The sequence below is a fragment of the Antennarius striatus genome, chromosome 3 (genome assembly GCF_040054535.1).
Source record: "Antennarius striatus isolate MH-2024 chromosome 3, ASM4005453v1, whole genome shotgun sequence".
NCBI lineage: Eukaryota > Metazoa > Chordata > Actinopteri > Lophiiformes > Antennariidae > Antennarius > Antennarius striatus.
Window position 1 is genome coordinate 14581619 of NC_090778.1, and position 288358 is coordinate 14869976.

General features: G+C 40.3%; 10 protein-coding genes and 2 long non-coding RNA genes across 30 annotated transcripts; 6 read left to right on the forward strand and 6 right to left on the reverse strand.

The window, feature by feature from the left end:
- Positions 1–25060: 25060 nt before the first annotated feature.
- Positions 25061–69385, reverse strand: aacs (acetoacetyl-CoA synthetase). Of its 2 annotated transcripts, none has more exons than XM_068310365.1 (18): positions 69018–69385; positions 67999–68102; positions 65638–65758; positions 63305–63418; positions 56635–56732; positions 55363–55477; positions 55182–55263; positions 54886–55039; positions 52812–52892; positions 51885–52009; positions 37937–38001; positions 36032–36154; positions 31124–31237; positions 30385–30510; positions 30085–30154; positions 27827–27885; positions 27152–27354; positions 25061–27042 (listed from the first exon to the last, which is right to left on the reverse strand). In XM_068310365.1, exons 1-18 carry the CDS (start codon positions 69154–69156, stop codon positions 26905–26907), a joined length of 2031 nt encoding a protein of 676 aa, XP_068166466.1. In that variant the 5' UTR covers positions 69157–69385; the 3' UTR covers positions 25061–26904. The 2 variants fall into 2 exon arrangements, 1 of the variants encoding a protein (XP_068166466.1); XR_011035008.1 differs by lacking the exon at positions 25061–27042 and adding an exon at positions 27961–29746 and having other exon boundaries at positions 27276–27354.
- Positions 69386–75107: 5722 nt separating this feature from the next.
- On the forward strand, positions 75108–104075 carry gak (cyclin G associated kinase). 4 transcript variants are annotated; one of them, XM_068310037.1, is made up of 29 exons: positions 75108–75453; positions 80011–80072; positions 81167–81226; positions 82122–82236; positions 82671–82813; positions 83051–83176; positions 84020–84109; positions 84805–84940; positions 85361–85473; positions 87382–87460; positions 88113–88230; positions 94129–94178; positions 94309–94457; positions 94691–94813; positions 94984–95117; positions 95497–95691; positions 95777–95894; positions 96001–96080; positions 96244–96437; positions 96630–96791; positions 97030–97193; positions 97329–97587; positions 97693–97887; positions 99971–100108; positions 100214–100300; positions 100420–100665; positions 100947–101095; positions 101497–101673; positions 101814–104075. In XM_068310037.1, exons 1-29 carry the CDS (start codon positions 75312–75314, stop codon positions 101913–101915), a joined length of 3906 nt encoding a protein of 1301 aa, XP_068166138.1. In that variant the 5' UTR covers positions 75108–75311; the 3' UTR covers positions 101916–104075. The 4 variants fall into 4 exon arrangements, with proteins under 4 accessions (XP_068166138.1, XP_068166139.1, XP_068166141.1 ...); XM_068310038.1 differs by having other exon boundaries at positions 100271–100300; XM_068310040.1 differs by having other exon boundaries at positions 97693–97824.
- Positions 104076–104677: 602 nt separating this feature from the next.
- Positions 104678–117439, reverse strand: LOC137592126 (calphotin-like). Of its 4 annotated transcripts, none has more exons than XM_068310043.1 (11): positions 117280–117439; positions 114891–115307; positions 110247–110294; positions 109134–109178; positions 108374–108895; positions 107883–107915; positions 107656–107721; positions 106398–106505; positions 105818–105922; positions 105566–105727; positions 104678–105441 (listed from the first exon to the last, which is right to left on the reverse strand). In XM_068310043.1, exons 1-10 carry the CDS (start codon positions 117322–117324, stop codon positions 105581–105583), a joined length of 1536 nt encoding a protein of 511 aa, XP_068166144.1. In that variant the 5' UTR covers positions 117325–117439; the 3' UTR covers positions 104678–105441; positions 105566–105580. The 4 variants fall into 4 exon arrangements, with proteins under 4 accessions (XP_068166144.1, XP_068166143.1, XP_068166146.1 ...); XM_068310042.1 differs by having other exon boundaries at positions 105566–105730; XM_068310045.1 differs by lacking the exon at positions 108374–108895 and having other exon boundaries at positions 105566–105730.
- Positions 117440–121666: 4227 nt separating this feature from the next.
- On the forward strand, positions 121667–125656 carry LOC137592966 (uncharacterized). Its single transcript, XR_011035058.1, has 4 exons — positions 121667–121722; positions 121873–121951; positions 124739–124895; positions 125535–125656. It is a non-coding gene; the product is annotated as an uncharacterized lncRNA (long non-coding RNA).
- A 203-nt stretch (positions 125657–125859) lies between these two features.
- Positions 125860–128490, reverse strand: si:dkey-283b1.6 (uncharacterized). Of its 3 annotated transcripts, none has more exons than XM_068311476.1 (5): positions 128402–128490; positions 128053–128100; positions 127138–127222; positions 126074–126296; positions 125860–125985 (listed from the first exon to the last, which is right to left on the reverse strand). In XM_068311476.1, exons 3-5 carry the CDS (start codon positions 127164–127166, stop codon positions 125860–125862), a joined length of 378 nt encoding a protein of 125 aa, XP_068167577.1. In that variant the 5' UTR covers positions 127167–127222; positions 128053–128100; positions 128402–128490. The 3 variants fall into 3 exon arrangements, with proteins under 3 accessions (XP_068167577.1, XP_068167575.1, XP_068167576.1); XM_068311474.1 differs by having other exon boundaries at positions 126074–126356; XM_068311475.1 differs by lacking the exon at positions 128053–128100 and having other exon boundaries at positions 126074–126356; positions 128402–128412.
- A 268-nt stretch (positions 128491–128758) lies between these two features.
- On the reverse strand, positions 128759–148328 carry erap1b (endoplasmic reticulum aminopeptidase 1b). Of its 4 annotated transcripts, none has more exons than XM_068310981.1 (19): positions 148310–148328; positions 138031–138532; positions 137722–137860; positions 137353–137487; positions 137034–137154; positions 136414–136568; positions 136173–136286; positions 135888–136019; positions 135601–135732; positions 135215–135298; positions 134559–134716; positions 134352–134431; positions 134052–134235; positions 133704–133860; positions 132648–132832; positions 132326–132487; positions 131987–132127; positions 131649–131730; positions 128759–131162 (listed from the first exon to the last, which is right to left on the reverse strand). In XM_068310981.1, exons 2-19 carry the CDS (start codon positions 138516–138518, stop codon positions 130992–130994), a joined length of 2820 nt encoding a protein of 939 aa, XP_068167082.1. In that variant the 5' UTR covers positions 138519–138532; positions 148310–148328; the 3' UTR covers positions 128759–130991. The 4 variants fall into 4 exon arrangements, with proteins under 4 accessions (XP_068167082.1, XP_068167080.1, XP_068167081.1 ...); XM_068310979.1 differs by lacking the exon at positions 148310–148328 and adding an exon at positions 138947–139291; XM_068310980.1 differs by lacking the exon at positions 148310–148328 and adding an exon at positions 138904–138921.
- Positions 140757–149689, forward strand: naaladl1 (N-acetylated alpha-linked acidic dipeptidase like 1). The gene is made up of 19 exons (XM_068310983.1): positions 140757–141097; positions 141179–141351; positions 141976–142097; positions 142865–142984; positions 143494–143686; positions 143907–144000; positions 144114–144218; positions 144767–144852; positions 144943–145062; positions 145149–145234; positions 145564–145627; positions 145802–145869; positions 145978–146069; positions 147106–147199; positions 147536–147617; positions 147816–147989; positions 148312–148399; positions 148494–148586; positions 148883–149689. Exons 1-19 carry the CDS (start codon positions 140910–140912, stop codon positions 149058–149060), a joined length of 2220 nt encoding a protein of 739 aa, XP_068167084.1. The 5' UTR covers positions 140757–140909; the 3' UTR covers positions 149061–149689.
- A 1671-nt stretch (positions 149690–151360) lies between these two features.
- Positions 151361–179690, reverse strand: atosb (atos homolog b). Of its 4 annotated transcripts, none has more exons than XM_068310225.1 (10): positions 179351–179690; positions 159328–159499; positions 158796–158989; positions 157286–158617; positions 155490–155548; positions 155181–155280; positions 154106–154264; positions 153382–153450; positions 152917–153122; positions 151361–152729 (listed from the first exon to the last, which is right to left on the reverse strand). In XM_068310225.1, the coding sequence occupies exons 4-10, from the start codon at positions 158465–158467 to the stop codon at positions 152576–152578; spliced, it is 1929 nt and encodes a 642-aa protein (XP_068166326.1). In that variant the 5' UTR covers positions 158468–158617; positions 158796–158989; positions 159328–159499; positions 179351–179690; the 3' UTR covers positions 151361–152575. The 4 variants fall into 4 exon arrangements, with proteins under 4 accessions (XP_068166326.1, XP_068166328.1, XP_068166329.1 ...); XM_068310227.1 differs by lacking the exon at positions 179351–179690 and adding an exon at positions 171432–171567; XM_068310228.1 differs by lacking the exon at positions 179351–179690 and adding an exon at positions 163634–163911 and having other exon boundaries at positions 158796–158986.
- A 409-nt stretch (positions 179691–180099) lies between these two features.
- cenatac (centrosomal AT-AC splicing factor) lies at positions 180100–187620 on the reverse strand. 3 transcript variants are annotated; one of them, XR_011035002.1, is made up of 13 exons: positions 187357–187620; positions 186666–186832; positions 185836–185934; positions 185682–185748; positions 185151–185213; positions 184708–184775; positions 184492–184606; positions 184353–184383; positions 184123–184224; positions 183830–183962; positions 182991–183535; positions 182198–182859; positions 181371–181505 (listed from the first exon to the last, which is right to left on the reverse strand). XR_011035002.1 is itself a non-coding variant. In XM_068310229.1 (11 exons), the coding sequence occupies exons 1-11, from the start codon at positions 187471–187473 to the stop codon at positions 181385–181387; spliced, it is 1083 nt and encodes a 360-aa protein (XP_068166330.1). In that variant the 5' UTR covers positions 187474–187620; the 3' UTR covers positions 180106–181384. The 3 variants fall into 3 exon arrangements, 1 of the variants encoding a protein (XP_068166330.1); XR_011035003.1 differs by lacking the exon at positions 182198–182859 and having other exon boundaries at positions 180100–181505; XM_068310229.1 differs by lacking the exons at positions 182198–182859; positions 182991–183535 and having other exon boundaries at positions 180106–181505.
- Positions 187621–189105: 1485 nt separating this feature from the next.
- LOC137592980 (uncharacterized) lies at positions 189106–196898 on the forward strand. Of its 2 annotated transcripts, XR_011035060.1 has the most exons (3): positions 189106–189539; positions 190948–194858; positions 195287–196898. XR_011035060.1 is itself a non-coding variant. In XM_068311519.1 (2 exons), exons 1-2 carry the CDS (start codon positions 189371–189373, stop codon positions 193299–193301), a joined length of 2523 nt encoding a protein of 840 aa, XP_068167620.1. In that variant the 5' UTR covers positions 189106–189370; the 3' UTR covers positions 193302–196898. The 2 variants fall into 2 exon arrangements, 1 of the variants encoding a protein (XP_068167620.1); XM_068311519.1 differs by having other exon boundaries at positions 190948–196898.
- A 12094-nt stretch (positions 196899–208992) lies between these two features.
- LOC137593127 (uncharacterized) lies at positions 208993–225299 on the forward strand. Its single transcript, XR_011035079.1, has 3 exons — positions 208993–209065; positions 220478–220809; positions 224804–225299. It is a non-coding gene; the product is annotated as an uncharacterized lncRNA (long non-coding RNA).
- Positions 225300–253289: 27990 nt separating this feature from the next.
- On the forward strand, positions 253290–255546 carry gas1a (growth arrest-specific 1a). The gene has a single exon (XM_068310659.1). The coding sequence runs from the start codon at positions 253890–253892 to the stop codon at positions 254676–254678; it is 789 nt and encodes a 262-aa protein (XP_068166760.1). The 5' UTR covers positions 253290–253889; the 3' UTR covers positions 254679–255546.
- Positions 255547–288358: the final 32812 nt, after the last annotated feature.

A 288358-nucleotide genomic window follows, 5' to 3' on the forward strand; every position in this document is an offset into this window, starting at 1 on the left:
GAGTGCAACCAGGTGTGGGAGGTCTGGAATGGGATGAGAACCATCACCGGACACGGGAAAGGGCGCAGCACTGTGGAGGGGAACAGTGAACGTGCTAATCAACTTAACAGCTTTTTCGATCAGTTCAGCAACCCCACCACTCCCGGCTCCTCGTCCCAGGCCTCTCCCGGTCCTGCAAACTGCTCCACTGATGCTCCCTCCTCCTCCTGTGCTACCTCTCCTTCCACCCCTGCCACTTCTCCCGAGCCCACTCCAAGAACTGCGAAGCTCAACGGCCCCATCTCAACCACTGGACTTCCAACTTTGCTACGACCTCCTGCTCCCACCACGACCGAGACCGTTATCACTGCAGACCTGGTGACGACAACGCTGAGGAGGCTCCGTCCCTATAAGGCGGCTGGACCGGATAAGGTCTCCCCAAGACTCCTCCGAGCCTGTGCTTCGGAACTGAGGGACCCCCTGCAGCGATTTTTCAACCTCAGTCTGCAGCTGGGGAGGGTCCCATCACTGTGGAAGACCTCCTGCATCGTCCCTGTACCCAAGAAAGGATGCCCTACTGAGCTCAACGACCACCGACCGGTCGCTCTTACCTCCCACGTAATGAAGACCCTAGAACGATTGGTCCTGGAGCTCATGCGTCCATAGGTGCAGGGTGCTATGGACCCTCTCCAGTTTGCCTATCAGGCCAAGGTTGGGGTTGATGATGCTGTCTTGTACCTCCTCCACCGCGTGCTCTCCTACCTGGACGCTGGGGGCTGTGCCATCAGGGTGCTCATCTTTCACTTTTTGAGTGCCTTCAACACCATCCAGCCGAGGCTCCTGCAGGATAAACTGACCTCCATGGCTGTGGACCCCTACCTCGTGAGCAGGATCACGGACTACCTAACAGACAGACCCCAGTACGTCCGTATGGGGGACTGTTTGTCTTCTATGGTGACCAGCAGCACGGGGGCGCCACAAGGGACCGTTCTCTCCCCCATTCTCTTCACCCTCTACACATCGGACTTCAAGCACAACTCGGATACATGCCACATACAGAAGTACTCTGATGACACAGCGATAGTGGCATGTATCCGGGAGGGTGATGAGGGGGGGTACAGGGCATTAGTGGCTGACTGCGTGGAGTGGTGCCAACAGAACCAGCTCCAGCTGAACGTCTCCAAGACGAAGGAGAAGGTGCTGGATATCGGGCGGGCACCCCCTTCTCCACAGCCAGTGATCATCGAGGGCAGTGAAGTTGAGGTGGTAGAAAACTATAAGTACCTGGGACTGCAGCTAGACAGCAGACTGGCCTGGTCACTCAACTCGGACTGTGTGTACAAGAAGGCGCAGAGCAGGATGTACTTTCTGAGGAGGCTGACCTCCTTCAACATCTGTCCTAAGCTCCTTCTCATGTTCTATCAGTCCGTAGTGTCCAGTGTGCTGTCATACGTCATTGTGTGTTGGGGTGGCGGGGCCAGGAAAAGAGATATGGATCGTCTTAACAGACTCATCCGTAGAGCGGGCTCAGTGGTTGGTCTGAGCCTGGACTCAGTGGAGACGCTTCTGGAGAGCAGGACCGTGTCTAAAGTTAAGGCTATCATGAACAATACCAGCCACCCCCTGCACACCACCTTCTCCCAGCAGAGACGCACCTTCAGCGACAGACTGCTGTCACACAGCGCCTCCACAGAGAGGCTGAGGTCCTCCTTTGTGCCCCGTGCCATCAGAGGGTACAATGACTCTGTCAGGAGGAGCAGGGGGGAGGTGGCGAGGTCAGCACCTGGTTGAACAGATTTTATTTAATTTTATACTGTTTATATTTTAATTAAATTTTATATTGTTTATATTTTAATTTAATTTTATATTTTAGTTATAGTTTAGTATATAAGTCCTGTTAATGCTGCATGTGTCTGTTAGTGTAGTGTATGTCTTGTGGTATGTACTGTGAAGTCAGTGTTCCTTTTTCTCCTGGTGTTTTTCCAGTATTAATTCGCTATGTAATGCCTGAGCAGTGGATATGTACAATTTCCTCCGGGATTATTAAAGTATCTATCTATCTCTCTATCTCTCTATCTATGTCAGAATTTTTTTGGGTTTGGAACGGATTAGGGCATTTGCTTGGAAAACGCGTCTCTACTTACGTAAATTTCTACTTACGTTATTTCTTCCGGAACCAATTAATTTCGTAATTAGAGGTACCACTGAAAATACATACTATATATATATATATTTGCTGCAAGTTGCTTTACTTTAGTAGAGGAAGTACTGCCAAAACCTGTGGGACAATTTTAAGACATTTTACCATTCAGACCATTTTCAAATATTTTGGTCAGCACCATCACTAATTCACAAAATTTTGTATTCAGCTGTTTGGAGATAGGAGAGAAGATGAACAGTAAACAGCAAGTAAATTACCAAGACAAGCTATTTAATGAGTTAGGTCCTTCCAATGTGGAGACTGATGTTGATTGTAGGAGTGGAGCTTGATGTTAGGATGACTTTGTAAAAGGAACTCTTGATAGGAGAGTTAGGAGAATTTAGTTGGATCCTCAGGATTAGGATCCTGTCTAATAGAATTGATCACCAAGAGAAAGAGGGGGAGAGAGGGAGAGAGAGAGAGAGAGAGAGAGAGAGAGAGAGACAGAGAGAGAGAGAGAGAGAGAGAGAGAGAGAGAGAGAGAGGGAGAAGGGGGTATTCAAGGAGTGACATCTTGCAAATGAAAAAATGTGTCTTGAATAACAGGACAGGGACTGTGATATAGAGCACGCACAAAAGCGAAAGTCTCCTTTACTTCTCAGTTATGTTCTTCTGAGCTTTGTGAATAAGTGACAGATGGGTGCAATGAGGTATAGGTGTGGACATGGGTGAGGGAGCATATGTAAGAGAAATGTGGTATATACTGAGCAGTTCATGTCTCCGAACAATTAAGCTTTCCTTTTCTGTTTTCTTTTCCTAACATGTCATATCATTCCAGATCCTGCCTCATCTACAATCAGTTCATTCCCTGTACCTGCCTTCCTCCACACACCTGCAGCCACTCCCCAATCTGTCGCCACCCTTCAAATGCCAGCTCAGCCTTCTGCTCTCTGCCAGATTGTTTAGTGTTCGCCCTGACTCTCCAGCCTTTGATTCCTGCCTGTTATTCTGATTCCTGTTTTTGACCCAGCCTGTTTCCCGGACCCTGCCTTTTGTCGACCCCTCTTTGGATTTGTCTGCCTGGTTTTGGATTGCCTTCCTGTGTATGACCTTGTCTCGATTTTGAGACTCTGCCTGTTCATCTGTTGTTTGCTTTGTTGGACTGATTACCGGGTACATGACCCCTGCCTGTATTATTAAAGCTGTTCTAAAACCTTGACTTGCCCTCTACTATGTAGTGCTTTTGGGTTCCCCTTGCCAGTCGTGTTCTAGCCCTGACAGAGCAGAGGGGAATAGCAGAATCAGATATGACCGTAGAAAAGTCTGTGGACATCAGTGGACAGGTGGAGAATTATGCTGGGGAGCCTGAGAAGGTGGACATGTGTCTGAAGAGAGGGACAGAGAGGCAGACACCATTGTGTATGCTTTTTTATTTATCTATTTTCATTTTATATACTGCTTTAATCCCCTAATTAAATAATTTTAAGTACTCTATAATTTGTTAATAAATTACCTTTTTGTGGTAGTACTTAAACCTTGAGATGGGTGTAGTTGATGTACAGATACAAACCATTAAATATTTTTCTTCTTCTTTCTTCTTCTTCCCATCACACTACTGGCACCTGTCAATAGACTTCTGTCCCTATCCTTAATCAACCTAGCCTGCTGCACGTCCTTCCCATCTCTATCTCTCTGTCTTGCCAACTGGTATAGATCAGTCTCTCCCTCCTTACTGTCCAACCTAGCATACAAGTCATCATAAGACCTTGTTTGGCCTTTGCTACCTCTACCTTCACCATACGCTGCATCTCCCTGTACTCCTGTCTACTGTCCTCAGTCCTCTCAGTCTCCCACTTCCTCTTAGCTAACCTCTTTCTCTGTATACACTTCTGTACCTCCTCATTCCACCACCAAGTCTCCTTATCTACTTTCCTTCCAGATGACACACCAAGTACTCTCCTACCTGTCTCCCTGATCACATTAGCTGTAGTTGTCCAGTCATCTGGAAGCACCTCCTGGCCTCCCAGAGCCTGTCTTAACTCCTTCCTAAAAGTTATGCAACACTCTTCCTTTTTTAGCTTCCACCATTTCGTCTTCTGCTCTGCCTTAGCTCTCTTCATCTTCCTCACCACCAGAGTCATCCTGCACACCACCATTCTATGCTGTTTGACTGCACTCTCGCCTACCACTACTTTGCAGTCACTGATCTCCTTCAGGTTACACCGTCTACACAAGATGTAGTCTACCTGTGTGCTCCTACCACCACTCTTATAGGTCACCCTATGTTCCTGCCTCTTCTGGAAGAAAGTATTCACTACAGCCATTTCCATCCTTTTTTCAAAGTCAACCACCATCTGTCCTTCTGCGTTCCTCTCTTGGATACCAAACCTGCCCATCACTTCCTCATCACCTCTGTTACCTGCACCAACATGTCCATTGAAGTCTGCACTAATGACAACTCTCTCACTTCTAGGCATGCTCTGCATCACTTCATCAAAGTCCAACCAGAATTTCTCCTTCTCCTCCAGCTCACATCCTACCTGTGGAGCATACCCACTAACAACGTTGAACATCACACCTTCTATTTCTAGCTTCAGACTCATCACTCTATCTGACACTCTTTTTACCTCCAGGACATTCCTAACAAACTCCTCCTTCAAGATAACTCCAACTCAATTTCTCTTCCCATCTACACCATGATAGAACAACTTGAACCCTGCTCCTAAACTTCTAGCCTTGCTACCTTTCCACCTGGTCTCCTGGACACACAGTATGTCTACCTTCCTCCTCTGCATCATATCAACCAACTCTCTACATTTTCCTGTCATAGTTACAACATTCAACGTCCCTACTCTTAGTACTATACTCTTGGCGATCCTCTTCTATTTCTTCGTGCGAACGCACTTTCCTCCTCTCCTTCTTCGACCAACAGTAATCCATTTTCCATCGGCACCCTTTAAGTCAACAGCGCTGATGGCGGTCGTTGTTAACCCGGGCCTCGACCGATCCGGTATGGAAGTCATTGGTTTGATTCGCATCTTTGATTTGGCTAAAGTTTTACGCCGGATGCCATTCCTGACGCAATCCTCTGTATTTATCCGGGCTTGGGACCGGCACAATAAGACACTGGCTTGTGTCCTCTTGCGGCTACATTAATGTAAAAAACAAAGAATAAAGAATAAAAATGATGGTCATTTACCTTTTAACTGCTGTCCTCATTGTTTTTTGCCCTTTTTGCTTCATGCACTCTTGCCTCACCATGCCGAACAACAGAGTGAATTCCAGTCCTCCTTTTGAACTTCTCCAACCACCCACTCGATGCCTTAAACTCCTTAAACTTCCTTCCTTGTTTTAATAATGTGGCGTTTTTAGATGCATTACGGCCATATTCTTTGACGCGATCAACCAAACACATCCCTTTTTCATACCTTTCTATGATCTCTTGCTTTGTTTGTCCGGACAAAAAAACTCTTTTCTTCGTCTTTTCTTTTTCTCTTATCTCCGTCACGTTCTTGGGGTCCATAGCGAATACTCTAAAAGTTACTATATTTACATTAAACTATCAGAACACGTCATGGGTCGAGGTCCGAATGATGAGGACGCTGCATAGACACCTATCTAGCTTCACACAGAGGTCCGTCTTTGCCAATGGGATGCCAGGATGCTAGGTAATAGCCAATGGCAGAGCAGCTATAAGAATGTTGCGTTCAGGAACCTTTGGGACCTGCGAGTAGCAGCCCATACTGTATTTTTACATTTGGTAAATCGAAATTTCTTTTGTAACTAGAGGCAATTTTTTCTTGTAGAGACATTCGTAAGTAGAGGTACCACTGTATTTGCCACTACAGGAATCATAGCTCTCTTCCATTGCCAAATAACTAGCAACCCAAAAATGTAAACTTTAAAAGTTTCTTCTTTGACATTACAACATTTGTTTTTCATTACTATCCAGCTTTTTTATCTTCTCTCATGTCGGTCATTCAAATATACATCCATCTGTTTGTCTGTCTAATTCTGTTTGTCCATCACTGATGAATCCAGGGGTATGTGTGTCAATAAAATGAGAAATCATGAAGTCGCAACAGATTTTTACAAGGCTACAACACACTTATAGTGAGATTTGAGGAGTAACATGGACTAAAACAGTTGGTGATGGGGAAATAGGAAGAGTCAGTTGTAGTATGGTGATTTTACTATTATATATTGTACTATTAAAATACATAACAGCTTTCTGTTAACTTCAGAAGTATATACCCATGGCACACTCTCCCACACAGAACTCCATATAATCAACAGTAGACCTTCCAGTTTCCTATAAATGGTGACAACCCCAGGACTGCAATGAAATCACAGATATTTTGATTTTGATTCATTTTTATCAGCTGTTTCACTGTGTGTTTTTTAAATGGAAAGTAGTCCAGAGTTTGATACGCTTATTTGTTTAGTTGTTTGTTCCTTCCTGTGTTCATGCACAGAAATCTAAAATGTCTATGTTGCAAAAGGATTGTGAATAGATTTTGTGCATCTTCAGCAGAGTTTGCTAAGTTTTATGCTTATCAGTATACGAATGCAAATGGTGAGTTTTCATGTTCTGCAACTTTTTCAGAAAAATCGTATTCCTAATACCCAGATGGGGGAATCCTATGATAGTCCATCACCAATTGGATTATAATCTGATAATCTGGAGAAATCTTATGACAGGGTGCTCAGAGAGGAACTGTGGAATTGTATGAGGAAGTCTGGAGTGGCAGAGAAGTATGTTATGTTCATGTGTGTGTGCAAGGTATGAAGGTAAATGCAGGTGAAAAATAGATTTTTTACTTTAAGAAAAGCATGTTTTTGTTGACTTGTGAACTACCAATGTCAAATACATCATTCCAAATACTTCTAGGTGGTTTCCAGGGTCAAGGAATTACATGATACTGTTACTTTAGTCTGAAGTAGTAAAGCAATGTAATTAAGGTGACATCACACTGCAATGCACAGGATGTAATTATATGTCAATGGATTAATGACAATGATTTTGTTGGAATTTTGCTCTGGTTCTAGGATCATGTTTAAAGCAAATATGAAAGGTTTTCACTACTTTTTTCACTAATTTTTCAAAATACAAAGCATGTGGCAAGATTATATTTGTCTTGCATATCGCATTATAACACTGTGTCACATGCACATATAGATTCTCTCTCTTTCTCTCACACATACACACAAAACTGTTTTTAGGGAAGTGAAGGTGCTGGGGTTTTTTTTTGACAAGTAGAACTGCCAAAACGCATCCTACTCATTAACTGTTTTTCATATAACTAATTGAAACATGTGAAAAAAAATACATGTCTACATTCTGCAACACATTTGAACCAATTAGTTTCTCACTTAACACGCACTCAGGTTGTGCTGTCACTTATGAAAGCCAGGATTTTTCTGGCAGTCAAGATGACGAATTGAGAAAGTCAATGATGTGTCGATGCGAGAATGAGCATTGGATGTCTCAACAAAGCGGGGAGTCGCTTACAGCTGAACAATCCTCCAAATAAAGATGACAAGATTGACAGATAGACTTGGAGAAAAATCAAAATGTTCATGGCGTGCAGCCTTCTGGCTTATATTTGTGACTTCGAATATGATTCATCTCTTCCTGTTTCATATCTATCCCTCTCTGCTTTTGGTTCTTCCCATTTGGGTTGCCTTCTTGTTTCTCAGCTGGGCTTCACCTGTCTCCAACTGATGATTAGACTTTGTTTCTGTTTCTATCACACTGCTATTCCATAATTCTAATTTTCTCAATTTCTCTCATTCCTACCACGTCTCCTGCTCTCTGTAGCAGTTTAATGAAAGCAGACAGAGACACAGGAAAGATTTTAGTCATGTCTGATTTTCATGCACTTGTTTTTAACTGCAAAATTGTTAACTTTATATAAGTGTCTGGAACTTTCACTGACAGGCAAAACCCAAATTTTAAAAAAGGAATTTAAACACAGTCATTTGGGACTTATTTGAATATTAGTTCAACATAACATATGAAGGGGTATGAAGATCTGTATGATTGTTCTTCCTGTTGAGAAAGTAGCACAGACTGACTTCTGTCTTCAGTAACTAGGTTTTCATTCAGGCAAGCAAGTTGTAATTATCATTTAGTACCGGTAATAGAAACAAAAGGTGGCACTAACTGTAGATGTGGGCAGAACTGAAGAATTATAACAGGGTTCTGCAGGCAGCTTGAATAAAGTCATTTGAGGTTCCTCTACTCACAGCATGATGAGAGCTGAAACTATTGAAAGATTTAGTGATGTATTAGGTTGTCTAATTCCTCAGTGACAACTTGTGAACCCTTGTGGGATGCATTGATGTTTCCTACCTAAAATGAAAAATTTTCTCCATTGGGGTCTTGTTTGGTGACAGACAGAAAAAAGTTAGTTTTTTAGCTTCTCTAAAACTCCTGAAATTTTCAAGAACAAAGTCAATGGGAACTGTTGGACTAAACTTGGTATGTATCTGTGTGTTTTTCAGATTCAAAAGGATCACGAGTTGTATTATAGATGACTACGGGCAATTCTAGGCTCAGTCTCAAATGGGAACAATGCGACATGCATACAATGCCTAGAAAAAGGTGTTTAACCTCCTCAGTGAAATCGCTTATTTTTATGTGTGACCATACTCCCTAGGGAGGCATTCGTAGCATGTCCTGCCAGGAGGAGGCCACAGGGAAGACCTAGGACACGCTGGCGAGACTATGTACCTCAGTTGGCTCGGAAACGCCTCAGGATCCCCACAGAAGAGCTAGAGGAGGTGTCTTGGGACAGGAAAGTCTGAACATCACTGTTCAGACTGTTGCCTCCATGAGCCTCCCCCCAGATAGCTGACTGAAGACGGATGATGGATGGAATACAAAGTAATACATTTCAACATGATAATTTAACATACTACAATGAGGTAGATGAAGAATTATCAGAACAAGAGTTTAACCACAAAATGTATTTTACCAAAATGAACACTGAAACACACAGCCCCTGCGTTGGGGTAATTATCTACTGATAAGACATAAAATGACACCAAAACAGTCTGAAAACATCCAGCAGCTGTAGTAGAAAGACTTTAAGGTTTAAATGTTGTGAATGCTCGTTTGCCTATATGTCATGATGACAACAAAGAAACCATTATTTTTTTCTGGGGAAAAAAAAACAGGGTAACTTATCACGGATAAAGTCGGAAGAAATTACTTTTTGTTGTTGACAGCATAGAATCCCTGTCTTATTGTGGAGACTCAACACGCCATTAATGCAAAATGGGCTTTAGAAAAAGATTTACCAAACATGTTTAAAAATAACAATACTGATTCCATAGAACTACCCAAAAAAGTCTGCAAAATTGATTTAAAAGGTTAATGAATAATTCTCCCAATAATATTATAACCATATTTTACCAAAGCACTGAACATTGCTGTTACGGGATGTTCTCCAAAAGACAGGACCCGCAAGCAGAGTAGAAATTGAACCCAGATGTAGTTATGAAGTACAACAAAAAACATCAACTTTTGGGTTAAAATACAAAGTACACAAACTATCAACTGAGAAACTACCACAAACAAATGAGCATAAAAACCACCTCAAAGGTGAATACTCACTAAATGTCAACTGAAAATCCTAGACTTTGACTTTAACTGCTATGAAAACAAAACACAAACACTACTCGAGAAAATCTAAATACGAGACAGGAGGACTGAGAGTGCAAGCCATGGATGGGAAGCAAAAGGAACTACAACCAAGGCAGTTAGAGATTGCGACATCCCGCAACAACCCTGAATTCTAAATTTTACCCTGACGTACTATCATTGATCAAAGCACCAGCTTTAATCTATGATCTTACACTGGCCTTTTCCCTTGTCTATCTTATCCGGTTCCTGAGTGCACAAAAGTTTCAATTTAACCTTGACTTAGTTTTCTCAAGATCAAGGTCATTATCTCAATTTTTTTTTCATCTTTCTATCTGCAACTGTTGTGAAGATATTTGGTGGACCAACCGACTTATGGACGGACGGGCGAACACACGAACAATGACAATTACAACACATCACCTCTGTGAAGCTGGATATAATAATCTGAAGATGAGGAATAGTCGAGGCTGGTTTAAGTAGCTACTGAGCCAGGTATGTCTCGTATCCCTGCTGAGAGGGAAAGAGAGAGGATCCGGGAACCAAAAAGACGTTGAAGCAGATCATGACAATTGCTGTAGAATAACAAACAGTGCTTTATTGAGATACAAATTATTTAAGCAAGACTCTCCTTCTGCCATCAGTCTGGCTTCAACTACTCTTTCCCATAACTTCATTGTATGGCTCATCAGCTTTATTCTCCTGCAGTTGCCACAACTCTGCACATCTCCCTAGGTCTCATAAATGGGCACCAGCACACTTCTCTTTCATTCCTCAGGCATCTTCTCACTGTCTAAAATCCTGTTGAACAACCCAGACAGAAACTCCACTGCCACCTTTCCTAGACACTTCCATACCTCTACAGGTATATCATAAGGACCGAGTGCCTTTCTACTCTTCATCCTCTTCATTGCCCTCCTCACTTCATCCTGACTATTCTTTGCTACTTCCTGGTCCACAACAGCCACCTCTTCTAGTCTTTGTTCTCTCTCATTTTCCTCGTTCATCAACTCTTCAAAGTACTCTTTCCATCTTACCATCACACTACTGGCACCTGTCAATAAACTTGCATACCTATCCTTAATCCCCCTAACCCGCTGCACGTCCTTCCCACATCTGTCGCTGTCTTGCCAACCTGTATAGATCAGTCTCTCCCTCCTTACTGTCCAACCTAGCATACAAGTCATCATAAGCCCCTTGTTTGGCCTTTCCTACCTCTAATTTCACTTTACGATGAATCTGACATCATGATTAGTGCACAAGTGTACCTTATACTTCCCACAATAAAAGGCCACCCTGAAATGTGTCCATCTCATCTAAGTCCATCTAATGAAAAATGGGAGCAAAAACAAAAGTGTTGCGTTTATATTTTCGTTGAGTATATAAAGGCAGCCAGCAGGCATCACCATCAATATCTACACGTTTCACTTCACGATTTTATCAGTAACTGAATTCCCTTGTCTTATAAACTTTTTGTAGCCCTTTATATTTCTTTATGACAACCTTAACAAATGGTTTCAGTTGCAACTTTGACATATAAAATGGATTAAACCATACTATGGGACAAGATATCTTCACTGCAGCTCAATTTGGGAGTCTCTCTATGTTTTAACATCGACCACCATGGGAGCTCACCGTGGAATTTAACTCTTGTCCGGCTGGCTTTCAAACAGTTTGAGGTCAGAAACTTTATCAACCAATAAGCTCACATTAGAAATACAGAAAAGACTAAGTTTGAAAACTCACATTTTCAGTGTGCTGAAAATCTGTAATTAAGCAACTGTGACAAACAATAATTGAATTTTACATTTTGCAAAAAGGCAAAAAGTTTTATAAAGGTATAATTTTATTAATTGTTTCTATTGTTCTATTGTTTCTATCTATACAAAGTAAATCGATAGAAAGAAGAAATAGCTGTATAATAAGTAACTATAGGATGGATGGAGAAAATGGATTTTATTTTTAGAGATCAATTATCAGATGTGCAAAAGGTTTTTTTCTTTGTTTTTTTACTTACATACAGTGGGGGAAAAAATCCAGGTCATCTCTTCACTTTAACTACAGTATATTCCCAGTAAAATGGAATAATGTTCTAAACTAGTAAATAAAATATAATGTAAATAAACAAAATGGGAAGACAAGTTCACCAAAACAAGAGATGGCCATAACGTACATCCATCATAAAATTGAAAAATGGAAATTTAGGCTGAAATAGCAACCCTGTGGCTGATGGCTGGAGTATGAGGAAATCCTCTGTAAACGAGCTCAGTTCCAGGAACAGTGAAGTTAAAAACAACTCATGGAATTATCTGAACTTGCACATGAAAGTTGATCAAAAATCTTGTCTCAGTGTTGCATATTTTGTTGAGCATAAGAACCAGTTTTACTTCTTTAATTTAAACAACAGATTCTCATTAAGAGAATTCAGAGAAGCTGTGTTTCTTCAGCTCACACCCAGAGTCCAGTCAGATCACCATCAGCAGATGATTTTTAAAAAAAGAGTTATTTAGTTTACAAGAAATCATCATCATCAGCCCTTACTTTTGTTCCTGCAGTTCAAAACAAATTTTTTAACAAATAACAGCTAAAGGTCCCTAGGTAATAATCAATTTTTGAAACACACATTTATTGAATTATAGAAGTACAACTGCTATCCAAGAGAACAGAAACAATCTCTGCTGCGATAGAGGGTTCTGAAATGTATGGGAGTAATTTAGACATCTGTTCGACTCTGTTTGGACTTCATGGGCAGAAGTCTCAGCAGAGATTATTTTCCATTTAGCTGCTTCTCTTGTCAAACTCGGTTGAATGACCACATAAAAGAACTGGATTTTATTTGCTGGAGGAGGATGTGAAAGAATTACTATTAGAGATACAGGACTGAGGCAGAAGGGAGTTATATCGAACAAACTGATGACAGTGAATATGAAATAAAAGCTGCTTTCATTGTGTTCCCATGAAGATGGCACGCAAGCAGACTGGTTACATTGCCCTCATTCCCTCTCAAGCTATAATGACTGTGGGTTTTATTGCTTGTATGTCCGTGTTGTACTACTGACAAAGCATATTAAACATCAGTGAATGTATCTGCAAACATTATTCACATCTGTAAGTATATAATTATGCACAACTGAATTTTAAAAAATTAAGACTAAGATTAATAGTAATACAGTAATGTCTGTGAAATACAGCTGTACTTACAGTGGTGTCTGGGCCAAAATGTTCCTATGCTAGGACATGGTACATTTATGAAACACAAGAGCAAAGGAATGTATATATCATTATATCATGCTTTGTCGTCACTCGGTGAGCATTCAACCCTCTTCAATGCCATTCTTCTCAGGTCTAATGAGAAACGGGCACAATTGAAGAAATGGAAAGATATCCTGTAAATGAGTGCTGGTTCCATAATCATACACCTGTACAGCTTTCAAAATTTGATGAAAATTACATCAATGTTTATTTGCTGCATAATTCTTTTCTACATGCATTTAGACAAAAGAACAGGTTATACCACTAGAACAAAAACATGGAAGTCACTCAAATTGTCCTTATTTTTACCATGTTAATTTACAGACCCCTGCCATGATGTAACATCAAAGACTTTTGGATGGAACCCTGTCTGATCAGTTCCATGGGCTACCCGAAATTCAACATGCCAAGGCATTAACAAGATTCTTTCCCTCCTTCTTGACCCTCTACCTGAACAGCCATTTTCTTCTTGATTCCAGTAAAACTATGCAGTGTAAAAATAGCTCTCTGTTTTGACTCAACTCCCAGGGGTTATTCTTTTTCCTTTGACCAGACTAAAAAGACGGCTTCTATCCATTTCATGAGATTTAAATATGACAGCATGAGGGTGACGTTTCATTTTCATTTCAAGATTAAACATGTCAGCATCATATCCCTGCCAGTACAACACCCTCACAGAAGAAGTGTAGCACTTGGAAGCTCTCTATTGATGTTGTAATCAGCTTTTCATGGAAAAGGCTCTTTGGGAACCAATTTAGATTTAACAAGCCTCCTATGGGGGTAAGAGGGAGGAAGGTATGCGTCAGTGAATACATCGTCACCTGAGGATAATTGGTAGAAGGGAAACAGAATACAACAGGACACAACAATAACACATTCAGGAGAAGGATGGTTTACAGTTTCAGAGACGGGAGGCTAAATGAGGAACTGAATCCATCCATAGAAGTGAGGCATTGTAATTTCCATATGCTCCACACTCTAGTGAAAGGATTCAACTGATGCTCTGGATTCTTGTTTTGAGAAACCCAGCAGAATGACACTGAGCCTAAAAAAAAAAAATCCATGTAATCTCCATAAAATATGTTGTGTTTGTGAGAATGTAAACATCAACCACAATTAATGTTCATGTGTGTGCCAACATCCCTTCACATTCAGTTTTTCCTTGGTGACTTCAAAAATATACATATTGCAACATTGTAACAGTGTTAAACGTATCATTGTAACGTTTAATCTTATTCAGTGATACTAAATTTTACCATACATTATAAGGAGTTTTAGTTTCTATAATTTTAAAGACAGCATTTTGTGAGCTTGATGAGTCATTTTTTATTTTGGAAATAACAATTTGAAAATGTTTTGTAGCTCAAGGTGACTTTCTCGCAGGCCATTGTCCAACATGTGGCAAATGAAATCCCCCCCCCCCACACACACACACACCTGCTTACAAAGTTGGTAATGAGAACATGTTAATTCTCACCATGAAGACAGACTTGCCAATGAAGACAATGAAAAGCGACTGAAGGGTCCAGCAAACTTCAGGATATTGTCATATTTAAGATATTAGACTTAACTGTGGATTGGGCAAAGAGTTAGTAATGAAAATTACTATTAAATACAGCCCTGTGTAACATATGATGGGTACCTTCTGCTCATCACATCAGCGACTGCTACTCTAAGATGGATTTTCTGGCTTATTTAAGATGACAGTAAAGATTAGTTAAGGCTTCAAATAGGGATGAGCGAGTACACCACTATCTGTATCTGTTCAACCATTTGAATCAGGGGTCGGGAACCTATGTCTCATGAGCCCAATGTGGCTCTTTTGATGGCTGCATAATGGCTCCAGACAAATTTTTAAGCATGAAAAAATTATTCCATTGTTTTTTTTGCACATGCGCAACGGGTGACTACAACGCCAGTTCACTGGAAGAAGTACATTTTATATACGGCATTCTGCTCACTGGGAAATGGGACAGATGCCGATTGATAGCAGGTCTATTTTGTTCAAAAACTGTGTCTAACCACGTTTAAGTGGTGCCGTATTTTGCTGTCAAAAATGGCGGCCGATGTGCGCATGTGCAAACGGGTCCGCAAACCGGCTTATCGTAAAATCAGTAAATAAATTTCCCCCGCTTTAGTCACGTTGACATCAAGCTAATTTGAGAAACCATTTTAAGGAGATGGCTAAAAGTAAAAAGACGAGGAGTATCGTATGTTTCAGAAGAATTTGCCGTTGTGGAGAGAGCAGGTTCTGCAGTGTGTCTAATATACAATGATAAAATTGCATCTATGAAACGGTCAAATATAAAGCAGCACTTGGACACACGCCATTCTACATTTGCATCAAGATATCTTGCGGGGGAAAACCGAGACTTTAAAGATACATGCACGGTATGTGACCCTGCACAACGTCTTGATCTTCAGGAGCTAGCAGGTTTCACATGTCCTGCAGTCATTCAAAGCGCACTTTGGAGAATTTCAGGAGCGCACTCGTCTTTTTAAGTTCATCACCCAACCACACGAGTGTGCAGTGGACAGCACTGACTTGAATTACATCCTCGGTGTCTCCATCAGCGATTTTGAGTTACAAGCTCGTGACCTGAAGGCTTCAGATATATGGGTGGATAAGTTCAACTCACTGAATGAAGATTTGGAGAGACTTGCACCACAGCAAGCAGAGTTGGCGAGGGAACACTAGTGGGGAGAAATTTAAAAAAACTTCAGCCCGCAGGTGTTGAGACGTGTGTAAGTCTCAACGCCTGCATGAAGCTTAACCTCACCATGAAGTAACCAGACTTCAAAGCCATCAGCAAAACCATGCAGCACTAGAAGTCGCATTAATGGTAAGAAATACTCATTATTGATTAGCAACAGCATAACAAGATTATTTAAAGGAATTCAGCGTTCGTATAAATAAAAAATAAAAAAAATAACATAAAATGTGCACATTTATTTCTATTTAGTTTTTAAAAATATTCTATGGTTCTCACGGAAATGTGTTTAAAAATATGTGGTGTTTTTGTCTCTCTTAGCCAAAAAGGCTTCCGACACCTGATCTAAATGATCTGTATCTGTATCTGTTCTTGGAATGGCCGGAACTGACAGGAGTACCCAGGTCAACCATAGTGTAGGTTTCCACACCATAGAACTTGGCTTGACGCTCTCATTAATCCCCTCGTTATCCACATCGCCAAAAAAAATTCCACAGGACTGCTCGTAAAAGTTTAAACAGTTTACTTAAGCAAAACAAGAAAAAAGGTGATACAGAAAAATATCGAAATTGTGCATTAAGCATCCAGAGAGTTAGAGAGTTAGCGAGGTAAAGAGAGGTCGAAAAACCATGTGGCTCCACTCTCACCTGCCCGACTGACTGAATGACGGGAGCCTCAATTAAAGTAATTGAAGGTGCGCAGTAACTTAAAAACACCAAACTTTTATATGCTCCCATCCATTACAAATATTATATAAATGACATTTTTATCCATTATAAACCCTCCAGATACATTTTTAAACGATTAACTAATTACAGTCTCATACAAATGAACTGAAAATACCTGTAAATAGGCCTTTTACGTCCTTTCAAATCAATTAACTTATATTACTATGAATTTTAACTAATTTTAAATTATTTAACCTTTTTTAACCAAAAATCAAAGAACTGCATTTAGGCTCCTACACATTGCTTCAAACACCCTTTTGGAAACCTGACAATGAGGACAGTAGCATAGGTGAAATTTACCCAAATATGGTTTCAATGGACTATTTTTGGCTGATGTTTTGTCATTTTTTTGGCATTTTTTTTAATATATCCTCAGCATGAACTCGGGGAGCTGCTACAACGGGTCTTCAACCTGAGCCTGCATCTCAGGAAGGTGCCCACCCTCTGGAAGACGTCGTGCATCGTTCCAGTTCCCAAAAAGAACCGGCCCAGCGAGCTGAACGACTTCCGACCAGTGGCGCTCACATCGTATCTGATGAAGACTCTGGAGCGGCTCTTCCTCAATCTCCTCAGGCCTCAGGTGAAACATGCTGAGGACTCTTTACAGTTTGCCTACCGGGAAAAGGTCAGCGTGGACGACGCCATCCTCGACACGCTACACCAAGCCCATTCGGACCTGGACAAGGAAAGCGGTACTGTGAGGATCCTTTTTCTGGATTTTTCAAGTGCCTTTAACACCATCCAGCCCTGTATACTACAGGAAAAACTCCTACAAATGCAAGTGGACCCCAGCCTGGTTGCTTGGATCCAAGACTACCTCACCGACAGACCACAGTTCTTCAGGCTAAAGGATGCTACGTCTGAAACTGTGGTCAGCTGCATCGGTGCTCCACAGGGGACTGTCTTGTCTCCAATCCTCTTCTCCCTGTACACGGCAGACTTCTGCTACAACTCAGAACTGTGTCACATCCAGAAGTACGCAGATGACACAGCTATCGTGGGATGTATCAGGGACAATGAGGAGGAGGAGTATAGATGCATGGTGAAGGACTTTGTTGACTGGTGTCACAGCAACAGCCTGGAGCTCAACACCTCCAAAACTAAAGATCTGGTCATTGACTTCAGGGGGGACAGACCCCAACCTAGACCAGTTCTGATAGGAACGGAGGAGGTGGAGAATGTGCAGACCTATAAATATCTTGGGCTGTGGCTAGAAAACAAGCTGGACCAGCAACACGAGGCAGCTGTACAAGAAAGCACAGAGCAGGATGTACTTTCTGAGGAGGCTGAGGGCATTCAACATCTGCAGGAAGCTCCTTTGGATGTTCTATAAGTCTTTGGCCACCAGCGTCCTGTCGTTCGTGTGTGTGTTGGGGAGGGAGCGTGACCAAGGCGGATCTCTCCAGGCTGGAGAAGCTGATCAGGCGGGCCAACTCGGTGGTCGGGATGAAGCTGGACCCTCTGGCAACAGTGGCAGAGAAGAGAACATTGGACAAACTGCTGGACATCATGGACAATGACAGCCACCCTCTGCACACCGTTACCAATAACCAGAGAAGCCTGAGAAGCCTGAGCAGCCAGAGGCTGCGCCTTCCAACATACAGGACAAACTGATTTAAGAACTCCTTCATCCCCCGAGCCATTAAACTGCTAAATTCCTCTCTGGGGGAGATGAAGAAGAATAAAGTCCACACGAGAGCTGAGGGATGACACATACAATACAGCAAAAACAATACAAACACTACAGACATTTCATTATACCCATAATTAACCAGGCCTGTTTATTTTTTATTTCGATGCCTATTTATGATTCTCTATTTGTATATTCTTGATGGGTTTTTTATTACTCTTTCTATTTGGTGTTGTACTACTTTCTATGTGCTGGTGCTTTCCGTGTGCTTTTTCTGTGTTTTGTGTACTTACCGTGCTGTGTGCGACAGAGAAATTTATTTCCCTGACAGAACATCCTTAAGGGATAAAGTTATACTCTAGTCTATGAGAGAAAAAACACAAAATGACAGTTTATAACAAAATAAATAATTATTTGTTTGAATTTATATTTCAAACTGCTTTCATCACAAATTACTTAACCACAAAAGTAAGTAAATCCAGTGTACAATCAATCCATTAGCATGTCACTGTCTACTTTGTAAGGTGCTCTGTTGCAATGCAGTTGGTATTAAACACAAAAGTCTCACCGGAGGAGTGTGTGCTCTTACAATTCATTCTCAATAATCATTTTGTGCATTTAAATAAATACTTCAGTTTTTTGTCAGAATTCCTATATTTTTTGTTCTCTCTCTCACTATAACTCTTATATCTTTATCTCTTCTGGAAACTAGCAGGACACCAACAAAACATTTTCTCACACTGAAATGACTGAATGATACAATTGAATGAAAGACCCACCCCATATGTGTTCTATTTTTAGATTTTCCTCTCCATTTTGAAGTTTGTCTGATAGGCAGGCCTTAGCTTTCACATGAATAAATGTTCCATTGAGCTTTAATAATGGCACGTTTAGATCTAAAGTAAGCATTTGTTAAAAAGAAACATCAAAACACACATTAAGCAGACAGCTTGTTCCTATTCCACTTGTTTCATAGTAATTTATTCTTCAGCCTATAGCAGAGGATGCATACAACTGGCTGCTGATTGACTATTTAGAAACCAAAAAGTGAAGTTCTCTACCATAGAAGCAATGAATGAAATTCTGTCAAAACATATTTTAATGGATTCCTCTAATAAAGATCAAGTTTTAGACACTGTAAATGGTGTATTTTTTTAAAATAACAGCTAAGTAATTGGTGCCATAGAAGAGCTATTCCACACTTGATTTCAGCAAACCAATGACAGTCTGAGAAGCACAGATTTAGATAGGGTTTTTATGAAACAAATTCCATCCACTTAGAAGGTTGGCCCTAAAGTCCAATGTGAAGTTAGAAAAAATCTACATCTACATATGTGATGCCTCATGCTTGAAACCAGTTGCAAAGCCATCTGAAAATCAGAAAAAGATCTCAGAGAATTCAGACACACCTGTCTGTAACAGGTGTGTCTGACTTATGTAGACCCTGACTTAATCATTGATTACTGTGTCAAATATGTTTGCGACTTTTGTAAAACCATGTAAATTGTAAGTGTAAGATGTCTGTTGCAAAACTGCTTATGCTTTACTGCTGCCTGCTGGATGGTCTTGTGAAAGGGCTTTAAATCTCAGTGACACTTTTCCTTAGAAAATAGAGTTTAAAAGAACAAAGAATGAAAAGACAATGCCACACGTGAAACAAGTAAATTATAATTCTGTTGATTTAAAACCATGAATGTTGACTGTAATATCTCCCTACTATGTTTAGAGAGAACAGGGAGGATCTCTGCATTTTCCAGGAATTAAATTTGATTGCCTGGTTAGACACACAACCCTGCTCCACAGACATCACGCTGTTTTATTCAGTGTGATTCTTGAAGCAGCTGCACCTGAAAAAATTTGAGTGATCAGGGCCTTCAGCAGTTCCTAATGCAAATTTTCCACTAAAAAGTTAATGAACATGTAATCACCATGCTGTGTAAAAACAGAAAACCTGTTGTAAAAAGACTAAAAACAAACTCTCTACACAGAAATTTAAAAAAAAAAGTACAAATGCATTGTAGTTTCACGAAGATGGATGGAGAAGACCTAAATGGAACCAACGTACAGCCTGCGCAGTCAGAATGTCTTTGAAAAAGCTAGATTTTTATACACTGAAAGAAATGGGATGCTGGAAAATGGCTGCATAATGTGCCTGAGTGAGTGGAACAGTCTCACTGGAGGTTTCACCATGAAGAAAGTCACATGAATGAATTAAAGTGCAAGCTGTACGTCTAACTAATTATGATCAATGTCCTCGTCTCGGTCACCGTCTTGACAGAGAACCGGAAACGGATGGGCCTGCAAGACAATTCACTTTTAAGCAAGTGAAATTGCTCATAGGAGGTAACGGTTACATGGGGAAAACAGTGCAATGTAAGAATGAAGTACAAATGAAGTACTATTTGGCATGCAACAAACCTGCACTAAATTACTGTTTGTCAAATAAAAAAGCCAATGGATGGATGGATTGACAGACAGCATCAGTAGCATAAACCTTTCCATCTCTGAGCAAGCTAAGTTTGCTGTATTGATCCTGAAGGAAATTTGGGAATGCATCACGGCAGAGAGAAGACCCCAACAAAGTAGTCAACAAAAGTGTCTGTGTTCCCGAGCAGCAAACAGTCTACTCAATATTCAGTCTCAATGTTCATTCATTGACTGCCTCAGAATTTTCTTTCTGTAACAAAATGCAACAGCAGAAACCCCTCAGCGGCTGAGAAGAGAATAACTCTGGCTCCATTTATTTACAATAATGCATTACACAAATATACAATTATATTTATAGCTTAAATATATGACTGCTTCTGAAATCTTCTTCTACTTTCAGCTTTTCCCTTCAGGGTCACCACAGCGAATCCGTTGCCTCCATCTAACCCTGACTGCTGCATCCTCTTCTCTCACACGAACTACCTTCATGTCCTCTTCACCACTTCCATAAACCTCCTCTTTGGTCTTCCTCTAGGCCTCCTGCCTGGCAGTTCAAAACTCAGCATCCTTCTACCAATATATTCACTATCTCTCCTCTGGACATGTCCAAACCATCTCAGTCTGGCCTCTCTGACTATCTCCAAAACCTCTAACATGTGCTGTCCCTCTGACGTACTCATTCCTGATCCTATCCATCCCGGTCACTCCCAGAGAGAACCTCAGCATCTTCATCTCTGCTACCTCCAGCTCTGTCTCCTGTCTTTTCCTCAGTGACACTGTTTCTAGACCAGTGGTTCTTAAACACTGGACATGATGTGTCGGGTGTTTTTGCCGAACATACTCGAATCACTGTGTAAGTTTGACACATTGTGTCAATTGGTAATGACACGCCCCCCTTAGCCATCATTGACTGCAGGTGATCACGCTACATAGATTAGCCTACCTGTGCACATGGGATTTTGTGCACTCAGTGGTCGATTTATGCCTTTCATGATGGTACGTCATCTGATTGCTTTCTTAATATTTTAATTCACAGTAACTATGTTGAGCAAAAAAAGAAAGTAGTCGGACGAATACGCGCAACGTGAATTTACATGTACTGTGTAACGGAACGTGATGGGAGTCAGTGTTCTGCATGATTTGCAATGTCAAATTGAGCAACTATAGTCTCGCACTAGCAAAAATAAAGGAAAACTTCCTTATGCTGCATGGAAAATAAAAGAAACAGACTTTGCTGTGAAAATGACATCAGAGTAACACTTGCCAAGGTGAAGCCACGCATATCTAAACTGGTCTCTCAATAACAACAGCAGAAGTCACACTGATTTGCAGGTACGTCATTTCATGTGAGTTCATGCACTGTCTTGGTTTTGTTCGTTGAAAAGGGTGACATTAATGCACAATTCATTAAATACATCAGTAAAACGTAGACTTATGTCTTAAATTAAATTTTAAATTAATTAAAAAAAAATTTTTTTTTATAACTAAGGAAGGGTTCGGTGAGTGAGCATATGAAACCGAGAGGGGTTCGGTACCTCCAACAAGGTAAAGACCCACTGGTCTAGACCAAACAACATCGCTGGTCTCACCACAGTTTTGTACAACTTTCCTTTCATTTTAGCTGAAACTCTTCGATCACACCTGAAACTTTTCTCCACCCGCTACATTGTGCCTGTACACACTTCTTCACCTCCTTTCCACACTCTCCATTGCTCTGGACTGTTGACCCTAAGTACTTAAAATCCTCCACCTTCTTGAACTCTTTTCCCTGTAACCTCACTCTTCCACTTGGGTCCCTCTCACTCACACACATGTACTCTGTCTTACTGCTGCTAACCTTCATTCCTCTCTTTTCCAGGACAAACCTCCTCCTCTCTAGCTTCTCCTCCACCTGATCTCTGCTCTCACTACAGATCACAATGTCATCTGCAAACATGGGCGGCACGGTGGCGCAGTGGATAGCGCTGTCGCCTCACAACACGTCGGTTTCAGGTTTGAGTCCTGCTCTGTGCGGAGTATGCATGCTCTCCCCGTGTCTGCGTGGGTTCTCTGGCTTGCTCCCACCTCCAAAAGCATGCGCCTCAGATTGATTGGCCGGTCCCAAATTATCCGTAGCAGTGAGTGTGTGTGTGCATGGTTGTCTGTCTTTGTGTGTGGCTCCGCAGTGCACTGGCGTCGTGCGGAGTGTCACCTGCCTCACGCCCTATGCCGGTTGGGATAGACTCCGGCTCCCTGTGACCCGTTGCGGCAGATACAGCGGCAGAAAATGGATGGATGGATCTGCAAACATCATAGTCCATGGAAATGTCTGTCTAACCTCGTCTGTCAGCCTGTCCATCACCATAGCGAACAAGAAGGGGCTCAGAGCTAATCCCTGAAGCAGTCCCACCTCCACCTTGAACTCCTCTGTCACACCTACAGCACACCTCACCACTGTCTTACAGTCCTCATACATGTCCTGCACCGATCAAACATACTTCTCTGCCACTCCAGACTTCCTCATACAATACCCCAGTTCCTCTCTGGGCACCCTGTCATAAGCTTTCTCCAGATTTACAAAAACACAATGCAGCTCCCTCTGGCCTTCTCTGTACTTCTCTATCAACATCATCGAAGCAAATACTGCATCTGTAGTACTCTTTTTTGGCATGAAACCATACTGCTGCCCACAAATGCTCACTTCTGCCTTTACTATATTCGACTACTTTTGCATATAACTTCATTTTATGGCTCATCAGCTTTATTCCTCTGTAGTTGCCACAACTCTGCACATGTCCCTTGTTCTTAAAAATGGCCACCAGCAAACTTCTCCTCCATTCCTCAGGCATTTTCTCACTATCCAAGATCGTGTCAAACAACCCTGTGAGAAACTCTACTGCCACCTCTCCTAGACAATTCCTTATCTCCACAGGTACAGTATATCATGAGGTCCAAGTGAATTTCCACTATTCATCCTCTTCAATGCCCTACTCACTTCATTCCGACTAATCTTTGCTACTTTCTGGTCCACAACAGCCACCTCTCTAGTCTTTGTTCACTCTCATTTTCCTCATTAATCAGCTCTTCAAAGTACTCTTTCCATTTTCCCATCACACTACTGGCACCTGTATAGATCAGTCTCTCCCTCCTTACTATCTAACCTAGCATATAAGTCATCAAAAGCCCCTGGTCTGGCCTTTGATACCTCTACCTTCACCTTATGCTGCATCTCCCTGTATTCCTGTCTACTCACCTCAGTCCTCTCAGTGTCCAATTTCTTCTTAGCTAACCTCTTTCTGTGTATGCACTCCTGTACCTCCTCATTCCACCACCAAGTCTCCTCATATACTTTCCTTCCAGATGACACACCAAGTACTCTCCTGTCTCCCTGATCACACTAGCTGTAGTTGTCCAGTCATCTGGAAGCACCTCCTGACCACCCAGAGCCTGTTTTAACTCCTTCCTAGAAGTCATGCAACACTCTTCCCTTTTCAGCTTCCACCATTCTGTCCTCTGCTCTCTCTTTGCCCTCCTTATGTTCCTCACCACCAGAGTCATCCTTCACACCTCCATCCTATGCTGATTGGCTTTTATATCTGGAAGAAAGTATTCACTATAGCCATTTCAATCCTTTTTGCAAAGTCAACCACCATCTGTCCTCCTGCATTTCTCTCCTGGATACCAAACCGGCTCATCACCTCATCACCTCGGTTTCCTGCACCAACATGTTCAATGAAGTCTTCACCAATGACAACTCTCTCTCTTTTAGGTATGCTCTGCATCACTTCATCAACGTCCAACCAGAATTTCTCCTTCTCCTCCAGCTCACATCCTACCTGTGGAGCATACCCACTAACAACATTAAACATCACACCTTCGATTTCTAGCTTCAGACTCATCACTCTTGAAACCTTTTTTTTTGTACCTCCAGGACATTCCTAACAAACTCCTCCTTCAAGATAATTCCTGCTCCATTTCTCTTCCCATCTACACCATGATAGAACTTGAACCCCGCTCCTAAACTTCTAACCTTGCTACCTTTCCACCTGGTCTCCTGGACACACAGTACGTCTACCTTCCTCCTCTGCATTATGTCAACCAACTCTCTACCTTTTCCCATCATAGTTCCAGCATCCAATGTTCCTACTCTCAGTCCTATACTCTTGGTGTTCCTCTTCTCTTCCTGCAAACACACTTTCCTCCTCTCCTTCAACCAACAGTAGTCCAATTTCCACCGGCACCCTGTAGGTCAACAGCACTGATGGCAGTCGTTGTTAACCCGGGCCTTGACCAATTCGGAATGAAAGTCATAGATTTGATTCGCATGTTGGAATTGGTCAAAGTTTTACGTCGGATGCCCTTCCTGACACAACCCTCTGTATTTACCCAGGCTTGGGACCAGCAAAATAAGACACTAGCTTGTGCCCTCTTGTGGCTACATTGTGACTGCTTCTACAATAACAATATTAAAAATTTTGAACTTGACTCTTATTAGTACTATACCAATGTTTCCTACTACTAAAGCTTTTTTTACAACCTAATTTACATCTAATTGGCTTCAGTTGTCAAAGGGTACCTTTATTGAGGAAATTTATTCAAAGCAAAAAGTCAGTTGATTTTCCACTCCAACATTTTAGCATTATGAAAATAATACAGAAACAAAGACTTAAATCAAAAAACACAGGTTCCAGTAACTTCGTTAATTTTTCAGGTCAGCAAAGATCAAATGTTTCTGACATTTACAGCAGTAATTTCTTCACAATCCACTCACATTAAATGACACCGTACTTATTGTAAACATTTGCTCAATAGAGCTAATAGTGACTGTAGTTCATCTTTAATGGCAGGTTTCAACACTCACCACATGGCTCTCCAGTACCTATTTTTAAAGAGAATATATTTCTCATTTTATGTTTCATTAAAAAAAATTTCAACGTTTTGTCATGGAATGCATTTCCTTACTTTCAAATCACATTTGAGATTCCCAATCTGACCTCTTGATTGTAACAAAATAGAACTCTGCTTTACAAAGTCAAATGAGGGCCTCGTATTTCAGTATTAAATTAATGAGAACTCAAACTCAAACCTATTTTTTTTGCTGTATCATGAATTTCTAAACTCCTGCCATTTTCCTGTACATGACCTCCACTTTGCTTAACAAATCTGAGTGTTTCTGCGAGTCACTATCACATAATATGTAGGGTACACACACACACACACACACACGCACACAGAAATGATATTATATAGTAAAATGAACCATAGCAGGGGTGTACATTCTTCACTGGCTGATATCAGAACAGACGATTCACATTTACTGCTACTGCTTTGTTGGTAGATTTATATTATGCCCATTCACAAGTGTTGCTGTGCAAATAACAATACACCGATCAGCCTTAACATTAGGACATCTATGTAATATCTCCTATGCTACCAAAACAGCCCCCGACCCATTGAGGCAATGACTCCACTAGACCTATGAAGGTGCATCCTGGCACAGAGGATGTTTGCAGCAGATACTTTAGATCCTGCAAGTTACAATGTGGGACCTCCATGGATCAGCCTTGTTTATTTAGTAAAGCCCATTGATGTTTGATTGGATTGAGACTGGGGAAATTTGGAGGCCGAGTCAACACCTCACACTCGCTGCATTACTCAAAGCATTTCTGAGACAATTTTGCTTTGTGCCAGGAAATAGTTTCATTCTGCTGAAGTATTATTATTATATTATTCTATCATCAGGGAATACTGTTTTTATGGAAAGGTGTACATGGTCTACAACAACGCCTATGTGGTGGTGTCAAAGACACCCAGAAGAGCATTGTTCAAACATCAAACTGTCTCTGCTGGCATGCCTTCTTCCCATAGTGCGTCCTGGTGCCATGACTTCCCCAAATAAGCGCTGTACAGGCCATCCACATGATGTAAAGGAAGTGATTCATCAGACCAGGCAACTGTCTTCCATCGCTCCCTGGTCCATTTCTGAGGCTCACCGTCTGACATGTTTCTATCAGAACCAGCATTAAGGTCTTCAGGTATTTGAGCCGCACCTCTGTTGGAAGTCAAAATTATCACTTGCTGCCCAATACAGCCCACCCACTAACCATTTATAAAGTGATGATCAATGGTCTTGACTTCACCTAATAGTATAATGTTATGGCTGATCGGTGGACATACAAAGCTGAATGCAGTTCAACAATATGTACCTTTTCAAGACTACAGTCTTTCTTGTATTTTTTTGACACGCATATCCTTTTTGTCCAACCATGTGCAAAGTTCAGGGTGCGTTTGTAAACTACCTCTGCCTTGCAATCAGAATGTCTCTCTCTATGTATGTATCATTTAAACAGAATTTAAAAACTACATTGAAGGTGTTCTCTTTTCCACATCTTCTCTTCAGCTTCTCATTTCTAATAGTTTTGTAGTTCTGGAATGTCCTTGTAGAGATCTAGTGAATCCGGGTTGGAGAAAGCTCCCCTTTGTGCCACCTCCCGGCCAGCAATCACCTGTTTCACTGCCACTTCCACCTTCTTACCACTGATAGTGTACTGTAAAGGAATGAAGAAAAGGGGTGTCATTCATGCCCGTTCTGACTTTTACAGATTTGACTCATCTGACATGATAATCTGACAATTTCATTCACATTTGATTACTTACAGGAATGTCTCTGATCTCCAACATCAGAGCCGGGATGTGCCGGGCAGACAGAGCTTTTCTAATGGCTCCTTTAATCTTCGCCAGCAATTCTGGACAGAATTGTTTGCCAGGTGCCATTTTCAAGAACAAAATTACTCGCTCGTCTCCATCAGAGTTGTACTGAGGAACACAAAGGCTGTCTGAAATCTCCTCAAAGGCCTCCACTGTACAGAGGATAGGAAAAGAGAGGACAGAGAAAAGCACAAGAAAAAATAAAATTAAGTGAACAGGTGAGAGGCAAAGAGAGATGAGGAGGTGAGAGGTGAAGAGCAGCAGTTAAAATCAGAAAAAAGTCGAGGAGAAAAAGAAGTGTTGAAAGAGTTTGAAATTGGTGGAAGGAGAGAAAAATATTTCTCTTTACAACTTACGAAAAAGGATCAAAAACTGCTTTCCTGCTCTCAGTAATGGAGGTAAAATGAGCTTTTTCAAAAAATGTTTGCTAGCAAACATGATGCAATGGCAACATGGATACTTTTTACCAACACAAAGATGACCATGACTCTTTTGAAACCTGATGTGCAGAATGTTTGTGTGATGAAGACCTTATATTTACAAATAAGCAGAAATCTGTTACTCAGTTCCTCTTAAAATAATAATGTTCATCAAGCTAAATTTGAATATAGACTGAAAACTCACCAATGTTGTAGATCTCTGAGCTGCCAAATCGTACTCCATTGGGGTTCAGCGTGCCATCACTGCAACACAATTTCAGAATTCAAACCTCCATTAGAAGAAAGCTTCCTCACAACATACAATGACATCTTCTTTACCTTTCGGCTTTTCCATTCAGGGGTCGCCACAGCGAATCTGTTGCCTCCATCTAACCCTGTCTTCTGCATCCTCTTCTCTCACACCAACTACCGTCATGTCCTCTTTCACTACATCCATAAACCATCTCTTTGGTCTTCCTCAAGGCCTCCCGCCTGGCAGTTCAAAACTCAGCATCCCTCTACCAATATATTCAATATCTCTCCTCTAACATGTGCTGTCCCTCTGATGTACTCATTCCTGATCCTATCCATCCTGATCACTCCCAAAGAGAACCTCAGCATCTTCATCTCTGTTACTTCTAGCTCTGTCTTCTGTCTTTTCCTCAGTGACACCGTTTCTTGATCAAACAGTATTGCTGGTCTCACCACAGTTTTGTACACCTTTCCTTTCATTTTAGCTGAAACTCTGCGATCACACCTGAAACTTTCCTCCACCCGTTGCATTGTGCCTGTACACGCTTCTTCACCTCCTTTCCACACTCTCCATTGCTCTGGACTGTTGACCCTAAGTACTTAAAATCCCCCACCTTCTTGATCTCTTTTCCCTGTAACCTCACTGTTCCACTTGGATCCCTCTCATTCACACACATGTACTCTGTCTGACTGCTGCTAACCTTCATTCCTCTCCTTTCCAGGACAAACCTCCACCTCTCTAGCTTCTCCCCCACCTGTTCCCTGCTCTCACTACAGATCACTAAGTCATTTGCGAACATCATAGTCCATGAAGATTCCTGTCTAACCTCGTCTGTCAGCCTGTCCATCACCATAGCGAACAAGAAGGGGCACACCTCACCACTGTCTTACAGTCCTCATACATGTCATGCACTGTTCTAACATACTTCTCTGCCACTCCAGACTTCCTCATACAATACCACAGTTCCTCTCTGGGCACCCTGCCATGAGCTTTCTCCAGATCTACAAAAACACAATTCAACTCCCTCTGGCCTTCTCTGTACTTCTCTATCAACATCCTCAAAGCAAATACTGCATCTGTAGTACTCTTTTTTGGTATGAAACCATACTGCTGCTCACAAATGATTACTTCTGCCTTTAGTCTAGTTTCAACTACTCTTTCCCATAACTTCATTGTATTTCTCATCAGCTTTACTCCTCTGTAGTTGCCACAACTCTGCACATCTCCCTTGTTCTTAAAAATGGGCACCAGCACACTTCTCCATTCCTCAAGCATCTTCTCACTAAGATCCTGTTGAACAACCCAGTCAAAAACTCTGCCACCTCTCCGAGACAATTCCATACCTCCACAGGCATATCATCAGGACCGAGTGCCTATCCACTCTTCATCCTCTTCAATACCCTCCTCAATTCATCCTGACAAATCTTTGCTACTTCCTGGTCCACAACAGCCACCTTTTCTAGTCCTTATTCTCTCTCATTTTCCTCGTTTATCATCTCTTCAAAGTACTCTTTCCATCTTCCTATCACACTACTGGCACCTGTAAATACACCTCCGTCCCTATCCTTAATCCCCCTAACCTGCTGCACGTCCTTCCCATCTCCGTCACTGTTTTGCCAACCTTTATAGCTCAGTCTCTCCCTCCTTACTGTCCAACCTCGCATACAAGTCATCAGAAGCACATTGTTTGGTCTTTGCTACCTCTACCTTCACCTTATACTGCATTTCCCTGTACTCCTGTCTACTCTTCTCAGTCCTCTCAGTGTCCCACTTCTTAGCTAACCTTTCTTTGTTTATACTCCTGTACCTCCTCATTTCACTTCCTCAACCTCCTCATTCCAAACTGACAGCATACAAAAGACAATCCAGTTTCTGTAAGATTGTTAATTTAAAAATGTCTTTACACATGCAGAACATGTATCTATTAATTTATTTCCCCATGTTTATATCAGAATCAGAATCATTTATTGATCTCCAAGGGGAAATTATCCCAGGCTATTGGTTTACCTTACATCACAATTTAAATACAGTATTCCTTTGTTAAGCAGAAGAAATTAAAATTATCAATATACCTAGTGCAGTATGTGCCATTTGTAAAAAACTATTTAAATCCTATTAAAAAAAATTTGTAGCAAATGAAGCATTAGAAATTACAGCAACAAAATGATTTTGAATTATATTCCATTCCAGAGGGATGGTTGTCGACTGACCTTCTACCCAGCATGACAATGCCTCCTGTCTTTGGGTTGATCTTACAATAGTCTCCATGGGCCCACACCCCTAGAGGGAAGAAACACTGTCACATCTTCTCTAACTGAACTAATTCACACTAGAAAAATACTCATAAAAATGGACAGGAAACTGTCAAAACAAAAAGGAAGAAAGAGGAAGAGGTAGATAAATTAAAGTGTAAGGCACTTGATCTGGGACAGAGACAAATAGGAGAAAGATAAATGCATATTTGCATGCGACTTTTGCTATACTTGGATAGACTATATATTTATATATACCAGGATACGTGGAGAAGTATGCTTTGTGATATTTGTTCCCATTCTCATCATTCCAGAAGTGTGTTGGTTGGCAGGGGATTGGCTTTAAGCAGACAAGTTCCCCACTCTCTCCCCACACAGGTTTACCTGTCCACATACAAATACACACAAGTCCATCGCAAAGGCAGCAGATGAAGTTAGGAGCTTTCTGATACACATTGGAACCTCACACATACATTTGGGCACACAAACACACAACCCATTCCCTGATGTAAATATATTGTATCCCACACCTACAGAACCTGACAGACTTTGGTGTGTGGTTTCACACAGAATTTTCCTCCTCCCTCTGGACTGTGTTAAAGACTTAGAGACTGACTAAAATAATCCCAAGATCTTCCTACAAACTGCCTTAAATTATCCCTCAGTCCTCTCTTTCCAGGTGGTGGAAGCACCAGTGTGGCCTGCAGCAGGGATCAGGAGCTGGGAACAACGGACTAAAAATCAATGAAAAACCAAGAGCTTTAAAGACAGAGTCTTTTCACCAATTGCTAAAATGAAGTATACCAGTAGCGTCATAAAAGGAGCTGCCAAATATAACCTTTTTATTTTACCACTCCAGCTTTGCACTGAAACTAGCAAATATCTAATATCTGATTCAATTGAAGTTGTCAATATTAATGTTTCAATAAATCATTAGCTCTAATTTTGACGCAATTCAACTATCAAGACTTGCCGATGTGCCAGAGCTTACTCCTACCTTCAAGGTTCCAGGCCTCCACTGCCATGCCAAGGTTTCTTGTCTGGATCTCTCCTCGATGCACTGGAACTGTTGGGTTCTGACCCATGAAACACGAAACTATGTCAGTCCCACCTGGGTAAAAAGACGAGGTTGGCTGATGAATTAAATTTTGAAAGCTGGTGTATGAAGTAAAAAGCTCACAAGGATAAAATTTGAAGAATCTCAGTTATGCAAGAATTTCTACTCTTTTATTAAAGCCTGTAAATAACTGTCCGTGAAGGCCTTTTCTAGAAAGAAGGTTTTTAAAATGTCCATTTGAACAATGGCAGCTGCCACAGAAGTAAAAACAATTGTCTGGTTTAAAAAAAAATCATCTGAGGAGTGCTAATTTTTTAAAGGGCGAAAAAAATAAAAGCTTCAGATGACAAAATGTGATTTGAAATGAATGATAATATGCGTGTGTTTTGAAATGAATGATAATGTCGCTTTGTTGACTAACAATTTGTTTAAATGGGTTGTATTTATTAAAAGATTTATAAAGGGCTATTAAGCAAAGTGCTTTTAAAATTTGTCACTGATTCATGCAAGGTCTCACCCTCTGAATCCATTTAGGATTCAGAGGGTGTTTTGACTTACAAACCCCACAATTAATGAGCAATTAGTCCTACCAGTGCAGACAAGTGCTCATTGAACCACACTGAATAATTTGCTGTACATTTTTTCTATTATTAATCCAAAAGTTAATAAATAAATGCTCACCTTCATCTTCACATATAAACTACACTTAGGCATGCAAAAAAACTGAAAAACTATACTTTATGACGACCTAATCACTAAATATATGCTTTATTAACCTGAAAACTGTTCAGAGATTGAGGTTTGTTAGAATGGTGCCACGCACAAATGGTAAAGCAAAACAGAAAAGTAGCCTAAATGGGGAATCTACATTTCCATTTGTAAACTGAGACACATGCTAAATATAACTAAAGCATCATGAAAACATTATTATGATAGTTGCTGCCCTGCTTCACCTCCATTGTCCTATATGGGAGTTTTATGCTGTTGCAACTTATTCCTAAAACCGTCATGCGCACGCACACACACACACACACACACACACACACACACACACCTGCATGATCCATTTGTCTCCTTCTCGCTTCCAATCATCTCTCATCTGTGGCACATTTTATTCATCTCCTCTCTCATTGTTCTATCTCTACCTCCCTACGTCATTCCCTCTGTATCACATACTCCGTCCATCCATCTTATTCACGTCCTCTCAACTGCTCTCTGTCTACCTTGCTTTCATTTTCTGCTCTTTACACTTGTTCTCTCTCTTTCTGCAGGTTCTTTATTGAGCTTTAATTGGCTCCCTGGAGGAGTTAGAAACTTGGTCTTCTGATTAAACACGCACACTTATAGTAGGAAGACATGCAATTATGTTATTATTACACACACTTTAAAAGGAGAGTACAAACACTGGAACACACACATGTACACAATATATTTTAAGTAAAAAGACACAGCTGCTTTCTTGCTAAGCCTTAACCATCATCCATTTAGTGTGTGTAATCACAAAAAAGAAACCTGCCAGCCTAATCTGATGTCTCTAATGGCATCCAGTACTACTCAACTACTCTGAACGAAGTGAAGTAAAAGATGTCTGTATCTCCCCAATTTGTGTGTATAAATCTGTGTTCATAAGTATGCCAAAGTCAACGGTGGACATTTATTCACAGTTCACAAAAGCCACCAAAACGTTTAGGCAATAGCTATCCTACATATGTAAGCATGTGTTTAACAATGGAGAGAGAGGAGAGGAGAGGAGAGGAGAGAACAGAACAGAACAGAACAGAACAGAACGGAACAGAACAGAACGGAACATATGGACAGTCAGCAGAGTATTCACTCACTCATCCAAATAATCAAACATTACAAACATTTGTGAAAAATTGGGTCACTCTCAGGAGCCTGTGCAACAAATCTAGCAGTGACATTTCTTTGCTCCTAAATAATCATTCAACTGTCAGCTGCATAATGAGAAAGCAGAAGTCTATGGGAAGGACAGCGAGTCAGCCACAAAGTGGCAGGCCACGTAAACTGATGGCACAGGGTCAGTGGATGCTGAGGCACGTAGTGCAAAGAGGTCGCCAACTTTGTGCCGAGTCAATCGCTACAGACCTCCAAACTTCATGTGGCCTTCAGCTTAACTTAACAGAGTGCAGAGAGCTTCATGGAATGGGTTTCCATGGCCAATTAGCTGCATCCAAGCCATACATCACACCAAGTGCAGTGAAATGCAAAGCATCAGATGCAGTGCTGTAAAGTACTGTATGCTCCCTCTGGATTCTAAAACAGTGGAGATGCGTTTTCTGGAGTGACGAATCGCGCTTTTCCATCCGGTAATCTGATGGATGAGTCTGGGTTTGGTGGTTGCCAGGAGAACGATACTTGTCGGACTACATTGCACCAACTTTAAGTTTGTTGGGGGGGTGTTATGGTGTGGGGTTGTTTTTCAGGGGCTGGGCTTGTCCTCGTAGTTACAGTGAAAGAAACTCCAAATACTTCAGCATACCAAGACAATTTGGACAATCCATGCTCCCAACTGTATGTGGGAACAGTTTGGAGGTGGTCCTTTCCTGTTCCACCATGAATATGCACTAGTGCGCAAAGCAAGGTACATAAAGACATGGATGACGGAGTCTGGTGTGGATGAGCTTGTCTGGCCTCAACCCGACAGAACACCTTTGGATTGAATTAAAGCGGAGACTGAGAGCCAAGCCTTCTCCTCCAACATCAGTGTGTGACCTCACAAATGTGCTTTGGGAAGAATGGTCAAAGATTCCCATAAACACACTCCTAAACTTTGTGGATGGCATTCCGAAAAGAGATGAAGCTGTTATAACTGCAAAGGGTGGACCAGCGTCATATTGAACCCTGTGGATTAGGAATGGGATGTCAAGTTCATCGGGGTGGCAGTGGTGGTAGAACAAGTTGTCCAGTGATTGTAGACCGGTGGTTTGAATACCACTCCCCCAGTTATCTTTGTGTCCTTGAGCGAGACACTTTGCAATCCTTGCCTCCAATAAGGGTATTTTCCCTTGGGCAGAAGGACTGCCACGTTTCCGGCAATCTGTCCCAGGGCAGCTTTGGCTACACATGTAGTCTAACATCACCAAGTATAAATAAGGAGCAAATGAATAATGGAACCATTGTGAAGCACTTTGAGAGTCTAGAAAAGAGCTTTACAAATCTAATTCATTTCTATATGCCAGTCAAGGCAGGTGGGTGAATACTTTTGGCAATTTAGTGTATATTAAGTTGGAGGAAATCCAGCACAGAAAGTGTTAATTTCCCTCCATGATGATTGACGGGGGTCTGCTGAAATCCCTCAAACAGGATAACACACACACACACACACACACACACACACACACACACACACACACACACACACACACACACACACACACACACACACACACACACACACACACACACACACACAGGGAGACATCGGCACAAGGGGTCCATCACATATGTCACTGTGGCAACCAGTCAGTCACATATGCTATGATAAATCCTCAGAACACACACACACATGCACAGAGCATTGACCTCAGGGGTCAAGGTTAGGTTCAGCTGGCAGCCAACAGGGTAGAAGCCTGCTGTTGCCCTTGGCGACAAACAGGAAACTGACTGGGGCAGGACCTGCTGGTCTATAGAATACACACATGGACACACAAATCTAGTGCCTCATATTTTTTTACACACCTAGTGTCCCATTTGTAAAAATAATTACCTCAAAGAATGATTCCACTTTTTTAAACATGACTCTCGATCTCTGTATTGATCAAGTATTGATCAAAATAACCGAAGAAATCTGGGTACCAAGATTAGAACACAGTCTGACATGGTGTGACACACCACGTTGTATCAAAAGTGATTAAAAAAAGAAGAAGTCAGATTTAAACTAAGAGTAAGTCGATTAACTGTGTTTATTAATGGTTCATAAACATTTTTGATCCGGAGGAGAGATGGTGAATATATTGGTAGAAGGATGCCGAGTTTTGAACTGCCAGGCAGGAGGCCTAGAGGAAGACCAAAGAGGAGGTTTATGGATGTAGTGAAAGAGGACATGAAGGTAGTTGGTGTGAGAGAAGAGGATGCAGAAGACAGGGTTAGATGGAGGCAACTGATTCACTGTGGCGACCCCTGAAGGGAAAAGCCGAAAGGAGAAGATGAAGAAGAAACATTATGGTTGTTAACAAGTGAACAACAACAAATATAACTAAGTAAATATGTGATGATCATTTTGCACAGTGTGTTTGCTCTGCATTTTTACCTCATGGGTGACATTTCAGTTGATGTGTCAGTCCAATCCCCCAGCCTTTCATGTCACTGTGTGAGTTTGCTTTACACACATTCGTGGCTACAAGCTACGGTTCTTCTCTGCATGTGTGACACTTCAAGCTGATACTCAGTGAGAGTTTGTGTGTCCAAAACACGTCAGTCACCAAGACTGCTCTAAATGTTAAACGTTTCAGGACACTTGGAGAGCGACAGATAGCATTCTATCGACCTGTCAACATAACAATGGGCTGAGAGGGCTGGTGTTGGTGTGTGCAAATATGTGAAGTGGCATTGTGGGTGGCAAGAAAAATGTTAAGTTGTACAGAATTTTCCAGCGCTTCCGTTTTACTTGAGTCCTTTTGTGTCGGTGTGTCAGTTTTTTGTTGTTGCAAGCTTTTATATTTATGTAGCCGTGACCCACGCAAGTGGATGAAGCGGTCAGGAAAATGAACGAAAGAATGAATGTAGTTGCTACTGTTGACACAGCAGAGCCTGACAATATTTGAAATAGCTTTAGTTTTTTGTGTGAGAAAGAAAAAGGAAATGTGTGTCCAAACGTCAGTCAGTCACCTGAGATGGAGCCCAGCAGCACATTGTTCTTGATGCACCGGTAAACGTAGTCATAGCTCTGAGGTTTTAGAGGAGATCCAGTTGACAGGATGGTGTGGAGGGACTGAAGGTTGTGGGTTTCTCCTTGGGTAGAAAGATTGCAGAATAAGAAAAACACATTAAAAAGGGGTAAAAATATTAAATAATTATATACTATATTTAATAAGCATTGCCTTGGTATCTAATTTAGATGCTGACTATTAATACGTCTCTTTCACCCTTATGTGACATTAATCAGGTAATTGTAACATTTGAGTCTGTGTTTGAAGAACTGCAGTAAAGTTCTTGTATTGTTCTTTGTGTAAAAGAAGCAGCATTTTGTTCAATAAAATAGGTTTGGGTTCAAAGGTATAATCATCTCCAATTATTAGCATTCCACACAAAACCACTTTTCAATAGGAGCATGCACCTGTGCACAGCTGTAGCTGCATGCACCCCACATGTTGTATTAATGCAGCGTTCCGCCTGATGTGACAAGAGCTTACATGTAGAACCACAGGCTCGCAACACACACACACACACACACACACACACACACACACACACACACACACACACACACACACACACCTCAAAAGCTCCGTGCTTGCTCGCATTCTGTCTCACACACACATTCCCAATCCACAAGCCAATAACTCCCTGCAAACTAATAAGCTTCCAGCAATGAGCCTCTCCCCACAAACACATAGGAGCTCTTGCTACCCCCCACCATGTCTCCAGGTGTCCGGTCCAAATGTCAGCCCAGGGAAAAGGCCCCCTCCGCTGGGGCAGCCGGTGAAGACGCTCTCCCCACCACCACCCACCCACCCTTTTCAGCCCACTGGAGACATGACTGCACACACACATATCCGCAAACACACACATGTAAAGACATACCCCTCTGCCATTCTCTTTCTCTAATGAGAATCTAAACATGACACACACATGCAAGTGTGCAAACACATACAAAGAAAATGGTTTAAATGCCAGATTAAGTAACTGAAAAGGTGCACATAGACCAACCAAAAATGTTTACCTTTCATGTTTACATGCTTTATCAGAAAACTGAGGATGTGTTATCCAATTTGAATCCACACTGCAGCTATGAATAAAGATTGGAGTTTATCATAATAGCCCTCTAAAAACTAAGGCATACAGGGAGTTTTTATGCAGTAGAAATCATCTACAAGTGGTGCTTTAACATTAGAAGACAGGACTCAATAGAAAGCTCTATTATCGGTGAGAATGAGGCATGAAAGTGGACATGTTATTAAAAGATGAATTGAAGAGTGGGTTTGAATTAACACAGAAGCAAAACAACAAAGCTGTAATAATTTTAGAATGTGCTTTAAAATTGACAGTTTTTGCCCAACAAATTACAGAGAGAGAGAACGAGATTTGTGAGGGTTAGCAGTAGGGCTAATAGGCACTGGCAAAACTCTGATTATGTGTAGCGACCTGGTTCTGTCTCTGGAGAGCTGTGATGCCAAAAGCAATTAGTAGGTCCTATCCATGACTAACATGAATTATCATTACAGCATTTTTTTTCATTCAATTTAGTGTCAAAACATCCAGAGCACAGAGCAAACTGTTGATTCATGCAGGAAATGACACTAAGGGTATTCAGAGTCGAAAAGCATCACTATTATAATCATTACCTTGTCCATCTGGTCTCATTGTTCCAAGTTCTATTCTCAAGAAGCATGTGTGTGTGTGTGTGTGTGTGTGTGTGTGTGTGTGTGTGTGTGTGTGTGTGTGTGTGTGTGTGTGTGTGTGAATGGATTTTCCTCTTAGTTGCTGCTCGTTATCTGCGTGCATCCATGTGTGTCTGTGGATGTATGTGTACTCAAGTAGGTGTGCACACATTTCTGACTGACGACAACTCACCGGGTTTCAGGTTCCTCTCTTGCAGCACAGATAGCCACTTGGCCCCGGTACCCAGAATAGTGATTCTGGTGAGGATAAAAGATAGATATGATTCAAGAAAGATATCAGATGTATCCTGCTGCACAGCTGCACAGCAAGGCAGTTCCGGGTTAGAGTCCCAGAGTTTGCATGTTCTCTCCATGTCTGCGTGGGTCCTCTCTGGGTTCTCCGGCTTCCTCCCACCTCCAAAAACATGTGCTTCAGATTAATTGGCCGTTCCAAATTGCCTGTAGGAGTGAGTGTGAGCGTGCATGGTTGTCTGCAGTGCAGTTGCATCGACTCGGCGCTAAGCAGGCTGGGATAGGCTCCAGCTCCCCGTGACCCATGACGGTGGATAAAAGCAGTGAGAAGAAAATGGATGGATGGATGAATATGTAACAAGTAAAGGGTTGTTGAAAAAATAGATCAGTAAAAAGCAAACTAGATAAAATTCTTTTTGAGAAAAACAAATTAATGTTAATAATGACAGCAACTGCAAAAGCCTGTTTCTCCATGGATGTCCTGTATTCTGCATTGTAGTTAAAGAAACTAACCCTAACCCTAACCCTAAAAAAAAAACAAGGCCATATTGGCAAACATCCCCTCTGGGGATTCTCAGAGCATTGTTGCAAAATTCATGGCAAACTGACTGGTAATTTTTTTCTCCCCAGATATCTTTCTCTACTCCAAAGTGTTAGACAGATAATTGGATGGACGGACAGGCTGGCCAACTGTGCGAGCTCGTGATCCTCTAGCCTCATTTGCACTAGGAATCCTGGTTTGTGTCAATCAAAAAGGAACAAGTTACGTCTCCAGCTTACCATACCATCCTCTTTGTATAACATGGTCTGGATGTATCCTTGGTGTCCATTAATTCCTAATATTCAACAACCACTAAGTAGTCCCAGTAAAATAGTCTGTTCATTTTTCTAAATGAATGCACTGCAGTGAAAATTGAAAATACTCAGAGCACAAAACTCCAGCAAAGCAGCTCAGGTCCCCATTCTGACATTTTACCTAAAAGCAATGGCCCACAATATTCTGACCATGATAACATGACTTCTTGGCCATACAAGCCAACCCATGGAATTAGGGACAACCTTTACCATTAGTTTGATTATCCTACAAAATTATCTTCCACGGCACACACTCCAACCTTTCTACCCAGATCATACTCTGTCTAGTACTTCATGCAATATTGACAATTACAGTCCCAAAATACACATTCTTCATTTATGTTAAATTACTTATCGTATCCATCTCACTTTGTCATCCTAAATCTGTGTGTGACGAAGAATAATAAACAATGCATGTAATTAACAATAAAAAGAAAGGGCAGCAGCCACTGAGCTGCTTTGCTCTTAATTCCATTTGCGCCAATGGAGCAACTTAGTGGCTTGGATGTACTAGGAAACCCCTGGGAGAGGAGACTGACTGGGTAAATGTAAAGCAACATGATACTGAAATAAAGCTTGTGTGCAAAGTCAACCACCAAAGATAAGAACAATGTAGGGAAAATAAATGATTGGGAATTGATTTTCAGCTGGATGAATAACGAACACAACACTGGTCAAGCCAAGGAGATGAGAACAAAACATATCCTTTTCAAAAAGGCAACAGTTCTGAAGACAGAGTATTGACTGCATGTTCGCAGACAACAAACCAGAAATGCAATGACTTTGAAAGGTAATTTTCTTCTGTGTGAAAGGAAGTTACCCTGACAGCTGACAACAGCGAAACGTGTTGAAGGCAAGAAGTGACAAAACATCACGTCCGTGTTTCCCTGCAGTTTTAGATTAACAAACAAAAGGAATTTTAAAGTCTGCCTGTGAATGGGTGTGCTTGTAGCTTTGTCTTTTCAAGTTATTTCTGTTGACTTCCAATCAATCACATTGCCTACTATTGCTAAAATAACTGCCAATCAAAAAATGTAAAAGTGCTTCTTACACAACACAACTGACTATCTATTGATTTGCAGTAACAGAAGTCATTGATCAAGAGAAGCAAAGGGTGTAGGTGTATGCGTCTATGAATGGTCAGGGAGGATATCAGAAAAAAAAATTCTTTCTGAATTTTAATTTTGTCTACTTTTTGTATGATTTGCTTTCAATTATTTTTAATAATGAAAAACATTAACTTGGCAGAACAAGAAAGTGTCACAAAAGCACACATAAAATGGTTCTAAACAAACATGAAATTTATGCAAATCATCATCACTTTGGTTCAACCCATTACTATAACTTTCCATTACGTGTTTTGCAGAATGCTGCACCTCTGGACCTCACATCCATGCCCAAGATAAATATACCAATTTATTAACTTTAATTCTGAGGCTCAGCTTCACAATTTTAAATTAAATTAAATGTGTTACTGTCAGGGCAAATTACAACATATCGAATCAAATGAAGGCATTTTACAAGAGCCTGTCTAAAGCAACTCTACTCTAAACATTTGGTGCCAGTGGTGAGGCGAAAACTACCTTTTTGGTGTGTTTGTGTGTGTGGGGGAAAGGCGCAGAGGTCACAGAGACAGAAGGACAGAGACAGAGAGAGACAGAGACAGAGACAGATTTTTTTAAATCATGTTTATTCATTAAAGCCAAATTACAAGATAATCACGTGAATAGGAGGAGAGTGGGGGAGACAAACACAGATGTGCAGCTATTGTAATGCAGCTCATATAATAGAAATAACAGTTTGTAGTATTTCTAACCATAATAACACTGCAGTATTACGTTTTGTAATTTCAGAAGTTATCCTAGTTCTCATGTACCTCTCGCTGCCTCCTTCCAAGCTTTGAAATTAAAATTCCACTTATAGTTTGTAGCTGAACAAAAACAAATAGAATTAGAATGAATGAATGACTGATGAAAAAAAAAAAGATGGTATATGTTGTCTATCCGGCCCTTTAACAAGGTTGTACATGTTCTGCATGACTGGTCGACTTGTTCTCCGTGTTTATTCACAGCCACCAGATACGACAAATCTTCTTTTCCTTTCAGCTTTTCCCTTCAGGGGTCGCCACAGTGAATCAATTGCCTCCACCAGCCATAAATTTGAACCTAAGGACCCCTCTTTTACCCTCTGTTTATCAGCTGCTCTCATCCCTACCCATATCTGCATTTAGGTTGCCGTGGCGAAGTTAACTCTATCCTGATCGGAATCAGGTGGTCCAGTGTGGCTGCTAATTGGATGTTTAGGATGGAGGGGGGGGGGGGTTGAGAAGCTGTGATTTCCTGTGTGTCTGCTTGTGTAAATGTAACTGTGCATCTGCTTCCAGAGAGACATGTCACTGGTAGCCGCTGAGCCAATAAGAGAAATTCAAAGCCCACCACACACAAGAACACCTCTGTGGTGTTGTCATTATCATTAATGTGCCTCTGTGCATGTCATAATGCGGCAATTGAAGTGCCACTTGTGAGCTGCAGAGCTCATTCTACACATCTGGCACTCATTTTTCACCACAGGACGAATCTTGGTATAAACGGGAATCATTGCTCTCCTCCAGAAGCTACAAGGGACAGTCTGAAAGGGCCATTTGATGGTGATTCGCAAATAATTGGTGTGAAATTTATTCCAGCACTTTGGTGTTTTGCCTTGTACACAAGAGGAATTGTTCAGTAGATCCAAACCACAGCAACAGTATTTCAGTGCTATTTTTCCAACTCTAAAATCAGTCTGGATCCTGTTGCCTTCTCTCAAGTACGATTCTGACAGGGATCTCACAGGGAGGGGAGAAGAGCTAAACATTTTCAGGTGAAATTTAAGGTGGGTGGGAGTCACAGCAGTGTGTCACTCCTTTGTTTTGTCTCCTGTGTTATTTCACATCAGGCTGCAGGGTAAACATAATAGAATAAAGACCTACGCCTACATATTTTCTCTTGCAAACATTTCATAAAAACTGTCCAGTTGATACAAAAAATATGTAGAAAACCAATCATTTAAGAAAATCCATATACAGTATTCCAATTTTGTGCGACAATATTCCCCCATAGAAAATGGTCAAAAGGGCAGAGTAGAGGCAGACAGTGGCCCAAAATGTACTGTATATGGAAATACAGAACAAATAGATGTGCTGCATTTAGCATTTTGACAGCACGTAGGCATGTTGTTAAGTTTGTGAAGAAAAAAGATTTGAAAACTTGAGTCACTAGTTTACAAGACACTCAGATGCAGCTTGAAGACAGGATATTTTAAATCGTCTAAAAGTGTAACCAAGTTGGCAAGATGCAGTCTCCTCCAAAGAGGATAACAGAGCTTTGCTTGGCACTGGCAAAAGAGAACATTTGCGTGGTTGGTACAAAAGCATTGACAGATTTTCTGACATATTAGCAAATGCACAACAAAGAAAAGATGGAGGGGACAAGATGATCCTTAGAGAAAGCAGAGCAGCCTTTCAGGTCCCGAAGAGTACATGTCACAAGTATAAATGTTGTAACCTTTCAATTGTTCCCAGTCATGCTGCTTCTTTTGTTTTTACAACAGCCTTAGTGGGGAGTCTCAATAAATGTATTCACATAAACACACAAAGTTGTCAGAGAACTTAGAAGATAGACTTCATAGAAGGAAATGTACCTGTAAGGCAATGTATGCTGAACAGCCTCCGTTTGCAGTGATGTTAGCATCCATGCTGTAAATATGAAAAACTATTTTTACATATTCTGATACGATTTTTTTTTTCATTTGATGGTAATAAAGGTGTAGTTTTAAACAAAAAAAGTATATTTTATTCAAATGTTTCACTTCAGGATTGATTTCTCAGTAGGTGTTTATGTCCCATGTTCAGTTACTGCTATGAACTGTGGTCAATGTCACTAACACCAAGGACAGCGTAATACCATAATGGATAGGAGTTCCTACATTTTGATTCACTAACTTAGGGTAAGTGTATATTTCTATAAATAGCAGTGAACAGAGATCAGATTCAGTAGCAATTATTTTATTTTCATTTACAGTGATATCTCTACTCACGAATGTCTCTACTTATGAAATTTCTCAGCAGGAAAATATTGCCTCTATTTACGAAAGAAATTTCGACTTACGTAATGTAAAAACGTAGTATTGGCTGACACTTGAATCTCCCACAGGTTCCTGAACGCAACATTCTCATAGCTGCTCTGCCATTGGCTTTTAATTAGTATCTTCCTGGCATCCCATTGGCTAAGAGGGATGCCACTCCACCTCTGTGTGGAGCCAGATCGGTGTTTATACTGTGTTCTGTCATTTGGCTCTCGACCCGTGAGGTGTTCTGATAGTTTTACGTAAATATACTGTATTAACTTTTTGAGTATTCGCTATGGACCCAAGAAAGTGACGGAGAAAAGAGGAAAAGAAAAGACGAAGAGTTTTTTTGTCCATACAGACAAAGCAAGAGATCATAGAAAAGCATGAAAAAGGGATGCGTTTGGTTGATCTCGCCAAAAAATATGGCCGTAATCTAGCTACAATCGCCACGTTATTAAAACAAAAGGAAGTTTAAGAAGTTAAAGACATCACATGGTTGGTTGGTTTTCGGCATCATGAGATAGGAGCGCATGAACCAAAGAGGGCAAAAAACAATGGGGACAGCAGTTGAAATGTAAATGACCATCATTATTATTCTATATTCTTTGTTTTTTACGTTATGCACAACTCTCATTTATTGTGTAATAATGTAATCGTAAGATGTGTTTGTTACATGTTTTGATGCATTTTCATGCTGTATAAAACATTTATGTCTGAATTTTTGGGGGCTTGGAACGGATTAGGGCATTTCCATTTACATTGTTTTCTACTTATGTAATTTCTTCCGGAACCAATTAATTTTGTAAGTAGAGGTACCACTGTAATAATAATAATAAACATTACAGAAGTAGAGAAAACTATGCGGGAACTAAAAATATACTATAACAAATAATGAGTTAAGTTATAAGTGCACAGACACATTCTTCCATGCTTCAGTTTCTCCTTATCTTTTGCTTTTTGTTCAAAGTTGCAAAACTGCATAAATAAATTTCACCATATCGAAAAATCTCTCATGTAAAATTTTACTCCTTAACTATATGTGAAAATGTAATTATACAAAAAATATGAATATGAAGACATTTTGAAAATGTAAAATATAATATTCAAAGCATGATGAGGCAATGAGTTTCAAAAGGAAAACCTCAATATAAATTTAAGATTCTCACAACAGTCTGTCAGATGTAGTCCCAATTAAAATGTTCAACTTCTGGAAAATGAGAGTATAAAATATTTCATGTTAACCCCTCCCAAAGTTTTTCAACATAGAACTGGAATCTGGAAAATGTGTCTGTGGCACCATTAGCATTAATTGGTTCAGAATTCCTCTCAGAGGTTCTATCCATTTTTGGTCCTGCCTGCTGCTCTCCACTAAATGCCATCACAGGGAAATCAAACCAGCATTCCAACTACAAATCACAATATTGTCTCTTAGTCTATTCAGATCTGTTGTTTTCTAATTTTGAAAAAGTTCATACCTCTTATTTATGCACAGCTGACGTTAAGAAAATCTAAGGTCTAGTGAGCGGATAGTTGAGAATTTGTGGTAATATTGTCTGTTCTACATGTCAGTTCCGTTTTTTATTATTTCTACCATCAAACACCTACAACAAAACAAATGACACTGTAGATATAGAAGTCTGAGATGCTGGTGCACAATCTACTCTCGCAGGTACTTTACAAGGATCAGATTATTAACTGATCCTGAATTAATCATTTGCATGACTTGAATTGTTTGCTGATTGTGGATCAACTAATGGGTCCGAGTTTCTGCAGCAAAAGCACCTTCATAGTTCACAGTTTCTACTTCCCACTTTGCCCTTCTTTGCTGAAGGCAATACGAAACAGCTGATGTAGGATCATATAAATCAGCGGTCCCCAACCTTTCTTGTGCCACGGACCGGTTTCATCTAAGACAAGATTTTCAGATGGGTCTTCATTTGCATGATAATCGTTAATGACACCAGGACCGCTGTAGTCTTAATAATTAATAATCTGCAGTGGTTTTATGTAAGGCCTCATTCCCCACTCGGAGAAGGCAGTCCACCGGTTTCCTGCTGAGGACCATGGCCTCAGATTTGGAGGTGCTGATCCTCATCCCTGCCGCTTCACACTGGGCTGCAAACCGGACCAGTGAGTGCTGCAGGTCACAGGGCGATGACACAAACAGGACCACATCATCTGCAAAAAGCAGCGATGCAATCCTCAGGCCACGAAACTGTAACCCCTCCTCACCACGACTACTCCTCGATATCCTGTCCACGAACAGAATTGGTAATAAAGCGCAGCCCTGGCGAAGGCCAACAGCTACTCGGAACAAGTCCGACTTACTGCTGAGAACCCAAACGCAGCTCTCACTTTGGGCGTACAAGGATTGGATGGCCCTGAGGAGAGGCCCCCTCACCCCTACTCCCGCAGTACCTCCCACAGTATATCCCTGGGGACCCGATCGTACGCCTTCTCCAAGTCTACAAAACACATGTAGACTGTATGGGCATACTCCCAAGCTCCCTCTAGGATCCCTGCGAGAGTAAAAAGCTGGTCCGTTGTTCCATGACCAGGACGGAACCTACATTGTTCCTCCTCAATCTGAGGTTCGACAATCGACCGGACCCTCCTTTCCAGCACCTTGGAGTAAACTTTCCCAGGGAGGCTGAGGAGTGTGATGCTCCTGTAGTTGGCACACACCCTCTGGTTCCCCTTTTTAAAAAGAGGAACCACCACCCCAGTCTGCCACTCTTTCGGTACTGTCCCAGAATTCCACGCAATGTTAAAGAGGCGTGTCATTCATGACAGCCCCTCAACACCCAGAGCCTTCAGCATTTCCGGGTGAATCTCATCAACCCCCGGGGCTTTGCCACAGTGAATTTGTTTAACTACCTCGGTGACTTCACCCCGAGAGATTGACTCAGATCCCCCATCATCCTCCAGCTCTGCCTCTGCAACAGACGACGGGTCAGTTGGGGTAGTTGGATTCAGGAGTTCCTCAAAGTGTTCCTTCCACCGACCGACAACCTCCTCAATTGAGGTCAACAGTGTCCCATCCTTGCTGTATACAGCTTGGATGGTCCCCCGTTTCCCCCTCCTTGGGCGTCGGACAGTCCTCCAGAACAATTTTGGTGCCGTCCGATAGTCCTTCTCCATGGCCTCTCCGAACTTGTCCCCAGGGACAACATGCCCCTGAAGGCTTCCTCCTTCAGTTGGATGGCTTCCCTGACCACTGGGGTCCACCACGGTGTTCGAGGGTTACCACCCCTTGAGGCACCCAAGACCTTGAGACCACAGCTCTCAGCTGCAGCTTCAGCAATGGAAGCTTTGAACATCAACCATTCCAGTTCAATGCCCCCAGCCTCCACAGGGATGCATTAGAAGCTCCTTCGGAGGTGTGAATTGAAGGCCTCGCAGACCGAGTCCTCCTCCAGACGTTCCCAGTTCACCCGCACTACTCATTTGGGCTTACCAGGTCTATCCAAAGGTTTCCTCCGCCAACAGACCCAACTCACTACCAGGTGGTGATCAATTGACAGCTCTGCCCCTCTCTTCACCTGAGTGTCCAAAACACACGGTCGAAGGTCAGATGATACAATCACAAGATCAATCAATATCTGGGTGCTCTGGTACCAGGTACACTTATGAGCATCCTTGAGTTCGAACATGGTGTTAGTTATGAACAATCCGTGACTAGCACAGAAGTCCAACAACATAACACCGCTCAGGTTTAGATCAGGTAGGCCATTCCTCCCAATCACGCCCCTCCCTCCCACAGCCTTAAGGCGTAGGGAGCCGACCCTCTCATCCACCAACACAGCGGCGCTCAGCTGGGAGCTTGTGAGTATCCCCACACCCGCCCTGCGCCTCATGCCTGACGCAACTCCGGAGTAAAACAAGGTCCAACCCCTATCCAGGAGGTTGGATCCAGAACAGAGGCTATGCGTGGAGATAAGCCCCACCAGATCCAACTGGTAACGCTCCACCTCCAACATTAGCTCCGGCTCCTTCCCCCCCAGTGAGGTGACATTCCACATCCCCAAAGCCAGCTTCTGCCGCCTGGGTCTGGTCCGTCGTGACCCTCTGTCGTCACCGTCACCCATAAGGCAGCGCACCCAACCCCTTCGTTCTGCCCTGCAGGTGGTGGGTCCACAGGGGTGGGAAAAGTCCACGTTGCCTTTTCGGGCTGAGCCTGGCCAGGCCCTGTGGCAGACCCAGCCACCAGGCACTCGCTGATGGGCCCTCCGTCCAGGCCTGGCTCCAGACGTGGGCCCCGGGCTTCCTCCGGGTAGGGTCACATTTTTCCCTTTTCGGTTTTTCATTGGATCTTTTGAACCATTCTTTGTCTGGCCCTTCACCTGAGACCTGTTTGCCTTCGGTGACCCTACCAAGAGTACAAGACTTCCGACAACATAGCTCCCAGGATCCTTAGGGCACACAAACCTCTCCACCGTGATAAGGTGATGGTTCCTTGAAGAGGAACCATCTGAGTGGGCAATGAGGTCCTTCCACAAGTGAAGGAATTTAAGTATCTTGGGGTCCTGTACACGAGTGAGGGAACAATGGAGCATGAGATTGGACGGAGAATTGGGGCAGAAGGAGCGGTATGGCAGTCGCTTTACTGCACTGTTGTCACAAAGAGGGAAATAAGCCGAGAGGCAAAGCTCTCCATCTACCGTTCAATCCTCCTTCCTACCCTCACCTATGGTCATGAGCGATGGGTCATGACCGAAAAACCGAGATCACAGATACAAGCGGCTGAAATGGGCTTTCTCAGGCGGATAGCTGGTGTCTCCCTTAGAGATAAGGGGAGAAACACTGCTGTTCGCGGAGGGCTGAGAGTAGAGCCGCTGCTGCTTCGCGTGGAAAGGAGTCAGTTGAGGTGGTTTGGGCATCTGGTGCAAATGCCTCCGGAACGCCTCCCTCAGGAGGTGTTTCTTGCACATCCAGCTGGGAGGAGACCTCGGGGCAGACCCAGGACCAGGTAGAGGGATTATATCTCAACACTGGCCTGGGAACGCCTTGGGATCCCCCAGTCAGAGCTGGTGGATGTGGCCGGGGAAAGGGAAGTTTGGGGCTCCCTGTTGAAGCTGCTGCCCCCGGGACCCAACTCCGGATAAGCAGTAGAAGATGGTTGGATGGTTGGTTGGTTTTATGTAAAACGCAGACACTGATAATAGACATTTAATTAATGGACAATCTTTTTATTCATAAATTGATAGTCAACATCTTAGTAAACAAAATAATTGTAAGGAATAATTATAATAAAAACTCGATTCAGGTTGGAAATGGAAGCAGAGTTTTCAATACCTTTGGGGCAATGTCAGGATAATCTGCAATGACTTTAATACAGAACATTCACGCAATTGTGGTGGCTTAATTTAGGGGTAATAGCTGGTAACCTGTCACGTGACCGAGACCTGTCAAGCGGGACAGACGCATGTATTCCTCTGTGTGTCATTCCGCACAGACGTCACTTTTCAAAATAAAAAATCTTTAGACAGGTAATCAATTTTTTAAAAAAGCCGAACTTTCTGTGCCGCCTGGTACCTAATGTCCCGCAACCCGGTGGTTGGGGACCACTGACATAGACAGATGTAACAGAGAATTGGGTAATTTTTAAAAATAAAACATCTTTCAGACTCCAAAATAAATAAAAAAGATCTAAATTATTTTTTCTTTCTGTGCGGCCCAGTAACAAATGACCCACGGACCGGTTCCGGTCCACGGGCCGGGGGTTGGGTACCGCTGAAATAAATCACCTCACATTTTCAGTGTTTTCTTTTTTTCCTGATTTTACCATAGGTTGGCTGAATCCGCTCAGTAACACTCCGCCCCAGGAGACAACAACATGGCATATGTTTAACCGAGAGCTCTTTGTGCTGAGGCCGCTCAAAGGAACACTACGTTTGTAGTGAAGGTCAGGAGTGACAGAGTTCAGCATTGTTAAATGTTCATTCCAACGACACATATTGCTCCCTTTAGAATGATGTGTTTGAAATATCCTCCATGATCATGAAACATGAAGTGGGACCAGGTAAGCATGTGTTCCCTCGTGTCTGATGCCAGTAAATGGTATTAAGGCAGTGCGTCTGCTGGTCTGTCTGGCTGCAGTGTTCTTACTTTGTGTCTGACAAAACTGAGAGTAAACCACCTAGAAACCACCTAGAAACACGTGTTTAAGAAATGTTTCTTTTTCAGCAGCTACCGCTGAGAGAACCAGCCACTCCAGACTTATGACTTATGAGAGTGGTGGCATTTTCCAGAGACAAAAAGGAATTATTACATTAATCCCTTGCTTATTTGCACCTCAAGATACATGGCTTCACTACACCGCAGATTTTTAGTAGGTAGTGACATGTGACACCATACGCGCATGCTATTGGCTGACAGCATCCGTGTGTGCGCTGCATTCCAAGACTCACGGAACAAAGCACTTCCGTGTATTAAATAAACACTTTTCTTTGATACAGAAGTGTTTTAAACAGTCTATAAGAATTTGGAAAAAGGTAATACACATAGAAGGTGGTTTAATATCCGTATCGGGAGGGTTCATAAATGTTTACATTACCATAAATAATAAAATAGTTTGTCACTATATCGCGGAATTTCGTTTTTTGCGGGAGGTCCTGGAACGCATTACCCGCGAGTAACAAGAGATCACTCTATTTATTCACAGAGCGGTGCTTCAATTACAAATCAAAAATACAACAAGGATGGAAAGCAATGAATTGACTATGATTCTAGCATATTAGCTTATTTTTTACATTGTTTTAACCTAAGTCACTGTATGGACACCAATACCCAGGCAGCAGAACCAAAGATAAGAGTTAAATATTATCGTTTGTGGCATTAAAAAGTTTGATTGTGACCCATTTACTATTAACTTGTCCAAGGAGATTTTGTTTATGGTTCAGTTTCTGTGTTTGCTATTTTTTTGGGTTTTTTTTAAAATATATTATATAATATTATTATGTTATATATATATATAATATACAATATTATATTAAAACTAATGGAAGGAAAGGATTCGCATGACATTTCCCAAAAGATGTATCCTAGCATACCCTAATAGCTGGTGATCTGAATCAGGATACAAGAACATGAACATTACCTCACATCAACATTCAGCTCATGCATTCACTTTATTTATAATCCAGACTCTTATTCTTACAAAGTGCATCTGAATGATGCATTTAACTTTTAAATCCCTCCAAAGGATCAGAGGTCTACCAACAGAGTCCCATGAAACACCGTCCACTCATCATGTTCCAATTAACTACCTGCCTGCACATACATTCAGTCGCTGCTATGTGTGACTATTTCCTCATTCTTCTTACTGTCCTCACAAGACAATAGAGGATCGATACCTGTGGTAATAGTAGAGTATCTGGACATTTTCCAAGAGGATCATATCCTCTATGTTACTTTGGTCGGAAACGAATTGTGAGATTACTCCTTGAAAAAGATAGTGCTCATAAAGCACATACTTTCTCACAATCTGCTGGCATCATGAGATTTTTTCTCAATATTGTTCACACCCATTGTTACCCCTGTTATCGCTTCACATTTTCATTACCTGAAAGTACACCTTCTAAAGCAAACAGAATTGTCGTTTGGAAAACGGGAAATCCTATTCAAAGACAGCATTGGAGGACATATACAGTATAATCTACCCTCTCGATATGTAGACATGATGCCATCACAAAATGTGAGCTAACTCTATACAAGATGTCAGCGTCCAGTTTCAGCTGTGTCGGCTGTCTTGTATTTTGACCTGGGTTGTGGGTTCATCCACATTAACATCTCAGTCAATCATAATAACAACAGACTGACTCTGTTGATTTGAAAGAAACAGCGTGGACACTGTAGTAATCATTTAGAAATTGTGGGGTGCCTTTGAGACAGATTATTCGTTGGTGAGAAACCTCATCAACGCTCATTTTCTTCACTTACATTCAATAAATCTCTTGTATGCAATTAGCTTTGCGGTTGGATAAAACAATTTTAAAAAGTCTTTTATTTTCCATTGTTTTTCACACTATAAAATTATACTTGGCATATAAAATGAAGTGGACAAAGCCATCCTCTGTTTCCATTCACTCTTCCCTCTTGAATAAAGAGTAATAAATAAGTAAATAATAAATGTGTGTTGTATGATCAGTTGCAGAAGGTCTCTTTTGTCAGTGCACATTATAATTAGCATAAATCCTTATTCATGAAGTCTGCTCTTGTCTGACTGTGTGTGCAAGTTATCAATTAGGTAAACACATTATCAATTCTGTCGTTAAAAAAAAAAATCTCTCAGGAAAACCTTACCTTCTTCTCTCTCACACACTGTCTGCCTTTATATCAACGCCTTCCTTTCATTGCCTGCTTTCGTCCTGTCTGTCCATCTGCTCTTAATTCACCAGAGTATCATATCAAAACAGAAGAGCCTTCAGTTTCTCTTACAGCAATTTTACATCAACTGCACCGTTTGCGTCAGAAAATGACCTGTACTAAATTAAGGTTTTCGTAGGTATTGGTAAAAACAGCAAACAGGGCAAAGAAGTAACTGTTTGTAAAATCCCTAGCACTGCATGATTCCTATAGCTGTAACTGTCTCTGTTCTTTTACTTTATTTGTATGAGATTTATGCTGATATTTTGACATGCCTATCTTGAATACTTGGACAGAATCACGCTTATAGTGAGCCGTGTATTTTTCCTGTTTTCTGATGTAACACAGTTACAATCCCCTTAATAATTCTGAAAATATTAACACAAAACCAAATAACTTTCATTTTCAAATAGTGATTTAAATTTGGATTTGGAAAATAAAACACCAGTACGTAAACAATAAAATAAATACATATACAGCACCGTAGTTCAGTCACTGTTTCCCCCAGTTTCTAGTCTCCCCTTTCCTATGTCTGTGTGCATGTAGCATGGATAACTCACCCCAGCTGGTCCGTCAGGTTCCACAGTACGTTGGGTGTGGGTATTAGTGGTGAGCCATCATATAAAACCACAGATGCTCCAACTGCCAAAGCGGAAACCAGCCAGTTCCACATCATCCAACCAGTCTAAAGACACACGTACACACACAGTCAGTTTCACAGATTTTAAAAAAAAATCCTTCTTTCATTAACAGATTAATGGGTAGCAAACCTCGTACAGACTGTACATTATGCACATGACTGCTGAGCTACAATCGGCTCCTTGTTAACTACTGTGTGTGTACTGTCATACACTTTTGCAATTTCAATTAGACAGTTAATCGATTACATGACTGACACAAAATCAATCAAAAAATATGAATATAGGATAAATCATTGATGTAATTTTTCAAAATATTAAATATTTACTGCATGAAGCATCTTAAATGTGAGGATGTGATGCCATTCTTTTATATTCAAATCATTTTAAACTTGTTGTGTGTGAGTCTGACTGCCGGTTGGATAAAACAATAAACTTTGCCACTTTATAGAAAAAAAACTGCTAAATTGCTTCCCCAAAAATTAGGATTTAACACTAATTATGGAAACACTACATACAAATAATGATTTAATAACTTTAATCAAATATAAATCACATTCCTCCATGCCAATCACTAAACGGACTCAGAATCTTGGGAGGTGCATGTAAAATTTATCGACAGTTTGACCTTCAATGCCCGATGCTGCTCATTAGACAAGATCGGTTTCTTGTGTGTAAGCATTTGTCCTTGTGATGGGGTTCATGCTTAAAAATACTTCCTAACACTTAACAGCCTACCCCTGCTGGTAGCAGAGATGAAGACAACAAGAGAGCAGTGGAAAGTTTGCCTGGTCTTCAAAATTGAGGCAGCAGGAGCATTTTTTTATTGGGAAAAGGTTATGGACCTACTGTGGTGTAGTAAATGATGACATCACTGCTGGTCATATTGCCATGAAGGATGTGCTCTTTCAAGTGTTGGATGAGCGTGCCCTGCAGAAATAGTAAGACAAAGCACAGTAAGGAAATAGTCTTTTAATGTTTTAAATCACAAATTAATATTGTAATCCATTTTCAAAGACAACATCACCACACACAACAAAGACAAATTTTAATCTAGGAGTGAATTCAACAGTTACTAACATATTTTGGATGGATACTGTGGATTTTGGGGCCTATGTGGATGTTCCAGTTTGCAAAACCAGGTGTGTGTGTGTGTGTGTGTGTGCGTGTGTGCGTGTTTCTGCATGTAAAATGGAAGGATTCAGCTGCCATAGCCATCCTTGGTTCAAACAATCTTGCGACTGAATGACAACATGTTAACAGAACCGTAGCAAAGCAGAAAGCACAACAGCACTGGGGATAATTGGTAGAGCCAGGGAGGACTGCCAGTGTCATGATACAAAATGTTTTCACCAATGCATTATTGTCCAATTATAAGCGGGCATGGGGAAAAGGAGAGCTCACATAAGAAAGAGTAAGGGACCGAGAGGGAGATGACAAGAGGAAGGATAGGGAGGTGGAAGAGAGAAGAAATTCATTCATTCATTTTTGTGACCACTTCAACCGAAAGCTAGAAAACAAAGACAAGGTGAGGAAAAGGATTTATGCAAGGATAAAAAATATGATGTGAAAAGTAAAGCATAAAACACTGGATACAAACAAAAAGTATAAGGGAGAAAAGAGTTCATGTTCTGCAAAAATGTATTAATGCATTTATTTTTGAACCTTTACTCAATTTTGAAAGTCGAGTGTTTCAGCTTCCGAAGCAAATGAATCCTCTTGGAAACACTTACTCAGATGTAGGACATACCATGAGAAAATGTCATTCATGCACACTTGAAAGCCAATAACCTCTGCAGGATTTACTGAAGGAGCTTTGCTGCCATCTAATGGTATGAAAATGTAAAATGTACTATAATCCAGGTAAAAAGACTGTAAAGAGACAATACATCTTAGGCCTGACCTTAGCTTTAAAATTAATACCAAGGCATAATGATTTAGAGACAAACATTTACTGTCACCTGGATAAATTCATTGCTATTCATCAAGGTTATTTATTTTATATTTATTCCAGGTAAATTGACGTGAACAATTTAAAATGCATTTTCTTTTTCATCCACCTTCTTCTGATAAAAAAAATATTCCACTGAGAGCTCCTTTCCTTTTCAAATTGGTGTTTATGAACACTACCCAGCATCATCATCTGACATTCTCTGGTAGAATTTGTATGCTTATTCACATGTATGATTCCCTACAGGAGAATGGGCTCATCTGCTAAGTCCCTCACATATCCTTTGCGAGCTGAAGATCCTGATTACAGCAGCACCCAGACCGGCCCTTCACTCAAAAAAAAACGTTTGGGACAGAAGGTTGCAGACAACACGCAACAGTGGGGAAGGGACCAGAACATCTTTTTCTGTATGCTAAGCTTGTTCGAAGTTCTTATTTTTTTATGTGGTTGAGTTGAACAGCATAGCAATATCCATACATCTTCTTGTAAACAAGACAATCACAATCATCTTTTGTGTAGATGCTTATCCACCTTGCAAGTCATGACTCTTCTGTAGCAAAGGCAGGGTACACCCCAGATTAGAATCCAGGTCACAGATTACTTGTTTTGAATAAAGTTTCAAGCACATCTACACGTTCTTAGTTGAATGCCTTCAGGACAAAATTCTAGTATTAAAAAGTCATGAATCCACTTTTTATCAGGATCCCAAATTAACAGGAATAATCCATCAGCTAATTTAAGTGTGACTGACAAAAACAGAAAAAAAATATACCTGACTCCACTGGGGCCACTTCAAAATGTGATTTGCTCTTCCTTGTTATATGCCCAACCCTTCCACCTGGTATCATGAAAACCTATTTAGCAGTTTTTATGGAGTACTGACAAACAAACAAGCCAAGCATATCAACAAATGAAGGCAAGCAGAGTGACCAGAAAATCTGGTTTTTGACTAGAAGCTGATGTGTTTCTTACCCCAGCAGAGTGGACCATACATTTTGGAGCCCCTGTGGTGCCAGAAGAGTACATGATGAAGAGAGGATGATTGAATGGTAGCTGCTCAAATTCAAGCTGTGGAAACTGCCCAGCGTCACCTCGCCCAGATGACAAGAAATCATCTATAAATACACTGTAGATAAGAAACCAAGCAAAAGTAGTTAAACAAGGAATTCAATAAAAGATTCACACAAAATATTTCAAAGAGAGACTTCTGCTCTGTTCCAGCAACTCTGTCTTAATGCTGAGGTGTGGCCGGATTCACAAACACACACCTGTTAGGAATTTGAGAGAGGTCAGTCTCCTGTCTGGAGCGGGCATAGGGGATGACCACAACCTTCTTCAGGTCAGGTAGACCTAGACAGAGATGGAAAAATGTGCCACACTGGTCAAGAGCACATACTTAAACCACAAAATACAAACCTGTACCGTCAGACACATTGTGTAGATGCAAACCTTTGACGACACTGATGAGCTTTTCCATGTGGTCATGTGTTTTTCCATTGTAAACCACAGCAGCAACAGAGAAAATCAGTTTGGGTTGGATTTGAGAGAACCTGTCAAGAACACCCTGTGGAATAAACGACAGAATAAAAATTTATATATTTTTTATATTTTATACTAAGTGAGAGATAGAGATATAAATCTCTAACAACTTAACTGGAAACAACTTGTACCTGTATTTTGTGTTATGTTTATGTCCTGTTATTGTTCTGTTAAGTCTTGGGGTTAGTACTTTCTTACTTACAGTGATAATGAAATTTAAATGATCTCAAATTGCGATTGTAGATTGAAATTTAATAAATGTGACTTACAAAAAATTCAATTAATGAACAACCATGCGGACCCAATTGTTTTCATATGTTGAGGACTGCCTGTATATACTTTATTTCACATGTTTTGCATTTTCACATTACATTCCTCTCAAGAAAGATTGTAAAAACTGTGGCCCAATTCAGTTTCATACTGTCGTTGATAAAATATATCTGGTCCACTGGAATTAGCAGGTAGGCAGAAAAGGAACATTGTCAGCAGGAATGAGCCTGTCATGAACATTTTTTTTAAATTTATCTATTGATTATTTTTTGTAGATTATTTGGGTCATCGATTTCCATAGTTCGTGTCAACTATGATTTATTCAATGGCTCATGCTATCTTTAATGTGAAAATCCTTTTTTTTTTAACATCCTGCTTCAAAGCGGTGATGTATTGCGATTGTGCGTTCGTTTGTTCGTCCATTGGTCCGTTCATTCATTCGTTCGTTTGTTTGCAGATAGAAAGATGAAACAAAAAACACATTACTCGAGCGGCAAAGGGGATGAAAGTGAGATGATGACCTTGACCTTGAGAAAAGCAGGTCACTTTCATATTTCAACTTCTGTACACTCAGGAACCGGATAAGATAGAAAGACGAGGGAGCAGGCCAGTGTATGACCATAGATCAAGGCTAGTGCTTTGATCTATGGTCAATGCTAGTGCATAGTTTTGCCCTACCCTGAAAGGTCATTATTCTACAACCGCACAATCATCACTTATTTCATTTTGACAGATTTTAGCAAAAAACAAAAATCACAACTTCAAAATTAAATTTCTAAATGCCTTCTTATATGGAAACCAAACCAATGAATCAATTAAGTTTCAATTACATCAGCCAAAAGGATTAAGAAAAAAAAAAAGATACATGTAAATGAATAATACAGGTCATAAAAAATAAAGTGCAGTCCTCACATTGACCCCAAAGTCGACAGACGTGGAGCTCCAAATGGCTCCAATGCTAGCTGCTGCCAACATGGCCTCCACTGCATGAATGCCATTGGGTAAGTAGCCTAAATGTGAGAAAGGATGGAAAGAATATCAGTGTGAGTTTAAGCAGCAATTTCACAATTTCACAGAGGAGATCTCCTGAACTTGACACTTGATTTTGGGTGAACAACAATTAATCCGACAACACAACTGATTTGTGAAGCTGCACCATGTCAGTCAGTCAGTCATCTTCAGATTACCACCGCTGTATCCGCCGCAGCGGGTCACGGGGAACCGGAGCCTATCTCGGCGGCATAGGGCGTGAGACACTCCGGGCACGACGCCAGTGCACCGCGGAGCCACACACAAAGACATACAACCATGCACACACACACTCATTGAACCTGAAGCGTATGCTTTTGGAGGTGGGAGAAGCCGAAGAACCCGGAGAGAACTAACGCAGACACGGGGAGAGCATGCGAACTCCGCACAGAGCGGGACTTGTGAGGCGGCAGCGCTAACCACTGCGCCAACGTGCCGCCCGCTGCACTTGAGCAATTTGTTCAGTGACAAATTGCTCAAGTAATTTCATTCCACCTTTGTTTGCATGGTTTTTCTGTTAATCAGCTCCATTTAACTTCCACTCTCCTTACCGCCTGACAGATTTTCAACCTCATTGCTGCCTCTAAACTTAAACAATGCTGATGCTTACCCTCATTGTCTCTTGCGCAATCAAACCATGCCAAATCACACTGATTATTTGTTCGCTGCCCTGTTCCTTAGAAAAGCAGGAGCTCTTCCTTTTCTTTTGTCTGATGGGACCTTTTACTTTTACTCTATTGCTTGAGGATTAGAGAGACCTGATGATGTCACAAAATACTGACACTGAAGCCTTCACTCTATATGGAAGCTTCGTTTAGAAATGACATTTGGTGCAACACATGACAGCACATCTGCCAACAAAATTATGTTTTACAGGAAAAAGCTGTAATTAATGTAAAACATGGCAATTCACACTACAAAGTAAGTTAAAAAGTTATTTTTTTAAAAACTGATAAATACACATGGAAGTGATCAAAGCAGCAGCAAAAAATCTATCAATTTTTGAGCTGTAATTTTTTTCATTAGTTCCCATCTAGAATTTAATTTAGCCATCAGCCACTATTGAAGCGATACAGCCATCCCACTGAGCCGATTAATGGTCAAAATATATTCTGAAAATTGGGAATGATCAGATGTATCTGGGATTACTCTAATATGTCAGTTACCTACATCACTGTGAGATACACTCACAGAACACCATCCCTCTGATAGAAAACCAGAGGATGATAAAGAGGAAGGAATGAACAGAGAGAAATCTACTGGGCAAAAAATTAAAATTAGAAAAATGAGAATGTAAATACAAGGATGGCTGAAGAGATGGTATGAATATTAATGAGGACACTGAGCATATTTCATCCTTAACAGGAAGAGCTTAGATCATAACTACTCTCCTGCTGTGATATATTTCTTGGTCAATAAGGGATATTACACCCAAGGACACCACACTCCTTTTACCAATCAGTACAGAGTACTAACTTCTTAATATCTCTGATTTACTACCGCTTTAATTTCAGTCAAAATCAATAAACACGATTTATCTTTCAGCAATACCTAAATTGTGAATGAGGAATTCATATTTCACAAAAGTTCTGTAAAGAGGGAAATACATATTAGAGGTACTGAATGTAAAATCACGTCTCTTTGTTCACTACACTCTAGCACTCTAACAGTCTGTTATCAATCATGGTCATGTTTATCGGCTGAAAGAACACACTCACATTACAGACCCCACAATATACTGGGAAAAAATGATAATAGAGCTACTAATTCTGACCAAGCAAAAGTGGTCAGAGGTAAAAGACAAAAGGTCACTTTCTATGCATCATGTCTAAACATGGCATCATGGACTTCTACTAAATCAGTGCTTCTCAATTATTTTCTGTCGCGCCCCCTGGCAAGAAGAAAACAATTTGCGTCAATAATATTGATTGTCCATAAAATTGATAAGTACACCTCTGCATAACATTGTATACTTATTAACATTTAAGAAAACAAGGAAAAAAGACATAGTTCAATTTATAATCAAGAATAATTTTTTTTTTTTTTTTTTAGTCTAAAACTGAAACATTTCAAGTGCATCAATTTGCCTGAAATTAAAAAACTGTTTAAACTGTAAACATTTTTGACCAACTTATTGCACCATTTGATCCTGAAAAATAAAATTAAATAAAATCAAATAACAAAAAAAATTCAGTTCAGTAACATTAACTGAGGAGCACAATTTGTGCAGATTTTTTTTTTAAATCAAAATGAGGAAGTTAGGAGTAATGGCTACAATGACCTCGTTTGATACTGCCTCATATGATGCAACAGAGCTTGCTGCTTTGCTGAAGTAGCATTCACAAAGCGGGATAATTTCCGGCAATATTCAGCATGTTTTCACTGAAAAAACTCCAGTGGCTTATCAGCGAGATTGGGGTGTAATGTCTTTAAGTTCCGCCTTAATTTATTAAGCTTCATGCTGTCCCCTGCCAGGATTATTAGACACCGGAAACACACCGGTCTCTCCTCGTCTCCCACTGTAGTCACAGTGAAGCCCAGCGCTGCAGATGGTTCTTCATAGTTCCTCGAGCTAATACTCCCTGCGCACACCTGACAATGAGAGCGCCACCGCGAACTACTGTAGCGGATGTGCAATTACACTTTAGTACGGCAAAAAAAGCATGTTCCCCAGGGGCACACGCAACTCTCCTGGCATCGCACCCTAGGGAGGCGCGCCCCACTATTTGAGAAAAGCTTTACTAAATGCACCTCTCATTCCAAGCAAAGTCATTCATTGATATAAGTCTGAATGAGTGTCAAGAATCAAGAATCACTTAAATTGTCATTCTTAAATCCATCAAAAAAATTGGGAGCTCTCATTAGGCACAGATACATTAAAAAAGAACAGATACAAAACAGAAAAAAGGAGCTAGATAAAAAAAATAGATAAAAATAGACAAGAACATAAAGGAAACAAGGAAAAAGGGTCATTGGGTTGTATGAGTCATTGGTTGTTTTTTCTGACAATAATATTGGTCGTTCCCTCCAAACTCAATGAGAAATTGACACCCACTCCCCCCAACCACAGTTGCATCAGCACTGTCCATATAATTTAAAAAAATTCTTCGGTGGATGGAAAGTAGGAGTGAAGGATGGACACAATCTTCTTAACAGGGTAGTGTGATGGTGTGTGTGTGTGATGGTGTGTGTGTGTGTGCGTGCGTGCGTGTGTGCGCGTGTGTATGTGTGCGTGCGTGTGTGTGTGTGTTGTAAAGCTCACATGCCTTCATAAGCTCACATGCCTTCATAAGCTAAGTGCTTGTAGATCTTCCAAACACTGAGAAGACATTTTAGCTACAGAAAGACAAGAACATCTATCACAAAACACAAACACAAATGAGCACTAATATGAAATCACACAAGTTTGTGTCAGAATATAACAGGAACAAAACTGTTCAAAGAGACATAAAATAGGTGGCTCCTCTCCCTTTCTAACTCCCCTTCATGTCTGTCTTCTTCACTCATCCCTTCAGTGTTTCTAATGAGATTCCCACAGCCCTTAAGTCATTTAGTTAATGGATTACCCCACCGCAATATCCATCTTTCCTCTGGGACAGCGCACACACATACACTTTCATATATACAGTAGTACCTTGAGATACCTTGAGAAGTTTATTCCGTGACTGAGCTCCCAGGTCAAAAAGCTCATAACTCAAACAAATGTTCCCTCTTTTAACTAAAAGCTTTTTAATTTGTTACAGCCTTGTAATGAAGCCCCAAATCCCTTACATTTTGGAAAAAAACAAACATTTTTATCAACCAATAGACAGGCATACTTTACCTGTGCTAAATTATTTTAAGTACTTTGGGTCAACAGTCCAGAGCAATGGCGAGTGTGGAAAAGAGGTGAAGAGCATGTACAGGCAGGATGGAGTGGAGGAAAGTGTCAGGTGTGATGTGTGATAGAAGAGTTTCAGCTAAAATGAAAGGAAAGGTGTACAAAACTGTGGTGAGACCAGCGATGTTGTTTGGACTACATACAGCGTCACTGAGGAAAAGACAGGAGAGAGCTGAAGGTAGCAGAGATGAAGATCCTGAGGTTCTCTTTGGGAGTGACCAAGAAGGATAGGATCAGGAATGAGTACATCAGAGGGACAGCACATGTTATAGCTTTTGGAGATAAAGTCAGAGCGGCCAGACTGAGATGGTTTGGACATGTCCAGAGGAGAGATAGTGAATATATTGGTAGAAGAATGATGAGTTTTGAACTGCCAGGCAGGAGATCTAGAGGAAGACCAAAGAGGAGGTTTATGGATGTAGTGAAAGAGGACATTAAGGTAGTTGGTGTGACTGAAGAGAATGCAGAAGACAGGGTTAGATAGAAGCAACTGATTCGCTGTGGTGACCCCTGAAGGGAAAAGCCAAAAGGAAAAGAAGAAGACAAACAATGATAAGGTATGAAACGATACGGAAAAGTCAAGAGCACACACAAGCTACGTATTTACTACGCGAATGAGATCAGGTCTCAACAGCTGATGTTGTATCCATCCACTAACTAGCAGCAGGGCCCCAAAGCACGACTCATATCTCAGATTTTTGATAGTATGTCTAAGTAAAATATGGACAGAGCGCCAGCTTGCATCTCAAAACACCTTTAAGTCAAGCAGCTCATATCTCAAGGTACTACTGTACCTTGGTCATTCTTGGCAGAGGAGTTTAATATGAGCTCATGGACAACAGCCAATGACATCAGATATATTGAAGTTTCAAAAACACCTTTTGAACATTGGAGGACAAGAGAATGTATGTTCCTTTATCCAAGAGGTTTACATTGACCCAGAATACAGTTTTAAGACTAATTTATGTTAGTCTTAGTAAAACCTCCCTTTTTATGAAGACTAAACTGGGAGATATGAAATACACAAAGTTTAGTGATGGGTGACAAAGTTCATAATGATCCTTATGAACTTGCCAAATATATGAGTCAAAGCACCAAAAGACACTGATATGCCTCTACTGCAGGGGTGTCAAAGTCAAATACACGGAGGGCCAAAAAAACGAATTTGCCAAAAGCTGATGACCGGACTGGTTCAATATCTGTTCAAACACTGAAATGAACATAGTCTATTAAACCAAGAGCTAATATAGTGTATATTATTTAATGATTAAATAAATACAGCAGTATTTTGTGATGGCTGTCAGTAACTTCAAGGGGAAACCTTTTCAACAGGCAAACAGGAAAAGTGAATGTCCTTCAAAAACAAAGTATGTTTCTTGATTTCAAGATAAATGGATCAATGAAATTGCAAGCTTTATAAACTGAAAATACATTATTGTGCATACATTATTGCATGCGAAACCTCCTGCTCTGAACGCCCGCCTTCCTTTTAGACAGTTTTGAGGAGGGGAGTGGCTAAATTCAACCTCTGCTCTGACTGCTGATAAACATCCATCTATCCATTGTCATTATCGCTTTATCTGCTGCTGCGGGTCACGGGAGGCTGGAGCCTATCCCAGCCAGCTCAGGGCGTGAGGCGGGGTAAACTCCGGGCTAGTGCACCGCGGAGCCACATAGACACAGAAAACTATGCACACACTCTATCCTACGGTCAATTTGGGACCGGTTAATTGACATATGTGCTCTATTGGACAACCTATGTATGGATGTTGTTTGTCAAACAACAGAAAACAAACTAAAGTGTCAGAAATGTTATCATAAATGTTTTTGTTATTTGGATAAAACTCTAAAATGATCTGTTTTTACTAATGTGAATTATATTTTTATTTACCGGGGGACGGGAATTTCACAAGCCTATCGGCTTCTACCAGTCAGCCCTTTTTTATTCCGGATGTGATGTTGTAAATGTGGTGGAAGTGTGAAGTGTGTTATATTAACGTGTCTGGAAAAAAATTTAAAAAATAACATATAAATAAAACTTTAACAGGCTACATTTGTTTCACCTTTTTGACATTCAGAAGAGAATTGACTGTAGTAATAAAGTAATAAATAAGTAATAAATACAAACAAGTAATAAATAACAAAATCATGATAAATGTGCTTCTATAGCAATTAAAGTTACAATGCGTCACCGAAATTCTTTTCAAAAACTGTACTGATCACACTCTGCAATGAATAAATGTACATTCGTTTGCAGGTTCAAATGTGTGGATCTGGATGAATGTGCTGTGCAGTGGAGCTCTGCAGGAAAACATTCCAAACCTTTCCTGCACAAACATAAATGGTAAAGAAGAAACAGTGACTTTCAGAGAGAGCTGCAACTTGTGCAAAGATGGTCAGCTCTCCTGACCAGTGAGCTCAAACACACATACACACAAACACCCTAGTATTCTGATAAAATATGTAGGCTTGGGATTCAAGAAAGGCCCTCTTCTCAGTCTAAGCTACAAATTCTGGATGTCATTCTACAGATATTTAAGGGTTCTCAGGTAAATTTGATGAGTAGCACTTGAAAAATATAATGTAATTGCAACCAGTTTCAAAAGATTTACCAATCTTTTACTATCTCATTTCCCACCTGTGTGATGGGGATAAAAAAAACAATAGACTTACCCACAACTCTGTCCCCAGCCTGGACACCCATCTTTCTCATGGCAGCAGCAAACACTGCCACATCACGTCTCAGCTCGCCAAAGGTCACCTTCACAATGTCTTCATCGGCCTCCGCTGGTCGACAGACAGAGAGAAAGTGAGACATGCAAAGAAACAGATATAAAAACAAGACTTAAGTTCACAGCAACTCTTCAAACCCTTGCAAAAAAAAAAGGGGGGCAACAGATGCACCTGTAAATAACATCCAACATTCCTTTAGTGAGTCTGGAGCAACAAATAACTTTTGGGATACATGCTATGAAAAAGATGATAATCCTGCTGAACATAATACTTCCATGGACAATTCAATGTATTTGCAGAAAACCAATATATCAAGACATATTATTTTATCAGGTTTAATGTATGGTATGTGTAAAGTTAAGCTTAAAGTACGTACGTACGTGCAATTCAATTTTTATTTTAGGCTCTCATAATATTTTGTGGAATATATAGGTTAGCTTTGGGTTTAGTGAATGTTGTTTTCTGCAGATAGAGATGGCCTATAAGGCAAAGCAGACAGGAGCAGTCCTCTTGACTCATTAAGTGTGTACTGTTGCAAGGACAACACAACATTATGACCAATGAGCTTTCTTGTAATTACATTAACGCTCTTGTGGAGGGTTGTGTGTTCATGTATTTGTATTCATAATTGACCCGCTGTCCCTTGCATTCATACAGATGGAAATACATAGAAAGCCTTGTCCTCAGAGACAGACCAATAAAGCGCTGGCTAATCTCATAACAAAGTGACATTTGTGACCTTGTGCTCACCGCTGCATTGTTTTTTCCAAAGCGCCTTCACATCTATTTGTTCATGTCTTCCTTACTTTGCTTCTGCGTGTCATTTAAAAATGTGTCGTGCTAGGAAGACTAGCACAGAAAGGGAGTGCTGTGTTATATGATTTTTTGCATGTACACTACTTGCCCTGAGGCCTGTAACATAAAGCTGGATTACGGTTTAGCGAGATAACTTCAGGCTTAACCCTGGCTTTTTGGTACCATAAAGGTGGCTGACTTTCTATCGGGCTACGTTGTCGCAGTAACGTATGCTGAACACCTAACCTGCTCCGGAGCAGGATAAGTTCAGGATAAGAGCTCAGCAGGTATAACAGCCCCACCTACTGACCAATCAGAGCTCAGCGGGTATAACAGCCCCACCTAATGACCAATCAGTTCTCTTGGAAAATGGGCTGTCTGTTTTATGAGAACCCGGTGGATCTTGGTACACAGCTTGTGCGGAGAGCGCTCAGGCGCGAGAGAATATTTAGAGATCGCTGTAATCCGTTCGAATTGCCTTAACTATCACTGTACGAAAGGTACAGGTTTTGGGGAGAGGGGTTACATTACATCTGTCAGCTGCTGGAGCCTTACATCAGTAATGTAACGCACAGCGACCACGCGCTGACAGTCGTGCAGTGTGCATTGCACTGAGGTTCTTTGCCACAGCTAATATATTTCTTAGTGATGTTCATAATTATTAAGATGTCCTTAAATCCCTCGTTGGATGGGTTACAAGCAAGCCACAGATAAACAAATAATTGATTAATGGCATTTTAAGTAAATCATGGATTGATTCATTCATTCATAGGTACTTTAATGTATTCTGCTTGTGATGCCGAAAACCTCGGGAAGAACACAGTATGTAGAGCTATTCATAAAGTCGCCGGGGCTACAATCACATGCCATAATGAAAAATGTCGTATACACATACAGTTATGGAACACACAAATGTTACTGTAGTCAGATATACAAGTGCAGTCATAGTGGGGAAGTAATATTATAATGGCATTAACTTCCGCATTGACAGTCGGTGATCTTTTGCCAGTGATCCTTGCGCCGTTTGGCAGCTGCAACTGTGTTGCTTTTTTCCTGGATTATTGATTTGTATTGCTCGTATTTATTAATTATTATTGTTTGCTCCTCTGTTGTGAAATATGCGGCTCGGGCCGGTTTGTTGCATGTTTGCGATTGGTCGCATGCAGCAACCTCTGCCCTTTTTATGTGAGCGCACAGATCTAGACTGGACATGACTGAATTGAATTAGTGAGTTGATAGCCGGCTTTATGGTACCAAAAAATCCGGATGGCGGATGTCTCGGTAAGTGAAGCCAGAGAAGTAAGAGGAAGCCCGGCTAGGTTCATCAAGCTTTATGGTACAGGCCTCTGCATTGAATTAACACTGCAGAGATTTGGTCCTTGATTCCTGCTGGACAACACTGGTGTTAACAAACAAGGTGCAGCACCACTTCACACGTATCACTGCACATCACAATGCTTTCAGGGTTGTGTACTTACTGGCAGCATAGAGAGCAACTTTGTCCTGGTCTGCATGCTTGAGCAAGTTCTCAGCGTAGTTGAGTCGAGCTCCTTTAAACCACTCTGGAGCATCTGAGATCCGTTTGGATACATCCACAACCTGGTACACACCCATAAAACACACATCACTATGATAGTCAAACACTGCAGTGCAAACTTAGATTCTTATACTAACACTGAAATAAGGCTTGGTACTGATAAACTGGCTAGTACTTACAAAACACAACAATATATTTGTAAAACAAACTTTGACAAAAGTTGCATTTCATGATGCTGAAATACCAAACTGATTCAGTCCTCTCATCAAATAGGATTCAGAAGCAGACATGGGATGTTTGCTCAGCATAGTTTAAGGTATTAGAACAGGTTGACTAAAATATTCACGTGAGTTTGACTCTAAATGTGTCATCCCTGACACATCAAATAGTTGTTTAACTTGAGGATCTTTTCAGTTTACTAACGTCTCCTTTTACCACTACATTTCCTCACGATTTTGTTCAATTAATGTATTACCTGCTGCTTATCTCCATTTTAAATTATTTCAAGAACCATATTTCCAAAAATCATTTTTTGTCTTTAAGACTGCCAACCAAAGTGATAATGTCTTTTTAAGGGGGCTTAAAAATGGAGTAAATATGTCAGAAAATATATAGTTTATATAAGAGCATGTGGTCAATAAGATGTGGAATGTGCTATCTGTGTGCACGTAAGGGGTATTTCAACAGCACTGCGAAGCACTTCAAGCTCAGTTCATTATTTCCCACACCCAAATAGTTACTGTGTTCTCTGGCACTAAGCCACATTAGGCAACACCTAAATGAACAGAAAATTAAAATACTTCAGTGAAAGCTCCTTTATCAACCAGCATTAGTAATACAATCATGTAGCCTTGATAAAACTGTCACTATAAGTTAAAACAATGGGTTGCTGATAAGAAACCTCACCAAAGGTGAGAACTGATCAACTATCATTTAAAAAAGCACTATTTGCCAAATGTACTACTTTTGAATTATTCTCCTCAATTTTGCCTCAAAAATAGAGAAGTTAAAGGCATTCATTTATCTACTAATGTTTGATGAGTCATATAAAATGACCCTGATGTGCAAATCTTTATTTTCCCCTGCTGGCAGTGAAAGAAATTACACAAACATTGGAACACATCGGCTGTTCCAGCAAGTGGCCTTGGAATATAACAGCCACCCCCTTTTTCTGTCCTTTGATTGGCTGTCTACCCAGTCAGAGGCCAGACTTAGCCATCTGGCAAATTTAACCAGGTGTAATTCATTCTTGAATTCGAGTGGCAGTAAAGTACAGGCATAAGTTCTATCCTGCAAAAACAAACAAGAAATAAGTTCAAGCAAAGATAAGAAGGTGCTGTAATAATGTTGGAGCAGAGAACCTGAAATCCAGTGGGCTACAGGTGTTTAGAGCCTCGATATAGTATAGTTAAAAATGTTTTAACTATAATAATCTAAACTTCTTAGCAAGAAGTTTTATGATAACATGTTCGAACAAGTCATCATCTCAGTAAACCTCTGTTTAAGAAAAGGACAGTAATTATGCATTTTGTGGCCATGAATAAGTTTGCATGCTCTACCCATTCCTGCATATATGCATTGTTCAAGATGCGATTATTATAACACTCAAACAAGAACCAATGCAGTCACAGACTGCAAAATCCCATGACACCCCTGAATTAAAAATTTTACCCTGACCTACTTGCATAGGTCAAAGATCAAAGCTAGTGCTCTGACCTACAGTCATTTATCAAAGCATTAGCTTTGATCTATGGTCTTCGTCTATGGTCTCTTACTCACACTGGCCTTCTCCCTTGTCTGTCTATCTTATCCGGTTCCTGAGTGAGTGTACAAAAGTTGAAATTTGACCTTGACCTACTTTTCTCAAGGTCAAGGTCATCATCTCACTTTCATCTCCTTTGCTGCCCGAGTGATGTGCTTTTTGTTTCATCTTTCTATCTGCAACGGTTGTGAAGATATTTGGTGTACAAACAAACGAACGAACTTACGAACAATTGCAATACTTCAATACTTTGAAGCGTGATATAAAAAAGGAATCAAAGGAATGTGGTACAATAATTAAACTTGACCATATGTCATGTGTAGATACACTGGGATCCATTCAAAATGTTTCATAAGGGTGTGATTTATTTCTAGAGCCATACAAATCCATCAAACAGCCAATTTTAATTTTTTTAACTACAGAAATGGTGAATAGAATATTGTGATTTTTTCTTTAACCTGCAGTTGCAACACAAATTTTAAAAAAAACTAACACCTCTTATTCCCAATGGCAGGAATAGTATATCAGAACTGGACTCACCTCTTCATACTGTTTGGAGCTGACGACTCCACAAAAGCGCCACACCTCTCCCCAGAACTCTGAGTAGCTGTCCACCGTCCACTGGTACAGGTCACTGTAGTTGACTAGTAAGCAAAGCGACACCAATCATTAACAGATTAAAACAGAAAGCAAAATCACAACTAATAATATCCCTAATTTATGGACTTGAGCAGTTATGAACCTTAACCCTGTCCAATTTATGCAGGGCCCGTATGCATTTCAAGGAAAGGCGCATGGATGAAACGAGCACATGAAACATTCAGGTGCATTTCACTTAAGGAAAGGATAGAGAAGTTACAATGGCTGCTCCGCAGGTCGTGTTAATTGCATATCTATCCATTGTTCGATGGGATTAACCACAGAAAAAAAAACCCTGCAGAAAGAAGTCACCACCGGTTTATTTAATCACACTGATGAAGAACCAGTGATTTATCTCATGTACTAGGCTCACTTCTCGTTTTGTTTTTTTCCGATTTACTGTACATGAATCCTGTTGTCTAAAGTCACTTTCGATTCTGTCCTGATCGACTTTACATCTATCTTGTCAATCAAAACTCAGCAGATCCAGCTTTTCTTCATTCCACGCAATTTCCAGACTTGGCAGGTCCTCATTTGGTAACAAACGCACGAAAATGAGCGAAAAGCAAAACCTCACCGTGATAAATTCTATCAAAATTGCAATGGTGGTCAGTTTAGAGGCCATATTTAATATATTTGAGTCGCAGATATGTCCTTTCTCTAAATCACCACCTCGTTAGGACTACTGTACCCCTTTTAAATTACCATATACTGCACACCCCAGCTAGATACTTCGCTTTGAAGAGCAGTAACTTTGTAATTTAAATGTGATTAGATGTTTTACTCTACATGAAAGGAAAATAATGACACACTATCAATACGCTTTCATTAGGCTAAAAAAAAAAAATCCTAAATCGCTCCAACACAACTATTTTCTGTCTGTGCTCGTCAGTCTTCCTCTCTCCTCCGTCTGTACTTACCCAGATTAAGACCATAGTCCGCGTTGACATGTATCCTAAACTCGTCCATCAGTGTGCTCCTCTTGGAGTCCGGGTACCACAACACCTTGCTCTCCATGTCTATAATATTCTCGCGCTTCCCTTCCGTGTCTTTGGACATTTTTATTACGTTCCTTCCAAACACCTGTTAGAGAAAATCTAGAGAGCTTTTCTAAAGGTAATGGTCCGTAAAGGTAGAGGAACGTGCTTGAAAAGATGGTCAGTTAGCCGCAACTGTCAAAGGGATTAGCAATGACAGTACTCGACGCAAGCAACTGTTAAAAGGGAGCGTGGTATTGACAAGAAAACTGTCTGGATACGCCCATTTATCATGACGTCATTCACTGAGCTACATTCAAGAGCAAAACTACTAAAACTTGCACGTTGAACCCTCTGCTGTTCCAATTACCGCAAGAATTACAAATTGTCGTACTCCAGTTATATCACCTAAAAATTGTAGCGTTTTTATTTTCATTGGGGTTTTTTTTTGTTTTGTCTGTTGTTTTCTGCTGGTTAACTTAAGTAATCATTAAAAGTTACCGGTAAACAAAAAGGGGAAATAATTTAATGACGCAACCGACCCAAGGAAATTTTCCAGTAACTATCATTACAGTGCACACAGTAGCAACTCAAAATATCAAGCTGAAACTATGACAATCTTGATATAAACAACAAATTTTAAAAAATTACATCCGTTCCTTTTATTCCTTTACCAACGCACCAAGATTTATACTCAGTGGAACTCTTGAACAGCTCCTGAACATGAACGCGACATAGAGGTGATTGGTCGGATCTCTCGTGCACGAGACAAACTTGCCCGTCAACATGAAGGATTTTGATTGGTCCACCGTCCACTGGTTCCACATCAGCCGATACATCGGTCTATGTGGGAGTGCCGACTGTTTTGGAGTGGCGTGTTGATTGAGCAATTGTAAGCTGCGGTTTAGTGTCTCTGGGAGGGAAATTAACCAATCAAGGAGCAAAAATGTGCAGCATTTCAGGGGTGTGCCCAATCAGCGAGAGGAAAGGTCAGTAGTCACTGCTAAGTGGCGTCATCTCAGGTCTGACTCAACGGAACATGTTTTAGTCTTTGACCCTTCTCCTCTAGTCTCGTTTTCATATCAATTATTTGTTATTTACACATCATAGTAATTATACTGGACTCTCATACGTGTACAGATTTTTTTCTTAACTAGATGCTAATTTGTGTTCACATTTATCAAATAAACGTAGTGGGAACTACAGTATAATCCATCTGTACGCACCCTCAAAACTTGCCTTTTCAGACCCAGAGTCCAGACTGTACATGGTGGCCTTATCTCTTAAACCTGAACTCTTATACCCTGAAAGCTAAGTAAACATCCTTAAATATATACAGGTAATGTGAAATCCAATGAAGGACACTTGAGTAATCACGTTGTGTGTTTGATTTGTTGAGTAATATTATAGAGGATCCACACTATAGCCACATATATAGAACACTATAGCCACAGTATGTTTTGACCTTGTCCTGGTCAATTGCACTTTGGTAGAACATCAGGTCTTACAAATATGAGCAGAAAACATCAATTATTTTAATATTTTATTATTATTATTATTATTGTTAGAAGAAGAAGTATACTTTATTGATCCCTCAGGGGGAAATTACAAAGTCACTCGGTTAGTTGACAAGTATACAGGCCCCCTGAACACAGCACAAAAGGGGGCCTGTAAGCATGCAGTTAGTACAATCACATTAAACTACACACATCAAGGAGGCAGAGTGACGGGCAGCGGCTTCGGAACGCGCCCCAATTTTGAGCAGCTTGTAGGGGGGATGGTGCCTTGCTCAAGGGCGCCTTGGCAGTGGCTGGGAGGTGAGCTGACACCTCCCACTGTCAGCTCACACTCCTGGTGACATCATGGCGGGAGCGGGATTCGATCCACCGATGGCTGGGGTGATCCGTCTATGAGACATCTGCTCTACCGCTGAGCCACTGCCGCCCCATATTATTATTATTATTGTTATTATTATTTGGAGATAAAGTCAGAGAGGCCAGACTGAGATGGTTTGGACAGGAGAGATAGTGAATATATTGGTAGAAGGATGCTGAGTTTTGAACTGCCAGGCAGGAGGCCTAGAGGAAGACCAAAGAGGAGGTTTATGGATGTAGTGAAAGAGGACATGAAGGTAGCTGGTGTGACAGAAGACAGGGTTAGATGGAGGCAACTGATTCGCTGTGGTGACCCCTGAAGGGAAAAGCCGAAAGGAAAAGATTATTATTATTATTATTATTATTAGTAGTAGTAGTAGTAGTAGTAGTAGTAGTAGTAGTAGTAGTAGTAGTAGTAGTAGTGGTAGTGGTGGTGGTGGTGGTGGTGGTCGAAGTAGTAGCATGATTATTATTACTATCAGTGTTGTTACTGAAATAGTTATTTTGAACACTACAAACTGCAGTCTTTTTGTCATGTTTGTTATCATTGTCATTGTGGTTGTACATGGCTGTGCTCCTGTGTCTCACTCCCTCTCTCATTCCTTGACCTTGGACTGTTGAAATAAAGAGTTGGTCTCGACTGAGTCGACTCTATAGGTCTGCTTTTGATGGGAATACAAATAGGATTTACTTGACTTGACAATGGAATGAGGATGTGATTGCTAATTGCATATAAACTTGAGTGTGCATGTACATGTTCGTGTGTGTGTGTGTCTGCGTGCGTGCGTGCGTGTGTGCATGTGTGCGTGTGTGTGTGGTAAATTGGCTCACATGCTCTTATAAATTAAAATATTGGTTGAATCCATTCATTCATTTTCCAAACTTGAATAACACATTTTGTTCATAACTTGTGGACAAAGATGAATCTGGTTTGGCTGGAGTATGCAGGATACATCTTGAAAAATTATTATTTTGACTCAGGCTGTGTAAAATTGAGCTGTTTGTACAAACACATTCAGTGGAATCCCAGTCCCATCACCTACTGTCAAACTCATTTTCACCGAGGGCCACATCAGCATAATGGCTGTCTTCAAAGGGTCAAATGTAACAAATAAATGTAATTAAATACCCTCCCTTTGAGTTTTAGTTAAGCGATCATATTTTTGCAAAATTTTCACTGGTCCTCAGAGAAAAAATTCCAAATAGCTGCATAAGAGTTTTGTTTCAATTGACGGAAATTATGGGTAAACTGTTGAATTTGTGTTTCTAAATTTTGTGAATGTGTTCATAAAATTTTTGTCTTTTAGTTTCCCAAACGTAAAAAGCAACTTGTCCAGAGTGTAGTTCATCTGTTACCCACAACGTCAGCTGGGACAGGCTCCAGACCTTTTGCAAAATGAAATGAGACAAATAGTTACTGAAAATGATGAAAGGTGGCTTACTGGGTAGCATTGCTGCTTCATAGGAACTACGTCCTGTGTTCAAAGTTGTTGCTCTTTGCATGTTCTCCCTGGCATCCTCCCACCACTAAAATTATGCAATGTCCGGTATTATTGAATTTGTTACTCTTAATAGTCCACGAATAAGACTGTGTGTGATTAGTCGTTTGTCTTTCATGTGGCCTGGCAATGAACTAGCAAGTTGAATTTCATTAATAAGCAGTGTGGTTTCGATAGGAAAGGTGAAAACATAATTCCTAGCTACCTCATTGTTGGTTGGTATTGGATGTTTTATGCTTGAAAACCAGTGAGGAACGTTGTTGCATGTGTGCGTCTCTTTTTTGGATCTTATCTTGCCAACAATCAGTTTACCATATCTTTGCATGTCCTGCCTTCTTCTTTTTTTTTAATGGTATCCTTGAATAATGACTCGTTCAACATTTCTCTTTTCTTTTAAGTGTTACTTTGTGTTTTTTATAGACAATGAAATTCTGTTTCTTATACGATCACATTTACTTTATTATTCAGACTATTTGAATGACAGCAAATAGCCTGCTTTTTCAATGGAACGGCGATCACTGATTATCTAAAGATGCCTCTGTAAGTTTGTTTTTAAATCCAAGTTTTTTGTGGGCTTACAAACCGTTGAAAGTATTGCAAATACAAATACTTAACCCTAACCCTAACCCATTGATATAAGTGAGAAATTTACAGTTATCAAAAGTCCAATCCACTGGACTTTAAGTCCAGACATCGAAATTTACAATACTGTATATGACTAGAACTCTTATTAAGCACATTTGGTACTGCAATACTCTTAAGTCACTGATGGTGGAGCTGGATCGTAGACCGCACTCATGAATTTGAAATACAGATACAGTATGTGGCCATCAGATGGGGTAGTCATCTTGTGTTTACCAGTATAGACGTACGTGAGCGCTCCTACAGCCCTATACATAACCAACAGGTCCTAACATCCAGACTAGTTTTTAAAAAAAATATTTTACAGCAAACCATGTTTTCCTGTAATCGTACAACATCATTCATTAAAAAAAAATTGACTAATGTATGTTAACTACTGTTAAATAGACAAACGTCATTTGACAACATAATATAATATTTTTCATGTAGCCGCTAGAGGACACAAGCCAGTGTCTTTATCCGGGCTTGTTTTATCCCAAGCTCGGATAAATACAGAGGGTTGTGTCAGGAAGGGCATTCGACGTAATACTTTTGCCGAATCAAACATGCAAATCAAACCTACGACTTGGGAGTAGTGGAAGCTAGACTAAAGGCAGAAGTGAGCAATTGTGAGCAGCAGTATGGTTTCATGCCAAAAAAAGAGTACTACAGTTGCAGTATTTGCTTTGAGGATGTTGATAAAGAAGTACAGAGAAGGCCAAACAGAGCTGCATTGTGTTTTTGTAGATCTGGAGAAAGCTTATGACAGGGTGCCCAGAGAGGAACTGTGGTATTGTATGAGGAAGTCTGGAGTGGCAGAGAAGTATGTTAGAGCTGTGCAGAACATGTATGAGGATTGCAAGACAGTGGTGAGGTGTGCTGTAGGTGTGACAGAGGAGTTCAAGGTGGAGGTGGGACTGCATCAGGGATCAGCTCTGAGCCCCTTCTTGTTCGCTATGGTGATGGACAGGCTGACAGACGAGGTAAGACAGGAATCTCCATGGACTATGATGTTTGCAGATGACATTGTGATTTGCAGTGAGAGCAGGGAACAGGTGGAGAAGAAGGTAGAGAGGTGGAGGTTTGTCCTGGAAAGGAGAGGAATGAAGGTTAGCCGCAGTAAGACAGAGTACATGTGTGTGAATGAGAGGGACCCAAGTGGAAGAGTGAGGTTACAGGGAGAAGGTGGAGGATTTTAAGTACTTAGGGTCAACAGTCCAGAGCAATTGAGAGTGTGGAAAAGAGGTGAAGAAGCGTGTACAGGCAGGATGGAACGGGTGGAGAAAAGTGTCAGGTGTGATGTGTGATAGAAGAGTTTCAGCTAAAATGAAAGGAAAGGTGTACAAAACTGTGGTGAGACCAGCGATGTTGTTCTGTCTAGAGACAGTGTTCCTGATGAAAAGACAGGAGACAGAGCTGGAGGTAGCAGAGATGAAGATGCTGAGGTTCTCTTTGGGAGTGACCAAGAAGGATAGGATCAGGAATGAGTACATCAGAGGGACAGCACATGTTAGAGGTTTTGGGGATAAAGTCAGAGAGGCCAGACTGAGATGGTTTGGACATGTCCAGAGGAGAGATAGTGAATATATTGGTAGAAGGATGCTGAGTTTTGAACTGCCACGCAGGAGGCCTAGAGGAAGACCAAAGAGGAGGTTTATGGATGTAGTGAAATAGGACATGAAGGTAGTTGGTGTGACTGAAGAGGATGCAGAAGACAGGGTTAGATGGAGGCTACTAATTCGCTGTGGCGACCCCTGAAGGTAAAAGCCGAAAGGAAAAGAAGAAGAATATAATATTTTTCATGTAAAGATACTTGCATCTGGGTCTTATTTATTTAATACGTATTTACGTTGTGAAAATAAACAAAACCTTTCCTTATTCTACACTGGACATACCTAGATGTTAATATTTGTGTCATGGAAGACTGTACCACTGACCAACATACAATACTGTACATGCAACATTTTTTGATTCGGGTTTTTTTTAACGTCACGTGACTGAAACGCTTTCTGACGTCACAACCCTTCGCGGAAGTCACCGCAGACGATGGTGGCGGCCTCGTCAGCCTAGCAGCAGGAAGAGGCTGTTTCCTCTCAGTTTATGATAGTATCACCTGATTGTAGTCCTCTATAACAGAGTCTAGGACGTCGAGTCTTTTTCCGCGGAGCTGGCGGTGATTTAGACTGGGCGTTCCCTCACCTGGAGCCGGCCTCTGTGAGTCTGAAGCAGAGCGCTGCTTTAAAATGTCCCTCTTCCAGTCGGCACTGGATTTCCTAGCCGGGCCCGGTTCGTCCGGCGCGGCCAGTCGAGACCAGAATGATTTCGTCGGACAGGTGGTTGAACTCGGTGACATGAAACTGAGGATCAAGAGGGTTATCGCTGAAGGTGAGATGGTTTAACATGTTGAGAGTTATTCATGTAATGCGCTTTTAGGCTTGCTATCATACTGAACATGCTAACAGGCTAGCATTAATTAAATGACTATATTAATAATATTGCAACTCCAGAATAAATACATCACGAAATTAACACCGGTTGATAAATGATTTTCGTGTGTATCTAAGAAGTACAAAACATTTTCCATATGTTCGGGTATAACGCTAACTTTCAATCCCGGTGTGTGACACCGTCCCAGCGACATTCATGAATGTACGCACACCTGTATTCTAGTAGTGGACCAACTCTCAGCCGATACTCGCTCTGATACCAGAAAAACGTGTTTAAATGAAGGTACAGAAAGGATTGCAAAAAACACCGTGTTTAAATTACGTTAAATCTTGTTTTTAAACCTGTTAGTAAAATAGAACATAACTCCAGATCAATTCATGTTAACTGTTCAAACAGCCAAGGAAAACATCTTAATAGCGTTGCGAGATTCGTCAATATGAAGGTAATTTTTTTTACTGCATTTTTTTCTCAGGCCTCTAATCATTGTCATGTATTCATTTGGTGAAGATGTGAGTTTGAATTGCAATTAGAAACTTCTATTTGTTTGTTATAAGAGTTCTTGTCCTAATGCAAAGTGGCAAGACACTTTTGAAATGTTTTACTTTTTTAATTATTTCAAAATGAGTCATCTAAATTACTGATTTTCTGCTAATATACTCTAGTTGTAAACAAAGATATTTCATGAGCAATTACAATGGGACACTAGGTCTTGGCTGGGGTTAGGGTTAACCGGAAGGTGGCAGATGGCATGGACCAAAAAGTACAGACTGTGGACTGATAGCTCGTGTCAGTTCACCTCCCGAGCACTGCGGAGTGCTCAGGAGCTTTACATCTTTTTTTTATATTCCACTTTTCATACACAAAAAGTAGCACACAGTGCTTTACATACCAAGCAATCAATTTCCTCATAATAGTTAAGACATACATTAAAAAAAAGAGTAAAAATCAGTATTCATCTTTCCCTCAGCAATCCCCCACAATTCACATTGACACAGGTAAAAACCTTAACCGGCTCTGAGGAAATATTATCACACATCTTTGGAAATACACTTAGGAATAATAGCAGTCATCTTTGATTGAGCTGAGATTCATTGTACACTCTATTCGCTTCAAGTTAGTTGGCTAGACAGAATTTCAGGAACAGTGCTGCATTACTGTACTTTTTTTTCTGTTGGCTTAAATAGCCAGTTTTGAGCAGGTGAAACGGTAGATGAGAGACCTCTATTCAGATCGATTGGATAAGATCTACTTTATTCCTCATGTATGTGTCCAAATTTTTAACTCAAGCATAAGTGGTGTACCCAAGTAAGACCTAACACTTATTTTCTTTGGGATTAGTAATTAGTGCTAATCCTCTCTAAGGAACTATCACCTTATCATGGTGGAGAGGTTTGTGTGCCCTAAGGATCCTGGTAGCTATGTTGTCGGGAGTCTTGTATTTTTGTTTGGGTCACCCAGGGCAAAAAGGTCTCAGTGAAGGGCCAGACAAAGAATGGTTCAAAAGACTCTATGAAAAACCAAAAAGGGGAAAATGTGACCCTGCCCGGCGGAAGCCCATGGCCCATGTCCGGAGCCTGGCCTGGAGAGAGGGCCCGTCAGCAAGCACCTGGTGGCCGGGTCTCCCATGGGGCCCAGCCAGGCTCAGCCCGAAAAGGCAACTTGGATTTTTCCCACCCCTGTGGACCCACCACTGGCAATCTGAGGTCATGGTCCTTAGCAGGAAGCTGATGGATTGCCTTCTCCCAGTGGGGAATGAGGTCCTTCCACAAGTGAAGGAGTTTAAGTATCTTGGGGTCCTGTTCACGAGTGAGGGAACAATGGAGCGTGAGATTGGACGGAGAATTGGGGCAGCAGGAGTGGTATCGCAGTCGCTTACCGCACTGTTGCCACAAAGAGGGAGCTAAGCCGAGAGGCAAAGCTCCCCATGTACCGTTCATTCTCCATTTCTATCCCCAGCTATAGTCATGAGTGATGGGTCATGACCAAAAGAACACGGATACAAGTGGCGGAAATGGGCTTTCTCAGGCCGATAGCTGGTGTCTCCCTTAGAGAAACACTGCTACTCGCGAGGGGCTCAGAATAGAGTCGCTGCTCATTCTCGTCGAAGGAGTCAGCTGAGGTGGTTTTGGCATCTGGTGTGGATGCATCCGGGGCGCCTCCCTAGGGAGGTGTTTCTGGCAAGTCCAGCTGGGAGGAGACCTCGGGGCAGCCCCAGGACCAGGTGGAGGGATTTTATCTCAACACTGACCTGGGAACTTGGGATCCCCCAGTCAGAGCTGGTGGATTTGACCGGGGAAAGGGAGGTTTGGGGTTCCCTGTTGAAGCTGCTGCCCCCGCGACCCTATTCCGGATAAGCAGTGGAAGATGGATGGATGGAATTAGTGCTAATGAAGTGGGCCTTTAAGGTTGTAGCAGTTTCCTTTTCCAGCAATACACTTTTTATAGCATTTGCTACACAGGGAATGGTGTTTTGTCTTCAAGCTAACATTCATTATCATTATACTTGTAAGTTGCTGTAAATGACTGAATCCCAGTAAAGGATATACTCAATTGATACTGTAGCTCGCCATTCTTTGGTCCAAGTGTTTATAGTCAGTTATAGTGTGCGTTATGTGCAAGGATATATTCAAAATGCAGTTAAACATGCCATTGCACCATCCTTTGGACATGAGGTTGTGTCCACAGGGGGTGGTACAAGTTTTAATACCCAATAAGGCTAAAAAAGACCGCCAAAATAAAAGTCAGTGAACAAGAAGTCTGACCAGCCTTGCCCTTTGTAGACAAAGTGTGAACCCCTAGTTTATTTTACAATGCAAAGCAACGTTAGTTGCTGATTTACCCATCGCTATGGTAACCTTTCTTTGGGCTTGTTTGGACTAAGTCATGCTCACTATAATGGTCAGTGAAGAAGAAATAGATTGTGGTGTATGGATGTATAAATTTTATATATTTGTAGTAATCATGGATCCAGTTGGGAAGAGTTTTTCATGGCTTCTTTTCCAACTAGAGATTGGGAAATATCTCGAGAAAAAGCTGAGCCTCCTTCCTTCTTAATTACAAATTAAGTGTTCAGTCAGCTTTGGCCACACGTCTCCAGTTGGAGTTGCGGCCACACTGTCAGTGAAAAGGTGTGGCAAAAGCTGGTGGCAAAAAGGTTGCTTGAGTTGACCTTGTCTTAATGTCCAACTTCTGAGATGTGGCTATTTAGTGGCTGGCAGATAAGGCTGTCACAAGTGGACTGTTTAAGTGTGTGAAGCAAGGTGTGGCTGAAAGGGTTTGGTTTTTGTTATTTTAATGTATCACCACTTACAAAGGAAACTCATAAAACAGATATATTTACAAGATGAACTTTTACATGCATTTGTTGAAAAAATTTGAAATAATAATTTTGGAATCATAGCCATCTAAATTTAATTGTTGATGATCTTGCTTCACAGATCAGCTTGATGCTCAACGGAATACTATTGGGTAATTCTTTGATCCTAGAAACATACCCCCAAAAGTGTGTTTATCATCAGCTGTCTTGTTTACTTCTCATCTAGGTATACTGGGATTGCAGTAGGAGGTAGTATGACTGAGCCACTGTGGATCAGTGTAAAAGAATTGAGTAAGACACAAAGATCCACATTCTGCGTCCAAGATAGCAGCGCCGAGAGCAACGGGGTGTGTGGGAGGGATTTCTGCTTTTTTCTTCATGTTTTGATTTAGATTATAATGTGCAGTGTTCCCAATGCATGGAAATAAAAACCATAATAAGGATTTTGGGCTTTACTCAATTTTTTAAACGGACTGCTATTATATTGAACACAACTGTACCTTTCACAGATCAATTTAACTCTCCATTTGAAAATCAAAAATTCTATATCCTGCATAAAAAAGAATAGGATGTATGGTGTGCTGTTGCAATGTCCCTCTTAAAAACTCTTAAAAAGTCAACTAAAGATGAGAGAAGTCCCCCTTTTTTTTCCTTTTGTTTTTCAACAAATAAAACTATTGCCAGAGCAAATCGGACATGGAAGTGTGACAATTTAAGACAGCTGTTGCACTGTAGTACTGGACTGAACCTCAACATTAACTGATTATATTAGCTTCAGCATCCATGTATTATTCATTCATTTCCCGACCGCTTTGTCTGCTTGCGCGGGTCACGGAGCTGGAGCCTAATCCAGCTGGTTTAGGGCGTGAGGCGGGTCAAACTCTGGGTGCCACACCAGTGCATCGCAGAGCTACACAGAGACATACAAACACACAAACACTCACTCCTACGGGCAATTTGGAAGGGCCAATTAACCTGAAGTGCATGTTTTTGGAGGTCAGAGAACCCAGAGAGAACCCACGCAGACACGGGGAGAACATGCAAACTCCACACAGAGCAGGACTCGAACCCGGACCCGCCTTGCTGTGCGGCGACAGCGCTACCCACTTTGCCACCGTGCCGCCCATCCATGTCCCATCAGTGTTCAATTAAGGTTCTTTTTGCACTTTTTTTCTCAGGTGGATTTGCATTTGTATATGAAGCCCAGGACATGAGCAGTGGTAAAGATTATGCCCTCAAGGTGAGATGAAGGTTTTCCTACCTCTTTCATCTTATATTTATGATATGCCCTTGTATGAAGTGCCCATGTATGAAGTGTACATATTAAATCAACCCCACAGTATATTAAGATTGTATGAAAATATACCGTTTATCTGCAGCTTGCAATAACCAAATTAAAATAACAAGTTTAGGAGCTTTGCAAACAATCTAATTATTGTTTTTCACATTCACACATTTGTTCAACACTGGAAAGAATTCAGATGATGAAACACTCTACCAACTTTCCGAAACTCACTATAGGAGCAGAATCACAAAGCTTGTGCTTTTTGAAGTGAATGGCCAACCTATAAAAGAAGAGTCTGCTTTAGCAGCTCAGACCCTCCAGATGAGACACGTGTTTTGGGACATTGTTCTGTGGGGCAATGACACACATAACTTTTTGGGTTACAGGATCAGTGGCTCAGTGGTGCTTTGAGACTGCTTCCCTTCCTATGCCAGAAGAAACCTGCAGAGTATAGATGCCAAGATAGATTCTAAGAAAATTGTAGGAGAAAACATCTTGGTATCAATGAGGAAGCTGAAGCTTCATCCTAAGCATACCTCAAAATCTTTTTTTTTTTAAATTGCATTAGAAAGATTGTTGTTCTTTTTAAACAAATGAGATGAGACACTGTTGTAATAAAAAATTATTAACTACAAATGTGCCCTACAGAAAGAGGCAAAGCATTCTGTTACACAAGATTGTTCTCTCAAAAACAAAAATATTGATGTGCTTCAATGTGCTGTTGAGACTTCAAACTGAGGTTGTTTACTTGTAACAGTCATAGTCAGGTGGAGATCTCGAATCTTAATTTGTTATCCTGGTTACCTTGGCTTAAAATTCAGTCGTGTTATTAAAGCAGATGTTCTGTTGATGAACAATGTAATATGTTAGTTTGCTCTGAGGCATTCATTCATCTTGAAGACAAAATAATCCGTAGTTGTCTCGTCTTCAGCCACTTATCCGAGTCATGGGTTTACTGGATCCTGTCACAGCATGGTGAAAGAAAAGTTAAGTGACTTGGTCACGGAGCAACAACAAACTGATGGTCTGTGTGTGCACTTTTTTTTCAGAGATTGCTGTCAAATGAAGAAGAGAAGAACAAGGAAATCATACAGGAAGTCTGCTTCATGGTATCCTTTATCATTTCCAGACCATCATGAAGACAATTCTTTTTTTATCTTATGACTTGTGTTCTATCACAAAGAGTGACAAGCGCAAGTTTGGCTGCAACCCATGACTTAACAAGAATACGGAATATACGTCCGCCATATTTATGAAGTGCACTTTGTTGGCAGTGCCACACTTCTGCTGCCACATTGTAATAATATACATTCCAGGTGCTGACATATATTTACAGGACTTAACATTGTGGTTTCACAAACATAGCTTGCTGTACAATACATGGCTTTGTCCTCACAAGGTCTTCATTTGTGAATTTTTAGTCGTTCATTGTGTTTCTTCCTTTCAATGAGTGGTTACTAGGAGGAATATTTTCTGAGCAGTGAGACACCTGTTACAATTGAATGACTGGATATTTTATTTTGTGTCATTTGTGTCATGTGTCAGTTTTTGTGAATGAACTATCAGTCGAGGGACCAAACAATGACAAATGGGCAACAGTTGTTTACTGCAGTGTGACGCATTATGGAATCCTGAGACAGTTTTAGATGAAACATTATGTTCTGTTACAGCACTGTTTTGGAACTGCTGCCTTGAATGCTGACAAAGCAGAAAAAAGTCAGCAGTGAATTCCTCCCACCACCGCTCTTTGATCATGAAGTTACATAACAGTTTTAAATAGAAATAGCATATTTTAGTTTTTCTGCTGTGAAATACAGTGGATGAGTTGGTCAATCATAAATTGTTAGAAATATCTTCTGAAATCAGTTAATAATGAATTTTATTGTACCAACCAGAGACTGAATGGTCAGTGGATTCAACAGACTACCAATAAATCCTATTAACTTCATCACCCGAGGCTAGGCTTGACATCACGTAGCTTTCTTTGACCTGTGTGCTCTCTAGAAAAAGCTGTCTGGTCACCCCAACGTGGTTCAGTTCTGCTCTGCTGCCTCCATCAGTAAGGAGGAGTCAGACACCGGACAAGCTGAGTTCCTGATCCTCACTGAGTTGTGTAAAGGTGAACCAATGTATTTCAACACACTTGTGTTGTGTGCTTGTGCTTTGTCTTCTGTTTCCTGCTTTCTACCTTCACCACTGACCCATTGCCTGCTCATTCTTCAGACTAAATTCCAGTAAATTTGTCATTTGAAGAAATTCTCAGTGACTTTCACTGACATGGGCCCCTGAAAAAATGGTTTCTCATCAGCATCGGCTTTCCTCAGTTCTTCCAAGGCTGCTCATTTACAGCAGACCTCTTTCATTTTGTCTTTTTTTTTTAGGCCTTCATTGGAACTTATGCAACTCAAGACTTTCATCTGCGCTGCGTTGTAATTTCTGGAAATTCTTTGTAAAAAAAACTAAATATGAGTGTGAAAATCAGGTGTAGATTGGCAGGTGATTCTTTCACAAATGTGTTCCAAAGTCTCATTTGTTTGGATTTCTCCTCCCCAGGTCAGCTGGTGGACTTTATTAAGCGAGTCGAGCTGAGGGCTCCCCTGTCATGTGACACTGTATTGAAAATCTTGTATCAAACGTGTCGTGCCGTTCAGCACATGCACAAGCAGAAGCCTCCAATCATACACAGAGACCTCAAGGTGAGTCATTGCCAGGTTTTTGGGGTGAATCAAAAATCTACTGAAGGATGAAGCATCCACAATAGTCAGAGCCTTAAGAATTAAACCCCTCACGCCAAGGACTGCATGTTGTATCATATGAGTGAGACACTGCAATTCGAAACATGATTTAAAGTACTCAGGCTATTAGATGAGCTGTTGTTACTTCAGTGTATTCTAATTAGCATGCTAATCCAACGTGTTCTCAATGTGATGCAGATTGAGAACCTCTTGATTAGTAACCAGGGAACCATCAAGCTATGTGACTTTGGCAGCGCTACAACAGTGTCACATTACCCAGACTACAGCTGGTCAGCACAGAAGAGGTCAATGGTGGAAGATGAGGTACATACAAACACAACCTCAAGCATTAGTTTGACTGGCTTCTTCTCTTTTTCAAAACAATGACTTTTTATTTTTTTCCATTAATGTTGAGGTAGTCTATGCAATTCAGGTATTTCACACTAATTTTTATCTTAATATATTTTCAAAAATGGTACAATATTTCGCTAACTTTCTTCATCTCTCTGATTTTGATCTGCAATACATTGTATCAGGTGACTTTAATACATTTTTGGTTTCTAGCATGAAGTAACTTACAGGATGTGCAGTATTTAAATATATTTTCTTTTGGAGAGGAAAAAAAAATCACGTTCAGATTGGCATTGACTCAGTGACAATACTGGTGTCATTAATGCTGAGCAGGAACCAGAAATCACTGATTAAATTAACAGGAAGAGGTCCAGGAAGCACTGTTCCATCAGGTTAATTGTATTTCTACCATACACACACACACACACACACACACACACACACACACACACACACACACACACAGATGCAGGAGCTTCACCACAGATAATTTATGTATTTGTAAATGGTAAAACTTTTGTAACAGCTTTTTTTTCCATGTTAATTTGTTTATTAAAATTTTGTTTCACTGAATTGTGTAATTTTCATGCATAATAATCACATTTTGAGTGTTCTCTGAAGAATGACTTAGATGAAAATGATTCAAAGATATGTTTTAACACTTAAAACCACTCATGCGGTTTTGTGGGGACGAAATCTTTTTTTTTAAAATGATGTTGTGTGGATGCAAATTTCTTTCTAAGCGGAGGGAAAAAAGATACCCGGCTACGTGTGGACATGGCCTGAGAGTTTTTTAGTTTTCCTCTTTATGTGTAGATCACAAGGAACACGACTCCAGCGTACCGGACCCCAGAGATGATTGATCTCTACTCCAACTTCCCCATCAATGAGAAGCAAGACATTTGGGTTAGCTGGTACCTTTTTTTACTTCCTATTCATTAGTTTCAATGGAATCATCGCTACAGCCAAGGGAATCATTAAGTGCTGTGTTAGAAAAAGAAAGTGCAATTCGCTTTATTAATCCCATGGAGAAATTTTTTTTTCACTCTTTATATACAGTATATTCTACACATTTCCAAACCACAAGCGCGCGCACACACATACACACACCAAGGGCCTGTAAGCATGAAAGTTATGGAGAGAGATGGTAGAGTGACGGGTGGCCACGTACCACCGTAAGAGCTTGTGGAGCATGGTGCCTTGCTCAGGAGGTGATCTGGCATCTCTCCAGCTACCTCCGTACACTACATACATTTTTTGGCACACACTGGTCTTGAACCGGCCACCCTCCGGTCCCCAAGCCAAGACGGAGCGGACTGAGTTAAAACAGCATCAATTACTTAATGAGAAGTGGTTTTGGTCACTTCTTATTAAGTAAAAATCGAACATTCTTGTAATTCCACGGTTTTTATGGTTGTAGTGTTTTATTTCATTTCATGTACATAGAACAAATGCCTTATTGTGACAAGAAGCACAACAGAAACAAAGTTTTCAACTAATTATTGAATTAGTTATCCTCTCTATTTTGTGATTTGTTTTCCTCTCATTCAGAAAGGTGGTTTCAAGGTTCTTGTCATCATTACTTCCTCTCTCCCATGTAGGCCCTTGGATGCATCCTCTACCTGTTGTGTTTCAAGCAACACCCTTTTGAGGACGGGGCCAAGCTTCAGATTGTCAATGGAAAATACTCCATCCCTCAGAATGACACCAAATACACTGTTTATCATGACCTCATACGTAAGTATGTTCTGTGTCCACTGCTTTCTGTCAGTCTTTTTATTCACCCAACGTTCTGTTTTACTCTTATCACCTACAAGTCTGATGTAAAGCTGACCATGAGGTAGAACAGCGCTGCCTGCTTGTGAATTTTGTCCTTTTACCTGGGGAATTTTTAGAAATTGCTCGCAAATAAATGCACTTTTTTTTGTTGTGTTCAACTTAAACTTTTGTACATGTGGGTTATGATACTTTTCTACAAATTAAATATATTCAATTTCTTGTTTTACCAAATTTCGGATACCATGGCACTTCAAACAAGTCTGTTTTTTATAAATCTTTTCATCACAAACAACCTGAATGGATAGTTGTAGTTGTGGTCCTCTTCCTCACCCACCTCTTCGTTCTCCTTGACCTCTTCCACCTTCTGCTGCTGCCCAGGTTCCATGTTGAAGATCAACCCAGAGGAACGTCTGTCCATCACAGAGTTAGTCAACCAACTCCAGGAAATAGCAGCAGCACGTAACGTCAACTCCAAGTCTCCTATTACAGAGGTATATATGAACATAATTTTATTTGTGCTGTGTATGGTATTATGATCATAATGGTATTGTGAGTTTTGACAAATTTCAATACAGAAGAGAAAACTTGGCAATCTTTTTCCTATTCTACAGTGCAGGGCTGCTGTTTTGATGGTAATCAAAACAGCAGCACATAATCCCAAAAGAAAAAGCCATTTGTTTGTGGATTAAGTAAATGCACATTTATGTTTTCACCAGTTATCACCAATGAAATGGAGCAAATTAATCGTTTTAGCCACAAGACAAGAGACATGTATCCAAAGAAGGCTTATGCATTGAGGATTTGATATGACCTTTCTTTTGGAAATTGATTTTGATTGAGGGATGGTGTGTGTGATTATTAAATCTTATCTTTAGCTTTGAGCGAGTCCTGTTTTGCTTAGCAGTTTTGATAAAGTGACAACTTCTAATTATTGTATTTTCATGTTAAGAAGTTGATTAGTTGAGTTGCAGGTGCCCAGCATCACGATGGCAGCCAGCCTGTGAAGAGGCTATTGACAGGCCGACCACACTGCTTCTTCCGCTGTGTGTGCGGACTTGTGCTCAAATTGCTCCCCGTCACGCACACACCAGCACAGTGTAGTCTGTATACTCTCTCCCAGGCTCCTGCCTGTGCAGCTGGCGTTGTCCAATGGGGGAGGGGGGGTGGAAAATGGATGAAACTAAAACTATAAACAAGTTCAATGTGATGCCAACACTGCTGTAGTAAACCATTAATTTTGGTGGTGTTAATAGCAGAAAACATTTTTTATCAACCACCCACACTTGCTAATTCAGCACACTCTGATTTAAGAGGTAGTCGTGGTTTTAGAATAGAGCAGCTTTTCCTGCGCTGCGGTTGGTCATGAACGACTAAGCATCCACAGCCTCTTACGATTCTTACCACAAATCCTGATACTTATCTCCAAATCCTAAGCCTTGGTTGTGTTTTATACTATATAAATCTGATTTTAGAAATCCAATGGTTTTACAGAGATTATTATTTCTTTTAACAACTTTCTGCTGTCACCATGACTGATTTCAGGCTTAGCTAGTGTAATAATCCTGAGTAATGTTTTTATTTCAGATTTTAAGATGAATATGTTTGAAATATTTTTGAGGGGAATGTAGGGTAACAGAGAGCTCAGGAGTTTTTCTTTTTTCCAACTCATTTCTTGTCAAACTGAGCCCTAATGAAGCCGATAAAGATGTGCAGAGTGAGGGCAGATTTGGTGATCGCTGATCTGATTAGGGTTAAGAAGGGGTCTCCCTGCTGGGCATAAGGAACGTAATCCTCCTCCTCTCTCTGTTGCTTCACACTACAGACATATGGAGAGGCAGACTGAGGAGACGAGAAAGAAAAGAGGTCTTGTGAAAGAAGGAAGGGTCAGAGATGGAAGTGAAACACTGAGGGAAATATGGTAGATCTCGATGAGGGGAAGCGAGATGCTGTGATTGTCTGCATTAGTACCGACCAAGACATTCAAATTTTTATCTAAAAATCTTTTTATTTTGCTCAATTCTTTCAACAGTTGCATTTTACTGTACTGGAATTATTTTAAATTCATATAGAAACAGAACAAACCTGTTGCTCAGCATTGAGGGTTCCAATGTTGAGATGTCTTTTTTTGTAACAAATTTTTTTTTCTTTTAAGCACCTTTTTGAGGACCTTTGTCTTTTTGGGTGGTTCCTCTGTTTTCTGTTTACCACTCTTTGGTTTCTGCTTTAATTTTATTTTTGTTTGGAACAATTTTGGGTTCTGCAAATTGTCTTCCATTTTCCAGCATTTTGCAAACATTTTTTTTGTTAGCTTAGTGTTGGTTTTTGTTGACCTACCTATTGCGATGTTGAGTGCGTACTACTGTTGGCGCCCAATATATGACGGCTATGAATGTCTGCAGTTGCTGGAGCAGAACGGAGGTTTTGGAAACAGTGGAGCCCAGCCACCCATGCAGATCCACAACACACACAACAGTGCAGGTAAATGTTTATTTGGATAACTATGTTGTTGTTGTGTCTAGTGATGTGTCATCACATCAGTGTGTGGTTTAACCACACAAGACCCTGAGTATATTTGTCTTTTTTTTCTGCTGGTCTTTGACAATAATTGTTTGAGAAAATAGTATTCCTGTATATTGGGCATAGTAGACCAAACATTTTTTGTTCCATACACTCAAACCACTACATACCTACATTCAGAAAAGACATGTATAATCGATGTGCAGCATCCATTAAGAGGATTTCTGCACAGCCAGTCAGCCATCTGTCCAAAGGCACAATATGTTAGCTGGTTTCCTTAAGCAGTGCCTCCTGCCTTCCTGTCCATCAGTAACAAAAAATGATGCTGAGTCAGTGTGATGTCATAATTTCAGCCCCAACATAGATTCTACAAACTGATGTTATACAGTGCGAAGTCAAGCAAATTTTGCAGTTTAGCTTATATTTAATGCCATTAAATGTTTTTGTAAGTTGTGTGTCATACAAAATGCAGTGAAGAGACCATTTTCTTACTTCATTCCCACTTCACAGAGCTATAGATTCTACCTTTTAGTAGTGCCTAAGTATTTTTTCTGTTTCATTTAGCATTAAAACTGTGACAATGATTGTAACTGTGTCATATTTGGATCAATAGGCATGTATGATCCTGATCAGTCGGCCAGTGGCCTCTTTGATATCCTAAGGGGTGGGACAGAGCGCTTCTTGACCAACATAAAAGACACTTCCTCCAAAGTCATCCAATCAGTAGCCAGGTAATTTATTTTCACCTTTATTATCACCGTTATTTATTTATGTCAAAAGTGTTATGTCAATGTTTCGTTTAATGTTTGTCATTCCGGGACAGTTCGCGCTGATTTTTTCACTTAGGATGACTTGGGCATGTGTTGTTCCATTGATCTCATGATTCTCATCATGTTTCTGTTTGGACGAACATAGTTAATGGGATACTCAAACATTTCACATTTTGCACTCTGTTATAAAGGAACATATTCACACTTGTTGGTTAATTATTTATTCCCTCCCACCACTTTGGTATTCACTTTATGATTATCCATCCATCCATCCATCCATCTTCAACTGCTAAATCCAGAGCCCGGTCACTGAGGGAGCAATCTCAAATGGGATTCCCATACTTCCCTCTCGCCAAACACTTCATCTAGCCCTTTTGGGAGAATCCCGAGGCGTTACCAGGCCAGCTGAGGGACAGAGTCTCTCCAGTGTGTCCTGGGCCTTGTCCAAGGCCGCATCCTGGTAGGACATGTCCGGAACTCCTCCTCAGGGAGGAGTCTGGGAGGCGTCTGAAATGGATGCCCAAGCCACCTCAGCTGGCTCTGCTCAATATGAAGGAGTAGCGGCTCTACTTAGAGTTCTACTTGGAGCAAACCGCTCCAGGTTTGATGAGACCAACAGGACAACATCATCCGAAAGAAACTGATGAAATCCTTTTGTCCTCAAAAAAGACACCTTCCGGCTCCTGGCTACCCATAGAAATTCTCTCCATAAAGATTATTAACAGAACCAGCGATAAAGAGCAGCCCTACCAAAGTCCAAAAATGCACCTGAAACAGGTGTGACTTACTGCCGGCAAACCAAGTTCCGGCTTCGGTCATACAGGGATCAGACAGCCCTTCACAGAGCCTCGAACCCATACTCCCAGGGCACTCACCACTTGACACAACAAGGTACACTGTTGTGTCACGCCTCCTCCAAATCTACAAAGCACATATGGTCTGGTTGGGAAAACTCCCATGAACTCCCAAGCACTCGATGGAGAGCGCAGGACTGGTCCAGTGTTCTTCAACCTTGATGAAAACCTTGTTCTTCCTCCTGAATCTAAATTTTGCCTATCTGTCCAATCCTCTGTACCTGCTATCTGCCTCCGGAGTCCCACCGTTAACAAGACTCGGACTTCTCCATCAGTGTCACGGTATCCATTACTTCCGACGTCCACCACCGGGTTCCGGAGTTGCCACCGAGACAGGCACTGGAGACCTTCTGACCACAGCTCCGAGTAGCAATGTTGGTAGAGAACAAGGTCCCCTCTGACCCAATGTTCCCTGCTTCTTGTGGGGTCTGGGAGAAGTTCTCCTGGAGGTGGTAGTGGAAGACCTCATTGACAGAAGGTTCCTCCAGATATTCCCAACAGATCCGCAAGACACATTTGGGCCTGCTGAGTCTGTCTGGGCTCTTGCCCTTCCTGCTGATCACAACCAGGTGGTGATTATTTGACAGCTCTGGCCCTCTCTCTACCTTAGTCTCTAAGACACACGGTTGGAGATATGATATGAGAAAGTCGATCATTGACCTTCAGCCTAGGGTGTCCTTTAACCATGTGTACCTATGGACATCCCTGTGTTTGAACAAGATGTTTGTTATGAACAAACTGTCACTAGCACAAGTCCAATAACAGAACACCACCCGTGTTTAGATCAGGAGGCAATTGATCTAACTCACCCCTTTCCGGTTCTCACTGTCATTGCCCACCTCACAACCTTCCTAGCAAGCTACAGATCCTTTCCCCTCAGCGAGGTGACATTCCATGTCTTAAGAGTCAGTATCTTTGTGCCGGGATTGGGTCATCGCTCCCCCCACAAAATGGGGGCTGCCCTTAAACTGCCCTTGAACTGCATGATCACTCAAATTTTATTTCAACCACAAAATGGCATAACGGTTTTCTGAACAATACTGCTCTTCTAGTGTAAGACATCAGCATGAAGTCTAGAAAATTGTATATCTGCATCTTCATGTCACATTACATCTGGCCCCAGATTTCTGTTTTAAAGGAACATTTACTGCTTGGCTTTCTGAAACATGCTTTTCCACTCTGGAATCAATAAGCTATATTTCAGTTTACCTTATCTTGTGGTTTTGTCAACACCCACTAGTCACTACTTGGCAGCTGTCTTTGACACTGCAGAAATGACTGTTTTTGCTCATTTCAAACATAGGTGGGTTCCTCGAAAAATATTCTACCTCACCAATTCCGACCTTTTCATTTAAGTTTTTATGTTTTATTAGGTTATTCCATCATCAATTCCTTTCATTTGTTTGGTCATTTTGTTTATTTTTTTTTGTGTCTTTTCTCTGTCCCGATCCCTCATGCCCCCTGTATGTGTCCATCACCTAGCAACCCAAGGTAAATATGGGTCTTGAAGTGCGTTAACTCATACATTGCTTTGTGTGTTCCTGTAGTCTGTGTTTAGAAGGGGAAAAAAAGCTAGAAGGCCATTTGCTGTGCTGCATCTGTGATCACAGCTTGCTGTTCCTAACATCACACATTCAATAATTCACTGGAATGATTGCAGCGTGTGACGTAAATGGACTAATGCCTGTAATTTTATGAGTGAACGGAAGGATTGAATGACTAGAAAATAAAATGAGTAAAATGTACGGTCAATGCGTGGTAGAGGAAATAGTCTGGATAATCTAACAAATTGAGATTGGGATTCAAGTCAAAAGTTTGATAATGGTTCAATTCAAACATCAAAATTAGACCTGTTGGAATATTAATCCAGGCTGGCATTAGGTAAGACTTTATATAGCACTAAATACCAGAGAGCAGGAAAATAAATCACCAATTTTGACAATTTAAAAAAAAAATTAGTGAGTAAAGGAACAAATTAGACTTAAATTAAAGCATTTTATCTGTGTTTGCTGCTTACCAAATCACCTCTACCCTAACAACATCACCCTTCTGTCCTAACAACATACAATTGAATATAATCAGCATAAATAGATTTGGGGATTTCTTGCCTACCGCTTGTTTATGTGTTCTAAATTGAAATTTTCAATGGGAATCATTGCTATGTTTTCATCATTGTCATTATTCCTCTATATTGAATTTTCCAGATGTACAACATCAAAAACTCAGGGCACAGGTAAACCCGGAATTTAGGGTAATATGTGTATTTGTCAGAAGATTGTACCCGACTGGTGAAAAGTTTTAAAGCACCCCAGTTTTTCTAGTTTTGTCATGAAATTCAAGCATTTGAAGTCCATTGAACAACTTGAAATGGTACAAAGGTTAAGTGGTGAACTACAGAGGTAAAAAAAAAAAGAAGGTAGTTTAAAAAATCCCAATGTTTCTTAATTACTCACAACCCCTTCTGCGTAAAAGTTGTTTTGGAACACATTTTGGTATACCATTGTAAGCATAATATGAACAGTGTTGTACTACAGAAAGTACAGTGTGCATTCGAGCGTCAACACTTGAGACTTCACCTCATCATAGGTCTTTCCTACAGAGAAATTGCCAAAAATGTCAAGGTATCAGTAAATAGTGTCATTAATCAAAAGGCAAGAAAAAGAGGCTTGCCTGGACCATTAAACTCCGCCAGTGGACTATTGAAGACTGGCAGAAGGTGTTATGGACTGATGAATCAAAATTTGACATCTCGGGATCATACTGCAGGACTTATGTACACCGTTAAGTGGGTGACAGGAGTATTCCTCAGTGGGTGACATCAACTGTCAAACATGGAGGAGGAAGTGTGATGGTCTGAGGCTGTTTTGTTGGATCCAGAGTCGGTAACTTGTACAGAGTGAAAGGCACCCTGAACCAAAATCTGGGCTTGTGCTAGCCAGTCGCCAATTCGCCATAGGCGAAGTAATTTCCATATGGCTACAAGGTTTTTAGCTTGTGTAGCCACAGTGGCGTTCTTATTTTTAGGAAAAAAAGTCTCAAACTTAAAACTTTTTTGGACTCGCGAAAATCCTCGAGCGATAACATAAGAAAACAATAGCATGCTATTTCCGAATGCCAACAAAAATAGCCGAAGCTACTCGAACGCTCACGATCATTGAATATGCACTCGGGTCTCGACCGGCTCTCAAGCAATAAAAAAAACAGGATTATTTTTTTACAAGGTAAACCCGCGAATTGGTGCACGACAGGGCGAGGATGATCGATTGAAATGACCGGCAGGAATAACCAGTGATGCATGTAAATATGTATTCACCTCGCTTGCTATTTTTCATGCCTTTTTAAAGTGAAATGAAAAATCATCGAATTAAAAAAAACTCAACTATGGCATACCAATGGTGTTGTCTAAGTCAAAGTTAAAATGTCTTCTAGTCCAAATAAAATTTACAAGTTAACACTGAGTAATATTTTGTATGACTGTATCTTCACATAGTGGATGCAAGTTTTCAATTGTTGAATCTCACATTTCTACCTGCATAAAGTAGGATAGAAATAGATAGTCAAGCTTGAACTATTGACTTTAGTGTATTTTGGTAGGTAAACTGAACAGAAGATTTTGCCCTCGGAATGCACCAGAATGCAGGTAAACAACCCCATTGTCTAAAAAATTTCCCGACCCCTGGTGGGAGGTATGCCCCCCACACACCCCTATGATGAGTGTAGTTTTACACCCCCCAACAATTGAAAACTTGCATTCACTATGTGAAGATAGTCATTCAAAATATTACTCAATGTTTACTTGTTAGTTAGTTATTCATTTATTTCAGGCAAGGCAAGGAAAAACAAAACAAAAAACAACAACAAACAAAATAATTAAATAAGCAAATAATAAGCAAAGATCATAACTCAACAATACAATTCTGCCTGAAAGGGAGTGGGAAGAAGAAAATTTATGTAATCCCACCCCAGTTCCTGATTCAGAGATCAACACACTTGTAAGTTTTACTTACACTAGAATACATTTTAACTTTGACTTAGACACTTTGATTTTAATAAGTTTGATTCTTGGTAATAGTCAATGTTTACTTGTAAGTTTTACTTGCTATTATAGCAAGCCGCCGTCTTGGACACAGAATGTGGCTTTGTGTGACTTACTCAAATCTTTTACACTGAGTCACAGTGGATTAGTCACACTACCTCCTAGTGCAAGCCCAGAAAATGGCTAGCAGAGCATTCTGCAGTTCCCTCTGGGATGTTCCTAGTTGGTCATGGTTCATCCTACTGCAAGTGAATGACCCAGTACATACTGTAGGTCCAAGCTATGTCAGAACTACTTTAAGACGAAGAACAAAAATTTTACATTTGAAAACATGGAGTGGGCAGCACAGTCTCCTTACTTAAACCCCGTCGAGATGCTTTGGGATGAACTGGACAGAAGAGTGAAAGCAAACCCACTGACAAGTGCTACAAATGTATGGGAACTTCTGCAACGGGATTGGGAAGAACCTTCTAAAAAATATTTGATTTCGATTGTAGAAAGAATACCACAAGTGTGTTCAACTGTTGTATTTGCCAAAGGTAGGGACTTTGATGATTCGAAAGGTTAGAATATATTTTGGTTTCTAAATTACTCCATTGTTTCTTTTTTTACTAAATTGTTTATTCTATGCTTTGTTCTATGCTACGACTTGAAACTGGATCATTTTCAATGAAATTCTGGGAAAATTGAGGTGTTCTAAAACTTTTTACCAGTAATGTGTATCAAACCACACAGTAGAAATTCTTATGTGGTGTCATAGGTCAGGCAGAGGTGTACATTCAGGTATTGATTAGGAACTTCATCTTGAAACCTTGTCCCATTGATATGTCGTGACATAAAGCTTTGTTTTGGAATCAATTTGTTACCAGAACCGGGGGCAAACCGATTATTTTGTTTTTATTTAGTACACTTCTTGCCCCGCCTAATTCTTGCGTATACCTCTACTTATAACTGTATTTTTTTTTTCAGCTATGCTAAAGGTGATCTGGATATTTCCTACATCACATCCAGAATAGCAGGTAATGATAGTACCTTTTATATTTTCATAACCTTTTGTTATTTTTGGGATATTGGGATACTGTTTGCATGATCAAAATTACCCTCATTCCATACTGTTACACACGTCATTGTATTTGTGTGTGTTTGTAGTCATGTCTTTTCCAGCTGAGGGGGTGGAATCGGCGATAAAGAACAACATCGAAGACGTCCGGCTGTTCCTGGATTCACGCCATGCTGGACACTATGCTGTCTACAACCTCTCCAAACGATCATACAGGCCTTCGCGATTCCACAACAGGGTGCGTTTGTGTGTGTGTATACACGCCCGCGTGTGTTTCCATGCTTTTGTTTGGTGGATGTGTGTCATACTAGGACTCTGTGTGGGTGATTGTTTTTTTTGTTCTGCTTATTACTGCCATACGTAGGTTTATTTTTGATGCAGTATTTTCTTTTTTGAGAAACTACTGTTTCACTGATGTGCAGCTTTTTATGGTTCTTGTTGTGTTCAAGAATTTCTTTTTTATATATTTAGGTTTCAGAGTGTAATTGGCAGGTTCGTCGTGCCCCCAACCTGCGTAGCCTCTACAGTGTATGTAAGAGCATGCATTTATGGCTCAAACAGGACCAGAGGAACATCTGCATAGTTCACTGTCTGGTGAGTGCCCTCTCATCACTAACTAGAGAGCAATGTGAACTTTTGACTCAGCTCATTACACATGTTCGCATGGTGTGGGGACTTCAAAGAAGTTTGCGTGACATAAGTAGATGGAAAGAAGAACATTTAGACAGCAACAATTAGTTTTGAACATTTTTTTCTTTCTATAGGATGGCAGGGCGGCATCGGCAGTGGCAGTCTGCTCCTTCCTGTGTTTTTGTCGACTGTTTACAACAGCTGAGGCAGCTGTCTACATGTTCTCAATGAAGCGCTGCCCTCCTGGCATATCACCCTCACACAAGAGGTATATAGACTATTACAATTGACTGAACAGATGCACAACAGGAAATGGCTTTGGGAGTTAATGGATTCAACCTTGCAATAAATAGATCCTCAACAGACCATAAATAATTAATTCAGATGTTTTAGTTATTTTAGATACAAATTAACAAAACTATCAAGATCTCATTGTGTGCAATGACCAAGCTGAAGCGGCAGCAATTTAGTTGTTTTTCTTTATAAAGGTAACAGTACCATAACATCTAGTACAAGTATTGTGTTGCTGCAGAAATGCTGTGGATGACTAATATAATGTGCTAGATATAAGAAATGTTTGTCATGGAAACCTTGGCAAAAATCATGGTGATTACATTTTTTAAAAACTTTTTTTTAAATTTTTGTAGGTATATAGAGTATATGTGTGATATGATGGCAGAGGAACCCATCATCCCCCACAGCAAGCCCATAATAATTCACTCCATTGTCATGACACCTGTGCCACTGTTCAACAAACAGCGTAATGGCTGTAGACCCTTCTGTGAAGTTTACGTAGGAGACGAAAGAGTTCTTACCACATCACAAGAGTACGACAAGATGAAGTAAGTTTTTCCAGCAGGTATTCCCACAGTTCGATTAATTAAAAAGTTTCTACTTAAGTTATTTACACTCTTTTATACTTTCCAGAGATTTCCGGATGGAGGATGGAAGAGCAGATATTCCTCTTAATGTGATGGTCCAAGGAGATGTGCTTGTGGTCATCTATCATGCAAGATCTACACTGGGAGGACGTCTACAGGCAAAGGTACACGCACAGACGCTTAAATGCAACGCACCGTCAATTTTAGAACAGTAGAAAAAATGCTATTTATGAACAAAAGTAAATTGTGATTTACTTTTTTCTGTTTTAGATGGCATCCATGAAGATGTTTCAGATCCAATTCCATACAGGTTTTGTTCCTAGAAATGCAACCACTGTCAAATTTGCAAAGTATGTACACGATTTTGACAAATGCTTTACATCCGAATACATGGGATCAGTGTCTCTCGAAGATTCAAATTGAGATTTTTACACCACTACATCTAACACAACAGATTTATTTTAATACATTCTTCCTCAATAACTTGCTGTTTCACATCTGCTGTCTTACAAGATATGACTTGGATGCCTGTGACATCCAGGAAAAGTACCCAGATTTGTTCCAAGTCAATTTGGACATTGAAGTGGAACCCCGGGACAGACCCAGTGCCAAGACCCCTCCTTGGGAGGCTTTCCAAACCAAGGGCCTCAACCCCAAAATCCTTTTCTCCTCTCGTGATGAACAGCAGGAGATCCTCAGCAAATTTGGTAAGTAAGATAAGATATACTTTATTGATCCCAAACTGGGAAGTTTCAGCCTTTTACTAAAATCAGGCTTTGGGATAACAACCCAGATTTTGGATGCGTTCACTTCACACTTCCCGTTTTTGCTTGCAAGCCCATAGGAAGCATGTTTTGTAAAGGTAAATATAGATTTGAAGAACATCAATATCTATACAGGTAAACCAGAGCTGCCTCGACAGCCAGGTTCCTCAGCATTTTATGACTCAGAATCTACCCAGTCAGCTGAGGCCCCGGAAGGCTCCAGTGCACCAGAACCAGAATCTCCTGGGAGCACTGATAGCAATTCCAACAACTTCTTCCAGACATTGGATTGGGAAGGTACAGGACTTGGGTTCTCACTTTACTAATTCAGCCTCAAGATTTTCCAGATCTTTCAGATATCTGTCCCTGGTTGTTTATAGAAGAGTAGATGGACCTTCAATTTGTTTTCTGTCCTAATTTTCAAGGCAAAACTTAAAGCATTCTCTGTCCTTGATCAACATGTTATTTTATACTAACCCATATAGAGGATGATCATGCTTTGAGATTTCATCTAACCAACTAATTGTTTTTGTAGATGTGCAAGGACCTCAGGAAGTGACAGACAGTCAAGGGGGATCAATGAATGACCAGGAAGACCTGAGTGATCAATCAGACGGAGACTCATACTCATACTCTGCCCCCAATGAGGAGCCACTGTCTCGGGATCCCAGTGAACCATTGTTTGATGCTGATTTCCAGGTGGGGAAACTCTTGTATGGTTTATTATATCATTGACTCATAAATGAAGATTAATTTTTATATTGCAGCCAAAATATTTTTTCCTTCTTTGATCACTCTGTTAAAATATGCATTTTGTTGGTGTCCCTGTTCCAGAACCCCCCACCTGCTGCCCAAGATTCTCCTGATGGTGACACAGCTGATCTCTTGGGGTTGAACTCTGATTCTAAACCTCAGTCTATGTCCACAACCACCTCGGCTCCTTCTCAAGGTGTCCAGGGAGGAATTAAAGCTGCATCCAGCAACAGTGACCTCCTCAACGATCTGTTTGCGCCCCCTACTGGTCAGACAGGACCATTGCAGGAAGACCTATTCTTCAGCGTTCCAACCAGTGGGACAACACCAGATCCAAAACGTATGAATAGAAACTTTAATACATGACTGCTGCAAGATGAATAAAAAATAAACGATGCTTTCCAGTTTTCAGTTATATCTAATGATTGTTGTCTGTCTGTCGTAGCCATGGGTGACATCTTTGATCCATTTCGGATGAGGTCTGGTTCTGGTGTTGGCTCAAGCCAGGGTTCATCTCAGCAAGCCTCCGGACCGGACCTGTTTGGGGAATTGTTGGGGTCTAACAGTTCAGCTACCAGTGGGTTCAGTTCAGCTCACAGTAATCCTACACCTGCTTCCAACACAAGCCTCTTCAACCTCAGTAAATGCATCTGCTACTTTAACATTACAGTATTTTCTGCACTATAAGGCGCACTGGACTATAAGGCACACCCTCAATAATTTGTTTTATAATTTATTTCACATATAAGGCGCACCGGATTATAAGGCGCACACAATAAAAAATAAAAATTTTTTTTGACAAACTGCAGCGGTTGTAGTTGCACAGTCTGTCCACTAGATTGAGCCGTGCTGCTCAGGCAGTCATGATTGCATTCATGACTTCCTGACTACCTTTGAATGGCCCCTATTGTAGATAAGCCATTCAGAGCCTCATCAAGGAAACCTGATCACTTGGGCCCCGTCCACACGATGCTGGATTTTTTTAAAAACAGAACTTTTTAAAAACGCATCGAAAACGATTCGTGTCCACACAACACCGTTTTAAAAAAAATCTGCGTCCAAGCGTAAATGCACCAGTGTGTTTTCGAAGACGGCTATATGCATGCCAAACCATGTGGTGGCAGTATTGAGTTAAATTTTATCCAATAGGAATCCTCCGCGTTTTGTTGTCACAACACACGGACCCACAAATATGAGGTCACAGGTTTTCATCGCAGGCAAGATGTCAGCCTTTTAAAAAAGTTGCGGATAGGCCGTCCACACAACGCAGACAGAGCGTTTTTTTAAAAATCCACCTCGGTCAGCGTTTTTAAAAAGTTGCGTTTTCGTTCCGGATATCTGCGTTGTCGTGTGGACGGAAGGCGTAAATGCAGCAGAAAAGTTGCGTTTTCCAAAAATCCGTCATCGTGTGGACGGGGCCGTGATCACTTTGCCATCTAAGAAAGAAGTCAACCCGCATATTAAAAAACCTGACATCAAAAACTGGTTAAATTCATTACGAGTGCAGTCAGTGCGAACAGAGCGGATTTTTTCCTGATCTGAAGTTCGAAGTAGATATTTAAGCTCCGACGTTCGTCTTCGTTTATTAATTAAATATTGTTTTGATCGATCGGTACTCCAGTCGGAGGTGAGGTGCAGCTATTTGCTGCTGTGTGTCCTAAACAATTTTTTAACTAGTTTTTAATGTCAGGCTGCTAATTTACTGGCAAATATGATGCTGTTTTACTCGTAGAACTGACTTTAACGTCGGTGTCTCACCGCCGTGAATCTCTCAGCACGTCGCTGCAGACAGAATACACAAGCCTGAATGCGCCCCTCCGCCGCCCGCCCAGAGCTATCAACTACATTTGTAAATCAATAGCAGCACACCCGTTGACACCTTTGTCTAGCAGTGACTCTGCTCTTGAAATTTCAGAAAAGGCTGGAAGTTCAGCTTTGAGGGTCTTTCATTCACCTTTATGCCAGTTTCTCCGTGTGTTTCCACAGACTAATAGAATTGACCGTCACCAGATTCCAGATGACAGCACAATGGTATTTTTAAGACCAATTAAGTTTAAAGTGGGTTATTTCCGACGCCAAATAGTTAGTAAATACTGAGATCAGTCAGTCAGTCAAACTTTATAAATAGAATTGTTGAAAGTTCCTTATGTTTTGCTACGTAATCACCGGTGCTCCTACAGTCTGCTCTACCGTCTGAGAGCAGCTCAGTCAGAGCCGGGACTTCGGTGACGCCCCTTGACTACCGTTGTTAGGGGGCATAGACCCGAGTGCCTTGTGAGGGTGCTCCTCTGGTGGCGGAGTGTGGCATGACTGGCGGCCAGACTGCCGGATTTTTTTCAGCGATCATGTTTTTAACCAATATTAATATTAATCCATGTATAAGACGCACCGGATTATAAGGCGCACTACGGGTTTATGAGAAAATTTTAGGCTTTTAGGTACGCCTTATAGTGCGGAAAACACGGTACTGTGTATTACCTTTTAAATGTTCATCTGCTGCCTCATCACATCTCCTGAAATATGATGAGATGATGGTACTTATTCGGCAGAAGGAAGTCATCTCTATAGTATCTAAACTGTTTTCAACACTTGACGAACAACCTTTTTCTTAGTTATGTCACATTTTGTTCTTCTGTTGTCATTCAGTGCAAGCTTTCAGTAATTTACTAGTGTGATTAAAAAAAACTTTGGCAGTGATACTTTGGTTGTCGGTGTCTTCACAGATAAGCTTGTCAATGATACACCTAAGATGACATCATCAGCCAGCCAGCCAGACCTGCTGGGTGGTTGGGACAGCTGGGCACCTGGCACCACTGCTGGTATGAGTGCTACCACCAGTAAATCCAAATACACAAACACAGGTGGGTGAAGGAACAGTATGTGAGGGTTGCGGCTAACTAAACTATGGTTTACTTTTATGTATCCAGCCCAGCACATTCTGACTCACTTTATTATTGTTATTTTAGCTTCTGCTGTGCCGTTGATGTCAAAGGCCAAGTCTCAAACCTTTGATCCTTTTGCAGGCCTAGGAAACTTGGGATCCAATTTGCCAGGTAAGAAACCTGGTCATCTATCCAATATATGTAATATTGTCATTAATTGAGATATACTCTGAAATTAGTCATTCATACATTTATTTAAAGTAAATTTTCCTCCAACATGATTCTTGCAGGATCCTCTGGTCCTTCTTTGAGCTCAAAGTCGTCTTCTTCCACTGCTAAGCCTCAAGCCCCATCCTGGCAGTCTGGAATACCCACCTCAATCCAGAATAAACCTTGGATTCACAAGTCTGGATCTGGGCCTACACCCAAAGCATCCTCAGCATCTCAGTCTTCGAACAACAAACCTAACTACAATCTCAACTTCTCAAGTGTTATTGGTGGGAGAGAGGAGAGAGGAGTTCGTGGACCAGGATTTGGTAAGAGGACATGTCTGTCAGTGTAAAGAAAATTCAGCTGTATAAAATTGAAGATAATAAAAAGTTGACATGAATGGGTTCAAGTTCTTTATATTTGTGAAAACTCAGGGAATCCAGCTCAAGTGCAGAAATATGTCGGCTTGCATCTCATAGAATAAAAGTAAAAAGTAAAAAATAAAAATAAAATAAAAATTTTAGAATTTGTCCAATCTCCTCGCATCTTTTTGTCCCCAAAGCTTTTGTATCAGACCTTAATTTGGCTTCACTTTGTTGCAACACAGGCCCAAAGCCAAAGGTCAAGGAGGATGATTTTGAGGACCTGCTGTCAACACAGGGCTTTGCCTCTAGGCCTGATAGGAAGGGACCAAGGACCATTGCTGAAATGAGGCGACAGGAGATCACAAAAGAAATGGATCCCCTGAAATTACAGGTAATAAAGGAAATGCATACGTGAAGAACTTGTTACAAACTGACAAAAACAGAACTCTCTTCATAATGGATTGTAGAGTGGAATCCATGTGAACAGCTTTCAGTGTTTTAGGTGCTTAGGGGAATGTTTTAGATGCACTGAATACATTGTCTTTGTGCAATTTATTCATGCAAACTCGTGCAATATATAATTTCATTGCAAATGTTTTTTTTTTTCTGAACTACTTAATCAGTCCTTTTTGTTACTTGCCAAAAAGGCTACGTTGATCGGTACAATATGGCTTCTTTTGGTAGGTGATATTCTAAGTGTTGCCTTGATAATTAGGCTTGAAATACTGACCAGTGTTTGTGCCATCATTCCTACTGAAAGTGGTAAATGTTTGTTTTATTTACTTGTTACAGATTTTGGATTGGATTGAAGGGAAAGAGCGAAACATTCGAGCTCTGCTGTCAACTCTGAACACAGTGTTGTGGGAGGGTGAAACCCGCTGGAAGCCTGTCAGCATGGCTGACCTGGTGACGCCCGATCAGGTGAAGAAGTACTACAGGAAAGCCGTGCTGATCGTCCATCCTGATAAGGTACAGTAATACATTCAGCACTTCCATTTAACCGGGGCGGGAATAAAATAAAGTTCCTTGAACATTTCAACTTTCAATTGTATGAATTATTTCTCTATCAATTAATTTTTAAAAAATCATTTATCTCAATCTTCCCACAGGCGACAGGAAAACCATATGAACAATATGCTAAGATGATCTTCATGGAGTTGAATGACGCTTGGTCAGAATTCGAGAACCAGGGATCCAAAGCACTCTTCTAAAAAGCTAGGCCTAGCTCAAAGACCAGACCAGACTGAACTGGATTTGACCTAACAATAAAAAAACGGTCAGACAGGACAAAGCCCACATTGGGCCTTGAGAGGCACAGATCCTCTAAGAGGTGTATCATTCCTTTCACTCCCTTTATTCTTCTTTAATTTCATCTGTTTCTGTGGTCGAGGAAAAAAGACTGTAGTGCATATTCCTGCTGGTTTGTGTGGAGCCAGACAATGTGAGGTTCTTGAACTCACTGCCTACCTGTACTACTGCGTGGTGCTGCAAACATTGAGAGGGAGAAATAGGTGACAATCATAAGAAGATGATAAAATGGGAAGAAGAATCTGATGATGCAAAGACTTTTTGAAATCATTCCAATATATTATCTTGAAACAGGTATTTAATGAACAATGCATTCGCCCTACATGAAGGAAATGCTGGTAAGTTTTAGCTGTGGCTGGTACGTTTGACTTTTCATGTCTGACACTTTTGCAAACAGCCAACAATTAAGCTGAGCGGTGGGGGGGGGGGGGGGGGGATGAACATGTCTATAAATTTTTAAGCATGCAGGCTAACATGTTTCACAACATCATTTGAATGTTATGTTTTTAAGCTTAGTTGCCTGAACATTGCTGATGAATGTTGGAACATACCAGCCACAGCAAATAATGGACCCCTGCCTCTGAAGCAGGAGCTGATTTAACCCTTCCCTGGATTTTGAATCCATGAAGACCTTTCGGTCAGACCTATTAATACTTAGAAATTGTGGGAACAGTACGAGAGTTTGCTCTTGAGCCATTTCCTCGCCAGAAAGACTTTTGCCTGTGGAACACTACTAGTGCTGCATCTACAATCACCATTACTGCCACACACACACACACACACACACACACACACACACACACACACACACCTCAGATTACAGGTAATGTTCAACCTACATCCTGAAATTCTCTCTTCCAACAAATGAGCTTAAATTGTGAACCTTGTGCAAACACAACAAGTAGTTTGTTGTTTTTGAAGTGCTCTTTTTTAATCCCATCCACTCAGGCTGTACTGTGTAACTGCATGCTGTCACAAACACCACACCTGTAAACATGGGAGGTGGGTGTGTGTGTCTCATCAATCAGGGTAGACCAAGTGGATGGGGGAGCTTTTTTATTGAAGTGCTCTTTTTCTTGTAGCAGAGATGTGGAGACTATCTGGCTTCAGCACTCTCATAGCTCCATCGTCATTCCCTTAATTAACCTTCTTCGTCTTTGTACGCCCCAAACACACACCAAGCCCCGGACATATGTCAGCATTTTCATCTGTGCTAAAAACATCAAAAAGTGAAGGAATGAACAGAGAATGTGGTGACTAAATGCAGTCTCTCCTCATCTTTTTTTTCATGCATTTTCATGCTTTCATGCTTTCTGAGCTTTCAGTGCTTTTGTTGTCTTAAAATCATGGCAATTTAAATATAGAAATATCATCTATTAAGTGACTTTGTTAAGATGACCTTTTCATGATGACCGTTTCCTTTTTTTTTATGACACGAGTATGAATGGGTTTTTTTTTTTTTAATTCTGCTTTTTTTTAAATTTCACATTTACCTCACGGACCAATCCAATCACTAGTTTTTTTATTTATTCTTTTTTTTTTGAGAGTCAGGGGTTGTGATGACATGTATTGATACTTAGTAACAGCACAAAGGAAAAAATCAGATAATATATTAAGCAGAATGTGATGGATGGAGCAGTTGTTGCTGGACCACAGTGAGCCTCTTCGTTGCTGTTTTCATTCCAAAGCATTGATTATAAATACGAATGTCCTTTTACAAATATATATATATCCTCTCTGTTGTTAAGTTGTTGTTGAGCTGCTTGTGTGTCAGTTTAGTCTGTTCTTTGGTTGTTACTTTGTTTTTTCTCTTCAAGCTGACCTGAGCTTGTTGCTTCTATTTTGCATTTTGACATTTTGTTAAAATTCCAATGCAATGGGCCAGTAAAGCTTAGTAAGAAAAAAAATACACTGATGCTGGAAATTCAGTTGAAACTCTTCGTCAGTATGATGATAGTGTCAACAGGGAGTATTGCAAAACCACACATTAGCAGTGTTTGCTGTACCAAATTACATACTAATATGAATGTACATTACATTGCAATTAAAATGTTTTAATCTGTTTTCCTCCTTTCGGTTCTGCTTTTAACCATCTTCAGGTGCCATTTTCTTTTAGACAAATGAGTGATTCTTTGAATAAGTGACGACTTTTAAAATCAGTTAATTGAATGAATAGTGCCAAACCAGCGGATGCTACCACAATTTAATGTTATCAGTGTCTTAAAAGAAGAAAAAAGTTTGGTCTCAATGATGGGTAACTTAAGAGCCTTCTTAATTCTAGACCTATTTTCCTATGAATAGCATAGTTCAAAATATCTAACTGGACAGACAATCTGATGGGTTTAAATGAAGAGTTTTGGCGAGTTACTGTATATTCCATATTTAAGGTCAACTGACATTTTTGTAATTTTTTTTCTCATTTTGATGCCAATTCCTAATCTTTTCCTAGTTTGGTCTTTGCCTCATTCAGCTACAGTCACAATTGAATATAAAACAAAAACCAAACAATCTCAATTATAATTCCCAGGAGTAAGATAATACGCAGTATCTTACTTTGGAATTGTTATAATTGCCAATGTTAAAACACTGGAAAGTCCGTATCATTATTATGTATCCCCCTGTCTGTTTTCCATGGACAAACTGGGTCATAAAAACTCAAAAAGTCTTTATAATGATGAGTTACAGCTTTATTTCAAAGTTGGATCAAGTTAGCCAATGACAATATTACTGTAAATCACAAGTCAGTTCCCCTGCAGATTTGGAAAAAACAACAACTAGCACAACATATGGTCTATAAAAAGGAATTAAAAAAGTGACCTGTTTCCCATTTCCCAGTGGCTGTAGAATTTAAAAATGTGTTTTAATATCACCCTCTCCTGAGAATTGGCACTTGATGGAGACTGAGAGAAAACTGGTGGACAGAGAAGAGGACCAAAATGAAGGCAAAGAAGGAAGTACCTAAATGTGTAACACTGATAATAAAAAGAGCCTGACAAACAAAAATGACCTTGCCTCTCCCACCTCTGTGAACACAGACTCCCAAACCTTACCAGTGTGTAAGGAGTGATACAACAATGCTTCGATACATCAGGCACTGCTACTTACTGTAAGAAAATCATCCCTCCGCAATTTTGCTTGTACTTTTAATGCTAATTTTAGTGTCTTTGGGGACAAAATAGTCACAATATGTATTAGTTTACACACACACATGACAACAGACTATTGTGCTTCTTTGAATGTAACGGTGTTGGCATGTTCACATCTGAGTTGGAGTCTTAACAGGAACAAGGGCCAGAAAGGCACTGAGAAGTGTAATGTCTTTGATTGCCTGGTAGTTTTGTTGTAAGACCAAAAACAACAATGAAAGAAAAAGTCAGTTTGTGGTCCTCCTCTAAAGGTTCAAGTCCGCCAGTTGAACAAAGGGGGAAACTGAAAGAGAGGAAGACAGGTCTAGTTAGTGGCTGCTGGAAGTAGTGTGAAGTAACACATTAGAACGGTAACAACAGGAACAGAGAATAACTAAAAAGCTTATGAAGATTAAATGTCTTCCAACCTGTGTGATGTGTGTCTAGCTCTCAATGGAGACCTGTACAACGTGTCCGTTCACCGATGTCTCAGCTAGCATTTCCACAGACTCTACAGCTTGCTGCGTCTGACATGGCATGTCACAGATTTCTGGCTTAGGCTCTTCTGCACATTTTTGCTCAGGAGTGACCTGCTGGAGATGATAGAAGGGTAGAGAGGAGTTTAGGAGAGAGAAGATAATGCAAATTAAAAAACAACAACCTCCAGCCGTAGTACTCACAATGACCATTTCCTCTGCGGGGGCAGCAGCAGGGGCGTTCTCAGTGGGCAGCAGAGCAGTAGAATCTGACTGGGAGCCTAGGACATTGCTGACTTCTACAATTTCCTAATTTGGGAAGTAAAGAGGTGTACCATTTTAAAAAGCTGACCATCAAAAATGGAATCATGGTTTTTAAAAAATGCTGTTTGGGCTTTGAGTTAATAAGTTGCATCATCGTGATTTTTTGATTTTAGTCAAATTGTTACTGTTATGTCAAAAAGTGAACAGTAACACACTATTAGGTTCTCACATTTACTGCATTACCTCAAATCAAAAATACACCATTTGTGCTGTGCACTTTATTAAAAAAAAAACTTCAAACATCAATGTTATCAAAACTTAGAGAAGGTGAATAATATTGAACTATAATATTGTGACATATAAACAGGCATACTCTTCTCACTATTTTTGAATGACAGTCTCTGCGTTGTTGCTTTTTCGATGACACATTTAATGAAAGCATAATTTCTCATGCTTAAAATGTTGTCCATTCACTTCATAAGCTGTATTGTGCAATAATAAATAATTTTATGATTCTCACCGGCTTGATAGCAGCACACTCAGAAATGGCGACCTCCACTGCTGAGGCAGATTCTGTCACTACAAAGTCATCAACCAGGCTGTCAGCAATGTCCTTGTTGGCAGGACGCTGGAGAGAGACAGAGATTAAGAATGAGTGTGAAGACTTTCCAGATACCAACACCCATGTATGGAATGACATACTCCCAATACAATCCCAAATACAAGTAAGCACATTTATTTGAAGAGTTTTTAATCAATTATACGTGGAACAGCTTGGCAACATAAATAATACTAATATTTGTACAATTAATTACAGTAGGAACAATTTCAACCACTCCTGACTTCTGAGTAATAAAAATAGTCCTTTCTCTCAATTGCCACTCTATTTTGGTGGATGTCTTTAAATACCTGAGTGATCCTCTGACATACAGAATATTGTATGGGGTTTTTTGCGAGCCACCCCCACTTAGTGGCTGTTTGATGGGTGTCTTCCCATCAAACCAAAAGTTTGCTTTACTATACATTTGGGTATAGCAAAGCGCATCAAACTTTCTCAGTCTTTGGATTGGATGCTGCAAAAGGGCCGTCAATACTCACATGGGCAATGTAGTCTGACCTGCTGGGGCAGGTTAACCATTGTTAACGAAGGCTATTGAGCTAAAGGAGGAGTCCCACATTTAAGAGTGAGGGACTGCTGACAAGTACCAACTGCTAGAGCAGAGTTCAGCGTTTGCTGTGGCTGACACCAAAATGTGGGTGTGGGAGGAGTCTGTGGTGGTGGTTCCCCTTTAAGGGAAGCACCAGAGAGTGTATTCCAACTATCAGGATCACACTTCTCAGCCTCCTTGGGACGGTCTATGCCAAAGTATTGGAGAAAAGGATCTGTCCATTAGTCAAACCTCAGGATACAGGAGGAACCATGTGGTTTGCATCCTGGCCTTGGTTGAGGCTGCCCTTGGTCACCACTCTAGGTCCAGTTCAGAGGATATCCACTTTTCGTGGCTCCTGCAGATCAGGAGTAGACAGTTGAGGTGGTTTGTGCATTTGGTTAGGTCTCACTAAACCCTGGGATATCCAGGAGGCACTGTAGGAATTATATCCATCAGATGGCTTGGGAGTGCCTTGGTGTAACCCCAGAACAGCCGGACTAGGTGACTGAGGAAAGGGAAGTTTCCTCTGTAACTCTAACCCAGATGTGTGAAATAAAACGACTGAATGAAAATGAAAAGAATAAAGTCATTCAAAATGTAGATTAAACTACAGTTTTAGGGTTTTACCTCTTTGTCTTCAGTTACATGATTTTCGGGCTCTTCTGCAGGAGCCACAGGAATGGTGAAAGGTACCTGGAGAACCCACACATTCAAAAATGACACGTGCAAATATGTTAAATTTCAGCTTCTGAAGTTACCTGTCGATTAACAACTGGGAAACAAGCAGTGATCCCATTGGCTAAACTAAAAAGGAAAATATGCTACTTGATTGGGAAAACAGAAATAATGCTCACCTCTGGGCTTTCAATAGATTGAACAACGGCCTCCTGCAGTACATAAAACAAATAGCAGGTCAGAGTACGCAAATAGTCTGTTGCTATGACCTTTACATTTAAAGGAAATAGTAATGGAAATAACATCACTGAAGTCACTAAAGAAGCTCTAAATATGCCCACATGCTTGACAACCGAACCCAAAACAATCTCATCTTCATCAATCATCCTGTCCAATCATCTCATCACTCATCACAGATGGTAAAAGGAGAAGGCTTTATGATACTCAGAAAAGCATTTATAGGAACACCAGTGAATGAAAAAGAAATGATGGGGGTTTCACATCAACAGAATAACCTTTTCTGAGCTAAACGATACAACAAGCATGCAATTAAAACAAGATGCAAACCCAAAAACTTTTCAAAGTGCACTCTACATTATTTTTGTCTTTGGTAGAAAGTAAAAAAAGACTGTTCAGCAGAAAAAGGAAAATATTGTAATTAAGGTAGCACCTCTGTCGTAAAGGGCGCAGCAGGGATATCTGGTGCTTCTTCAGCCAATGGTTCTGCTTCAGTATCTTCTTCGGAGGCTACAGGACTAAAGACTTCATTCACCTGTTCTGGCTCATGTACCTCTGTGACATCTGTTTCTACCGTGTGTTCTGTAGCCCCCTTATCTGCTGCAGGTTCTGCTTCATTAGAGTCTTGTTCATTCAGCCGTGCTTCTACAACTGGGTCTTCTGTAGCTTCTGTGATGGACTCCTCCACTGATTCTCCCACTGATTCTGTAACCACCTCATTCGCTGCAGGTTCGGTTTCATGAGAATCTTGTTCACACATCTGTGCTTCTACAAGTGGTACTTCTGTAGTTTCAGTGACGGCGTCTTCATCCGATTGCTTACTCTTTTGTGCTTCTACCTTCTGTTTTTCAGCAGTTTCTGTATCGAGCATTTCTACGCCAGCCTCAGCGGCCGCATCTCCGTCCATCAAGGCATCAGATGCCGCTTCAGTCTCTGGCTTGCAGCCATTACTCGTCTTCTCATGCAAAATCAACACAGCACACATTAAATCAGCATGCAACATGCGATGAGAGAACAGACAGACAGCAACTCATCCTTTTGAATTTTTGATTGATCTGGTCAAACATAAATATAACCAAATGGAAAATACACACAAAATCACAATGACCTATGTCATGCATGATCAAGACATTACTGTGTAATGATGTAACTATGATATCGAACCATGCTGTCCTTAAGGAAGTCAATGTTACCTGCTCAGTCTCTGTTGTTACAATTGTAGTCTTCGTCGTGTGAATCTGAAAAATAGACAAAAGACCAAGCAAGTTCATAAACTGATCAATAGATACAGGGACAGATGGAAAAGAAATATTAATAATATATGCCAGTACCTAGCTGTGTCCTTCATGAAGACTAGTTGCCTAATTGTCACTTTATAAGACCTAATGTCACATTTAAATCCTGTTAACTGCACTTTTTATGTTGTAGTTATTTCATGAAACTGAACACAAGCCTGTTTCTTAGTTTCTCTGGAATTACTTTGACTAAGAAAGCCACTAAGTTGTGTATTATATAAGAGAAAGTGGTCTGAAGAAAAGTGTGGTTGTTATTCACAAGGTGTGAAACTTATGCCAGAGAAACTTTTGCATTGAATGAGTTGTCTTTTGTTCAGTTACTGCTGCTACAAACTTAAAAACAAAAGTGGAAACTGTGAGTAACCAGAGTTTCATGTAACCTGTCTTTTCATTGACTGTTAGGGTATGACGCATGAGTCGCAGGTTTGACAACTTTAAAGGAGTGTTTTATACGCAATTAATGGGTTATACTTTAAACAAGGGTGGACTCATTATCCTGAATACCTGCAAATCAGTTAGATTATGAGAACCTAATGGAACATTTCTACATCAATGGTTTTGTAAAAGATAAAGATCTTCAGTGCAATTGCAGTTCTATATGAAATATTTACATAGAATTAAAAATATTTTTATGCATATACTGTATGACTTTACAACTTCAATAAAGTAACCTGTATTATATTTGAAAATTTGAACAGAGTCATGCACTGTACTCAGTGTCACAAAACTACCATGGAGAAAGAATGTACCACTTAAGTCGTTCTGCTTTCCTCTATCCTTCAGCGTGCAACTGCACCGGTTTCACTGCACAATGTTATTCCAATAATAACACTATCCTATTTTTCAAGATATTGCACTCTATTTGCTCTGCAATAAGCTGCTCAAAAATCACAGTAAATGTAACAGAAAAGGGATTTTGTGTGTGTGTGTGTGTGTGTGTGTGTGTGTGTGTGTGTGTGTGTGTGTGTGTGTGTGTGTGTGTGTGTTTTATTAAAAGCAGGTTTGTTTTACCTCAGTCGCAGCAGACGTCTCCATTGACACATCAGCTGGAGGTTTGACCTGTGAAGAAAGCGAAAATAATAAATCATGAAAGAGGGGTGATGGCAAACATTGTATCTCATTAATGAGACTAACAGGAATATACTAAAAAGCATTTCCAGGTCTTTATTTTGTTGTCTTTGTTCGATTTTTATTTATTTATTCATTTTGGCCTTACTGTGGTTGGGGCACACTTTTCTGCCCTACAAATGTGCCCAGAGCAAAAGGACCTTCTGTTTAACAGTTGGTTAGCATAACTCTGGCTGGAACAGCCTCGAGGTGTTTAACAGAGAGGAAAAACAGTTACGGGTTGAGCAATTTTCCAGCAGACACACTGAATTCAGGTAATCAGAGGTGGGGGACCTGATCATTTACACCAACAACCGCTGGTGTAACCCCGGCCATGTTTCAGTGAAGGTGGTTGTATGTTGCCAAAATCTAGAGCTGCAAGCCGTGAGACAGCTCTGTGGTCGGGATGAAGCTGGACCCTCTGGAAACGGTGGCAGAGAGGAGAACTTTGGACAAACTGCTGCAAACAATAAAACCACTTTACTTTCCCATGCCTATTTATGCCTTTTTATTTATATATTCTTGGTAGGTTATTTTTTATTCTTTCTAGGTGTTGATACTACTTTCTGTATGCTAGTACTACTTTAATGTGTGCTTTTTCTGTGTGGGTTTGTGTGCTCACTGTGCTGTGCGTAGTGCGACGGAAAAGTTAATCGATGTGCAAAGGTGTTCTATAAATTTACAAAAAAATTCCACACATTTGTCTTTTATCTGAATTTAACTCTTGCTCCAGAGAAGTGAAGGAATATTATTCTTGTCCAGGAATTTAATGACCAACTTCATAATGACATGCTTGTACGGGCTTGTAATTCTGTTCAGACTTCTAAAATGGAAATACTGACCTTGTTAACCTATCTTCATCATCATGTCTCTATGAAGAAAAAACCCATAAAACTCCAGCACATTATTCCATAGTATATCTATTTCTTTTGACAAATGCTGTTAGATGACATAAGCCCTTTTGTAGCCATGCCACTGATTTGCTGAGAAACTTATCAGTAACATTGGGTGCAGCAATCACTGTGCATCCAAGTGTGTTGATGCACAGTGGCAATCACAATGAACAACATATAAATATTCCAAGCCCCGATAGTCAGACAATAAATTATGTAAGCCATCTTGTACCAGACCATCTTTAATGTAGGGCAACCCTGATGCATTCAGATTCCTACTGTTTGTCAGCAGCATTATGCTGCTTTTTTGAAAATATTAACTTTATCTCACTACGTTCAATAGTAATGCCAAATTGGAAACTCTTGACAGAGACAAACATCTGTGGTTACACTCATACTATTCAATTATCTCCATTTCTTGCTAGGTGTTCATGGGAGGTGACGAACTGTTCCCTCCTGGCTGTTTATGTTTCTATTTTAATTTTATACTGTTTATATTTTAATTTAATACTGTTATATTTTTAATTTTAGACTGTTTATATTTTAATTTTATACTGTTTATATTTTAGTTATAGTTTAGTATATAAGTCCTGTTAGTGCTGCATGTGTCTGTCAGTGTAGTGTATGTCTTGTGGTATGTCCTGTGATGTCAGTGTTTCTTTTTTTCTCCTGGTGTTTATCCAGTATTTATTCGTGATGTAATGCCTGAGCAGTGGATATGTACAATTTCCTCCGGGATTAATAAAGTGTGTGTTTGTGTGTTTGTGTGTGTGTCTGTGTGTGTCTGTCTGTCTGTCTGTCAACAACTTATGAGTACAAGCCAAATTGGCAAAAATGCAGGTCACCTATAGAAGAGGACAGTAAACACACACTGCACTTTACACAGGGCTTTGAACCGGTTCATAGAACGAAAACGAAAACCGGAAACTTTATATTTTTTAATGTTCCGCAACAGAAAATAATTGTAAACCGGTTAATAGTATTTTTTTTGTTCTTGAAAAAAATATTTGACCTCATGTTTCACTTCCTGTCATTCACTGGACGCGGGATGAGAGCAGAGAGAAGTAGCGGCTATCAGCAGCAGTTAAGAAAAGGGAGGTCTCCCAGTCACTATTTAATCATAACAGGTAAACAGTGCAGTGTGTCAATCTTAAAAATGTATGATTTAGACATTAACCCATTGGCTGCAGGAGGAGGGAGATGCACTAAAAGCTGACATAAAGTGAGCACATGCCTTCCATTTGTCCTAGCATTAGAACACTATGTACCTTGTAACATTATGTGTCTTTTCCAAACCCAGAAAGAGACTAATTCTTAATTGTGCACTCAATGCAATTTTCACAATGTAGAAACCAACTCTGCCTACTCATCTACTCTGTTTTTTTCAACATCCCTGACAAAAAATTCAGTTAGAAACCAGTTTTAAAGCCTGTCAGATCTAATCTGTTAAAAAAAAAACGTGAAGTTTTTGACTGTACCTACACAAAAATGTATTTAGTTAATAAAACCCAGCAGTGTCCCTGAAAACACACCAAAAAAACTCCAAGTAAACATCCATGTGTGCAAAATACGACAGGACACTAGTGGGACAAAGGTTAAGTGCCCCCATGTGCTTTCACAGAAAGATGATGCTTCTTCCAAGTAAGTGTAAAAACACTAAAAAGATCACTTTGCACATCTTTCATACTATTTTCTCTTTCAGGTAATAATTTCAAATATGAAAACAGAATAAGCATAATAACATGACTTGAAAACACATTATTAATGTTAGCATGTGAGCAAACTGTAAGCATCTGTGCCAGAAATAATCCCTTCAGTCGAAATTTCTTGCATACTTTAAAGGGCTGTGACAGCTGTCTATAAGCTACTCTTGAACACAGCAAATACCAAAGGCTAAACTGCACAACTTCATACACACACAGACACACACACACAGACAGATGCACCTTTGAAACCCTATCAACTCCTATTTCTTTCCAATTATGAAACTGGGATACATGGATGGACATGAGCATGTGCTGAGTGGACAAGTTGACGGAGGCCGGCAGGTTGCCATAAGATAGAAGAGAAGAAGCAGCAACAAAAAAGTTAAAGCGAGGCTTGAAAGTAGAAGGGAAAAGGGTGAAAATAGTGAACATGTGGTGGGAGGGGTCCACAGAGAGGGAAAGTGAATTTACAAGGAGTGGGTGACTGCAGGGGGTGGACTGCAGGAGAACAGAAGGAGCAAGTTGGTACAAAATGTTCAACTTTGGTAGTGGCCACACCCTCCCTCGCTTCAGGTCAAACCAGAAGTAAACCCCACTCAATGGGTCTGTGTTCATTTGGCTCATTGATTTATATTCACCTGAGTCACTTTCTCATAAATCACCAGGCTGACCGAGTGCTCCAGAGTATTTGCTAGCATCTAACTTGAATCTGCCACATCTGCAAGCAGTGAAAAGGGCTGAGAAACGTGAGGCACGAGACTGGGAAATGTAATATTGGTGAGTGGGGGGGGGGGGGGGTCAGTGGGAGGGAACCACAAAGGTGGGGGGACAGGTTTGGGGGTTGGTGGAGTAGCTTGAGGATATGTCCTCTTACACACATTCTCCAGAGAGCATCATAAACTCACATGCACACCAACACACATTTGAGTATATACTGTATATGTGCACCATATGTGGTTACAGCTCAGTGCAGTACATTATGTGTGTGTGTGTGTGTGTGTGTGTGTGTGTGTGTGTGTGTGTGTGTGTGTGTGTGTGTGTGTGTGTTTAAGAAACAGAACATCCTGTTCCTAAAGATGTGTATGATAGCCACACAACATAACAAGGACATGTCATATTGTCATCTTACAAATCAAAATACATTTTGTCACCTAATCTTTGCATATGTCTCTCTGTGCCATAAAAAAATGTTTTAAAAGCTGCAATTCTGCAAAGCCTCCAACATCCAAGGCATTTTCAATGTCCGACATCAGCAAATATTTTCATCCCATATAGAAATACCAACGTCTTCACGCATACAGTGCATGCATGAGTTTTGTGAGCAAACTTTCTAACAGTCCTATCAGTCAGCCTACGCAAAAAGTAAAAATCCAAAGATATAAATATGTTGGAAAGCACAGACATTAGGTGATGGTGAGGCATGATGCCTGCTGTGCCCATCTTCACACTGATCTAACCTACAGTCTCTCTCCTGCTCTCCATCTTCTCCCTGAATAGACCATTCACCCCCTATCCCCCACCTTTTTCACTTCCGATTTTTGATCCGGAAGCATTTAAACAAAATCTAAACTCACTGTATTCCAAAAGCAACACATCAAATGTGTCTCAAGCAGACTGCATTCAAAATGGTGCCTACACAACAGACATCCAGGACATTGCATGCACTTTTAATGAGAGTACTGTACATGCTGCTGAGCCATTTGCAGCTCATTGCCTAAAGGGGAACTCAGTGTGATGTTGAAGTAGATTCACCAAAGATTAAAAGGCAATTATTTTTCAAAATCTAATTACCTTACAGGTGTCAGATAAATTATAATGATTTAAGTGAGTCTTAATCTCCAGCTGAAGTCTAGATTAATACAGTGACTGGACTTCGAGGAGCCATCACCACCAGACTGGAAGAACCTAAACAAATTATCACGAGTCACTCCTGTGCCATGAATGATTACCTCAGTTTCTGGTTTTGTTTCAGGAATGTTTGGTTCAGCCTCCTTTGCGGTCTCAGCTTCAGCTACAGAAGCTGGCTCAGGTAGGGTTTTCTCAGCGAAAAGAGCCGGGACTTCTTTGACATCCTGAAGTTCCACTGAAGACTTTTCTAACACAAGAGCCTTAGGTCCAGGTGCCTCAATCTTGACTGGGATGGGCTCTGCGACTGGTTCTTTCACCACTGCTTTTACTTCTATTGGAGGGGTCTCCGCAATGGGGGCAGCAGTGGGAGTGGGCTGTTGGACCTTTTCTTGAGCTGGCAGCGGAGTTTTAGTGACTTTCTTTTGCGCAGCTTTAGGCGGTACGGTCACCGAAATGCATGGAGTTGCTTTCACTGGTGACTTTGCTGCAAGTTCTTCAAGTGCTCTTTTCTGGGCTTGCTGTATGAGGGAGATAAACAAAAGCAATCAGGGTTATTGATGACTGTACATTCATCCTGAAACCATGGCTCCCATTTTAGTTCAGTTACATGAATTTACAATGTCAGGGTTACAGAAGCTTTAAAAATTACATGAATACATAGCTGATGTATAATGAAGATGGACTGCAAAACACAGGTTTGAATGCTTCTGGTTATGGTCACGATGCCTTCATTGTGATCAGATACGTGGCTCTCTGTTCAGATCTTATACGACATCTCTGTCTGAGGGAATACTGGTTTTGCCATTCTAGACAAATCTAACATTTAAATCTGAATAAACTCCCTGGACTTTAATTGAAGGTGGGGGTAGGTAACTGAGAGTGATCCCAAAAAACTTTAATGCTGGGGGCTAATTAGTTGAATCAGAGCTGTCCTGACGGGTCTGGTGAAGTGAGATGGGAAATTGTGCGCGTCAGCAGCATCGCTGGGTGCCCTGCGGGCCAGACGGCGGGTCTAATCTCATCATAATCAGGTTATAATCAGGTTACAATGACTCTCTGAAAATGCTTTTGTTAGGCCTACAGTGAGTTAGGCATTCGCAGACCGATGCTGTAAGCCAGTGTGTGTGTGTGTGTGTGTGTGTGTGTGTGTGTGTGTGTGTTCTGTCTGTCCATTTGGTCGACGTCAAAACAACCCCTCCGTCATCTTCTTTGCCCAGTCACTCACTGTGTAGAAAATCACACCTCAACCATATGGTCATATATACATTTCAACACACTGGAAGTGGTTAATAGGAGTGAAATGCCAGGTTTGTTTACATACAAAGGTATGTGTGGTCAAGGAGAAGCACCAAAACTTGACTTCTTTGAAAGTCCAGCAGCTCCTTCCATCCCTGTGCTGTGTTATCTGAGGAAACTGGTGATAACATCGAGCAGTAACGGGTCAATTTTAGCTCTCACATGGCTCTCTGGGAGAATCAGAGAGATTGTGCAGACTCCAATCTGGCAGAAGTGAGGCAAGCCATTCCTCTGGTCAACACATTACCAAATACAGTTGTGTGGTGCTGAGAGGGGAGAGCCCGCCAGCAGGAGGCTTAAGGAGCGGGGGTTTGGAGGGGTGAGAAAGAATCCAACTATGCTCTGAGAAGTCTACCTCAACCCTGGCCAAACAGCGTTGAAGCAAGTAATTATCTTTAAGAATATCTAGAGAGAGACAGCGATGATTCAAGCAATTACTATGATCAGAAAACTGACAAGAGACAAATAGGAGCTGCCTTATTACTTTCGTCAGTCACATCATCTAGATCTGTTTGAGCACCCCACTTCTGTTAGGTAACTAGGAGAAATTTTACTTGGGCACCAAATGGTCACACGTAAAATTTCTCCTAGTTACCTAACAGAAGTGGGGTGGGGCCAGAGTCAAATACACCAATCATCATGCCCCTGGTGCAGCTGTTTCAGCGTACAGAAATATGCAAAGTGTAATATCATAAGCGAACGTGCCACTCCTCACTAACACACACACACGCATATATATATATATATATATATATATATATATATATATATATATATATATAATTTTTTTTTATTTTTTTTAATTTTTTTTTTATACAAAAAATAAAAATAAAAAAATAACATAGTGCAGTATCCTGTAATCTAGGTTACATTTACGCGCAGTTATCATGCAACTGAGCATGACGCGCTCTTTTCGGCTAACAAGTGAAGATAAAATGCGGATGCATGCATCCAAATTACGAAATTGTGTATCAGCAGAGACGAAAGACTAAAAATGCAATAAATTGAAAAACATCTTCGATTTTGTCTTTGTGTTAATAAACTGCATACATGGAATCACAACAATGTTTTTGCATAACCAGTAATTGTAAGGCTTTATCTTTAGGGGGAAAACGGTAGCAGAGATGAAATAACCATTATTTATTTAACAAACAAACCACACACACACACACTGAAACTCAAGAAACAACTCACAGCTTTTTTGCAGCGACGCTTGTTCTTCTTAAAGTTGCTGGGCATTTTTGCGTTTGGCAGTGGAGAACGGAGCGCTCTGGAGAACTGAACTGTGCAGGGTGGAGCGACAGTCAAACTGGACCTTTATAGAGCCCCCGTCCCCCCCTTTTACCTATGAACTGAACCTATGGGAGGACTGGGACGAAAGATGGGGGGCGTGGAGACAGACACCCAAACACATCCCCCCACCTGACACATGCGTGTGCGCCACAGCCCCAGAGAGATGATTGTATCGGGGTTGGTTTACCTATTGGCTGGATGGGGGGGGGGGGTATTATGCAACCACTTCATCACTTACAGAGACTGGGGGGTGGGGGGGGGTTAGAGCCACACCCCTTTGTCGGATCAGACAGAAATACTTTTGGAGCACATGGCACATGTGTGCGCGCTCCAAAGGGGACGTTATCCTCCACTCCCAGCACTGTAGACATGGAGAACTTAGCTCGTTATTCATCATATATCCCTGAAACGTAAAGAATGTGTCACAATATACGTTAGATCCAGATGATGATCTGGATCACCACCAAAATCTAATGGATAATTTATTTTTTTTTGCATTCCACCTCTCCAACATATTTAATCATAATCATTCATTCTTCTGCTCACACGGGACAAATAAACCAACAACAGCCAAAGCACAACCTCCACGGGGGGAGAAAACAACAACATGAGTGCTCACCATCAGCCTCTGTCACTACTGTATTTTGAAAACTAATGAAGCCAGAGAGCAGTTGTCTTTGTCCTGCGTCTCTTGTGAACACTCATTGTTTCCAGCTCCCCGGACACAGCACTGGAGAAAAAAAAAACATCACTGCATCATTTGTGGCTACGATTGCGTAAAAGAGCATCAAATATTCATATAGATGTTTCTGTACTTAGATTGTGCGGCAGGGAGGAAGGGGAGGGTAGAGTAGAGATTCTCAGCTCATGTAAACAGAACAGTCCAACCTTCCCTGATGGTCTGAAACTTGATTTATTTCCTCATCAATGTGACTCACCGGCAGATCTTTGTGATAAAGTAACTCAGTCATGCTGTCAGACATTCTTTACTGACTTCAGATTAACAGTCACTCTGAATTATAACTTAAAGCAGAACAAGACAGCAAGTTTACTCAGTGAGAACGGAGTAGTTATTGAGTCCACCAGGAACCCTTTAACCCTGATTCTCTGTGGAATTTCTTGAATCTCTATTATTCTTTTAATTTGATTTGTTTTTAATATTTAAATGAAATAAAAGAAGTGTGTTATTTTATTTGTTAGTCAGTTACTGTGCATTAGGATCAAATTTGGGTTTTGTTTGAAAGCATTCAAGAGATTACTTTGATTATAGTGATAGAAAACAAACAAAGAAATGATCAGTTTATTCATATGCTAATTCTTATCATATATTATGAATTATGCTGAAAATACCAAAGTCCGGTGTGTATGTGTGTGTGTGTGTGTGTGTGTGTTTGTTTGTTTTTTTCTCCATCGAGCTCTGAGACTCGAGGACTCGAGCTGCTGCTAAACTGAGTCAATTAAGCAGGTTTGCCAGGACATAAAAATTCTTCCAACCCTCCATCCTTTATCTTAAACTTATTCAGTGTTGACTCATGGTGACAGAAGGTCAAGACTTCTAAAAAAATTAATTATTAGTAATGTTCCCAATGGAAAAATGTACCTGGAGAAGCAGTTTTCTAATTGGTCAAACAGGAGGTTTTGTCATCGATGAGGATGAACCTTTTCACATCTAACCCTGAAAAACAAAGAAGCATGTTGTCATTTACAGAAAAATAAAATAAAATAAAATGACCGCGGTGCACTGGCGTCGTGCCCGGAGTGTCCCCCGCCTCACGCCCTGAGACTGCCGGGATAGGCGCCGGCTACCCCGCGACCTGCGTTTGTGGATTAAGCGGGTTTGAAGATGAATGAATGAAAAATAAAATGAGATAATTGTGTTTAGAAGTGTATTAGTACTGTGGATTCAATACAAGGTGCTTTGCTGTAACCTTATTTACAGCGTTGTTTACTATAATAATATCCAAACAATGGAGGAAAAGTCTCTAGCAAGCAACAGTGTGGTGATTCAGATCATGCTGCCCGATGAAGGTTCCGAGCCTGGCTGGCTGGTGTGACGTGTTGCCCGCTGTGGCTCGGTCACTTGTGAGTGTGAAAAATACACTCAGACATAACAATAGCTACTGCAATTGGGAGAGACTAAATAAATGTACATGATGCAACTCTTGATGAAAATACTGTCACCCTCGTTGTGATTCGATCTGTTTTTCTTTATACTGTATATAAAAAATGTGTGTGTCCACCAAGTGCTTCTAGCATCCAGGCAGAATAGCAGTCAGACCCCACAGTCCCACAGGCTGAATCAGCTGCTCACAGCAGGATTATGATCTACAAATAGACACATGAGGTGTACCTGTGTGGACTGGATTTCACACACACACACACACACACACACACACACACACACACACACACACACACACACACACACACACACACACACACACACACACTGGAATGTTGTTTGTCAGAGAGCGCCCTTCGCAAAGACCTTCTATGGTTATCACTTCTATCCCTGCATTGCAAACACACAAACACTTTCTAAATTAGTAGTTTGAGTTTTAGGGTTTTCAAACTAATTGTCTTCCAAACCTCTTAGTTCGCCGTACCAGCTCACGGGGAGCTAGAGCCTATCCCAGCTGTTTTAAGGCGTGAGGTGGAGCAACTCCGAGCGTGACGCCAGTGCACCATGGTTCAGTTGGCATCCATATTAATGTAAGTTAAGACATATTAATAAAATACTATGAAAATACAGGTAGTATTCAAGTGACCAACATTCAATTTGCGTGCATTCATTGATACAAACAAATGTGCACCCTTATTAATATCCGACTATTGTACTGCAATTCCATCTTTTGCCATAATCCCCACCGAGCAGCACCTTCACACATTTTTAACACTCCAAACCAAAAGCTAGTGAAGACGTAAAACTTTATCTTCAAGTAGAAACTGCAGCAACTTGTGTTCATAAAATGAAATATTTTGATCTAGTCTTGAAGTTTTCCAGCCAGCTTGGCCAGCTCATACCATCCAACACCCAACCAGCCACACAGAGTGGTTGATCATATAGGGATTGATCAGTGTGAATGGTTTTTCCTGGGATATATTCATAGTTTTCTCAAACAGATACACTGATACACTGCGCAAGCTGACACTAGAGAGTTTAGGTCACAGAGGTGATAAAGGCTGGACAAAGATAGCCGTGAAGGGATAGTTTCACTGTGTGTGTGTGTGTGTGTGTGTGTGTGTGTGTGTGTGTGTGTGTGTGTGTGTGTGTGTGTGTGTGTGTGTGTGTGTGTGTGTGTGTGTGTGTGTGTGTGTGTGTGTGTGTGTGTGTGTGTGTGTGTGGAGGGGACTCCCCAGAGTTTATTCATATCACAAAGTAGTGAGGTAGAGAGAGACAGAGAGAGACAGAGAGAGAGAGAGAAAGAGAGAGAGGGAGAAAGAGAGAGAGAGAGAGAGAGAAAGAAAGAGAGAGAGAAAGAGAGAGAGAGAGAGAAAGAGAGAGAGTGAGAAAGAGAGAGAGGGAGAAAGAGAGAGAGGGAGAAAGAGACGGGTCATCCTGGTAATAAGAGCAACAACGTTCAGCTCTCACACAACAAAAATAGCACAGGCCAACAATCACTTTGTCTTAGTGCTCTGTCTGCAGCTCTGAATCCAACATACGCAGACACAAGACCTTCCCATTCCATTCCTTATTGTATTGTATGTGCTTCTCTAAGTCTGCGTGACCCTCAGGGGGTTCTTCTCACTAAATCTATTCCAGGATGCCACATGGCTCTCTAAGTTCAGTGGAATTCACATTCAAACTCATCTGAGGAGTCAGACAGTCCAGTTCCTCTCGTTCTCCTCCTGCTCACCTCCTCTTTCTAAAAAAAACCTATTGATTCCTTTAGGATCAATAGAGTATTTATCTATTTATTCACCTGTCTATGCACTTACACTGTACAGCTCTCTCTGGAAATGCAGACTTGTTTGTCTGCCAGCATCCGTTCATTTTCTATAGCTGCCTATTATTTATGGGATGGTCATACTTAGACCTTATCCCTGCTGACATTTGACTTTCTGAGCCATATTTTCTTAAATCGGTATCTTCTAAACTTTTGAAATCATGATGCTGTTAAAACAAATTATTCACAGAAGCAGTAAAATACAAACTGTTAGAAATGACCTAAAAAAAACCAAAGACAACATTCCCCCTCCACTCCACAAGGTGGTGGAAGCTCTTCCTGTCTGTCATTGCCTCCCCTATAAATACAGGCAAGAATAGGCAGGACTTCCTCTTCATCACTGAACGCATGCTGCTGAAGCTGGTGATGTATGCTGAGTGTCTTTTGACATTTCAGTGTAAGTTAAGTTTGTCTCTATAGAATACAGTTTATTGTGCATTTAAGTTGAATTTTGACTAAGTTTAATTTAATCATGCATTTTACTAATTTTATGTTTGAACGTATTGTTTATTGGACATAGTATGGTAATTGTTTTCCTGCTTCACAGAACCACTGGCATACGTCACTGGCACTCATCCAGAGTGTCACCAGTAAAGGACTTGAACACAACCTTTGCTTCCTATGTGGTCAGTGTGGCTGCCAGCTAGAAGCTTAATTCCCAACACAAACACTTAGTTTCATACACACGGTTATCATCACAAGTTGACAAAGACAGCCACCCCTCAGGTGTACTGTAGTTGTACTAAACTACAACCATAGTACACCTATGAATTTATTCCTGTTTCCACTGCATGTTAAGGTTCTAATGACAATAAAACATGGTATTCTGACTATGCAGACAATAGGCATGGCTTCTAACTGTACAACTGATAGAATAGCTATGTGTGAACTTGCGTAAGTAGGAGACTTTTTCTGCAGCTACCAACAGACAAGACTCGTATTACTTCAGAAACAAACAAATCACACATCCAAGGCCTCCTGTCACCTAAAGCAGTGGTCCCCAACCCCCGGGCCGTGGACTGGTACTGGTCCGTGGGTCATTTGGTACTGGGCCGCACAGAAAGAAAAAATAATTTACATCAGTTGTATTTATTTCTTAGTTTGAAAGATGTTTTATTTTGAAAAGTGACATCTGTGCGGAATGACGCACAGACGAATACATGCGTTTGTCCCACGTGACAGGTTATCAACCCACACAATTGAGCGCCCACAACTGTGCAAGTGGATTAGAGTCAAGACAGATTATCCTGAGAGCGCCCAAAAAGTATCTTCAACCCTGTTTCCATTTCCAACCTCCTGTCTTTGTAAAGCGGGATTTTCTGCAGTGACCGTAGAGAAAACTAAATTGTGGAGTAGACCAAGTCTGGAACACACTTCAGGTGTCATTGTCTTCCGTTACCCCTAGATCAGCGGTCCCCAACCACTAATTCTCATAATTGTAATTATTATTTGATTGACTTGTTCACCTTTTTATTGGAAATGATCCGTATTTCTCCTACGTTGAATGCACTGATTTTAAGTCGCTATATTTCAAAATAAACCATCAGTGCAGTCACTTGAATTGAGTTTTTTATATAATTATTTCTTACAATTATTTCGTTTACAGAAATCTTGATTATCAATTTATGAAAAAAAAGATTGTTTCTTATCAATGTCTGTATTTTACATAAAACCAACGCAGATGATTTATTATTAGACTACAGCTGTTCTGGCGTCATTAACGGTTATCATGCAAATGAAGGCTGGTCTGTGATTAAAAAGTTTTTTGTGTGTTACAGTTTTTGTGTGTTACAGTTTGTGTGTGTAAATAATTCTGCTCTGAGACTTAACCCACTCGCTGTTGATAATTAAATGATTAATAAGCTACACTGTAGGTTCATATTTTTGTAAATCTAATTATGATGAAATCAGTGTCTCACAAGGCACAAATCTCACTGCAAGTCGCTGACACACACACACACACACACACACACACACACACACACACACACAGCATAGAGGTGGTTCAGGGACAGTGTTGTGTTCGGTCTTGAATGGATTGCCCCCACCCCCACCCGTCACCCAGGAAAATCTGAAGTAAACTCCTGTATGAAATTCAAACCTTATTTAATTTTTCTATTAGACTATTAATGCACTTAATTCAGTGTCACCATTGTTTAAGTAAAGCAGACATCTTCAGAAATATCAACACTTTTGGTTCCAACATTGGTCTCTGATCAGGATTTTCTACATTCACAGCACGTTGGAGAAACTCATACACATTCACCTAAACCTCTGATCTGAAAATACTGCTCATAGATTTCAAGTTGATGCAATCAGACCACAGCATTGTATAGAATTACAAAACAGAAAATAAGAACAATAAAAAAAAATACAACTCAATTTGACCAGTGATAAGTTAATATATTAAACTCTACAAAATGTGCCAATCAGAGTTGACAAACAGGCAGCAAGAGATCATCAAGTGCTGTTGATTTGAATGAAACAAGAATACATCATTCAGTCACTCAAAACAACTGTCTTGTAAAAAAAAAAAACATTTGTTAGAGCCCATGTGATTGCAATGTTATTTACAGCAGCAGGCGTCTGAGCTTTGACCTCATCACTCCCTACTGATTTATTTACGGAGACTCTTGAGGGAGTGTTGAGCAAACCACTTTAAACCATTAACAGGAGACGGGTGCAGGTGACTGCAAGAGAAGGCAGCAATATGGAGGTGGGCAGCAGCGACATTGACGGGCAGAGGGAAACATGGGAAACCTTTCCGCCAATCTCAGAAGGTGCATTTTTATGGTGATTAAGGAGAGTGAGTTACGTCATATGAGCACGCACGGCAGTGAAGCTCCAGATGACTGCCTCATGTGGCATGCAGGCTTTGCTCCATTGCACACACATCCTGTATATCATTGCTTTTATGTCAAATAATTTTTTCACTGAGCGACAGTGAAAAAATTATTAATGTTAGTTTCACATACATTAACTGTATGTGAAACTATACAGTACTCAGTGAGGCTGAACAATCCCTTATCCTCGGCAAAACCAAAAAACATCTATTCTCTGGATCAGGACCATTAAAGGGAAATTATACAGGTCACCGAAAGCGTCTGATTTTTGTGAAATATCTATTTCATTCGTTCGTTCATTCATTCATTCATTCATCTTCGTGTCTGCTTCTTCCAATTTTTAGAAGATCCAGAAAATCAGTGATGAAATGAAACTGAAAATCTGTGCTCTGCTCATCGGGGTTGCTGGAGCCTATCCCAGCTGAGTTACGGGCCAGAGGCAGGGGGCATCCCAATCACGATGCCGGTGCACTGTTTAGACACATTTAAGACAAACAAGCACTCAGGCACACATTCAAACCTACGACCAATTTGGAAAGTTCAATTAATCTAGGCTTCGTGTTTTTGTAGATGGGAGGAAGCCGGAGAACCTGGAGAGAACCCACACAGACACGGGGAGAACATACAAACTCCGCATGGAAAGGACTCGAACCCAGAAATGTCTAGCTGCGAGGTGACAGCGCTACCCACTGCACCACTGTGACGCCCAAACATCTAAATCCTGAAAGTAAATATTTGGATAAATTGCACCAAGAAATTCAATTAAATCTGTCACATCACTGTTATACCAAAAAATAATATTACATTTTCACTATCTAAATTTGTCATCACAACTTTTTTAGTAGAGCTGCTTTGTGCTACTATTCAGATTTTAGAAGATCCAGTAAATCAGTGATGAAATCATGCTGAAAATCTGTGCTGTGCTGCGATGCATATAAGGAAGAAATGACTTAATTGTCATGATTCAGGAGCACAGAGTGCTTTTGGCCCCATTGTGGGATCACTAGTCTCATCTGAACTATTCAACTTATGTTGTTAACATATATTACTTTTATTATTTTAAGATTCTCTTCTCATCAAACAGCAGACATTCAAACAGACTGAAGGCACAGACTTATTATCAGAAATAATAACATTAAGAGAAGAACAAATGCAACCAGATCCTATTTTAACTTCCATTACTCATGGGATAAAAATCTATTTTGGGTCTTAAAACTTTTAGTGGCTCAGACAATATCCTGTACGTGTCACTGCAGTTATAAACCAGCCGTCATTTTATTCTAATCTTTACCAGTGGGAATCTGTGGAAATTCCACGATAAAACAATGATGTAGGACTTCGTTTGTTTTCTTTTTTTCTTTACAAGAAAACAAACTGCTGTGTCCGACGAAGCCGTAACGGCTCCGTGTGTGGGACGGATGAACGCGATGACGAAGGCGTTACGGTCCGACCATCCGGGTAGAAGCCGGAAGTGTGAGAATGTGAGGTTTTCAAGTGAACTTATTCAAATATATAGGTGGGGAGATTCTCTTCACTACCAACATTGCATTCATTACTACAACAATAAAAAACTCCCACGATAAAAAATAATCTTTGACACATTCTTTACTCAAGTACCAGCTTGTCAAGTTCCTTGAGGCAGTCCAGTAACCAGGACTGTCCACAGCATCAACAGAAGCACAGCCTGATGCTCACTGCTGTGTCTGTGTCTGTGTTTGTGGTTGCACCATGTCTGTGTGAGGTGGGGGTGTGATGGGATACACAGGAGCGCTGTATTCTGTGTAAGCGGGGGGAAGATCCTCAGGCTTAATTCCCAGCTGAAATAAAGAGATCAAGACATAAAGTTAGATTTCAAATAGCAGTTAAGTTTGTGTTCCTCATTGAGAGGTTTGGGTTTATAGTCACCTCATTATAGGATGGTGGGGGCCCACAGTAGGCAGCTGTGTTATACTGTGGTGGTGACTGGAACTCTTGGCTGTATCGAGGAACCCTGACATGATCTTCACCATCCTGCTGTGAGATGCTTCCAGGGAACGGGATGAAATATATGGGAGGAGGGCGTCCCTCCTGCTCACTGCGTCGCCACGCCTCCCGCTCAATCTGCTCCTCCCTGTAGCGACTGCAAGCTCTGCAGAAGGTGGTGCAAAACATGATGGTGAGACCGAAGCCCAGGATGCCCAGGAAGATCCTTGAAGAAGAGGAAAAGAGGATGAGTGAGAGGAAGCATGAGCGCCAGAGGAAGATAGCGCATGGGCAGTGGTTTAAATGTAAGATGTAGATTCAGGATGAACATAATGATATGTGAGAAGCGAAGCGTAGTTGGAGGCTATGTTTTGTGAACAACACTCATCTTTATTTAAATGTTTTTCCACTCATTTGTCTGTTTTTTTTGGGGGGGGTTTGTTTATAAGAATCATAGCCTGCCTGGGTTTTGCAGTAAAGGGCAAAAACTATTTTTCTGTTTCAAAAAGTAAAAAGATCCATCCACCCATCCATTTTCTGTCACCGCTTTATCCACTGTGGCGGGTCACAGGGAGCTGATGCCTATCCCAGCTGGCTTAGGGCAAACGGTGGGGGACACTACGGGTGGGACGCCAGTGCACCGCAGAGCCACACAGAGACACAGACAACGGCGCAAGCAAACACTCACACCTATGGTCAAATTTGGGACAGGTCAATTAACTTGAAGCGCATGTTTTTTGGAGGTGGGAGGAAGCCGGAGAACCCGGAGAGAACCCACGCAGACACGGGGAGAGCATGCGAACTCCACACAGAGCGGGACTCGAACCCGGAACCGCCTTGCTGTGCGGCGACAGTGCTACCCACTGTGCCCAAGTAAAAAATATAAACATTTAAAAGAACATAGTTCTATACAATACAAACACCACCCAACAAATAACTTCAGTAAGTCATCAGAACAAAATGGTTGAAATAGCTCCAAAAACTATGTATGACAATAAATATCTTACTGTAGAAAGGGAAGTTCTTCAATATCCATTCTTGGTGCTGTATGAACAAAACTGTTGTTGGAAACTCAGAGACCACAGTCTGCACCTGAGGAGGAAACAGACAGGAGTTCAATTTTGCCATAATTCATTTCTCCTCCTGGATGTCTTCCAGGAAAATATACTTTGAACTTAAGACCCATAAATGTTTTATCCAGAACACCATCAAGATTTTATTGCCCACCTCTACTTGTAGGCATAGATAAAGTAGACATCTTACTGCAGTAACCTCATTTGGTTTACAATCATTAACTGGACCTTATGGTTGCTGTTGTGACGCAAGGATCAGATGATTACATTTGTTCCAATATGCCTGGACACTGAGCAGGTGATCATCATGACAGTCGAGTCAATAGTGTATAGAGATATGAATATCATGTCCAAGTATGACGACACAAAATGTGATATGAATCATCATTAATCATCAGGCCTTTCAAAGAGGATTTTGTTTGTATTTTTCAGATAAAAATTTTTTTTGTTTTTGTTTTTAAACATTGAATTTCCTCATAATTGTGATGAGAAATGGTAGTTTTAATCAGGCTGATCAAGTCGTCAATCACTGTCGCTATAGTCATACTGGCACATATTTTAAACAAAGGATTATAATGACTATAATGGAATGAATAATACTATTAAAATGTGATGTTTAGGACAAAGGTGTGTTAGAATGATGCCCAAAAAAGTGCTCCAAAAAGAGTTTCTATGCTTCCCCTTTATAAGTCTAGCTCTAAGACTCATTAACGTAGATGAATAGATACCACTGAGTGGCTAACACTAACGCACTAACTAATATAACAAGTCATTGTTAACAAACCAGAACCACTGACACACTTTTCGCACGTTACTGAAGCTAGCATCGGCCACAGAATCAATACTGACCTTTCACCTTTTGCCACCTGTTCTCAGTCCAGATCAGATCTGTCCAATCTGTGCTCATGGGGGAAAAAAACACCATATAGTCTACGTACTGAGGTGGTCCAACATCACAATGTGTTATATGTACTATAGGTTCAAGAGATTGTCTTAAAAACTCAAACTTCACCCGAATCACGAGCGTTAGGTGAGGTCAAAATTCACCACACATGATCAGTGCGCACGTTGGAACAAGGGCCAAGTTGGCTTACTGAACAAATGAACAGCTCCTAATGTGGTTTATTCCAAATGAGATTCCATTCAACTGTTCTGAAGTAATTGAGCAAACAGGAAGCAAAATCAGAGATCAGCTTACCTCCAAACCAGATACGCGTCGTCAGGTGTGTGACTGCCAGCGACAAGTCACTGGAGCAGAGTACAGACTCTATTGTGGGTGTGCTGATGAGGGGGCGGTGTGAGTGTGTGTCTGTCTTTGTGTGCATACACTACATACTAGTCCAAGGCTCACCATTTATATCAGCTCCATAACACACCACCAGACACTGAGATATTCTTTGTCATTTCACCTTGTGTTTATGTTGTAAAGGCAGGTATTACAGTACAGATGTATGACACTTAATAATATACCGCGCAAATGTGTTTTTATCAGTTAGACCTTAAGGCCCATCTGAAGAACTCATGGTGGCATCAGAGGCTTTAAAACAACAACCACAATACTTTACAGTTTAATGATCTTAAAGAGACACAGCAGAGGAAGTGAAAATTCATTTTTAGAGACATCAATAGAAGATTAGTCCTCCTGTACAAAGTAAGACTCATTTGCAGTAAACAAAGGGAAGGTTACACACCTGCCTCTTAAACCAAGACCACCTTTACTGAGGTTCTCTAATGTTTACATGAGCAGTGCTGGTCCATCAGGGTCAACACGACAGGTCACGCTTATCAAACGACTGCTGAGCCACTTCCTTCAAAAATTAGATGAAAGACGAGTTCTAGCCTTGTGAGTCTGTTGTTTTTTTTAAACATATTTAAATAGTTACATTACAGAATGTGTGATGCAACTATTGTCACAAGCCAAACATGTTTGTCTTTCACTCTGACTTGCTTATAGTCCAAGCATATTACCTGAAGAAAAAGAGAATAGAATACAAAACAAAAAATAGTAACACAAAAAAAAAAGAAAGTCGGAATCAACGTTTTTCGTCCTACTTAAACTGCCTTACATGGGAGAGAATTAACAATGGAATTAAACACTACCGTGTTTACAATGACGTGCAGTGAGGTTCATGGCTGGTGAGGCACTAGTTTCATCGTAATTAGATTTACAAACATGAACCTACAGAGCAGCTTATTCACCTTTTAATAAGCAACAGTGAGTGGGGTATTTTTAAAGTCTCATAGCAGAATTATTTACACATATAAACTGTATAACACAAATAAGCACATTTGATTAAAAAAAAACGTTATGTTGTTACCTACACGTTTATGTTACGTTTACTTATAAATGAAGACCGTGCGCTGCTCCTTCTGAACAAAAGCATCGAAAAAAATTTGAGTTGAGATATTTAATCCTCCATTTTTATAGTAAGGCAAGGCGAGTGGAAAACACAATGAATGGCTGTACTTGATGCACTGACTATAGATTGTAGTTTGCTGTCACTTCTTCTACAGCCGAGGAAGAAGAGCCCTCAGCCAAATCTCTGGGATCACCAGCGCCCCCTACCATGAGGCACAAGAACTGCATGTCTCACTTCTCATCTTTTCCCAGTCGTTTCAGGACAGCTCAACTCAAGAAAGACGTTACACTCATGCAGTTGTTGACAAAAACACACTACGTTATAAACATTAGCTAAATTATGGAAATGTAGTTCATAGAACAAACGTTTTTGAACATTTTAATGGCAACATATACCTTCATGTCCTCTTTCACTACATCCATAAACCTCCTCTTTGGTCTTCCTCTAGGCCTCCTGCCTGGCAGTTCAAAACTCAGCATCCTTCTACCAATATATTCACTATCTCTCCTCTGGACATGTCCAAACCATCTCAGTCTGGCCTCTCTGACTTTATCTCCAACACCTCTAACATGTGCTGTCCCTCTGATGTACTCATTCCTGATCCTATCCTTCCTGGTCACTCCCAGAGAGAACCTCAGCATCTCTGCTACCTCCAGCTCTGTCTCCTGTCTTTTCCTCAGTGACACTGTCTCTAGACCAAACAACATTGCTGGTCTCACCAGTTTTGTACACCTCAGTATTTCAGCGGTAAATGTGAAAATTCAGCAATTTTGAGTAAAACTATTCTAAAATTGGTGAAATTAAACGGAAAATAACTTTATAATACACATCACTGGATAAGTATAACCATTTAATTTATTTCTTCCATTTTTCATTGTTTTCTTTCATAATAGTAGGTGAAGCCGTGCTTCACCTGCACGTCACTTTATGTTTAATAATTTAAAAAAAAAATCTGACATTTGTCATCAATATGAGAATTTCATTTAAGTTTTTAAAACGCTACCTATAAGTGTGACCAATGCTATCAGAACATTTATGTTCCCCACATTACCTAAACATTACTTGGATTATGGTAACTTTTGTGCCAACAGGTATTGTAAAATTCTAAATATCACATTTTTTGTATTGTCTTGTGTTTGTGTTACCTGAGCAGTGGTCCAGCACTTAATCAAAATGTACTTCACAAAAAAACAGAACTCTATGACAACTTTTCGACCATGTTGAATGTTCAGGTAAAACTTGGATACCCCACTACACCCAACACAAACCCATAACCTAACAAATACATACATACACGCACAAACTATCAGGTGAGGAAGAATTGATGTAAAAAGCCACAACCATGTGGGAGTACTTTGAAGCCGAGAACCTGAACCTCTATGCAGCTTTTAGCTCCAAAACAGTCCGTTGTTTGATTGTTCTCTGGAGTTAAAGATCTTCATGCGTGGCTTTGTGGTTGCGTTTGTCCAGCCAGGCCTGCAGCAGCGGTAGGTTGGAGTCCATCCAGCGGATGTTATCCTCAACTGTCTCATACGTCTGTCGGATGCACCTCATCTCTGAGCCCGTCTCCTCAGTCAGAGAGCTGAAGAAGCTTTTCACCTGAGTGCAGAGTAAAGGATAGGAAGATTTAAAATAGCTTCAGGTAGCGACCTCAAAGAAGAGGAAAATTAATTGTCTCCATCTTGGAGAGAGAGCATGAGCTGCAATCAGACTAGAATATGTGCGGCAATGAAACGGAAACATAATTATTCTTGTTTACCATGCTATGATGTTTACACACAAGGTCAAAATAGACTTTCCGCCTCTTCTGCTTGAGGACAACCTACTTTCTATTTAAAGGACTGGATGGTTTTGTTTCATGTAAACAGAGTTGGCAAAGAGAAATGTTTTAGCGAAGGGGTTGAGTTTGTTTTTCAGCATTTCATTTAAATTCAATGCAAAACCAAAGACAAAAGTAAAAGGAGGGCAAAAGGAAAATATGTCCGATATTAACTAAAGGTTTACACGTATTTCCATAGAAATAAATTAAAAAATTTAAAATTAAAAAGCCTGATTCTTGGGGAGTATACACAACACTTTTCTTACCTCATCCAGCATCTCCCTGGTAGAATACTGGTTGGTCACTCCGGTCACCATGTGTGATATTGTACTAGAGCCCAGGTCAAACCTGTGGCATTAAAGCAAATGAGGCATAATTCAAAGTCAGGAAACTAAAACATTTTACAGCTCAACGGATTAAAGCTGCTAGATAGCACCACATTTTGATGTTCTAAAATAAGACACAAAGATCATTTGGGTCTTTTAAAATGACCGATGTGAAGGGAAGTTATTTCGGAGGAACATAGTTTGAGTAAATATTTTATTGGCTTTAACATAGTTGACATGGAGGAATGATTCATATATGCGTGATTGTGCAAACTGACTTGTTAATCAGTGCGTTCCAGTTGGCTCGGAGGAAGTCCCATGCCATATCACCACCGTGGACATTCCTGCTGACGGTGATGATCACTTCTGGGAGGTCTTGAACCTTCATCACTTCACCCTGGAGGCTCTGCTCCATCATCCTGCAGATATACAGTAGATAGAAGTAAAAGAAATGCATGGTGGCAAAGAGAAGACACACATGCACAATAACTAGAAAGTAGTAACAAAAAAATAAGGAAAGGATAGAAAGAAATAGAAACACTAATAGGAGGAGAGCTGGATAGTATAAATAGAATGGAAAATAAAATGCATGCAGATGAACGATGGAATTTACCCACCAAATGAGCTTGTCCTGCATAGGGCTCAATGCCATTGCTGTCTTTAGACGGCTCCTCACAGACATCTGAAGTGAATTGCGGTACTGCTCAAAAAGGAAGTCCCACCCCTCTAGTGTTTGAGCTCCAGTCACAAAAACAGCCATGGTGGTGTCGACAGGGACGCTGAAAGCAGAGAAGGATTTTGGTCCAGTAACAGCTATCGGACTACTTTTGATAAAAATAATAATCAATATTAAAATATGATCACTGAACACAGAAAAAATGTATACAATACAATTATAGCAGACTGTTGGTGTGCTCTTTCAGCATGACGACCTCTGACCTCATGTTGCCGTCAGAGTCCCTCCATTTGTTAAAAAGCTGAGTGGCTTTGGTCACACAGGGAGAGTATTTCTGGATGCAGCTGAACACCAGCAGGTAGCTCCTCAGCATTCGCTCAGACACTGACCCGGTGTCAGCCCACTGCTGCCCATCGATCAGGCCCCGGAACAGATCCACAATGTAGCCCTGAGTGGAGAAACCACAGAGCTGGACAATTAGTAAATAATCAATAGGCTTCAGATTTAACCGGAACTTACCCAAAGAGTCCCATCTCTCTCCAGAGGCACACTGGCCTTTAATTATCTGAAGTTCATAAGTGGACTTTAATTGTAAGAATAAAATTTCATTTTATGCCATTCTAGCTTTAAATAATTTAGAGACAATACATGTGACATCTGTTAAAGCCAAATTAAACAATTCATAAAACAAATGTTGACAATAAATAGAAGTTTCTTCCACACATCTATCCTTAATGTTACAATAGGATGTGAAATATAACAACACAAAAATAAATAATAAAGTCTAGGTAGAGCAAACTACATAAGTTACCAGCAAGTCATATTGTGACGTTTGAGCTGTGAGCTTCAGGTTTTATTTGACTAACCATCTGCCTCGGATCCTGATACAGTATTAGGAAATTTTATTTTTCTTCATAACTCAAACTACTACTAACAAATTATTCCTAATTCTAACAGCGGATTTTATTTAGAGCAAAGCAATCTCTTAATGGTGGCATCATAAAAGCGTGCTATGCTTGGTGTGTAATGATTAAACAATTAGAGACAGCGGTGATGTGTCAGGTTCACGTATTCTTGCACAACAGAAAGCAGATTCTATGTAAACTTGCACTGTCTGTAATTTTAGTTTTGTCACCACTGAATGATGGTTTCTTACGGTCCGTTGCTCAGAGGTGTGTTTGTGTCTCCTGCTGTCTCAATTGTCAGTGTAGTCATACTAGTCAAGCCACATAAAGTTTTGTTCTTGATGAATATTTTACTGATGAGACAGATGGAATTATAACATGACAGCCTCTCTGTTAGCACGAACATATGCTGACCTTCATTTTCTTCTCCAGAACTGCCATGTCTCTCTTCTCCATCAGTTTGTAGAGAGGAACGAGCTCTCTGAAGCCCTGAGTCACTGCCATTATCTCCGTCTCTCTGGAGAGGTACAGCGACAGCTCCAGAGCTGTGTCCAGCCTCACCTTCCCGATGCTGAACAGCAAACACAGGACAGCCTTCCAATAAACACCACGCAGCAACTTTTTTTCAATTATTTTATAAACTAACAAAATCTACATGGACAACGGTTAATAAAATTAACAAACTATACCTTCAGATTATTCATTCATTCATTATACAGATTATTCGTTAAATGCAGCTGTCGTGTGACAAACGGATCACACCTGACCAGCTGGAAGACGTCGTGGATGAGGCTGGCGCGGTCGTTGCTGGTCAAGGCGGTGTGATTGTGTTGCAGCAGTTTGATAATGGAGTTCCATCCATTGCCTGCATAGTGAACCATGTAGAAGCCACTCATGTCCACATTGAACTTCACCCAGTCCACCTCCTCTGGCAGGTACAGGATATCTGCAGGCAGCAGAAGTGAAAGCTTTGTAGTAAAATTTATGTGCATGATGAAAGAAAAAGATTCAAAAGTGGCCCTCTAAAAAAAACATCCGCATCACACGAAGCCCCATCCTCACCTGCCTTCGTCTTCAGCAGGAAGTGCTGGATGGTGCTGGAAGCGCTGGTCACGTAGGTCAGGGGGATCTGCCACAGGAATCTATAAATACACAAAGCTCAGCTAAAGACTAAACTATAAATGAATTCTAACTATTTTAAGTGATAAACTGAAAAACTGAATGAAATATGTAATTAAAACGGAATAAACACTGAAAGTACAATGGTACCTGTCAGTGAGGGAGGGGTCACCAGTCTTCAAATAGCGCTCCTGACTGACTCTGACCTCACGACCTCTGACCTCTACTGTGACCAATGGGAAGCCCTCCTGCAGTGTCCACGTGTCCATGATGGCCTTGACATCCAGCTCATCATCAGAGTGCCACTTCTATGTATGCACACACACACACACACACACACACACACACACACACACACACACACACACACACACAGACACACTGATCATCGTCCATAAAAGTGGCGTTGACTAAGGTGGTGCGTTCCAACATTTTCTTTTTGCGAGCAAAACATATTCATATTGAAACATATTCATTCCTGTCATAAAGGACTAAAGAAACCAGTTTATTCACATTTGTAAATAGTAGGTGATTGAAAAAGATCCAAATATTTGTTGAGTAGTGCAGTAGTTCATTAACCAACTGGTCTTGCAGCTTTAAAATAAACTACCCAATAGACAGCGAGAGATCCAAGCTGTCATCTCATGGTATTAAGTATAGAAATCTTTTAGAATTCTACACATACTGACATTGTGAGAGGAGCACAACATCCTGCATGGAAAAATAAAAAACAGTATAAAATGCAGTGAAAACTAGATTAATTTGTGCTTTCCTGGACTTTTCTACAACAGAAAATGAAAACATACGGAGGCTCCAGACTGCTGGCGGTGCTTGGAGCACAATGCTTTGTGTTTCTTATGATCGTCTTTCAGATTATCAGAGCTGCAGATCTGGTAAGGAGGCAAACACAAATTTAACATAAGGTTTTTACGGTCCCAACACTTTCTCAACAGTCTCAACACACCAGGCCTAAAATCTCCAACTGTACTACAGGGTTACACAAGCAAGAAGAAATGATAAATTTGTCCCAAAAAAAGGTGAAAAACATTCAACAACAATCGATTTTTAAACATTATGTATGTTTAAATAACTGGACCACGTCAAGTTGTGTACTGTTGGCATAAATGCATCATCATGCTGAGGTAACCTGGCCAACAGCATCACTATTTTTCTAATGACACACATCGCTCACCTTGGTCAGGCTCTCCCACAGGTGGCTGTTGATAGTGTTCTGGTAGCTGTAGCGTTTCAGGTATCGGATGATGCCGATTTCAAAAACCTCAGGAGTGAGGAAGTCCCGCAGCATATTCAGAATACACGAACCCTAAGAAACATAAAAAACAGACAAACAAATGAAATGCTAAAATACCCTATAGATGGTTTATGGAGACCAAATAAATATGAGATTAAGAGTTTAACTTTCTTACTTCACACAGGAGCGAGCTGAGAATGTGGTTATCTTTCACTTAGACCACTGACCTTGTCATACGACACGTCATCAAACATCTCCTGGATCTGTGCCGGGTTTTCCACGGGGTTAGAGATGGGGTGGGAAGAGCTGAGGGAGTCCACCTCCATGGCCTCAAAACATTTCTCCAAGAAGATGTCATCCTGGAGAACCAGAGTGTGATTAAAAGTGTGATTACTATCTTTTAAACATATATTAAGGAAAAATTGATTGCTAACATGGATAAAAATAGTCTAGCGCAGTGCAACAGTCAGTTATAATGAGATTCTGATCTGTTTCCTGCGCTCTCCTCTCACCACTTGCAGCTCTGGATAGGTGATGTTGACTGAAATAAACTCCATGAACTTGGCGAAGCCCTCATTGAGCCAGAGGTCGTTCCACCATTCCATCGTCACCAAGTTGCCAAACCACTGGACGGAAGAACAGTCTTTAACAAATAAATGCATCTAATCATGAAACAGCAGCTTCTAGCTTCAAATTTTAACCCTTCAATCAGCTTTTCTTGTTTCAAATGCATTTTTTCACCAGACAGGCTACCTGGTGTGCCAGCTCGTGTGCGATGACCATAGTGATCATCAGTTTATCCGAAGCCGAGGATTTGTCAGGGTCGAAGAGGAGGCCCGTCTCTCTGTAGGTGGAGAGACCCCAGTTCTCCATCGCACCCGACTGGAAGTCCGGGACAGCAGCCAGGTCTGCGGGAAATCACACCCAGATGATGACTTCTGTCAGATTACATGTAGCGTAGCAGGTTTGTAGTCTGCAGACTACAAAATAATCAATCAAATGATGTGCACATCGATGCCACTGCCAATCCAATGGCTTCATAACAAAATAATAAAATAGCAAATGCAGAAGTGGTGACTAGAAAGCAACCGGAATTCCGTTTTATTTTAAAGATGTTTCCCCTCTCATCCAAGAGGAACTCCCATCCCTTGAGTAAATATACCGAGGCATCAAGGATGCCTCAGCAGTGCTCCAGAGGTGAGCTGACACCTCCCACTGTCAGCTCACACTCCGGGTATTTTTGGGCAGGCCTGGGAATTGAACTGCCAATCTTGGAACATTGGACAACCAGCTCTACCGCTGATCCACAGCCCCCCCTAGTATCTGTACAAATCAAATACTAAAATAATGTAACCACAAAAATTCCATCTCACCATGTTTTGGAAGTGGGTAAGGAATATCAAAGTAGTCGTCGTAGAAGTCCAGCAGGTTGGCAGCAGCTTCCAAAGCAAAGGCTGTTTGCTTGATCTTCTCAGGCACAGAGTAGACTGATATCTGACAGCACAGGAGAAATTCCTGTGTTAATGTTGGAGCAACACCCTTTATTTGTGTGTAATGTTTTATCTATGGATGTATTTAATAAATATACTGTATAAGATACAGGACAGAAAATTCAAAACTGTTCGTGACTAAGCAGGAACGCTGATAGGAGAGATGAATGAAGGCATGGCTAGCGCCCGCTGTCCTCCTCACCTTGACACCATGCTTGGAGGTCTTGCTCACAGACATGAAGTCAGAGATGATGTATGCCACCAGGTAAGTGCTCATTTTTACTGTGGTGTCAAAGTGATCCTCCACCAACCCGCCCGGCAACACCACAGATTTTATCTGAGAAACATAGAATTGTAGAGGAGGAAAGAAAGAAGCGGTCAATATGCCTGTAACAGAGCAGCGAGTCATTACCGCCTTAAAATCTTACTGCTTCAGCACCGTCTTATATTTCATGTTGATGGTTCGACAGTAAAAAACCAAGGCAGAAGTTGACTTCATGAGCCATTTCTTTGTTTCTGTAACAATTTTTTCACTCGCATCCGAGCAAAGTAAACCAATGCATGCGTGTACCTTGGGCATGTTTGATATGGCTGTGTGCCGTGGCTCTCGAATGATACTGATGGTGAAGTTGGATTTGAAGGCCGGCTCATCAAAACAGGGGAAGGCCGCACGGGCAGAGGTGGCTTCAAACTGCGTGGACGCCAGAAACCTAATAACAAAGTAAAAGATGTGAAATGTTAAAGATGACACACCGGGTGGGAATCGGGATCGTTGATACTTCAGTGCTGGAGAAATACATTAAATAAATCCTGGACGCAGGCTAATACTTATGATGCTTATTCAGGGTTTGATTAGGATGCTGTCTCTTAATGCCCTTACCGGACGTCTCCACTTCTGGTGCGGTAGCTGCTTTTGTAGAATCCATGGAAGCTGTCAGACAGGTTGGCGGCAAACTCCAGGTGAACTTCATACCTCCTACCTTTAGTCAGCACCGAGTCCGACAGCAGGGCCAGCTGGTGGAAACGAGGATGCTCCAGAACCTGCAGAGGCGTCACGCCTTCGGGGGCGAGGAGCAGCGCGTTGGACACCTGCAGCTGTTTGGAGTGGAGGACGATGGTGCTGGTGTCTCTGTGAACGTCCAGCTGGATCCGAACCGCGCCGGTGAAGTCCAGGGAGGTCATGTTGGGATGGATGGTCAGGTGATAGTGGACAGGGGTGATGGTGGTAGGAAGCCTCATGTGTTTCCATGGGAACGGGCTGTCGTTGGAGGCTGAGGGAACGTCCCTGGATGGAGACTGATTCGGGAGCAGGGCTCCGGATGTCCGGGGGAAGGGAAGGATCGGCAGCAGGAGAAGAGCAACAAACATCGTCAGTCTCTAACCTGGAGTAAAAAACAAACAAACAAAAAACCATGGGAAATAAATCATTTGTAAAACGGAACATCTACTTTCCGTTAAAACTCGGGAGGAGCTCAATATAAAAGGACTCCACAGACTTTGTCCCTTAATAACATTTCACATCACATTTTTCCGGTACACTTAAAATCATTCACGTTTTTGTTTTGTTTTTTTGGAAAATTCAAAGAGATATTTGATTTGAACTCGAAGACGAAGACCAGGTGATTGAGACAAAGGTGACATAAACAGACAGCAGGAAGTACGACACTTTGGATTTGGAAGGTTTCCATTCATACATAGGCACGAATCCCTATGGAGGGATTTCACTCATATGTTAAATAAAATATATTTACACCTGTTTAGACTGAGTTTGGTTTAACCAGATGTGTTCTACTCACTCTTCTATCCTCTGCGCGCTGTGCTGACATCAGTTTATTCAAAAGTGAAAGTGAAAGAGGGAGGTGTAAGTTGCATGATGGGAGAAAACGGAGTAAAACCGCAAATACGAACCATATTTATTGTTCTTAGTTGTAAAATAATAAGAGTATTTTGTAAGATGCCATCAAAATGATGGTGAAACGCCATTAGAGTAGGACAGGACAGGGGGAAACATTTGTTGTCGAAGCATGGTTCCGTGTTGTCTGCCTGCAATGACAGATTTTGTCCTCTAGGTGGCGCCATGGTTTCTTGTTCCCCTCACGTTCATGTGTCCTGATGGTTTTATTCCATTATACGTAATCAAGAATCGAGAATCACTTTAATTGTCGTTAATAAAATCCAAAAACGAAATCGGGTGCTCTCTTTGGTGCAGATAAATTAACAAAGAACAGATACGAGAAAGATAAAGAAAGAAATGGATTTTTTTTTAAAAAGATAAAATAGATAAGAACACACAAGCAACATGGCAAAAAGGGCAAGATGACGGCTATCAAACGTTCTAACACCCCTTCACAGTATGAAATGATACACAATAGTGATAATGTATGTTAAATTGCACATAGACACTAATATTTTACACAGTGTAAAACATTGTGCACAAACAATAAAGGAGTATACACATTACATTAATAAAACCTATTTATAACTTCATATTTGCCATGCCAGGGTATTATTATTATTATTGTTCATATTTTCATTATTATTATTATTATTATTATTATTATTATTATTCCTTTTCTCCTTATGTCTTAATTTTCTTCAATGTACAGTATATTCTCCCTGTTTCTGTTTGTCTGAATGCTGCTGCAACATTTAAATTCCCCAGTTTGGGATCAATAAAGTATATTCTATCCTATCTTATCTTATCTTATCTTTCAGATGAAATATGTCATTTTTTGACTTGACTGTAGCTACAGATACAACTGGAGAATGTTAATATATAGAACTATATAAAAGCTATTTAATTTAACAAATACGATGAACATTCTTAACATGTGGGACATTTTTTAACATGTCCCACGTAGACAAGTTTTATTTATATTAAAAAATCAAAAAATGTATAATGATTGACATACTCACAAAGTTAAATCTAGAGGAATTGTGCATACTGATATCATTTTTTGCATAGATAATTGCTTTTTTTTTTTTGCATTTTTAATCCACTGTCATTAACAGTTTCATCAAATTCACGTAATCTGTTTGGTTTACAGGTTAGGGGTTATAATACCAAAGTAAGCTAACATATTGCATTGTGTCCTTTAAAACCTTTCCATAGTTGAATTGTGTTTTATTAAACTGTAGGAACCCACACCCAATTGTCCTTAAAGGAAAATTATGTGGGTTATAACAAAAACTAAGTGGATCACATAGAACAGGAACATTCAATGTGTGTTACACTGGTGTCACCATGTCCACAGTCACACTTAGAGGTAATTTATAGGTAACGTTCACCTGTACTGTTATTGAACTGCTGAAGGAAGTCAGAGAACTGAGAATTGAGATATTGTACATCTAAATGCAGCTTGAATGTATTTACTGAGAGCTAATTTTTTCATGAAGAACTTTATGCTTAAATATCAATTTTCCTACTCTCTGAGGATCACCAGAAAGATTTACTCCATGGTCACACAGTGTTTGTTAACATTCTGAAAAAAAAAAAGTATTTAAACCCTCCTCTCACACATACGTACGCCAAAGGATAAAGTCCACCCCATCTGCAAACATTAATAAGTAAACTTTACAATGAGCATGTTTTCTTTCGTACCGATGTTGAAGTGGTCGTTTGGGGAACCTGACAAGATTTTCTCTCCCATACATCTGGATTGAAAAACACCAAAGCGTTCCAGGTTTTGTGGGAAAAAACTTAGTCAGGAAGATTTAGGTCGAATTTATTTTAGAAAAGACAGAATTCCTGTGAGGAGAATGGGAAAGGTGGTGTTGATTTCCATTGCTTGTGGTACTGTAGCGCTGGCGGCAGGTCTGCTGATTGGTCACTTCGGCATCAGCTCGGGACCATCCTGGGTGAAGGATGTGGCGAAGGATGTGGAAGAGAGCTTTGTTGAGAAGTTCATGTCCGAAATTGACAACATCCGGATTCAGGAGAATCTTAAGTGAGTTGATAAATGTCAAATCTACATATTTTTTCCCAATTACACCTTCATGACACTTTAATTGATTATTTTTTTCAACAGGGAGTTGACAAAAGTGCCCCATTTGGCCACTACAGCTGGAGATGAGCAGACTGCCCGTTTCATTCTTGAGAGATGGCAGGACCCACAGAATGGCCTGGATCAGGCCTGGACAGAGGAGTTCATGGTCTACCTGTCCTTCCCTGACCGCAGCAATCTCAACAAAGTCACTGTAGGTGAGGTAATAAGAGGGAATGTGGTAAAAACATTCATCTCCTCATTTTTACACCTTATTTTAGATACTGAAATGCATTTCTTTGTCATTTTTTGACTGCAATTTAGCATATTTAATGAATGGTAATCAACAGCGAGCAGGGTTATAAAATGGAATGAGTGAACTACAGAGCTTACTTTGACTAGAGAACTGAAGCAGAGAGGAGATGTATGATGACTTAAAGATAATGCAGCTTCATGCATCAAGAGGATGAGTTCAAGTACCATAGACTGAATTGTAGAAGTATCTTGAGCAAATCTGAACCTTCTTCCTGAAATGAGTGTGAATCTGGGTCATGTTCCTGTATCATGTCAATGACCGCAGTGCTTATAGAATTTACTCACATGCTCGCTAAATGTTCTTATTCTAATGGATACTGAAAAACAAACACTGAAAATATTCAAATATCATCTCTATATGTTGAACTAAACTAACTAAACCAACATTTCCAATTACTATTTTTGTCTTTTAAATAACATCAATAATCCGTATTCGAACCAAATTCTTGACAGACTTGTGATCAATCTTTGTCCACAGTTATAAATCATTTTCCACCAGACCAGCCAATCTGAATCTGTCGTTTCAGTGAGCCCACTTGATGCTGTGCTGCACACCGCCAGGGAAAAAGAGAAGACTTATACGTCAGACCAAGATGATCCTGATGTGGTTCAGCCATATGCAGCATACTCCCCTGCTGGACACCCAAAGGTGAAAAGCTGTGTCCATACTTATACAACTTAAGGCTCTGCATGAAAATTATCTTTAGGTTAAACACTGTAATGAGACTAAATTGAAATTCAAAAGTTCTCTAAATCATTATATAATTTTATGAAAGGAAGTCTGAGTTCCTCTGAAGTGAATTCATGTTGCTTTTTTTTATACTTTTACACAAAATGGTGATTTCCACCAATTAGCACTATTTATAGGAAACAACAAGTCAAATAAGGTTTTACAACAGTAAAAACCTTATAATCTTCTGCAGCACCTATCTTATGAGGACATAAAGTTACATCTATGTACTGTATCACACCATAAAACACAGAATCACATCACTGTATCTCACCTTATTTCTCTTAACATTTGAGGCTCCTTTGTCATTTAAAAGAGATAAGAAGCATTTAGATAAGAAGCTGCATGTCAAATTGCACCACAACTTGGGCAAGATGAATTGAACTTCAATATACTGTATATGAATAGAATGGACAAAATACAAAAAAGGACCAAAAGGATGTGGTACAGTATTGTCGTGTGTGAACAGAAATAGCTAAAAGGGGTGCCACGTATTGTGTAGACTGAGTTCATAAAGCAACACGAGCCTATCTGTCAAGAGTGGCCCAGACTAATTGATCTGTAAAATCACGTCTGTGAAATCCATATTAGAGGCACAAGTGAGAAATATAGAAAAAGTTCAGTCATTCACTTTCTTTCTTTTACCGCTGCTGTTGACACCGAGTTTATTTGTCTGCTGATTTTAGGGGAAACTGGTTTACGCCAACCAGGGGAAACCTACTGACTATGAACGGTTAAACCAGACAGTGGACCTAAGAGGAACCATCGCCATCACCAGATATGGTGGAGCAGGAAGAGGTGCTAAAGTGAGTAGCGCTTTGTGTATAGCATAATATGCTGTTGGGGTTTCTTTGTGATTCCTAAAAATGAGCGAAAACATCTATTAGGGGCAAAGGCTTGCGAGTGTTTCAGTGAGTCTACCAATGAAGCTGCTTTCTAATCTTCAGATGATGTCTTTTATTGAGATAATAAAAGCTGTGGAGAACAATGTCACTGATTCACACCATTCTGAGGACAAAGATAAAAGGTGTACCAACTTTAAGGAAAGGGTTTTACTATCTCTGCTATTAATGTGTAAAGCTTTGACCCCTAAAGTAGACATTACTTGATAATATATTATTTGTGTTGCCGAATCATGCAGTTCAAATATAGTTCAACAGTAAAAGTCAAAAATCAATCATACATATCCTAAATTTGGTATCTTTGTTGCCAATATTGACAGACTCAATTTAGTAGCAAAGGCACTCAGTTTGTAGAGAATCAAACATTGTAGCTCATTTCTTGTATGTAATATTCGGTGGTGTCTGTCATCCAGGCCATCAATGCTGCACCCTATGGTGTCATTGGCGTGCTTGTTTACACCGACCCTCTGGACATAAACGATGGCCTCATGTCAGACAGTAATGAGACGTATCCTCACTCCTGGTACCTGCCGCCATCCGGCGTGGAGAGAGGTTCCTTCAAAACTCACTATGGAGACCCACTAACACCCTACCTGGCTGCTAAAGGTAAACAAGGGCTGATGGAAAACGGTACACAAGGTTTGCGTACAATAGCGTTTTCTCTTTTATCACATGTTTTCTGTACCACTGCTACACTTTGACTCCACTATTGTTTGAGGATGAGTTTTTACAACAGCAACATAACAAAGATATACGCATATAAAGATAAAGTGTTTTAATGTGTAACTTCCTTTTAAATTCTTCAGAATGCAATATTATTTTGCAGAGGAAACCTACAGAATTCCTACTGAGAACATCACAGGTATCCCACCCATTCCGATTCAACCAATTGGATTTGAAGATGCCTACAGACTCATCTGGTTTGTGATGAACAAGTTATCCATTTAATGAACCAAATTTATCCATTTAATGCAGATCAAAATAGTGGTTGGTCATGAACTGATTTTCAATTTATTCCGTCTGATCATTTCAGTGAGCTGGGTGGAGATGAGGCTCCACCTGAATGGCAGGGCGCATTCAACTGTAGCTACAACTATGGAGGCCCGGGATTCAAACCTACCTCTGTTTTTGCCAACAGGTAGTCAACTATCAGACAGTAAACCTGATTGTCCATCTGCGTATACATATGTAGAGGAGTGACTAAAAGAGATACAAAAACCTACAACATAAAATCACTCTGTCACGACTCTATGTAATGTGTATGAAGGTAGATGATTGTCATTGGTTATTACACTTTTAAAGCTCTTTTTTTCCCCAAGAGACCTGTTTGACCACCTGAAGAAGGCCGGTTACCAGAATGCGTTAACGTTTGTCTTCAAGGTCTATTGTGATCACACCATAACAAGGTTTCATTGTTTAAAAGACTAGTCTTTACCAAGGTAGTCCTTGGAGTTATGTTGTGATTCTGTTGCCTACATGTTTCCCCACCCAAAAAGCAACTCCAACAACATCAGCTCGATTCAGGAAGTCCTCCTACTTTGCTGTAGACCACGTGACCATGTCACATCCCAGAGAGAAAGAAAAGTCCGATTATGTAATTGCGTCTCATTTTGGAGGCAGTTTTGTAGTGTTGGATCTTTTTTTTCTCATCTGTTGTTGCCTCATACTTCTGTTGCTCTGTATCAGTGACGTGAAACTGGACATCTTTAACCACGGCAAGTTGAAGAACTCTTCCAATGTAATGGGAGTAATCAGAGGGAGTGTTGAACCAGGTGACACATGAGACCTATTCTGCCACTGCTTTTCAAGATATTTTCATCTTGAGGTTAATCTTTGTGCTATGTGTGAATTCATGTCCACAGATAGATATATAATCTATGGGAACCACAGGGATAGCTGGGTCCATGGTGCCATAGACCCGAGCAGTGGGACAGCGGTAATGATGGAAGTGACCAGAGTGCTGGGGAGAATGGTCAAACAGGGTGAGGCCACTTATAGCTGAACGAGTGTCTGAATGTTTCGATCGGAGTTCTGGGTAAAGAGTTCGTTCTGCTCCTCTTTGCAACAGGCAAGTGGAGGCCTCGCAGGTCTATAATATTTGGAAGCTGGGGAGCAGAAGAGTTCGGTCTGATTGGTTCTGCAGAATACACAGAGGTGAATTGATGTCACTCCATGAAAAATGGCATCGTTTTAGTGTAATTACATATTCAATAAAGCAGATCTGTGTTTCTATTTTACAAAAGAAATGGTTGTTTCTTGGTCTGAGATGAACTTTATGTCAGCTAAGGACAGATTATATTCATAAACCTTAGAAAGTTTAACAAACATCTTTCTGCTGAATTAAATACATGTCTACTTTTCTCCAGTCACACACAGTATTTTTGTTCAATATTTAAAGTTTCTGTACTAAATAGTCTCACTTGAAGAATTGCTTGTGTGCTGTTAGAGATAAATGTGAGATGCACGTGTCTTTTATTTTCCAGCAATACTTCACCAAACTAAGTGAGCGAACTGTTGCTTACATCAATGTGGATATAGCTGTCTTTGGTAAGGATCTCCAGATTAAAATTATCTAATGGTATCAGCCTTTGATTTGTCTGCATAAATTCAGGCAATATAGAAGTAGAATTAATGAATGTAGATGTAGATCTACAAGTCTTGTAATTTGGAATGGATCAATAGTGATGATGATGCTCCACTAATAGGTCTTCTCCTCTTCAGCTAATGACACTTTCAGAGCTTCGGGGATGCCATCATTACAAAGTGTCATCTTCAAAGCTACAAAACAGGTGAAGTGTGTCAAATACTAACCTATAAGTTCAACAATTATTCATCTTGAATAAAACAAGTTTTGACACATCCCCAGGAATCTCACACGCCAAATAACTCTACTTTAGGTTGATGCTCCTGGACTGGAATCCATGTCCGTGTACGATAACTGGTTCCAATACTCCAACAGGGTCAGTCCGGCACACGGACCCATTCCCAAGTAATTGGCCCATCTCATATTCCCACATCTTGTATTTTATCCTGGGAGAACAGATATCGAGCTTTTCACATTTGATCAACCAAGAAAGCTTTCAAAACTGTATTTCCCATTTTGATCAAAAATCAAAAAACCTAATTCATCATCTGCAGGGCACAAGCCAGTGTCTTATTGTGCTGGTCCCAAGCCCGGATAAATACAGAGGGTTGTGTCAGGAAGGGCATCCAACGTAAAGCTTTTGCTAAATCAAACATGCGAATCAAATCAATGACTTCCATACTGGATCGGTCAAGGCCTGGGTTAATAATGACCGCCATCGGTGCTGTTAACCTACAGGGTGCCGGTGGACATTGGTCGAAGAAGGAGAGGAGGAAAGTGTGTTCGTAGGAAGAGAGAGAAGAGGAACACCAAGAGTATAGGACTGAGAGTAGGGATGTTGAATGTTGGAACTATGACAGGAAAAGGTAGAGAGTTGGTTGACATGATGCAGAGGAGGAAGGTAGACATACTGTGTGTCCAGGAGACCAGGTGGAAAGGTAACAAGGCTAGAAGTTTAGGAGCAGGGTTCAAGTTGTTCTATCAGTGAAGATATTGGTAGAAGGATGCTGAAGTTTGAACTACCAGGCAGGAGGTCTAGAGGAAGACTAAAATGGAGGTTTATGGATGTAGTGAAAGAGGACATGAAGGTAGTTGGTGTGAGAGAAGAGGATGCAGAAGACAGGGTTAGATAGAGGCAACTGATTCACTGTGGCGACCCCTGAAGGGAAAAGCCGAAAGGAAATGAAGATTTTAATACATTCATGTTTTTATTGATAAAGAACTACAGGCCTGCAAATTTGTATTTTAAACAATTTGATTATCATGGTTAATGCTAAGATGCTATTCAACTATTTAAAAAAATATTTTCAATAGCATCTGAAGGTTAAGACAATATATTTAGTCTTAGTTACTTTTCCTATGAATGAGGCAAGGACTTCCTTTGTTGTGTGGTGTCTCTCATTGTGTGTCTCCTATACTCTTTCCTGTGGTCCTCTAACAGAATGGGATACCTGTCGGGAGCAGGGAGTGATTACGCTGCCTTCGTCCACTACCTGGGAATTACTTCCTTGGACATGTCATACACCTACGACAAGGTATTAAAGACATTTGTGTCTTTTTTTTTCGTAATTCATTTACAGTTTGATTTTTTTCTTCTTAAATATTTAGGCCAAGGACAACAACATCATCAAGAAACACAAATCACCTCCATCTAAACTCTGTTTTTTTTTTTATCTTTTATCTCTTCATTTTTACCCCCTGCCAACTTGATATTCTGAGTTGCACTTTCCTGTCACACTATGTTTAGTAAGGAGCCGTCATATTCATTTTAACTTTAGTTTGAAGTCACTCAAAAAACATTTTTTTTCATTTTGTTACTCGTGGGATAAGAGGTCCGATGTCATCTAACTCGGATAATTTTTTTCAACTAGAATAAAACTAAAGCTCGAATTTACCCTGCTTACCACACGGCATACGACACCTTTGACTACGCCTCAAGATTCATTGATCCTGGTGAGCGATAACGTTTATTTTGTGTCACCTGTTTGTTTTTTTCAGTAATCCAACTTTATGTGTATTTCTGTGGTGGTAATTCAGATTGTGCTCTCTTTTGAGTCAGATCAGTGGATGGTGTGGGATGTGTTACCTTCATCTATGTCTGCAGCTAAAACGAACATCATTCATCATCTGTCTGCCACCTCTTCCTCTCAGGGTTCGTCAGTCATCAGGCCATTGCCAAGACATCAGGGAACATTTTGGTCCGGTTAGCAGACAGCCTCGTGTTGCCACTGAACTCCAGCGACTATGCTGAAACTCTGGAATCCTACCTCAACACAGCAGTGAACCTCTATCAGAATCAGCTGCAGATGAGGAATATCTCTATGGGTAATCACAGCTACAGATGTTTGTGGAGAGGGGAAATAATTGTAATAATTTTTGTTTGTATGTGGGGACTGGGGAGTTTCCTGAATGTTCTGATTTCACGTTTTCGATTTGTGCTTCCATAAATCACTTACTATTGTACGCTCCTTCTAATTGTCAGAACTAAACAAGGTATTTCTCACACTGCATCAGCCGTCATCAAAACCTGCCCTACCCCAAAACCAGCAAACACATAAATGCCATCAGCTGCATTCAGATTGACTTCAAGAGTAGAACAACTACAGATCCTCTGCACACACTATTATAAATCTGTTTCTTCTTACAGAGCCACTAAAACGAGCCGTGTTGACATTTCGCAGCGCCTCAGCGCAGTTGGATCGGCTGATTCTTGATTCAGATCTGGCAAATGAAACGTAAACACACTGAGACATACAGATATGTATTTGCTGCCCTCATCAAAATGAATGAATGAAAGCCTCCCATCTCTGCTTCTCTCTCCTGCCTCAGACCGCTGAAGGTCAGGAGGATCAACGACCAGCTCATGCTGCTCGACCGAGCTTTTCTGGACCCTCTGGCTTTCCCTCATAAATATGCTTTCAGGTAAGAAAAGATTTGGCCATCTCAAAATAAAATTAAGCAGACCATTTCAATTCTAGTCCAATTATAAATTATTAACAAATGTAATTTCCATCTGCATGCCTGTGTTATGTGCTAATTAAAGAAAAATCTCAGAACACGACCTCACTTGAAGATGAACATGATGACCATAATACTTGTTTAACATTAGCACGCCATGAATGTGAGCATGTTAACTTTGATATTTAACTCAAATCCTGACTAATTTTCCAGCAGCGTATCACTGGTGAATCATTTTTATTTTCCTGTGTGACATGCAGGCATCTTATCTGGGCTTCAAGCAGTGCAGGACAGCCAACCTTCCCAGGCCTGGCTGATGCATATGCCAATGCTGACTCATCAGGACAGTCCAGCGACTGGGACAAAGTGCATCACCACCTGTCAGTCCTGAGCCAGGCCATCGAGGGCGCTGCCAACACACTGGCTGATGTTATCTAGAGGAGGAGGAAGAGGAAGGAGGAACTGTAATAGCTCAGTGAGCAATTTGGCTGTGATGGGACTATTTATGGATAATATTAAATAAAAGAGTCAGGAATCAGTGAAAAAAGCACATCACCGATAACCAGAGTGATATTTTCACCTGTATATTTGTCACAGTATTTAAAGAAGTGGTGAAACTTTTTCATTACAGTGTTTCAATAAAGAGGATCGATATTCAAGAGCCACAAAGAAGAGACAAATGAAATGCAAATGTAATGAAGTCACTCATGATAAAGGTGAAAATATTCTCTCAATGAAGCAGAACACAGGCCATGATCAAATTTTTAGATTTAAGAATCTGTTTTCCTTTTGAAATTAAAGCCAGTTTGGATCGCAAACTTTTAAACCCTTTTATCCAAAATTTAGAGATGACAGCCTAACTGAATATGTCAAGTAAATGTTGGTACTAAATTTGTAGAATTATTTTAAACAAGCTTTTTAATTGTGCTGATGTATTCACTTATTCAGTATAAACTTCGCTCTTTAAATTAGGCCTGCATTTAATAAAGTTATTAGTAAAAGTACTAAGTTTGAAAGAATTTCTTTATATTTAAATTGTCAAATCACATTTTAAAGTTTTGTGCTGTTACGGAATTAGTGTGTTTTCTGAATTACACAGAGATGACCCTGCAGACTCTATATAGCTGAAAGATCATCTGGTGTACACATTCATAATGACATTAGATGGAATAAAATTTACGTTAGAAAATAAGTCAAAGTCACAGACTTCATAGTCATAGACTTTCAAAGTCAAGACGATTACAGCGTTGTTCCAAAGAGGAACCCTAACCATAAGCGCAAAAATGTTTTGTTTCACACATCAAGTGTTTTGTTTTTTCTTTTTCCCAGCAGTCACCTATGAGTGGAAACTTCCATGTATGAGCTTCTACTTGGCTGCTGTTGCATTCATGCCCGGAGTGCTGCAGTACCGATATCTGACACTAGGGGTCAGAAAATGTTTGTAGACTTGTCACTGTACCAAGTCACTATTTGGACCGAGACGAATGTAGGAAGGGTTTTAATTTCACCATAGATATGGAAATGAAGTTCATGGGTCCACCTTGCGATAATGTTGTTAAGTATCATGACAAAATGTGAAGACAGAGAAAGAAACAGGTGGGTAAGATGACAAGTATTAAAGAAAAGCATTCTTGACTTTCTTTCCTGTTCAGGCTGTTCTATTAATACAAGTCTTTCAAGGACTGTTGGTTTTATCCAGGCTCCTCCTCTCTGCTCAAAGCCTACAGTGTTAGTCACACCCAAGCAAGGTGCTGTAGTAGAAAACACAATTTAGGCTCAGCAGCAGCAGTGTGTCAATGAATAATGAGTGTTTGTTGGTTTGTGGGTGTGTGGTGGTGAATGGTTTCAGATATACAGGTATTTATGCTTAACTCTCCTTTGAGAGACTGGCTCCTTTTATTATAGATGTACGACTACCAAAATAGATCCAGTGAGATGAAATGTCACTTAGCAGCATGGTACAATTTGAAAGATGCCTTCTTTTACAAAAGATTTCTACAAGCATTCTGTAGGTGCATCAGTCATAAAAGTGCAAAGTCTGCTTCACAAGTCAAACAACGTGGGAAAGAAGATATCAGTGATAGGAAGTGGCACGCAGGGGCTTGTGTTGCAGAGATACCAGCTGACAAATGATTTGAGACATGTTTGAAGCAGTATTTTACATTTTCTTTTCTAAATGCATTTGGGGTTTTTTGTAGCATACAGAATATCACACAAACGAAAAACTAAAAAGTAAACTAAGAACTTGGAAAACATTTCTTTAAAATGTTGCACAAACTACACCAGTGCAATTTTAGGGTCACACTTTAACCATCATTATCATTTTACTTGAAGAAACTCTTGATATTTGGATTGCATATTGCAGAAAATGTGTTAGATGGTTTCCCTTGGCAATACTGTTTTTGACATTAACCCAGTATGACAAGTATTTCAGAACTGGAAGGAACAACCAAAGCCTGTCTTGCTGAGCCTCTTAGCAGTTTCTGCTGCAGCAGAAAAGGGGGAGGAAGCACATTTGAGCTTAAGGGCTCTTCTCATGCAGATTTCTTAACATCTGTACGAATGAATGAACTGCCAGCTGTTTGCCATTATTGATATAAGATTTATAATGAAGGAACTGGACTTGATATAGAAAAGTAGCATGGTCTGTGTATCAAGCTACTATTTGAAAAGCCAACATCAGTGATAAGTGGAAAAAAGTATTTCTTTGGCATGGAATAAAAACAAACACAGAAGTTACTCGCCAGTCGCAGAGTTTATTCTTTTAAATATTCATAGACTTTTCCCCTATATTAAATACCCCACCGCCCACCCCTCATCATCCCCTTTCAAATTTCTTCCCTCACTTAAACTCTGCCCTGTTCATTGCTCCCTCCATAGAGAAAGCTTGCCCAGCTGAAAAATACACTCTACTTTGTGCAGCATATTGCTTATTAAGACATTTGCAAAAACAAATTAAAAATACTACAGCTTGGTTTTTTTTTTCATTTTCTGTGCCAACAGCAGATAGTGCTGAACAGACGTTAAAAAAGAAAAAAAAAAAGCACAGTGTCCCTCAGTCTGCTACATAAAATACTACTCCCATTTTTTCTTGACATGGTGTGGCCCTCCTGGCTAAAAGAGTACACAGTGGTCAGTACCATCAAAGTGAGAGGGGAGAAATTTGTTCTTAAAAATATGTGCCCAGTCTGATCAGTTCATGTCAGCGTGTTTTATAACGTGTTATACATCCTGGAACATTTACTCTAAGCTTTCACATTCACTCGTATTTCTGTCCCTGCCCATCTCCTCTCTATAGGTCAGAAAGTGTGTGAATGTTTGGAACATGTGTAGAGAGAGTTCTAATATTTATTCCCCATGCCCCCTGTATTGATTTGTGTCCAATCAGAAATTGTGCAAAAAAAAAAATGAAAAATTGGTCAAATGAGGAGTTGGGAGCTGCAGACAGAGTGAAGGACAGTGTGACACGGCACTAGAGAAAAAAATCAGTTGTTTAGGTCACAAGGCATGCATGTTAACACTGAACTCAGAGTCGCAACAAGAAATGTTTCAGCTTTGAGGGGTATGTGCTATGGATGAGTCTTGTCAGTCTCTTTTGCAGTGCATCAATGTTAGAACGGATGAAGATGTCTGTAAAAGTCCTGCTTTTGGCTGCATACATGTTCCACTGCTCCTACACTAACATCATTTTGTATGTTCTGAAAATGGAAGGTACAAGAAATGCTGTGTCTCATGAGTGGTTCTCCATCACCAACTGTTTCCGACTTTCAGTGAATGAATGACAATAAAAAGGCAGAAAACCAGAACTTCTACCGTCTTCACTGTAAGATATGTGCACCTTTGTCATGTGTGCATGTAGTTTTGTGTCCATATTTCGAGCGGTCTTTGTTTCTCCCCTCTTTAAGAAGTACAGGCAGAGCTGTGTTGGGGAGGGCCACAGGGTCAAGCTTGGGTTACACACGGGGGGAGTATTTAGGGTTTCTTGGCACCTCGGTGAAAGATTTCAGCTCATAAGGGATCCCCGTGTCCACTTCGATGGATTTGCGGGAGAATAGCAGCCGGATATCATTGTGCAAGTAGATTTTCCCAGATTTGGAGCTCTGGAATCTTCAAAAAAAACCCAAACACAAACAAAAAAACTGTATGAGCACAACAGTTTGCTAGTAACATTAGACATGTTGTTTATTTTTTCGGCATTTTAATTATTGTGTAATGATGTTAGGCCTTGGTAGACATGACGGTCAACAGAACATAATAGTCAGATGTAAACGTAACGCGTGAACTTTAGACATACCTGAGATGCATTAGGTAGCAAAGAATCTTCTTCCTTTCAAGCACTGTGTCACCTGGAGACGCCTCGACTTTCCCTTCAATCGCCTCTTCGACAGGCACCAGGAAGATGCGGTGGCGCAGGAAGGTCATGTGATTGACGGGCATGTCATCAAAGTTGTAGGTCACCAGGAACATCTTCACCACAGTTTTGTTGGGATTAAATAAGGTCTAAGAGCAGATGCCAGATTACAGTCAGTATTTAAAAACAGCAAAAATTTAATTATTGGCAGTAGTTTTAAAGCAATAAACTGCTATTGGAAGAGTTTTATTCTGAGCAGCGACAGGTGTGTGAGCCTTCCAGTATGAATTACATGCCATCAGCATATTTCATTTCATTATTTAAGTGTTTCACTAGCATAGATGAGTTGTTATAGGCCACCCAGCTTTTCTCTGAGCAAAAAAATGAGTTGAGGATGAAAGAACTTACCACTTGAATGGTCCCTGCTTTGGGTATGTTGTATCCTTTCTTTCCAAGAGGCTCGAGGGATATCACCCCCTGTGAAATACAAAGACACACGGCAATGCTTAAAAAACTATGCTTTAATGGGTGTGGACTAGCGGGGTGGGGATCTGGCTTAATGTATTAAACTGATTCAGCATCAATAAAGACAAAAACCATTGCAGTCACAGATGGCAACATCCCGCGACACCCCTGAATTCAAAATTGTACCATAACCTACTTGCATAGGTCAAAGATCAAAGCTAGTGCTCTGATCTACTTTCATAGATCAAAAGAGTAGATTTGATCTATGGTTTTACTCACACTGGCCTTCTCCCTCGCCTTTCTATGTTATCCAATTCCTGAGTGTAAAAAAGTTAAAATTTGACCTTGACCTAGTTTTCACAAGGTCTTTGCTGCCTGAGTAATGTGATTTTTATTTCATCTTTCTATCTGCAATGGTTGCGAAGATATTTGGTGGACAAACGGATGGACGGACGAACGAACTAATGGACCAACACACAAACGCTGACAATTACAATACATCACCACTTTGAAGCGGGATGTGACAAGTAAAAACCATAAAATTAAAAGTCTTGGGTCAGTGATCTGAATCTTTATTTTTTGTATTTTTATTAATTGTATACTTTCATGCTAGTGTTGGTTCTTTGAATTTACCCAAGCATAAACACAACCAATCTCACAAACTGACCAGGAAGGGTGAGGGCGCACTTTGCTCTGAGATGTCGTAGTATGTAACCTGGACAGGCAGGGTGACGTGCTGAGGGCAGTAGGAGCCACTGGCACCGATTTCTGCAGTGAAGCCTTCTATCCGGCCTGATGGTGTGAATCGTCCCTTCAATATAGACTCCTGGACGACCACACACACACACACACACACACACACCACACACACACACCCATTTAAAACTATAAAATTAAGGATTTAGAAAGGATATGATTTACTGCTCCACCCTCCATTTTACACCTTAGAATCAGAAAAATATCGCTTTCACAGTCAAAGCAAGATTTAAAAACAATATTTCTAACATTTTAACTGAAATTAAATTGAACACATGAAATAATTGTGCAACTTAAAACCAAAACCTGGAATTTTGAATGCATTGAAGGAGAAGCTCACAAGATTACATATATTGCTGGTGTGGACTCATTCATCCAGGTCACTACAGCGTTGGGAGGTTGAATCTGAAGCAACTGGAGTTCTATTTAGGGATGTATAAATATAACGTATACAGATAGCAGTAAAGCTGCTTCACATTCAACCTCCAATGGTTATGAGATTTTCATTTTCAATATGTCACTACTTATTATAAACAACATCAGTGAAGAAATTTAAATTCCATTCTCGGTCGCAATGTTTAAAAAATTAATCAAATTAATTTGATTTCATTTGTTACTTTACATATTTAAGTACTATTATAATATTTTAGTGGTACTTCATATTACATCTCCAATTATCTGCATCCCTCATGTACATAAATGCAAAGGCCAAAGAACACAAAAAATTCTCTAGTTTAGTGCAACAGCAATCTCTCCAACAACCTCAGTCAAAAAAGTAGACTTAAATCCACTAATTTCAAGCAATGTCACCAAAATCAGAAAAAATCGATACTTCAGGATTTAATTTATTGCTGAATGTAAGAAACAAGACTGTCTTGACTCCACTTAAGATGGGTTTACAGGACCTTCAGCTGGACACCGGTACCATCTGTGACCTGCAGTAACTTGTATCTCAGAGCTATTGGAAAAACATGTAGAATTTGTACCTCAAAGTTGCCGAGTAGTGATCTGCTGATGGAGGATGAAGGCCAACCTGAACGCGTGGAGCGGCTGCTGTCTGCCTGTCTGCCACTGCGCAGCTGGCGACTGATTATGACCACAAACACACACAAAACGTTAGTGGTGGTTAGTGGTCAACTATACACAAATTTTGTCTTAACCAAGATATTATACAGACATAAAAACCTTCAATTTAGAATAACATACAATTACAACAATTTCCACCATCCTGCCCCTGTTGACTTCACTGAACACACAATATCATTCTCTTGTCACGAATAAGATAGAGCCCTCACCTTTTCAACCGCAGTCCACTTTTTAGCCGTCTCCCTGATCTTGTGCAGTCTGTGGCAGTCTGAACAGAACAAAAGGAAAAAATTTAAAATCGATTTTTTTTCTATCAATATTCTGAAATATGTCAGCATAGCTCTATAAACTATTGCTCAAACAAATACAGATACTCAAAGAGTATATATGCATGATTCTGTGTTTTTATTACAAATTTGCATTTATTCCAGGTACCCGCTTACTTACAGAGTGCTGACTAACTGCAGTTGCATCACAAGTAAAAAGATTCCCCACTTCGAGGCTGGCGTTCATCATGAGGGCCCCCTGGCTGTCAGGTGATTTATCAGTGTCCAAACCTATGTTAACTTTTGGCATTTTATTCACAGCAAGCCTTTCACTGATGGTTAGCTCATTGGAAATCGCTGAGCATTGGTTACAATGGCTCTTTACAGAGCTTCAAAGTTTTGGTCAGCTAGTCTTGTCATTGTTGCGCTCAATCAAAAGTAAAGATTTCATTTTAGAAAATTTCTTTTGGACCTTTATTTCCTAAAATAGCACCTACTGACAGCACAGCCTCATCTTTTTTCTTTAACGCTCCCTGTCACTGTCCTCCTCTCTGGCCCTTATTTGTGAGCCTTGCTACACGCTCCCCATCCCACAAATCCATCATTGAAAGGCCTTTTTGGCCTTCCAATGTAAAAAAAAAAGAAAAAGAAAAGGCAATTCACTTCCAGAACCATTTGAAGCACATTGTATTTATGTATGTGTGTTTGTGTTTGCGTATGAGAGATGCACTAAACCCGTGGAAGAACAATGGACCCCCCCTCAATGGGCTTTATTCTGGAGCTACTCGGCCTGTTCCAGTTTGTCACGATAATGAGCTGGACATCCCTTCGTTCTTTCAAATGTACACCTTCTCTTATTTTCTCTTTATTGTTGCTGCAACCTATTTTTAAGACTTTTGTGATTAATAATCATTCTGATGTATTCAAACTTTTTAGCCCCTATATATGTGATCTTAAGGTTTTTAGTACATAAAAACTGTATTGCAAATGTCTAACACAGATAATGCAATCTAAATCTTCACCCGTTTGGGTTTTTTTTTGTGTATGCTGCAATAAAATCAGTTTCTATGTTGTAGTACAGTTTACTACAGCTGGGACCCTGTAGGAATCTGGGAAAATTGTTTTCTTGAACTCTAATTCACTAAAATCAAAGCTTCTAATTTAATTCATAGTCTTTTACACTATTCTTATTACATCAAAGTTTCATCACTACACTGGCAGATAAAAGCAAAGGCAGTGTAAAAGTCACAATACCAGAAGCGTTACCAGAAAACATTAAAACATTCAATTGATTTAACTTAATGAAAAATACAAAAACATTATAATCGCAAGAAAATTGAGAAAAAATGTGTCTTTGCTAATATTAAAAAAGCAAAACTCAGAAAATCCCAAACACATTTCAGCTGATAGTTCAACTGTTTTGTTGCCAAATATTTATTTTGTGATTTGCATAAATTGATTCAACTCCTAGAAACATTTCCCTTGTGTTGTGGCTCTTGCAACCCTTTTTAATAACGTGTTGTATTGTGGTATTGGCAGTGTCTCCTTCAAACACTGTGCATGTGCTGTGAAATTAAGATGTTTACTTAGTTTGCATAAAATATAGCATAGTTGCCACTGCTTGCCACAGAACATAACAGTGAAAATGTGCTATTAGCTAAACAAATAATTTAGAATTTCAAGGTTAATTTTTAGCAGACGGAAGTATGATGTGTGTTTGTGTATCAAAGTGTGCTGACCTTAGGCCGGTCCCAAACAGAAGGTAGCAGGTGGTTCCAGTAAGGGGCAGCTTTAGCATCAGTACTGCGACAAGACGCTGGACCAAGTCCTGGAGTCAGTAGCGACAGTCTACTTTTCTTAGATGTGGAAGGTCCTTCATCTTCTGAGCATGACTCTGCTGTGTCGCTTGGAGACAAAAGCCTTTTTTTGGCTGGCCAGTGGCCTCCAGAGGAAAGACGGTGGCTGTTTGTGTTGGGAGTTTTCTCCCAGGAAGCCAGACCATTAGAGGAGGAAGAAGCAGCCTGGGTAGCACTTCGCTCTGGTGGGGAGGATTCAAGTCCAACTTCCCATTCCGTGGCCTCCCCTGGTTCCTGTAACTCCGTGTGGTGTGGGGGGGAGAATGGGCCTGGGGGGCTGGTGGGACTGGCTGGGTTGGGAGTCTCATATGTGGACATTTCATAAAAGTAGGAACCAAGCTGACCTCCAGATGAGCCATTACTACAGCTTTCATTTCCAGGGCTAGCTAGTGAGTAGGTGGATGTGTGGCCCCCATTAGGTGACTCAGTTCTGGCCGAGGCTCCAATGGAATGGCCCTGGTCACAGGCATGGCCATGTGGGTCAGACATTGGGGGGGATTTAGGTGAAAGAGGAGCAAACACATCAGGAATGGGTCTGTCATGATTGTGCTGAGTAGGGCGTCGGGAAGGATTGTGGCTCGGGGAAAGTGGAGGAGATCTAGGGGACAGTCCCCCCTCAGAGTCTCTGTGCTCTATCTGTGTGCAAGAATATGCAGAAGCAGCCCCACCAGGGCCCATAGCTACACCCAACCCAACACCTTGAGCTGGCCCACATGGCACCACTCCCTCAAACACTTCCTTATCTGAGGACGCCCCCAAGTGAGGGCGTTTATGAGTCAACTGGGCCTCCTCTAGGCCCCTTTTCACACCCAACCGGACAGGTCTCTGCTGGGTATCAGCGTGGGATTCTGTGGAGGTAGAAAATCCACCCAGCTGGGAGAAAATAGAGAGCTGGTAGACCTTTTGAAGCCGCAACTCCTCCTGTCCAAAATGCCTGGGTGTGCCTGGCCTAATCCCAGGGTCCAGGCCCTGGGTTGGTGTTGTAGGTGGAGGCAGGTCACCTTCCTGGGCTGGAAGATCTAATGGAGACTTTTTGTGGGCTAACTCCACATGAATGTGCCGCATGGTTTCTATGTTGGAGGATAATTTTTGCAACAGGGTCAAGTAGGTCCTCACAAGAGCCAGAGGAATATGTTTCAAGGGAATAGGAAGACCTATATTTATTGCCCTGATGCCGTCAAATAGTGTGAATCAGGACGGTGAGCCACACAGCACCTGGAAAGGAGCGAAATACAGTATTCCGTTTCATTTAATCGGTTCAACATGGCATTGGTGATAGATAACAATGTGTAATGATATCTTCTATTTACAGTCTTTGCCTCGAAAATAACAGTCACAAGACTAAGCAATTTCAGCAAATTCTATCATAAAATAAGCCGTATTACCATCTCACCTCTGTGCACGTCCTTGTGTAATTCTACCCGTGTGAACAACAACATCTGGACCTTGTGTCTAAAACTGCATACTAAAGGAACCAGTCTATCTCCATGGCAGATGCAATGAAATGCCAACATCCCAAGATGGCTTATCAGGGTACAGAAAGGATGTCGGAGGAAGCAGGAGCGAAGAGCTTGAGCACAGGAGCTACTAGAAAACGAGAAATAAAATTGTTATTTATCAGCAAAAAAAGAAAGAACATCATGATATGATACTTCTGCATTATACTTTTAATATACCATTGAAAGAGAACTTAGGACATTTTTATCTCATGATTACATATTGTAAAACATACTAAAATTATCTTGAGTGTTGATCAGTGTCAACACATGTCAAAGAAAAAAAAATTGATTTAATTTGTTTTAACCACTACAAGTTATGTGACCCATTGTCAGCATAATTTGTCAATACTGATGTTTGTTCAAGAATAATGTTTAAATTAGAACAGCCTGAAATAATAAGTCATCATACTGAGGACCAAAACATACCAGTGGGGTGGAGTGTCAGTTAATTTGAAGACTGAGAGGAACTGAACTGGAATCTGAAGTAACTCTATTGGGGCTTCCTGTGTGAATGGCTGATAGCCAGACACGCCCTCCTTGGTCACTTGGGCGTAGGGTGTGGCACGGCTGTAGCATCATGACATTCCACCCAGAATCACTGAGGAAACCAAATAAACAAACAAATTAATGGTTTGTGAGACACACTGTCAATGTCTACAAAGAGAGTTAGTATTTTGGTCTGTTTCAGAACAAAGACTGCTTTTTAAAAAAGATATAAAAAAAGATAATCCCAAAATCTTTCATTATTTTAGTGCTCGACATTAAATTTAAACTCATTCTATATTTACATGGTGAAATAACCCTTTACCAGGAGGATCAGTCAAATCATGGCGAACTGAGCCGATATTTCCATTTCCTACTTGGCGCTAAGTGATGCGAGGCCAAAAAGAAGTGGACATTTCCCGACCCACTTGGATCAGAACTTGGGAATGTGGAGGGGGGTGGGGTGGGATGGTGGGCCACAGTAAGCTATCTCCATGGCAACCAGTAGCCCAAGGATAACGCCTCCTTTGTGCTTGGCCACAAAGAGGAAGAAAGAGAAGCAGGGCTAGAAAGGCAGAGTTGATGACGAGGGGTGCAGGGGGGACAGGGGCAGATTGGCAAAGTATTTGTATTTCTTGTATTCCTTTGAGGCAGTACGGTGAAACTGTAATTACACATAAAGACATCTATTACACGTACAAAACAATGGCACAAGCCTGAGGACTGAGCAAGAGGAAAGTGACATTTTTGGAAAGACTAGATCATGCAAATAACGAGAGTTGTTCATATGCATGCCACACAAGAAGGAGAGGCAGGGTGGGGACATAAGAGGAAAGAGACACCATTACTCCCTCAAATCTTACAACTTTACATATACATTAGCAGTGCAGTGGTGTGTCAACGGGTAATGCTTTCCTATTACCACACAAAGAATCATGTGGTGATGACACAAACGGTGAAATCTCCGTGACCTGCAATTATTCACATGACATAGGGTCTATGTGAATTGTACAAAACAACTTCATGCATGCCATTAGGTGTCTCTGCTATAACTCATTGTTTTCATGCTGGATGGATGCCAATATAAACAGGCAGGTACAGGACAATGTTATGGGATCTGATAACATTTAACAGTCCCACATCAATGTTCTAAAGCCAGAGCAATTTCAGGACAACTACCTTTACAGCAGGGTATTTTATTATTTTGCCAATGCTCTTGTGATTGAGGAAACTCCAGGGTGAAACTACAACTGCCCCAGTCAAACAGGGATGTCTGGGTAATTTCTACTGCAAGTCAAATGACAAATGAATGACAGACTTTGAAAAACAAGCTGTAATACAAGGAATCACCTCTTGTTTTGTCTCCCCCTGAGGACAAGTGGAGTCTCCAGGGTGAGCAACCAGTGGCAGACAGGGTGTGTGAGTGTGTGTGTGTGTTGGGGGGGAACAACAGAAGTCAGCAATGATTTTTTAATAGTCACTGCCTACATGCCTACAGTATGGGAGAGCCCACTTGGTGTACCCAGAGGCTCTGCGCTCGGTCCCACATGATTTCTGACCTTGTTTTGAACTAGCTATGCCGGAGGTTGGCAGACGCTGCAAAACCTTTTTCAGACTCGATCCGGGGGCCAGTAGAGGAGTAAAAAACACCCTGGCTTCATGTCAAGTAAGGCATCTGTTCCAGGATGTGTGTCCTAACTCGATTTGAGAGGCAGTAACTGGACCACTTGGTACTACATTTGTTTAATAAACTCTCATTATCACTTGCCCTTTCAGATCACATTTACCCCGTATCTTCTGATATATTCACCTCAAACCCTTATTGAGCGTCACTGATTGATCCAGTGACACTCATTAAGTAAATTTCTTCATAATAAGGTAATAAAGATTATTATTTTATCTTAAGGTTGATCTTATTTTAGTAGCTACTGCCATCGTATGAAAAAGTGAAATGATAATAAAAATGTTTTTCATATTTCAGTGACAGAACGATGCTAATCACATAGCATGAGGACATTACAAATTAGTGGCCATCTAGGTATAATCTTACCTGTACAGCAGTGAGCAATGAGAGACAGAGCAGAAATGGTGAGATGACAGACAAAAGAATCAGAACTGGATGACAAGGAGAAGGCAGCCGGATAGAATTTATTTACAGCAGGAGAAGGTACAAACTGTATCATCCCCCGTGTCATGAAAATCTCAGCAGATCGCTCATGGCTGAACCAAAATGCATCCAGTGTACCTTTTACTTGCAGAGAGGAGATAAAATCCATTTAAAGAGGTATAGTTTACATCAGCCCACACACAGATCTGGATCAAACTTAGACAAGACAGCTACAGCTGGGATCTCAAGCAGATAATAAGGACAGCCTTATTATGACGATGAAAACATTACCATAACCACGGATACCTGTAGATTCTGAATGCAGGTTAAAATCTGATTTAACTTCTCAGTGTTCTTCTGGAATAAACTCCAAATTTGACCATACGACCTGAGTAAGGACTCAGGTCAAATGATCAGTATATTTTCTATTCTGTTTAATTTTTGACATGCAGTTTAAAATTGTTGTTTTGTTGGTTAGTTTGTTTGATCAGAGGGCCAAATCCTATTTGGAAGACATTAAATACTTGGGTGGGTTCAAGTCTCTGCACATCATTGTGCTTCTTTTTGACAAGAAGACTGATGAAGAGGTCGAAGGCAAATCAACCTGTCAGGTCAGAAGACCCAGGAGGTATTAGATTTCATGTTAGGGGATAACGCAGTGCTGCAGCAGCGCTACACACAGCATTGTGCATGTTGAATGAAACATCTGCAATAAACATGAAAGTAGTGCGCTGCACTAATTTCACATTTGTGAAATTAGAGACTTTCAAAAATGTAACATTTGCAAATTTGTCATTAGGAGGTTTGTTGACAGTTTTGACCTAGAAACCAGCTCTTATAGGAAATGTAAATAAAAGTAGGCAAAGCTGACATCCAGTGCCTACCCTCAGAAAAAACCCTGATATTCGGGCTGTGTACACCACAGCACTCACTCTGTTCCATGCATGTCTAGACACTCAAACTAACAGAAACACACAGAGACAAAACGCCAACATGTTTGCTCTCTGGAAAAAAAGAACAGAAAAAGAAAACCCAAAACCTAAGAATAAAAATAAGTGTTAAAATTAACTGAATCATTTTAAGCGTTTTTGTTTGTGTTGTATTATACTTTAAACAAGTACTTTGGTATTGTACTGAACAACATTCAACAACAAAGATGTCAACCTATTTTTTCCTCTTAAGTCTGGATATTGTGATAACAATGATTAATCATTTGTATACATTTCAATGCAGTGGGACGTTTAAATCAGAAACTTACATCTGGACAACTGATGACATACTTAGTTTTTCCACTGAAGAGTTTTTAGTATTACGCCCTTCGGAGAGATACTGTGCACGAATCAGTAATCCATCCAAGGAAACTTTTCAGCATTTGCTTGTACTTTTAGTAAAGGACTGAGTTTTCCATCTCAATAAAGACCATCTGATTGGACTTATTTTACATTAGCATCCCAATCCAAACATCTTGAATGGGCTTTTTATGAAAACTCTAGTCTCCAGCTTCTCAGGTCATCACTTATCAGAGGAAGTGTGATGGAATTGCATTAAACTTTGAGAAGAACTACACCCAGCTGCTCCCAGATCTGTGCTGTGCCTTAAGGCTGATAAACACTCAGACAACACTAAAGCATATCCTCCAAAACAAAGAAGCTGCTCATGCAAACAATCACCTGTTGATTAGCTCAGAGGGGCCACTGAGTTTTGTAAATTATATTTTTTTGTGTATGAAGGGTATGACTGTGTGTGTGTGAAGGGTATGACTGTGTGTGTGTGTAGGGTATGACTGTGTGTGTGTGTGTGTGTGTGTGTGTGTTTTAGACAGTGACAACAGAAAACAGGAAGTCACAAAAAATATTGGCAGCTTATGTTGATGCGAACTGATAACTGACGCGGCTTTATACCTACTAAGTACTCGGTAGTCAGGCTAGCACGTCAGGCCAGTCTGAACTAATCGGACTCTGTGACATAGTTGCTGAGAATGCCGTTTGACACGGGGTCCCTTTCAGTCTCTCCCTCCCTCCATCTGTACGTCTGCTTTTCATGTGACCATTTTAGGAGACGTTGAGTCACCCTGGTGCAGCTGACAATACCACAGCGGCAACTATCCTACATCGAAATGACAGGAGAACTTGTGACACTCACCCTGTTTGAAAGACGGGGTTTATCTGACTGTCAGTCTGCCTGTTGTTCCTTCCTCTCTTCCAGAATACCTTCTTTTTTTTGTCTCTTGACACAAGTTTGTTGCCTCGCTTTGCTTCCTTCCTCCTGAATATGAGGTGTTCAGAAAGTCAGACAAGTCTAGTTGCTTTGCCCTCCTCTTGTTGTGTCAGAGGAGCTGCAAGTCTGCTGCAGATCACCCTCTGTCTCCCTCTTGTTTTCTTCCTGTATCTCTCTCCACCCTCATGCACACAAATCAAAAAAACATCAGCATCCCCCACCCACCCATTCGCCCCTTCCCGCCCTCTCCATGTTTCTCTCAAGCCCCCGCTACCCTCTGCTTTCTTTTCTCTCATTTGTGCCCCGCCAGAATGTCTTGAATACAAAAGGTTCTCCTCATGTTAGCGTTCCACCTTCCCTCTCCTCCTATTGCACCTCCTCTCTCTTCCTCCATTTACTCAGACCCCTCCTCTCAACCCTCGCTGTCCAGCCTTCCTGCTCTCTTTTCTCTATGTTTTCTGTTTGTTTCCTTACAGCTGATAAAAGTAGGTATGCTTTGCTCACTCAGCAGAGAAAGAACACAGGCCAAAGACAAAAAAAATTGGGGAGGGGATACCGAAAGATGATTGGCTTGAGAAAAGTGGGTGGAGTCGGCCGAAATGGCTGAGGTGCTGATTGGTCATGGGGAGTGAAAAGACAAGGTTGGTCAAGTCCAGTTAGATCACAGTGAACTCAAAAACAGTGAAAGGAAATACATTAGAAAATGTAACTTAATTAAAAGCAAATGTAAAACACTAACAAAAAACAGACATCAGTAAAACTCAAAGATAGATGTATGTTGAAAAGAGATTCAAAGAAAATTATCTGGGAATCCATTTCCATTCCACCCAAAATTTTGAAAAGAATTTATCAAGATAGACCTGACAGTCCTGGAGGACAGATAAATTATCTTTTCCTAATTTCAAGCGGTCAACAGCATCAAATGTGTCTTTGTCAGTGGCTTTTTAAAAGGCATCAACAGAGTCCATAAATCTTTAGGATGTCGAGTTTGACATGTGTTAATGAAGGTGATGTCTTGACTCATGATGCCTCCACTATAGGTTGGCAATTCTGATTATAACAAAGCCAAGTAGTCAAGCATGAATGATAAATAATGGTACTAATTCCTGACTGCACTTCACTGAGACCCAAGATCGGTATGTGGCCAGACTGTGATATGACGTTCACTCTGGATTCTACACCAGCATTACATCTTGGCATGGTTGCATAGTGGTTAGCACTGTTGCCTCAAAGCAAGAAGGTCATGGGTTCAAACCCCAGCATTCCCAACATGGTCCTTCTGTGTACACTTTGCATGATCTCTCCGTGTCTTAATTTTGTTTCCTTTTGTGTCGTAACGTATGCATCTTAGGAACATTAGGTTGCGTTGGCCTGTAATGACGGCACGCTTAGGGTGTAGCGGCTCAGAACCAGTTCTCCACACTAACCCTTGTAATTTCATTTACGATTGCATGACGACAAATAAAAAGAATGCTTCTTCTAATGCAAATACAACATAGTATGAGTGAATTTAGCATTACAAATGTAATGTCAACCAATAAAATAAAATGCGGATTGAAAAGGAAACATCTATTGAAATATTTAATGTTTTGGAGGCATTTCGAGTGAAATCAAGGAAGCTGAGCTTTACGTGTGTGTGACATTCGTCTTTATTGAGCAAAAAGGAAATACATGACATATGAGTCATTAAAAAAGATGTGATACAGAAACCAGAAGAATGCTACTGTAAAAGCATCAAACTATGAAAATGTCAAAAACAAACTTAACTTTAAAATCTGTCTTACGTTTAACAGGTAACTATTAGTGACAAATATTTTTGTTTCGGTGACAAAACCACCATTAAATGCAGATGTTTAAATGTCAGTTTTTCCCTTTCCATTGAGGGTTTAATTTCAAGGGAGTCACAACTCTGTTCACCAGCTTTGCCCGCAGAGGAAATACCAAAGATCACAAACTGTATGTGTGTGTGTGTGTGTGTGTGTGTGGTCCATTACAGTTTCAACCCTGTCTTCTGTCCAGTTAATTAGTTCATTTCCACATTTCCATAGCATGTCAGTTACATGGATGACTGTATGTATGTTAAAGAAATTTAATAAGTTACTGCTTCAAAGAATATAGATAAAAATATGAGTCAATTTACACATCCCTGCACCGTCTTTACTGCCCATTTGCACTAGTCCATAGCCTACAAATGCTTAAAAAAAGCAGAAAGCTTATCTGCTGCTGGGGTGCAGGCAGAGAATGAAGTGCATGTAAAAAAACTTTATCATCTGTTCAGCAGAGGCAGACCTCCGCTCAGGGTGTGTGTGTGTGTGTTTATGCATTCTACCATCTGTTGGCTAATAAGAAACAGCATGTTGACTTGGCAAAAACTATTTCTAACAGAGTGGTGTGATTAATCTACACACAGGGAGTGAGCAAGTCTACCCTGCACTTGTGCGTATGCTCTTTCACCTCTCACATACTGACACTGTGGGTGGAAACAAGTTGAAGGTATTGTACACAAAACATAATGTAAGCTGTCAAGAAGACATATTTGGTGCACTACATTGCCTGCTCCTCCTATTATACCCAGTATAAACGTGCATACGCTTTGCACTTACTTTATTCTTATTTAGGAAACCAAGATTGTTTCAAATCAGATGTTTAGTCAAGACAAACCTTTTTCTGTAAAATGAAGAACAGTAAATTCATGTGACATCTAATTCACAAGATGCAAAAAAAAAAAAAAGGTAGATCCAGGAATTATTTTTCTATATTTTTAATGCCAAGTTTGGACTACCCCAATATCAACCTGGTCAGATTGGGCAGTCACAGTGCCATAAATTATTGCTGGTAACCTGGCAACACGAGAGGGTTTGATGCTGACCATTTGGTCATGTCATGAAATCTGACATTGATGAGGCAGGTCAAGCACAGCTACAGGGCGCTCTGTTTTATGCTAGAGGTTGTCTGTTCATAGAGGAAAAAGACAAACAGTAACTGTGGCATGGGTGCTTCCATAGGTGGGGCTAGGTGGGCGCTCTCCAAGCTGTAATCTGATTGGCCCATGATGTGGCCCATGATGTGCACCTGTCCTATCGATTTTTATTTTTTTTGGTCGAGTATCAAATGATACAACTATTTACATGTTGCATTTACAGTAGGTAATGTGTGTGCCGCTTAGAACCAGAGGGATTTCCTGTGTTTGTGATTTTTGGTGCAATGGAGTTTTATTCATGAAATATGATTAATAATTCTGATATGACCTGACCAAGGCAGAGGTGGAAAACTGGTAAACCTGATTTGACTGGAAAACGGCATGAGATTTCGCAAGTTCGTAGCGTTTCCATCCTCAAGAGGAGCTTCATGCTGAGTTCTGATCCCCACATTAGTTTTGTTAACATGTGAAAGAGTGCTGACTTTCTATTGTCTCTGAACATACTTCACTAGTCTGTTTAAGGCAAGTTTTGGTTTGTTACATATAAACTAATGCTTGCCAGTTAGGTGAAATGATAAATCCATTGTCCAAAGTAGCTGCTAATTAATTATCCTGCCTGTGCATTTGAACATTAAAAGTAAAATATATGAGGTTTGAAAACAAGAAGCAGCTTTGGATGCAAAGCTCCAAATATAGCGTTGTGGGGTAAGGAGAAAGGGGAGGGGGAGGTCAAGACCTTAATGACTTGAGACAACAGACTGCCACAGGAAGATAACTCAAGAGCGACCGATGACAGACTGTGATGATGCAGTTTCTGTTGTGAAAGAAGCCCTGCTGCTTTTGACAGCACATCCTGTAAACTACCCCTGTGTAGGATTTCTCCTGTCCATAAACTGAAACATTGAGATATTTGGTTTAGACATACAAAGGCACAAAGACCTGCACCCTTCTGTCCCTTTAAGAGTCCATGTTGCCTTCCATATTTGGAAAGAAAAAGGTGTGTGTTCTGAGGACCCTCCTGATGACGAGGAACTGAGGAGAAAGACGCATTGAAAAAGACACACAATCCATCACACACAAGCATTGACTCAACCCCAACATTTGGGCACATTAAATATCATATACAGTACTGCAATGCATTTGTACACACAGACACACACCTTGTTTATGTGGGCCTCTCAAACAGACACCATCAGGACCCAATGATCTTGGAAACCTAATGAGCCACCAAATGAGGCTTCATTGACCCAAAACCCCATTGACTAAACCGGTTATAAGCAGGTTTAAGTGAGCAAAGCCCATCCTACACAGGAGAACAGAACCAAACGAAATCAGTAATACTTGTAAAATGATAGATGAAATTAAATCAATATAACAGCCTTTCCATTTTCAGAGCATCACCACTGACTGGACAAAAATCTGACTTGTCCACTTTTATAATCTTAAAAATAACATTTACTGTACAGTTATTCTATGCTACATCTGTCTAATTATTTTTTCCCTGCGTTTTGTATATCCTACTCTCTTCTTTCAGGCCACCTTACAGTCGACCCAGCCATCTTGAATAAGATGGTAACCTGCAGGTTTGAGTGCTGCATATTCCTGAAATATTTCATAAACAGTGCTATTCCTGCGGTTTTATTCAAAGTGGGTTCTTTCTATTTACATTTCTTGAGCACTGTAACAGCTCAGTGAGATGAACTCTCTCTAGAGGCTATGTTTGACCAGCTGTGTGTTGATAAGTGAGATCACAAAGCAGAGGAGAGACATGCCTTTTTATGCATTAGCATTTCATTTTGCTGCCTAAGGAGAAAGTTGGCTTGTTGCTCCAATTAGCTGAATATATTTGAAAAAGAAAATCTATTGAGTGATATAATTGTTTCTTTTTGAAATTAAATTTAGGGGGGATGTTGAGTTTATGCTAGGCAGATGTAGCAAATAAACTGATCATAGACTTCAAGTTGATTTTTAAATATCTGATTGTCCTCATAAAACATCCCTGAAATCACTTCTGGCAATTTTTCAGCAACTAGCTATGCAGTCAAACCTAATCTAATTATTGACCCAATGAACAGCAGGACTGTAAAATGGCTAGATTCTTCAAGTGTGAAAATATTTCTGTTGTGTATCCAATACTTGGCTGTTGTAATCCAATAATCTGGTGACAAAAGAAGAGATGGCCAGTTTGATGTATTACAAAATAGTTAAGGCTTCCACTAATCCATCAAAAACATCCTTTATACATTTTCTGACTTATGCCACATAAACCTGAATGAGTGGGGGTTCACTTTATGATACAGATCAGTAGTTGGTCACAGTTTACATATCAGTGACATATGTGAATGGAGAAAAAGACAGTGTAAAGTGAAGACACTGAGCGATAGGGAGGAGTGTGGCACCCTGAGTGTTGGTGACAGGCTGGGCCGGCTCAAAGGATGGAATGTACCACAGAAATATGTTGTCTATTCATGGAGGACAGGAAATAAAGCACTCTCCACCTCTCCTCCCTTCTCTCAGTCTTCCCTTCTTCACCCTGAATTCAGCTGCTTGACTTTTTCTTCTTTTCACCTCTCTTTGTTTGTTCTCCCAATTCTACATTGGTTTCTTTCATGCCGCCTCCTCCACAGCCTTTAGGCATTTTTTTCCTGTCCATCCTCTCTCGGGTTAAATTAAATCCTTTTCTTTTTTTCATGCTTGGGGAATTCTCACAGAATGGTGGTGTTACCCCACTCAAGACTGGTAGCAGCTGAATATAGTCCAGCCTGCCATCTGGGCAGTGAAATAAAAATAAAACCACTTTGTCACATTTCTCACTCATAACTGACCATAGCATACTGCCACTATTTAATGAGCCCATGTGGCCTGATTGGTTACCAGCCAAAGAGGAAATTGGTGAAGATTATGATGGTCATAATGATTATGATGCTATCTACTGTTCTGAAATTACGATGTACTGGAATTTCAGAACAGTAGAAAAATTGTTGAATTAGTGAATGGCAACTTCACAAGGAACATGATCATAAACACAGTTTTACCTCTACACATATCCAAGCTTCACATTATGAGGTACTGCTTAACAACTGCAAGGGTGTGTGATTGTGCAGGACTGATCTCAGGATTAACCCTTGCCAGGCCTCCTTTTGCCCTTCACACTGTAATGCCCCCCCCCCTGCCCCCCCATACCAAGAGGAGTGAGCCGCTCTCCATGTATGAGTGCTACGTGCATGTTAGATTCATCAAAAGGTCTTTAAAATATAAATATATCAAGCCCTTTGACAGGGTAGCGATCTACCGTATGCTGTCAGAAAATACAGAATTACCACTTTATTATGAAGAACTGACTCTTGCCTGACTTCAACTGAAGCCATTATATTTCTAGTTTAGGTTTCCAAACTGCCAACATCAATACAAATCCAATATGTGAAAAAAAATTAATGAATTTCCAAGAGTATCAGTACGAGTTCTCTATGCAAGGATAAGTCACACAAGAGAGATGGGGGGCATTGATGCTACAGGCGGGGCAAATGACCGATGATTTACTTGAGTGTAATGGACTGAGGGAACATGACAAGGACAAAGGGAGAAGGGCAGAGAACGAACAGGTTTTAGCTTGATAAGCTCTGCGTTGACCTATATAACGTATAGAGATGCATCTGCCTTCCAACCTCCACTCATTGATTCTGCAGCTTCTATGAAAGTCATGATATAACCAACACGTGTGTGTGTGTATATTATATGTATAAATATACATGCATATATAGATTCACATATAGGAGATAGATAGCATGGTTTACTGATAAATGCTTTGACAGAAAATTATATTGTCCAGTCCCAGGGAACATTTTCAAATGGTTCATTTTGCTCAACCAGTTGTGCTAGATGTAACTATATTTAGGTCAAAATTATTTAAAATAAAGTCTTCAAATAAATTATGGCTGTTGATAGTTATTTTGCAAAACGGCAGTGTCTTGGATGTTTGATTAAACTTGTCATTTATTTACATAATATCCTTTGAAAATAATAAAGTATCTCTGTATCTCTATCCATCTAGTAATCCTTTCATGAACTGCTGATGCCATAAAATTGTTATGACCACAAGTTAAAGCTTTACAATTAGTTTCCTACTGAATGCGACAAAAAATAACCATAGACAGAAGCAAGGGAATGTTGAGCACTTGATCAAAAAATGACTATCAAAACCATTATGATTATTTTTCAATTTACTCTGTATTTGGTCTTCTGACTTCTAGTACAGCTCTACAGTAAATTGAAATTGCTTGACAAACAACCAAAATGTACAGTCATAAGAACTGTTCGTCAAGAATGACTCAAATACCCACACAGTCTAGAACTGGATATCACATCTCTGTCTCTTAGGGGCCAATGTCAAACCACACTGATTTATTCAACAGGAGTTAGTGTCGCTTTAACCGACTCCTCTTTATCTGTATGTCTATTGTCACATGGGTTTTAATAAAGGTTCGCAGGCGCAAGAGGACAAATGTAGCCGCATGAGGACACAAGCCAGTGTCCTTTTGTGCTGGTCCCAAGCCCGGATAAATAAAAAACCGGATCGGTTGAGGCCTGGGTTAACAACAACCGCCATCGGTGCTATTGACCTACAGGGTTCCGATGGAAATTGGCCTACTGCTGGTCGAAGAAGGAGAGGAGGAAAGTGTGTTCATAGGAAGACAAGAGAAACGCCAAGAGTGTAGGACAGAGTAGGGACGTTGAATGTTGAGACTATGACAGGAAAAGGTAGAGAGTTGGTTGACATGATGCAGAGGAGGAAGGTAGACATACTGTGTGTCCAGGAGACCAGGTGGAAAGGTAGCTCGGCTAGAAGTTTAGGAGAAGGGTTCAAGTTGTTCTATCATGGTGTAGATTGGAAGAGAAATGGAGTAGGAGTTATCTTGGAGGAGGAGTTTGTTAGGAATTTCCTGGAGGTAAAAAGAGTGTCAGATAGAGTGATGAGTCTGAAGCTAGAAATCGAAGGTGTGATGTTGAACGTTGTTAGTGGGTATGCTCCACAGGTAGGATGTGGAGAAGGAGAAATTCTGTTTGGACTTTGATGAAGTGATACAGAGCATACCTAGAAGTGAGTGAGTTGTCAATGGTGCAGACTTCAATGGACATGTTGGTGCAGGAAACAGAGGTGATGAGGAGGTGATGGGCAGGTTTGGTATCCAGGAGAGGAATGCAGAAGGACAGATGGTGGTTGACTTTGCAAAAAGCATGGAAATGTTTATAGTGAATACTTTCTTCCAGAAGAGGCAGGAACATAGGGTGACCTATAAGAGTGGAGGTAGGAGCACACAGGTAGACTACATCTTATGTAGATGGTGTAATCTGAGAATCAGTGACTGTAAAGTAGTAGTGGTAGGCAATAGTGTAGCCAAACAGCAAAGGATGGTGGTGTGTAGGATGACTCTGGTGGTGAGGAAGGACAAACACAGAGCAGAGGACGAAATGGTGGAAGCTGAAAAAGCAAGAGTGTTGCATGACTTTTAGGAAGCAGTTAAGACAGGCTCTGGGTGGTCAGGGTGGTTAGGAGGTACGTCCAGATGACTGGACAACTACAGCTAATGTGATCAGGGAGACAGGTAGGAGAGTACTTGGTGTGTCATCTGGAAGGAAAGTAGATAAGGAGACTGGGTGGTGGAATGAGGAAGTACAGGAGTATCTCTATCTCCTGTATCTCTCTGTATGCAGAGAAAGAGGTTAGCAAAGAAGGGAGATGTAGCGTAAGGTGAAGGTAAAGGTAGCAAAGGCCAAACAAGGGGCTTATGATGACTTGTATGCTAGGTTGGACAGTAAGGAGGGAGAGACTGATCTATACAGGTTGGCAAGACAGACAGATGGGAAGGATGTGCAGCAGTTTAGGGTGATTAAGGATAGGGATGGAAGTCTTGACAGGTGCCAGCAGTGTGGTGGGAAGATGGAAAGAATACTTTGAAAACTTGATGAACGTGGAAAATGAGAGCAAACAAAGACTAGAAGAGGTGACTGCTGTGGACCAGGAAGTAGCAAAGATTAGTCAGGATGAAGTGACACGGGCATTAGAGAGGATGAAGAGTGGAAAGGCAGTCGGTGTTGATGATATGTCTAGGAGAGGTGGCAGTAGAGTTTTTGACTGGGTTGTTCAACAGGATCTTAGATAATGAGAAGATGCCTGAAGAATGAAGGACAAGTGTGCTGGTGCCCATTTTTGAGAACAAGGGAGACGTGCAGAGTTGTGGCAACTACAGAGGAATAAAGCTGCTGAGCCATACAACTAAGTTATGGGAAAGAGTAGTGGAAGCTAGACTAAGGGCAGAAGTGAGCAATTGTGAGCAGCAGTATGGTTTCATGCCAAAAAAAAAAAAGTACTACAGATGCAGTATTTGCTTTGATGATGTTGATAGAGAAGTACAGAGAAGGCCAAACAGAGCTGCATTGTGTTTTTGTAGATCTGGAGAAAGCTTATGACAGGGTGCCCAGAGAAGAACTGGGGTATTGTATGAGGACATCTGTAGTGGCAGAGATGTTAGAGTGGTGCAGGACATGTATGAGGACTGCAAGACAGTGGTGAGGTGTGCTGTAGGTGTGACAGACAAGTTCAAGGTGGAGGTGGGACTGCATCATTGATCAGCTCTGAGCCCTTTCTTGTTCGCTATGGTGATGGACAGGCTGACAGGTCAGGTCAGACAGGAATCTCGATGGACTAGGATGTTTGCAGATGACATTGTGGTCTGCATGAGAGCAGGGAACAGGTGGAGGAGAAGGTAGAGAGCCGGAGGTTTGTCCTGGAAAGGAGAGGAATGAAGGTAAGCTACAGTAAGACAGAATACATGTGTGTGAATGAGAGGGACCCAAGTGGAAGAGTGAGGTTACAGGGAGAAGAGATCAAGAAGGTGGAGGATTTTAAATACTTTGGGCAGTGGTTCTTAACCATGTTGGAGGTACCGAACCCTGCCGGTTTCATATGCTCACTCACAGAACCCTTTATTATTATTATTTTTTAATTTAATACACAAGTGTATGTTTTACTGGTGTATTTAATGAATTGTGCACTAATGTCACCTTTTTCAAAGAACAAATCCAAGACAGTGCATGAACTTGCATGAAATGACCTACCTGCAAATAAGTGTGACTTCTGCCGTTGTTATTGAGAGACCAGTTCAGGTATGCGTGGCTTCACCTTAGCAAGTGCCACTCTTATGTAATTTTCACAGTAAAGTCTGTTTCTTTGATTTCCATGCAGCTTAAGGGAGTATTCCTTTATTTTTGCCAGTACGAGACTAGAGTTGCTCAACTTGACATTGCAAATCATGGAGAATGCTGACTCCCATCACCTTCCGTTATACAGTACATGTAAATTCACGTTGCATATATTCGTCCGACCACTTTTTTGCTCAACATAGTTACTATGAATTAAAATATTAAGAAAGCTATCAGATGAGGTACCATCATGACAGGCATAAATCAATTACTGAGTGTGCAAAATCCCATGTAGCACATGTAGGCTAATCGATGTAGCATGATCACCTGCAGCCAGTGATGGCTAAGGGGGACGTGTCATCACAAATTGACATGATGTGTCAAACGCACAGTGATTCGAGGATGTTCGGCAAAAACACCCGACATATCATGTCGGGTGTTTTGTCTTTACCTCCGTCTCTGCCGAATCCCTGAGACCGACTCCCCGAACCCCTAGGGTTTGATTGAACCCAGGTTAAGAACCACTGACTTATGATCAGTCCAGAGCAATCAAGAGTGTGGAAAAGAGATGAAGCGTGTACAGGCAGAATGGAATGGGTGGAGAAAAGTGTCAGGTGTGATGTGTGATATCGAGTTTCAGCTAAAATGAAAGGTGTACAAAACTGTGGTGAGAACAGCAATGTTGTTTGGTCTAGAGACAGTGTCACTGAGGAAAAGGCAGGAGGCAGAGCTGGAGGTAGCAGAGATGAAGATGCTGAGGTTCTCTTTGGGAGTGACCAGGAAGGATAGGATCCGGAATAAGTACATCAGAGGGACAGCACGTGTTAGAGGTTTTGGAGACAAAGTCAGAGGCCAGACTGAGATGGTTTAGGCATGTCCAGAGGAGAGATAGTGAATATATTGGTAGAAGGATGGACATGAAGGTAGTTGGTGTGAGAGAAGAAGATGCAGAAGACAGGGTTAGATGGAGGCAACTGATTCGCTGTGGCGACCCCTGAAGGGAAATGCCGAAAGAAAGAAGAAGAGGCCCAATATAGAGCCACCATTCACAATAAAAAAGGATGAATTTCAGATTATCTCAAACAGAATTATGGTTGTTTAGTACTGCTTATAAAACATCTTCTCCTTTCGGCTTTTCCCTTCAGGGGTCGCCACAGCGAATCAGTTGCCTTCAACTAACCCGGTCTTCTCTCAAACCAACTACCTTCATGTCCTCTTTCACTACATCCATACACCTCCTCTTTGGTCTTCCTCTAGGCCTGTCACTAGACCACTGTCTCTAGACCAAACAACATCGCTGGTCTCACCACAGTTTTGTACACCTTTCATTTTAGCTGAAACTCTTTTATCACACACATCACACCTCACACTTTTCTCCACCCCTTCCATCCTGCCTGTACACACTCCTGTTTTCTAGACTCTCCATTGCTCTGGACTGTTTACCCTAAGTACTTAAAATTCCTCCACTTACTTGATCTCTTCTCCCTGTAACCTCACTCTTCCACTTGGGTCCCTCTCATTCACACAAATGTACTCTTGTCTTACTGCGGCCAACCTTCATTCCTCTCGTTTCCAGGACAAACCTCCACATCTATAGCTTCTTCTCCAACTGTTCCCTGCTCTCACTGCAGATCACAATGTCATCTGCAAACATCATAGTCCATGGAGATTCCTGTGTGACCTCGTCTGTCAGCCTGTCCATCACCATAGCGAACAGGAAAGGTCCAGAGCTAATCCCTGATGCAGTCCCACCTCTACCTTAAACTCCTGTCACACCTACAGCACACCTCACCACCGTCTTACAGTCCTCATAGATGTTCTGCACAGCTCTAACATACTTCTCTGCCACTACAGATGTCCTCATACAATACCCCAGTTCCTCTCTGGGCAATCCGTCATAGGCTTTCTCTAGATCTACAAAAACACAATGCAGATCCGTTTGGCCTTCTCTGTACTTCTCCATCAACATCATCAAAGCAAATACCGCATCTGTAGTACTCTTTTTTTTGGCATGAAACCATACTGCTACTCACAAATGCTCACTTCTGCCCTTAGTCTAGCTTCTACTACTCTTTCCCATAACTTTGTTGTATTGCTCATCAGCTTTATTCCTCTGTAGTTGCCACAATTCTGCACATCTCCCTTGTTCTTAAAAATGGGCACCAGCACACTTCCCCATTCCTCAAGCATTTTCTCACTATCCAAGATCCTGTTGAACAACCCAGTCAGAAACTGCCACCTCTCCTAGACACTTCCAAACCACTAAAGGGAAAATCATCAGGACCGACTGCCTTTCCACTCTTCATCCTCTTCAATGCCCTCCTCACTTCATCCTGACTAACCTTTGCTACCTCCTGGTCCACAGCAGTCACCTCTTCTAGTCTTTGTTCACTCTCATTTTCCACGTTCATCAAGTTTTCAAAGTACTCTTTCCATCTTCCCATCACACTACTGGCACCTGTCAATAGACTTCCATCCCAATCCTTAATTACCCTAACCCGCTGCACGTCCTACCCATCTCCGTCTGTCTTGCCAACCTGTATAGATCAGTCTCTCCCTCCTTACTGTCCAACCTAGCATACAAGTCATCATAAGACATCATAAGCACACAAGTCATCTTAAGTGGCACACTCTAGTTAATTGAATGAATCATGCATATATGTGTGTGGGCACAGGCCCTGAACAAACACACACGCAAGGGGCCTGTACGCATGCAGGGGGAGGTAGAGTGGTGGGCAGCTCCTTCGTGGGGCGCCCCAATGAGAAACTTGTAGAGGGGGACGGCGCCTTGCTCAAGGGTGCCTTGGCAGTGCTCCAGAGGTGAACAGACACCTCCCACTGTCAGCTCACACTCCAGGTGGGTTTTTTGGGGTGGGAGTGGGAATCGAAGCGATGATCTTGGAACATTGGACGACCCCCTCTACCACTGAGTCACTGCCGCCCCCAAATAAGTCGTCATGAACAGGATTTGGTCCTGTGTGGGGAAACCCCACTGGATTTCGAGTCCAACGCTTTAACCCCTCGGCCACTGTGACTCTATGAACTTGATATATTTGATATTGTGACTTGTGTTAATGCAGACCGTTATTTTGAGGAAGCCCTGATCTGTAGGAATGTGTTGGGCTATGGGAGGTTCGCCAGACTTGGGAAAAGGGAACAAGAGATTTTCGGTTAGTTATGAGTGGGAGTTGTATCTCTGCTCAGAGTTCCAGTGTAAAGAGATGAATAAAGCTCGACAAAGCCTGTGTCTGCGAGTTCCATTTCTATACAGTTATAGTTAAATCCCGGGTTAAGACAGTATTATGTGCTTTTAATGGTTTTGTAGTAATTTGACAAGACTTTAATTTGAGTGAAATGACGTAAACTTGATATTTATTTTTCCGTGTATTTTCTTTGGAAAACCAACATAATCGAGAACGACTTAAATTCAAATTGACCCGTACCTGTGTTTTATTTTATGTGTTGTTTTTATGTCCCGTTATTGTTTCTGCTAAGTCTGAAGGAATAGTATTTAGAGGAGTAATGTCATTCAGCTTAGGAACAACCTCTCGGAACCTATTGTATTTAGATTGAGGACTACCTGTATTGTGCAAAAATTACTGGCTGGATTTGTGCATAACTTGTAAGATTATGTATGGCTAGAAAATACAATTTTACAATATGTAGTGTTGGTGGAGGACTGTGCTCCACACACACACACACACACACACACACACACACAGAGAGAGAGAGAGAGATCAATATAACCCCACAGCAGTGTTGAGTACTGGATCAAAGTCACATAATCATTTGTAATCTCTGGACATCAAATCCTGTAAAAACACAATCGGGGGTTAAAAATAAGCCTTCATCAGCTCTGTGTTCAACAGCCAACCCCTCTCTCTGCCCCTCTGAGTGCTACTAGGTCTAGTTGCTTATTAAACCATTAACTATTCAGCCTCAAAAGACAGAAGACATCCTCCATGTGCTCAATAGCTGGGTGAGCAGAACCACAAGATGAAAGTTGCCCTTCATGTCATGGATTATCAGATGAAGTCCACATGAATAAAACAGTATACTACAGTCCAGGTAAGAAGAGCTACTTTCAGGCCAATGCTTAACAGAGTTCAGCCTCCGTTTGTCTGTGACCATTATTGACCATAATGTACTTAACTAAATAGCCTAAACAAACCCTAGTGTCTCCACATGGAAAAATACATTGCTACTCATGACCACTGGGCATCAAGTACACCGCATGTTTAACCAAGGTTAAATATGCTGGTATGTATAGATTTACAAGTAAGCAAGCAAATAAATTAATGAAAGAAAAATGAAGTAATCACGGGATTCCTTGTATCGTTTTTCATCCATGCCAAAAATAAAATCAGTCTTTCGCTGGCTTTTAAATCTCTTCCCATCTCCGTAGCTCATCTTTTGATGAGAAGAATTTTCCAAAGTTTGTTTATTTCAATAGAAGAGACAGAATTTATGGGTCCTCTCCCAGTGTGTTTTAGAATTTGAGAACTTGAAGTTGTGGAATCAAAAAGTGATTGTGCACAGGACAAGCCCAGACACAGGACCCAGGTACAGTACATAGCCTTCAGCATTGTTACAGTGAAGATGTGCATGATGTCACACTCAACTGAGGACAAAGCCCATTGGTTTCTCCCAGACAGGGAGGTGTAGTGGGTGGGGGTGGCAGTTGTGGTGGTGGTGGTGGTGGTGGTGGGGAGGGTCTGTCAGTGAAAAGCAAGGACACGGAGAGAAGAAATGTTGACTTTAAACAGATTTGTTGCAGTACACTGTACATGTGTGTGTGATTGAGTGCAGAATAATTGTCTTCACATTCATATGAGGCAAGCAGGTCGATTTCTTCCACATGCATATACGTACTGTGTACTCTATGGGTGATGCGGACTGAGGGCCAGTGCAGACATGTGCCTCAGGTGTACGTCAAAGCCATCATGCCCTGCTGGCCATGACAATCGGAGGTAATGGCAGTTCGAACACACAACATATTTGAATGCACTGTAACCAAATGCAATGCAGAGATTCCACACACCAGCTGCAATAAGTGATGTAATTTCCTTGGAGGGATCATCATTACTCCAATCGTTCAGCTGCAGTATTAATTGCAGTGCAACTTTAACATGTATAATGTCAAAACATTTGCAATATTTTCTATCACCATTTTCTAACCACCGCAGATTTCACGCACGCATTCATGCACATAAAGAAAGATTGAAGAAAGCAGACAAAGCAGGGAACGCCCCCTACACCAAGATACTGTCAGGTCATCAGCTTATTTAAAACTGGATTCCACTCATTATTTGCTCATATTTACAGATTAATCACGGAAACTTATGTTAGCGAAGACTTAGACGTTCACAACGCAAATATCCAACAGCTACCATTCAGAAATAACCAAATTATTCCCCAACCTTTGTTCAATTCCCATACATGGCAATCATTAAGGCTCACACAAAGCAGAAGATTAAAGATATGGGTAGCAAACAAAAGACAGGCTTTGGAAGCCCACTCACCTAATATGAAAGGTGGACTCAAGAAGAAGAACCGACTGGCAGCCTGAATTGACGTGTCCCTGTCGTCTGGGAGTTCTGGCCTGTTTGCTTTACCCCTGCCTTGTTGACTGCTGCGTCGTCGGATTCCTGATTGCTAACGTAAAACGTTTAGCATTAAAGAACGATAAGCTAGCAACGTTTTTGTTGGATGTCTGGTAGCTAACTAGTTGGACAGCTTCAGGCTCTTCCCCCCCACTCTGTCGTGCCACATTTCTCGCTAGCTGGCTGACCACGTCTCTGCTTGTCTTTGCTTTTTTTGTGCTCGCAGCTGTTTTCGTTGTTCCAACCTTTGCTTGGAATTCCTCCTCTGTCCCTTTAAACGACGTTTCCGGGGCTTTGCTGCTTTATATATACATGAGGCGGGACTTGTGTCCAGCTGAGCTCCTGTCATTTAACCGATTGGGTACTTTTGTTTACTGCAACCAATCAGAGCTCAGAGATTACGCCTTTCTGGAAAGTGATGCAGATTTATTCAGCAGTCGTGCTTTATGATTGGACAATGGGTTAGCTAATGAACCGCCCAGTACACGTGCTTTTTCTCCCCCCTCCTTGTCAGAGCAAGGCATGGCTGGCAGATACTGTATTCTGGAACTACGGCCGTAGAGATATGAGGAGGACAAAAAAAACCCCGACAAACTATGCAGCATGAGCCGATAAGAAGTAAAATTTATTAGTTGTACCACATCGACATAATTTTGATAAAACTGCTTTCGTTTTGGCACAATGATTACATGTCAAATGCATACATGCTAATTTAATCTAATCTTCCATTGCAGAATCCGTCACACACAGAAGCAAAGCTAAGAATAGATCAACCACACGCTGTATTCCCATACTGCCTTGCAGTTCCACTAAGCTCCACACCCATCTATCCAGGCTACACTGCAGCCTCATTATACTTTGCAGTGAAGAGGAGGCCTATACAGATAAAGGGTATTGCATCTTTTGCCCTTGGTTGTTCATCCATCCATCTTTGTACTGATGATGCTCCCCTTTAGCAAAACGATCGTTTGACAAAGTAATGGTGATCGCAAAATCACATTCTCTTCTTTAAAAATTTGCTAGTCTGCATTATTAAAAATCAAATAATTCAGGTTTAAGTCGCTTCAAGCGCATGATTAATTTTAAGCAGACATCTCATGTAAACAAAACTGTATCGGAGATTCCAAAAATAATCAGTGGTTTTCATCATTTTGCAATCTTAGATCAGGCATATGAACATGTCCTTCCACCCCATGTCCATTGGAATGTCCCAATCTATGAGCAACACTAATTTGATATCTTAGTATATGTTAAATTTGAATACTGAGAATAAGTGCACCTTATACTTTACTGACACTTCCACACCATTTCTCCGTTCCATAAAGAATTAGAAAACAGACTAAGCTTTCCTTCATTGAGAACTGAATCCTTAAAGGACATCGTAGTAAGTACAACAAATATAAGACACGTTTGACCACAACATATATTATTTATTTCATACCATATTTTCAAAAGGGAAATATAGGCTCTTTCATGAATACATTCAAAATTATGAAGTACACTACTATAAAAGGTCTTAGAAAGAAAAAACACTGCTAATCATGTTTTTAATTAGAAAAACGTATTTTCCTATCCACTTTGTTCTTTGAAAATATATACAGCACTGTACCTCATTCGACTGATGTCTCATTAATCGAGTGACTTGTGCCTCCTGCTGTTTATTTCCAGAATAGCCACACTGTCTACAGACTAGGTGCTGAAAGTGCTACACTGATCTTACACAGATCATAATCAAAAATATCAAATACAGGCACAGCTATAAATACTATGGTATTATTTTTATTTAATGTTTATATATCCAAATACAGTTGGTAATATGTCTGCATTCAATTTCCAATGTACACCCTCAAACTCATGATCTGCTAATAGCTGGGTGTGAAGTTGTATGTAAAAACATGGTATTAAAGCTCAGTTGCTTTATGCAAAGTAAACCATTCTCAGACACACTCAGTTTTAAGTGATGTCAGAATTTGTCATCTGTTCAGTCACTTTTGCTTTCACCGATTCTTCTTTCCCACGTTCCCTCTTCCTCTTCTGTCTGCTCTTCTGCCCTTCCTCTTGTCGAAACTGGTGCCTGTACACAAAACACAAAAGTCATATTTGTGTGCAAAGACCAGTTAAGTTAATCTGCTCGACTGAACAGTTTGTTCCTTTTCAATATTTAGCCAAGTATAACAGATGAAAATGTGTCTTTAAGGCAACCCCTTGGCTCATTCACAAGTGAAATACTATATCTATATACTATATATGTCTATAAAGTGATTCAGTAATTACATGTAGACAATTTTACAGCTTTACTAATAATAATCATCAGCAAACAAATTACTGTGCTAATGCCATGCCAAGTCAAACCTGCAGAGTACAGATGATAAATGTGTTTTAAATGGCTATCATATTTGAGTGCATCTCTTTTAAAAATGTATGCATTGTTTAAAAAATGTGTGAATTAAATATCATTTTCCAGAGTATCCATGTGCACTGGTATTCACTGAAATGGCTGACAGATACAGTGTTCCCACAGCATTTGTTCAGGTTTTCCAATCACTTCAGTGGCCACAGGTGTATAAGATCCAGCACCAAGGTGTGTAGATTACTTCTACAGACATTTGTGAAAGATTGGGTCGCTGTCAGGAGTTCAGTGAATAACAGTGTGGTAAAGTCATAGGATGTGCAATACGTCCATCCATGAAATTTGTCACTACTGAATATTATCTGTTAGTAGTACTATAACAATGTGGAAGTGATTGGGAACAACAGTAACTTAACTACAAAGAGGGAGACCACATAATATCACAGAGCGGGGTCAGGAGATGCTGAAACTTGTAGGGTCACCGACTTTCTGTGGAGTCAATAGCTCCAGATGTCCAAACTTCATGTCATCTTCAGATTAGCTCAAGAAAAGTGTGTAGAGAGCTTCATGGGATGGTTTGTGAAGCCTTTCATCACCAAACTCAATGCAAAGCGTCAGGTGCAGTGGTGTAAAGCATATCTCTTCTGGACTCGAGAGCATTGTAAACGTGTTCTTTCATGAATCACACATCTCCACTTGGCAATCTGATGGACAGGTCTGGGTTTAGCGGATGTCAGGAGAAAAGTACTTCTCTGACTGCATTGGGCCAAGTCTAAATTTGTTGAGTCAGTCAGTCAGGAGGACTCTTGTGAGGGGGCGTTGAGCCAACCAGATGAGCCTGTTTTTTCCAGCGCTGGGGGTCTTGTGCCAGCTGCTCTGAATCCTCCACAGCGACACACTGTTGTCGGAAGTTGCCTGCAATGACGTAGAGCCATCGGGTGCGGGGCTTGCAGTGGGGTTTCCAGCCTGCCAGCCTAAAAGGCCATGTTTCCGAGCCGTAGAGCAGGATGGAAAGCAGGGCAGAGTTGTAAGTTCGGAGCTTCGTCTTGCGAGAGATGGTCTGATGCCTCCAGAGTGCCTTCCAAAGAGAATACAGAGCTGATGCTGACAGAGCTCTTCTGTGTACAATCTCTGGTTTAAGGTTCCCATTGTCTGTCAATATGGACCCCAGATACATAAAGCTCTTGACAGGCTCTACAATGTCATTACCGAGCTGCAAGGGAGATGGATCCAGTCCGTCACCGACATGCATGAACTAGGTTTTAATCCAGCTCACTTTGAAGGCTGAGCTTCTCTGCCTCTTTGCTGTACGTCTCTCAGCTGGCTGTAGGATGTGCTGAGCAGGATGGTGTCGTCAGCATACTCCAGGTCAGTCAAGTGGTAGTTGCCGAGGGACAAAAATTTGGTGAAGGGGGGGATTATCTTTTAACCCTAACTTCCAGTAGAACTAAGGGTTAGGGTTGTAATCTAGGGTTAGTGCTTTAGCAGACTAAGACAATTTGGGCTATTTCATCCTTCAACATCATGGGAACACTTTCGAGCTGGTCTCTTAGTGTTCCTACGTGACTGCACACCAGTATACAAAACAAGGTCCATGAATGAGAGTTGGTTGTTAAAAGAACTTGACTGACCTGACTTCAACCAAACAGAACACCTTTAGGATGAATTATTATGGAGACTCCAACCCAATTCCTTCTCGTCCAACGTCAGTGTCGGACTTCACAAATGACAATACGTACTTCACAAATGCCTTTCTGGAAGAATAGTCAAACATTCCCCTAAACAAACTCCTGAACTCTGTGGAAAGCATCCTAGAAGAGTTGAAGCTGTATTGGCTGCAAAGGGTGAACCGACATTGCTTTAAATCAGAAGGTTTAAAAATGGGTTGCCACTTAACTTCATGATTCTGAAGGCAGGCAAGCGATCGTGTATAACAAGACATTAGGGACATAAATTGACTTGTGCATGCAAAATTTTGTGGTGCAGGTTGGGTTTGCAACACTCCTGGGATATTGCATCAGGTGTTTTGAAGGGTGCTGTCTTCTCACCTGGACTGCCAGCGACGGCCACTGTTCCAGACTCTACCAAAGGAAGGAAGCCAATTTGCATCTGTATGCGAGCTGTGATCAAAGTTGGCTCCCACTCTGCTAGGTGGAAGCTTCCTCAACTTTTCTTGTTCCTCTGGTAAAAAAATAAATGAGACAATTGAAATTATACTCATTCTTTGTGAGACTTTTTAAATATTTTTTCAAATAAATATTATTATTTTGATGCTATTAAGATTGATTTACAGGTGATTTTTCAGTACACAGGCTAAGAAATTTGTCTACATGATTCTTACTCTGTCTGAGAAAGTCTTGGAGTGAAGGGCCGATCTCTGGATGTGCTGTAGCTCCAGATGACCCCTCTATAGGATCAACCTGGAGCCAAGGAGGGATGGCACCTGTGACACACATGGGATAATTGGTCTTCATTGATCACACGGTAAATACTGTATAAATGTTTACAAAACAAGATCACAGATACTACTGCTCTTTCTGCAGGGACTTCAAATGGTATTTTTGACAGTACCTGTATGAACATTTCCACTGTTTGACGAGTCCTGTAACAGATAAAATATCTGATCAAGCCTGGTGAACAACCTTGTGTTGGAAATTAGAATATAATTATTGAAAACCTTAAATGCTTTCTGTGCGAGTTATTTATTTACCTGATAACCTATGAAAGTCAGGCATTGTCCTTCTGCAGCCCAAGAGGCATCAACCACTGATTCTAAGAAGCCATTATTTACCAGATGATCTGGTCCCGGAGGCATAAACTGAGACCTGTTCCCAACACAACATGAACCCAAAAACAAGTTAAATTTCAAATGTTACTGACAACCAGCTGCAAAAGTAGGAGAAGTTACAGGTGGATATAATATTACCTGACTGCATCCTTTGCAGACATGTCTGTGCTGTTGGGTTCATTGAACAACTCCAGCTCTGCATCACGCTGATATTGATTCAGGAAAAGCCAACAAGGGTTCATAGTGGAAGTCTGAGCTCAAATTGTACTTTACCTTAGCTTCACATGCTGTTTAACCCTAAATGTTACAATAAACCTGTTTTCAAGTTTCAGTTTTGTCCTTTGTAAATTTTAGCCAGTTTGGAACTTAAATTATTTTTAAAATTTCTCCTTGAATTTATGAAACACCACAGCCACCAAAATTCAAACCTGTTACAGATTAACAGGATGTATTACCTACTTTGGCTCTTATGGTCATGTAGTTATAAAAAGGTGGCACTTGTCAGATTTCATCTTACATGTAAACTTGTGAAAAACAAGTTGCAATGATGGATACTGCCACTGAATCCTTGGAAAACAAACCTCTAGAACAGACTGAAGGACCTCTTCACGATGCTTCTCCTGAGCACGGATGACATCAGCTTGCTGCAGCCGTTAAAAAAATCACAAGTCAGTCATCAGTAAATTTCAAGTTTGAAAAACTCGTTAAGATACATTTTAGTAATGCTTGCAACATGAATACTAGCTCTAGCTAATTTCAGTCTATATACGCTAGTACTGGCTGATATATTTAAACTTTTAACTAGTAAAGGGTTGCTATGGGATTTGTTGTTTCTTTTGACATTCAAAGAGCTGGTCGGTGCAATAAGAAGGACAACATTTCTAATAAAAGATTTGGTTCATGCCAAACTCTGATGACAGTGATTTTGTGTTTTGTGATACAGATCAAATACTAAGACACTAAACTAAGATTGTAATGCAACATCAATGTGATAGTTTTGTGTCAATATTATATAATACATAGCATTTTATAACAGTCTTACATGTATATTTGAGTTGAACATTACTTTTAAAGTGCAACTATAATTGTCATCAAGACCATTTTTATGTTACCTGTTTAATAAATTCATCCTCCTTCTCCACAAACGATTCCAGTGCTTTTGCCACATCAGTTTTAAACCTAAACAAACAGATGCAATGATTGTTTGCATAGAATTGCTTTCCACACAAATCATTTTTATGTAAGCCTTGGGCTCACCAGGCCTACCTTTCATTTTCTTCCTCTGTGATGATGACCTTGTTCCTCAACTTGGGATCAGCCTTATTGTCCCACCAGAATTTGTGAGTATTCTTCCTGTGTTCTGGCCTGAAATCAGGTACTCATTAAATACCAAACCCATAAATAACCAGAAGCAGTTATTCTGCATACAGTATATAGAGGAAGAGATATAACAATGTCGTTAAAAATACTGATATTTAGCAAATATCCTTAACTTGAGCAATATAAAACTTAAGTGATGTTTACGCACAAAACATTTTGTCAATAACACAAAAAAAGTTTCTGGTGCAGAAATACAGCCTACATAATATCCAAAGCATACTGGTACTACCTGCATTCAGTAGCAGTCAGTATTACACAATATTCTGCATATTACCCTTTTACACTAGAAAAATGAAAGATGCTTATGCTTTTCTAAATGAAAGGAATCTTTGATTTTTAATTTTTATTGGCCGGTCTCAAATTGCCTGTAGGAGTGAGTGTGTGTGTGCGTGTTTGTATGTGGCTCCTTGGTGCACTGGCGTCGTGCCCAGTGTGTCCCTCGCCTCACGCCCTATGTGAGCTGGGATAGGCTCCAGCTCCCCGTGACCCACTACGGCGGATATAGCGGCAGTACATGAAAATGAATGAATGAATGAATGGGACACATATGCTATCACTCCCACAAAAACTACTGCAACTATTCCCTTTGCTTAAGACACTGATTACAGTCTGTAGTGTTGTAAAAGGAACAGTTTATGGTTGCAGTTTGTAGATGTGCAACTGAGCATCAGTGTAAACAAAATAAGCCCAACAAAAGTAGATAAAATAAAACTTACGTGGCCATGTGTTCTAACAAGCCTCCATGCATGACAGCCATGTTGCCATCGGTAACATGTCTTGCAATTTCAAGCCCACAGCAGTAGCACCAGAATGTCTGCTTGTGCTGGGTGCAGTCAAACTTTTCTACTTGGGGTTTTTTAAGTGTTCGGCGAGCCTCCTTCACCTAGGAAACCGTGCCGGAAACACAACACATTAATATTACAATCTTTTAAACATTGTTTAGACTATTTTAGAGACTGACTGAACTCAGAAGAATATTTTATGTGATTCAACTTTTAACATCTTTAGATACATTTCGTGGAACATATATATATATACACAGTGTATATATATATATATAAAATCTTTTGATAATTACTAGTTGTAGAATAAAACCAATAATCTCGATAAAAGTAAAAGCAAACATATTTTTAACAATGGATAATTATTCTGTTTTCGTTAACTTGACCGTCGCCGTTTCATTTCCGGCAGTCAATTTCGCACATATTAATGTCTCAGCAGGCCAAAAGAAATATTTCGAGGTCTAATAATTCATTTTACCGAATAAAACCACCGTAAAATCATGTCAGCGTCAGTCATTTTAGCTTTTAGCTACTAGGCTAAACCTGAACCCTAAATTAATTTAAGCTTAATAGAATAAAAGCAATGTGAAACCATCGTGAAAAATCAGATGAATTATCCACTCACCTTTTCCAAAAATTTAGAAAGGACCACTCTGAGTCTGCTTTGGTGAGTTTTTCCAAAGATATGTCCCTTCCCAGTGAATGACGTCTGCCTGCATATGGAACAGTAATAAGCACCCATTTAGGCAGAGGGTAGCAACTGAAAGATATGTTACAACCGAGATGACATAAAACCCGTGACAGAAACAAATATATCCATTTCTATTTAGCCCCACAAGTATCTACTCGACTGAAACCTTAAGAGCACTGCGGGTAAACTGCTACAGGAAGCTTGCCGTACACATATATGTCCCCCTGGGAACAAGAGCAGCGGCGGCCTGATCGATCAATCCATCAATCACTCAATTAATCAATCCATCAATGAAGTGCCGTTCCGTTAGTTAAATTTCTTGTGTTCAAGCAAGAATAATGTGTCTGGTCATGTGTCCCCTAAAAATGTATCGCTAACAAAGGAAAGCAATAAGAAATCTAACCTCCATGTTGGCGGAACATAATAGTGGGACACCAGCGGAAGTACGTATTACACGCGTTATTACCTGCAGAACTGCCCCGTTATGAAAACATTATAGATGTAGCATTGATTAACAATTAATCTTTAAGTGAACAGCAGTGTCTTCAGCTGAGTATTTTCGAGCGTTTTTGGCGAGTACTGCTGCTCAAGAAATATTCAGAATTTATTAGATATGCATTAACATGATCTCTTGTCAACGCAGACCTGGCTTTCGCTTGCAAACCAGAAATCTAGTTGCGCAGACCGCAAAGCGGCTGTTAAAAACACACAGAAAATTTGCAGAAAATGAAACTTTCACAGAAATTAAAAAAAAATAATTTGAGAATGTATATGTCTTTACATTATTCTATGGAGAGATTGGAGACCAGTAGTGACCATAAGAGAGAAAACAAGAATGAGCGCCTGAATAAACCATTAAAGCCCACTTTTTCCACTATGTGGACAGAACTCTTCTTGTTCTTGTAAAATTTTGGGATTAAATAATACTACTATTCCACGACAACAATTGTGTCACCAATCACTGCATTACTAAAAGAAAATGCAGAATAAAGCAGAGACATTTTCGTATGTCAGATGTGAAGAATCAGCGAGGAATGAAAAGTAGATGTTTAGATTACTGGATAGTAAAGAGACGATGGCTTTATTTTTAATGTTCATAAAGATTATTAAGGAGCGTCTGATCTTGTTAGTTTAACAAGGCAGTTGTCATTTGATAATAGTTAGATAAAGGCGCCGTGATTTTTGCTTAAAAACATCACAGTCAAGACTAGACTCAGTCAAGTGACACCAAGCCACGTGTTCGTGTGTGTTTTGTGTTTTCTTTTGTATTTATTTGTTTTAGTGATATTTTGAGTCTAATTTAATTAATCTGCCATCCACCAGAGCAATAGGTGGCAGTAATTAACCCAAAAGTTCTTTATTTAAATTGCACATGAAACCAAAAAAAGAATGATATCTGGAAGTATACTTGTTGGAATTACATTCATTGAGGACATGGGGTGAATTTTCTGCGCGGGTGTGGCAGAGCGAGTGCGTTCAAGGATAACAGGAATTGTTTGTACTTATGATTGTGCATCTGGGTCTGCTCAAGTATGTGGTTTCACTGAAAAGAACATCATGTGCGAGTCAGGATACACTGAAACTTTCCAGCAGACAGCAGCTGTGTGAGTCAGATAGTTGTGCACGCCCATAAAAATATAAAAGCGTGTGTGTTGCTTTGCATTGTTGTACTTTGCGAGGAGCATTCTTCTGTAAGCCTAAATACCCTGAATATTCTGCTTCAATAAATTTCGAAGATTTGAGGAATCATCAAGTGTCCTGTTCATTTAACCAACGATCCTGCCATTGTCCAAGTCCAGAGACAACGAACACGAGGAGGGACTCCGAGGTGGACTGTCCAGCCGGACAAGGTCCATCTTCATACTGCACACAAAAACTAGAATCTCAGGCTCCGTTCCCTCACGGAGTGTGATTTGATTCTGCAAGGAAGACTTGTCTCACCTCAGCAATGGCAGTTCAAAGTGTGAGACAGTTCGTCTGTGATCGACTGACTGTGGCAGCGCAGGAAATACTGGGAGTCTTTGAAAGGAAATTGGACGATTATGAAGCAGAAATCATTCGTCAACGAAGAGTGTTGAATTCCATTTTTTCCTCTGAGAACAAGTCATATCAGACAGGTTGGAAAAATTACCAAGTTCTTTTAAAATGCAGTCAGTTCTGTGTCCAAACAATGTAAATCGTTGCATTCACGTTTGTTTGTTTTTTGTTAGTTTGTTTTTTTTATTGTCGAGCCTCACCTTGTAGATCATACAGGTTTAACAGGTTTCAGTAGGTCTTGTGGTTTGGAGAGAATAATGTGATCAACTGTAATTGTGTCTGGGTAAATACATGTTCTAGATGTTTCTTAGTGGTTGACACACATTAAGGTTCTTAAAACCAAGGACTGAATAAAACAGATTTTTGAATGTCACTATAAACTTTTAGATTTGAGTATTTTGTCCTCCATTTACCAAAAATCCAACAAAGTCTGAAAATACAAGACACTACAGTATATCTACCGGACAAGAAATTATACATTTTTGTGATTGAGAGGAAACTATATGAATTCCGAGGCTTTTTTTTTCTCGTCAGCAGCCAATATGATGTTACCTATTACTGTAACAACTTTTATAGTCTTGATATTTCTAACAGTTGAAAATCCAGAGCTGGACAGTTTGTTGTAATCTGGAATGAAGAACTCCACAAATACTTTTCAAAGGCTGTAATGTTGTTATTAAGGCCTATTTTATTTTCTTATGTTATTGATGGATAATCTCTCAGTTGATTAGACAAGGGCATCTAGGTGGAGCAGTATATAGCGCTGTTGTCTCACAGCAGTAAGGTTCTGGGTTCGATTCCTTTCTGTGTTCTCCCTGTGTCTGTGTGGGTTCTGTGTGGGTTCTGTGGTTTATTCCCACCTCTAAAAACATGCAGCGTTGGTGAATTAGTAACTCCAAATTGTCGCTGGTGTGACTATGAGTGTGCATGGTTGTATGTCTTTCATGTGGCCCTGCGATGAGCTAGTGCCTTATCTGGGGTGTACTCCACCCTTACCCGCATAGACAGCTGGGATGGGTTCTAACAGACCTGTGACCTGTAAGGTGGATAGGCGGTTGTAGATCGTTGCAATTGTCTTGTCAACAAAAAAAAGAAAAAAGGATGAACGGACTGATTTTCTTCCTTCAGAAACAATGAAGCAACTAATAGCAAACATGTAGTGTGACAAAAACATTAAGGTCTAGTTAGACAAGGGCTTTTGGATGTTTCAAAGCAGACTTCTCAGGAGTACAGTCATAGACAACAGAATTGAGGCAGCATGTATGTGTATATGCGTAAGTCTAATTAAATTCAGGAACAGCAAGATCTGAAATTTTCATTGATTTAAAAATTTAACCCTGAAAAAAAATCGCAGTCCTCATTCAAAAAAATGGTTGTGTTTCCAATTTGTACTGTCAGATACAGATTCTCTTAATCACAGCTGTTAAATATGCAGTATGTGTGAATATGTACAGCATCATTGTACCATTTCTTTGTCTATCTCTTTAGAGCTTGCACAGCAGCTGCAGGGGAGCCAGGACAGAGACTCCTGTTTGGTCCTGCCAAATCTTGCACATATTAAAGAGGAAAATGAGGACATCTGCATCAGTCAAGAACAACAGCAGGATGCGCAGAAACAGAAGTCTAATGTCACTCAATTGCCTACGTCCTCTCAGGTAATGGCCAACAGTGATTCGTCGCAGGAACTGGACTCTGCCCTAATGAATGAAACAAACAAAAATCAATACAGCAACTCAAATGAAGACGTATTATCTGTTACCAAGTTACCTACATCCTCAGAGGAAAGTGGCCAGAGTGATCAGTTCAAGGCTTTGGACTTCGACCTACTAGGGAATGTAGACCCTCAATCCAGCATCACAAACAAAGATGTATTATCTGACATTCAGTTGCCTCCATCTCCAGAGGAAAGTATCTGCCCTGGTCATTTCGAGGCTTTGGACCCTCACCTAATAGCGAAGGAACATTGTCAATACAGTGATTCAAACACATATGACTCCAAAGATATATTATCTGGAAAGAGACCTGAACCAGTCCCACAGAATGATCACCAACTCCTTTATCACACCTCTTGTGCAGCTGAGATCAGATATTATACCAGCAGTCATGGAAAAGCAACAGGAACAAGTTGCAATGAGTCAACACCACATGAGAGAAGCAATTATGATCACAGGTTAGCTACAAGAACTGAGTCAACACCAATTATGAACTGGAATAAAACTTCAACTGGAACTACTGAGCAAACAGTTAATGAAGAACATACTGTTGAAAAAGCATCAAGTAGAAGTGCTGACCCAACACCAGGAAAGGCATCATCCAAAGAAGGCACCAAACTAACACCAAATGAGAAAAGTATTGATAAGGAACCAACAATAAAGGGAAAATCTGAGCTGGCATCAAGCAAGAATAGCCTGAATGAGAGACCAACTCAAGTAAAACAAATCTATGAAAAGAAAAGATTACCTGAAAGTTCTGTTCTGACAGAAAGTAGGCCTCCTAATGTTGGGAAAGCAACATCAAGTACTAAACCGGCACATAAAGACTACTGGGATAAGAAAACACTTCCTGGACGGTTTGAGCCAACATTTGATAAGAGTGTGAACCCAACATCAGCTACAAATACTGAGTCACCACCTAAGACAAAATGTATCTCAAACAGAGGCACCAAACTAACATCACTCAAGAAGTATGATGATGAGAACCCAACACCAGAAGGAAATAGCGAGTTGACACTAAATAGAAAAAGTCAAGACAGGAGAACAACCTCAACCTCTGAATATGCTGAATCAACGCTGAAAGATATCCATGAGAAGACAACAGCAGCTAAGAGAACTGAGCCAAAACCACATAAGAAACCCAATGACCGGACAATAACACCAACACCCAGGACTAATGACAAACATAGTGATGGAAGCACTGCATCAACCACAAGCAGGAAGACCAAATTTCATAAGCGACAATACGAATGGAGCACATCAAAAGAAATCACTGACTCAATGCCAAATAAAACACGTAGGGATGAGGATACCACTTTGGACAAAACTACAGAGCAAATGCAAAGTGATAAACATAACAGAAGCACAACATCAATCAGCAGTAAGAAGCCAACGCCAATTCAGGAAGGTGGGAACATTTCAAAGGGTAGTGACCCTTTCAAATGTGACACGTGCGACAAAGTGATGTCTAATTTCAAGAACTACAGATTTCATATGAAATCGCACACAGTTGAAAAGACTTACAAATGCAACACTTGTGGGAAAATGTTCCGGGAGAGTTGGGATTTGAACAAACATTTAGTAATTCACTCTGATGTAAAGCCTTTCAAATGCAAACACTGTGGCAAAGGATTCAATCGGCAGTATAATCTTGACCTGCACCTCAGGGTCCACACAGGGGAAAAGCCATTTAAATGTGATACCTGTGAAAAAAGCTTCAGCTCATTGGTGAATATGAAGAAGCACATGAGAATCCACACGGGTGAGAAGCCTTATACCTGCAGCGACTGCAAGAAGGAGTTTGCAGATTCTTCAGCATTTAAAAATCATCAGCGAGTTCACTCTGGGGAGAAGCCCTTCAAGTGTTCTTTTTGCAAGAGAAAATTTGCCACCGGGACAACTTTGAAAAGGCACATCAGAACGCACACAGGCGAAAAGCCATTTAGGTGCAGTGTGTGTGAGAAGATGTTCAGTCTGAGAACAGACTTGAAAGGACACATGAGGATACACACCGGGGAGAAACCGTACACATGCAGTAAATGTGGAGAGCAGTTCTCCAACCGATTAAATCTCAACAAACACAAGAGTGTTCACGCCAGCGAAGCCCAAAGCTCCTCCAATACTCCTTAAATACATGTCTGCACGCAATACTTATGATGAAAGAGTGGTGCACGAAAGTGAAAAAAGGAATTCTAAAATAGCAATTTTTAATTCCACAGTTTTGAGTCTTGCTAAGTTTCATGGTGGTTACTACTCTCTTTTTCAATGTCAGTGTAACTGATTGTACTAGGAAGTTTAGAAAAAAAGTGTTTTTCCTTCATTATTGGGGTAATAATCAGAGAATAAACTGGACTGTTTTATAGTTTTATAGTTCACTTTTTTTAATAAGGTTATTTCTTTCTGGTTTTAGTTTCATTTTACCCTCCGTACTTCAGTTTGAGGCTCTAACTATTTATTTCGATAAAGTGGGACAGGTATTCACAAAAAGTGTCTGCATCATTTTTTTTTTTTAATGAGTGCTCTTTCGGCCTGTATATCTCTGTAAGATATATGAATGAAGACATTAATTCCCCTCGAGGATCATTAAAGTATTTTAAAAAATACCCAATTAAACGTCTTTTAGCTGCATAATTTTTTTTTTTCCCTCAAATCGTACTTCCAGCTCGTCATCATTACTCCGCTTCAAGACTAACAGGTCCACAAACTGATTTTTAACCCCTGGTTGGCAAAAACACGTCAATTATTAGTCTCGCTTTTGAAGAAATCTCAAACATTCTCAGAACTCACACTACAGGGATTTACAACCGAATGCAAAATATTGAAAAAGAAAGGACGAACACCAGGGACCATTGGCACCATAATCATTTTAGGCTCCCAGACCTCAAACCTCAAAGTCCCCATCTCTGCCCTGGAGGACAGTGATGTCATAGTTATGGACTGGCTAGAAATAAACCCCAGTTTAATCCCCTTTTGAACACCCGTGGGTGAGTGTGAACATCCTCAGACTAACTCAGAGTAACAGAGTAACTCCAGGAACCTTTTATTTTTATGTTTAGTTTATTTAAAAGGGGACAATGCAATTTCATAAAACACATGATTACACATGGATAAAAAAAAACAGAATTAGCCAGAAGGCTAGTTTTCATCTGCAATCCCCTTTAGTGGGATTGACTTCCCACTAAAGAACATCCAGAGGTTGCATCAGTCCATAAGGCTGAGAATTACTGTTATAAACAACACCGATGGTAACAAATCAGGTTGATGACACTCTCATTCTTAGTAATGTGTTCTGTTTGTTGTTGTTTTTGCTACTAATTAAAGTTCAACATAGGAAGGTAACACAGACAAAAGCTGGTGGTGCTTTTGAATCTTTTGAGCATGACATATCTCTGCTTCCAAAACAAACATGTTGGTATTTACTTCTGTTTGAATATGAAATGAAACAATAAAAAAAAAGACACTTGCTGTTTTCACTAGGCAAACAGAACCTGAATCATCAATTTGACAAAAAACAAAACACATCGTTTCTATTTCAGTTGTAATTCTGTCCACAATTTCTCACCCTAGTCCAATTATTTATGCACAGCCACTGTATAAAGCCTCTTTTCGACTCTGCTCTGCTCTTTTAACGTGACTACAGACAACTGGCACTTTACTTTCACATTTCTGTGTCACAGAGAACCTCAAGTGAGAAGCAACATTTTTGTGACATATGTAGGAAAAGTTTCAGGGAGATATCTGTGATGACGCAAGAATCAACATTTGTGAAAGTGCCCTATATAAATGCATTCCATGCGGTAAAAGGTTTTCACTCATGCCAGACAAAAACATAATTTGGGGTGGATGATTTTGCAAAAAAATTTTTTTTAACATAATTATCATTATCAGTGTGAATTGCAATGTCAACGCATCAGAAATGCTGTAGATTTATTGACAAATTATTTATTTCTGCCATTAAGACACAGTATCATAATTTTTTTTGGATATAAAACAACTCAAATTAACCAGCTGAAGCCATGCTGCTCATCTGTTCATGTAAATGAATTCACTTTTGTAATTTTAAGCTTCCGTTTGTAATTTTAAGATTTGTTTCCTTCCTTCCACTGAATGTCTAGAACTCCCACAATAATATGTCTGCAAGAAAGAGGAGGTTCTCTCAGATCAGCAGTCCTGTGACCATGAGAGGATCTCTGTTCAGGAACCTCCACAAGTTAAAGAGGAAGAGGAGACACTGCGCACCAGTCAGGAGGGGTTGTACCGAAGCAAGAGACTGATGCCTTATGTTGACTGATCAAGAGGTATTTAGTGATCAACCTCTACTTTTAGATTGTGAACAAATGCAAGGGCGAAGTGCAGTGGAGGAAGATCCTCTTGACAGCATCTGTATAAAATAGGTATGGTCTAAATCTGACAGGATAAACTGTGGTGTATCATCAACTAACTATCAAGTCCTCTTTCATACCCTCCGTGTAGCAAGTAAACAAGATGACAGGAGACAAAATAACGGTGAATCAGTAGTAATGACAAAAATTGTAGCGCAGCAAAAGAAGAAACGCAATGTAAAGAAAACAGCAAGGACAAATTCTGAGCTAAAAGTGAAGAACAAAAAAAAAAAGAATGATGCTAATATATCAGCTAGATGTACTGAGCCAAACCCAAAAAATCTTTTAAAGTGTGATGACTGCTCTAAATGCTTCTTGTTTTTGAAGAACTTGGAAGTTCATAAGAGAATCCACACGGGTGAGAAGCCATTTGAATGTAACTACTGCGGCAGGATATTCACTCACCAGTCTGTGTTGTAACTCACACTGGGTGAAAGTATTGAATTGTGGGAAAAGTTTGACCAGTTGACTGAGGTAACCAAAAACATGACAACTCACACCGGTGAGAAGCCGTATGTCTGCAATAATTGCAGGAAGAAAGTCAATCAATTGTGGCGCCACCATGAAGAGACACAAGATGATTCACACGGGTGAGAAACCCTACACCTGCAGCTACTGCCAGAAGGACTTCACAGATTCCTCATCGCTGAAGTATCACCTTCAGGTGCACACGGAAGAAAAGCTCTATGAATGCCCTGGATGTAGAAAAAGATTTATGCTCAGCGCAACTTTAAAAAGCCAAAGTAGAACCCACACAGGTAAAAACACTGCAACACTGGATAAGCGTGTGATCAACAGGTGACAGGAAATGCCTGATTTACTGTTATCTAATACCTCTAGTGTCCTTAAATTACCCATGATCCCATTCTCCTAGTGTGTCATTTATTATCACCGTACTGTAGATTATTTACGATATTCCTGTGAATGGTGGGTGTGTCTCAGCGGACCATCTGCTGCTGTGCTGAGTAAGCCTTGGTGTTTATGTCTTAAATTATTTTTCTTTTTGTGGCTTTGCCTCATTATTTCTGTGTTTGATAAGTGGAGGATGATTCCATGCAGCTTGTGTATATATGTATCTTCCACACTTCAATTACAAAGCAACGCATAGTGTATTAAACGTCCCTTCTAAGAAACAGCTCATCTGAGCTATGTTGTCATGAGCTTCTTTACAGTATTGATTCAACTATGAAACCATTGCGCTATCTAATGGTACAGATTTGCATTCTCATTGATTTATTTTATGTTATATGTTATATGGTTTTTTTTATTGTATGTAATTCAATGAATCTTGAGTTATTGTTTTTTTGAGGGTAATGTCTTATAAACTACTACGATGTTCACTTTAGCTCCATCTGTGGATTACAACTGCCTCTTTTCTTTGTTCCTTCTTTACACACACACACACACACACACACACACACACACACACACACACACACACACACACACACACACACACACACACACACACACACACACACACACACACACACACACACACACAGTCATCTTATCCTATAGTGCACTGATGTGCCTCTGTCAGACCACCTACCACCTCTTTGTACTGTACATATATGAGTCCGTGTTGCAGCAGCTAATCAGCAGCCTGTGGCTCCAGAGCTGCAGAGGGACCTGTATCATTTTGGACCATTAACAGTTCACAGCCGTGTTCATAAATCATCTAGATTGTGTTTGCACAGCTGGTCACAACCCTACAGTATGTTCACCCCTTCCTCCATCACAAATCACTTTCAAACAAGCAAATACTTGTAATCATCCTGGAAGACGTGCTGCTTTGTAAAGTTTCATTATGTGAATGATTGATTAAATGGAAGTCTGTTGGGAGTAAGTGAAAAACAAAGCACTCCTAAAAGCATCTCATGAAAATGCATTTTCTTTATGTGCAGATATACTATATCACCATTTATATACCCCAGAAAAAAAGACAACTTTTGTCTTCCAGAAATGTGTTTGAAAGGGCAACAGGGTTCTTTCCACACGTCACGTGCTGCAGGCCCCCACATTACCACCAGGGGGAACTGCAGCTTTTCCTTTCAGCCTGTCTGCCAAAGGTCAGAAACATTCCTGAGACTTTACGTCATTACGATTTTTACGTCATTATTGTGTCTGAATTAACCTTATATCTTTTGTAAATATGAAACTTGTACTATAAAAGAATTCTAAGGGATTTAATGTGTCCTCAATTGTATTTTTGTTTTGATGATTTTTACATTGATTTTCGTACCCTAGTCCTATAAGTGTTGTGTATTTTTATCAATAGGGAAATGTTTGTTTAGTTTTATCGATCCATCATTCAGGTTTTACTATAAACTGCAGAACATTCCATCGCTTTAGTTTTGTGCTAACACCATTGTGGCTTCATGCAATATTTAGAAACTTGTGTGTTTTGTATGCACAACATTGCTATAATGTGTCCCGGTCAGATCAAGTTGACAATGGAAGACTTTATTCAGAAGCAACACATTTGCACCATGTTCTCCACTCTTTCATGTCTATTTATTACATCAACCCCCACTGGTGCCCTTGATGCAAAAACACCTGCACCCTCATACTGGACAGCTTTGATTCCTACCACACCTGTACGATTGAGGCACTAAGTTTAACTTCTCCAAGGTCTACATTTTGTGTCAGACGTGTTAATTTTCAAATTCTAAATGTCCTTGACTTGGCTACTTTACAGGTGAATTGTCGTGTGAAGGCCTGTGTAGTTTGGTCTGTGTTTTCTGGGCACCTACCTGAAAGTTACTTTCTTTATGCTGTTCATTGAACAGAAGGAAAGACTGAGGATGAGGTTTGGTATATGTGGTGTGATTAAGTGAAGTTAGGTTTCCCATTTCATCGGAACAAACCTGGCCTCTTTTATCATCAGTTTAGATGTTTAGTATTTTCATGTTTTCAATGGTTGATAATTACCTGCTTCTCGTGGCTGATATCAAAGACATATGATTTTAAATACATGCAAATCTGATTTTATGAAGACTTAACTGAATGAGCAAAGAATCTCACTTTAGCCCCGTCCTGCATGAAATACAATACCCTTAGCCCAAATCTTTTTTTCAGTGTCTTAACACGTCTTCAGCCATAAAATCCAAGGTTTTTTGTTTAAAATGTAGAAATTTACAAAACCTTTGCGATAGATTCTGAAAAACACACACAAATTGATCACCAGCCCCAGAAAGTCCCTTGAGATGATGAATTTTCAAGAGTTGCTAATTGTAACCTATGAACCCCCCCCCCCTCCCCCTCCATGACTTGCCACTGGGTTTGGGTGTATTAGATGACATAACAGTGTCCACTATAGTGTCACTATGACATCAAAAGTAATGCTTGTAGAGAAAAAAAACAATAGTTTCAATAGTTGTCCACTGTAGACCTGTAGGCAGTTTAGTTTGTTAAAGGTCTCATATTATGCTTTTTTTTTTTAGTTCATGTCATTCCAGATGTCCAACTACAATGTATTTGAAATATCTTACCCTAAAGTGATCCGTGTTCTTCAATATCTTTCAATGAATATTAAGAAAATCACTTCCATCCCGAAAAGCTTGGTTTTAATGGTCCGTGGCTTTAAGGTCCCTGTCTCCAACCCCGTCCCCCCTCTGAGTTTCCTCAATCAACAACTCCCTCCTCCCACACGTTCACGGCGTTTTGTTTTGATCCAGTGTCGGAGCAGTCGTGAATCTGAAACTTTTATTTCAGTAACTTCGTTACTACATATTCCGCTCTTATTTTTCTTGTATTTGTCTTTCTTGTTAACTGTTGATTTCTCTGCGCTGAGCGTGAAGCTGCTGTCAGCTGAACGTGACCCCGTTGGTCATTCTGTAAACACTACATGGGCTGATCCTACTGAGACCAATTAAATTCTACGCAATGTCGGTAAATATTGCGTAGAATTTAAAACACACAAACGTGTCTGCAAACGGTACAAAAATCAGTGGCGACGACAACTGATGTTTGACAGGATGTGATTAAAGCTGTTTCCCGACAATCGTCACGCACAATGTGCAATCGCTAGCTAACAACACCGAGCAGCGAAGCTACCGCCGCAAAGCAGCTAACAGTTACCTGTAAGTTGTACAGTGCGCTCTCGTTCTTTGCGGTTAATGCATTCCAGGAACCACACACAATTAAGGAATCCGTGTTCGAGATCGCGATCTATTTATCTAATTATTTACGGTAATTTAAACGTTTATGAACCCTCCCCATACTGATATTAAACCAGCTTTTATCTGTATTACCTTTTCACACACTCTGACAGACTGTTTAAAGCTCTTTGGTGTCTTACGGAGGTCTGAGACTCACGGAATGTAGCGCGCTTCCAGATGCCGTCAGCCAATAGAATGCGCTTACGGTATCACGTGACTGCTGACCAAAAATCCACGATGAGGTTGAGTCGCGAGTGTTGATGCACGAATGTGTGCACAGCAATACAAAGCGGATGAGTACTATATATTGAGCTGTTGGCTGTTGGGTGCTGTCCCTACTTTATCTGTGTCCACTACCCTACATCAATTTAGCATTTTATTCCTAAGAAACTGTAAGTAAGAGAAAAATGCTGTCTCTCTCTCTCTTTCTGTCTCTCGCTCTCTCTGTCTACCTGTGTGTGTGTGTGTGTGTGTGTGTGTGTGTGTGTGTGTGTGTGCATGCGTGTGTATATGTGCGTGACTGTATCCAGCCTTTGTCTCCTACAAGACTGGGAATGAGTGATAAAATCACCTCTTGATTTCTGCCTGAATTATTTCACATGCAGGCTTGATGTCAGTTGAGCGTAACCCTCGACTGGTGACAGTGAATATCTGTTAGGCTGTAAATAAAGGCTGAGGGTGTTTGTTTATGAGCGATGTGGACGCACGCAGCTGTTTGCTATGACGATGAGGATACGCCTTGAGTAGATACGCACCCATATGCTAGCTGACTTCAACAGCTTGTGAGGAACTTTCAGTGTGTAGCTCTGAGCTAGGACATTACCCCACACCACTACCATAGTTTAAAGGAACGCCCCCTCAGGGATGACCACGCCCATATCTGGATGGACAATCTAATATGAATCAGGATAGATCGACATACTCTATCAATCACCCCGGAGATGATGTAAGGTTCAGGGATTTATGAATCTGATCGTTTTTGATTCTGTCCAGCCATAAATCCAAAAGATTCCAAATACTGTATCTATTGATGAAGGAAGCATTTCTTTTCCAGAATCAAGGATTTGGTTGGGTTAGGGACGACCATACGTATATATAGATACCTGAAAAAATTTGTTTTTCATAATACAACCCCTTTCAATCCCCCAGACTTTGTCCTTTCTGTAGTATTGAAAATTTTTTAAGGTTCAGAATCTCTGAAATATAAAAAAAATCCACTCTAGTGACAATATGTTGGACTCAGGTGCAAAATTGACATCATAAGTCATTAGAAGACATAAAAACACTATTGTAACGTATTTTCCATTAAAAAAATAAAAAAATAAGAACACCGAAACAGTTAAATTTATCTTAATCACGTTATTTGAATTGACCCCCCCCCCCCACACACACACACACCAGTCCCCCATTCAGAGAGACCAATTTAGGTCCAGCTGAACGGGATTTTCGTCGTCTATATCATATTTTCCAGGAGGACTGCAGCACTGGGTCTAAAATGGACACATAAAAAAAGATAAAATGGATTTTGTATATTTAACCAAATTACATAAAAGCCTTGGGCTCAAAGACCGTATCTGTGAAATCCATCATGGTTTTTTCAAGCCCTCCCTGGTGATCAGCTCTGGTGGAGCGTCAGCGCGCCTCCAGTTCAAACCCGTGTGCGCTCCGGCCCCTCGACAGAAAGTGTCTCAGTTACTAACCCCGTGATTAATGGACGTTTATCTCACCACAGTGGCCAAATCAAAGCTGTGGAGAAAGGGAACAAATTAACAAATAGGTATTTAGCTTTTCTAAGAGATCTAATTTTAAAAACCGCACCATTCATAAAGCCACGGTGCATAATTATGCCTTTATAGCTGCATAAACTAATGTTACTTTGTAATTTCGCGGTTAAATATGTAGCAATTTTGAGACCCCAGTTTTTCTTTGGCTGTGTCTGTTTGCGCTCTTTTTCATGAGTTGTGCGTGTTTTTGAAAATCTGAGCTCTAATTTTCACCGGATGTGGGACTTTTGTAGATTCAGTTGTGCCTCAGAAAGTGTTCAATGGAGTCAGTGGGTGTCAGCAGGTAGCTTCCACTTGTGATCATACAATTTTTGCTCCGTGACTTACTGAGCTGGAGAAACAAACCATATCCTCCTGGTTGATTGACAAATTGTTCTTTACTGCCTGGGATGTTCACCTTAGCTTCAATTTAACCACCTGTGTCGCTTGTTGTGAAATGGTGATTTCAGTATCTAAAGAAAAATGTGACAAATAATAATCTTTGATTAATATTTTGGATATAAATGCATGGAGGTGAAGATGATTTTCGATCCCAGTTTCAAGTTCCAATTAGTTTGTGATGAGAGATTTTTTTAAAAAATTCCATCAATAATGATTGTGGTGAAGAGGGAAGAAGGCCCATTATCTAGCTGTTCAAACACGTGTCTATTATTAGACTTGTATTTTACTACGTATAAATGCATTCTTAAACGTGGCGTGTCTGACAGACTAAAGCTACCAGACAATTAAAGACAATTAATCCTCATTACTGAGTAAAAAGCTTCCAAATTTGTAAATTCAGAGATTGATGTCAAAAAATACACATTATTTTTTCATCATCATCATCGTCATCATTGTCATCATTGTCATCATCAGGGGAGTTGATAGTTAATTTTGCTGCGAATTACACGCAATATTTTGTCATCATATCAGAAAGAAGCTATCTTTATTTCTCACCACGTCCAGCTGTCAGGGGTGGTACCAGCATGGTACCAGCAGGGGGCGCCAGTTTATCAGATTACGCGATGTGACTTTTATTTATTTTATTTTATTTATTTATCTGTTTTATATACTTATTTTATATACTTATTTTATATACTTATTTTATATATATATATATATATATATATATATATATATATATATTGTATACACACGCGCGCACACGCACGCGCACGCGCACACACACAAACACACACACACACACACACACAACCACTGAGCCACGGCCGCCCCAATTTGTTCAACCTGAATCTCAGGTTTTTGGGATCACTTAGAGATAACCAAAACATTACTTCGCTTGGCTCAGTAGTCAAATCCAGACAAACACTGAATTCAGATGTTTTTGTGAATCAGATCACCGTTTGATTAAAAACAGACATCTAATCGTAGTTGTGCACAGATATTGTCAACTCTCAAGCCAATTGAAGCTTGAATCAGTATTGTCTGCATTATTTCTCAGGGCTAATGCAACACTCCTCATTCACTTAATCTAAAAAGTGGTATTCTTGGTATTTATGGGACCCTATATCAGTTCTGTGGCTGGGCTGTCAACGACACATAATGTGAAAGCAGCTGTGGAGAGGAGGGGTTGAGCTGGAGTTGCAGCAAATCTTCCTCAACTCACAATAGTGTTTGACTGACTGGGTGACGACTTCACAGAAAAAACCTGTCTTCAAATGAACTTGAGTGATACAGATTTAGCTTAGCCAGCTGTTTTCACTGTGTGTGTCGGGAGATTGTAATCAGTGGCCACCAACCAGAAGCAACAACTGACACCTTTTGGTGGAAGTTTATTTGTATGTATGTGTGTGTGGGTGTGTGAGTGTGTGTGTGTGTGTGTGTGTGTGTGTGTGTCTGTATGTGTCTGTGTGTGTGCGTGCGCGTGTGTGTGCATGTGCGTGTGTGTTAAACTTCCAAAGAAAAGCAGTGTTTGTGGGGGGGGGGTTTCTTCATTTTATATCTTCCAGGAAGTCTGGGTGTTCATTCTAACTGACTTAGCTGATTAAATAATTAGTCACACAACAGAAAATTTACTTCATTAAAGGAGGTTATATTTTTCTCTTTGTTTCCCCCTTTCTCTCTCTTCCCATATCTTATTTTGGATGTCTTTCTGTGTCAGAGACTAAGCAAATAGAGTCGTGTGTGAGAGGCCTCATAACTCCACGTTCCTGAGAGACTGGGAGATCTCTGATGAGAACAGCTGTGTCTTCATTTGTCTGCCATGTTTGGCATTCTCCAGATATCTCTTTGCGGCTCCCGGCCCTTTTCTGTGTTCTGGTTTGACCTTGTGCTCCTGCGGAAGGGAGGCAAAGTGGGTCACATTTCAGGTGCAGCTATACGGCACAAAGTAAGGCACCACACTATTGAAAATGAGGGAGATAGCAATATTTTTCTTTCTTTCAGCAGACGAGTTGAACAGCTTTCTTTGTTCAGAATTATTTGTTTACTCCTTTAAAATCATTTTTGCTCATCCATCAAACCAAACAATATCATATAGCAAATCATAAGAAGCAAATCAATTTACATGAACTTATGTCAGTTTCCAAAAGATCTGTCACTCTTTCCTTAAGTTGGTGCCAGTATAACATACCTAGAACAAAGTGGCTGCAGCTTCTCAGCCTCTCTGAATAAGGTCTTATCAAAAAGAAAACTGCCGTAGGTTCCGTCTGTCAGAAATATTATAGGTGATGCAGAAATAGGCCAGGGAGCCTTTGAAGTCAGTGAAACTCAAAGGGTTTTGTTCACCTGAAACAAAAAAAGTATTTTGATGTACATACGTAAATGTCTGTGCTTCTGTATTTCGTGTTGTTACTGTTTCCAACAATACCACACACATGTCCATTTTTATTAAGATTGACATGAAATACGAAAGAGAACCAGATAATTAGTAAAATTTTCTCTTTGTATCAAGCAGGAAAGTCATGATGTGGGACTTTAATGAATCTCCATGTCTGCAATGTAACATGTTATATTGTCCACGCGCATAAATGAAACATTATGCAGCATGAAGAGAAAGCCATGACTCAAGGAAAAAAGCTATGTCTACAGATGGTAGAGGGGGATATGGTTAAAACCAATAATATTTTCTCCTATGTATACTGTTATATAAAAGAAATCTAAGCTGAGCTGTATGTAACCAGATGAGGGCCACAATCATTTTATCAGAGAATCATTGGATTCCATCCTGCTTATTCCCTTATTTTTAAAGACAATCACATCATCATCATCATCATCATCATCATCATCATCATGATAATTCCACTGAATATCAAACAGCGTAAGACAGACAGAATACTGTACATGTGAAACCATGCAGAACAGATGGTATGTGTGTTAGAAAACATGGGAAGAGATGGGAGTGAGCAGAGCCATCCTGCTATCGTGGGAGGCCAACATGTGTTCTTCAGCTCAGCCAGAGGAGGCTTTCACAACCGCTCTTCCTTCTCACTCCCTCCTCTAGCCCTCCTTGCCATCCCCTTGACCCCACCCTTTCTTCACCTTTCTGGTGTGAATCATCAGACATCTGTGCATCTCTGTCTACACTCCTCTTCTCTGTCCTCCCTTGTATGTTGACCCATCTTCCATTGCTTATTCACTCTTTGGGGGCTTTCATAATCCAGCTATCCCTCCCTCCCTCCCTCTCTCTCTCTCTCTCTCTCTCTCTCTCTCTCTCTCTCTCTCTCTCTCTCTCTCTCTCTCTCTCTTTGTTTGTCTCATCTGTTTTTTTTTTGGTGCATCTGGTGAACATGAGCTGTGGAAAGACAACAGACGAGTAATGGGAGAAATGTGTGGGCGAGTGTGTGCCTGTGTATATCTATGTGCATGACAACTTCAGCTGTGTGTATTGGCCAAATAAATGCTGTGTTTGATTCTGTATCGACGTTGATCTAATAACCTGCAAATACCCCTGACACGTATGTCAGTACAGTAAGTGTCCCAACAAGAACTGCAAAAAACACTCAATGTGCACCCATATATCAACTTGTATAACATTGTAAATACACTCTGTGGTCTCTTCTCCTCTCCCCACTCTCTTCCTCTGTCTAGTAGTACTCCCCTCTTTTTATCCCTCTCTTCCCCCCTTCATGATGCTAACCCTCCATCTGCACCACAGCTCTGCACTTGAATAAATAGTTGAGGACTGCGAGGCAGTATTTTATTTACGTAGGTCTCCATTGTATCGTAGCTAAATTGTGCATCTCAATGTAATTTTTTTAAAGACCTGAGGATTGGAGAGTTAAATCTCTAAGAACAAGAGAATGTCAGATCTGTTACTCTCAATGCTTGATAATAAATATATACAATGCGCCCTTGTTACTCACGGTTAATGCGTTCAAGGAACCACACGCGAATAACGAATTCCACAATATAGCGACAAACTATTTATCTTATGGTAATATAAACGATTATAATGCCTCCTCATACTGATATTAAACCTTCTATCTGTATTACCTTGTCCCATACTCTTCTCGACTGTTTAAAGCACTTTTATGTCTCACAGAAGGGCGCCATGTTCCGAGACGACCAAAACGTAGCGCACTTCTGGATGCTGTCAGCCAATAGAATGCACGTATGGTATCATGTGACGACCTACTAAAAATCCGCGATGAGGTGAAGCGGTGCGTGTTGATGCAGGAATGCTTGAGAGATTAGTGTATTCTACATTTTTTTATAACAACTGAATAAAATCAAAAGCGAGTTCGCTAGTTAATTTATTGAGGGATTGTAGCAACCCTCATAGCTAATAATGGTTTATAAGAAGGAAAAGTGTGTGCAGATTGGTGTTTGGCGTGGATCATTTTGGCTTTTTTCTTATTCAGGTGAATCAGGTACAGTTGACAATGGCTTCCAGCAGCTGCTTACCATTTGAATCTGGTTCTAGTCGGGGGACTCTTTACATCGTCCATCACAAACAGTGTTGTGTGTCTTCCGTTCGGGTTGCATCATGCTGTCTTATTTTGGGGTTTTTTTGGATGAACCAGCAAACAATAACCCTATCATTAAATGTACAGGAAGCCTCATGTCTTATTCTAACATCAAACGAAGATATCTTTTATTTCTTTTATGCCATTGTCAGTTCAGTATGTTGTTGTGTCTCATGGAAATGTCAAGACTGCTCATTTTTTATGTTTTTAATGTATTTCTGGCATCTGAGAATGAAAAGCTGATAAAATGTTGTGATTTATAGATTGCTTTATTCAAACTCTTGATTTATTCAAATCTTGTACGTGGAATGTGGAAATTTAAAAGTACTGAAATAATAAATATTGCAGTATTATAATAGCTTTGAAAGGATTTGGATTTGTCAGGTGGCCTGAATACTGGATTTAAATATAACAGTCATTATGTTCAGTCCCTCTGGAGAAAAGTTTGCCAAAAAAATGCATCCAGATGTTACAAAGATGGTTTCTTTTGCAGAACAGAACTAAAATAGAACCAACAGAACAATCTGCATTTATTTACCCATTTGTACCACAAGTTCTATATCAAAGAGTTGATTCCACATCGTGTCCCCCTAAATTTCTGCCAGCAATACTCAATATTTCGACTGTAGATCATTGCCATTGTTTAGGCATACCTTGTACACATTATGTCAAGTAACATCAAACTTATACTACCTGTTTTGTATGCAGTAGTTTCATATGAAAATATTTTTTATATACAGACATCTGAAATCAATAAGTTATATTTTCACTATAGGTATATAAAACTAAATTAAAGCAGTCTCAAACTTGCTTATTTCTGTATTTTTATTCTACCGTGAGAATAATTTGTGGTGAAATGTTAACTACAGATGCAGTAAAAATTATAGTAATACTGTAGGCAAACCTCGGTTTCCGACCACAATTCGTTCCGGAAGGCTGTTCAAATACCAATTTGTTCGAATTCCAAACACATTTTTCCCATTAAAACGACCTTTTTTCAAAATACCGTAATATCCTGCCACTGTATCAGTGTACTATGGAATTTCATAATGTCATTTACGTATCAAATTGTATACTAATGAAACATATCAAAGAAATGTAAAAGAAAGAAGCAAACACGAGAAAGAAAGAAAGAAAAAAAGAAAGAAAGAAAGATTTTTTTGATTTTTGCAAAAAACACTTTAATCACATTCAAACATTTTACAATTTTACATTAGATGAAAGCACTAAAGTGCTTCAGAAGAAGAAGATTTTTTGCAGAAAAACTTCAATCACATTCAGAACATTTATAACATTTTACATTTTTCATTAGATGAAACTTCAAAAACACTTAACACTCAAAAACACTAAACACCAATAAACAAAAAGAAATGCAATATAAAACTGAGTGCATTATAATAGGAAGTTTGCAAAAGTGAGGTGGTCATCAACTAAAGTGCATAGGACATTTAGGTAACACCAGATGTTCCTGAAGTTCTTTAGGCATTTTGTCATTTTATAGAAACCAAATTCTAGTTTTAAGCGACATCTGATGTTATAGCAAAAAACAGTAGCTGCTTCTTGAACGGTATTGATTTCAATTCTCCTCTTCCTGGTCACATAAATTGCAAGTTTTGCCTCTCCAGAGATAAAATTTAAAAGCTGCCACTTTCTCTGATTCGATTTATTGTACCCAGCACCGTAGATGAATTTCCTTATACTAAAATTTTCACTGAACAAATTAAAAACATTTGTTAGAAGAGTGAAGACCACTGCAAGTCTCCCACACTCACTGAAAGCATGAAAGACTGTTTCACGAAGGGGACAGAAGGGACACTGGCTGGACACCGCAGGGTTAACAACAGAGATAAAAGCATTGGAACCGATGGCACCATGTAAAGTCCTCCACTGGAGGTCGGCTGTTTTTTTCTTGAGGGGAGGTTTGTACAGAAGTCTCCACTAAGAAAGAAAGAAAGAAAAAGACAGAAAGGAAAACATTGACGTAATCAGGTTAGCCTAAGGTGCGAGTTACCGTCGTCTTTTGGACAGTTTACGGTACCGTAACTTGTACCATAGGCAATGGAACGCAAATTAAGTGAAAAAGTATTGAGTACAGTAAACTAAAATAAAAAGCACATTACAATTAAAGCATAAGAACGATAAAGATAAGAATTTTTTCCTTTGTGGTGTTGAGCAGTTGTTAATTACGATCCTGTGACGCTCTTATTTTGGGACTTCCTGTTGTACCCGCAAGTGGTAACATGTCAATATAATGCTCTTGTTCTGCTGAGTGTGACATGCGTAATGTGCCTGTGCTCAATTGAGTGTTCAGGTGAGCGAAGCGGGCTCAGGTTCAATAAAGAGGAGAAAAACTTATTTCATTCCGCTTATCATTCACCACGCAGATTCCGGATGAGCAAGTCTGGAATCGTAACAAGTTGGCATACGTGAACGTTGGAGAAGGACAGGAGGATGAGGATGGATGTCACTGCATTTGTTTTGCCTTTGACTTCCAAATTTTGTTCGACTTCTAAGACAAAAAAATTCCTAATTTTTTGGTCGAATTCCAATTTGTTAGATGTCTAAACCATTCCAAAACCAAGGTTTGCTTGTACTCCGTATATTTTAGACTACAATCAACTGAAAAGCAGATCAAGCATGAGGTGGGGCCAACAGAAGGTCACTAATACAGGCATCAGTGAAGTGAGAGTGATTGGCTTGTTGTGCGGTAAAAAAGAAGCTACAAAGCACCGACCGATGGTACAGAGTGCTAGGAACATCATTTCCCTGGCACTGTCCTGCAGGGAACACACAGTGCACCTTAGTTATTTGGAACATTGGGTCTCAGTGTTGTCAGTGATAACCCAATGCCATCTGAGGGACTGTTTTCTCTTCAACGGTTCCTACACAAAGCAGCCACTCTTTAAACCACCCACTTCAGTGCATTAAGGTCTGGACTAAATAAAACAGTTTTTTTGTACTTTGCATAAAAACCTACCAGGGCCATGTGCTACCAATAAATGGTGGGTTTGTGGTTCAAACCAGGCAAACGTTCTGAATGTGCAGAGTCTTCTAGTAACTATCTCACATACTGGTAGTTTCATTGCACTGTGAGTAATATGACAACCTGGTTGTCTAATTCACTATGAAGTCACATCTGCCAAGTGAAAACACAGCTGCAAGTGTAAACAGATGACGGTTGCATTGGTTTCTGTCTGGTGGTTTGACTTTAGGCACACCTACAAAACAGCACAAGTCGCTGACCATATCTCCTCCATCTCTGGCCTCACTTCGCCTGAGGTTTCCCTTGAAGTACCTTTGGTAGCACCTTGCAAGCCACAAAACACTAACTGACTTGGGAAGTGGCAAATTGTGGAGGTTTGGCAGTCTTCTGGTGGTAAAACATGCCTGTTTACATAGGAGGATCCCACAGAACCACAAACATGTCTCCATCAGCCAATAAGAGCAGAGGAGAAGAGGGAATGAAGGCAGAGCGGGAAGAAGTACAGAGGGAGAAAGTAAAAGTAGAGAGGAAAGACAATATTTCAGAAATATCTCAGCAGACTGAGGCTTCCCTAAACTTTAGTTCCAGATGATAAAACTTGTTTGGATAATTTTTTTTAACTTTACCCTCACTCCACCCTTAGCTTGCATTTTTGTATGATATGTCTCAATAACTCAGGATGTTCTGTAACAATTTGGATGATGCCCACGTTTCCCTTACAATAAAATACAAAACTCCTGACCTTAGAGCCCACTGTACTTTGTGGTTTTCTGCTAATAAGCATTTCTTCTTCTTCTTCTTCTCCTTTTGGCTTTTCCGTTCAGGGGTGGCCACAGCAAATCAGTTACCCCCATCTAACCCTGTCTTCTGCCTCCTCTTCTCTCACACCAACTACCTTCATGTCCTCTTTCACTGCATCCATAAACCTCCTCTTTGGTCTTCCTCAAGGCCTCCTGCCTGGCAGTTCAAAACTCAGCATCCTTCTACCAATATATTCACTATCTCTCCTGTGGACATGTCCAAACCACCTCAGTCTGGCCTCTCTGACTTTACCTCCAAAACCTCGAACATGTTCTGTCCCTCTGATGTACTCATTCCTGATCCTATCCATCCTGGTCACTCCCAAAGAGAACCTCAGCATCTTCATCGCTGCTACCTCCAGCTCTGCCTCCTGTCTCTTCCGCCATGACACTGTCTAGACCAAACAACATCGCTGCAAATCAAATCTATGACTTCCATTCCGGATCGGTCAAGACCTGGCTTATGATGACTTGTAGGTTGGACAGTAAGGAGGGAGAGACTGATCTATACAGGTTGGCAAGACAGAGAGACGGAGATGGGAAGGACGTGCAGCAGGTTAGGGTGATTAAGGATAGGGATGGAAGTCTATTGACAGGTGCCAGTAGTGTGATGGGAAGATGCAAAGAGTACTTTGAAGAGTTCATGAACGAGGAAAATGAGATAGAACAAAGACTAGAAGAGGTGTCTTTTGTGGACCAGGAAGTAGCAAATATTAGTCTGTCCTAATGATATACCTGTGGAGGTATGGACGTGTCCAGGAGAGGTGGCAGTAGAGTTTCTGACTGGGTTGTTCCAACAGGATCTTAGATAGTGATAAATGCATAAGGTATGGAGGAGAAGTGTGCTGGTGCCCATTTTTAAGAACAAGGGAGATGTGCAGAGTTATGGTAACTACAGAAGAATAAAGCTGATGAGCCATACAATGAAGTTATGGGAAAGAGTAGTTGAAACTTGACTAGGGGCAGAAGTGAGCATTTGTAATCAGCAGTATGGTTTTCTTGAAAAAAAAAAAAGAGTACTACAGAAGCAGTATTTGCGATGTTGATAGAGAAGTACAGAGAAGGGCAGAGGGAGCTGCATTGTGTTTTTGTAGATCTGGAGAAAGCTTATGACAGGGTGCCCACAGAGGAACTGTGGTATTGCATGAGGAAGTCTGGAGTGACAGAAGTATGTTAGAACGGTGCAGGACATGTATGAGGACTGTAAGACAGTGGTGAGGTGTGCTGTAGGTGTGACAGAGGAGTTCAAGGTGGAGGTGGGACTACATCAGGGATCAGCACTGAGCCCCTTCTTGTTCGCTATGGTGATGGACAGGCTGACAGACAAGGTTAGACAGGAATCTCCATGGACTATGATGTTTGCAGATGACATTGTGATCTGCAGTGAGAGCAGGGAACAGGTGGAGGAGAAGGTAGAGAGATGGAGGTTTGTCCTGGAAAGGAGAGAAATGAAGGTTCGCTGCAGTAAGACAGAATACATGTGTGTGAATGAGAGGGACCCAAGTGGAAGAGTGAGGTTACAGGGAGAAGAGATCAAGAAGGTGGAGGAGTTAGGGTCAACAGTCCAGAGCAATGGAGAGTGTGGAAAAGAGGTGAAGAAGCGTGTACAGGAGGGTTGGAACAGGTGGAGGAAAGTGTCAGGTGTGATGTGCTGTTGTGAATCTAAATTAAGATAGATGTAGATGTAATTGTTCTGAAACTTCAGTCTGTCAGCACGGCTGTTCTTAGCATGCTGCCAATAACATTTAGTTAGTAGTGCTGTGGTCTTAAAGCACTGCCTGCAGAGCCACTAGTGTAGCTGTAGACTTGTTGTTTTGAAAACTAATGGACCGGTGAAGCACGTCTTTGTTGTTGGGACCAAAAACATTGTAAAATAAAAAAAATTAAAAAAAGCAACGTACCCTTTTCTGAGGCTTTTTATGTCTTTTTCACCAAGCCTCTACAAACCAATACATAAATGAGAGTCATTGTCTTCAGTCAATGTGTTGCCTATGGAGTTGGGCTCAGATTCCCCGGCCAAGAAAAGCTTTAAGAAGCCCTGACAGAAATGTTTTAGAGAGAAGAAACCCTATCCAGCACATGTCATTACAATTTAAGAATATAATATTATTGAGAGGGTGTTTAGCATAGGACTGTGGAAACACAGAACTGAGTATCAGAACACACAAAGGATGATTGTTCTTTCACAATGGAAACTTTGTTGGCATGTCCATGGTGCCTTAAAGAAAAGTAAGAAATAAACAACTATTTGCCCTCTCTATTATGCGATTGTGTTTCTTCCCAAATGGAGGAAGCCTGGATTTAAATTAATCAGATGGAAATCTCATCTAGATGTGTTTTCAATCAAAAATTGTATGGCTTCTTTGTCATATTAATCTGTAAAAATCACTGCAAGTGTGGAGAACAGTTTTAAAACACACCAGAGAAGCTAAAACGTCCAATTCCAGGTCACTGCTGAGTCTAGAAATCCATTTTTCATTTTTATAGGGAGAACATACACACTGCACAGAAAGGAATTGAACCCAAAACCTTCTTTCTTTGAGGCAAAAGCGCTACCCACCGTGCCGCTCCAAGTCTGAGTGTATGACAAAGACAAAGTTACACTGTGTGAATAAGTTGTTAGAGTGTAGTTGTTCTTGTTTATAATATTTGCAGACTTTTGCTCCTTTTCCAAATATATAATGCATAACTGGTGTTAATATATGATCTAAAACTGTTCTGAAAGCAACTGATAAATCCTGGTCTGTACCAGAAGTAAAGCACAGAAGCTGTTTCAAAATACCTCTGATGGTAATTTGGTTTTATTTATTTAATATAAATGCTTCGTCTTCAAACATCCAGGTCCCCACATGCACATGAATATTTATCATTTATGATATAGACACAAAAAGATATTTGGTTACTATTTTGAGATTTCCCCCTTCCAACATCCTGTTACGTCTAAACATGTCAGCTTTCAACAGTTTCATTTCCAATTATAAACAGAGATGAGACCACAGAATGTTTGAGGTACAGAAAATTATAATCACTAACATTATGGTTAATATATTAGATTTAAAGCTTTTATTGCTCCACATTTGGTTCTCTACATTACAATCTGCATTTTAGGAAAGTGTCATTAGAAATCTATTAAGGAGATGGAAGAGGTAAAAACACAGGGATATCTACTGCTTTAGCGTCCTGTTTGTTATCATTTGAACTGGCATTAGAAAGCAATGTAAGAAAGGGGCAGCAGTGGCTCAGCGGTAGAGCGGACATCTTATGACCAGACATCGCCAAGACATCGGCGGTTCAGTTCCCGCTTTCGCCTGACATCTGACATCCTCAGAGAGTGAGCTGACTGTCGGAGGTGTCAGCCACTGCTGAGGCGCCCTGAGCAAGGCGCCGTCCCCTTACAAGCTGCTCAACTGGGGCGCCACCCAAAGTCACTGCCCATCACTCTGTCTGCGGGTCATCCAGCGTGATCATGGGCCTCTTGGTTGCTTCTCTCCGTAGTTTCCTCCTTGTTTGGGCTGGAAGTTTAGAGGGACGGTCAGGTCTTGGTAGGTTTGCAGTAGTTTTATGCTCTCTCCATTTTGATATTATTGCTCACACAGTGCTCCGCGAGAAGTTTATATATTGTGAAATCTTCTTGTATCCCATTCCTGCTTTGAACATTTTATCCACCACTTTATCCCGGACTTGCCTGGTGTGTTCTTCGGTTTTCATGACGCTGTTTGTTCTCCAGTGTTCCTTTCATAGACCTCTGAGACCATCACAGAGCAGGTGCATTTAAACTGAGACCAAATGACACACAGGTGCACTCTGTTTGTCATTGTTAGTCATTTAGGTCAACATTGGATCATTCAGAAGTCATCAGAGAACTTCTGGAGTCGGTTAGCTGAGCTGAGAGAACAGGGGGCCAATACTTTTGCACGTCCTACTTTTCATTTTTTTTAAATTTCTAAACACAATATAAAATGTTGAATAAATTTGGTTCCACTTCACGATTGTGTCTCACATGTTGTTGATTGTTGAAAAATATCAGTTTGTTATCTTTACATTCGATGTCTGAAATGTAGCAAAATGTCAAAAAGTTCTTGGGGGGCCAATACTTTCGCAAGGCACTGTATATACTGCATGTCATCATATCATGCACCTAACAGAAGTGAAAGAGTATTCCTGTAGGCCATATGCCGTTAATTTTTGGTTTGTAAATAATACTTTTATTCCCTTCTGTCATGTTTAGCCTAAAATATGTATATATATACAGACATGATCCATGTTTCTCATGTTTATGTCCTGATTGCTACATTTATTCCTTCATAGAGGGTTTTAGAGAACAGCACTTCATTCAAATGACTGTCCAGGATTTTATCAATTTGCTACCATCTTGATTAGCCAATGATCCACCAATCTCCCCTGGCAATCAGGAGCAATCACACTGGCCTTGAGCAAAATCTTCTTCTCAACCTAAAAAGTGCATTTTGTCCCACTTATCAGTCGGTTCCATGTACAAATGGCAGGGGCTCATGTTCCTGTGATTAGCTTTGGCGTCATCTGAGCTGTTATCTTTTCTCTTGTGTAGGAAAGCCAAAAATGTGGAGTCATTGAAGGGGGACTAATGGGCCAATTCTTGAAAGGTCCAGATGGCTCTGGAAGGAATTGGTCTAAGCTGGCAGTTTACCCAGGCATCTGACAATTACAGCTTCTTACAGAAATAAAAGGCAACATTTGGATAGTTCATTTAGATCTTAACAATTGGGAAGAAATATCAAAACACATTCCCACACACAAGTGGAACCATATGGCTTCCATCTTACCGGGGTCTGGTTCAAAATCAGCTATTTAATCTGTGTGGAAAAAGGAACGTTTACAGTACTTCTGCAATCTATTTCCACATTAAGCTGTAGCCTTTAAAAAAAAAAAAAAAAAAGGATGAAAAAACAACACAGCAGTTTCATTTAGTCTGCAGTTTGTTTTTTGTTTTTGTTTTTTGAAAGACACAATCATTTAAATATTTTATTGTGATCATCTGTCATCTCTTTGCCTTCAACATCAATTTATTCAGTACCACAGGCAAGGCGACAAAAGTATGTGGACTGAAAGCTTTTGTACTTCAAAACAGTAATATTGACAGAAAGCTTTCATATCTCGCATTAGTTTGGCCCACTGGCACGGGACGAAGGATTCTCAAAAATTCCTTTAGAGCGTGTTCAATTCATATAAACCAAAACAAGCAGCCACTGAATAAATAACAGCTGTCTTGATATATGAAAGAGAATATTTACCAAACCTTTACTGTATATAATCCAGGGATGCATGGAGAGAAATGAAAAATATTTAGTGATAGTAAAGTACGGATTTTCAGTGCTATCACTAGCTTGAGCAAAACAATGGTAAATTATGTGTATGAGAGTATTTTGAACAGGAAAAAGACAAGAGTTCACAATTATGCCACACTAGATACTGGAAGTAATAACGTCTTCTTGTGGAGATCTGTCATATCAGATTTGGGGCTCGTTGAAAGTTTTTATCTGAAAAGCTGTGTGACTCACCACTGAATCAATCATGTGTCTGGGGAAAGCAAATTATCTGTTGCTTTCCCCGACACAGAGAGCTCTTTGACAGCCAAAATAATTCTGGGAACCAAAATGCAAGTATTTACGGTAAGTAATGAAATTCATGGACAATTTCTCTCTCAGTACAGGCCGATCTGTATTTTCATGGATCAACAGTTCAACAACTGCACAAGATAATCTCTTCCCAGAGTGATACCTCTGTCTGTGAGCTTTTCAAATCCTGGTAAATGGGACCAGAGCGAGCAGATAGAGCGGTGGATTTATTGCAACCCCAGATGTGCTTGATCTATGACTATTGTTTAATCTCCAGATTCCAACCATGAAGGGCTGGAATTTTGAACCTTAATTTATAGAGCTAACGGAATTATAGCTTAATGTTTTCTTTCCTCATACGAGATGAGCCAGCACTGCAACTTAGCCAGATAAACAGATGCTTTCAACAGACACTGAGAAAGGTTATCACTTTAACAGGCTTCATTGGTTTTAGTAAATGCTAAAATCTAGGACCTTAACTCTCCTCTATGTTAAATTCTATATTTTATAGGGACTCCACTCCAAAGCTTTCACTCCTAAAAGCTGGAAGAAGGCATAGCTGTCTCACAGCTAAATATAAATCATAAAGCGTCTCCTTATTCCTACACTGTGGCATCATAGGCAAGTTGTCATTACTCAATCGTCTGAGCCCAGAGGCCCAGGCAGTGTTTTTTTCCCCCAGTGATCTGGGGTTTCTTGTGTTGTGGTGGGAGGGTCGACAGAGGCAACAGGGGCAAATGTTGCTGTTTATTTCCAGTCTGTCATGTGTGTGAATGTGATTACAGGTCGCTAAGTCAATATTTAGCTTCTGCGGATGGCATCATCGTTAACCAGTTTATTTATTTTATTTTTTTTGGGCCCTGCCACATCTGCTGCCAATGTCATGCGCGGTAGCCGACGTGTGCCGCTACCAAGAATGAAAGCAAACAATGAGTGTGCAGTCCTGTTCCAGTGAGTCAGGCGTATGAGCGGTTAGCAAATGACCATGATTTGCAGCTGAAAGTCGGAATGGTTTTGAGAATAGTGGTGCTTAGAGCAGTTTGAGGGATGCCTTAATAGATTTGATGAGGCTTTAGGGAGGTTCATGGTAAAACACTAACTTCTCACATCAGCCTCATTCTTATTTGAAAGAAAAACAAACCACAACTGGATAAAAACAACAACAAAAAAATTCTCACAGAAGATTTAAAAGTATTAAATGTCCAAGTGCACTCTTCCAGTTAGGATGTAGCCGTTGTCAGATCATTTCATTAATCGGCTCTACTTTCAGATCTTTTTACTCCAGACTTTGTGGAAACTGTAGGGACAGTAAATACATTTCATGCATTTCTTTTTTTTATTATTTGATTCCATGTGTGTGAGAACCTTGCATGCAGGCTGCCTGTTTTTTGCGAGCCAAGAGAAACGCTAAGTCGAGGCTTCTTTTCATCTGGCCCTCAGGCGAGAAGGATTTGATATTTATTAAAACTAGAGAGGAGTATATTTCTTCCAGTCGTGACTTCATTACCTCAGGTTATTCCAGTGAGACCACACACACAGCCACTACATCTGAAACACTTGCTTTGTGTGCTTGCATGACCTGCTATTTGATTTTGAGGGTTCAGGCAATTATGGAGGGTCTGTGCTGAAGATACACAAGTCAAGACTTCATTAGATCTGAAGCAGATTATATGCTAGCTGTTACTTGAATGGTGTTGGTAATTGTTTAGTATGTGTGGATTTTGTAGGTGTGGACTTGTTTCAACTATTTCTGTTGTATCAGTGGTATTGTATGTTCTGCTATTTCATTAACTGTAAATATAAGTTGTGCTTCTGTTTTTTCAGTTAAATTGTGAGTTAATGCTTGTTTAAAACATTAAGGACCAAATGTTTCAACATGACCTTGGAGTTCTGCCATGTGTGAAGGATTCCACTGCTCTGTAGGCAGGCAACATACACACACACACTGCAAAAAAAAAAAAGGAAGAAAAAAAAAGAACAACTCTCCAGCAACTGCCCGAGCCCCTCCACCATTTAAAATTCACTTTCGTCTGCAAAACATCTGGAATTCATTGAGAGGAGGAGGTTTGGGGGGAAATGAACTCCGACAACAGTCTGTAGATTTGGGTCCAGCCCCCTGCTTTAGGTTCCCTCAGATGGTTTAGATAGGCCTGTAGATAAAAACCTAGTGAGTTGTCTCACACAGACGTTTACCTGTTCCACCCTGAAAACAAAACAGGACTTTGTTAGTATTGCAGCTGAACCAATTTTAGCACAAGAAATGCTTTCATAGCATTAAAATATCAACAAAATGCAGTAAACACAGATATGTCGACAGAACCTTTCATTGTATTCTGTCAAAACACACACAGAATCAATGGTTTAAACTAATGATATTGTTTCCTTCGTGTATTTGATATAAAATCCTCTCTTTGCCTCTAATGACGCTACTGAATAGAATCTTAACTGGAGACTCTGTTTTGGCAACTTGTCTCATATTACAGTTTTTCCATGAAAAATAACTATAAACCTTAGAGACCTGCTGTGTTTTCTTATTCAAAACTGAATCAGGTTGACAGCGACCATAAGCTGGGAAGCTAGCTAACACCCTTGTAGACAAAGGCTGTTCAATTTCATGTTTAAGAAATGTGTGTGGAGATTCTCAGTTGTCCAGGTCATGGTAGATCTCTGTGTTGAATGAAAACAACTAGACTTGTAGAATTAGGTATTTAATTTAAAACAAAGTGTTATGTTACAACAGAAAAGTCATCACATGACATGATGTGAAGAAATTGTGAAAACTGCAGCCACTTTGGTCTGAACTGATTGACCAACGCAGCACAGATGACTTGGTCAATGAATCATGGTTCACAAACTGGATGTCAAAGGTTTGCTCTAGCTTTCTTTTCATACCTCATACCTGGTCCCAGCTTTAGAGTAAACATCCCCTTTGTTCATTCCTGGTTGTTTCGTCCTTTTTTAACTTTTCATTGCTTGGATATGGGAGATTCATAAGCCTATAAATCCTCATTAAAAGAAAAGCTTGTCGCTGTGCCTGAAGCAAATAATTTCAAGGCAATACATTGGTTGAAATTTTATGGTGGCCTCTTTATGAACAGGATTACATCTGTTTTTTGTTGGTTTGAGACATTAATTATATCCCACTGGAGTTGTCTACAAAGGGTGTAACTTATAATAAAACAAAACATTAATACACAGTTTTTCTTAGATGATTGTTGTTTAAAATGCAGGGCTGCTGTTATTAATACTATGGTTTTGTATTATTGTCATCTATTTTTTTTTTTTTTTTGATAAAGATGTTATTAAAATCAACAAGAACTTGATGTTTGGCCGTGTACCTTTCTGGTGTGACATAAATTCTGTGACTCCGTAACTTTAGTGAAATGTGAACATTTCCTCCTTGGAACATCATCACTGTCTCACATTTCATGCAGTCTTTTTAAATTTGTAGGATCATGGGTAGCTCATTATTTAAAATCCAGATATCAACGTAAATAAATAAATAAATCAGCATTCATTTGTAGTGTTTGTATCCATTTTATCAATGCACGTATAGATAATCACTCTCCTTTTAACTATACATGGTCTCCACCCACTTCAGAGCTCATTTCCCTGCAATGCTCACCAATTGTTGCTAAAATGATCATGAAGGATCCAAGAGTTGGATAGAGTTATATTGTCGCCGACATTAGTTTGTTTGTCTGTATGCTTTCTCAAAAAATATGTCACCAGGTTTTGATTAATGCTTGTGTAGAGGTGCTTCTTGTGCCAAAGAGAAAGAGTTGATTATATTTTGAGAAAGATCCAAGTCTGGAGGTGGATTCTGTATCACATTTTCACATTTGTACTTTAAACATCTGAATATAGAAACTCACTAAAATGTTTTTCCAGTATCTTGTTAATCAATAACAGGGAAATAAATAAAAAAAAATATCCAGGCACAGACAACTGATGATGTTCCACCACTACACACAATGGAATCTAGATTGTAATCCAAATCTCTAAAAATAAAAGATTCAGTCCTTCAAATGGGTTTGTTGTGTCTAGAAAAAAAAAGATACTCCATTAAGGAAAATAATATTAAATCTCAAACTCCTGATGAGAAACACATGATTCCACATGCTAAAAGCAAATTTCCAGAGGGAAGTAGGTGATACTTAATTTGGTACAAGGCAGATCTGAGTAATGCTGAAATGTATTTTTGACCTGGCAAGTGTTAACAATATCACATTTACATAATAATCTGTTTTGTGTCACATTTAATCTTTAAATGACCAAAACACGTTCACACTATTCAGGTTGTTTCCTGTTATGGAGCTAGTTTGTAACAAGGCAAAGAAAATACGCTGTCATTGCAAAATCTTTAAGGTTATCAAAATGAGTTAATGTCTGTTTTCTAGCTGATTAATGAAACGTTAAATTTGTCACAGAAAGTTTCAAAAGTTACATGGTCTTGTTTCAAACCAATTCTACAAAACAACATTTTCATAAGCGGGTGTGGGAATCGAAATCTTTAAAATAACTTCCCTTGCAGCAGGCGGAACAATGCAAACTGCACAAAAACAACCACTCCTCATATTTATGAAGAGCAAAAAACTATTTGTGCAAAGACCTTTGCTTTCTGGAAAAACTTCATATACTATTTTTTTTGTTGTTGTAAGTGTTACCAGCTGGTCTTTTCCTTTTACTTCAGGCTTCTCTCAGCGGGTCTGCTGCAGTAACAAGGGTGCCGTGCTGTCCTGGGGTCCTAAAACAGAAGATCAGCGTGCCAGCAAAGGCCACTCCACCCCTCCTTTAATAACCTCAAATATGTAGCTTTTCATATGGATGTGGTTTACTCTATTTCTGATGGAAAACTACACCCTGACACAGGAACCAAAACACTGATTCAATCAGCGAAAGGGAGGTCATGGTGCTTTAAACACTGCACTGGTTTGAGCCTTGTTCCTGGTCACCAATGAGCTGCTCAGGCCCCGCCGCCGCCTGAAAGGTCCTTTTAGAGGGGATTTGACATAGTTTTTTAGGGTAAGTCGAACTGTGCAGGCTTTTGCTTTGAGTCCGTAAGAAAACTGATGGTTATGACAGGGGAAGGAATGTTTCATCAGCAGAGTTCAGAAGGTGAAATCCTCGAGGCCAAAATTCAAAAAGACAAAATACCTTTACAAAACTCATTCTCTTTTTGTAATCTGTTCCCTCATTCTTGTCCTCTTCATTAGCAGATGGGAAATGGGATTTAAATTGGTATGAAAAAATGAGTAGAACATTTTAGCTTATGCATTTTCAGGTCAACAACTAAAATAGAAGAATGAAGAAGCATCTCTATCCTCATGTAGCCTCATTTGTGTTTGGATTCTTCCAGCTGGTTTGTGACTTCTCTGTTTTTTTTTTTTGTTGTTGTTGTTTTTTCTCCAAGCAGCTGTTGCGAGACTTTTTAAGAGTTGGAGCCCTCTTCAGTGAACAGTAGCTCAAAGGGAGGAACTCTTTGGATTATTATCGAAGTCCTTAAACAAAGCTGATAGCTTTGTAAACAAACTTGCCTTTTTCACACTTGTTCTCTCTATTTTTCTTCTGCTTTCTGGCCATGACACTAAAAGCAAACAGCTTGGTGAGTGCAGTTGCTCTACAAAAGATTTTTGATTTATCTGTTCATAACCTTTGGGACCTACTCAAAAAACAGTAAACAAGTTGCAATTTTAGCCTGGTTGTCAGCCAAGTCAAATGGTTATATTATGATAACAGCCATATTTCCTGTAGTTAAGATTTCTGTTTAACATTAAGCCTTGTTCTCAAGCCTGCAACTGGCAAGGAGCGGAGGCCCAGTTTTGACACTCTTAACCTCTGCCTCAGCCATCCGACCAGATGTGGGTTCCCAAAAGCAAATTATTAGCGGTTCCTAGTACACACAGGTTCCCTACTAAGTTTTTCCAGCTCAGATTTGGCAGGACACAGAGGAGACATTCCAATGGAGCAACATCATATTTTCCCTTCAGTATAGCCGTTGCGTCTAATTATTTGTTGTGAAAAAAGAATCAATTTTTTGAAAACTGCATTATAATGGTGATTTTCTGAACTGAGGTAAAAAAAAATTTTTTTTTCTTCACTCTGAAAGAGAAAGGTGAAGAAGACAAATAAAACGCAAAAGTTTCCAAATGTGTGGTAAAGGACAGAAATGCGAGTGACTTTTGACATTGTGTTCACTTTTATAAATTAAAACGCAAAAATAAACATCTGATTCAGTTAACCAGCTCCAGACCCATTAGCATAACTTTGTTTTGCTAAGTTTAAACTTCTTTCATGTCTTTTAATGAGTCAGTAATCTGGTAATGGTTATCTTCGAGAGTTTCTGTGTTTCTAGGCTCTTTTTCCCCACCAGAACAGTACTTTTTAAAAATTACATCCCCCACTTCATGAAGTCTACACAATGGTGTAATCTGTTCTGTGTTTGTACTTAGGTGAGTAATACTGTATTAGTTTGTGTGTAAATTATTATAGGAATAATAACCACATTTGGTGCTATCTATCTATATTAACCTAAGTCAGGTCATAAAAATACAATAAATCTACAATCAACATAAAATGCAAGAATCAAAGTATCCTTTTTGCAACTTACAGTTAAGACTTAATGTGGAATCAGTTCTTGAAAAATAATTATGTCACCTCAACCAAATTCAACTCAACTGTAAAAATGTTACCCATGGAAATCAAACACATACAAAACTGATGATAACAACGTGTTGTTGACAATCTGTGGGGCCACGATATACATTACAACATGGATGAGAGTTACTTGATTCTCAATGCCGTGTCTTGTATGAATTACAGCCCCCTGCCCCCAGTGACTTCCAGTGGTACTGCTCTGTTAGGAAATGTGCACAAATATGGATCAAATGAATGCATGGTGAGGGTGAACAGATTCATCTATAGCTGTTGATCAGGAATCAGTCTTGAGTCAAACTTGTCACTATGGCAAAAACAAACAAATAAACAAAAAATATTTATAGGAAAAGGCATCGCCTGAAGACTTGGTTGTGTCCAGACAGTTCTGTCTGTCTCTGTCTCTGTCTCTCTGTCTCTCTGTCTCTCTGTCTCTCTGTCTCTCTGTCTCTCTGTCTCTCTCTCTCTCTCTCTCTCTCTCTCTCTCTCTCTCTCTCTCTCATTCTCTCTCTCTCTCTCTCTCTCTCTCTCTCTCTCTCTCTCTCTCTCTCTCTCTCTCTCTCTCTCCAGCAGTACAGTAAATGTCTCTATATCATGATAAAAATCAAGACAAAACGCCTTTGAAGTGAAATGGAGTGATGTCAGCTCACAGCTCATTTCTGTTGGAGTTTTGCCTTTGTTTATAATCTCCACATTGCATCAGTAATGATTTATTAAGTTTTTTACTGACACATGGATTAGTTTGTTCTACTAATGAGGGAAAAGCTATCATTAAACAGCAATATAAATAAGCACGTTCTTTTCTTTTTGTAAGCCAAGTAAAGTTCCAAGCTGAAGCAGCACTGTCCAAATCTGTCTGAGCCCACACCTTTTTAAAATGTGAGCACTGGCAGGGAGGGTAGCCGACAGCTAAGGAAATATTTACAGTAAGAGAACACTCACACATGGAGGTTGTGTCTCTCGCCTGAATTGATGTCAGTTGAAGGTGGTTGGTCTCCAGAATGAACATAAACAATCAGCTGGAGCGGGAGCCCGCCTGGTGCGAACTCCTCAACATGTAAACATACATCTTTCAACTTTGTGAGTAAACGCTCACATAAAAGTCATCCCAGTTGGAGACATCAGCGTACACAGACTCCAGCAGTCCTATTTAAAGTTGTTTTAGAGCAGAGGTTAGCAGCAAAGCGTAACCATATTAGAAAATAAATGAATATTATTTGACAGAAATTACCTAATAACTTTCAGATGCTTTTAGATGACTTCACTTTATTAATCAGTAATAATGTTGCAACCAAATTACAACATTAAGTAGTGTCATTAAACTATCAGTGTGTTTCTTTTGGGCTATAATTGATAATTCTATTCCAGACACTCAAATTTTCCTGACATAATGCGTGATCTTCACATTCAGAAAGAAATCCTCTGGAGTTGTTATTTAATCTAAGGACTTTTTTTCCCCATTAAAACAATGTGAATCATATCAATATTTATTCTGGTACCAACTGAAACCATTTCTGAGCACCATGTATCAACAACTGTGAAGTGTAGAAAGATGTCAAATGTTTGGTCAGAGTCTGAAGTCATTCCTGCAGAAAATGTTTTTTAAAACCCTTGCAATGTTTCACCTATTATTTTTGGCAGGAAAAAATATTGCTTTCTCCACTGACAATGTATTTTTTTCAACAAAAATTTTGTTTTGAAGCCATAGTTTCTCTCAATATGTTAAAAGAAAATGCAAACCCACCCTGTTTTGTGAATAACTCAGATTTTCACAAAATTTAAATAAATAAATCAATAAATATGGGGGAAAATCAAGTGTTAGAGTAGAGAGTAGAGTATAACTTTATTTATTCCTTAAGGAGGTTCTGTCAGGGAAATTAATTTCTCTGTCGCACACAGCACAGTAAGTACACAAAACACAGAAAAAGCACACAGAAAGCACCAGCACGTAGAAAGTAGTACAACACCAAATAGAAAGAGTAATAAATAACCCATCGAGAATATATAACTAGAGAATCATAAATAGGCATAGAAATAAAAAATAAACAGGCCTGGTTAAGTATGGGTGTAATGAAATGTCTATAGTGTTTGTATTGTTTTTGGTGCATTGTGTGTGTCATCCCTCAGCTCTCGTGTGGACTTTATTCTTCTTCATCTCCCCCAGAGAGGAGTTGAGCAGTTTAATCACTCAGGGGATGAAGGAGTTCTTCAGTCTGTTTGTCCTGTATGTTGGAAGGCGCAGCCTCTGGCTGCTCAGGCTTCTCAGGCTTCTCTGGTTATTGGTAACGGTGTGCAGAGGGTGGCTGTCATTGTCCATGATGTCCAGCAGTTTGTCCAATGTTCTCTTCTCTGCCACCATTGCCAGAGGGTCCAGCTTCATCCCGACCACCGAGTTGGCCCACCTGATCAGCTTCTCCAGCCTGGAGAGATCCGCCTTGGTCACGCTCCCTCCCCAACACACCACAGCGAACGACAGGATGCTGGTGACCACAGACTGATAGAACATCCACAGGAGCTTCCTGCAGATGTTGAAATGTTTCCATCTAATGAGCTGTGAATCTTAATAATCATGCAGTAATATTAATTGGGTTTAAAATTAATAATTGTTGGTACCTTCAGTACACCATTCAAAGGATGATTCAAATAAAAGAGATTTTGTCAATCCTTAAACAAAAACAAAGTTGAAAACACTTCATTCAGGTGGATCAAAGATCTTATTTTCTTCTGAGATACATTTAATCCCACCAGAGGAGGCTCAAGTAGTCATTCACCTCTCATCCATTCTTATCAGTTTCTACCCAGCAGAGCTACAAAATGCTCTTCACTCAGATTTTTCTGTGTAAATATTGGTTATTGGTCTAACTGATATCTTTATAAAAAATAATAAAGGAATCCACAGTTTTCTAATAAACATAACCATAAAAAGTTTCATATTTTCTTGTTGCATAGCAAACTATTATTATTTTTCTATTACTGCCATAATTAAAGGATGTGGTATTTTTTTATCCATATTTTTACACACTATTTCAAGAACATTTATAGAATGACTCTCAGGACTTCAATGAAGACAGATACTACTGATATCTTCTGGGTTTAAAACTTTCACAGAAACATTGGTGTCTTCCTCACTCTGAGACCAGTCTTAGTAATGACTTCCTGTGTAGAATCCACAAGGGATGTTTGGTCTTGACTCTTCAGATGACCCTGAGCCAAAAAACCTTAGTACTGTACTGTACTCATCCTTCTGGCTCATGAAATATGTCATGGAGTCAAACCACTCTCCAGTGGGTTGTTAATACTTCCCTGTGTCTGTGCTGCCAGCATTTACTCTTTCTTACAGAGAAATCAGGCTGTGGTTAATAGAATACTGTACTGCATAAGTTCACAGTTCAGCTTGTTTTACCTAGACTCCATGACAGCACGAATCCTGTGCAAGTCAAACTACATATCGCTCCCTGCTTTCCAACTGAGGTTTTCAAACATTCATATCTTCTTCAAGCAGATTTAGCTTTTCAGTGATGGCAGGAAGCTTGTGCAGTCCCTGTGCAGTCAGTCGTCTGACTCCTGCTCCCCGTCCTCGTTTGCTCTGAGAACACAACGGAGTCCCACACTCAAACGTAGACTGTCACTGTCAATTTATGTTTATCTTTGAAATTGTGCTCTCCCGGCCTCCTGTGGAGGCCAGGGGAGGACAGAGTTGGCGCAGTGGCACAGCGCTAACCACTGCGCCACCGTGCCGCCCTGGGCAATTGAGGACTCAGACAATATAAGCCCATTTATGCTCCTGTAAACCAACTGGGAAAAAAATATTCAGTAGTCAGAAAGAAAACACAATATAAATATTTTTGCAAGTTTAGAATACATAAAGAAATAAATGATAATAATGAAGAATCAGTTTAGTAGGAAGATGTCCTCTAACCTGATGACATAGTACCCTGACATGTTAGCTCCATGTTTTAGCTTTTGCCTTGCGACATCGAGATCATTGTTCATCTGTGCTTTCTGTACTAGGTCTCATTGGTGTTTCAAAAACTAACCAAAACTCAAAGAGTTACAGAAGCTAACAGACAGTTCACTCACTGGACAGATTTGGTGGCCATCAGCCTGCATTATTGCAATTTTTATTGCAGTCTTTCTTTTCCAAGTCAAGACACATCTGAATTTGACTTTGTCTCATAGGTACCAAATAAATATGTTATTCCTGACATTGTATTGTAGCGAGGTAACTCTTGACTTCAGCTGCATCGAATCCAGACAAACCTGCATCTGCTCCAGAAGGGGATTTGGAAAATGGTGATCATGCATCAGTCACAGTTATGACAGACCAGACCACCTCAGTGTAGCCAGGAACACAAATGAACTGCATACTGACACTCAGCGTTCTAACATTCATATGCAGAGGTCTATTTAGATTTTTGCATGTGGATTTGACGATAAATCTTCTTTTGAGTTACAACAGATAAAATGTCCTCTATGAAGTTTAGTGGATTGTTTGTGGAAAAGCCTTGGAGCTCTTTGCCTGTATATGGTAGGTATCCTCAGATCCGCATTAACAGTCACACTCCCTAAGTTTCTACCTATAATCATATTTTCCTGGGCAAAAACAAAATATTATCAAGCGCTAATATAAACTCAATAAATCTTTAACGAGAACAGAATAAGCATCAAGACTTCATGTGAGGAGGAAACATCTAGATAAGTCTTAGTGGAGGCCAGGTTTCCCTTTACTTGTGGATTCTGGTGAAACTGAAGCATATTTTTTAATTTTCTATTTTTCAATAAAAAAAACTCTGAGCTTAGAAACAGAGTTCAGAGTTTCAATATGACAGAAAACATCACTACAGTGTCCATAAACTGTTGCTCAATGGTCGGCGCTCAGGAGCCTCCCAGTAACTATGGCCATCACAAGGCCAATGGACTGAAGGCCATTTGATTACAAGGAATTCATTAGCAAGATGATTTACACAGTGGCCCCTCCTTTTACATTTTTATTTTTTTAATTGCATATAAATAACTGTTAAACTAAGTGGGGGGAAAAAGTGGTGATTTTAATTGACAGCAGGTAAAACTTCTCGTACGGTGAATTTGTCCTCTTGTCCTTAATTTACAATTTATATTTTGAAACCAGATAATGTGACATGGCACAACATATAACTGCTTTACACACTAACCTTAATGCTAAACCGAGGATTCAACGTTAATTCTAAAGGCGGTTCTCATCAATAATAATATGTTAGAATTCTATGTATTATGAAGTAATAAAGTCTTAAAGGACATTATTCATTTCAGCTCAATATTCACATTAAAAAAGATCATGTTCAATGAATCTGTCGCTTGGTTTTTCCATTAGCTGCTTGAAAAATGGTGATCACCATGTCTTACAGCCCATTATGCTAAATTCCCCACAAAGTCCTTTTAATTGAAGGCAGTAATAAATAATGTTCACAAGACCTTTCCCTTGTTGTATTTTTTTGGTGTCAAGACTGTAGTTTTGCAGACATGAACTACTTTCCGGGAGGGCTTTAAATTAAGAGACTGGAGAGGGAATATTCTTTGATATTCCTGAAATTAATAGTCTTTTTCTCCTTTTCCCATGTCTTGTTGTTCTGTGTCATCATCATCACTGAAGAACACAAACAATGTCCCATATTTTCCATGACTGTAGAATTAATCTCCTGGGATCATTCCTTTTTCAGATAGTCGCATGACCTTCAAGTGAGGGAAAGATGTCTAATCTTACATTTGATTATTATTAATTCTTTTCATTTGATTAGAAACATTAATCTTTGAGTATTTATTTGCAAATGTAACCAGCGCCAGACCTAGGGGAATCTGGACCAGCTCGTGTGATGCACAGGGTAAAAGCACTGTGAATCAGTGGTTCTACACTGGCTGCGGATCAATAACGAGGCACACAGGAGTAAAGTCTTCCCAAGCCAGCGCCATTTTATTAATTGACACAACATCAAAAATATTTAAATGTTCACCAAACCCCCCCAAAAAAAAACAGTCGCGCAAAACAACAAGTAACAATTGCACAATAAGTGTAAATAAATTACTAATTATAAAAGTAAACTGTTGCATTACTGAAACATAAACTAAGGAGAACCAAAATATCAAATTCATATCAAAACTATTTTAACATAACTGACTTATTTAGTGCAAACACAATGACCTGTTGGTAGCAGCTTAACAATATAACTAAGTAACCATTACTCTCAACGAGAGTCTATAGTCAACACCTTTCTCAAACACAACACGATAGCACATTTTAGCAGCCTGGAGAATACCTATCCATCTTAACCGATCTCTGCAGCAGGGGTGTCAAACTCATTTTCACCGAGGGCCACATCAGCATCATGGCTGTCCTCAAAAGGCCAGATGTAACTTATAAATGTAACTTAATGTAATGTAAAATTAATGTCACAACTCATCAATGTTTAATAACTCTGAATTTATTACTTATTCAAGTTACAAACATTACAGTTTGTAACTTGAAGAAGTACAAACTGTAATATGTTTGCTTGTTGCTCTGCTTTAACATAAATCCTCTCGTCAGGTTATTAAACCCACAGAACTCCACAACTTAGGACATTAACTTTGTTCAAAACGTTTTTGTCATAGTTAAAATGGACTTAATAACTGCATTGTGGGAAATGTAGTTTTTGTTCAAAGCACACTTTCTGTCTATTTATTTTTAGGCACCCTGACCTTTTATGCTCTCGCGGGCCACATAAAATGATGTGGCGGGCCACATTTGGCCCCCGGGCCTTGAATTTGACACATATGCTCTACGGTATGAGGTTTCCTGCACGAGGCTTGCGAACTAACATGTCAACTGGGTTGATTAACTACAATTAACTACACAGCACAACACTTTACAGTCATACCCAACAGTCGTCTCTCGCTCATTCACACTTGTGTGAATTGCTTACTTTAAGATTAAGATTAAGATAAAATTCACTTTATTAATCCCTAGTGGGGTTTTATAGTACAAACTTGTTTTCAAACTATTACACAAATGAATATTCAGATTATTCTCTTCATGTCTCTGCATCATCTGGACATCATTTGTCTATTTCTACCTCCTTTCTTTTCTTTGCGATATAGATTCTGAAAAAACCTGGACCACCCCTGTCCCGACTCCCGCTCACAGGTGTGAATCTAAAGTTTCACCTCGAGTTAAAAGTGATTATTGTGTCTTGAAACAGCCCTGTCTACACACTAGCATGTCAAATAAAGCTCTGAAGAGGGTGAAAATAGCCAGTGATGTCGCAGTGCAGTGGATCCTGAGGCCACAGCCGCCTGGCTATTCGCCTGCTGCTTGATGTTTAACAAGCTGGTCATTTAAACACCACTAATAAAACATCTCCTGCTGGGGGGATAGGCTCTTCGTAAACCTTCACTTCACAACGTTTAGTGTATGTTTCCCTCTGCAGCCCTCCATGCTCTCCATCCTTTCCCCTGACCAGTGAAAATTCAAACAGGCACTTATGCAGGCGTCATGTTTTTAACTATAATTGGTGTGATAAAAGTGAAACAGCCACCACATTATAGCAGCTGTAACTCATGTCCAGACTTGGTAACGTAGGAGGATTTACATGCTCTAGTTGTGCACTGAGTAGTGAAAGTACTTAGGCTATTAGCTCACGTTGTTCATCATTAATAGAGGCCATATTTTTATATGGGAGAGTTTGTGTGATTGCATTAGATTCTAGTGAATAGCTCAGCTATTTGCTTGCTGAAAATTCACTGAGATGAAAAATGTCTGTGATGAAGCTACAGCCAATTAGATCCACTCAATGTGATGACTTAAAATGAGAAACAGCTAGTCAGAATCAACACCTCTAATGCTTGCTAATCATATAAAGTAATGATAATGATTCATTCAAACTTTAGCAAATGATGAACGTATTTGCTTATTTTGACACGGACAAATACTCCTTAAAATACTGTACAGTCTTTGTTTTCTTTTTCTTTCTTGTACTTTTTTGTTTGAACAAAATGCTCCTGTGACTGTTTTTTGTTCCTGCAGCCTGTCGTTTTTCATTTAAAAATATGTAGACAGTCTTTTTGAAATCACTCAGGTCCAACAAATATTTGATTATGATGTGATGGTTAACCTTACAGTCACCATCGAAAACGAAATGTGGATCAGGTAGTTTAATGAAGACTGACATCAAGCTAAAGTTGGTTGTGGAAATGTAACTGGTTGCTTTGGCAGTAAGGTACAATAAATATCCAACGTCACTCAATCATAGTGACTCAGCTCTTATATATGAGTGGATTATAATTTGGATAAAACTTTTCATTTCCTCTGAGGTATCTTTTTTAATCTGCCTCCAATCACAATTCCTCATCTGCAGGCAGAATAAAATTCCTAAATCCTACCACCAATACCACCCATTTTAACATATATAATTATTTCTTAACTTTTTTATTATTTTTTTTTATTATTTTAAACTGTATTTTCAGAGTAAAAATTCTTAAGACATTTTTAATGTCTACCTAGTGTTTTTTACCATGCTATTGATAACTGAAATTCCAATCAGACTGTTAGATTGTAAAAAATTGATATGATTGTGCCTCAAGAGGCTTTACGCTAAAAACCCTGGTGGAAGACGGAGCATTGAGAGATGAACTACGAAGATGCATTCCTAATATTAGATTTCTTTCAGTTCAGATACCAAAATTCTTTTTCTGGACAAAACTGTATTCTCAGGAATCCAAAATGAGCCAGCCATTTAAGTTATTGGAAACTTAAATCATTACAACATATGTTTTCATGTGCCTAAGTTCAAAATTATGATTTGTCAATGATGAGAAATAGAAATTACAGAGTTGCCTTTGGATGCTATGTTCAGGAACATGGGGACATAAAGGGATTTTGTTCAAGACTCTTTTTTTTCTTTTTAAATATGTGGGCATTTGAAAATGGCTATCATGTTGCAGTGCAGTCTGAAGCCCCCATCTGCTTATGAACCCCTACCATCATATAAGTAGGCTGCAGCTGCATCCCCTCCTGCTTACACACACACACACACACACACACACACACACGCACACACACACACACACACACACACACACACACACACACACACACACACACGCTGTTCTCCTCTGTCTCTGACCAGATGTCACCAACAGAAGTTGAAGGTATCCAATTTCACTGCAAGTTTTTGGCTTTTACTGAGAAATCATGAATGTGAAATGATAATAGAGGCAAATTCTTTGACATCCAAAACTCCATAAAGAAAAATGTAGAGCAGAGGCAAAGGACATGTAGACACTGACACACACTGAATGGAAGTATTCACAATACTAGGAAACAACGTAGAAGTTTGCTGCCATGCACTGTTTATTTGAATCTAATTAATATTTTTAACCTTGATCAGACAACTAAAATTACATCTTTTGTACAGGACAGACTGTATGGTAATTTATTATTTCTGGAATGTTGAATGCTTATATCTAAAAAAAAAAAGTATGAATCAATTGATAAAAGCTTAATAGTTGGCAACAACAATACCCAAATATTTAGGAAACAATTTAGTCCTCTTTTTATTAAAGAAACAACAACCATACACTAAAGACCAAAAGATTTAAGTCTGGAAGTAAATTTACACTAAGATGGGTAGAAAGAAACACGGTCAATAAATTACTGATTCACAGACCTTCCCATAGTTTTTTTTGACCATGACACGAAGAACACAAGTCTCATTTGGTAAAAGGATAATACAGTGTGAATTTGTGGAAGTGAGCGTCAGCCCTGGATTAATGACCTTCAGTATCTCTTCTGATCAATAAGTGAAACCTAATCTGTGGTGCCTGGTGCCCTGGAACGCATCATCAGTCTGTCTGTCTGTCTGATGGATGCAGGCAGTGCAGCGCTAGTGGAGGCATCTCCATGCGGGTGCACATCTGCTGGTGGAACGAAGTTGCAAAATGAAGGAGTTCAGAGAATGAAGGAGACGCTTCGGTATACTTCTTTGCAGGTCAGAGGAGGAGCAGACACGTTTGGTGACATTGGTGTTACATAAGAAAATAAATCAACGCAGACAATTTCATTTGAGTCTGTAGCTAAAATGAAGACATTCTCCCCTCCTTCTCCCCTGTCTCACAAACACTGAATGACACAAAATAGTTGCAGTTAAAACATTTTCTGTTATGAAGCCAACGTGATATTTGTAGAAACGTATTTCCAACATGGGTTTTCATTCTAGTAACATGTGATCAAGCTGTAATAGTAATATTATAATTAAAAGTGATTTGTGAATTCCAATGTACCAAACTATTCAGGGTTTTTTTGGGTTTTTAACTTGTAAAGCTAGGATTTTGACAATTGAAATGATAAATGTATTTTTGAGCCATCAGCTTCAAATAAAAACATTAGGCTGAATGAAGATGAGCCTTTTCTCGCTTGGACCTACAGTAGTGCAAACTTTTGTGTTTTGGTGTGCACATTGCTATATGTATACAGAATTTTTTTTTTCCCTTTAAATTTACCATGCCTGCTGAAGCAATTGGTGATCACTCACCTTCTACCCATTATAATCACATATTGCTAACATGATGAGGTTATGGCTGTGGAACAATAGATGTTATAAAGACAACAGCACACCTCTTTTTCTTTTCTGGGGGTCACCACAGCGTGTCATCCTTTTCCATATCAGCCTATCTTCTGCCTCCTTCTCTCTAACACCAAATGCCCTCACATCTCCCCCTCACTACAACAATCCCCCTTTTCTTTGTTTCTTGCCCCCTTACTTGGTAACTCCAACACCCTTTTACCAATATAAAATGGTGTTGGAGTCCAAACATGTCCAGTCTATTGAAGTTTGCTCTCTCTAACTTTGTCTCCAAAAAATCTCACCTTGGCTGTTCCTCTGATTAACTCATACTGATTCTATCCAACCATGTCATCTCTAGAAAAAACTTCAACATCTTCATTTCTGCCACCGCCAGTTTGGCTTTCCTACCAGAAGAAACCCCAAGTACTCTTGGGCCTGTTTCTCTGATCACCAGGGCTGTAATGGTCCAATCAACTGGGAGCCTCTCCTGTCTACCAATAGTTTGTCTCACCTCTTGTCTAAAAGTTGCACAACACTCTTGCTTTCTCAACTTCTGCAAAATGCTTCTTTGCTCTACCTTTGTCTTAATAACACACACCATTATCCTAAACTGTCCAGCTACACTCACTCTTACCACCAACTTACAGTCAGTGACCTCCTTCAGATGACATTGTCCGCACCAAATATAATCCACTTGTGTACTTCTACCTCCACTCTTGTGGGTCACCAACTGTATCTGAAAGAAGGTGCTCACTATTACCATGTCCATCTTTCTTGCTGAGTCTACCAGCATTTACCAGTCTACCAGACCCACACAGACCAGCGTTCCCCAGCATCTTCCTCGCGAACACCAGGTCACTAAACAAGTTCGGCGAGCTATCGATCACCATCGACACACAGAAAAACCTGTGGGATACCAACATTGTCATTGTGATGGAGACCTGGCTTCACCCAGGGATAGCAGACGATGCTATCATGCTAGCAGTCTGCACAGTGCATCGAGCCGACCGGACGAGTGACTCAGTGAAAACCAGAGGAGGACTGGTGATCTACTCCAACGACAGGTGGCGCACCAACACGAAAGTGACGGAAACACACTGTTCCCCTGACGTGGAGTATATTACATTAAGATGTCGTCCTTTTTACCTGGCCCTGGAGCACAAGGTTGTCATGGTAATTGCTGTATACACGCCGCCAGCTGCTAATGCTAACGTAGCACTAAAGACCCTGCTAGCTGCTGTTAGCAAAAAACAATCAGCACACCCGGATGGCATCTTCATTGTGGCCGGAGACTTTAACCACCTGGATTTAAAACTGTGCTTCCTAAATTTTATCAACATGTCACATGTGCAACAAGGGGTCATAATGTGCTGGATAAAGTTTACAGTAATATCGAGGAAGCATACAAGGCCTCCCCCCCTGACCCACCTTGGACAATCGGACCATCTGTCTCTGTCTTTCACCCCAGTATACAGGCCCCTCATAAATAGATCACCGGCTGAGGTGAGACCTGTCCGGATTTGGTCTGAAGATGCCATCCCGCAACTACAAGACTGCTTCAGGGTGACAACTGGGACAAAATATGGAAAGGATCCCGAAGTCAGTGCAGAAGGTCGTAGGTGTACAGTTATCCCTTCTGTCAGACATCTACAACACCAGATGTCTGCGTAGGGCCACGAGCATCATCAGTGACAGTTCACACCTCACCCACAGCTTGTTCTCGCTGCTGCCCTCTGGGAGGTCCGGGCCATCAAGGCCCGGACCTCCAGACTGACCAACACGTTTTATTCAAATGCAGTCAGAGTACTGAACACAATAACTGATGACACGCTGTTGGAAGTCTGTCCCAGGTAGCAACCTGTGCAATGCCCTAGTCACAAGTGCTACTGAGCCCTCTGCCGCACAGTACTTCGTACAATCTGACCACTCACTGTAAATATATTCTCATATTTGGTTGTTCTTACACCTGTGTTTTGTTTTTGTTTTTCTCGTTTTATATTTATATTTACCTTATAATTGAAACTAAGGTCTTTGCACAGAGTTGTCAAAGAATTTCATTGTAAACTTGTGTATAATCACATTAAAAGGCATTCTATTCTATTCTATTCTATTCTATTCTATTCTATTCTATTCTATTCTATTCTATTCTATTCTATTCTATTCTATTCACCCCTTCAAGTTGCTTTCCTGGATGCCAAAGTTAATCATCACTTCTTCATCACCTCTATTTCCTTCCCCAATATGTACATTAAAATCTGCACCATCCACAAGTCTCTCTGTCTTCTGAATGCCCTTACTAACTTCCTCTACCTCCATCAGGAATTTCACTTTCTCCTCCTGGTCATATCCTCCCTGTGGAGCATAAACACTAATCACAATATACATAATACCCTCAAATTCAGGATTACCCTCATTACTTAATCTGACACTGTTTTCACCTCCAAGACACTCTAAACTGTTCTTTTAAAATTACTCCATTTCTTCTCTACTCCATTTCTCTTGCCATCAACACTTTAGTAAGTTAATTTTAATCCTGTTCCTAAACTTCTTAAAGTACTGCCTTTCTACCTCCAGCACACACAGTAAATCTATCTTTCTCAAGATCATCATTTGGACATTTATGATGTTATAGTCACCAGAACTGTCACTTCCATGCTTTTGGCTTCTCGTCTTTCAGATCAAAAACAAGTTGTCGCAAGGACTGTGAAAGTTTCTTACTCTCTACAAGGCTGATTTTTATCTTATATTTGATGTAACTGCTTGAAAAACTGATGCAACAGTTTTGTTTTGGAGTTGAACTCTTTGCTGGTCTCTGTTTTAGCCTACGTTCTCCCCAAACAGGCCCCTCAACTAATTTGATCCTTGCAGGAGAGAGAAGCAGACACAAAGATTTCTGTCTGCCTGTAAAAGTTGGACTGAGAGATATTCTCTGTAACTTCACTGAGACAATTGTTTTTTTCCTCTTCCCTTTGTTATGTGGGATTTGATGACCTGAATGCCTCATTGTATATATCTGCACTAATCTTTCTGACAAAAGTTATTTAAATAAATATACATGAATTCATGAATATGGTTATTGGGACTTAAATTTATTAAAATTTGAAAAAAATTTCTTCACTATTACAATGACAGACACATTTTCGTGGGATTGTCTCATGTTGACTGAAATGAGGACTGTGCCTATCTGAACATCAAAACCAGGCCCTGGAAACAATGCCAGAAGTTCCTTTGCAAATGACTCCCATATGGATTCAACCAAAACAACTTCTTGGACTTGTCTGGATTTACCCAAAACTGCTTTATCTTTGTCGAGTGCACAGTAGTTTGACACCGTGTTCTTCTAAACGTGTTTGTCTTACATGTAAAACTGTTTAAAACATTACATTTCAGTCAGTTCTAGTTGTATGCATTATGTTCTCTGGAATAATTCATTGAGCCGTATTCTCCACAAAGTCTTACAATCTGACTTTCTATCTATATACATTTGTCACTTGCAGATTATGTACAGGGATGTCAGATTTTTGTAAATGTTCAAATCAACATTGCTCATATAATATCATTCCACTTTGGTATATGGGGTTTTTATTCTGCTTTTCAAAACTGAAATTTAGATGTCCTGTTGCAGCTTCCTGTTTTCCTCAGAAAATAATAGTTGATTCACTTGTGCTATCTTTCTCAGGCTCATGTTTTATGCATCAGTTGCGCTGCCTGTCTGCTTTTGTCATTGATACTGAGAACGACCTGATGTTCTGCCTGGAATGGCAAGAGGCCTTGTGTTTCCTTCCAGCTCATCCGCAGTTCATTACCCAGAGGGCTGTGCAGCTCATGGCCTTAACAAGACCTCAGAGGACCTGCATTGATTTGTGGAGGTTATGTCTGACCGACTTTGAGTGTGAATTATAATGCAAATTTCACAAATATTGCATTTCAGATTTTTTTTTTTAATCATGTACTGGCAGCAGTAAAATACAAATAAGAAGATAATTTGCTAAATACACCAATACCAGCACATAATTCAAGAATAATTAAAAGTCCTGTGTTGAAGATTTTATTTATGAATGGATGTTTCTAAGGGTACACTGTGCTTCAGAAATTATCTGAAAAAGAGCTCGTAGAAAGAATAATGTTCTCAATAGTATGATATATTAATAATGATCAACATCAACAAGTATGACACAATTTAATGTTACAGTAGATAATTGAGTAGGTTAAAAAGATCATTCTATATTTTATTTAAAATACTTTCTCTAAATGGTGTAGCGTAACTGAAAATTGGTAATTATAGTAACTATGTTGTGGAATGGCTGCAATATTTTCACACACCATTTTGTGGATTAACAGCAGCATATGCAGATTCTGAAGGAAAGTACGTCAAAAGTACACTTCAGTAAATTGATAATATATATTTATTTTTTTAGAATGTTGGCACATGTTTCTCGAGAGTGTATCTACAGCACTGAGCTATACAAACGAGTAGGGGTACATGAGTGTGCCAACCTTGGTAAAATTAGAACGTCATATTGTGTTGACAGAAATTCTGAGAGCAGGGCAGCATTGCAGGAATGTTAGAAATGACATAGCCTATCTGTCATTAAGTGCAGCTGCTCCTGTCGGGTAGCAGAGGGGGTGGTGGAGCTGGAGGATGTATAAATCAGGTCCTGCTTGTCCCCCAACTGTGACCCGAAGAACTGAGAGGAGCCTGATGGGAAAATCAGGCCACTTCATGGTCTCAGTCTAGAGAGCTTGTCCTTTGGATGCCCTAAACATCTACACATTAAAAAAAAAAATCCCGAGACAAACAAAAAAGTTAAAATTAATTTCAGGCTGAGTGGCCCATTGCAATCGAGAAACATGGCCTAATGATGTGGCAAATTGGTTAATCACTGTAAAGATTCAAGTGAGTGAGTATTCATATAAATGATGTTTGACATCTGCAGCAGAGCAAATGATAAATACCCTCCTTAATTGTGTTTCAGGGTGCCTGCATGATGAAAACCCAAAGGAAGACGTACTCTTCATATTCTTACTGCCAAATGACCCTCGTGCTTAATTTTACTTTGATGTGAAATGCACACACACACACACGCACGCACGCACACAAACACACACACACACACACACACACACAAACTCTTCCTTAACACACAACATGTGGAAACCATGTTATCTCAAGTTCAAAGCATAGCCCGTATGTCTTTCTTCCTCTGTGAAGAGCCTTACTCAGCCCTAGAAAATGCTTTAATGATAACACCCAAGAGTGCTGAATAGTTTCATATCACTGATTCAAAGACCTGACGTATTGACCTGTGCTGTGTATGAGAAAAAATATATCTGCGCTCTTTAACCAATAGTAAACATTCGCTAACTTTATTTTTTGCTCAGTAGAGTATGAAATGGATCGATGTTCCGTAACAGTATATTAATTATTAAAAACTCATGTAGCCAAAAACTCGCTGCCAATTAATTTTCTTTCATGCTGTTAGACCAAAATGTACTGTCATGTGTCAAATCAGAGCCAAACAGCATGAACTCTACTTAGCTCTACGTGAGAGGATTGTCACCACGTCAGCAACCGAGAAACACACATGACTGAATACACACAGCGTTCTTGCATTATATACTGTATATTACTGTTGCACCTATTTGCGCGTGTGTGCGTGTGTGTGTGTGTGTGTGTGTGTGTGTGTGTGTGTGTGTGTGTGTGTGTGTGTGTGTGTGTTAGTGTTGCATACCAGAATCAAAACATGTTTAACTTTTGGGTTTGAAGTGGTTTTAGACATTAAATCACAAAACCTAATACAACTGTTGTGTTTGCGTGTTGGGCTGGGCTGACAAACACCAAATTCATTAATTATGATTCATTTGATCCATGGAGCATTTAAATTAACAAGAGAGGAGCAGAGGAGCTGAAATGAGAACTAACACAGACAGATGATGTCATTTTATCCTTTTGCGTATTATAACATTGTACTTGGACCATACATGCTAACAGAGCTCTGTGAATTGTCATGTTGCTGCACCACTGTCACCAAGACAAATTTCCACAGGCTTGTATTTGTTAGGGTTGACAAGTAGATGGATTTCTCTGGCTGGAAGAGAGATGCAACTCCAGAATGCTTCAGTATGTATCGTCAATTTACTCAACCACTCGACATAATAATCTTACTGTCTGAATACCGTCTGAATAGAAGCAAGACGTGACATTAATCATTTTATTTTTCCTGACAAGCACTTGTAACCAACTGTCTTTCAGTGCTTTGATCTAAAGCTGTCAAATAATAAAAAATAATACTTGTTTATCAAAGAAAGCAGCAACGATCGATTAAACAATCTGATCGCTCCTATTACTTTTAGGATGTAAAGATTGTGTATCGTATTGTAAAGATTGTAAGTTTAAATTTATCTAACTGTGCTGTGGAGGTTGAGGATCCCTCCCCTCGACCTCGTTCCGGAAGCTGTTGGCATCTGTTTGGGTGAAAAAGCTCTAAACCCACTGTAACAGAACACAACAGCTGCTACTCACACAAAGCCAAAATTATCAGCGAGCCAGAGAACACAAGTGCATTTCCACCAAAGCTTTTATGGCGATGTAACACAACCTACAAGCTATTTTATACTAAGTTACTGCCATACAATAAGCTACCAGCATTGTCCTCTTGTTGATTTATATTCATTGTGTTCATGGTCACTTTTCAGATGCTGCTTTCTTTCTTTAATACACAATAATTATGGACACACACTTTATATTTTTTGCTCCCAGTATGTGGTTATTTGTTAGAACACAAAAAAAGCTTAGTTTTAGAAAGAGCTGAAGGCATTACTGCTGAAAAGAATAGAGGAGTAGGAAAATCCTGATGAAGACAGACAATTCACACATCAGAGGTTTACATTTGTTTAACTCCACTCTATAGTACAGTGGGCTATACAAAGAATAGCCCACTATATCTTTATAGTGGGCTATGTCTTCAACAAAGGGTTAGTTAACATTGGAGTGGAATGGTAAGGTTCCATTGGGTCCACCTACAACATTTCAAGTGCAAAAATAACCATCACCATGTATGACAAACTGAGTTTTACCAGACTGCTGCAAGGTTAGTAAAGACTAAAACAAGGCCAAAAAGAAATAACACTTGCTTTTGTGAGGTATTCAGAAACTTCACTGTAACATGATGAGAAAGTTTAGTCATTTTTCTGAGATGTGCAAATAGCAAATTGTTTTCTAGCAGCCTATTTGTCTCACAAAACTGACATTATTCTCACTTTAACTTTATTAACTTATTAAAGACTGGAGTCGATGCTTTACCGAGGTATATATAGACATAACACAATGACTTAAAGCTTGATAAAACAGCTGTGTTTCCAATAATTTCTAATTTTACTAGCTGGGCTTTAGACAGCCTCGTATTTCTGTCCCCAGATGACATCTCGGGTGTCAAATAGATGGAAAATTCACTGTAACTTTCACACAATTTTCCAAATCAAGGAGTTCAAAGTTACTGAAACTCCAGGCTATCATTGAGTATTTTCAGGAGTATATCTGAAGGAGGTTGATAAAGAACATCAGTGGTGGGGGGAGAAAAGTCTTGAAGTTGACATTATCCAGCCATCTGTGCAAAGGACTTTCAGATAATTCAGTGTTGACTGATAAATCAGGCTCTGGTGTTCTCCTTTATCTTCATCCAGGGTGGAAAGATTGTAGCAGAAACTATGTCTGGATAGAGAACGCCAGAAGAAGGAACAGATTGTTTGGCTGCTGTTCCAGATGGATCAGAGCTCTGCTGTTTTCAGTATGTGTTTGCACTGTCTATACGAGCGCAGACTGTTAGACTCCATATACAGAGACAGTCAGAGTGCATGGCTGGGTCCAGGAAATGACCATGATTATGCCAAACGTCCCCTTTGGCTCAGTGTCTTTCATGGTGATGGATATGGTATGTAATGGAGTTGAGATGTGGCCTCACTGTTAGAGTCTCCTTTCAAGCATTATCCTTCGCTTGTCCTGCGAGCCTTTATTATAAAATATCTAAAACTGGACATAAATCTCTTCCTGTCAATCTGCATTTATATTCTTCCAACATTAATATTTATTCTCAATATGCAAGAAACATTTCCAGTCAGTGTTTTAGAAGTGAATGGTTTTAGCAGGCTCCAAAGCATCATAAAAGGCTTCTCGAACAAGATGAGACACATCCACACTCACATTTTGACCAGCTTACTGGATGACCAGGGGGCAACATAACAGTGTGATGCTCTGCATAATGGTAGTACTCAAGGTCATAAACGTCTGGCCATCACATCAGTACACACCTGTCCAAAGGGAAACACCTGGTCTGGAAACCTCAGAGTGATCCAATATCGGCGGAATCAAGTTTTTCTCTCCGACTTTGTGATTTATTTCCCATGCATGAGGTGTTTATCCAAACCAGAATAATTTATATGCTTCTCTTATGAGACTTAAAACCACAGTCTTGACCAAGTGATACTTTTTGGAAATAGATTCCAGAGTGCATTAAACTAAATGAAGATATCATGGATAATTACAACAATCAACCTGTTTTCTTCCATTTGGTTCTGATGATTACTTTTCTAGTACTAATGTGAAGCCTTTCAGTGTAATGGCTTTGAGCTAGTCTGTATGAACTTTATGTCTTCAAGAAAAGTGATGATGTTTTGCGGTTCCCATTGAAACTTCTCCTGTTGCACTTAACAAGTCATGACAACTCTTAACACTCGCCATTACTCCAGATTTAGCTTCGATGTGTTTGATTTACTTCTGTCTTAAAGAGTTCAGACATCTTAATTCTCAGACTTAGTACATTCTTCCTTGCAGTCATGACCATAGTCAGGTTTTTGCATTTTTTCCCTTGCTTTTTTTTTTTTAAACCAAACAAGCCAATCAAAACATGAGTATCCATTAAAATCATCTCTCATCTCCACCAAAACTGAGCAGTACAATTGTATTAATAGAAAATATGCTTATAAACTCCAATGCAAGAGGAAAACCTGATTTTTGGTGAGGATAACAACACAGAAACTGCAATCAGATTACAGGATTAACATATAGTGAGTGATGAGCTACAAAACTCATTTGGTGACTAGTCCACTAATTATGTTACAGGACTTTTACAGGACTTGACTACTATAGGATTTTGTTCTCCATTTAGAGCGCAAAAAGCAGCCAAACATAAACCATTATAGCAACTAATCAAATGAGAATATCAAAGACATACAACATGAAATATAAAGTCCCTCATTTGTCATGATGAAAATGCCGAAACATGTTTTATGTAGTTCTTTTATGGAGTTTTTTTTTTTTTTATTGTTATGAAGTTTCATCATTTTCTTTGGTTGGCACACTAACTGGTACTTTCCCTGCTTTCTGTGTATTTATATCTTTTGAATTTTGCATGCTGTACGATTGGTGTATTACCTTTTAACTGTGAGGTTCCATCAGAGTTGCCCAGAGTGCTGAGTAATGCAGCAATGTTGTCTTTTCCTTGACAAGGGGAGAAAAAAAGTGTCTCTGACTTACGTTACTTCTACCTGACACTACTGAATTAGCTCAGCACCCTGATGGATTACCTGCAGTTGACCCGGGGTGTTAGTTGCGATGAATCTGTCCAAAACTATCTGGGGCCCATGAAGAGTTATGAGCTGGCTGTTATCAGCTGAAAGCAGGCAATGATGGGGTATGTTGTGGCAAAACATCAGCACCAAGATGACTTTGTTGAACATTTTCAAGTGTCCTATTCATAAAAGAAATGTGAGAAAGCCTCGTGCAGACAGATAAAACTATGAGTCCCAAGACAAAAATTGTGCTGTAACTGACATATAGGGGTTTGCCCTTATCATCTATAAGGTTTAAATAATGACTGAGGAATTTGTGACATACACAGTGGACTAAATGTGCAAGACTGTTTCATGTCATGGAGGGTGTATTATTTGAGATAAAATATCATCTACTTAAAATTCTCACAGAACAATAAACTTCATTCCTCATATAAACTGTTGGACGGTCCTCGAACCAATGACTCAGTGACACACATCAGCAGACCAAATCAGAAAAACTGTTTTCTTAACAGCCCTCAGCTACAAGTTTGGAAGAATTTGACGTCAATAGATTTTCATATATTTGCATGATCTCAGTTCTTGCACATACTGTTGCCAGTTTTAAAATCTTGATCTGATGTTATCATTGATGAATGGCCTAGTATGAGATCAACTGTTAAGGGTAGTTCAAGTCTGGACCCCAAGGAGCAGAGACTGACGCAAACGTAAAAATAAACAGTTTTATTGCTCAGGCAAAAACACAAGTGAGCAATGAAACCGAAACAACATAGCAAAAATTAACAAAAATCCACAACACCGAAAAGAGCATGTAGCAGCGAGAAGAGTAGGAACACTAGCATCATGAACACAGGACAAAAATAATCTGGCACCCTCTTAGGGAAAAGCCAGGCCTTTTAACATGAGGCTGATGAGCAGAGTAGGAACTGGTATGGCTCGTCAGCTGCTACGATCCAGCCACACCCTCTGCCACAGCTTGACCTGTCAGGAGAATATGAGTTTTCACAATAACAGACCTGCCAAGCACACAAACAGAACAGAACCATGACATCAACATTATTAAACATCTGCGAAGCCAAACGAAATGGAAAATGAAGACAAAGAATAAGCAGACATAAAGTTCAGGATGTATTCAGCAGGTCTCTCCTTAACCTTCATGTTTTGATGCTGCTGTTGCCATGACTTCCTTCAGACTTCCTCAGCTCAAAACGATGAGTGCATTGACATTGAGTCTATCTTGGACAGTCTTCTTTCATTTCAGAAACATTGCTATAATTACAAATTCCTTATCCTTTAAAGAAAAGAATAATTCATGCTGTTATTCTGGATAGACTTGTGTAATTCTTTCCTATCAGGCCATTCAAGCTTCCCTGTTAGAATTTTGCAATTAGCTCAAAATGCTGCTGCCTGCTTACTAAGTGGAAGTGGGAACAGAGAGCACATTTCTCCAGTCCTGACATCCTTACATTGGCTCCCAATAAAATCTAGAATAATACAAAGCTCTTCACTGTGAGACTACGTCTTATGTTAAAGATCTTCTACAATTGTAGTTCCCTCTCAGGGCTCTATGAGGTTTCTCTGTCTGTAAAAGTGCTTTGAAATGTCTGCTGGTGTGATTAAGCACTCTGCAGATAAAAGTTGACTGATTGATCGATCGATCGATCGATCGATTGATTGAATGATTGATTGATGACCCTTTTAAGGTCTCTCTGACCAAATGGATGTGAATTATCCATACTGATGCAAGACTACAGGCTATATAGAGATTTAATACTGAGGAGAAATCAGTTCTTCATTTATGCTGCTGATTTTATAGCATACAGGCCATTTTAATGAAACTGCAGCTTGTATATAGTTAAAACAAATGAAATATATTTAATTGCCTATATTTTTCATTCAGAAATGTACTGTATATATTTTCTAAAAAAAATCTGACAGATGACTGTCCAAATGGATGTTTTTGTTTCTTCAGATGTGAATTGGCCATCGTTCCTAACACCAGGGATCCTGTCACAGTCAAGAGTTCACAGAGGATTGATGAACCTCTGAGGCTAACATGTGCTCTTTATTTGGTCACCAGGCATTTGTGGAACTTTAATCAGCCTTGCAGGACCAGCAACCCTGAGTCCTGGTCTCCTGCTGGCTGTGGGCTCCATTACAAATATTTTTAAATTTTTTGAGGATTTACTGTATCTTGTATATTAGTATGAAGTTATTTTTATGGTGATGTTTTTTAGTTACAATAGAAGATCACCAATCAACTGAACTTTTGGGAAGTTGTGGAATTTAAATGAATTTTAGAATTTAATACTTGACTTTCTACAGCAACTGCTTTCACACTTGAGACGGATGTGATTGCTGTATTATTTATTTATATATGCTGTATTTTATATATATATATATATATATATATATATATATATATATATATATATATATATATATATATAGATAGATAGATATAGATATAGATATAGATATAGATATAGATATATAATTTATACAGTATATGTATTTATTTTTGTCTTTTATTCACAGAACCACAAAACTTCAACATCAGATAATTGTTTTCAACTTCAGAACCAATGCCCCCAAATGAGGCCATTTTTTAAATTATAACCCGTATGCTAATGCTAGTGCCATATATGTGATATGACACACTCACAAATAGGTTGTTTGACAATACAATGACATTGAGGCATTTTGTTACTGTATATACCAAAAGTCATTGCTCAATTAACACATTTCTAGGTAACACTCTCTGTGTGACTATATTTTGTATTTAATAACGTACTGATTTGATGATTCTGGGTGTTCACCTCATCCATTCATTTTCTTTCACCGCTTTATCCGCCCTCACAGGTCACGGGGAGCTGGAGCCTATCCCAGCTGGATTAGGCCGTGAGGCAGGGGAAACTCCGGGCTCGACGCCAGTGCACCGTGGAGCCACTGTTCACCTCATAGATGTTGTAAATACCTCTGGAATGCGTGTGAGAAACATTCATGTTCTAGAATTTCTGGCTCATTTGCACCCATATTTAAAACATGTGCCGTCGACCACAAGTGTTTTCATTTTGATTACTGAAAGGTGATTGTAGTTACAACCATGAAAATAAAGCTCTGTATCTGTCACAACATTATCTGGACAGACTTGGATGTCTGCTTGATTGGCGTGTGGAAACACAAAAACGTGTGTGTGTGTGTGTGTGTGTGTGTGTGTGTGTGTGTGTGTGTGTGTGTGTGTGTGTGTGTGTGTGTGTGTGTGTGCCACACATAACTTTTATTATCATTTTATAAAACACATTTTATTACGTCAAAAGAGGATTAGCTGTCTTATCAGTAACTATTGAAAATATTAAAGCTTCAGGAGTAGAGAAACATGATGAATACATCACAAATGATTGCTCTAATTGTGAGTTAAGCTGCTTAAATTAAGTTACTATCATTTGGATGAGCCTCAGTCTGCTTGACATACCTCAGTTATCTTTCACTGAGAACTCAAATTGATAGGAGTCTGGTGCCAGCAGGTTTGGGGTGAATTTCATTTCCTCCATATACAGTGCGGAGGAGGAGACGATAGGAAGCTTTGGGGTGGGAGTCTTGAAATAAATAAGAATGACACACAATTAATCAACATGTGCAAACGAGTGACATGACTTCTGTGTGGAGGCTGGAATTGAGGCTTGGAACAGCAAACTGGCTGGTTTCTTAGACCCATGGATGGAGGGAGAAAGAGAGAGAGAGAGAGAGAGAGAGAGAGAGAGAGAGAGAGAGAGACAGAGAGAGAGAGAGAGAGAGAGAGAGTGAAGAAGTGAGAGTGAGTGAAAGACCGTGTGTGTGTGTGTGTGTGTGTGTGTGTGTGTGTGTGTGTGTGTGTGTGTGTGTGTGTGTGTGTGTGTGTGTGTGTGTGTGTGTGTGTGTGTGTGTGTGTGTGTGTGTGTGGATTGGAGAGGCCACTTACAGATGGGATAGAGGAGGGGGAGGAGGAAAAGATTTTGAGGAAGAGGGGAAAAAATGAGGATTTTAACTTCCTACCCACATCTGTTTATTTAGAAAAGAAACCATTGTGTTACTCAGTTATTCTAACAACCTACACTAGGGCTGATGTTAGTCCCACATTGACAGGTTTTTAAATACACAGTTTACACTCCCATGAAGTGGCCTCATAACTGCACTGAAGCCTTAGGAACGTGCCAAATGGGGGAACATGCTAGGGTTTCACATTCCCTCCCACGCTACTTGACGTCTCTATAGCAGACTGTGATGGCAGATGTTGGCTGGGGGGATCTGGTGGGGTCATTTTTCTTGGTCATGTGTCCTATTTTTGGGGGGGGGGGGCGTCTAATCCTTTAAATTGGTACTCAAGATTTGTTGGCCTGACATAGTTGCCATTGAACCGCATGTTCTGTTGTTTTTGTGTTAATACACTTATTTATTTATTTATTTATTTATTTATCATTGATTGATTGATTTAGATTCTCAAAACTTACAAAACCTGAATGAACAAACTTTTTTAAAAATAAATGATGATGATTATGATGACTATGTTGAGAAATAAGCTATAATCAAAGTACATTAGGCTTAAAAAAATTTTAATGGACATGTTCACTACAGTAGCACCAATCACTAGACTGGCGAGGTCGAACTAAAAACGGGAAAAATTGACTTTAACTCAAGTTAAGTGTTTCATTACTGGTGCACAGTAGATTTTCTATATTAACTTAAATGATAATAATAAATCATTATTGTATTTGCAGTTTGTTTCTGTTGCCCCCAAGTAGCCAATATATGTAGGACTTCGCTAGTCTTATGTTAATTTCCATTAGGAAGTTGAGTCTTTCATCAAAATCAGATCAGGAGTGTCTTGTAGTTGTGGTTCAGGTGATCATGAGTATTTGCTTTGTTACATTTGTACATTGTTGAACTCATCCTCGCTGCGTCCCATTTTTGGGGGAGATTAGGGTCACGTGTCTGAGTCGAGGTTAGCTTTATATTGGTCGGTCCATGTGCGACGATGTCTACAGCTATATGAGAGGCCTTGGAGTGGTTGGACACAGCTGCTCATAGAGGCTGATTGTTGAGCAGCATGTGTTGCAACAGCTGCTTGTGTGATATGTGAAGTGTGTAGAGATGCATAGAGGTCTGCCAAGGTCAAAACTGAAAAAAACTTACTTAGGTATAATTGGTTTATAGAAGCACATTTCTGAATGCATGTTTAGTGTCACCAAGCATGAATGCTTCATGCTGAGGATGTTCATCTATCCAGACTCAGCAACCACTCATGGGTCATGTGGGGGCCTGGAGAACCATGCCATTGTTGCGCGAAAAGCAGGGTAGACCATGGACAAGCCACCATGTCATCACAGAGCCCTGGTTACCACAGCGCTGACCTGCTGCTTGGTTTGGGGTTTGATTGTGAGGTCAGTTTTGGAAAACATCCTCAAGTATTTCTCATGCCTGGGAATACTACTCTGCTGTGTTAGAAGAAACAGGGAACACGAAAGGTCATCTAAGAAAAATGCAAGCTTGGATGAAAGTGGATGGAACAGGTTTGCCCTATTTCTGTTACTATTTTGTCCTCATTTCCCACCATCATTTGATTGCACTTATTCTGATGGGAGTGGAGGATTAAAGTAGAATTTAACAAAATCAGCTGTCTGTATCTTGAGGTGCTTAATTTTTCAGTGAGCACCTATGTACATGAACATCATGGATCAATTAGTGGCAAACCCAAACACCAAGATGCTGCTATGGGCACATTTTGGTTTGGAGCCAAATGAAAGAGGAGAATCCAATGAGAGGGCATCACAGTGATTACATAATCATCTAATTGTGATTATTTGCACAACATGTAATTATTTGCACCATCTTAAGAAATGTTTCCCTTCATCTGTATAGGAAACAGCACAATGAAACAGAAATGTGATATTTCCAACACTTTTCCCACAGTCTGACTCATTAATGACATCATCCGGTTGCTCTTATTCCACTCTGAGTGGAGGAATAAAATAGCCTTCAGCGCCTCCAATTGCTTATCTCTTGAGGTGTTTAACATTTGGATGAGTATTTATTTACATGAACATCATGGATCATTTAGTTACAAAAGAAAAAACAAAACAAAACAAAAATGCAGCACCACAATGGGCATGTTTTTGGTTTTAAGCCAAATGAAAGAGGAGAGCCCAATAATCAAGAGGGGGTGACTAGTCACCCACCCACCCCATCCAGTTCTCTGAACCACCTGGACAGATGGCCCCATTCTGGGGTTGAATCTGGTAGTTGTCTGTTTGTACTTCTTCCATACAAGTCTGAACATAAACATTACATGGCCAGAAAATGAACCTTCTGTGTTGTACATTATCATAGCTTTGAGAAGACTTGTGCTGTAGTGGTAACAGTCAACAGAAAACTTTAGCTTAGCCAACAGATGCACTTTCATAAGGGTAAAAGGAATTTCAGTGTTACATCGAGTGATTTTAAACAATAAAAGCAACCACTTTGGGGGTTTTTTTTAAATAATTTTGAGGGAGGATTTTATTTTTTAATTTGATGCCAGCAGTAGAGAGAAGACAAGAAATGAGTGCAGAGAGATGAGGGAAAATATGTAAGTTTAAAGACTGTAATGCTGATGCTGTGGTTCATGTTTAGTGCTAATATAGAACTCAAACCCATTTCTTTTTAAATTATTGCTTCATCTTAAGTGTTATTGTTGTTTTACTGGGTTCTGGTTTCGATTTTTCAGCAGCTTTAAGTACTATTAAAATAGAGTTTTTCATTGCTGTGAAAAAGGACATTGTGTTTAATTTGTGTAGGACTGCAGAGTAATTTCCCCTAAACAGCTTTCCAAAAATAGTAAAAGCCAGGGGTTCATTGGTGGTGTTCTGCCATTATCAGGCAGTTTGCATGACTGTAATCACTTGTACGTCACTCTGCAGTTCCAAACCGAAGGACTCAACGCAAATCCCTGAAAGAGGACAGATGAAACAGAGGCAAATTAAAAGGCAGACATGAGGAAGGAAATGAATCCTTAATCTTGTTTGGAGCTGTTCCAAATAACTTATCACTTGCCATTATCACTTCTCTGAAATCCCAAAGAGGAAGCAATTTGAATGTATAGTTCCTGCCAACTCATTTCCTGTATCCCGATATTTCCTTTTTTTCAGACAGCACAGTCCAGACTCAGTGCTGCTGACCTGCTCTGATAGGATTCAGCTCATTCAGCTGCCGATGTAATCTTCAAAAAACTTCGACCGTCCTCTGAGCCTTCGTGATTTTGTATAAAAGTATGTCTGCAAAAATATTAACATATAAAATATTTCTTCAAAACTTTATGAGTCGTTCCTGTAGTTTTTTTTATTTTTATTGTAGTCATTTGAGCCTCCCCTGTTTCTGTTTATCTGCATTAAACAAACCAGATGAAACAAGAATGTTATATTTCCATCGCTATTTCCATGTGCTTGTGCTAGTTTGACATTTTACTGGCACTCAGTAACGAAGTCATCCTGTCTTATACAACAGCTTCACGCCACCTAGTTGCATGAACATCGCGGATCATATAGAGGCAAAGTTGAACACCGCAGCGCTGTAAGCACTGCTGTGGACACACAAATTTAAAAGTCAAGCTTAATAACTGAAAAAAGTGCCAAATTGCCAAAAATTTCGCAAAAGGGTAGCGTTCAATTTAAAAAAAAAAAAATCTTAAAAAATAAACTGGAAGCCCTATCCCACCCAGTCTGAATAAACCCACTGCCACAGGTCCACCCAGGCAATAACCGTGTCCTCTTCTTAAGATGCAATTCTATTCTAAACCTACATTTAGATCTTACACTTTATACAATAAAATCATCCATTACTTTTTATAATGACAGTTAACATCAGCTAAATTTTGGCCTGCCTGACTTGTACATTTTTCGTCTTGGTCTCTAATATATGGACATGTGACAGGATTTTCACACACCTCAATAATGTTACAAACACATTTGGAAAGCTAATCCATAAAATGGAACATGTAGTAATAAAGACTGAAAACCATGACAGTTGATTGTTTACATTGCTCCTGTTTGTAATTCTTGGGCCTTATGTAAAACATAAGTGTGTTTTTGTTGCAGTCAACTTAACATCAAGCCCCAATATGATGTTCTCCAAAAAGCATTACTGAAACTTGAAAGCTCCAAGAGCTCTGAAAAGCAGCAGGGGTTGGTTTTAATATCATTATGTTCATCCCTTAATTGGATTGTTGCGGCAAAAACTATGGTTTAATTGAGCCCTCAGAGTAATGACGCTGTGCTCAGTGCAGCACATCTGGTTTAAGCATACAGCTGTTGGCAAAGATTCAAGTGTTGGATTGTTTCACCATCTTTTATTCTGTCTGAAAGTTTTTTTTAGATGAAACGGTTTTTGTGTCATTACTGAGTTTCTGAAGGGACAATTTCTCCTTCAGGTCTCAATCCGGTCACTTAATCCGGATTCAAACTATGTAGACTATATATCGAATGAATCAGTACCTCTGTTTCATATTACAGATGTGCTAAAAGCACTTGAAACAATGAAGACGTTGGCGTTCAGAAATCTTTTGTGCCTTTTCATTCTTTGTGCTCGAGGGAAAGCAGAAGAGGGACTCCAGAGGTATTGAGTTCCCTGTATCCATCATTTTTGACGAGTTGTGACCTTGGAGTAGCGCCAGCAGCATCTGCGGTAGCCAGCCGTAACTGAGATTGAGTGTATTGTTTGCAGTGGGAAGCTCACGACTCTGGCCTAAAGGTACATTCCAGAGATCAGAATGCTGTTTGAAACACAAACAGCCTTTGTGCCCTCGCTGTGCTCTTTCACTGTCTCCCTCATCCACATCAAGCCTCAAGAACTAAACTGCCTTGCTCATGTATCAACATGTGGGCTATCATTTTACTCACACCCCCCCCAACCCCACACACACACACACACACACTTAAATGTGTGTGTCACCTCAACGATGGGGTCCAGGTATATATCCAACCTGCTAAATCTGTTTCTTAACAAATAATTTATGGACCTTTCGACTGAATTTTTTTTTTTAATTTTAAGTAAAAATGTCATAAAAAGAAAATGCTAATTCAGTTTGCTTCAAGAACAGTTTTTTTTTTTTTGGTTTGTAACTATTTTAATCATGGTTTGGCAGTAACAGCAAATGTCTGTAAACCTTTAGTTCAACTTGTCTTCATGAGACAGAATGAGAAAAGAAATATTATAAATACATTTAGTTTGAATAATTATAAGAGAATAACAGTCTTTCTGTTTCACAACTTTGAACACTTGCTGATTTTTAAACTATCCTATGAACAAAATGTCTTTAAAGTTTTCGGGTTTTGGCCAGTTGATTGGAAAAAATTTGGTATGTGAACTTGTTCAGTGAATTACAACAACCACTGTTCATGACGGGTCTAACACTTTGCAGACCAGAAGGATCACTGATTTACTGAGGAAATAGTCAGCAGATTAATCAATAAATTGTTTGCTGAAACCCTGGTGAGGGTTTAAGATGTGTTTTTGCTATTCATTGCTGTGGTTAGAGTCACTCCGGTCAAAACCAGTAAACACCCAAAGTCCTTAACTATACCCTCCCCTACAAGAACTGTGCATCACACCTATGAGATACACAGATGATATACAAACCCCAGGAGAAAAGAATCTAACGCCTAAATTGTATTAAATTTTAATTTTGTGTTTCATTTTTCTAATTGGCTGTGCAGCTTCTGCAAGTATGCTTTAATTTTCTCTACTTGCCATTTTACAAAGCGACATCTTGACACCTGTTTCACCCTGGTAATCCATTAACAGTTGATAATGGAGATGAAAACACCTGACAGTGTCTGTGATACAATAATATGAGTAGAGTCTGCCTTAATGAGAGATTATATTAAATGATGTTCCCTGAGTGTCCTCTTATTGCTCGGTTCATTTGTATTCAACTGCTCTGCTGAGGAAGAGTTAAAAGGATGGTGATTAAATTATTAGTAATTATAGTGGACAGATCAGCCTTGCAGGCACAGATCGGTTTGATTTATTATACACCATTGCAGCCACGCTGTCCTGACTGCATCTAAAATTTAAATATCTATAGATTAAAAACACTTGTAATATAACAAGCCTTTAAAATGAAGTGTGTTTTTTTTCATCCTATAAGTCATAATGCAAACTAGATGCTGAGGTTATAATTTCCAGATTGGATCAGGGTGAAAAAGTAGATGTTTTTTCAGGCTTTAGAGACTTCAAGGTTTAATTGATTTATATTCCATTTATATTCATACATTATACACACACAGCATATTATATTTATATCTGTAATATATTTATATTCACAAATTTCCCCACTGTGGGACAATAAAGGATTATCTTATCTTATCTTTATTAGTGATTGCCCATTCTGAGGGACTCCACTCCACCTATTCCGTTTTGTATTTCCTTTAAAACATAAACTCACATATTTCCGAGAACGACAACAAACTGTATGAACTATAAAACGAGTTTCTCAGATTGACATTCTCACTGCTGGCCTCCAAAAACACCACCTCACCTTACATTTCTCAAGACCATCTTCTTCCCACCCAACTCCCGCCCATCACTACGTAAAAACCCACAACAAGTGGCCAACCAATGGGAAGCACCTGGCCAATGTGTGGCGAAGGGGAACTCGGGGGGGCGGGGGGGGCCGAGGAATAGAAAGACAAATGCTGAAAGAGAAGACAGCAGAGGACCACTTTGCGACCCGCAAAAGTTGTTATTTTTCCCCGCGTAACGTTTGTTTTGCGCTCCAGCGCGCCGTGGACGCGGATCGGCACCGGACTCTGGGAACTCATGCGCAAAAGAAAAAGGAACTGACTGAACTGGAGGCAAGTTTGTTGTATGAACCGATTTACTACGATGGAATGAGGCGCTGCGGAGACTACCATAAACTTGTGGAGAACTTTTTTTCTTTTTGGGTATCCCTTTTTACTCCTGTGAGTTCCTGTTTTTAGTTGTCCCCCCCCCCACCCCTAATCATGAACGGATAATTGAAAGTTCGCTGACGGAATCCGGGCTCAAATGGATCAACTCTGACGAGTTTATGGAGCCGGGATTACACAGCGCAGTGCCATCCTGTTGAACGCCCACACAAGGGGGCCTATCACACACACACACACACACACACACACACACACACACACACACACACACACCATCTGCCCCCGGAATATATATATATAAGACTAGTGGAAACACTATCCATGGAAGTAGTGTAGAAGTTGTATATATGACACCGTTGTGACGCCTTGCCGTTTGTCGCAGCCAAAAACAATGGCAAGTTGTGGCGCTCTGGCTCGGGGGGTCTGTAGATTTATTTGGCCTCTTGGTTGTCTGCTTTTGTGTTGTGGCTACTTATCTCTAGCCTCTCCGTCCCACGGTCGACGACTGATCTGCTGGCAAGCCATCATGAACTGCCACGCTGAGCCTGGCTGCAATTACGCATACGAACACTACATGCGCGCATGTGGTCCCGTGTTGAAAGGGGAGAGGAAAAAGTGTCCCAGCCACTGCATCTCATCCCTTGTTCAACTCAATCTGACCAAAAACGGACCGGCACTAGAAGACTGCAACTGCGCCCACGATTCGGCGTGCACCAGCATGAAACGGGCCATCGAGCCGTGTTTGCCCAGGACGACCAGCACCGGCTGCACGGAAGCCCGACGTCAGTGCGAGAGGGACCCGCAGTGCAGCTCCGCTATGGACGACTATTTGAAACACTGCGGAAAACTATTCGGAGGCGCAATCTGCACCAGCGGTTGCCGCAACGTGATCGCGAATATGCGTAAAATACCCAAAGGTCAGCAGCTGGAGACATGCATGTGCGACGGGAACGAGCGGGCCATCTGTGAGTTTGTGAAGAGCAGCATGAAGGTGCTCTGCTTTGACACCCCCGTGAGGGAGGAGGGCAGCGGGTCCGACTACGGCCGCGATCCGGATTACGAAGACGACCTCGGGGATCCGGAGTATTTTGAGGAGGTGGAGAACGGAGCCTTTCTTTCAGTTGCCAACTGTGTTTTGACCCTGTTGCCATGCGTTTTGGCTCTCTTGAACTGTGTTTAGTCCTTGGGTTCATAATCTGCCATGACTATTGTCCAGATGAAAGGCAATCTAAACTTTTGTCACCCCCCTTGACCTGCTTCCTTTGTGAAAGGTTAGAGCCTCGAACACTAAAGGAAAGGGTGTCCTGGCTCGGGGTCAGAGCCTCGAACACTAGGAAAGGGTGTCCTGGCGCGGGGCCTCGTTTGATTTCAAGAGTTTTAGTCTGAAGGATGTCACGCCAGGGTGTGTTCTATGCAAAGTGACACCAGAGAGATATTTTTAAATGCCTGAGCTCCCGGCTTCTTCTGTTATCAAACCACAACAAGACTCCACAGAATCAGTTTGTGCGATAAGCTAAATGAGATCGTCTCCTTTCCCCCCATCACAGACTTTGATCCTTAAAGAGGTCTTGACAGAGGCAAGGTTGGCTTGTTTTTGGATGACAATGCAATGTTTAAACAGAATATGCTGTGCACTGTCAATTTTTTTTCTTAAGATAACTATTTTTATATGACACTGTTGCCATTTGGCACCAGTATATCTGATTTGCAAGTATTTAATGCGGGAATCTATGAACTTGTATATAGATGAGTTAAAGTGAAACAATAATTTATTACAGGTCACCTAGTTACATCGAAATGTTTTTTGTGAATAAAAGACCTAGAATTCCAGCTTTAAATGGAAATTATTTTGACTGTATTCACATCTAATGTGTATTGTATATATGTGTATAGCCTACATAGATTTTTTTTCCAGAGAATCCTCTATGTTTGAGGCTATGAGATGATTTATTGACTGTGTATAGCTTAGAGAGAGACATGTCTAAATCCACTGTATGGTTGCCTTATTGATATACTTTTATAAAAGGCATAAAGCAAACTTGAAGGTACCAATCATGACTGGGAGTTGTTTTTTGTTAATTCATTTAAAAAAAGTGTGACTTTTCCATAAATTTTATACCAATTTTTTTTTTGTTCAGTCAATTTTAGAATTTTGTTTTAGCTTTAGTGTTTGAAAATCAGTGTTCAAATCAATTATATTATCAATTCGAACAAATCTTTGCTCATATTGTAATGCCAATTGGACTGGAATCGGTTTAAATGTAATTCAGTTAATTATGATAAATGTAGGGATATTGGTTTCAAGCACTTTCATTATTTTATTTCTGTAACTACTAAAACTATTACTCTGTATAATAAGATGTGAATGTATAAATTGCATAATTTTAGTGAAAAGCAAATCTTTTAATCCATGATTAACTGAAATATAGTGGTATTATGGTGGTTGAGTTCATGTTTAGAGTTTAAATAAAAAAAAAACGAAATTCTCGTAAAATGAAAATCAAATTCACCAAAGTGAAAGATTTTGTTGAGTGAAATCACTTTGCATGAAAGAACATTTGAAACCCTCGTGTGTCTGTAACTACAGTTTCTACAGGCTAATGTGTGTCTTCACAGACTAATAGCCTCATGACCAGCTATGTCTTCATTTAGCTGTCTGTTGTCAAAAGCAACTGGCACCATAAATCACCCCCCCCCCCCTTCCCCAACAACACCCTCTGCACTCAGGTATCAGAATGTATATCCACTTGCAGTGTTGAAGACACAATCTACACAAATATATAAATATAAATTTCATTTTAAGACCTTTTAAATGTTTCAACAATTGATTGAAAATCACAGATTTTACTGTTGCTGGAAAAAAGACTTATTTATTCAATTGAAATAATTGCATAGAATTATATTAACCTCGTTCCTTTAAATCATTTATGCTATGCATTAAATTGTTTATTACATTGTCATAAGATTTTACAGATCATGTCACCTCACTCACCACGGAATGATCTGCTGCAAAATGTTTTATTGAAGGTGGGGGGGGGGGGCAAGGGCCCTCCAGCTGAAAGGATGGAGGAGAAGTCGAGTGGCATCTTTGTCATGGAAATGTTAAGCACATAATAGTTGGGTAGCACAATGGGGAGGCACTTCATTCTTTCGGGCTGGCTTGACACCTCTGGAGAGCTGAGCAGCAGGGAAGCATGTGGGAACGATCTGCTGCCGCTGGGGTCTCAACCCTCCACTGCAAGAAAAGAGGAAGAAAACACATAACGGGTTTCGGATTGGGCGGTTTCATTACAAATGCACCTTAAATATCCACTTATTTTGCTATAGAGTTTTTAAAAACATATATCAGTACTTGTCGTGTATTTATTTAAAGAATTTACAATGAAAAGAAGACATCCTCAGCTGAACTACGGAGCGTATTCACCCTGGCATACAAGCTCTAAAAGATCCACAAATCCCCCTCATAAGTGAACCCCCTAAATAAAATACCTCGTTAGTTTCTTGCAGCGTTGGCTCACAGTCTGATGTGCATGAAGCTTTCCAGCAGGGGAATGGTTCTGTAGCCTATCCAGCCTTCCCCTCCTCCTGCCTTTCTTTAGCATGCTGCATTTGTTCAGGCATTTTCAGCACTTAGAAAAAGTGCAGTGTGCATTGATTAGGCTGTAATAATACATGGTGTGTGAATGGATAATGAATGAGTGCTAAAAAAAAATCCCACAAAAGTCTACAATGGGTGCTTGAATACATTCACTGGTGTTCAGAAGGAACATTTTAACCTTTTAAAGGCTGTTTAAGATTTTTTTTTTTTCATTTTTAGTGAGGTATAATTCTATCATACCATACCTGCTTTTTCATATTACCCACTTTTCTCCGTATATACAGTACGTGCGTGTGGGCAGGTTTTTGGGTTTCATTTACAAACTGTGGCTGTTTGTGTTCCAGCTCTTTGAGCATGTGTAAGGTATCTCTGACATCAACTGTGCTTCACTGAGCTCACTTCACTTCCAAGCTTCTATGTCTTTGGCCTTCGGAACAAAAGGGCCCACGCTTCACCCCATGCAGATCCCTTCACCCTTTCACCCCACGCAGACCACAGCACCTTGTTTACAGAGGTGCAGCTCTCTCAACCGTGTTTGCTACTCAGTGTAGATGCTTGACATCTTTAAACCCGTGGGATTTTCTTTTTCCAAAATGTCTTTTACCAATCCACATTTATGTAACAGCCTCAAGTAAATAATTTAATCGACAACACGTAATATTTGACCTTAGCCCTACTTTTCTGTTCAGGCTCAATTTCTTCCTGCGTTAAATGGAAAACCTATAGGGAAGCTTTTCAGCTGGAACATGTTTCACCAAAAAAAAAATCCTCAATCGGAGTAAAAGCTCTGAAAGCTGCAGTGTGTTCTCCAACTTTAGACATTAACTTGTAAATCCTATGGTTTTTATAACCAAAACTAAATGTTTACGTTGGTTTTCATCTATTTCCTATCCATGACAACATTCGCAATGCACATCATGTGCAGCACTTACACAAGCTCTTGCCTCTTTATTTTTTATTGCTTACATTTAACAGTATTTCCAATATTCCACCCTATCAGGCCATAAAGCGGGATCCTTACTCCTCGTGTGTGCTGACCATATTTCTCACAGGCATTTGTTTTGGCTTTGGTTCCTTGCTACGCTGTGCATAAAGTGATGTAGAAGTGGTTGGACAGTTGGAATGGCTGAGACGGAGGAGGAGGCACTGAGATGGAAAGTTCATTTGAAAGGATTTGGAAATAATCCCCTGAAGTTACCACAGGGTATTCGATGGAATGGGCTTCACCTTGACTCCCCTCTGCGTTCCCGCCTTAGCTCATGTGCCCATTTGTTAAAAAGAAGTTATGAAAGAGTTGTGGTGCTGCGAATCACTTCATTTGTATTTTTTTTAACTCGGAATGTATTCGTTTTCTGTTATTTCAGTTCGGAAGATTCTCTTGGTGATCACCCTCTATATTCATGGCATTGAAAGGAGATGCCAGAGACACAACGAAGCAGAGATCATTGATTTTGCATCTCTCTTATTAACTGTTTTGCGGATGCCGGTCGACTTTCTTGAAACTCTTGTTTTCCTCCCTGCTATTTCAGCTGCCACTTTGATTTCATCATGCAAGACCTCTGCTGAGTTCACAACCCTTTGAAATGAGAAAAAGGCCTGTAATCCAGTTACTCCAACTGCAGCCAGACTTCTTGGGTCCTGAGAGAAAACCTGCACCACTAATCCCTCTGTCACCAAAGGAACGCTTTTCTACCTGACTGTTTGTGGCAGCCGTTTGATATATTCACTGTTTAAAATGTTGCTACTGAGTTTTTCACAAAGAGGGGTCACAATTTGTTTTGTTTGCCACACTGCTTAGCTTATATTGTTTCTATAGGGTTGAAAAAACAGGAAAAAAAAAAACAACCATAGTATTTCAGCCGAAGAAGAAAACAACTAGGCTCCAGAGTAATGGCTCCAAATATAATTTCCAGGTTTTTTTGGCCTAGGCTGAAAATTGGCCGCAAATCTTGAGAATGTTTCCAGCTCCATGCACTCCTGCCTTTTTATACATATTAAATGTTGTAATGCCTGAAAGTACACATAACCACATAGCCTTGTTCTTTACCAGCTAATGACAAAAAAACATTTAAAAAAAATAAAGAAAACTTTATGTGAAGCATCAACAAAGCTGTGCTTTAAATAAAAGACACTCCCGAAGAATCAGTGTGAACTTCTCCCTGTGAGAGTACGAGGTCATTTAGTATGTTAGAAATGAGTATGAAACAAATAATATATGAACTGTTCACTCTTTTTATAAATCACAGTAACAACTGTAGTCATGTAGTCATAGCAACAGCGGTACAACAGATAAGCGAAGGTGGTGTCTCTTCTTCTGAGAATAAGGCAGACTAATTGCTCACTGCGGCCCTCTAATGTTGGTTGAACAACCATTCTGAATATTTAGCTATATATTTAGCAGAGGGCGGCATGTTGGTGCAGTGGGTAGTGCTGTCGTTGCACAGCAAAGCGGTTCCGGGTTCAAGTCCCACTCTGTGCGGAGTGTGCATGTTCTCCCCATGTCTGTGTGGGTTCTCTCCGGGTTCTCCGGCTTCCTCCCACCTCCATAAGCTTATATTACGGCTACACATGGATTACCAGAGAGAGTAAAGCACGGTTCATATATTAATGGCACCCATCATCAAATTTATGGGGTCATCAAATGTGTTAAAGGTACTTGTTTCAGGTAAAACTTTCATAACACCTGTGGAGTAACAGATGAACACAATTCAGTGACTGAAATCAGAAAAGGAATAAAGTACAAGACACATGAAATGGTAAAAATAATTAAAAATGATTTTTAAAAAAGTGGTAATTATGAAGATCTTTTTGGGAACACATGCAAAATGTTGTCCTGCTGATTTTAAAATGAGAAAATCAAAATTCATTTTGCGATTTAACTTGTAGAAACTATCACAGAGTAACAGTTTGTAACAGCAAGTTCTACGAGCAAAAATTGTATATCCTGAACATCCTTAATAAAAGTACAGTTCATCATTGAATTTAGAGTTATTTGAAACATAAATTAGCTGAAGAGGACTGACAAATGATCGATGAGTGAAAAGGGAGTGATGAATGAATACTTATTTTGTTGAGTTATAGGCATATGGGCCTCTTAACTCTTAATGGAGACACTGTGGTCATTGTGTGCAGTAAATCCTCCTTCCTGGTCCTACAGTGTGACGTTCTCTGTCTGCCGGGCTGAAGCCGCTCACTCATTGTCCAACTGCCACCGCCAGCGGGTCCAGCTGCTCTGTGGGCTCGTGGGGGGACATTCTCAGCGTGTTCACACATCACTGGAGGAACTGGAGTGTTTGCCTTTTCACTTTGACCACGGCACAAGCAGCTTCACCCACAAATAAACAAACCACGAAGCCGGGGGCCACAAGTGCAGTTGGAAAAGGGGGTGACACAGCCATTTAAAGCTGTCTGTTTATTTTGCTTGTTTGTGTTAATAAGTGTATGCAAATGCCCCCCGTGCATCCAAATGCATGGGACTGGAGAGGAGTGTTTGTGGGGGATAGTACTTTAGTAAGGTCATAGGTCTAGTCAGTGTTGAATCATTTTGCTTTTATCTGAGGGAGAGGGAGAGAGAGAGGGAGAGAGAGAGGGAGAGGGAGAGGGAGAGAGAACCAAAACGGTTGGACTCTCATATCATTTCACCAGCATGAGTACTCATAACCAACCCTTACCTCCTTGAGCCTCCTCCAACTGGGTACTTTTGAGAGCCTCTACAATTCAAGGAATTAGGAGAAAGCGCCAGGGGAAAGGGGGAGGGGCAGGGATGAGAGACATAGAAAGGGATGGAGAAAAGAGAACACAAAACTTGCTGACACGGGGCATAACTTAATTTCCACGGTAGGGGGACAGCTGTGCAATGTAATCTGCCATGGCAGCCCATTCAGACTTCAATGGCAGGCTTGACCTGCCAAGCAAAACTCGAACTGCAGCCAGAGCCCCCTTCCCAGTGAAGGAGGTGGCGGCCGGGCCACCATTTACGGTCTTGTCTTAAAGAAACATACCCTGCTAGCTTGTATTGATAACACCCCCAAGCCCTCAGACAAACACACACACACACACACACACACACACACACACACACACACACACACACACACACACACACACACACACACACACACACACACACATTGAAAGCAATGGGAATCTTAACACCTCAGGGGGCCTCATGAATATTGAGGACGCTAAACGTGCTCAAGTAAAATCAGTTTACAAATAGCTGCAACTAAAGTGGATTTATGTTCAAATATTTGTTCCTTGTGGATAAATTGTCTTTACATAATTACTCAACCATTTTGAACCATTTTCGATGCGAACATCTACACAACATATTTGCATAGGGACTCTTTAACACGGCCACTCTGAGTTTTAGCGATTGTGATGAGGGTACATGTTTCTCGTTCACTAGACAATAGAGACAAAAAGACAAAAGCATTGTGTTCATTAATGTTATGTGGCGATTAAAATTTCCAGAAGATAACTTTGTAACAAAAACAAGATACTTTTAGTGTTAACTTGCTACAGCTGAAGCGGATTTTTAAAAAATTCTCTAAATCCTGCTCTGTTTGCAGGGTTTGTCAAATGCCTGAATATTCACCTCAAAACTAACTTTTTGGTTGGTGGGACACAAACTCTAATATTTTTTGCCCCCAAACGATTCATTGGGCAGACATTGGTATGTCTCTCCATCAATCATCCTTTTATTTATCAGCCCATTCATTTTTTGGGTCCAATTAAAAGTTTAATATTTTAATTGTATACAGATCTTTTCTGTGTTTGAGTTTTACGTGGAAATACAATTTGAAGATGATGCTGGAGGTTGGTCATCTTCTTGATTGCATATCAAAAACAACATGCACTATAGTCGTATATTGATGCATTTGTTGTCAAAGTTTTATCTGGGAGTTGGGTGATACCTTTTTTTTTACGTTGCTACTTTGTTTACTTTGTTCTTGTTAAAAGTGATTCAATTTTCATTTCACATGTGCTATAAAACAAAATGTTTGATTGTACATTTCTTTCTATAAGTTGCTGTGTGGTTTGCTGGAAAGAGGTGAAAGCAATGGAAAGAGTTTCTGAAAATGTTCTTATTTATCCAACATCAAAACAGCAACACAAAATGTATAAACAGGGAAATGTGCCTGAATCTCGACATGAATAATGAGGCGGTAGCTCGGGAGTTAATAGTTTAACATCAGAAGTCAATAGGGGCCGGGGGTCTCACTCCATTAAGCTGACCCCCAGGGCCACGTATTCATTCCCCACACATTCATTTAGTCTTTTATGCTCCCTCTCTTTTCATAGGCAGTGGTGCAGCCTCATGCAGAAAAGCATCTGTACAGACTGTAGGTCATAAATATGTTGGGTCGGTGTGTGAGTTGATTGGCTTTGTAAACCCCAACACAAATGGGAGCCTTCAAAGAAATGAATGAATAAAAGTAGGCGAGGGTCGGAAGAGGCCGAGAAGTATGAACACGACCAAGGCTCACACTTTTCTCATCGTTTCTCTTGTCTTATCTTCAAGTTCAGTGAGCCTTGACAGGTTATTTGGTTATCCCCTTATACAGCTTATTTATTTATTCTTACATTTTCCATACCACTTCTTCTGCATTCGTGGGTCACGAGGGTTGCTGGAGCCTAGCCAAGCAGACTTGACGGAAATGAGGTAGGGAGACACGTTGCCGGTGCATCACGTTGTCGTACAGCCTCATCTAATACAAATCAAAGTAGCAACACATTGTGTAACTGTGATATTTATTCCTCTTTAGTGTTTTTAATTTATTTGTGTGCCTAAGAGATTAGTAAATACTGAGCTCAGTGTGTCATTCAAAACAGTGGTTTAAATCTCCTTTCCTCCCGTTGTGCTCCCTGCAGAGACATTTGTAAACATCATGGATTGAAATCCTGAGAGCCAACACATTGGAGTGCCTCAAACGTGCTGCATTTTACCTCTGAGCTGGAAGAACTTCAGAGCAGAGGATTTCTCTGAAGTCCAACAAGTGGCAGTAAAAGAATCGCTGAGTGTAACTACAAACAGGAAGCAATTACTTCATTTAAAGGGATACTTTCAAGCAAACAAAGTTGTTTTCTTTTCGGGACAGGGGGTTGTTTTCGTTTGTTCTGTCCGCCGTGATTTTGAATACACAAAATAGGACGAATTCAATATTTGTTCCTTTATTTTAATCAGAGTCATCACTAAATAAATCGAATTTTTCAGTCTGAAATGTAAAGGAACAAAACATGATGAATTTAGAATAAACTGAGGTGAACAATGAATAATCCAGCTTGGGCTGCAGTGGTGCTGCTACACAATAGTCCAGTTTACCAAAGCAACTGAGAGCCAGCCTGGTAATTCAAGGTCATTAATAAAGCCCTCTTTGTGCTTCAGATCATGAGGGAACAGGAAGCTTTTCAGATGTCTCTGCATTGTTTTAGAATGGCAGACTGGTCCCACAAACTAAAGAACATGAAGTTGAGACATTTGGGGATTTTGTGACATGTTAATTTTTTTTTTTTTTGGTTGTTCGTCAGGACAAAACAGCAGACCAAATACTAGTCTCAGAAAAGTGATATTAAGACATTTAAATCATCTAGTTTGGAATTGGAGGATCCACCTGAATGTCAGCCCTTCATTCTCACAATGTGTGACGACTCAAACCTGACATCAATGTTGTCAACAAGTCAGGCTAAACATTTAAAACATGCACTAAAAGAAGAATAAGAATTATCATCAGTATCGCACATCTCAGCCCGTTTCCCTGCCTCACATGGGCGTCCAGCTTTGCAGCTCTCTGGTAAAGATGGAAAGCTGAGAAAGTCTTTTCTTGACCTGCTCGTATATCACGCTAAAGACGCTGCAGGAACAGGAAAGTGGGGTGTACAACAGGGAGTTAGTAATGTCTGGAGCTAGAAACAGAAGTTGTCTGTGTGTGTGTGTGTGTGTGTGTGTGTGTGTGTGTGTGTGTGTGTGTGTGTGTGTGTGTGTGTGTGTGTGTGTGTGTGTGTGTGTGTGTGTGTGTGTGTGTGTGTGTGTGTGTGTGTGTTTGGGGGGGAGGGAGCTACAGCAACAGCAAGGCTGAAAGTGAACAGGCCACAATTTTTGGCACGCAAATGTTTGTGTCAGCAAAAGTGAGACAGAAAGCAACACAGAAAGAATGACGGCGAGATGTCGAGACTTTAATGGGAAAAATTGCATATGCTGATCTAATACCAGTGGTTTTACCATGAGATAAAGATACAGAGGACTGTTCTCTACTGTTTCTTCATTTATTTCCAATGAACAAACCAACAGCAATGTAAAGTGTGCACCTTCATCCTGCTCTGACATTCTGTATAAACGCAATGAAAAGCATAACGGGGCTCTGTTTAGTTCTACCTCTGTGACAGCAGTGGAGGTAGGAACATCGTGACTCACAGATCTGTGAGGTACAACACAGGCACAGTAGTCCCGTCTACAGCTGGTATAACAGGGACTCAAGCCTGAAAACATCTCCACTCTAGTTGGTAATATTTTTAGCAGTGAGAATTTGTGGTGCAGCTATACTGACTGATCACTGGTCAGACAAAAAAATGTTTCATGCTATTTAAGTCTGAAGAAGAGAGCAAATAAAGGGGCGGCAGTGGCTCAGCGGTAGAGCGGGTCGTCCAACGTTCCTCAGATCGGCGGTTCGATTCCCGCTTCCGCCCAACAAAAAAAAACACCCCGAGTGTGAGCTGACAGTGGGAGGTGTCAGTTCACCTCTGGAGCACTGCCGAGGCGCTCTTGAGCAAAGCGCCGTTCCCCTTCACAAGTAGCTAATTTGGGGTGCTCCACAAAGGGGCTGCCTGCCACTCTACCTCCCCTTGCATGCCTACAGGCCCCCTTGTGTGTGTGTGTGTGTGTGTGTGTGTGTGTGTGTGTGTGTGTGTGTGTGTGTGTGTGTGTGTGTGTGTGTGTGTGTGTGTGTGTGTGTGTGTGTGTGTGTGTGTGTGTGTGTGTGTGTGTGTGTGTGTGCTACTGGGGCCTGTACAAACTAACATGTATGTATGCATTGGCAGTATTTACTAACTACAGTGTGCTCTTAATTTCCCTTCAGGGATCAGGCCAGTATATAAAATTAAATAATCATTTTATCCACAACTATTCATTGGAAACTTCATGCAGGATTCAACAAATGACTGCAAAACTCATAGAAATGACCATGATTGAAAGTACTTCACATACTGTCAGACATATTCCAGTTTGTCTCTAGAGTGCAATGTGCTGAAAAGAAAAACTTTTTACAATACTGCGCCAGTTGGTTTGGATTTATCACATTATTGATGCTTTTGCAGAGCTGATAATTTCTTTTTCATACCCTGGGAAATCGGTATGGATTTTCCTCATTTTTGATGATTAAATGGGATTATCTTTGCAGGAATGAGACCCCTGGTTTGGATCAATCAGGCGGCAGCAGACAGTTCAAGGCTGGAGGCAGTCAGAAAGGTAAAGCTCTGGAGCCAGCTGCTTCCTCTGGCCTCATCCAGAAAGTCATTCCCTCCTGACAACCCATCAGCTCACTATTTAGCACACCGATTAATCTGGTATTACTTCTGCTGTGCCAGAGAACTGGATCTATATTTTTTCTATTCTGACTTTACATCAGAAGTAAATATTTACGTCCATCCCTCTCATACGTTGATGCCCTCTCTGAATCGTTCCCACAGTCCAGCGTCTAGTAGAATCAGCAGTTGTCTTTTTCTCCAGAGCCTGTGGTCAAACCAAAAAAAAGGAGCCAATTTAAACACTTGTGTTGAATTTGTGGTCAGACAGTTTTATTGACGTGGTCTGAGATGGCAGGACCTCAGAGCGGTCTTAACTTTGAGCCACGAGATTATTTACTGACACAGTCATACATAAAACCATGAAACTGGATTAGCAGCAAAGGAAGAGAGAAGGAAGTAAATGTTTAGATTTTGCATCTGACCTATAGGTACACCTCAGGCAGCAGGTGACGGAATCACATAATTCATACTGTAAAGCCAGATTTGTCACTATTTGAATAGATCACTTTAAGTCAGACAAAGTGTTTGTGGGAAAATGTTTTTACAACAATCAGGGGATTTACGAAGCAGGTAATCAGTTCCAGATTTCTAAAACCAAACAGTGAAAGTAATGTTTATTTGAAAAATGAAAATGGTCTCTTGTGTCAAGATATGTAACTCCCCGCCAGTCGATTAGCTGAGGAGTGCACAAACACAAGTTGAGAAAGTCTTTTTGTTGTGTGTCTCACCTCCTTTCTTCACTCATTTGTTTGGTCCCTCCCTGGTAGCTGAGCAGAATAAATTAATCATTCCCTCTCTGATGAAACACACAAGTTTGTATTCTTTTTGAATTCTATTCTCAACTGAAACTAAAAAGGGCCGCCATTACAAATTCACTTCTCGTTGGACTGTCTTTGCCTAAAGCGACAAATATCATGGATTAGAGAACTGACTCATTTCTCTGCACCAGTTTCATTTTACAAGCACCCGTGAATGGCGTATCAGCTTCCAGTGGGTCCTTGGTCTTTGTTTGGAAAAAAAAGGAAACAACAGCTGTTGCTTTCACAGGATTTTCTAACCCAGAGTGCCTAGAAAGAAGAAAAAAATCCCTTTTATTAAAAAGGTTCACTTGTCAAGGAAACGGCTCCAAGTCGACACAGCAGCAGACATTTGTCTCTGTTTCTGACAGCTACTCTCTCCCCCTTTCCGTCTGTCAGTCTATATTTTCCTGTCTTAAACAAACACAGAATGTGTTCTTGTTGTTGCAGCGGGTGGCTGTTTTGTGGGAGGGGTAGGACATGAGGGAAACAGAGGAGAGACTCGCAGGTTCAGCTCCTTCTCTCACCTGTCTCATTATTAGTAGCGATGAATGACAGTCAGGATTCCAGCCAATAATTCCATGTGCCGTCTGTCCCCCCTGCATCCACCTGTTGACAGAGCTGCTAAATGAGTCCTGGGCAGGAATGTTAATCAAACAATCTGACATGTTGCTGGAGATTTAGCCTCCAGCCTCTCCAAAGGCCTCTCAGACAGGTGGCTTTGTCTGCGTGGAGCAGATCTAATATCAGATAAATTCTAAACTCCTAGTCCTTAGTTTTCCTTTACCTTACTGTGGAATGTCCACCAGTTTTTAAGCTTCACTGAACTTCATATAAGATTGAATTTTGTGTGAAGCATTTATATATATATATATATATATATATATATATATATATATATATATATATATATATATATATATATATATATATATATATATATATATATATATATATATATATATATATATATATATATATAGCAGAACACAGTATGTAGAGCTATTCATAAAGTCGCCGGAGCTACAATCACATGCCATAACGAAAAATGTCGTACACACATTTATGGAACACACAAATGTTACTGTAGTCAGATATACAAGTGCAGTCATAGTGGGGAAGTAATATTATAACGGCATTAACTTCCTCATTGACACAGTCGGCGATCTTTTGCGAGGGATCCTTGCGCCGTTTGGCAGCTGCAACTGTGTTGCTTTTTGCCTGGATTATTGATTTGTATTGCTCGTATTTACTAACTATTATTGTTTGCTCCTCCGTTGTGAAATATGCGGCTTGGGCCGGTTTGTTGCATGTTTGCGATTGGTCGCATGCAGCAACCTCTGCCCTTTTTATGTGAGCACGCACAGATCTAGACACAGATCTATTAAGCCTGGATTGAATCAGTGAGTTGATAGCCGGCTTTATGGTACCGAAAATCCGGAGAGCGGATGTCTCGGTAAGTGAAGCCAGATAAGTAAGAGGAAGCCCAGCTAGGTTCATCAAGCTTTATGGTACAGGCCTCTGATCAAGTTGATTAGCCTGAGGATTTTTAAGCCTGACTTGCTTTTGGTTCTTTGCCAGGTTGTTTTGTTCCCTTGCCTGCATGTCTAGTTTGTTGGAGTTTGAATTTTCTGGTGTTTCTTAGATTTTGCTTTATGGATTAAAATATGAATGAAAGCCTCTCCTTGAGTGTTCTGCATTTGGGTCCTAACCCCATACTTGACAGATTAATTGAATTAGACATTATTTCCAGAGAGCACTAGCCTGCATTATATTTATTTTATAAAATGTTTTTGCTGTCACAAATGACTGTATCAACATCACTTGTAGCATAAAGCTTTGCTCCCTTTTCACAATTTCAACTTACAACCATAAATGAACATTAACCAGAAGCAACAGGTTACCCAGTTTGAACAACAAAATATGTTATTGGTCCGAGCCCTCTATGATGGTGGCTTCCACTCTGTTTGGTTTACCATGAAATGAAGTCTCCACAGTCAAAAACATGTTGAGGGTTGGAACAGAAAGTGTGATGCTTTGCTTCACCTGACTTCCTCCTTTCAGCGTGTCATAATTACCACAGCTGCTCAAAAGATATTTCACTTCAATGTCAACAACTGAAACGTCTCCTCTCCTGATGACAAACTGATCCCCAGAGTCATAAAACCCCAGGGTCAATAAAACTCATAGTCATGTGCCACACCTCTCAATGATGTCACAGTCTTTAGCAGGATATTTTCCTTGTTGGGTTTCATAAATGTGTCAAACTGTCAGCTCTCCATGTGGATAATTCATTCTTGTGGTTCTTTAAAATAGAAAAACTACTGTAATTCTTGTCTTGATTGAGCACTTGTCTGGTGATCCTTGAGATCATTTGTTTTCTGCATATTCTTCAAAACAAAGCAATAAGACAGGCAACATTAATCTGTCATTTCTCATGTAAATCAGTCAAATCTATCACAGCTAAAGACTATTATAGCAAAATGAAATTCAATAATTTCTACTTAGGCAGATAAAATGTGACACTAGACCTGGAAATCTGATTCTCTGATTCATATGTTTGTGTTTTGGCCTAAAGAAACGTGTGATGTGGATTTTTGTTCTGCTTTTAGCCTGCAGCATACAAACTCCCTGTTATCGGAGAAGAAAAACTTGGCATTGTGGGGTTGCCAGAGCAAATCTGTTACCTCCGTCTAACCCTCCATCTAAGTCATAGATTTGATTTGCATGTTTGATTTGGTAAAAGTTTTACGTTGGATGCCCTTCCTGACACAACCCTCTGTATTTATCCGGGCTTGGAACCAACACAATAAGACACTGGCTTATGCCCCCTTGCGGCTACATTCTGGGACAAATTTATCATGTAACTGAAAGCGCCTCTGGCAGAAAAACATCATCATCAAACAAAACACAAACTAATTGCAGAGGAATACAACGCAGGTTCAGATACAGATCTGTTTGATGTTTGTAAGCATGTGTGTGTGTGTGTGTGTGTGTGTGTGTGTGTGTGTGTGTGTGTGTGTGTGTGTGTGTGTGTGTGTGTGTGTGTGTGCGCATGTGAGCTTGCCGTGGCCTCATTGAGGGAAACCACAATGTTTAATCTTAACATTAGTACTTCTTTAGCAGGCATGAAGTATATTTGGTGGTGGTTAACCGTCATGGAAAAGATCTTAAACACACACCTTATTGCACGTCCTTCCACATGTGTTCAACATGAACAACAAACAAATAATAGTTCTGTAAAATGCATTCACTGTTTTGTTTGACATTATTAATTAAAAAAGTGCCTTATAATACAAATTTAAAGCCCTCCCACCACCTTATTGTGGTGGGGGAGTTTTGTGCTCTAATGATCCTAGCAGTTATATAGTCGGGGTCCTATCTTCCTATCTACGATCAACCATGGCAAACAAGTCCTAGTTGACGGGACAGACTAAGAGCAGTTCACCCTTATGAAAAGAAATAAACCAAAGACCATGACGTGCCCCCGAATGGCGCCATCGGGGCCCCTTCCTGGAGCCAATGCCTGAATTGGGGCACTGGTTGGGGCTCATATGCGAGTGCCTGATGGCCGTGCCTTTGCCCACAGGCCTGGCTGGCTCTGCCAGAAAGTACAATGTGGGTCTAACTTCCAGTGGACTCACCACCTGAAGAAGGAGTCTTATGGAGTCTTGTTGATTCATGAGACTCTGGAGGCAGCCAACAGGTAAAGGTAGGCCAGGTGTATTGCGGCCTGAGTGGTCATTGAGGCAGAAACTCGGGTCTGGGAGGAGTTCACTCGGGCCACGAAAAAAGACTATCTGTCAGACTCAAAGAAATTTTGTCAACTTGTCCAATGCCTCAGGAGGGGAGAGCGGTACACCACCAACTCTCTTTACAGTGGACACAGGGAGCAGCTGACCTCGACTGAGGATATTGTCAGGCGGTGGAAGGTATACTTTGACATCTACTCAGTCCCCCGACCATGTCTTTCATGGAGGAAGCAAAGGCTGAGGTCTCTGATTTGAACTCATTCATGACCTGAGCTGAAATTACCGAGGTGGTTGCCAAGCTCCTCGTGGCAGGGCACCTGGGGTAGAAGAGATTCGAAGTACGCAAGTCTCTGGATGTGCAGAGATTTTCTTGGTTGATGCACCTCTGCAACATCGCATGGCAGTCGAGAACAGTACTTCTGGATTGCAGACTGGGGTGGTGATCCCTCTTTTCAGGAAAGGGGACCAGAGGATGAGCTCCAATTATAGGGTGATCACACTCCTTAGACTCCCGGGGAAAGTCTATTCCAGGGTACTGGAGAGCAGAATTAGAACAAAATCGAACCTTGGATTCAAGAGGAACAATGCAGTTTTCATCCCGGTTCGTTGGAGTTTGCTCAACCAGTCCATATGTGCTTTGTGGATCTGGAGAAGGCATTTGACCAGGTCACTCGTGGCATCTTGTGGGGAGTGCTTTGGAAGTATAGGGTTCAAGGCCCTTTATTCTAAGCAAAGCAAATTTTATTACCTTTACATCTTTTAATTAAAAAAAATTACTAGACTAGGATATTATGACATACATGTTGCATCATGTAGGCACAATGTTTAGTCAATTCAACAAGAAAAAGATTTTGAGAATGAGTAGTCGCTGAATAAATGAATCATGTTTGAGTGCTGAACACTTCCTACATCTTGGAAATCCCCAGTGTTGCCAGATTCAGTCTATTTAGCTCCAGATGATGCTAACACCGAGCTAATGAGAACAGCATTTCTCTCTAATCGAGCATACCAGTGGAATAAATCTAACACATTCCTGGAAGGTCATATTTAAATTCTTACCATGCTGGGTATGAATGGGCCAGCTGATCGCTGTCAGCTGTTCTGATCCATTTCGTCTGTTTATTAGTTACTTTTAGTTGGAAACAAACAGCATTTGCTAGGAGATTAGGACTAGAGGTGTAGATGAGGTATTGATCTTTATCCCTTTGTATCTGAAAACCCAGATGTTAAAAAAATCATGACCTGCTCATCCTTGTCCTGGTAAGTAAAGCAAGGGAGATTGTCATTCTGGAGGCTGAGTGAAGTACAGGAAAGAAAATCCTGTGTTATTCCTGTGTGTTTGTGTCACACTGAAGATGATGTCACACATTCATCTGACATCAAAATAAAGTCTATTAAGTATCCCAACCAGCTTCCAGGAGTGCTGGCTGCGATGGAGAATGAAACGATGGAATATGTCTGGAACATTTGTGAAGTTGAGCCAAGTCGAACCAAGTCTGATAATTTGTCACAAATTTTATTCCCAACATTATTTGGAATATATTAGATCAATGACACTGGGACTACAAGTGATACATTTATTCTTTAAAATCGAAAAAATAAAAGCAAAAAATGGTCTGTATCAGCTTATTCAACTGAACAGAGGAAAGAGGATTTTTCCATTTGATGTTTTTGCTTTATGAGTTAGAAAAATGTTATTGCAAAAGTAGTCAGCAAAACAATCAATTATTTCAGCTTTAATAAAACATCAAATTAACTTCCATCTTGTTGAAGTAAAGCAGAAACTACAGATGCCACCTTTTGGTTTTAGGAAGAGAAGTATCCTCCTGACACCCGGCCCACCCTCCTTCTTTAGCACCTCTAAGAGCTTCCAGGATCTAAGTCTGGTAAGCAAACAAACTTCAAGAAGAAGAGCAAAGGGCACAGAGCCACATCTCACAATCTTCGCCCCTTAGATAACACTTTTTGTTGCTTTATTTATCTTTTTCATTCATGCAAGGGTTTTTTTTTGTGGGTTTCAAAGTCCTTTCAAAGCTAGGGGTAATTGGGAATATGTGAATTTTAGTGAAGCTTCATCCTCAGCTTTAGAATCAATAGATACAGAATAATGTGGATTAAGATCATGTAAATGCTTTCACTCAGCAGTCACTAATACTTAGAGAGAAGCTTGTGTGTATCAGTTGTCAGTCACTGTTAATCAGCAAACGAAAGCCTACCAGTGGCTTTCAGAAGAATTAAGTCTAACCAAACAACACGACTGCAATGTGAAATCCTCTGTGTGAGATCTGCTTACCATCAGCGAAAGTAAACATTTTTTAAAAATATACCTTGAATACAGTGTACCTTGAATGTACTGTACCTGAAGAGAAGCAACAGCCTTCCAGATCCCTGTACACCTTTGTGAAGCACTTCCAGTACAGTAACTGATATATAATTATCCGAAGGTGGCTCATAAAAGCAGTAAAGGGTTTGTAGGTCAGCCCTGAGGTTTGTTAGCCCAAGAAAGCTTGCAGACAATGTGACAATGTGGAATGAAATCTCTTTGATACTGTGCATGTGGAACATATAGAACATGTAGTGGAAAAATTAAACACCACTCATACTCATTCCGACATTGTGAGTCTGTGTGTTGTCTTTTTTGCTCCATGTTGCACACAGGTAATAAAAAAGTAGGTGAATCCAATACATTGGCAAGCTATGGAAATACTTTCCATCAAGCAACAGGTTATAAACTGCATTTAATTTCACAAAAAAAGTCACATATTTACTCTTTTTGTCTGTTAGGGAAAAAAAAAATACTGTCACATACAATTATACATAGCATATTTTCTATTAATACAGGTATAATACAGTCATTAGTGTTATGGGTTTGTTTTCAAATACTTTTATTGTGCATATCAAACATTACATCAATGGTCTTTGGACTTAAAAACATAAAAGACACTAAAAATGTAAAGCTAAGTCATAACTGACATGTGGGATCATAACTGAATTTTTATTTTATTTATCCTGTCTTTGGCCATTTAAGTCCCATTGAGATACGAGATCTTCCAGGGAGGTTTTGAATCCTCAGCATCAACAATATTTGTCAAGTATTATGAGAGACCTCTCCCAGTTTTTTTAAATTATTATTATTCACATATGTACTTCCTTCACTTTTCCTGTATAAAAGCCACAAAAACACTCTGTATGCCTTTCAAGAAAGAAAACTATGTTAGTCTTCTTCTTCTCCTTTCGGCTTTTCCCTTCAGGAGTCGCCACAGCGAATCACTTGCCTCCATCTAACCCTGTCTTCTGCATCCTCTTCTCTCACACCAACTACCTTCAAGTCCTCTATCACTACATCCATAAACCTCCTCTTTGGTCTTCCTCCAGGCCTCCTGTCTGGCAGTTCAAAACTCAGCATCCTTCTACCAATATATTCACTATCTCTCCTCTGGACATGTCCAAACCATCTCAGTCTGGCCTCTCTGACTTTATCTCCAAAACCTCTAACATGTGCTGTCCCTCTGATGTACTCATTCCTGATCCTATCCTTACTGGTCACTCCCAGAGAGAACCTCAGCATCTTCATCTCTGCTACCTCCAGCTCTGTCTCCTGTCTTTTCCTCAGTGACACTGTCTCTAGACCAAACAACATTTAACCAAAAACAACTGTTTTACTGCAGCTAATCTTCATTCCTCTCCTTTCCAGGACAAACCTCCACCTCTCCTCCACCTGTTCCCATCTCTGTCTCTCTATTTTGCCAACCGGTATAGATCAGTCTCTCCCTCCTTACTGTCCAACCTAGCATACAAGTCATCATAAGCCCCATGTTTGGCTTTTGCTACCTTTACCTTCACCTTACGCTGCATCTCCCTGTACTCCTGTCTACTCTCCTCAATCCTCTCAGCGTCCCACTTCTTCTTAGCTAACCTCTTTCTCTGTATACATTCCTGTACCTCCTCATTCCACCAAGTCTCCTTATCTACTTTCCTTCCAGATGACACACCAAATATTCTTTTACCAGTCTCCCTGATCACATTAGCTGTAGTTGTCCAGTCATCTGGAAACACCTCCTAACCACCCAGAGCCTGTCTTAACTCCTTCCTAAAAGTCATGCCAAACTCTTCCTTTTTCAGCTTCCAACATTTTGTCCTCTGCTCTGCCTTTGCCCTCTTGATCTTCCTCACCACCAGAGTCATCCTACACACCACCATCATATGCTGTTTGGCTACACTCTCACCTACAACTACTTTGCAGTCACTGATCTCCTTCAGATTACACTGTCTAGATAAGATGTAGTCTACCTGTGTGCTCCTACCTCCACTCTTATAGGTAGTCCTATGTTCCTGGCTCTTCTGGAAGAAAGTACTCACTATAGCCGTTTCCATCCTTTTTGCAAAGTCAACTACCATCTGTCCTTCTGCGTTCCTCTCCTGGACACCAAACCTCCTCATCACCTCTGTTTGCTGCACCAACATGTCCACTGAAGTCTGCACCAATGACAACTCTCTCACTTCTAGGTATGCTCTGCATCACTTTATCAAAGTCCAACCAGAATTTCTCTTTCTCCTCCAGCTCACATCCTACCTGTTTAGCATACCCACTAACAACATTGAACATCACAACTTCGATTTCTAGCTTCAGGCTCATCACTCTATCTGACACTCTTTTCACCCCCAGGACATTCCTAACAAACTCGCCCTTCAAAATAACTCCTACTCCATTTCTCTTCCTATCTACACCATGATAGAACAACTTGAACCCTGCTCCTAAACTTCTAGCCTTGTTACCTTTCCACCTGGTCTCATGGACACACAGTATGTCTACCTTCCTCCTCTGCATCATGTCAACCAACTCTCTACCTTTTCCTGTCATAGTTCCAACATTCAACGTCCCTACTCTCAGTCCTATACTCTTGGCATTCATCTTCCTCTTCCTATGAACATGCTTTCCTCCTATCTTTCTTCGACAAACAGTAGTTCGATTTCCACCAGCACCCTGTAGGTGAACAGCACTGATGGCGGTCATTATTAACCCGAGTCTCGACCGATCCAGGATGGAAGTCATAGATATAATTTGCATGTTTGATTTGGCAAAAGTTTTACGTCGGATGCCCTTCCTGACACAACCCTCTTTATTTATCCAGGCTTGGGACCGGCACAATAAGAGACTGGCTTGTGCCCTCTTGTGGCTAGATTAACGAAAACTATGTGAATAATGCAGCATATTTTATAACGTCACAGCCAAAATTTTAAAAAATATGTTAAAGAAATGCAAAACTGTAAGACATCAGTCTTTAGTGTTTGACCACCTCCAGATTGTATGCCGTAAAATCAAATATTGTACATGACTCAAAACTGAATTATGAAAAAGTTTTTTAAAAATTTCAAACTGATAACAATTAAATAGTGTCAGCATGGCCTATATGATGAACACGATCCTAATATGGGATACACAATCAGTGAACCGCAGCAATCACTAGTCATCACACCAGATTTAGTGTTTTCATGTTGTGATCAAGTGTTATGTTGGTATGTGTGATGTCTTATTCTCTTTCAATAGTACATTAAGTGTTTGAATAGGTACAGTTTACTATTTTGTAGATGTATTTACTGATTTTAATGCTTTTTATTTTTTTCATGGCCAGAGGACTACAGATGAAAACTAGCCTTCTGGCTAATTCTGGCTTTTTTTTTAACCACGTACAGTATAATCGTGTGTTTTATGAAATTGCATTGTCCCCTTGGAATAAACTAAACTAAACTAAACTAATCAGGGTGAGTTCTTGTTTGGGGACTCCATTTTTTTGGTCTTATCTTGCGTCTTTTATAGCTGGTCAGTAACCGAAACAGATCACAGGCTTACGTCTGGCGGTGTCTCCATCTAACCCGAACAGAAACATGTTTTCATCAGCCTGGTTTGGATTTCTCTTTTGATATCTTTGGCCTAAAAAAAAGGCTCAGAACCTTGTCCGTCATAATATTTATTTTTATGAATTAACCTCGCCGTGGTCAGCTTTTCCCACATAATCAACACTGGTCACAGAAATGATAAACCGCTGATTGACCACAGTTTCAAATCTACTTAGAATTCATATTATGTGGCAGAAATATACCAGTCAGCTCTGACAGGCAAAGACAGATGTAAGGCATGAAAAGCAGCAGGGAAGGAGCAAAAATACGGAGAAAAAAGACTGGATTTAAGTGAAAGCAAGACAGACCTGCACCAATCTGTTCTGCAGCCTAATGCAGCAAAAAAAGATTCTTATAGTGGGGAGAGGAGTGGAGACCATTCCCATTTCACAGTGCTGCACCACAGGAAATAACCAGGGTCGTTAGTCTGACCAGTGTATGATTCTAAATTCATTGTTGGCGTTGGCCCGGGGCCTCGCCACTGACACGGACAGGAAACATTGAAACAATTGTGAGCTATGAAGTTGCTGGAGTGAAAGAGAAACAGGCTGGCATGGAGCACAGGTTAAGGCTATACACAGATCACAGCACACAGGCAGAAAAGATTTACACACCCGCTGAAGAGAGGGACAGTAACATATTCCAGCCAAGTCAAACCCACGCGTGTGTTTATTCACATGATTTTATTCTACTTTTTCTAACCACAAGCTTTCTGACAGTGGCTTTGAATGGGTCCACGAGAATGTGTGAGAGTCTTCTGTTTCTATTTGCTTCACTAAATCTCAGTCAGATTCACATTTTAATTTTAATAGCACGGTAGTATACAGATGGTAGGATGTTTTTCCCTGGGCAAAATCTTGTCATTTAGCTAATTTTCACATATTCTATCAATACAGAGAGGTCATCACCAAGAGACATAACACAACACAACACAACACCAATTTGTTATAAATGGAAATTAAATATTTAAAATATAAAATTATATAGGAAATCCGCAATGTTTAAACCATGTATCGAAACAGGCCATTTGAATTCCATATGGTTTTAATTTTATGAATTACTTCATTGCTAATTTTTTTCTATTCAACAGTCCCAGAAGCATTTTCAAATTTGTATAATTTGTAGTATCCAGCATTAGACCTGCAAAACAGAGGAAGCATAGTTCAGCAGAGCCAATAACTTCAGGCTAGTTAATTAATATTATACTATAATGTAAACTTCATGATGTGGATAACTGATTTATTATATTAAAATGCAGTCAAGTCATTTACTTAAAGGCTCAAAAACATATAGATGAGTTTCATCTGACATACTTTCAATCTGTATTTTTAAGTAAAACCCCAACAAAATTGTATCACATATCATACTACATAATGTTATGTGCTGCCCATACCCATAATTTCAAAACAATGAATAGAGTTAGAATTGTGAAAGTGATCCTGATGGCCTAAGCTTGTTGGGAATATTGTTTTTTTCATACTTTGTAGTGATTTTGCAGATGGCCAGCTGCTTGCGTTTCGGCCAGCCATGGGAAATCTTCCACCCATTAGCTCGTCTCCTGCCCTGAGTCATTGCTCTTATCTTCTGGCTCAGCTCACTGACAGGGCTGTCCTTTGCCAAATGGACAGAAATATTTCCCAATGAATAGAGCTATAGATAAAATCTTCCCCCATGATACCCTAGAGCATCGCCCTTTTTTGGAGGGGTGCTAACGTGGGCTACCAGTGCTACATTCAGGACTTGCAGCTACTAAACAACTTTAATGAATACACAATTAGAGAAGCCCTGGGTCAACTAAGGCCTAAGGCTCCAGATGCCAATCCCTATAAGACATGTCCTAGTTTGGAAATTTGACATGGATTCAGTCTTTGCTAAATAAGCTGTGCAGGAAATGTCTGAATTCAGAGTAACTTGAAGGAAAAAGTGAAGACAGTGTAGTTACTGTATATTTCCGATTCCTTGTGTTTTGTGAAGTAATTAGATCAGACTTTGTGTCGTCCCTGCAGACTTACAAGAAATGGCCAACTTTTATGAGGAAGTCACAGTCTTTTTTCGAGCCATGTTGTATCCCTGTCATGATTTTGGTTCTGTGCACTATGCTCAATGTCCACCGTGGCTCCCACTATGATATGAGTTTGAGGTCATGCAGACTCAGTTAATCATAGACATACTGCAAAGACTAAATTGAGCAGTGATCTGCAGCTTCTGGTGCTAACTCCATAAGCCCTACAGGAGCAGTGCCTTTATTATACCCATAAACTTGTTCACAGTATTATAGCTGAATAATATACTGGTTCTGAGAGCAAGCAGATTAACAAAACAGTATGAATCAAACTGGTTACTGAACACAAGAATAGTCTAAGGCATCGAAGGCAGCTAGAAATCATCTCTTCTTTATGTGAAATGAAATGTGTTTTTTTGTTTTGTTTGCTCAGTCATGCCTGCACATCCTGACACAGCAGCAGACATTCTTTGCCAGAAGTGGAAGATAGCACCAGCAAAAGATGGGAAGATAAGGAAAGACTGTCATGACATGCATGTTGTCTTTTGAGCAAAAATTAGAGGCAAAAAAATCCCTGAAGGAATGTCTGCCATCAGCATTTCGAGAGCTGAGTTCAGAGGAGTATCCTGTGGTGTTTTAATCAGACAGATTAAAAAAACGTGCTGTTTGCAACCGTGCAAACAGCAGAACTATTAGCTGAAATTCTGAATCACAACGAAACTAAAATGTTTTGAGAATCCACAATGTGGTCACAAAACACAACTGTGACTGAGATACGTAGAGTTGTTGTGGTACATTTCAAATGTGTTTTGCCTCAGGGACCAGCTGCTCTTCATAAGCGCCCCTCCAGTCAAGGATGCAGGTTCATTAAAAAAAAAAAAAAAGCCTGACAAAACTCCTTCAACTTTTGAATCCAGGCCATCTGACGCTTTACTTCCTTATTTTAATTTCCGTTGACCAAACTTATATGAGTGAGTTTTCAATTTCCTACTGTGAACATTCCTGTGCACTCAGCAGGCTTTAGGCATCATGGCATGACAATGAGCTTGACAGTGTCAAACTACTTACATATACTGTATGAGATACCTTATTAAAAGTTTTAAGGTAAAGTTTGATTAATCTACTAAAATACTGTCTGGAATAAAATAAATGATTTCACTGGAGGGGGAAGGTGAGAAGACTTGGGTTATGAGTATAAAATCTATGAATTCTGAATAGGTGAAAGGGAGATATACTCAGGATGCTGGAGACAATGGACTCCCTGCCTTAAAACACATTGTACTTTTAAAAAATGTATTTTCGTCGTAAAAAAATTATTGAGTTACTATAACAACACAAGTTTATTGGAAGACTGGACTACTGACGCGAGTGTGGGTAATATGAGCACAACCAACCATAATTCTAAAACAAAGGGAGCACAGACAGCATGTCGTCCATGTTAAAGGATGAGTAGCACTGAGGAAACGGACTCTGCATTAATTTAGTATATTTTGGATGTGAAGGTGATCAGATTTTAATGGGAAAGAGACGTTCCATGGAGCAGAAACGTCAAATTCTTGGGACTGAAATAACATCCCAGTCTTAGCAGTTTCTGGCAAAACACATTAAAACATATGAACCGAAAGACAGAGAGAGAATATCACACATACTCTCGTATCCATGATTGAAGTGATGAAGAAAAATTCAGATTTAAGACTGGAAACATGGAAGTATTTACAAACTCTGCAAAATGTTCACTGACAATGTATTTAATTGAATTTTAAGAGACTGTTTTAGTGGGTGGCACAGTGGTGCACTGGGTAGCGCTGTTGCCGTACAGCGAGGCGGTACTGGGTTCGCGTCCCACTCTGTGCGGAGTTTGCATGTTCTCCCCGTGTCGTGGGTTCTCTCCAGGTTCTCTGGCTTCCTACCTCCTCCAAAAACATGTGCTTCAGGTTAACTGGCCGGTCCCAAATTGTGTGTGATTGTGTGCGTGGTTGTCTGTCACGCCCTAAGCCAGCTGCAGAAGGCTCCAGCTCCCCGTGACCCGCGACGGTGAATAAAGTGGTGAAGGAAAGTGGATGGATGTATGGAGACTGTTTTTCAGTATTAAAAACTGTTTTTGATAAATTCATAACCAGGTTTTAAGATCAAATCCTAAAATTGAATTACTACCATGTCAGATCTTTCATTAGACCTATATGGATCAACACAACAGAAATGTGATGTAATATCTGTAAGTCATCCTGCATTAATTCATGTTGTCATTGCTGCACCCTTGTACCACATTAAGTCAACTTTTCCATAGACTAAACACACACATAAGAGCCACAGAGTCATATTCATTCAACATGCCAGAGAACGTCACGTTATTCAGATGCCTCTGCCGGTGTATCATTTAGTTGTGTCAGCTCTTATAATTCAGATAATTCAGACAAGGTAGTGCGTCTGATATCACAAGTGACAACCTGTTGATGTGTTTTTGCTCCACAGCAAGGGAGTTGCTAGGCACTTTTTAGTCAGCAATTAATTTCAACTCTGGCCAAGAGCGGGTGTGACGGTCCAAATAGCTCAGAGGTTTTGACACGCAGCCAAGAGTGTGGGTTTGTGTGTGTGCGTGCGTGCGTATGTGTGTGTGTTTGAGTGTGTGCAAGAGAGAGAGAGAGAGAAGGAGCTTCAGACTCCTTTAGCTGACTTACATTCATGACCAGCAAACCACAGTACACAAACAAAAAATCATAATTTGTTCATGGGCTACCCTCTAAAACCCTAGACAGAGTTCTTTGATGAAAAGCCTGTCTGGCACGATGAAAACACAGTGAGTGTTTTCAAATGAATTCTTTCATTTAACAACTGCAGATTATTATATTTTGCCAAGAGAGCATTTATAAACCCTGTCTGTATGTGATTTTCATCTTTCACAGTGGTCTCAGTGATAACATCCTGACGCCACGCATGATTCATTACTGAACATCACGCTGTGCATGGCTGTGATGTTTCAAATAATGAACACACTTTTGAGAGCAGAGTAAATGTCTGCAGCAGTGCTGCCCTTTCAGTGATGAAATACATAAACATGAAAATGGAATGTTTGTTTAGACAGGAAGAAGACTAATGGCGACATTTTCTCATTTTTCTTCCCATCACACTGGAAGAGGTTGACTCAGCCAAGCTCTTACAAACATCATCACAGCAACAACTCACCACGTACTTTATTAGATTAGTAGAAATCATTAGAAACTGTATACAGTTGTTGTAACATGAGTTTCCAGGGTGTGTTAATTGATATAACTGTTATCTTTATACAACATCAGCATGTATTAGAGTGTATTGGTCCTGATAAGCTGTGATCTAAACATTAACAATGTCCTCCATGGATGAGCTGTAATGTTAGCTGGCTTAGTTAGCTTCTTTAAGTATCTTCTCATCCATGAAATGCAGGCAACCAGAAGGAAATAAAAATTAAATCTGACAGGAAACGGCTCACGATGAGGTCTGTGGATAATCTTCAGTCAATGAATAATGACCTCTGGAAGTAAACATGATTGCTGAGTTGTTTTCTACTTCTAGTTGTATAAAATAGAGGACAGTTCTCTTTTTAATATTACAGTAATCAGTTTTATCAGACTTAGAATCAGTCAAATGACTTCATCTATCATAAAAAGTATTCATCATTAATATCCTACAAGTGATTCCCACATGATTCTGCTGTTCCCCTGAGCTACATCTAGCATTTCAGATCATTTTAATTTTCTAGTTTCAATTTTTTTTGCAGTTATCTGCTGTTTTTTAGTCATGATTGTCAAATGTTTTAAAAAGAAAACTTCGAACTGTGCAGAAATCAGAAAACTCCTCCTAAATACTTTCCAACTATCAAAACATTTTTAATAAATACAACTTTAAATATCTTGAGAAGTTTGAAGTATTTAAGCAACATTGTATTTCTACATATGTAAGAAGCTAATTATAAAGAAGCAGATGAAACACATTTTGACATCCAAGAGTGACAACGTGTTCCGGTTTTGTTTAACACCGACTGATTGTTGTAATTATTTATTCTTCGTAATGAGTTCAACTAACGGAGGCAACAAACATCTGGTCTCACTAAACCATTATTAGCTGTTTGCTTATAATTGGCCCTGACCCCTTATTCTAAGAGGTCAGTAAAGGTTGAGTAGGAACAGGAAAAATAACTTCCTGTGATTCAGTGATAATGACTACATTAGGTACACAGTTAACCAAGGTTCATTTTTGGGAATGTCACAGTTTTTTACTACATTTCATATTAAAATGGAAAACCATAAGAAGAACAGTATTGCTCAAGCATTGTGCAAATTCAGATAAAGCCTCAATGAAAATTTGCAAGTGTAAAATCAATATACTGCAGGGGTTACTGATTTACTGGTTGCAAAATACAACAATTTAATGTCAGAATGTTGTGGACAAAGCTGTTGAAAACACAGACTTTGCATTTAAGTTTTGTTGGTATTATTCCATTAAACAACATACTTGTGCATAAAATTTGTCCACCAAATTAAAGGTGAATACTAAACATCATTGTACTTTAATGCTTCGGCAGGTATTACATTTTCTCAGGAATCCTTTCATCATTATGAGATGGAAGCTTTTTGTTCTCACATCCAAAAACCATAAACTTTGACTGTAATCTTTGAAGCTTTTAGCTGCCTGCAGCGATTGGAAAATGCTTCTCGGCTGGTCTCGTACAGAGACAGAGCGGGCCTGAGGCTCACCGCTCTGTTTTTAACTAACTCCATATGGTCTGGGTATGGATATCCAACTGACTTCTAAGACCGTTGCAGACTTCTGCAGCATAAATGTCATCATGTCTGAGCGGGGGGTTTTGGGTGACTCCCCTCCCGTGCTCTGAGGAGAACCAACTATCCCCCACCACTCTGAACATCAAGCTTGCCCATCGCCAAAAGTTACTTGGCTTACATTTAAAATCAGCTTGAAGAAAAAGGTTGGCAAAGGTTGTAAACTGTAAGAATATGTCTGAATAATTGAGACAAGCTGTGCAGGAAGTTCTCTTTTCAGGACACAAGGATGCACAAGAAGGGGAATTGGAATGCGGGGACATTGTATTAGTGAATGAGGAGAGTGAGAAAGACGACAACAGGTGACAAGGATCTACTGCTAAGAGACAGATGGTCCAAACACTCAATGAGAGGCAGTGTAACAGTTTATAGATTAAATGTTTTTTAATGAACTTCCCCAAATTTCATTGTTACGTCGTTTGTGTTTTTTGATTTTCCGTGATTTGGTTGTGTTTCGGTGAGGCATTTATTGGGGGTGCACATGCCCAGGCATCCTCGTGCTGGAGGTCTGGAGAGAGGGGTGAGTCGCATTTATTCAATGCTCTGGAAACTTTTTGTTAATATAGTTTTCATTTTCCATTGTTTTCTATAGCGGGTGTGACCTTGTGGTGAATAGACGCTCACACTCGCTATGTTTAAATATTATTTATATATATGTATTAGCAATGTAATTTATGTTCATTGGTAGGTGCTAAGTGTGAACAAATGCTAATGGGCTCCCTGCGTGTTGCAGGGATTCCAGCGTTACCCCAGCCCTCATATGATGTGCCTCACCTTTTATGTTACAGGTATGTTTCCTAATTTGTTGAAATAGAAAAATAAAAATTACAGGAAAAAAAACAAACTCAACCGATCTGCATTAAGTCTCCTCCGGTCCTTCTTTCATCCTCCGCAATCATCAAGTCATCGTTGTCATTATAAATGTAACAGGTGAGTTAAGGTCGGTTACACCAGTCAAATAACAGACTTCCAGGTCAGTCTGTCCAATGAGCATTCAAAGGATGTCTCATAGAACGCTGCTTCATAGGGCAGGTAGTGAATCATACACTCTATGCTCTCTAATGAGTTATGTAAATGACTAATTGCTTCCTGAGAATTTTCATATCCTCCTCCTTCCACATTTCTGGTGGGGGATAATTAAGCCAGCAAATTGAAGTAAATTGTTACCTGTTGTCATACAAGTTGTGCTCACAGGTATTAAATACTGAATTACTTATATTCCTCCTTTACATTTTTCTTTATTTAGAGCTCCTGTGTGTGCTGAGCAACAGCGGTACTGTAGTCGAGGGTACGAGCAGACTGTGATGTTGCTTCGGTGACAAATAAGTTGTTTCAAGTCAAGGCTGACATTTCCTGTATTAGAACAAACAGATCTCTCCCTGACCTTAACTAGATACTGCAAGTACCCAAACATCTGAGTGAAGAAGAGGAGCAATGCTGGGGTCAGTATCGTTGGATGGTGGCTGAAAGTGTTGCCTCTCCTGATGCAAAACAAATGAAACTGAACACTTGGTATGATAATTAATAATATTTCCACATTATCCATCCATCCATCCATCCATCTTTCTATGGATTCTGTATGACTTCAATGTTGAGGCTTCTTTGTTTTAGCCCTACTGGGGCTACTGTAATGTGGCCTCTTTACAGTTAGTTTAGTTTATTTTCTAACTCTGAGTTTATATACAAACCCCATCTGCTCTTTTCTGAAGAATAAACTTGACACTTAATGCAGATGTTTCATTGTTGAAAATTGCTCACTATCAAACTCCATTGGAAACATCATGTCATCCTACTCAGATGTGGGAGAAGTACACAACACCAGCTAGCTCAAAAAATGTTTTATATTACAAACAGCTGTATTTAAACCATTACATAGTAACTAAGTTTTAGTGTTTGTGAGAAACTGGCCCTGCATTCATTTCAGTTCTGTGTTTTTGTTGTCATGCTGGCATTCTGACAATAAAACTTATATAATCACAGATGCCATAAGAACATGAAATGACGGACAACAAGCAACAAAAGAACATGGTGCATGATGATTAACACAAGAAAATATGCACAGCAGTGAAGCATGTGGGCATGGCATGGCTGAATCACAGAGGATCACAGATTGCAGGCCTCCAGCCACTGTAATTGATAGTCAAACCACCATCCCCCCTTTGGGAGAAAATCTACAGCAAAGACTCAAACCACATCCAGTTTGGATCCCTGCCAGTAAATTTTTTCATAGCTTCAGCTATCTGGGCCAATGAAGAATCATATGGATTACACACTCTCTCTCACACACACACACACTGGTGCCCTATCGGGGACAGATGGAGTTATTTTCTGGAGTTGACTGTGGTGGCTCTCCACACTAAATAGCGAGGCTAACCAGTGTTTGCTTTGTGGAAATCCTTTTGGCATTTGCAGAGTGAGATGAGAAGCACGCCTCAACACAAGCCAGCTGCCCTCCTCTCTGCAGTCACGTGCTGTGTCTAATGTGTTAGGAGTAAAATATGTAGAAACTCTGCTGGGGGAGGCAGCATTTCAATGCTACACCTCAGAAATTACAAAATGATTTGCCTGCCAAAGGAATAAAAGGCTAACCGATGCAGAGAATTAAAAATGTAAAATTACAGCCATATGGAATGTAATTGTGTAATACATTTTATAATGGATCCGGATGAAGGTGTGGCCCCTAGACATTTTTTTGCTCATACTACAATAGATCTTATTAAAATACTTTTAATTACATATAAACTGTTGAATTGGCAAACATGTTGGACAGAAGAATTATTTGAATAAAGGGGTAAATCCGTAATCACTGTCTTTAACAACATGTCAGACATTGCAACCTCATTGGCTGTTCATTTCCTTATAATATATAAAAATACAGTAAAATACAGAAAAGGTTGAATGAACAATTGGTCTGGATATTGTTTTCTTCTGCCCCATGAGCGCTCCCCTATGTAGGACTCTAGAGCGCTCCCCTATCAGGATTTGACCAGGCAACCTCCAGGCCTTAAGTTAAATCTCAAGTAGAGTTGGGGCCCTGGTCTCATAATCATCTGGTTTCTATTCTCTCTACCCTGTCCAGTGAAATCTGACCTGTTTTAGAGGAGAACTGAGTTATGAGCCCATCAATAAATACCATATTTCCCCCTTTGAAGTTCCGTATGTGATTGAAAGTGGTAAGATGTCATGTGTTAAAGTTATTACCCAATTCCTTTGCACTAATTTAGTGAGCTTGATGTTCCTGACTTTTAAAGACTATTGTGGCTTTATCTATTCTGACAGCAGCCAGACCGACTACTTTTTTCACTTTAGCAAAACGTCACAACTATTCTCAATCCACTTTCCACTCTAAATAACCCCCGCAGAGGTATCCAGGTTGTAGGGGGAAGTTAGTGTGTTACAGGGAAACACTGAATGTGAATGTTTCGTGACAATGGTGCAGAAATTTACCAGCTGGTGAACCGTCTGCTCTTGAGTCATCTGGTGTGTGTGCCCATAAAGTGTGTGTGTAATCTTCCTGCCTCCCACTCTTTAATTGTAGCTCTTATGGAACAAGCTGCTTTTGTTAAAAGAGGAGATGGCCTAAGGTCTCTAGGGTTCCAGCAGCGATAAAGACAAGACACGAAGACGTTCAGTCATAAAACACAGCTTTGAAAACACATTGTTTTAGTCACATAAAGGCCAGATTAGCTTCAAATGATTAAGTTTGTAATATTTATGTTCCAATTCCACACTAATGACAAAAATGTCATCATGGAAAGAGACACGTGATGAATAAAAATTAAACGCACGCACACACACACACACACACACACGCACGCACGCACGCACGCACACACACATAGACACACACATACACACACACACACACACACACACACACACACACTCACACACATACACACACACTACACTATCAATGCTGAAAAAGTGTGTCTGGAGAGGGGTTATCATGTGAGACCGTCTTCCAAGCACTTAAGGAACACTGATGGCTTTACCAAGCTTTACCACAAGAAAGTAATGCTTCTTTTTGTCATCCAGTGACAAAAGCATTAACATTTAAAACAAACAAACCCTAGAATGCATAGATCAGTAGTTTTGGTATAATTAAGGAATATGTTTGAAAAATATCCCATCTTACAAGGTTACAAAGATTTTTTGCATCCGCCTCTCAATCCAGATTGTTTCCATTTACTTGACTCTTCCCCAACTAATGCTCCATCCTTCCACTAATTTTCCACCTGTCCAGTAGTTTTTGGGTAACCACTTTAGCAAACAAAAAAACAGTGAACACATAGCAGTGCCAGGCCAGAATAGAGTGGAGTTAACGAAACAGCGGCAACTAGATATGACCCACAATGTCCCAATGACCTTAACAACTAATGTCAGTGGAGAAGGGTGATGCGACTGCTCCCTCCAGATGTTCAGTCTCAATGAAGTCCTCAGCTAAGAAGGTTCCCTCTTTGAGGGACCAGTGAGCCCTGAGGATATACTGTATGTGCTGTAACAGATGATTGAGCACCATCCTCAAGTGCTGTCTGTTAATAAGCCTCCTGTGTGCTGGCAGGAAGGTACAATGACTTCTCAGCCATCATGGTGCAAAATCAGGTGAAACTGCAGTTAGAGAATCTGTCAGCAAGGCTTCATTATGCATACGTAGAGATACAGCTTGATTTGGGGATTCTGAAAAATACAGAGCTTTGTAGGTGTGAAGAGGTCTGCCTATGTTATTTTTTTAGAAGGTGTGGTAGCAGGGTGTATAATGCTCGCCAGCTCAACATACATGGAAAGGCACAACCAAGTAGCTGTGATAGTGTATAAGAACATCTGTACCCAAATCCCAATGGAACATACCACCAAAGGTCATTGAGAACGACAAGGCTAAGATCCTGTGGGACTTCAGCTTCCAGACTGACAAACAGCTGCTGGCTAACAAACCGGACATAGTGGTGATAGACAAAGAGCAGAAATGAGCAGTGGTGATAGATGTGGTGATTCCAGCTGACGCCAACATCAGGAAGAAGGAACATGAAAAGATTGAGAAATATCAAGGGTTGAAAGAACAGCTGGAACATACTGTATGTGGAAGGTCAAGGTTAATGTGGTCCCCGTGGTAGTAGGAGCACTTGGGGCAGTGACCCCCAAACTGGAAGAGTGGCTCCAGCAGATTCCTGGAACAACATCTGAAGCCTCAGTCCAGAAGAGCGCAGTCCTAGGAACAGCTAAGATACTGCGCAGAACCCTCAGACTCCCAGGCCTCTGGTAGAGGACCCGAGCCACTCCACAAGGGTGAGAGGGACATTATATATATATATATACACACACACATATATGTGTGTGTGTGTGTGTGTGTGTGTGTGTGTGTGTGTGTGTGTGTGTGTGTGTGTGTGTGTGTGTATATATATATACTGTATATATAATATATATACATATATATACATGTACTGTATATATACAGTATTTGCATGCTGTACACACA

Excerpts from the sequence above, each read along its gene's own strand:
- gak (XM_068310037.1), top strand. The coding sequence starts at position 75,312 with ATGTCCCTCTTCCAGTCGGCACTGGATTTCCTAGCCGGGCCCGGTTCG. Across the intron at positions 94,179-94,308 it reads CATCACATCCAGAATAGCAG|TCATGTCTTTTCCAGCTGAG; the intron begins GTAATGATAGTA and ends GTGTGTTTGTAG. Across the intron at positions 94,458-94,690 it reads CTTCGCGATTCCACAACAGG|GTTTCAGAGTGTAATTGGCA; the intron begins GTGCGTTTGTGT and ends TTATATATTTAG.
- erap1b (XM_068310981.1), bottom strand. The coding sequence starts at position 138,518 with ATGTTTGTTGCTCTTCTCCTGCTGCCGATCCTTCCCTTCCCCCGGACA. Across the intron at positions 135,299-135,600 it reads TGTGGGAGAGCCTGACCAAG|ATCTGCAGCTCTGATAATCT; the intron begins GTGAGCGATGTG and ends CCTCCTTACCAG. Across the intron at positions 133,861-134,051 it reads GACGTCTTCCAGCTGGTCAG|CATCGGGAAGGTGAGGCTGG; the intron begins GTGTGATCCGTT and ends TTTGCTGTTCAG.
- LOC137592126 (XM_068310042.1), bottom strand. The coding sequence starts at position 117,324 with ATGCCCAGCAACTTTAAGAAGAACAAGCGTCGCTGCAAAAAAGCT. Across the intron at positions 115,308-117,279 it reads AGCGTCGCTGCAAAAAAGCT|CAAGCCCAGAAAAGAGCACT; the intron begins GTGAGTTGTTTC and ends TCCCTCATACAG. Across the intron at positions 107,916-108,373 it reads CTGCGCCCTTTACGACAGAG|GAGGCCGTTGTTCAATCTAT; the intron begins GTGCTACCTTAA and ends TATGTACTGCAG.
- cenatac (XM_068310229.1), bottom strand. The coding sequence starts at position 187,473 with ATGGGTGCTTATTACTGTTCCATATGCAGGCAGACGTCATTCACTGGG. Across the intron at positions 185,935-186,665 it reads TTGTTAGAACACATGGCCAC|GCCAGAACACAGGAAGAATA; the intron begins GTAAGTTTTATT and ends ACCTGATTTCAG. Across the intron at positions 185,214-185,681 it reads AGGATGAATTTATTAAACAG|CAAGCTGATGTCATCCGTGC; the intron begins GTAACATAAAAA and ends TAACGGCTGCAG.
- si:dkey-283b1.6 (XM_068311474.1), bottom strand. The coding sequence starts at position 127,166 with ATGGATATTGAAGAACTTCCCTTTCTACA. Across the intron at positions 126,357-127,137 it reads GAAGAACTTCCCTTTCTACA|GATCTTCCTGGGCATCCTGG; the intron begins GTAAGATATTTA and ends CTCTTCTTCAAG. Across the intron at positions 125,986-126,073 it reads CCCCACCATCCTATAATGAG|CTGGGAATTAAGCCTGAGGA; the intron begins GTGACTATAAAC and ends TCTTTATTTCAG.
- naaladl1 (XM_068310983.1), top strand. The coding sequence starts at position 140,910 with ATGGGAAAGGTGGTGTTGATTTCCATTGCTTGTGGTACTGTAGCGCTG. Across the intron at positions 145,063-145,148 it reads GGGGAGAATGGTCAAACAGG|GCAAGTGGAGGCCTCGCAGG; the intron begins GTGAGGCCACTT and ends TCTTTGCAACAG. Across the intron at positions 148,587-148,882 it reads CCTCATAAATATGCTTTCAG|GCATCTTATCTGGGCTTCAA; the intron begins GTAAGAAAAGAT and ends TGTGACATGCAG.
- atosb (XM_068310225.1), bottom strand. The coding sequence starts at position 158,467 with ATGCGGCACATTCATGTGGAGTTAGCCCACAAAAAGTCTCCATTAGAT. Across the intron at positions 155,549-157,285 it reads CTGTTTGGGACCGGCCTAAG|ACTGCCACAGACTGCACAAG; the intron begins GTCAGCACACTT and ends TGTTCTGTTCAG. Across the intron at positions 154,265-155,180 it reads CACTACTCGGCAACTTTGAG|GAGTCTATATTGAAGGGACG; the intron begins GTACAAATTCTA and ends GTGGTCGTCCAG.
- gas1a (XM_068310659.1), top strand. The coding sequence starts at position 253,890 with ATGGCAAGTTGTGGCGCTCTGGCTCGGGGGGTCTGTAGATTTATTTGG.
- aacs (XM_068310365.1), bottom strand. The coding sequence starts at position 69,156 with ATGTCCAAAGACACGGAAGGGAAGCGCGAGAATATTATAGACATGGAG. Across the intron at positions 52,893-54,885 it reads GTATGGTCCACTCTGCTGGG|GGCACGCTCATCCAACACTT; the intron begins GTAAGAAACACA and ends CTATTTCTGCAG. Across the intron at positions 30,155-30,384 it reads ATACTTCTCCACGTATCCTG|GGGTGTGGGCCCATGGAGAC; the intron begins GTATATATAAAT and ends TCTTCCCTCTAG.
- LOC137592980 (XM_068311519.1), top strand. The coding sequence starts at position 189,371 with ATGGCAGTTCAAAGTGTGAGACAGTTCGTCTGTGATCGACTGACTGTG. Across the intron at positions 189,540-190,947 it reads GAACAAGTCATATCAGACAG|AGCTTGCACAGCAGCTGCAG; the intron begins GTTGGAAAAATT and ends CTATCTCTTTAG.